Here is a 286008-nt window from a genome sequence, read left to right on the forward strand (position 1 = left end):
AGGATAAGAATCCTGTGCCTAGGGGGCTGGAGATATGGCTCAGCGGTTAAGAGCACTGATTGCTCTTCCAGAGGACCCGGGTTCAATTCCCAGCACCCACATGGCAGCTCACAACTGTCTGAAAATGCAGTTCCACAAGATCTGACACCTTCACACCATACACATAAAATAAAGTTAAATAAATCATTTAAAAATTAAAAAAAAAAAAACCACAAGAATCCTGCGCCTAGTGAGCAGCTGCGGGGACTGGGCACTCATCTTGGCTCTGCCACAGTGAACTGAGTCATAGATTTGGTGCTCTGGACAGGACCCTTGCCCTCTCTGACTTGCAGCTTTCTCCCCTTGTAGATGGGATGATTGAGCTCTCTTGTTATGTGGACCTGATGTATTTTGGGGACTGTGTGGGGCAGTGTCAGCCGACCTTGGTGAAAGTCTCACAGATAACTGAGGTTGTCACATCCCCATGGAACTCAACAATGGAAAGGTAGCCCATCTTCCTACCATTCTGTACCTACATCAAAGCACCCAACTGGGAGATTTTTTTCTCTGAGTTTCCTGGTGAGATAGGAACTCATTTCTCCCAAATTCAGGTTTGGACCCCATTAGGAACTTTGTTTGCCAGCATGGCCCAGTCACTGTGTGGCTTACTCCTCAGAGAAGATAAAACATATATCTTAGGGTGTCTATTGCTTTGACAAAACACCATGACCAAAGCAACTTGGGGAGGAGAGGATTTATTTGGCTTACAATTTATCATCAAAGGAATAGGAACACACGCAGGGAAGGAACGTGGAGGCAGGAGCTGATGCAGAGGCCATGGAGAGGGGCTGCTTCCTGGATTGCTCCCCATGGCTTGCTCAGACTGCTTTCTTATAGAACCCAGAAAGACCAGCGCAGGGATGGCACCACCCACAGAGGGCTGGCCATTCCCCAGTCAATCACTAATCAAGAAAATGCCCTACAGCTGGATCTTACAGAGATATTCTCATGAGGTCCCTCCTCTCAGATAACGCTAGCTTGTGTCAAGTTGACATAAAACTGTCCAGCACATGTCTGTGTCATGAGCCACAAACCCAAGCTTCCCATGGCTCTTGACAAGAACATTCCAGGACCTTGGAATATACACTTAAGTTGGCTTCTCAGGGGCCAGCTTCCAGACTGTCAGAAGAGAAGCTCATGTGTGCTTGGGGAAAAGCGAGGTATTCCCCAAGGTAGAACTGGGAAGGCCACATTGCTGGGAACCATGTTGCTGACCTGTGGCAGCACTACCTGTCCACAGGGAGAGGCTGATCTTCTTGTAGGTAGGGGCAGGGCCACTCCAGATCAAAGGGGTGTGGCGGGGCCTTATGGAGTGCCAGAGAGAAAGTTTCATTCAGTGAGGTGCATGGGAAGGAGAGGTCAGAGGTCTCAGATTCATCAACACACTTGCATGCATATAGTACATGTAACACACACACGAACACATGCACTTAACTCATACACATCTTACACAATGCACATATACTTTACATCTGTGCACAATACCTTCTACATGTACACATGCATGCACACATCCCACACGACATGCACACACAGGCACACAGTATACACAACATACACATATGTACATGCCCCACATGTATACATATACACACATGTATACATCTCACTGCCATTCATACAACTCACACATGTACACACGGATTCCCTAACCATTCATCTGAACTATACGAGGTGACGTTTAACATTTACTGCACCTTGCCTGGGTTTGTATCTGCATCTTGCTTGTGCTCTCGTGCTTGCTTTTCCCTCTCCTCTCTGTGTGCTGCCTTCTTACACAGCCTCTGAGCTGCACCCCAACCCTCCTCCTCTCTTCTATGCACTGTGCGATGACCACTGTAGGGTATGTCCCACACTTAAGCAAAGTGTGGCTGAAGTTAGTACTGGTCACCGATGTTCAGATTCAAGAACCAGAGCATGGCCATCCTAGCTATTCCTTTCGGTGACTGTACCCTCTGACTGCCTCTGCCCTCTGACTGCTTCTACCCTCTGACTGCCCGTACCCCCAACTGCCTCTGCCCCCTGCCTGCCTGTACCCTCTGACTGCTTCTGCCCCCTGGCTGCCTCTACCCCCTGACTGCCTGTACCCTCCTGGTTGGAAGAATGATGAGAAGTAAGGGCATTTAGGGAATCTCACAGCGGTCTGAAGATGTAAGAGAAGAAAGGAGTCCCAGTCAGGTCCCCATTACTCCAAAATCCTCCCTGACTGCAATGTGTTCAAAAGCAGCAATGACTTTGAGTCTGAAAGCCTTCTTAATTCACTCTGATTCTTTCTAAACAAACCCTGAAGCTCTTGGAGAAGGGCAGGGCCGTGAGTCAGACCTCCTGGGCCTGGAGAAATCTGGGAGAAACTCCTGTCTCTCTTCTCTCTGAATGGGGAGCTGTCAGCTCTGGAGGGGGACTTCTCCCTTGGCCTCCTTTTCCTTACAAGTGGCTGGGCCGCCAGGGACAGTAGGCAGAGGGTGGAGTGGGATTTGAGGCTAACTTCATCTACTAATGTGGTTCCCCTATGTCCACTTGAGGCCCCTCTGGGCATCCTTGACAATCTAGTTGGGGGAAAGGTGGAAGGCGGGTCCCTAACGCTAGGTTGATCTGTCAGTCACAATCTAGGGAGCCCCTTCTGGATGAGTTGCTAGTTGAGTCTCCGCCCAGAAGAGGAGCTCTCGGAACTCCTCCTTAAAGAGAAAGTTCGCCCTGGTAGGGCAATCTCTCTCTTTTGAACTCAAGCGAACAAACTTTGGCCAGGGAGTGGGGCGGGGGGCTCAACTCTGGTTCTTGGAGTCTGTCCACGTCGGGGCACCTGGGGCGGGAAGAATAGAGAACCAGGGTGGGCCATCGGGCTCCGGAGGCCGCCGCCCATTGCGGGGAGAAAGAACGGGGGGCGCCGCCCCCGTCCCACGTCCGCTCCCGCCCCGGGCCAGCCCCTTCCTCGCCGCGACTCGCCCGCTGTCCCCACCCCCTCGCCCGCGGCGCCCAGTGGGAGGCGGGGGCCGGCTTTACAGAGCGGGGCGCCGGGCTCTGATTTGCTGCGGGCGTTGGGGATCGACAGCCTCCGCCGTGTCTGCCAGCAGTGAGGGAGGGAGGGAAAGGGGAAAAAGTGCTGGGCGCCGAAGGCGAGGTCCGCACTCCTCGTCCCCGCGGCTGGCGCAGGACCTCACTCCAGCTGAGCGCCCACGGGGATTGGGTCGCGGGGTGGCAGCGGCGAGGAGGCCAAGGGACTAGGAGGAGGACAGGGCGCGCGCGAGCAGCCAGCGAGGGGGTCCCGGCCGTCCCGGGCCAAAGTCGATCCCCTCGCCGTGGGCGAGCGCGCCCGCCGCCCCTTCCAGGACAGACACCGCCGCGGGGGAGATAAGGGGGGCGCCGAGCTTCCTATGACTCCCTGAAGTTGTCGCGCTTCTCTCTGTGTCCGCCACCCGGGCCGTGTCCCAGGTCCCGTGCATCGTGTGCGCCTCCCCGCTCCCCGGCCCGCTCACCCCGCTGGTATGGACGTACACACCCGCTGGAAAGCTGCGCGCCCGGGCGCCCCGCTCCTGTCCTCGCCGCTGCTCCTGCTCCTGCTGCTGCTGTGGGCGCCGCCTCCGAGCCGCGCAGGTAAGGGCGCTCAGGACTCGGGGGGACCGGGCCTCTGGGACTGTAGAACGCGCCGCTGTCATCCTAGGCGCTTTCGCCTCCGGCCTCCTCTGAGCCTGCAGAACTTTCCCCCTTGGCCTGTGGAATGCACCGGGCAAGACAACGAATACCATTCGTTGGGGGCCCGGGAGAGGGAACCCGGCCAACTCCATCCCCGCGGGCGTACCGCCCCCTCCTCAAACGGGCCAGTTGGGTGGGGCTGTCGCGCGAGCCAAGGAAGAGTTCGCCTCGTGTTAGATCCGAGCAGAGGTGGTCACACTTTTGTCCCCAAACCTCACATTCCCTGTCCCACATCACAGGCGACCCGCTGCATCCATCCCACGCAGCCCTTCAGTAGAAACTTCCCCTTTGAAAGCTGGGAAGGGCCGCCCCCTAGAGTCAAAGCCATTCAATTCCTTGGGGACTCCTGGGGGTGAAAGGGATCCCAGAAGTTTGAATCCCCAGCTTTGGATTTCCCTCGGCACACACCCTCCCGCTGTCTGGGCTGACTCTCTACTTTCCCAGGGGACGGGGTTCCCTGTAGTCCCCGCCAAGCGTTCAGGAGGCACTGTGGAGCCCTGTTAGGTAGTAGGCCAACTCTGGTCCTAATCAGACCGCAAACCTCCTAACCCCTTTAGAGGTAGTTTTCTTGGGCTCTCTGCCCAAAGATGGATTGAACGGAGAGCCGGGCCAGGAGAGGGCCTTGGAGTCTGGACTGGGAACTGCTCAGATGATCTGCAGATGTGAGACTCCTCCTGCCAGGATGGGCCCTTCAAAGGAGCCCTGATCCCTTGGAAAGAATCAGGGAGGCACTTACTGTCCCTGTCTAGGTTCCAACACTTCCAAGCACACGTCTGGGCAGCGATGCTGTTCTCAGCATCACTTTTGTTAGTTAGTTGTGAGATAAATCTTCCCAGATCCCTAACCACCATGGCCTAGGGCAGGAAGGCATCCAGGCATGCGCTGATAGGGAAGGAGAAGGTGGTTAGGAGTTCAGGCTGCAGAACAGCGGGTGGCTGCAGTGGACTGGCCAGCTTGTGTCCAGGACAAGTCTCTTCTTAGCTGGCACTTCCAGGACTAGTGGGGGAATCATTTTCCATGCTCCATGGCCAATTATAATATTCTTCTCCTGCTTCCTGGCATCATTAGTGCCCAGTGGGTATGTGATATAAACAAAAGTGGCCTGGAAGGGGATCCAGGGCCTTGGGGGATGGAGGGAGAGCTTGGCTAATGCCCACTTTACTGTGACTTAGACCAACTGACCTGGATTTTTGCAGGGTTCAGTTATAAGTAGGGGATGATGGAGTCCTTCAGAAAAGTGAAGGAGAGACAGGATGGGGTCAGTCTCCCACCTCCCCCCACTCCCACAATGCTCCCCTGGCACTCACCCCTGACTGGCTCCTCTTTTGGGGTTTTCCTAGAACCTCAGGAGGGAATACTTCAGTGAAATCCTCACCCCAGAAGCTGAGGTTACTGTGGGCATAGGTAGGGCATTCCTGGCATCACCCAGCCCTGCTCTGCCCTGTGGCCACCCACTTCTCTGCTTCTCTCCATCCTTGTGCTAGGTCACCCCCACCCCTCCTTCCCTTTGCTGTTGAGGGAGGGTATGGCCACTCAGAAGGGGCTGCCTGGGTCCTAGCTGTGGTGTTAGACTTTTTGCTTTGAACAACAACAACAAAAAAGGCTTATTGAAGTATGCAAAGAAACTGGTTTCTGGGTGGGCTCTAGGAGGCTTTCTCCTGCTCCTGTGGTGGGACCCACTTTGAAGTCATTCTCAGTGCTTGGCTGGAGGGACAGCGGTCCACTTTCGAGGCAGGCGAGTCAGGAGAAAGTCCAGGCAGACCCTGCTCTGCTCTTCTCTCCCTCTCGGGATCTGCCAGATGTTTTCTGAGTTTTCTGTGAGCACAGTTCTTGAGCCTCCTTCTTGGCCAAGTGTGTGAAGGAGTGGGAAATCAGATTGCAGTGGGAGCTGCTAAAAGTCTTAGCTGGGGGGGGGGTAATGGGAAATGAAACGTGACCCCAATATTTGGAAATTGAGGTCATCTCCTCCATGTGCTATTGGTGAGCTCAAGTCACATGACTTCTTTTTGCAATAATTTGCAGGGCAAGGCAGCCAAGTTTTGTGAGACTTGACAGATCCTGAATGGTTAAATTTCCTGTGACTCAATGAGTTGGCTACAGGGACATCCTTGGGTCCTCCCTCCCTCCTCTGTCCTCCTTCCAGCCCTCCTTCACTTTCCCTGCTACTTCCAGTTGGTGGAGGAACTCAGCTCCCTGTAGAAGCCCTCTGTGTCTGTCAGACTGTATTACTCTGGCTGCAGGGTTGAAGCTATGGGGCCCCCTCCAGCTGTTCTTGCCCAGCTGTGGGGCTAGCTCACAGCCTTTTCCCTGATGATGTTGTCCTGGAGGCTGGCCCTGCAGCGCTGGCCAGAGACTGCCTCTCCACCCCACCCTGTAGATATTTCTGGATGCTCCTCATAGCCACACCCTTAGCGGAGGCCAGCTGATGCCCGATGCCTGCCCCTGCCTCTGGCTGGAGGTCTCTTTCTCCATTCTGTATCGCCTTGCTTCATCAGCCTGTTCTGTCCCGCAGGGGAATGTTGAGCAGATTGTAAGGCTCTAACCTGGTCCCCTCACGGCACATCAGGGATGGCAAGCGGTGCCTAGTGTGCCAAGCGTTTTCTCCCCAACCCCAGGACACTGCTGTAATGTGGGCTTGTCCAACCTGCCCATTGATGACTCTGGGCACAGTTAATGCTGGTGGCTAGTTCATTGGTAGCTGTCTGGACAGAAGCTCAACAGTGAATGAGCAGAGCCTCTGACTACCTGGTCAGAGTCCTGAGTGAAGGGCTACCCTCCTTCCTGACATTCTGGTCTTTGATTTCACACCCATTTCTTAGCTTTCCCCTGGGAGAGCCAGTACTCTAGACTATAGTCCCAGCCTGGGGGCGCAGTCCAGGTAGGACCCAAGGGGACAGATGGGGTCTTCTGTTTGGCCAGTGCAAAGTTTATGCTCTTTCCTTCTGCTTCTTTTACCTGCATTCTCCTTCTTTCCTCCCCTATACTCTTCCCTTCCTCCTCCTTCCCCTGCCCCTCCCTTTCCACTTCCCTTTGGAGGTCTGTGGCCTTCCAAAGGAACCCAGTGGGTGTCGGTCTCCACATCTCGGACCACCCAGCTACTTCACTGTCAGCAGAACCTTCAAGTACCACAGGCTTTTCGCTTGCATTGGCCTGGAGGTGCTGGGGGCGGTGGTGAAGGGGTTTCTGAGTCCCTCCTGGCACCAGACATCTTTCTTCTTGTTCTTATACCTCCTTGGACATGCTGGATCCTGTGGAACCAACTTGAAGGATGTCTCCGTGGTGGCCTGACCCTGACCCCCTTTGCTTTTTATTACCCTTCCCCACTGGGTCTTCTCCCTCTGGCTTTAATCTTCCTCTTGTTCCTCCTTCCTAGCTGAATATTCCAAACTTATCCTAGGACCTTCACTCTGGGCCATCTGCCGTGGCTGGAAAGCCCCTCATTAGTGGGTTGGCAGGCCCCCAGTTCCTGCCTGCCTCGGTGACCCTACACCAGAAGAACAGAAATGCCACTGAAAGAGAAGTAGGGGTCTCCAGAACTTCGCTAGCTGTCTCTGGTATCCCCATCCTGCTCAAGATGGGAGGCAGGACCTGGCACTGTGCTAGCAGGATATGATACAGACCAGATAGGCTTTTGACTTGGCCTGTGGGAACTCTGGCGATGATTTGTGGGGGACATTCCTTGGTGGTGAGGTTGCTGTGGCTCCGGGGGCTGTGCACAGCTGAGGAGCTGACACGTACTGTCTCTGCCTCTGAGGTGGAGGGGTTAGCTAGGCCAGGATGAGTTGCTGTGCTTCAGTTTTCATTCCTGGAAATTGGAACGACGAGCATGTGTCACTTTGAGAGGGCCCGAGACTGACTGGGTGGCTCCGCAAATGCCTCTTAGGCAGTGACTTAGGCTGGGGATGCAGGACTGTCTCGCAATCTCTGCTCTCTAATAACTTGCAAAAGGGAAGGGTTCCCTAAATCCTCTTGGGACATCAAGAAACTTGGGGAGGGGTACATATATGAAAGGAGGTGCCATGCAGCTCCTGTCTTCTGGCCTGGCTCTCATCTGCATATGGCCCACTGCCCAGACCCCTCATGGTGGTATCGTAGTCACCTGAGGAGTGTGGTGTGAAGGCACCGGACAGGTCAGTTCCAGGGTTGTTTTCATGGATGCTATGTGTACATCAAGACTGTGTGTGTGTAATGCGCTTGCCCAATGTGGTGCCCATGTCCCTGTATGTGCTTTATGCCTGCATGTATGAATAACTGTATGTGTAACTGCACATATGTGTGTGAGTATGAAAGCACACTTATGTGCATATGTGTTTCCACAGCTGTCCTGAGACGTTTCTGTGCTCTGTGCACAATGGGAGGTGAAGAGATGCTCATAGCCCTGGAGCCCTAGAGCGCCTGATGACCACAGGCCCTGGGTCCTGCCACAGGGTGGACTAGTCCACATAGCCCCCCCAGTTTGATGAAGAGAGCAGTGTTGTGTGACACCTGGGCTTCCCACCTAGTTGTATTCTCCCACGTAATCAGCTCATCTGCTGTCAGCACTTTGCCAGATGCTTGTAGCAATTCGGGCCCAGCTTGGATGTGCTGGGATTCAATGGGTGGAGCCTGCCTGGGCCCTAACCAGGCCATTTTGCAGTCACTGTGGGACGTGGCCTGCCTGCAGACCAGGTGGTAGGTGGAAGAACAAGCGACATGGGTGAGGCAGTCTGCACACCCTTCCCGACTCCGATTCTTCTCAGCTGGCCTGGGCCTCAGTTTCCCCACTTGTGAGCGGATGAATGGTTGTAACAACAGCAGATTCTTGTGAGAGCAATAAGAGCCTGGTGAAGCACAGACAAGCTACATCATTTCTATTGTGATCTTTGGGGTTCTTGATGAGGCTAGAAGCTGTTGGAGCTAGCTGCCCCTAGTCTCCCTAGAATGCCACACTGGATCTTCAGGATGGGGAAAGCATGGGAAACCGTGCTCATTTGTGACTGTCACCTCTCCCGAGGCCCCAGGCTCAGCCATTGGAGGTCTGTTTGTGTGCAATGTGGACCAGGTACCTCCATGCCCCTCCCACTGTGGCTACTTCTCTATGAGGAGGATCTGGGGGTCAGGGGGTGGGAATGGACCCGCCCATTCGTGGCTCCTGGCCACCTCTTCCGGCTCTGGGAGGAAGGGATGAAACCGAAGGACAGGAGATGAGAAACAGACTTGGGTGCAAACTGCAGGCCCCAGGGTCTCTTTCTGTCCCCCATGTCACGTAGTCTCAGCCGTCAACCCCTCAGTTCCTTATGAACACAGTCATTTTTTTTTCTGGAATATTCCCAGCTTCAGTAATGACCCCACATCAGTGGTAAATGTTACTATTATTTGGTGACTCAGACCTAAGACACGAACCACAGACTGACCCACTTTCCTCAAAGTGTAATAACTTGGAGATCCAGGGGCAGATTCTGGGATGCTTCTGGTCATGACATGGGCATACCTTTGCTTCCTAATTATAGAGTTCTTTCTTAACATTTTTTTTTTGGTATTTCATTTATGTGTGTGTGTGTGTGTGTGTGTGTGTGTGTGTGTGTGTGTTCAGAGGAGAGCTTCCATCATCAGGGTTCCAGGAATTGAGTTTAGGCTGCTAGGCTTGGCAGCAAGTATCCATAATCTGTAGAGCAATCTCTGGGGCTCTAATGCTGGGTTCTTATGGGCAAATTCAGTTTTCCATCCTTTTCTTTCTTACCAATGTCTCGACAATGGGGAGTTTCATATCATCCTTTAAAAAGGAGAAATAAATGGCACAAAAAGATATTGATATGTATGTGTGGCTGGGGACAGCTTGGAAAAACTGACTTCCCATTGAGACTAATGAGCATCTTAGCCTGAGTGTGATGTGGTGAGAGGACCGGTGGGCCACCCTGCTGCAATGTGCAGAGGGGAAGCCTAGGGCTATGGTGAGGAAATTGGCTTCGGCGGCATTTAGATCTCACAGCCTTTGTAGGTGCCAGGGCATTAGTGAGCAACTGGTAAGCCATCTCTGGCTGACAGGAACTTCTCGAGTGGGATGCACCGAGGGGACAGACACCCGCTTAGGTGACTTTGTCAAGTGAAGCGCAGTTAACGCGGGAAGCAGAAAAAATACTCAACGGTCATTGGAAACCGCACCAGTTATTGGAGGTGCCTGTCCAGATGAGCTAGTTCCTGCCAAGCCCATAGAGGCTTTGGAGAACCAAAAGAAGGCGCTTGTCAGTCCGCATGGAGCACTGGCCAATCAGAGACCAACTTGTGTTTCCAGGCCTGCCTTAGAAGCACTGTGCGAAGCCCCCTGGGGTCCACCCCTTGTGCAGTTGAAGGTAGGTGTCCCTTGATGGATGCAGAGGGCACATTCCCCTGCTGCTCTTTTTCCTGTTCATCTTCACGTTTAATCCTGCTCTCCAGCATGACCCACACAGTGCTTGTGATCCTCAGACATCTTTGGGTGGGACTGAGCCTTCCATTGTGTACAAGGAGGCTCTGCCAGGCCAGGTCCCAAGAAGCCATGACAGTTGCTCTTTGTAGTTCTCACCATGGTCATTTATAGTGATGCATGGCCTTCAGCCCACTCAAAGCCAGCCAGGTGGACTTGGCCTGGCTTCCCTGTTTCCTTCAGCCAGAGGTGGGTAACTCAGGAAGACAGATGTGTCCCTACCCAGGTACTCAGTGACAATTCTCCTCCCTTTAAGATACAGGATTGGGTACCGCTGAGGCTTTCTCCTTTGGGAGGACAGTGGTTCAGGAATATGCCCAGCTGACATGCTGAGCCCAGCCAATGATCCTCCATTGTCAGAGCTCACAGAGGGCAGTGGCAGACGATGTGGGAATGCCGGTCTCTGCCCCAGTATGGGACAGCCTGCAATTGCCATGGTGGGCACAGGAGAACCCCTTGGATTTAGTCAGGCTCTGGGATGCTGAGAACATGGGGAGGACCTTTGGGGGAGGTGCTGTCTCTTGACAGGGCTTGAGTTTCAGCAGGGAAGGCCCGGCTGGGGCAACCGTGTGAGGGGAAACGGTGTGGAAGTGGGGGAGAAGCGGTGTGAAAGTGGGGGAGAAGCGGTGTGAAGGTGGGAATGCCCTGCGAGCCCCTTCTTTATATAGCCTCCCCTACTGAAAGATCAGGACACTGCCTCCTTCCTGTCCGTGGGGTACAGCCAGTCCTCCCCAGAGGTTCCACAAACTCCCGTCTACTTCCCAGCAGATCTTAGGGATCAGGGCTGGACTGGAGTGTATGGGGTGTGAGGTTCTGAAACATGTCATGACTGAGAAGAGTCTGTTAGCTCTGAGGGTAATGGGGGTAACTTTAGACTTAGTGCAACAAGGCCCCATATTCTACAACACCTTCAGGTCTGCCCACGGCTTTTCTACCCACACCCCAGAATTCTTAAGCAGATTGCTGACACCACCTGTTTTCCTTTGTAAGTCTTTGGGTACACGTCCCTAAAAGCCAGCTTCCTAGGTAGAACTCTTCCTCTCCAGGCTCTGCCTGTAGTAGCCAGGGGTTCTCTCCCTCTAGGTGGGTCTGCTCTGGCGAAGCTACACTCTAGTGGCCTTGAGGCTGCACTTTCTTCTTGGTGACACATCTGTGTGGGAAGGATGAGGAGAGTCACCAAGATGGAGCTTAGAGAGGGTCAATGCCCTGGAGGCTCCAGGCCAAAGGGGCAGAGGACAGCTGTTTCCCACGCCCTTGGACATCCAGCTCACAATCGGGGGTTGAGAAGGAAGGTCCCTGCATCTTGCCTTTCCCTGTGTACTGGGACTTAGCACAACAGGAGCATCTAGCATGCCTTGGTTTCCCATCTGCAGAGCGGACATAAAATGCCGCCTCATCTCTGAGGCAAACTGAATGGGGATCGCAGTGTCTGCTGTAGCTGACCTCATTGTATGACCCGTATGATGTTAGTATGTTCCTGTTTGGGGGCACACATGGAACCTGCAGTCTCACACATGGAGCTGTGCTGCTTGGAGCTTCTTAAGGAGCTGCAGGGAAGCCTGGGACCGCCCTGTTTCCAGCCACCCATGGCTAGGCCGATGGTGCAGGCTCCAGTCCCTTCTACCAGCTCAGCCACCCCTTTTGTAGATGATTCTGAAGCAGGAGGGCTTGAGACGCCTTCACAGACTATGTCCTGGTTGTGTGGCTCTGAGGTCTCAGGCTGATGCTGGCTGGAGAGCCTGGGGCTAAGGACCTGCCGTGACTGTCTGCTATATGATGCAAGATGGGAACTCTGTGTATGGTGCCCGTATCAAGAAAACTGCACCCCAGATATTTTTGTACTGCCACTCCGGCTGCAGCAGGGGCTTTCCCGCCCTCTAGCAATGCCCTGGAACAGAGGGCTGGTCCCCAGAAAGCTGCATGCTAGCCTTTTGCAGAGGGCCTGTGACCCTGCCCAGCATGCCCTTGTTCTCTGGGCTTGAGGAAAGTAAGATAGGACGGTGGGCAGATCCAGTTCCTTCAGAAAAGACCTTGAGGGGCTCAGCAGGGGGCCCAGAATGAAACCAGCAGGTGGAACACATAACCCAGGCACACACATAACTCTCAGCCTTAGTGGCCCCAAGACCCTGCCTCGTGCACGTGGGTCCACAGGGCCAGTTCTAAGAAGCTCTCTGGAACTCCCTCCCCAAATTCTGGTGTTAGTCACTAGTCGAGGGCAGTTTGGGACAACTCTGGACACAGTAGGCAGTCCCTGGGAGGGCCTTCCCCTGCTGCCAGCTCGGTTGGATGCCAGACACTGGAAGAGAAAGTTCTGCAGATCCTTAGGGAACAGGACAGTGAAGGGCCCTGTGTATCAGGAGAGCATGTGTGTGCGCCTGGCTGCGGGCTCTTGTGCCTGCTGCTTCATCTCTCTGATCTCAGTGGCTTGGGAGCAGAGCTGGCTGCAGGAGGTACTGGGATTTCTGCGGGCATCAAGGCTATGACAGTGAGTTGCCTTCAGTCCATGTGGGTAGCAGATGGCCTGTCGCATAACTGTTATGTAGCTTGTCTTTATTACTGATTGGGATCCAGGAGCACCCTTTCATTTTTGTGAAGTGTGGAGCTGTTGTGTGTGGGTACAGTACCACACCATCTCAGCTCCTCCTTAGAAACAGGGATCCCACTGGTCACCCTTTGGGGATGTCCCACCTTCCCCTTCATCAAACACCTGGGAGTTAGTTCAGAAGGCTTTTTTCGCCCAGGAGCGGGAGGGCCGGCTGGCCACTTTGGAAGGAACGAATAGATGCCATGCAGAAGGGCTTGCATAATGTAGGGGCTGGCCTCCAGCTTCAAACCACTTGCAGATAATTAGACTCAGATTAGTTGGGCATTTCTGAAGTCACAGGTGGTGAAGAGAGGGGCACCTGGCTGAGTCCTTCTGCCATAATCCTGGTGCTGAGAAAAGGAACCTGGCTGTCCAGAATCCAGCCAGCTGGGGGTGCTGTGCAGCCTCTGAAGGCTGGGAGGTCATCGCCGGCTGTCTCATCCTTGCTGTCTAAGCAGGCAATGAATATCAGTGCTCCCAAACATCTCTGCTTGGGATGGTGTGCAGGCAGGAGAGCCCACCCTACCCCTGGCAGACAGGTGCTGTAAACTACCGCCAAGCCACGGTGTTAATATAATCAAACTCGGGCTTGAGGCTGGCTGGCTGGTCCCTGTTCTTCAGCGGTGACTGAAAATGGGCCTCTAGTCTTTTCTGCCTTTTTAGGCCCGCCCCATTTCTTCACTGTTGCTGGCTCAGTGTGTGGGGAGGGGCAGCCCCGGGTCTCCTAGCCTTGGAGCCGCCTGTCCTCAGATGCCCTGTGACTCCCCGGGTCCAGCCTGTGGACATGCTCCTCCTCTGCTTGGGGCCAGGGCTGGGCCCATTGCAAACAGCTGCTTGGCCCTTGAGGAGGCTCCCGGAGGGACTGCTGTACAAGGGCCTGGAGAGTGTGGCAGGAGGACCACGTGGGATGCCTTAGGGGAAAGCCAAGGCCCTTCTCCCTACTTGCCTTTGTACCCTAGACAGGCTGGAGAACAGGGAGCAGACGGCTGATCTGCCCATTGTGGTCCTTCAGGTACCATGCCATCAGGTCAGGACAACTGAGGAGGGTCAGAGGGTGAGGGGCACGGGGTTCCAAGCAGGCTCTGGTGTCTTGTTCCCCCCAAAACTTCCCCTGGGTCTGGTAACTTGCATGTGGGTTAAGGTGGAAGGAATGTCCCACATGTGAAGAGGCGCGTTTGTCCATGGTCACTGAGGGTGAAGGGTAAGACTCATGGTTGCTGCCTCCTCCTCTTCCCCTTCTTACACTCTCCTCCTTTTTCTTCTTTTCCTCCTCTTCCCATCCTACTTCTCCTCCTCTGCTTTACCCCCTCCCCTCCCTTTTTCATTGTCCCCCACTTCTCCCCCCACTTTTCTCCTTACCCCTGCTTAGTCTATCCAATGGCGCCTTCTAAACCAGGCTTCTTATGTGTTCTACTTGAGACCTTCTCTTCTATTCATGTGACCCTGAATATATAGATATCTAAAATAGGCACCTAAATCAAATGTTTACTGGTAAGTGTGAGGAAGGTTATTTTAAAAACAACTCTCTGCTATAGACATATTTTACTGTCTATTAAAGATGGAAGCAAGTTTGCTAATGAGATGGACATGCTTATTCATCTTTATATGAAGATTAAATCTGGGCTGAATATTGTCATCACCAGATGTATAGTGCATTCGGTGCTTTTCAGAGCTGCTCGATATCCGGATGTTATGATTGTCAATGCTGAGAACACTAGTTCGTACAAATGCACAGTACAAATTGGCAGAGGTGTGTTTGGGGCCATTTGAGACATTGTTGGAAATTTTGCCCTCATCCCAAGCCAGAATTCACTTAAGGATTTTTGTTTTCATAAACAAAAAATGATTTTGTTCTCACGCTCAAATGGCAGCTTCTGAAAAGTCAAATGTCGTAGCATACAATCCAAAGATATGCTAATTTGATACTTGCACCTGAGGGATGATGGTAGGGGAATCTGAAAAGACCCAGGCCCACAGAAGCCCTGCCACTGGTGAGGGACAGTTTGACCCCTTAGGACGACATCTGTGCTCTGGGAATAACTCTGCCCAGCCTGAGGGGCGGCACTCAGGCTCAGTGTCAGGACCTGTAGAGAAGGCTATGGCAGGTGACATTTCAGTCTCTCTACCTAAGTCACTTTCCTCCCTTTCTTTGGAGTCTCCATCACTGTAGTAGGGACTGAGAGGCGAGGGTGTGGGATGGTAGCAGGACGAGGGAGAAGTCCTGTGTCCTCTATGCCCCCCCCCCCATGTCTCTGTGTGTGCTGTCAGAGCTGGGGCTCAGGTCCCTGTCCCTGGGCACTGCTTCCTAAAGCCTCAGCCCTGGGTTCCCGGCTGACTCGGTCTGGTCTGCCTTTGGAGAGTCTGCGGATTTGTCTCAGCAGCATCCAGCTGTGAGCAGCCTGTGTGTTTAGGAGTCTGAGTCACGCTTTCCATTTTAGTGGAAGCAGGTCTGATAGTGGGGGGGGGGGGATTATGGCCAGGTAGGGGCTGTCTGTTCTATCTCAGCTGACAGCTGGTGAGAGGGCTGTAGGGGATGCCAAATGCCGAGGGCGAGGGTGGGTGGGGTTGCTGGATGGGAGCTGAGTCAACCATCAGTCAGACGGGCCAAGAGTTAAGCTGGTACGGCTTAGCCGTAGCTCGATGGGGCCAGAGAAGTCAAGCAGGGTGTGACCCACATCTTTAAATCATGAACTTTTCAGAAAAGAAAATCAAAAACTCAGAAAGCAATGTGACCTGGCTGTCTTGGTGTGTGTATGCCCCGTGGGGCTCTGATCCTACAATTGGTGCTTGCTGCCTAGGCCACCCACGTGGCCCCCTGGTGTGACCTGGACACTACAAGAGGAAGTGAGGGAATTCCACCTTACACTTGTGATCTTAGCCATTTTGAGCTTCAGGTCACCCAGTGGACCAGAATTTCCAACAGACAGAGCAAAACATGGCTCTGGCTCTGTGGAGTGGCCCCCGAGGCTTGGAATTCAGATCTCTGGCTCGAGGTGGTGGGGAGAAAGAAAGGCATCACCTAGAGGCCAAGCGTGGCATTGCACCTCAGCGCTTTAAAATTGGGTGTGGTTTGGGTAGCAGCCAGTGTGACTTCAGTCAGGCATGATATGTCTGTGCTTCAGTGCCTTCACGTGCGGAGTGGAGTGGATGGTGTCTATGTCCATCACAGGCTTGTGGGACCTCAGGAGGCAGAGTTGAGGCCATACAGAACCAGACAGGTCTGGAGTTTGCTGGATCTTACAGCGGACCAGCATAGGCCGTGCCCAGTGGATCCTTTCTGGGCTGAGCTGATAGTAACTTGCAAACTCCAGAATATTTGCTGGATAAGAGTGTAGCCATGTTGGAGTAGCGCTTGGCTCACGCTACTCAGGTCATTCTAGGGCAGGAACAAGAGTCCTGGGAAGGTGGTCCGAGCACTGTAGTGTTGGGCTTCTAGGATGAATGCCCTGATATCTGCAGGGAGAGAATGCCCAGTGCTTGCCCAGGGACACCTAGGGACTGTGGGTTGGCCAAGGAACCTGCTCATCAGTATGTGGCGGGTCAGAATATTTGGCTTGAGATCCTACTGCACTGTCCCCTTGCACCCACAGGTCTAGATCCAGGGTTCCAGGATACTTAAACCAACCTGGATCTTTCGCTGATGCCCAGAAAAATAGCAGACTTGTGCCTAAGCATGGTACTGGGCATCTAGGTTTTGCACAGTCGGGTTGATGCTCCCAGTGAGTCTTAAAGCTAAGCGTATCTCGTCTCCTCATGGGGGTGAGGTACTTTTTACCTTTTCTTATAACCTCAGATCAGCCTCAAACTCACTAAGTAGCCAAAGTGACCTTGAACTTCTGACCTCCCTACTTCCATGTCCTGAGTGTTGTGATTATGGCCGTATGCTGCCACATTCAGTTTTTTTTACAGTGCTGGGGATCGAACTCAGGGCTTTGTGCCTTTTAGGCACACATTCCACCAGCTGAGCCGCATTCCCAGCTCTCGGCTTAAGTTCTGCTTACCCTTTACCCTGCTCAGCAGCCCCAGGTGGTAGCTACCCCACCCCTGCAAGGACTTTTCAGATGGCAAGACCCACAAGGAGCCAGCCTGAGGTGGGGTTGGCACCCGTCTGGGACCTATGCCCTTCTCCGCAGCTCTCTCCTGGTCAGTGCTCATTCCCCTAGCTGCCGCTTTCAGCCCCAGCTCATCTATTCCAGGATCCACCATCACACCCCATAAAAACTCCCAGCCTTGATTTGCAATGACTTAAATACTGCCTGCTTCTACCCACTTTCCCCAGCTACTTCTTTATGTCTGAGCCCCACCCTTGAGGAACTCCTGTCATCTAGGGCTTTGCGGGTGGGAAGTGAGACTGTAAAGAACTCCTCACTCTGGACGCGGGCATGCTCCCAGCCTGCCTCCCTCCCTGCGCTCAGACTAAGCCCAGCAGAAGACACCAGGCCCTTGCCATGCTCTCTCTCCCTCAGTGCTCATGCCTGGCCCATATCTTGGCCAACAGATAAATTCCTCGGCAGAGAGGCAGTCTGATCTCTTTCCAGTCACTTATAAAACTGTTTCCTGGTCTGGTTTCTCTAGCGATGTTGCAGCCAGGGCAGAGCCACATCCACCCAGCCCTGGCATTCCACTGCTCCTTCCATGCATCCCCACCCCTAGGCTGTGCCAGACTGAGTGACCGGTGTGAAGCTCTCATGACTTGCCGGTTTCTTGCCTTCCAGCTACCACCTTCCTTCCTGTTTTGACATCCCTACCAGCCCAGGGAACTCCATCTGTAGGTGACAGAGAAGCTGGCTTCTGTTTTTCTTTTCACTTATCCTGACTCTTAGCTGGACACGTGGAGTTCTCTGCCCAGTGACTCTCGAATTTGAACCTCACTGGTGGGGCCCTTCCTTAATGTACCCCAGGGGGTCACGGGTGGGCTCCTTCTACATCTCTAAGGAATCCTCACCTGTGGGGCCCCTCCTACATCCCTGGGGGGCAGGTCGCAGGTGGGCATGGAGGCCGATGCCAGAGTAGCTCATCTGGCGGGGATTCTTGCTGGGACTCTCACTCCCATCTCCATAGCTCTGTGACTTTACCTCGCTTCTGATCTCATTCCTAGCCTGTTCTCACAACTCTTCAAGGGATGGGTTCTCATAGCTGCCTGCTTGGGTGGAAACCGGCCAATGAGCTCCGAAACTGTTATTAATTGTGTCTCTGTTGGGCCACAAATACAAGCTAGAATCTGTACTGTGGCACTCGAGTCCAGAGCTGTTAGCCATAGAAGAACCACGTCTGCCTCTTTCCTGGGGCTACTTACTGTACACCTACCTTGCCTGCTCTGCTGAACCTGGAAATTCAACTCATCAACGCCTCTGTGGGTACCACCAATGTCCAAGGCACTGTATGGGACTTTGCCAAGGAGTGGTTAAGGAACCTTGTTCCTGAAGTGTAACACAGTGAGCTCCACACGGCTGTAATTGGCACAGAGCTGGCACAGCCCCAAGGAGAAGAGTGACATCCTGGCTGGGCCATGGGGTCTTTGAAAGCTGGGCTACATCCTGGAGCGGGTGTGCCCGCTCTGTGGCTTTACTCAGTATGAGGCTTGCACTACCTCCACCCCCTAGTTCTCATGCCAGGCCAGGGGGAAGAACAGACCCCACTTGGGTCAGGTTCCCAGGGGTCATAGGTCAGTTTGGCTAGGACAGCACCAGCAGTCAGGGTTTAGCTGGCTCTGCACCGCACTGAAGGTCCCTCCCTCTGCATTTCCCTTCTCGGCCTTTAACCTGTTGTGGCTAAGATGAATCTTGCAGTTATCTCAGAAAACAGGAGAAGGACTAAGATGTGGCTGGGAATGACTGTAATCCTCCAACCACAGCTCATGAGTGCAGAGGATAAAGAGAGGAGGGGGCATTTGTCTCAGTGGCTACCTGGGCCCTGGACCAGATCCTGAAGCCACTCTGCCAAGGACTCTGTGCCCCTTGGCTACCCCTCCTGAAGGTGAGAACCTTAAGGCCCCACGGCAGCTGTAAGTTTCGCGCCACCATCCTGACCTCTGTGAAGGCCTGCTTTGTCACAGCATCTCCGCTAGTGATGGACGTTTGGTGGTCCCTACGCCTCTTATTCCAAGTCACCTATTACAGAGAAGCATGCCGCAAGGGTGGGGTGACGAGGAAGCTTTGGCCTCCCTAGGCTGCATTTTGGGAGGAGAACCTGCTGGAGGGAGGACTGGTGAGCAGCGGACCTCTGTTCCATGCGAGTCAACCAGCTGCGGGTGGGAGATGTGTGACCCTTGTCCTTAGAAGCCAGGACACTGACAGGAATTTAGGGCCTAATAAAGTCTGCAATTTCACATGGACTTTGGAAGAAAGGATTAATCACGGAACTGGGCTGGGATAATGAAGAAGCCATCTGGGGCAAAGATGCTGCTGTCTGCTGTCCTTTTGTGCTAGATTCGTTCCAGATGGATCAAAGATGTGAGCTTTAAAAATGAAACCGCAGAACTGCTAGAAGAAAGCATGGGAGTTAGGTGTTTACGATTACGACGCAGTGGGGGCGGGGTGGGAAGATGACATTGTTAGCATGGCATAAACCTCAGAAACTGTAAAAGAGAATAATTTGAGTTTTTCTGTCTGGCTGGAGGGTAAAAGCAACCACCAACCCCAAGAAAAGAATGTGAAGCCATATGGCAGGAAAGGGGTCAGGATGGTATAATATGCAAAGAGTTCCCACAAATTAATGAAAAAAGGTCAAAGGTATGACTAGTTCTCAGGAAGTAAAATATTTGTAACTTTTAAAAAATACTTATTTATTTTTATATTCATTGGTATTTTGCCTATGTAAGGGTGTCGGGTCCCCTGGAACTGGAGTTACAAAGAGTTGTAAGCAGTCATGTGGGTTCTGGGAATTGAACCTGGGTCCTCTGGAAGAGTAGTGGGTGTTCTTAACCACTGAGCCATCTCTCCAGTCCCCATTTGGAACTTTTATACATGTGAAAATTGTGTAACATCAACAAGGACAGCATGAAGGTGAAGCCTCAGGGCCACAGATACACTATGGACATTCAGCTGGGGAAGTAAACCCCTTCTGCAGGCAGCCGGCGGTAGCTGTTGAGATCTTAAAATGCATGTGCCTAGCACATGCCCCTTGCGTGTGTTGTATTTACCTCTCATGTGTGCAAGGCATTGCTGGGAAGAGCAGAGGCTCAAAACACCTGCAGGTTCACCAAGAGGAGTCATTTGTCCAGAAAGACTCTCCTTAAGTAGCCCAGGCTGGCCTGCGTCTGGGTGCCGGGATCGCAAGCATGCACCACCATGCCTGGCCGCAGGGGAAGCATTTGAATACATTATGGTGCATCCACAGGACAGGACACAGTGCAGAAAGGAATAAAGTTTACTTTCTTGTTATGGCTTCAGACTCACAGAGCGGTGCCAGTCTTCGAGAAACTTGAGGGGAAGCCTAGCAAAGAAGAGGGCTCCTCCCAGCGTGAACCCTTCCCTCCCAGAGGGAAAACACCCAGCTCCATGCTTACATGTGTGTCAATCAAGGGAAAGGATGCTCAAATATCTGGATTCAGGTTTTCTCCTAGAACAGATAGCCGCTCCCCAGACCACACTTCTTACCTGCTTCTTTTGAGAGATGAACGCAGGGTCCCAAAGGTGTGCTGCTGGGAAGCAGGCAGATATATCCGGCTATAGAAAACAGAGACCGTGAGGTGTGAACCAGCTGCTCTGGGCTGCATGCCTTTCCCACTGTCAGGTGGCTGCCTTTGGGCTGACGTAGCAGTGAAAGCTATGGGTGGCCTTAAACGTACCTAAAGCAGGGAATGGGGAGATGGCTCAGTGGTTAAGAGCCTATACTGTTCTTGCAGAGGATCTGAGTTTGTTTCCCAGTGCCAACTTTAGCAGCCTCACACCACATATAACTCCAGTTCCAGGAGCATCCAGTGGCACCCACTCTGGACTCCATGGGCACCTGCTCACATGCCCATGCAATGCACATAATGAAAAGGAATTTTTAAAAGTTCATGAAGCTGCTGAGTGGTGGCACATACCTTTAATCCCAGCACTCGGGAGGCAGAGGCAGGCGGATCTCTTTGAGTTCAAGGCCAGCCTGGTCTACAGAGTGAGTTCCCGGACAATCAGAGTTACACAGAGAAACTCTGTTTTGAAAAACAAAAACAAAACAAACAAACCAAAAAGTTCATGAAGCAAACCCAGGATAAGTCTTGAAGCGGGTTGTCAATCGTGCATTTTCCTTTACCCGATGTCATGGAAGTGAAACTGGCAGCTAAACTGCCATGGCCTGGGGCGGGAGTCTCCATCTACTCATTTTCCAGGAGGAGACACTGAGTTTGCCACACTCTTCCTTTGGAGTCACTTGGAAAATTGGGGTGTCTGGCCTCAGTGCAGGCCCCCTGATCTGTTCTGCGCAGACATGGGAGCCTCTTTCCTGCACAGTGCATTTTGCCTCCTGATAAATCTATTCAGGAATAAAAAGAGTTCTTCCCTACGTCTTTCAGAACTCACTGTAAGTCGGCCACCTCACCTCATCCATGGGCTGCACATTCCAAGACCCCAGGGGATGCTTGAAAGAAAAACCGTAGAGTGGTCTGGGTGTGCTGCGTTTGTTCCTGTGTGTGCATACCTGTGGCAAGCGAGCCTTTCATTCACATGCTGGGCACCGTTCCAGGCTAGCAACTAAGACAGCAGAGTTGTAACAGTATGCTTTACTAAAAGTTTCTTACAATGTCTGGGTTATTTTTTTCTGCACCTTCCTGTGTCATATTCAGGGACTGAGACTTGAAGCCGAGCAAAGTGCTGCTCTCGAGTTGGATCTGGGCTGCTTCCAGCTTTGGGCTGCTGTTGAAATAAAGCTTGGATGAACATCTTCCCAGAAGATCCTCTCTGCCTCTCCGGTTGTTTCCTTAGGGTGAATTCTGAGACACTGACTCACATGCCAGGCATAGGACTAGGAGAGCCCTGTAGTCGCTGAATTCCATTCCTACCGCAGTTCCCAGTTACCAGCCAGCTGCCACATCCTGGGTCGCGTGCTTCTCAGGTGTCAAGCCCGAGCAGACCTCACCTGGTAGAATGAGGAGGCGGCTCAATCTACCTCGAAGAAGGGAGTCCCTGTTTGCAGTTTTGGAGAGGCAGCAGGGGACTTTTGCTTAAAGTTTGGGACCCTTTCTTGTGCTTGTGACACATGTTGGGTCCCTTAGGCCTTTAGGTGAATGTGTTTCCGAGTTTGGAGAATGCGGGAAGTGCTTCTAAGTCACAGGGTCAACACAAGTAGATGAACTTTTAGGAATAAGAACAACATACATGCCAGGCATGGTGGCACACACCTTTAATCCCAGTGCTTGGGAGGCAGAGGCAGGTGGATTTCTGTGAGTTCGAGGCCAGCCTGGTCTACAGAGCTAGTAATAGGAAACCAAACCAAACAAAACAAAAAACAACAGAAAACAGCACAATGCGCTCTATGCTTCATAGATCTCCTCCCATTGGTCAGAAATCATGAACCTTCTAGAACCCAGTAGATACTATTCTTCCCTTCCCTTTTGGGCCATCTGTCCTTGCCAAGTCCTAGCTGGGGCCCACTGAGCAAGCATGCCTCACTCTAGACCTGTTAGTGTCTTCTCTCTGCCAGGTGTTCCACTGGTTGACTGCGTGGGACGCACATCACAATTTGAAGCATCTGTCAGGTAGTGGAATGGGCCGGGTGCTGCTGAGCAGGCTGGGAGAAGGACCAGCCTGAGCTGGAGAAAGATGGGCGTCACGAGTGGCCCCTCCACAGCCTGTCCTTAGGAAGGCATTGTCCAGAATGCTAATGATTTCTGTGCAGCCCCATGCACTATCCTCATTCATACCCAGGAGGGCCAGCAGCAGCTCCTGATCCTGCAGAGTACCACGGAGAGGCCCTTCCTAGCTACTCCCGGGAAGACCTTGAGAGTCATGTCATTTACTCCTGAGAGGGGACAGCGCTCAGCTGTGGCATGCGCTTAGTGGAGGAAGGAATCTGAGCCCCGCTCCTCAGCCTTGGGAGTCATTTCCCTCCTTCACAGAACTGTTCCTGAGCTTTGGGAATGGAAAAAAATGCTCCCTGGTCCAAGGGTGTGGTGTGAGATGTTTGTCCAAGGGTCACAGTGACCAAAGCATGGTTTTGCATCATGCAGTCAAATTAGATCATTTTGGAGCCACACAGATAATCAAACGAAGGGACGGAAAGACTTGTCAGAAAGGTCTCCTCTACTCACTGTTATCAACAGCAAGCGAATAGCTGGCCACGACCTGTATGCAGAACCAGCAAAATGTCTGATGACAGGGTACAGTCGAGGATCAAACAGCAGCCCTACTCAGACCTGGAAAATTGCGTGATGACGTTGTGCTCAGGGTGTAGGGCTGTTGGCGGCTGGCATCTGTAACCTGAAATGTCCCCCATTAATTTCCTCCCCCGTGTTGCTGTCTTTGCAGTATATACTAGGTGTTAAACCCTCTTCAGGGGCCAATTTCCTTCTTTTTCTAAAGCTGTCTCTTCTAACAAGAATTGAAAGGCAGTGCCAGCCTGCCCGTGCTGGGAGGAGCTAGTGGCCAACAGACACATTTGCCTTTGTACGTATTTCAACCAGAAAGGGCAAGGGTGAGGCGGACCCGAGGCTTGCCAAGGGGCCCTGCGTGGACTCATGATGTGGGCCAGCCTCCTTCAGATGTCACTCAGCTGTGAAGTGCACACAGTCCCAAGAATTGAAAACACGATTTTGTCTTAGAAAGGCCAGTTGAAGATTGCCCGATATCATGACTAAGACCTTGGGCATAGGGGAGAGCACACAGTGGTGTGTGGGGTCACTTTGGAAAGGGGTGTGTGTGTGTGTGTGTCTGTCTGTCTGTCTGTCCGTACATACACATGCAGGTTCCGATGTGTGGTGACCCTTTGTTTGTGATGCAATGCCTGCCCCAGTCCAGAGGGAAGCACCTGCACTGGAGGCGTTGAGTTCCTGCTAGCAGACTGACCCCACCCCCAGGGTAAAGAATCCCTGTCCATGCCAGTTATACCACTTTTAATGAACACAAAGGGGCCTTCATTTAGTTTGAATGCATTTAGCCACCAGCGACATTGAACCGTAGTTGGTTGTTTGTGTACCTTCCTTCTTAATTGCAAAATGTTTCCTGGGGCTTTCTGTCACAAATATACCTTCTTGTTTTTCATTAGCTCCTGTAATGTTTATCTTTGCTGCCTGACGGCCACTAGAAACCCCACGTTCTGAGACGACCCTTATTCTGCTTGAGGATCTGCTTCTGGGGTGGGGCATGCCAGGATGGCTTGCTCCTTCTCTATGACTCAGGGTCAGTGTATGATGGCACAGGGCTCAGTTTCCAAGCTGGCTTCTGAGAGTGTGCAGTGAGGCCTGGGTGGTGGTCAGGAGCCTGGGGGACTCCTCACCTGGGACCTTCTTTCCAGAATACCCTAGGTTTCTGTAGCCTGACGTCTGTGCCGCAGGAGTTGAAGAGGTAGGTAGGTCCCATGGCTTTTACAGCCAAGGCTGCAGAGTTAGCAGTGTGTCTCCCTGGTCACATGCATTTCTCACCTTCCATAGAGCCCTCATCCATTAGAGAGAGCACCACATAGACTCTTGAATTAAAGAGCTGTGGCTGATTTTAAATGCTCACACTTACATCTTTTTAAGCTATTTTTTTTTTTTAAAAAGCGAGTTGTGAAAGTTTTATATCGATGCACACAGCTCCTCAGAAGTAGATGCTGGTGAGTGGCAAGCACACATTCTCCTTCACCCACCTGTCCAGTCTTGGATATATGCCAGGGCCGTCGACTCCTGAGCCATTTGTTCTTGATCCTGTAGGTGTGGGGTGGGTGTTTAGAACCCATCAACTTCTGCTACTTAGTCTAGCACAGGGCACTGTATGCTATCGGTGTCTCTGAACACAGTTGTGTCCACTTAGCAGTGGGTCCTGGCCACCTTCTCATGTCAGGCTGTAGAGGTTGACCCCTGCCACCCTCTTTTTGCAGTGAGCTAGACAGGGACAGCTTTTGGGATCCAACCAGTCTCCCCATGATGGGCATCGGCCTTGCTTTTGTCTCACAAGCAGTCATGCACACTGTGGTCAAAGCTTTCTTTCTTTCTTTTTTTTTTTTTTTTTTTTTTTTGGTTTTTCGAGACAGGGTTTCTCTATAGCTTTGGTGCTGTCCCGGAACTAGCTCTTGTAGACCAGGCTGGCCTCGAACTCCCAGAGATCCACCGGCCTCTGCCTCCCGAGTGCTGGGATTAAAGGCGTGCGCCACCATCGCCCAGCTCCAAAGCTTTCTTTCAATCTACCCAAAAGGGGAGATACCAGGCTAGTGTGGCCTGGTATCAGCATCCTCACGGAGCTACTGCAGGGCACCCTTCCCCATCAAGGCTTCTTCCACTAGTGGTTATCGTTAGCCCCCAGGACACAAACCTTTTATTTGTTGGCTGGTTCATTTGTTCATTGTTTAGTTGGTTCATTGGCTAGTTGGTTTGTTTGTTCGTTGATTGAGAGCTTGATTCGTTTGTTCATTGATTAGCTGGTTGGAGAATTTATTCAACAGTTAGTTGGTGTGTTTGTTTGTTCATTGGTTGGTTAATTTTATTCTTTTATTTGTTAGTTGATTAATTTGCTCATTGGTTAGTTGGTTGTTGGGTTCGTGTTTTTCACTGGTTAGTTGGTAAGTGGCTCATCTATTCTTTGGTTAGTTGGTGTGTAGATTGGTTCTTTGGTATTTAGTGCATGGCTCATTTGTTTATTGGTTAATTGGTAGATGGGTCATTCATTCATTGGTTAGTTGGTAGGTGGATAGTTTGGTCATTGGTTATTTGGTGGGTGGCTTATTTATTGGTTAGTTAGTGGGTGGCTCATTGACCTACTAGTTAGTTAGTGTATGGCTCATTTGTTCATTGGCTAGTTGGTGGGTGATTTATTGTTAAGTTTCTTGTTTCATAGAGCATATCAGCACCAAGAAAGTTGTCTTTCATTGCCCGTGAGTCTTGAAAACTCTACCAGAACATCCAAGAAGACTTTGTGTCTCTGGTGGTGACAGGCCATCCATCTGGAAAAGCTTGGAACAGGGCAGCTTTGGCCTTGCCCGACTCTGGAATGAATCAGGAGGCATGATCCTTCAGTGTGCTATGACATGCAGGTGCTCAGGGGACATTCCTGAGGAAAGGCAGCTCAGAGCAGCCTAGCAGGTCTCAGTGACTTTATGATCAGTGGGACCCCCAGAGGTCTGACATGCAACTGGCATGGTTATGTAATCACCTCTTATCACCTTAACCCAGCTTCCTGGGCATCTAGATGCTGTGCCTGGACCAGCCTACCCCCTGAGTCCTCCCAGGAGTTGGTGGGACCCTATGAGCCACACACACACAAGCACAACCAAATCCATGGGGCTGAAACTGTCTGCCGGCATCATCCCCCACTTCTTTCAGAACAGTGAGAGAAAACTACCTTTGAGGAAACAAACAAAACCACCTGGTTCCTTTCCTCAGCTCACAGGTCAGTTTCTACAGTAGTAGATTCTGCTGGCAGTGCCATTCTCAAGGAGCCTGGCATTTAGCCTGTCCCTCTGTGACACACCTTGTTTGGCAGTTGGCTGTAGACACAATGTTCTCGACACATGTTCCATTCTGTTGGCGCTTTTAATTTTTTGAGAAAGAACAGGGTGAGAGAAACATATCCATTCATAACCACAGATAAAAAGCAACGATGATCACCCAGAACTAGAAACAAGATGCTGAGCAGATTTGGGAGAAATTATACCATCCCACTCTTCAGGGTACCTCATCTCTTGGCTGGTGACATTTCCTCCCAGTCCCTGATGGAATGGAACACAGCTCCCAGTCACTAGGACAGGCCCCATGCAGGACTTCTCTGTTGCTGTCTGGTCTGAGGTGCTTCTGTGCCTGACACAATACTCATGTGGTCTCAGAGTCTGCGTGGTAGCATCTGCTAATTCCCATATGGTACTGCACCTTCCTCTCTATCCTCCAAGGCTTGGTTCAGGTCTCTTGCATATGTTGTATTTCCCCCATCCCCCTTGCCCTCCACAGAGTCCTTACTGTTGGCTTGGCTCTTTTTTGAGTGAGAGTATGTGTGTATTACATGTGATCTTTTTATCTGGGGATATCACACAGTACTGTAGGCGACTGTATTAGGGAAAATTACAGGTGTTATATGTCTGAGCCTTTCTGAAAGTGTCTTGGCCAGTGTCTGGCTTCCATGTACAAAGTTATGCAAAGGTGCCAGGTGTCTAGACTTCAGGCAAGCCTTCAAGAGAAGTGAGAGACGGGCAGTCACAGACTAAGGAGAAGCTCTGGGCCACTGGCACCCTCCATAATAGTTTGTTCCAAGCAAAGGGGCAGGCTCCTCCCTTTTTCTTATCCAGATTTTCCATAAAACTGCCTAGCTGGGAACAGTGGTCTGTAGCTTCCTGGAATTATTGGCTTTCTAGCTAGGAAGGAAGAAGTGCTTTTGAGTTGGAAGAGAAAAATCCAAGTGGTCAGAGATGCTTGCCCTGCCCAGTCATGGAGTCAGGCATGGCACTGAACAGCTTATTGCTGGGGACAGAAGCTGGGCAATGATGGCTTATGTGGTCCATCTTGAGCTACTTCACTTTCTGGGGAGGTAACTTAATTTTAGTCTTTCCATCCACAGTATATCCTTTTGTATCTATTCTTTCTTCTGATGCCATTATCCATTGTTAAGCAGATGCTGCTTGTTTGTTTTCTTTTTCTTTCTTTTTTTTTTTTTTTTGGTTTTTCGAGACAGGGTTTCTCTGTGGTTTTGGAGCCTGTCCTGGAACTAGCTCTTGTAGACCAGGCTGGTCTCAAACTCACAGAGATCCACCTGCCTCTGCCTCCTGAGTGTTGGGATTAAAGGCATGCGCCACCACCGCCCGGCTGCTTGTTTGTTTTCAGTTGCCCAGATTCAAATAACCACTCAGAAACTTTATTATTTGCAGTACTGTTTGGCCAATAACTTATGTGTATTGCTAGCTAGCTCTTATATTTTGGGCTAACCTATTTCTATCAGTCTATGTATCGCCATGTGGCTATGGCTTACCGGGTAAAGTTCCATCCTGTATCTGTCTCCGGTGAGATTACATGGCTTCTTCCTCACTGACTCTGCCTTCTTTCTCCCAGCATTCAGTTTAGTTTTCCCCACCTAGTTCTATTCTGCCCTATCACAGGCTAAATCAGCTCTTTATTCATTATCCAATAAAAGCAACACATATACAGAAGGACTTCCCACACCATGTTTTGTCTATCCATTCATCTATCCATCCATCCAACCAGCCATCATTTGTCCATCTATTTAACCATCATCAATCCATCATCCATCTATCCATCCATATACATATTTAGCAATCCAGTCCTCATTCACCCATCAAACCATTCATCCTTTATTAAATCATCCATTGATTTACCAATCCATTTATTTTTTCCATTCATCCAACATCAATTTATCTAATCAGTCTTCACCCTCCATCTATACATCCACCCACCTATTCCTCCATCCATTCATTGAACCATCTGTCCACCCATCCATCATCCTTCATCCATCCATCCAAAAATTCACCCTTCTTCCATTCATTTGTTCATCCAATTATACATCCAGCCATTCATCCACTGCTTATCCATCCAACTACCTATCATCTAAACATTCATCCTTATATTTAATCTATCTATATCCTCATTCATCAATCCATCCATCCATCCATCCCCCATCCCCCACCCTCACTTTTGAGACAGGGTCTCTCTACATAGGCCTGACTGTCTTGGAACTCACTCTGTAGACCAGGCTGACCTCAGACTCATAGAGATCTGCCTGCCTCTGCCTCCCAAGTGCAGGAACTAAAGACGTGAGTCATCACACTGGCTTATCTATCCGTCCTTTCTTCATCTCCTCATCTACTCACACACTCGTTCTTCAACCACCCTTTCTTTTTTCTCTCCCCACTAGTCATTTGTCACTCTGTATTTGTTCTTCTGTCCTATGGGTTGATGGAACTTGTGGATTTTGTAAACAAATGATCTTTCTTTCCAGGCTGATTTCCTACTGACCAGGATCAGTGTTTTGATGCTGTGGAACATAAGATAAAGGTGATGTTTCTGCTCACAGCATGCTCTCCCTAGATCCTGAAATCATCTATAGAATAGCTTTACCCATCCCCCCGGAGGGACCTCAGCCTGTCCTTGGCCCTGTGCAGCACTCTCCTGCATGACCTGTGAGGAGCAGGGATGCAACAATACTTCTGCTCTGGAAGCATCCTACTGTCTTCCTGTCCCATGACTTAGAGGAAGGAATGAAGACTTTAGATCCCGCTATGTCTTGAAAAGCAACAGCAGAGGCTTGGAACTCTGCACCTCCCAGTCAAAGCCCCTCACTGTCACAGTCTTCAGAACCTGCCCTTCAAGAATAAATGAGGAACCTGACCAAAAGATCGGGGAAGATGCCTAGGGTCTGACCAAACTTCAACCAACTACATATTGGTACCCACGCTTACAGCCTGAGTGGGTGTAACCCTTGCCTTGGGGGATCTCTGTTGGACCTAGTGCAGCTGTGTGCCCCCCTGAAGGTACTTTGGCCTGTACCTGCTCCCTTCTGCTGTTCATAGAATGTTTACATGCTAGCTTCGGTTACTTCCCAACAGGGGCTCTCCCTTGCCGTCAGTGACAGAGACCCCATTTCCTGCTATGGTGCAGATTTCTGGTCTGCCCACCACACAGCCCATGTGGGTCCATAGGGCTCATCCTTTCAAAGTTCAGGGCAGCAAAATGAACGTGGCAATTGCTGGGAAGGAAGGAAATGATGGGCACCCCAGGGGAAGGAGCAGAACCGTACGTAGTAAAACAGCATACAGCACACACACACACACACACACACACCCCTCCGCGCATGCTCTTTTGAGGCAGAGTCCTGCTGTCTAAAGAACCTGATTTGGCTTTCACAGAAAGGATCAGGGGTGTGGATACTGGGTGGGTGGCCTGTGGATCTGTGTAGAGGGAAACACCGGGTTCTGCTCTCTAGAGACAGAGCTGACTTCCAGTTACCATGCCACGAAGCGACCCCTCTGCCTTTGATTGCTCGAGATATCCTTCAGGTCTTCAGTTCTAATCCATCCTCATGTCTCACCCTCAACCCAGCACCGTGACATCTTGTCTGCTGGAAGTGCCTTCCTTTTTGTTCCTCCCCTGGATTCCTTGTCTTGTCGCTGGGAATGCCACCTGTACCTTATACCCTCCTTGTCTCCTGCCCTATGGGGCTAGTAGGAGTGCCCAGTAAGTGAGGCCCTGGTAGAAAGCGCTGGGTGAGGCAGAAAAAGCGTGGGCAGGCTCCTCCCAGGCTGCTGCTTTAGGTCTATAACTGCACATGACGATCCAAGTCCCACAGCTGGGGGCATGGCCTCAGGCCCTTGTTGAGGGGACACGGCAGATTCCCAGGAGTCTGGCCCTAGCCCCACACTGCTGAGTCTGCTATGCCTTGGTGACTGTCACAAGTGACCAAATGGTCTTGTGGCCATCTGGGGCTAAATGGGGAAGGTGGCCATGCTGTGCACTGCACAAACTAAGGCATGCTTCATGCTTTGAATGGGCCATGAGGCGGGGGTGAAGGGGAAGAAGTGTCTGGGGATCCCTACAAGGCTGTGGCTATGATGTGGAGATAGGCCAGCCAGCTCAGGGCTCCTGGGTATGCAGTAGGGTGAGGAAGGTGCTGTGTGACAGGCCGAGTTCCCCTTGCCTGGAGGAAACAGAAGCTCTAAGTTACTGAAGAGTTTGCAGGTAAAGGGACCCATGTCTATGGTAGCAGTGTGCCTAGCAAAAGGTCTGAGATCAGGGCACCAACAGCCAGAGGCCTGGGGATAGCAGGAGAGGGAAGAAGGCCTGGCTAGCTCGAACTGGCCAACACTGTCTGCCCGCAGCCCTGGCTACACCCTCTGTTGTCCCTGGCTTTAGTCACCGGAGAAGAATTTTACCAGGGCCTCCAAGACACCCCGTTTGTTTGTTTTCCGACCTCCTGGTTGACCTCAGATGAGGCCACTATCCTCAGGGAGAATTAGTGGGAGGGACCTGGGCAGACCCTCCGGTTGGTCTGCCATTCCTTCTGGCTTGGCTTTACTGAAACAGGCTCTTTGCCCTAGGAGGCCACTGGGAAGAGGCAGGGAAGAGAGTGGGAGGGTTGGCCGCCCCAGCCTGTGAAGGCTGCTGTCCTGTGCATTCGGTAGCTGAGTGGGCGGGGCACCAGCATGCTGTGTAGCAGCATTGCTATGTTGGCTGCACCTCTTTGAACTTCATTTGATTTTTCAGGACAGAGGCTGTTAGTCTACCTATGCCTTGTTGCTCATAGTCCCCCCACCCTGCTCCCGCCTCCTACTCTTTTGTCTATGAACTTAAAGAACTGAACCTGGGTAGTTCACAGGAAGGTGCGCACATTTTTCTCTTGAAGATACTGATGTTGACTTTGGAGCTTGCAGCACAGAACACCTCATTGTTCCTCTGTTCTGTCCCCTACGTCTGTCTTTCTGTCCTCAGCCCTGTCTTTCTCAGCCTCTGAATGCCTCTGAGTCTCTGTATAGCCCTCATTTTCTTTCGTTTTGTCAGCCAGCAAAAGGTGGTCATGGTGGCTCACAATTTCTCCCAGGAGGTGTGAAGTGAGGGAGCCTTGGTGTCTGAGGCAGTCTGTGAATCATGAGGCTGTAACATGAGGGCCTGTTTGCTGGGGTTTCTGTCCTGCCCAGTTCCCACAGCTCGTAAGCTCCAAAGAAATCACACAGAAGTTTATATTAATGATAAACTGATTGGCCCATTAGCTCAGGCTACTTATTAATTCTTATAACTTTATTAGCCCATTATTCTTATCTATTTTAGCCACATGGCTTGGTACCTTTTTCAGTGGGTAGGTCACAACTTGTTTCTTCGGTGTCTGGACAGGAATGTGGAGGAATGGGCTTCCTCCTTCCCAGAATTCTCCTGTTCTCATTGATCCACTTCTACTTTCTGTCTGGTTGTCCTGCCTATACTTCCTGCCTGGCTACTGGCAAATCAGCCTTTATTTATAGCATAATTGACAGAATACAGAGTTGTCCCACACCCCTTGGGAGAGGCCTGTTTGACCATGAGGTGATAATAAGTCGGCCATACCTCAGGTTCAGATAGGTTGCAATACCCCCTTGCCTTTGCTGAGATCCCAGTCACCAATGAGCCGGGGCTGCATTGGGCATTTGGGGCCAGTGACCTCCCTGTGAAAACACAGAGGGCACACGAATCTATGTGGAACTCCTGGTAGAGGGAGCCATGCCAGGTCCATGTCAGGAGGGGACAGGTAGCTGGGCTGGAGGCCTCCTTGTAGGGACATAGCCTTAAAAATTTACAGGTTATTAAGGGTGTGTGCGCTGAGTTGGAGCAAAGGCCAGCATCAGCCAAGTCTGCTGGGTCAGCAGTGTAGCTTCTCAGATCCTCTGATTGCTTCCCCTCTGCAGTTCCCCTCATAGCGCGTCTTCTCAGCTCACAGCTGCTCCGAGCGGAGCCTGGTGAGAGAGGGAACATGGCAGCCAAGGTGAAGCGAATTTTAGGAGAGCTGAACTTACTCTCTCGGGCCTGCCGTGTGTGAGCCAGGGGATCACTTAGTCATTCAACAGACACATCTAAGTGTTGGTTGTGCTCTGCCCCCGCCCACCACAGGACAGAAGCCCTCTGCTCTTCTCATTTCTTTTGATGCCCCCCTCAACTGGGTGGGGCGCAAGATGAACCCTGCAAGCTGTTTCATGTAGCCCTCCTCTTGGGACCCCATTGCTCTGCGGTGTTGCCTGTGAATCTCTGTCGTCCCCAAGCCTCCTGCTGAGCTGGACAGCCGAGGTGCTGAGGTCAGGGCTTGGCCAAGGTCCCCTCTGAGTGTTTCTACTCCCTCGGGTGGGGAGGACTGTGGTGGCCAAAAGCGCGAAGGCTGGGATTTTAGATTCTATTCTGAGGGCACATCATGAGTGGCTCCAGATGGTGACCCAGCCCTCACTGGTCTTCCCGAGAGCAGGCAGCTTTTGCAGTGTTGGCACTGTGGCCTGGGATGTGTTCCTTTGCCAAGGGCTCCAGTCCAAGGTCTAGGCTGCTGAACATGGGACTGGTCCTTCTGTAGAGCAGGCCTGTGTCCTCACAGATGTCACCCTTTCTGTTTCTGAGCATGAGCTATACCAGCTATGACCAGACACTAGTTTCTGTTCTTCCTAAAAACAGACGCCTCTCGCCATCTGCTCTTGAATCCTGGAAGCTCCTGGTGTTGGGCTGTGGATTGCTGCTCCATGGCCTTGTCATGAGCTGTCTACCTCATTTGGTCCTTCTGAGTGGCGCATAGGCAGAGTCTTGGGCCACATCTTCATATGTCAGTGGCTCAGTTTTAGTTGTCTGTCTCTGGGCGACAGGTCAAGAGAGCCCATGTGCCATGGCCGTTCCAATGATGCTTCCGTGTCCAATAGCTGTGAAGTGAGTGGATAGGAGGCATCAGGGTGACATGACCTCAGTCACTCTCAGCTCTGGAGGAGCGAGAGCAGCCAAGGGCTTAGAGGTGGTGAAAGAAATGTCTCTTGGGGAAGGGGAAGGCTACTCTGTGGTTAGAAGTGACGGTGTCACTGGGGTGTGAAACGTGAATAATTAGCCATCTGTAATATCTGTCTTTGACATCTGCCTCCTGGTTGCCCCATTCTTCTACTCACTTGCTCAGTGAGTGATTGATTAATCCTTCCTTCCATCCACCTACGCACCCACTACCACACTTATCTTTTTGTCCACTATTCACCCACCTGCCATTAATATCCATCCATCCATCCATCTATCCATCCATCCACCCACTCACCCATCCATCTATCCATTTATCTGTTCATCAATCGACCTACACATCTATCCTCTAAAAACTAATACACTTGATGCTAACATCCATCCCTCCCTCCATCCAACCAACCATCTGTCCATCTGTCTAGTTTTCATCATCCATACATTCTTCTATAATGTCTATCAATCTACCTACCTACCCCACTTACCATCCATATTTACCCATCACCCATCCATTGTCTGTTCATTCATTCATATCCATCTATCTATCATCCATCCACCCACCCACCATCCACCATCATCATCCATCAGTCCATTGTTCTGTTCATTCACCTAACCCTTGAGGAATGCTGCCATCCAAGTATGACATGGTTATTGCGTTCTTGAAATCAGAACAGCAGGTATAATTATCCTCACGAGATCAAGTCTACTAACATCTTTTCTAGAGAGGAAAGAGGGCTCACAAGGTGTTCTAGATGTTCACAAATGGCTCACGTGGCTGTACAGGAGGCAATGTACAAGGCCTTGCTTCTCCGTGAGGATGCAAGCGATTCATTACTTCTGCATGGGGCATGTCTCTTTCTTGTCAGCATAACCACCTCTAACTTGTCAGTGCTCTTGTAAGACCTAAGTTAAACTCTTTGGTTTGCCAAGCTAGACTTGGGTGGAAGCCTTTCTTTGGTTTGTCATTGTTGCTTTATCTAGGGCAAAATGATGTTTGTCCATATCTTCCCCACAAAACTTAACCTACCAGACATCCACCCACCCATTCACCTATCCATCCCTCTATCCATCTATGCATCCATGAATCCATCCTTCCTTCCATCTATCCTCGCATCCACCCACTCATCCCTCCTTCCTTCCATCCATCCACCCACCCACCTATTTACCCACCCATCCATTTCTCTCTCCATCTGTCCACTAACCCATTCATTCACAAAGTCTTCTACCCTAAAACCAGTCAGTCATCTTCTCATCCATCCATCCATCCATCCATCCATCCATCCATCCATCCATCCATCCATCTTTTGGTCTATCCTGGACCCTTTATTTGAGCCTCTTGGTGTTGTAATATGAGCGGCAGGGCTGCGTCCCCGGCACCCGGCCGCCCGCATGGCTAGCTTATGCCCCGAAATAATTACACGGAAACTGTATTCTTTTAATCACTGCCTGGCCCATTAGTTCCAGCCTCTTATTGGCTAGCTCTTACATATTGATCTAACCCATTTCTAATATTCTGTGTAGCACAACGAGTTGGCTTACCAGGGAAGATCTTAACCTGCGTCTGTCTGGAGTGGGAGAATCATGGCGACTCCTGACTCGGCTTCTTTCTCCCAGCATTCTGTTCTGTCTACTCCGCCTACCTAATTTTCTGTCCTATTAAAGGGGCCAAAGCAGTTTCTTTATTACTTAACCAATGAAACAACAGAAAGATGACCCACCTCCATCATTTCCCCTTTTTCTGTTTAAACAAAAAATGGCTTTCACTTTAACATAGTAAGATTACATATAACAAAATGGTTATCAAGCAAGAATTACAGTTACAATATTTATATCTATTTTATCTCTTATCATAACTAAGGAAAACTATAACTATCTATCCATTCTTCAACTCCATCAAAGACTCCAGAAGGATATAATATTACCTAAGTAAACAAGAAGTAAGATACTTCAAACTCTAGAAATGACAGAGACATCTTGCTGCCTGGACAGTCACCCAAAGTTCCTCTGTACCGTTGGGGCATCCATCTTCAGCCTACAGGCCCATAGTATCCAGCAGACATTTTTATCAAGCAGGAAATTCCAAAGACAGTTCAGTCACTTTTTGCTGTGTCCTGCAGAATGTCTCGCAGACTCTTTCATGAATCAGGAACCCCGAAAAACCATCTCACCTTTAGGCAAGTTCAGCAGTCCTCTTTCTGTGGGTTCTCTGTGTCCAGTTTATGCAACAGTCCAGGCATGAGCAGTTTCATGCCCAAATGGCTATCAAACTCCATAAGGAGCCTCTTCGATGCCCATCTTCCTCTTGAAGTAGATTGGTGCTGTCAGGAGCAGACGTGTCTCATTGTCATGAAAAGCCCTAAGTTATTAAAATATTTTAAATGCCATATTCTGTTGTCTTTGAAAGATATGAAGAATGTCTATCCAACTGAAAAATATATATATATATCCAGAAAATCTAACTAACATGACTACAAGCTTGACTATTATTCATGATTATCCATCAACAACCTATATTTCCTAATTATACATTACATTTTAAAAATGAACTACACAATCACAATACCTTAATCAAGATCAGAAATACATATACATATAACAAAATTGACCTTAAAATCCATACCAATGCAAATTATTCATACCTATATCATATCCCCCTTTAAATGTAAAAGAATATTCATAAACAATATTTGGGAACATGGGCGCAGTTTTTTTTTCTCCAAACTGCTTCCTGCTGAATGGGGGCGCTGTTATTCAGATCTTTCATGGTGTAACCTGTGTGTCAGGGTCATCTCAGTCGGCAGTTGAATGAAGTAATTTTCTGAAGGTGTTCACAGCAACCTTTCAGGAGGGCGTGGTCTATCATACCACATTGGGATAGATGCAATCCACAGACTCTCATCCTCTGTGAAAACAAAAGAAGACCCTCTCCAAAGCATCATATCCTTAGACCCATATTCTGAAATCATAATACCCTTATATCCATTCTGGTTTAGCTTGGCAGCCCATATAATGAAATGTCTCTCTGCACTTAGCTCCTTTACAGTCAAAAATTTTAAAGAAAACACAATAATACAAAGAATCCAGACTCTCTGTGAATTTTCCATTTCTATGTAGCTTATTTTTCTTTATTTCTTTTAATCTACAACTATCTGTACTCTGTCTCTTTAAGGACTTTATCCCCTTTTTTTAAGGGCATTAACTTTATTTTTTCTCTCTATTTTTTTTTCTCTCAAGCCTACGTACACTCATCCAACACTGTGATTCATTTATAGATCTTCTATGTCTGAAATCTGTTCTATTGTGAATCTGTAATTTTTTTTACTATCCAGGAGCATTTTTTAAAATGTTAAGCACTTCTTAAAAACCTAAGTTGCACCATTTAGAGGTATTATGGTACTGCCTGTGTCCTGCCCAGTCTAAACCTTAACTGCGCTGTTATTATGGTAATTATGGTAGTTCCTGCCTGAGACCAGCACAGTTTAGCATGGCGGAGCTGAGCCCTCCTGCCTCAGAGCCATTTGGTGCCCCTGAGCCACACACAGTTCCAGGCACACAGCAGTCCACATTGCCATCAAGCAAGCCATAGCACTTTACTCCAAAAGATCCATTCAAAGACTCTGTCTCCTGCAGGAGCCAGACAGAGATCGCAATGGCAGCACAGCCCAGAAAGCCGGTATTTTAAAACAGCCAGTTTTTTCCTGCTGCTGAGTCAGGACAATTTCTTTGCGGCACGCAACCCAAAACAGCAAAAAGCTGTCTTAAATTCTCTCTCTGTCCTTTTTAAGCCCTCTCAGCTTTTACATGGTGTTCATTACCACGCTGGGTGCCACTCTGTAGTAATATGGACGGCAGGGCTGCGTCCCCGGCACCCGGCCGCCCGCATGGCTAGCTTATGCCCCGAAATAATTACACGGAAACTGTATTCTTTTAATCACTGCCTGGCCCATTAGTTCCAGCCTCTTATTGGCTAGCTCTTACATATTGATCTAACCCATTTCTAATATTCTGTGTAGCACAACGAGTTGGCTTACCAGGGAAGATCTTAACCTGCGTCTGTCTGGAGTGGGAGAATCATGGCGACTCCTGACTCGGCTTCTTTCTCCCAGCATTCTGTTCTGTCTACTCCGCCTACCTAATTTTCTGTCCTATTAAAGGGGCCAAAGCAGTTTCTTTATTACTTAACCAATGAAACAACAGAAAGATGACCCACCTCCATCATCTTGGTGGTATAGCTCCCTTTGTGAGTTGAGCTCAGCTTCATGCTTCCAACTGCTTCCTTAGTTACCCCTCTTTTATCGTAGGACTAAGCTCACCTGCATCCACTTTCCTTTAGAGATACCACACCTGGTTCCATCAGCATTAAAATGGCATGGGGATGCTGGAGTGTTAGCAGCAAGTGTCTGGACTGACCATGAATACACGAGGGATGGGGCAACATCTGCTCCTTTCTGTGTCTAAAAGTGACGGCAGGGCTCCTGTGTCCTAGGGGCCGGGTCCCTGTGTGCTGTGGTGCAGACTGAGGCCAGTGGCCTGGTACTGCTTTTGCCCCTCACGTATGTTCCTCAAAGGCAAGCAAGGCATGTGCATAGCCGAGTAGCAGGCTGTCTGGAGAGCAGATCCTGCTGGAGTCAGAAGTCTGAGGTAACAGTCTAGGACATGCTGTCACAATGAGGCTGTCACTCACATGGAAGGACCCCTGCTGCAGGGTTTCAGTGCTCTGCCCACCTCACGGACATTGAGGGGCAAGTCGGGGAGGCTACTACAACTGACGTTCCACTTTAGGATAATCTTTGATTGGTAGGTTCTGGCTTGCTGTAATAATTCTTACTGCAAAGGCATTTGGGAAATGTAGTTTTAGTCTCCCAGGCTGTGGAGCAGGACTCCCAGGGAGTATTGGGTCTAGCTGAAGAGAACAGTTTTCTCTCTGGAGTCTGATCTGATCATAGGTGGAATAGCCTTGAAAGGGCAATGGAGTTCTTGCATGCAAAGCATTTGAAGGTGGTGTCGTTTGCAGAGGGTAGTGGGTCTCAGGGTTCTCCAGGCTCACTCAAGTGACTCGTACTTAGAAGCACAGGTTCCTTGTTGGGAGCAAAGGCCACAGATCTAATGCCATGTGTGTCTTCCCCGAGTTTTGGGACTCAGATGAGTCCTGAAGACCCCAAGAATACCATTTTCCTCCTGGGGGACCCTGTATTTGAACTATGGAGTTCTGGGAACTGTTCTTGGCAGGTTCCAGATGACTTCTGTGACTTCTTTAACTGGCCTCAGTTGACATGATCCTCCTGTGGGGAAGGAGGGACCCTGTGTTCTTAGCACATTCACCTGTCCCAAGCCCCCACCGCTTCAGGGTGGAGGTGCTCCACCTGGGCATGGCACTGGCTTGAAGGACAGAGAGCTTCCGATGTTGAGGGGAAAGTTTTCCAGAAGCCTGTGTGCTGGACACTACTCCGGTGTTCCCCACACCTTGTTTAAGACTAAATATATCCTGCTGTCTGGCGCAGAAAGGCCCTGGCCAGCAGGAAGGGTGGCACTGGGCCTAGGACAGGTCTGATGGCCTTTTAAACTTGTTGCAATACAGATCTGCAAACATTCCCAGGCCAACTTCTGGGAAACCGCTCTCTGCTTTGACAATGGGAAAAGTAGGCTCCAGTCTGGTCTGGGAAGGGCATCATAGTATGGAGACTGTGATGTAGGTCCAGGAAACCCTGCTGGGATCCTCATCTCTCCCCTCGGCCACTGCCAGCCTTGGAGCTGAGTTTCCGAGATGACCCAAGGCTCGGCGCTGGGTCATTCTGGCCAGGTGTGCCAGCAGTTGGCACAGCTGTCTTCCCACGGCTGTGTCCAGGCCTGGGACTGTGCCACACACCCTCGCCAGCATGCTCAGCATTGCCTTTGATGTTCACCGGACAAACCGAATCCAGTGAGGGCTTTGTCACCACATAGAGTACCTGGGGGCGGGGTGCCACAGATACACAAGTGATTGACACCTTATGTGTGCCTGGCACTGGGTAGTGGCTAAGAGCTGCCTAGGATTCTGAGATGGGGAGGCTATCTCGGATCCATAGTGGACTGGCTGTCCACACTGTGCCCTTCATAGTGATTTCCTGTAGAGGTGGGGAACCCTTCTCTGGAGTAAGTGTTGAAGGATGCCAAAATGTTGGCTGCAGACCTGGCCCCTTAGGCTTCCTTGGAGTGCAAGGTTAACTTGTCGGTCTCTAGACTTGGTGGCTTCTGCTGGAGATTGATCAGAAGCCTGCATGATCATCTTTGGTTATTCCCTGTTTAAAGACAGTTTGACCGTCCTCCTGGGACGTCCCATGGTAATACTTGCTTAGGGAGAAAGGTGGGAAGTTAGTGAATCAACTTAGTCACAGTTTAAGCCAATTTCAGCTCTTGCAGCCTTCAGGTATGGGCTCTGAGTTCTAGCTAGGTGTGTGGTGTTCTTAGACAGATGGGCTCACACAGAATGAACACATGGGCATGTATAGATGCCCTTCAGGCATAGCTAGATCCAGGTACCCACTTAGCATGGCAGGAGTCTGTCTCTGCATACACTGTATTCCCTGAAGATAGTTGCCCTCTCTGTGTCTGCAGCCCACATACAGTCAAATAGCGGAATCCTTTTCCCAGAGAAAAACCACAGGATGGAGCAGCGCTGGTCCAGCCTGGTCATGTGACAGGAGGTTTCACACCCGTGTGGTGCCACCGCTTTGGACTTTGTTCTCCGCTGGATAGCCAAGAGCTTCCTATTTGTTGTAACTCAGACTGAGCATAGATAAACAGGAAACCAAGTAGTCCGGGGCAGGCATGCGTAGCCTCAAAGGCCTCTTGATGTGAGGAAAGGTGGCTCTGACAGAGGGGCGTGGTTTGTGTTTGGGGATGTCCCAGCTTCATTTCTGTCACTGAAACAAAATAACCTGACAAGAAGAGGCTCAGGGGAGGAAGGAATTTCTTTCCGTTTAGAATTCCAGGTTACAGTCCATCATTGTGAGGAGGTCAAGGCGGGGTCTTCAACCGTTGCTCAGCATCTCACCCACAGTGAAGAGCAGAGAGGAAGGGACGCCCCAGCTCACCTGCGTGTTTATATTCCGCTTGATTTCTTCACTCTTACACTTCAGGACCCCATGCCACAGTGGGCTGGGTCTTCCAACATCAGTTAATTTAAATTAATCCCCCATAGTGATGCCCACAGGCCAACCCAATATAAACAGTTCCTCGACGAAACACTCTTACAAGGTCAAGCTGACGGTTAAAGCCAATCAGGGGTGACTGTTGAGATCTCGAGGAGGCACCTGTATTTCAGAGGTCAGAGGGTCAAGTCTGCCTTTTTCTGAGTGGCTCGCAAAGGATGGAGAGTCAGATGCTTTCCTAAAGGGGTCTGAGGTCCCCGCAAGCATTCTCCTGTCCTGGGTATTCAGGCTGAGGTCTTTTGAAGGCAGGTAGAATTTGGGTATTTTCTGTAAACCGTTGTCAGGACACGGAGGACAAAATGACACCAGTGGCAGTGGAGAGACAAGTGGAGCTCGTGTGATTCAGGCCAGTTGAGGGTTCGGAGTAAGAAGTCCCTGCAGGTTGTAAAGCAAGAAAGGTCCGGGCTGTCTGGGTGTGTAGGCAGTGCCTGGTGGCTGAATTGCAGAAGTACACAGCTGGTTTGTAGGAATGACCCTGGCATTTGATTGCAGGAACGGAGATAAGCCCATTTCTAAGAAGTGTCCCTCTTGGTCCCGAGCAGGCTGCTAACCTCTCCTGGGTACCAGATTTTGTTGGGGGGGAGGGGAGGGGAGAGGTCTGGCTTCAGTTGTCTAAGACCGTCTTTCTCTTCCGGGGGTGCCCCTCGGTCGTGTCCACCCGGGGCTGACACAGTGTCTCTGTCTTTGCAGCTCAGCCAACAGATCTTCTGGAGATGCTAGATTTTCACAATTTGCCCTCAGGGGTAACGAAAACCACAGGTTTCTGTGCCACTCGTCGATCTTCCAAAGGGCCAGATGTCGCCTACCGAGTCTCTAAAGATGCCCAACTCAGCATGCCCACCAAGCAGCTATACCCTGGTAAGCAGCACCCCATTCCTCTTCAGGGTGGTGGAGGGAATGCCGGGGACTCCAGGGGGCAACGAGGAAGCAGGAGTGAGCGGTTGCAGCAGAACCCCGGGTGTGCTTCCTGGGAGTCCTCCTCATTATAGTGAAACCTACCACCCACCCACCCCTCGTGTGTGTGCAAGCCTAGCCTTTGCCTTGAGGGCTCCAAGCAGGCGTGTTTCCACCAACGATGGACCACAAAGACAAAGGGCAGAAAGGAAATGGATGCCCCTCCAGGGGTGAGGCCAAGAGAGATCTCAGGTCATGGGAAAGGAAGTACTTGCAGTGGGGAACACAAGCCTAATTGGGGCCAGTGACATAAAGATACCCAAACCCAACATCCTGGCTGGCAGCTAGCGTGAGAGATTCTTAATGAGAATCTGCTGCCAGGTGCCAGACCTCTGGTTTTAATTATGCATCCGTAGGGAGCCACTTTGTCTGGAGGTATGCATCCAGATTATCCACCCTCTTGGGTAGTTAGCTCCTATCCTCCACACCCACTGGCATTGATTAAATGCTCTGGGATTATTCTGTGATGGGCAGGTGATAGACTCCTCTTTCCCTGCCTCAGGAGGGCCTGCTGGCTCAACCTGAGGAGCCCCAACTCTGCTGACCCAAGTAAAAGGTGAGCCAGGTAAAAGACACTCCCCTTCTGCCATTAGAAGTCTATGCTCAATCTTTTGGTGGTCTGGACATGATCCCCCAACACTGGACCAGAATCGGGCAGTTTTCACAAGCTGTGCTGTCCTGGTGAACCTCATGTGTCCATTGTATCCCTGAAGGATGCTCTTGCTGGCTGTGTTGTCACTGCCTCTGGCCTTCTATTGTCTGGGTTTGTCCCAAACCTCCCAGGATCTCTCTGATATCATTGTGATTTTTAAAAGTTTGTATCTGCGGGAGAAGCTGGGTGCTTTGACCAGAGGTGTCATTTTGGATGGATGGGTGTCATACACCAGGCACATCCCTTGCAACACCAGGGGAAGCAGCCTGGCGTCTCCAAGGAGCATGACTTTGGTGCAAAACCAACCTGGGTCGCAGATGCCCAGGTTAGAGAATGCATACGTTATCTATGAGCATAGATGTCCCACATGACCTTAGCTGCAGGGATACTGTGCCTTCTTTTTAAAGAGAGCATATATTTTGGGGGAAGTTAACCTTGAGAACCCCCAGTCTCATCTTTTTTCCAGAGAGTTGTACTTTTTCTGCCTTGGGGCCCAAGAGTTAGAATTCCTGAGTTGGAGACATGGAAGGGCTGGAAGGGGCTGGCCGAGGACAGCAGGGCATGCTGCTGCTGTGGACATGATTAATGTGATTGTCCCCAGTCCAGGGACCTTTAGACAGCCTGCAGATAACAATTTCTCTCACCACTGTCGCCCAAGGCAAGAGCGCTAGCAAAACAGGCCGCTACAATTCCTGTCTGTCATTTTCTCCCCCGGGTCAGTTTACGGTAGAACTCTTGAGGGATGAGGTCACTGAGCCCAGGAAATTGAGTGGATTCTTCATCTAGATGATAGGGGATATTTTTGTGATTGTTGATTAGTTTGTTTTTGCTCTTTTGTTTTTGAGACAGAATCTCATGTAGGCTCAGGCTGGCCTTGAATTTGTCAAGCAGCTAAGGAGACCTTGAACTCCCAATCTTCCTGTCTTCACCTCTCAAGTGCCGGGATTACAGGCACGTGGCACTGTGCCTGGCATCAGCCTGTCCTGAGCGCTTTTCCTCTTGCCTTAGACTCCCCAGTGTGGGGATCACAGACCTTTACCACCGGACCCCTTGGGATCTATTTGCTTATTCATTTATTGGCAGGATGCCAGGTATTCTAGGCTTGTCTCAAATTTTGCTTTACAGCCAAGGTTGACCTTGAACTTATGATCCTCTTGCGTCTACCTTTCTAACCCCAAGATTTCAGGCACGCATCAGTATGAGGTTTATGTGATGCTGGTGATCGAGCCCAGGATTCCACGTGAGCTAGGAAGCCACTTTGTCATCTGAGTCCCAGCCCCAGCCCCCTGGGAAGTTTTTGTTTTTCTTTTCTCCTGTCCTCAAATTAGTAACTTGAGTAGATACTCAGGGTTGCTGTGATTAGGGTGTGGGGTGGACTGGCCATGCAGTGAGTGTCGGTGGCTTCAGAGTGCCTGTAGAGGGATTTCTGTGGCGTCATCTCCTGAGGTCAGTCTGGGAAAGCTGTTCAGCGGACAGCATTGTATACCATCTGATGTATGAGAGTGCATGCCTCAAAGCTGGTAGTTAATCCCAGAAACTCCTGGGAGGTACTGCAGGCTTTCTGATTGGCAAGTGCTCGGGAAACAGGTCAGACCTAGTGGGATGGCTTCCATAGGATTCCTGTGGTCACACGCCAGTCCTTGCCGCAGCCTAGGTAAGAACGAGAATGGCTGGCTGTGTGCTGCTCTGTGCCTCCTTCTGGAGCACAGGGGCAGCTTGGTTGCACCAGGGTGGGGAGTCTGGCTGTCACAGGAGCTACACTAGGGGGCCTAAGGGCTCCAGGCACCCGCAGCAAGGCTGGATTGAGCAGAGCATGAATCCACGTCTGTGATTGTCTTAGTGCCCTGTGAAGCCCATGGTTAGCCTGAACTCCACGATAGTCTTACGCTAGTGGCCTGATTGATTTCCCATTCATAGCCTGTGCAGTCTGGTTCTCTAGATGACTGGGCATGCTTGACCATGGAGTAGGGTCTAACCATTCGCTCCCATGGGACAAGTATTACATCAAAGAGAAACTAACAGGTCCTGCATGAAGGTGGCCATGGATCCTCTCTATATACAACCAAGCTTTATTGTCCCTGTGTCTACCCATCCAGCACCAGCTCCTTGTAATGTTCTCCTAAGTCACACTATGGAAGGTCCCCTGGTCTCACCTTGGGTGTAGAAGTACAGTTCCTACCATTCTTGTGCTGACTCTAGGCAGCAGAGATTAGCTTGGAGGCCTTCTCCTCATCACCCCTTGCTGGGGCTCTATTTTTTTTTTTTTTTTGGTTTTTTTCAAGACAGGGTTTCTCTGTCTTTGGAGCCTGTCCTGGAACTAGCACTGTGGACCAGGCTGGCCTTGAACTCACAGAGATCCGCCTGCCTCTGCCTCACGAGTACTGGGATTAAAGGCGTGCGCCACCACTGCCCGGCGCCAGGGTTCTATCTTTACTCCAGAATCCTAAGTCATCAGCAGGCTCCAGACTCTACAAGTAGCACCCGCTCAGCAGAGCAGCCTGCTGTCCTTATTGCTTCCGCCCACTGTCGCTGGTACAGGCCCTGGGTCTAGCCAGTCCTCTGTTGCCCACAGGATGAAGCACTTCTTAGAATACTGGCCCTGGACTGTGGTCATAGGTAGAGGGCAGGGTGCTGGCTGCCTGAGAGGCCCCGTGTTACTTAAGGACCTAGGACAGAGAGAGAATAGAGCACCAGGCCAGAGGTACTGAATTCTGTCAGTGAATGGAACTGTGTGCTCTCTGAGAGGCTGTGGCCAACCCACACATATAGCAGCATGTGGGATTCCCTGGGTGAGGGTGACTTCACCCCATTTCCTATACAGTAAGATGTGAGAGCTCTTAGTTCAGCAATGGCTTCCCCTTCCTCCCTCATACAGGATAACCTTTGCCTTATACCCCATCAATATGCGATGTTCCTTGGTTAAGGAATGGCCTGCCTCTTGTCCCCACATAGAGTGGCATATGGAATCCTCCAGTTTAGGGATATCATGTCCCTTGCACCCCTATTCAGTAGGATGTAGAGTCCCTTGTTGAAAGGAGCCCTATCTCTCACACACTCTGTACTGGGGGTGTGAGGGTCCCCTCAGGCAGATGGCCCACCTTTGACACCTACTTGGTGTTGGAGGCACTCCTCCCTCACTCCCGCTTACGTCCCAGGCATCTCATGGTGATAGGCCAGCTTCAGGTGCCTTGTCCTCACTTGGGGGCCTAGGGGCCAGACTGGGTGACCCCAGAATAACCCCATCCTGCATTAAGTGACAGATGACAGCGTTCTCCAGACCCATTATCTTGTCCAGAGTCATTGGACAGTTCCGCGGAAAGGTGGAGGGAAGCCAGTGAGAATCCCTCTGATCAGGGGTCACCGAAATGCCTCGCAGGCTCCCTGTCTGCCTAAAGTCCTCCACACCCTGCAGCGATGTCCTGCCCCTTATCTCTTTCATCACCCTACTCCAGGCCGATGCACATTGGCGGGTATCCCAAATAGGTCATGTATTGCTCTTGTCCCTTATGGAAATATTACTTCCTGGGAGTGAGAACCATGTTTGTTTCTTGATTTCTCCCTGGAGCCTGGCCCCTGTTAGGGGAGTTGCTATAACTATTGATTACCTCACCAAGGTAAGTGATCCATCAGCCTGCCGATAGCGGTTGACTTGGGCTGAGGCCCTTCTGGGGCAGCTGCACGTACTAGCCTCCCGCTGTATTCCTGACATGACAGGAGTCCAGGAATCTCTGGGTGTCAGTGGAAGGAGAGAGTGTGTACCATGTGGACAGCGGCTGGTCCTCCGCCCTGCTCACCTCTCAGTGGTGGCTTTTCTGAGCCAGATGAATTAGGAAGCACCAGACAGCAGGTGCACTGCTCCCAGACTGCCCGGAAGCTTGGAGTACGGCGTCAGCATCCGGCTCCTGTCACAGCTGAGAAGGGACCGTCTTAAAGTGACTATAAATCCATTGTTATTTTGCCAGGAGAGAGATTAATGTTCAACATAATTTATCTTTTTCAAGTTTTGTCTGAGCCGAGAAAATTTGTTACCATAGCAATTTTAAACATTGAGAAAGGGCATTTTAATGAGCTGAGAGAGACAGGTCGGCTGTCCTCAGCCGTAGATCACGACAGAGAAGGACTCTCTCATGCCCCACTCTTCTTATTCTTCCAGTCAGAACTGCAAGGGACAGAGTCAGGGTGGGGCACAGAGGCAGGATGATGACTGCACGGTCCAGCATGGATGCAGACATTGGCCTCCAGGCTGCTATAGGGACCACTCTGGTGCCCACTTCCTACAAGTGCCTGCCAGCAGCATGGCTAACTGCTCCTCAGCTGGAGGGCCTTCCACCGGGCATGCATCCCAGTCCTCGCTGTCCACCAGCACCGGCTAAGGCTGAGACCTCTGTCTTCCTTCACATCCCTGAATAGCGGAGATTTCAGTGTGATGCCCAGGGCAGCAAGGCAGTGCTGAGGGCTCACTTGTCGTGTTCTATGCAACTTCCTGGCTGGAAGTTGAAGCAAGGCTAAGCGGGAGTCTTTTTTCTTAAGTAGCCGCACAACCATCATTATCGGTTATCAGAGCAGCCTGACATTGCCATCCTGACCCCAGCAGAGCTGGTCATGCTGCTTAGCACACCAACGGGTCCCTGCACACCCAGCCTCTTTACAGAGGTACCTGACTTGGGCACTGGGTATGCCAGAGTTGCATGTTCTAAGTCAGAGTCTGAGGGCCCCTTAGTGAGAGACGTCGTGACCCCTGGGAGGGTTCTTCCACTGCCTCGATCCCTGTGTCTACATTGGAAGTGGGAAGGAACCGCAGTCAAGTGCCCCCAGTACTCCAGGTCCTAGGACGTCTTACTTTCCCCTTAGGATAGTACCTACAGCATGCAGTTCTGTCAGCAGAGGGCGCCCTTGGATAACTTTGCATGGGACCGGCACACCCTAACCTGGCTACAGCAGTGTCTAGTAGACTTCCGGGTCAAATAGTTGACCTTGTTCCAACTCTAAAGGAAGAGTGGGGATAGCCAGACACTCCTGTCCTATCCCAGCCCGTACCTCAGACTCCCAGTCCTTTACAGAGAGGATAGTGCACCTGTTTCCATCAATCTGTTCCTGTTGACTCCTTGCTGGGTGTTGCCCTCTGAAGGATCTATAAGGTACACTCTCCATGGGTCCGGGAAGGAAACATTGTTTCTGGATTACTTCCCTCCCATTGGTTATCTGTATTGCTCACACCCCATCAGCTCCAGGCTGTTGGTGGCACAACTTCTAACACAGGAGGATAGTTGATGCCTACATAAGGATCTATGGGGAGGTGGCAGCCAAGGTCTCACCTAGCTTCAGTCAAGGGTGGTATCAGGAGTGGATTCAGGTACCCGTAGGGCCAGCAGAGAGGCTTACTGTATTGAAGGGGGCAGGCCCTCCTGTTCAACATTAATAGATATTTGTTTTTCTTAAAAAATTAAATTTAGAGTATTTTAAAATTTATTTTTACCTTTTCTTTGATTTGCATGTTGACAAGGAAATCTCAGAAAGTGTGAGTCTAGAATTGCTCCAAGCCCATGGTCTCCCACCTTCTTCTCCTCCTCTCCTCAGATCCCCTGTGACTGACACTGAATGGAACACACTATGCCCAGGCTTCCATGCCGTGGGAGACACAAAGATGCTTCAGAAGCTTCCTCTGTCGAGGGCAGCTCTCAGTCCAGTGGGTCCTGAGTAAGATTCTTAACCAGATGTGTGGGGGTGTAGGATGGAGTCCAGAGAGTGAGCTGTGGGCTCCTCGCTGGAAGGGCCACTGGGGTTGGCTGGAGAAGCTTGCGTTTTTAAGTATGCCTTGAATTGGCAGCTTGACCCCCAGTGGTAGAGGAGGCCGTGGAAGCTTGACTTCAGGCAGGTGAGCTGCAGAGTGGTACCACACGCGGCTGGGTTTGCCGGCTCTCTAAGCTGGCCTATTTGCTGCTCGCCGTGGTTGGCCAGGGTTGAGGTTCTCCTGTTTCCTTCTCACCCTGTCCTCTGTTCCAGAGTCTGATTTTCCGGAGGACTTCTCCATCCTGACAACCGTGAAAGCCAAGAAAGGCAGCCAGGCCTTCCTGGTCTCTGTTTACAATGAGCAGGGCATCCAGCAGGTGGGGCTGGAGCTGGGCCGCTCTCCCGTCTTCCTCTATGAGGACCACACAGGGAAGCCCGGGCCTGAGGAGTATCCACTCTTCCCTGGCATCAACTTGTCAGATGGCAAGTAAGTATCCTGTCGAGGGAGGGAGTGGGAGCTGCTGGCTTGGCAGCATGGGGCAGCAGCTAGCCAGGTATGCCAATGATGCCCATTGGCAGGGTACCAGGAGAATGGACCCCTGGACCTGCAGTCCCAAGGCCTGGGTTTCCCAGGGCTCAGTTTCTTCTCTTTTTAAAACCCCAGGGGATCTTTGTTGTTCCCTAGCCCTGTTTTCCTGTAGAATGCACTGAGTGTGTCCTAGCCTGGCCCTACATCAAAAGGGACAGAGGAGATTATGTGGCCATGCCTGCCTGTTCCCAAAGGGACCTATCCTTTCTTGATCTGACACATTCTCTGTGTGAATGAAGGAGAACAAAGGCCTATCCCCAGTATTCTGCAGGGAACACGCTAGATGCTGGTGATCACCCAAATGACTCCTGAGTTTTCTGGCAAGATTCTGTGTCTACCTATTACCCCCCCCCACACACACACACAGTTGCCATGGGGGTCATACCCTGTATACAGACTGGAGCTCTCATGATAATGTTGCTATGACTGCAGCCCCCCCCCATGACTCCTTCCTATGGGTGCACCCAACCCTGAGCCCTCAAGCTCATACCTTCCATAGGCACCCCAGGAGCTCCCGGGGTTTGCATCTTAGGGATGAGAAGCCTGTTTCTGAGGGTCTGGGTGGACTAGAGAGAAGGTTTCTTGGATTTTACATCTGTCCCCAAGAAGTGCCTGCATTGCAGGTGCTCCTCCCTGAGTCTAGCCTGCTTCACTGGAAGTAACCAGGACCCATGTCAAGACTTCACAAAGCAGAACTTTTAGAAACCCAAAAGAACCTTCTCAGTCGCAGTCAAAGCTCGGGGAAGTTCCTAACAGAGACAACTGAGCTAGGACAAGGGCTCTCTGGTTTATAAGCACTAATTTCTTGTTGCCTACCGACACTCTATAGTCATGATGGGAAAAGAAGCCTGCTGTAGCCTTCAAGAAAAATAGTTCTGAAACCAATGGATGTGATCCCTTCTGGACTCTTAGAGAGTCTCTAAATAACAGTGAAATTCTCATGGGATACTGCCCAGACTTGTGTCCAGATTTGCCACTCAGAGGCTCTGCAGCGCATGGCCCTGGGTGCATTGGCAGGATACTGCCACAAGGCTACACCTTGGCCTTCTGCAGTATGTACCCCTTTCCCTTCTGTTCCTTTGCAGGTGGCACCGAATTGCTATCAGTGTCTACAGGAAAAATGTCACCTTGATCCTTGACTGTAAGAAGAAGATTGTGAAGTTCCTCAACCGCAGCGACCACCCCATAATAGACGTCAACGGCATCATCATGTTTGGCTCTCGGATTCTGGATGATGAAATATTCGAGGTAGGCATGAGATAGGCATTCCCCCATGCCACTTGGGACACTTGTGGGCAAGCCGTGGCCCCTCCTATGGGGATGCTGTGACTACCGTGGGAGACCCATCTCCTCGGTTAGGGACCAGTTTGACTCTATGGCTTCCCACAGAATGCTGTGGCCTGTGAGTGGAGAGGCCAGACTGGCTGCATGTGGGAATCATGCAGGGATGGTAATGACTGCCCTTTCCCAAGCAACCAGTCCTGGGTTGTCTCCTGGGTGCCAGGCTGGGGTAGACACAGGACACACAAGCCTGCTCTGACTGGCACTTTGTGATGGGCAAGGATCCTGCTGACAACTTTTGAGTGGACTTTCAGGGCAGAACTAAACCACATAATGGGACTGTCAGGAGGTGCAGCTGATTCAATGTGTGTGTGTGTGTGTGTGTGTGTGTGTGTGTGTGTGTGTGTGTGTATGCTAAGTCAGTGGTGTTCCAGCGTGGTCCAGAGTCTGCTTCCCTGGAAAACACCCAAGAGGCAGGAGGAGGAAGCCCAGTAGAGCAGGGCCTGGGGCCTGTGCTCCAGTCCGCAGAGTCCTCTGGATTCATGTCTAGCATGGGAGGATGTTGGGAATTGTTTTGCTTCAGGAAGAAGGTTGAGTCCCTGTGCAGGTGTCTGGTGGTCCCAGAGGGTGCTGGAAACCGGGTGAACTGAGACAGGACCTGGTGCCATCTCTGAAGTCTGTGTCCCACGTGTATCTGGAGGCAGAGCCCTTGGGCTAGGACGCTTGGTGTGGTTCCTCTTCTTTGACATATCTGGAGTTTGTGCAAAGTTTGGTGGTACAGGGCTCCCTGGCTGAAGAAGTTTGATAATCACCTGGAAAATGGTCTCTGAGGGTTATCTTGGCAGGACAGAATGGGGCAGTGCCCTCCTAGATTCCCAAATACCATGTGAATGTCATTACTCACTGAATTTGCCACTGTGTCTGGCTGAGGCGTGCCAATGGCCTCACAGCTGCATGAGTTCTAGAGCCATGTCCCCTCAGACGCTCAGGGCCCAGCAAGCTGGATGCAATGTCAACTTGACCCTAAGCGCTGTGCCTGTATGTAGCTTGTGGCCCGACGTAGAATTGCAATGTGACTGCCACATGGGTCTGTGAGAAAAATGGCTCATGGTGGAGTCGTGGTAAGGAGTGCCCGATGAGTGTGAGTTCCACTCACTGCGGAGGTTAGGCCGGAGTCTGCTAGGGTGAAGACGGGCAGCAGCGAAGAGTTAAGGAGATTCTAGAACAGCCAGCTGCCTGCTGGGGGAACAGGGTGGCCCTCCAGGAGAAGATGGGAGCAGGGCGTGGTTGTGTCTGTTACACTCAGCTGCCTTCTGATTTCTAGGATACTGTAGCCCGGGGCTTCTGCCAGGTGGGATGGGCACATGGGGTGTGCAGACAGTGCCAAGTCCTCTAAACCATGGATCTGCTCTCACTGCAGGCTTCTGACCAGACTTGCCCAGGAATCCGGGATGAACTGGAGGGTGGCTGAGTATCCTCAGCTAGACAGAGGTGGCTGCTGGCCTCTTCTGGGGAGCTGAGACTGACGGCTGGCCTAGGGGTCAAGCACTGATTTCATAGATGATCCCGTGGGAGGATCTGGGCAAAACCTGAGATTCTGGCAAATGCCAGGGCTACTCTGGAGAGTGTGAATAAGAGGGGCACCTGAGGAGCCGGAGAGAGAACTCTTAGCCAGTGGGGCCAGGGTGGCTCCTGCTGTCCAGTCTCTGGTGACCAAATTCTTGAAGGCAGGCATGTAAGGGCTTCCCAGGGCTGAGCAAAACATCAGGTCTGAGTCCTCTGTGCACTGGTGGAGTCAGACTGTGCCAAACACTCGCCATTCTGCAGGGTGTGCCAGCGTGCCTTTTATCATCAAGTTTCTGGAAAAAGTTTTACATCTTATAAAAAAAAGTGTGTGTACACATGTGTGTGTATGTGTGTGTGCGCACATGTGTGTGTGTCTGTGTGTGTGTCTCTGTGTGTATGTGACTTATGCATATACATGTGTTCATGTTCATGCGTGTGTGCATTTGCACATGCACATGTGTGTGCATGAAGGCCAACAGTCAATGTCAAATGTCTTTCTCTGACACTTTCCACCTTGGTTTTTGACACAAAGTCTCTCACTGAGCCTAGAGCTCACCGGGTTAGCAGGACTGTCTGGTCACGAAGCTCCGTGAGTTCTACAGCTTCTGCTTCCCCAGATCCACTGTGGCAGGCATGCACCACCAATGCTCAGTTCTGGGGCTTCACTCTCAGGTCCTCACGCTTGTGTGACGAGCATTTTATTGACTGAGCTATCTTTTAAGCCTTGCACCATCTTAAAAGGATCCCCAAACAAATCCTGTCATGGAGCAGCCAGTACTGTTCTCCAGAATGCGTGGGAAGGTGCCACCGAAGCTCAGGGAACTAGACCCAGCTCAGAGGTCTTGGCTGGGTTTTCGCCATACCTGAGGCTCAGTTTTCCCATCTGCAAAATGGGGACGATAATCATATGTTTGCGTGCATGTATATGAATGTGTGTGTGTGTGCCCCTGTGCGATGTGCAGGAATCAATCCACGAAATGTATACACACGCGTGGTCCACAGCAAGCACTCTGTCACGAAGACAGGTCCCAGTTTGCAAACCCATTTGGATACAGGCGGCAGAGTTCAGCTTTGCCTTTGTCTTTCTCTTGCCACTCACAGGGTGGGTGTCACCCTGCAACCGACGAATAGCAGGTTGTAATGCTCTCACTGCCCCGCATTTCTGGTGAGCTGTTTGCTCCTGCCGTGGAATTTGATTTGAAGGAGAGAGGCTGCCAGAAGCCAGGGATTTTTGTTGACCACAAGTTGTTAATGGTCTGAGGGCTGTGTTTTCCCAGCCCCAGGGTTTCCTGGCTGTTAGCTGTGCTCACGGCGGGAAATTGGACCTGTCTTCCTTAATGAAGACCAGCTAGGGCAGCAAGGCAGAGGGTGGCCAATGGGGACTTTTCCTCCTCTTTGCTTCTTACGGGTGTAATGACGGGGGTGGGGGCAGCCTCAGCTTCTCTGTGTCTCCTCGCAACTGAGACGGGATTTTTATCCCTTTTGAAATAGAAGTAATTTAACTCTTTGCTTTCTAGGTTTCAAATAATAGTGCTTGCTTTTTGCTCATTTTCACGGTCTGACTTCTCTAGAAGGTTCTTGTTGGAAATCTTCCACGGCCATTTCTTCCCACAAGATTCTTATGCGTGTTGAAGGCCAGTTTGTTCCATAGCCCTCTAGATTTGGGAGTGGGAGGGTGCTGGCGCTGAGGCCGAGGCCAGGCTGCTGCTGGCACAGGCTTGCAGGGCTCCCGCTCAGCACCTCTGCCAGGCGGATTTGCTGAACTCCACATGGCTTCCAGCGGGCCTCGGAAAAGCTGGGGTGATCATGGCCCCACAGAGATGTTTGCGCATCGTGAAGACACTCTGAAGGAGACGGTCATGGAGGAGACTCCCAGGGCCTAGGTAGAGGCTTCTGCGACAGTGTCTTCTTCAGCTCCCTGGCGTATACATGTTGAGCCCAGCTGTAGTGGCCTTGGTAGGCAGTCTCTGGCAGCTGCTGGCTCCCTTGGGCACAAGCCCTTTGCCTCACTAGTTGGATCTGAATCTTGGGGTTTCGCTGATGTTCGAGGGAGACTGTGATAAGCCACTCAGAGAGGAAGTGAAGGAATACAGAATGCAGATATCAGCTCTTCCTGGGTGGCCTTCAGGTGGTCTTCCTGGTTGAGGACTTGGAACTCAGCATTCACATCTGTAAAATGGTTGCAACCGGGCCACCAATTCTGCCATGCATTGAGGACTGTGTGAAGGGCCTGCTCAGGGACTTTGGGGAACCATGCTGAACTCGGGCCCTCTGGTTGTCAGAGCTGTGGCCCTCCTGGTCTGTTGACGGTGGCAGTAACTGCTTTCTCCATAAAGGCAAAGATAGAGGCTGTCCCACCTCTGGGTTTTTCAGAGTCATCTAGTGAGTAAGTGTTTTGACTTCCGCTCAGAGGTAAGGAGGGAACAGAGCCTCTTGGCCCATCCCCTTGCCCCTGTCTGAACGGAGAGACCACAGAGAATGAATAGACAGAACATGGTCGTAAGCCTGGTCCTAGTTATTGCTGTGGGGACACCGGGGCCCCAGCTTTGCCATGCTATCTCAGAAGCCCACTGTGAAACATGGGCTATGTTCTCGTCACCGGGCCTCACGCCGTCTGGGTCCTGGGGGATCACTAGGGTCTCACTGGTCTCCCTTGCTCACTCAGTCAACTCTAAGCCCATGCTGGTTTTTCCTGAGGGATATGCCGTTGAGTTTTGTCACTTTCCTGGCAATGCCCCTGAAATGCGAGATGCAGGAGGTGCTGGCCAGGTCAAGGCCCACGATTCTGAAAATATGTTTGTGTGTAGGGGTTGCCCCGACCTCCCCCATGAGGACGAACATTCTCTTCTCATCCAGGAGTAAGCTTTGAGGATTGGAAGCAGGGGTGCAGCTGTCAGGGAAGGTGTTATCTGCATGGTGGAATTGAGCTGCTCTTAGCCGAACCGTCTTTGTAGCCAGACTGTGAGCAGCAGCGAGGTGCTGGGAGCTGAGGGCTCTGTTCCCATCTGCGAGCTTGCGAAGCTGGCACCAAGAGTTGAGCAACTTTATCAAACGTCCTCCGCAACATGGCAGAAGGGGACTTCTGAAGCCAGGGAAGACTCTTCCCCAGCCGTGTAGCCTCGCTCTCGACCTCTGCCACCGGCTCCTGTGATCCTATGATAGCCAAAGTTACCAGAATCCCTGGTCCTGTCAGATCTGTGAAGCTCGGAACCTTCTAGAAAGAACCAGAACAAACGTCTTTCCAGGATGGAAGCTCATTGCATTGACTGTCTTGCATGACGGTTAATGACCTGCCCATCACTCTTGACTCCTCCTACTCCCATCATCCTGTTTCCCATTTCAACCTGGAACTTGGGGCGACTCTTGTTCTGCTGTCTGCCAGGTTTGGGCCTGACCAGTGTTCGTGAGGGAAGGGCAGAGATGGGTACCCTCTGCTGACTCTAGGGCCCTGAGGTGGAAAGGCCTCAAGTGTGCCTTGAAGGAGGGCCATGGAGGAGACTGAGGCTTCGGAATATGGGGAATGGCTGGCTGCAGACTCTGGGCCAGGAGCCAAATGCACTTTTAAGCTGTTGAATGTTTCAAGGGGCAACAAACCAAACAGACTGTAAACTCAGCTTTCACTGTGCACCCCAGTTGCTGGCGGTTACCCCCTCCCGACCACACCTCAGCGTTTGAAGAAGGCCAAGTGTTTACCTAATCCTGGCTTCCCTGTTTCCAGGAGCCCCGCTTTTCCACTGACGTGTTTTTTCCTGGAATCTGTCTGAGACAGGAACGGGCTGTGCTGAGGAGGCGCTTTCCTCGCCGGCCAGCCCACGGAGCTCTGGGGCCGGCCTTCTCAGACAAGAACGGTCTGAGAGTCATCCATCTTCTGTGTGAGTGGGGAGATGCTACCAGTGCGGCCCCAGATCAGGGCCCAGCTTCAGCTCCGAGTCTAAAGCCTCTCCCGCTTTTCCTCCTCCCACCATCCACCAAGGGCCTTCCCAGTGAACTTCAGTGGTCCCAGGCATTCAGCTCAGGCCTATTGCTGAGTGGGGTGCCAAACCAATGAACAAGGACTGGTGTCACTGGGGAATGGAGTGACATGAGAAATCATCACAGAGAGCTGGTCCCAGCCTGTGGGAGTCTGCCAGTGACGGCGGACAAGCTACAGAGGCCCAGAGAGCAGCTGCCCCTGTCCAGCTATCGACATTGTCATCTCTGTTGATTTGAATGGCACACACGTCTCAAAAGGCACCACAGTGAGGCACGAGGTGCTCTCCCCACTCTGAGCACAGCCAAGGAAGGCTGGTTCTGACTCTGGTTGCAGAGAACTGTGACATCCCTATCCAGAAGCCCCTCTGATACCATCTCTGTGCCCTAGGCTGCATCCATTATGATTTTCAGTCCAGATGGGACAGTCTGGGCCAGCTGTTCCTGTGATCTGGCTGGAGTCCCTGTTGCTACCCAGTGTAGTTGTGGCTGTGGCCATGCTGGCCATGCTGCGTGAGACTTCATGCTGACCGCACTGAGACCTACGTTCACATAGCCCTCTTGTGCTACTCTAGGCCCCCTGCACCCCGACCTATAGATGGGAATATGGAAGCTTCTAGAGCTAAATGGTAGGACCTGGGTTCAGTTACAAGAAAGGAAGCCTCAAACCCAGGCTCTCAGCTGTCCATCCCAGTCAGGTGTGCAGGTCACACTTCCTCCTAAGGCTTTCCCCAAACCCGGTGGTCTCACCTGAAGACCCTCAGCTGGACTCCATTCACATAAGGCCCGTTTTCAGTCAGGTCATACTCCGGAGTTGAAGGGTCAGAGCTACAACATAGCTTTGGGGCATCCATTTAGCTCATATCTCTAAAGCATCCTGGAAAAGGCCTCTGCTGGTCCACCAGAGCACGCACACCTCAGTACAAAGCACTGGGCACACCTGAGTGGCTTTCAGATCCACCGCTATCAGGTTTAGGAAGAGTTTGGTGTTGGGCTCAGGTGCTGGCACCAGCCAGTGCATGGCTGGCTGATGGCCACACAGTGTTAGTCATCGAGTAAATTGTTGACTGGCAAGCAACCAGATGGGAGGTCTCTGCTTCTGGAGACCCAGTAAGGCGCGGTACTGAGGCCCTGAGCAGCAGAGTAAGAGATTCAACCCATCATAGGACTTGCCTGACCCACGAAGGTGTCAGGTTTATTCCATGGAAACTGTGAGCAGCGGCCATCTCCCAGGAGACAGGGTCGACCTTATGTTGGAAGTCAGGCCTTGTCCAGTGACATCATGCTGGGCTGGCATGCAGCGGACATTCTGATCTTGTCCCCTGAGAGCATTGTGGCTAAGGAGATCTAGGAAGTTAAACCTCATTTCACCGAGGCACACAGTCACTGAGGGTGGGGACCAGGGCAGACAGGGACACGTGTAAGGGTAGCAGAGCCGCTGGAGGGGCACATGGCTGAGGAACTTGTGAGAGCCTAGAAACTTCTATCAGGTTCTGGCTATGACAAACAATGCTGCTATGAACATAGTTGAGCACATGTTCTTGTGGTATGATTGAGCAGCCTTTGGATATATACCCAAAAGTGGTATTGCTGTGTCTTGAGGAAAGTTGTTTCCTAATTTTCTGAGAAATCACCATACTGATATCCAGAAGGGTTGTACCAGCTTGCACTCCCACCAGCAATGCAGAAATGTTCCCTTTTCCCAACAACCTCTCGAGCATAAGTTGTCATCAGTGTTTTATACCTTGGCCATTCTTACAGGTGTAAGATGAAATCTCCCAGTTGTTTTGATTTGCATTTCTCTGATGACTAAGGATGTTGAACATTTCCTTTAGTGTCTTTCAGCTATTTTAGATTCCTCTGTTGAGAGTTCTCGGTTTAGGTCTGTACTCCATTTTTTAAATTGGATTATGTGTTCTTTTGGTGTCCAATTTCTTGAGTTCTTTGTATATTTTGGAGATCAGACCTCTGTCCAATGTGATGCTAGGGAAGATCTTTTCCCATTCTGTAGGCTGTCATTTTGTCTTGTTGACTGTTATCTTTTGCTTTACAGAAGCTTTTCAGTCTCAGGAGGTCCCATTTATTGTTTCTCTCAGTGTGTGTGCTACTGGGGTTATATTTAGGAAGTGGTTCCCTGTGCCAATGTGTTCAAGTGTACTTCCCACTTTCTCTTCTATGAGGTTCAGTGTGACAGCATTGTTTGTCACAGCCAGAACCTGGAAACAACCTAAATGCCCCTCAACCAAAGAATGGATAAGGAAATGTGGTACAACTACACAATGGAGTACTACACAGCAGAAAAAATAATGACATCTTGAAATTTGCATGTAAATGGATGGATCTAGAAAACATCATATTGAATGAGGTAACCTAGACCCAGAAAGACAAATATCTTATGTGTTCACTCATAAGTGGCTTTTATACATAAAGCAAAGAAAACTAGCCTACAATTCACAATCCCAGAGAACCTAGACAACAATGAGGACCCTAACAGAGACATACATACATTTATTCTGCATGGGAAGTAGAAAAAGGCAAGATCTCCTGAGTAAATTGGCAATATGGAGACCATGGGAGAGGGTTGAAGGGGAGGGGAGAGGTTGGGAGAGAAACAGAGAAAAATGTAGTGCTCAACAAAATCAATAAAACAAAAGGAGAAACTGCTATCAAGCTGTGGATGGTGAGAGTGGCTGAGCTCTGACTTGGGGGCTCCAGATGGGGCTTAGCCAAGTCCTGTCCTTCAGTTCCCATGGCGGACTGCATGGGTGTTGGGAGCTGGTGTCAGGAACACCGATGGACGACACCTTTGAAGCTCCTCAGTGCCAGAGTTTTTGGGCAACAGGAAGCCCACAAGCTATGCCAATTTGATTGGCTGTAATCCACCAAGTGTTCCTAATTGGGTTGATGGACACGTGGTAATCGCAAAGTTCTTTTATTCTACTCTTAATTGTGAATATTAACTCTTCTACATTTGTTCTGGTTAGGATGTTTGTTTTGTCAACTTGATGCAAGCCAGGGTCAGCTGGGAAGAGAGATCCTCAAATGAAAATAGGCTCTTCTATCGGATTAACCTGTGGGCAACCCTATGGGGCATTTTCTTGAATAATGATTGATGTGAAATGGCCCAGCCCATTGTGGGTGTTGTCCAATACAGGTGGCCCTGCACTGATTAAGAAAGCAGGCTGAGCAAGCCATGAGGAGCAAGCTGGTTAAGCAGTATTCCTCTGTGGGCTCTGCTTCAGTTCCTGCCTCTGGGTTCCTGCCTTGAGTTCCTAGCCTGACTTCCCTTGGGGATGGACTGTGATTGGGACATATAGGCCAAAAATAAAAAAATAAAAAAACAACAAAACAAACAAACAAACAAACAAACAAATCCTTTTCTCCCTAAATTGCTTTTGGTCAGAACGTTTTATCACAGCGATAGGAAGCAAACTAAGACAACATTGCCCCCTACACACACACACACACACACACTCTCTCTCTCTCCAGATGGTTAGGAGGCTGTCGGGTTCATGCGGGTATCCTATGGGTTTGGCCATACTCATAGTCCTGGCTCAAGTCAGTATGTAGCCTTCTTCACATAACCTCACCCACATCACCGGGTTCAACACCTCCCATGCTGATGGAGCAGGAGACCATGGCCAAACGCTGAGCTCCATTGTGCCTTCCTGGACCACTCAGGAAGAATCCACATGGCACAGTTGTGCAAACTGTCCCCAGGAAGCCTAAGGGCTGTTTTTCCTCCCTGGAGACTAATAGTTATGACACAGAGTTATTTACCCGTGTTCGTAGACTTCCTAGAGAGTGGGATACACTGAAAGCATGGGAGGAGGAGGAATCAAAGCCGTGTGCTCTCCTGCAGGCTTTTATGCTGAAGAGGCATTCGGATGATGGTGAGCCTTCACCAGGGGTTGACAACCATAGGGAATGGCTATGGTCATGACTGGAAGAGTAGTGGGGGTGTGACTGTGCTGGTGGTGATGGTAGTCTTAGTGGTGGTAGTGGTTATTGTGGTGATGATCTTGGTGATTATGGTAGTGGTGATGGTGATCTAGATGGTGGTAATGGTGGTGCTAGTAGTAATAATAGTGGTGATGATGTTGGCGGTAATAATAATGGTAGTGATGATGGTCATCTTGGTGATGATGGTCTTGGTGATGACAATGATGATAATGAAGGCGCTAGTGGTAATGGTGGTGGTGATGTTGAAGGTGTTGGTGGTAATGATGGTGATGGTATTGGTGGTGGTGATGGTGGTCTTGGTGATGGTAGTAATGGTGATGACAATTATGGTGAAGGTATTGGTGGTAATGGTAGTGGCAATGGTGAAGGTGTTGGTGGTACTGATAGTGGTGATTGTGATGCTAGTGGTGATGGTGGTCTTGGTGCTGTTAATGAAAGTGGTGGTGGTGGTGGTAATGGGTGGTGGTGATAATGGTGGCTTAGGTGGTGGTGGTAGTAGTGTTGGTGGTAGTAGTGGTGATGATGTTCTTGGTGGTGTTACCAATGGAGGTGGTGATAGTAATAGTGGTAATCATGGTCTTGGTGGTGGTTGTGGTGGTGGTGGTGAGGATGGTGATCATCCTTCTCTTTCTAAGATACTTCCTGCATGATTCCTTTATGCCCTATACCTTTCACATGGGTCTAGGAAAAGAAGCAAGAAGACATTTTTGGTTCTGTGAACACAGCTCAGTCCATCTCCACAGGCTACTGGAAACCACAGAGCAGTGTGTTCAAGTCCCCTTCCCTGACTTAGACATTTTTTGTTTCCACCCTGTGTAGCCAATAGGCAATAATACCAAAGAAAAAATTTTTAAATGTGACTTGTGTGGGCTCCAGAAGACCCAAACGGGTGATCTGTCAATAGGGAACCTCTGAGTACAAGATGGGGTGACAGAAAGGGCCCCTCAGCACTCGGCGCTCTGCTCCGGGCCTGTGAAAGAATCCCTGGATGGCTGACAGGGTGTGTCCCATACCTACGGGTACCTGGCATGCGCCCATGTGGCTGGCTCTGTGGTCCTTACTGCCGCTGGAAACATGGTTGTCCTCTGCTCCAGTTGTGGAAGTTGGGCTGAGGCCTCCCCTGGCCGCTGCCAAGGCCAGTCCTCTTTCCATCCTCACAGATGGGGAAGCGTGGCCCGATGTGGTTTGGGAAAGTGCCTAAGATCATTGAGCGTGACTCAGATGGGAAACCAGGGGAGCTTGGCAGTGTGGCCCTTCCACCTGTGACAACAAGCAAGGAGCTCCGGGAACTTGTCCAGGCCACAGGTACCTAGGTGTGTTTTGAATGGGTGACAGAGAGATCTACCCTCACCAGCTCTGGGGCATGGTTCTGGGAATGGTTCATGGCCAGGGAGTGTGGCAGTGGGGACTCAGGACTTGCTGCGAGTATACTTGTGTGCTGCCTTTCTTGCAGCCTGCAACAAGAAGGGCTTGTTTTCCCAACTTATTTGCACCTGTCTATTTGCGGGCTCGAGGTCGTCCGCATAAAATTTGGGATGTAATCTGTAAATTATCAGTGGTCTGTGGGGATCCCTTCAGAGCCCCCTTTGGATGGGGTGAGGGCCCGGTATGGCAGCCGTGGCGCGGGGGCTGCCTCAGGGAGAAGGAAGAATGAAAAGGGAGGGGGACAGAGAGAGGCCTCTGTTATGAGAGGGTAGATTGCAAAGCTCTCCACTGTATGTGAGTGCGCTCGCTGCATAGCCCCCAGGGTTGCAGACTCTTCCACAAAAGCTTTGCAATTTCCTTGGCCCAACGCAGCCTGGCTAAAATTTCATTATCGGCAGAAACACAACCGACTCGCTCAGCAAAATGCTTCAGGCTCCGTGAGCGCCAAGGACAGCGTGATCTCTACAGTGTCCAAATGCGGATGGGACTGCCCTCTGCAGAAAAATGGACTGTTCACTTGATGCTGCCAACATGGGGGCAGGGTCAGCACAGCACACTGGAACAGCATAATGACCGACAGGCACGGGGGTAGAAGCTTCTAGAGACTCCGTAGGGGCTCAGAAAGTAAGCCTGTGAACGGAAGGGGAAGGGACAGGCAAAGGTTGGTATATGAGGGTGAAGGTGGTATTCAAATACTGGCACCTTTTCTCCTCACGTGGTTTAGGGTCACCATAGGCAGGCCGTGTGGGACTGCTAGTTCTGGGTGTGGCATTTGAAATTAAGTAATGGTAGGGCTTGGCCTTTGGGGTTAGAAGGATGGGCTGGGCTGCTACCCACCATGTGTAAGCCTGCATGGGTGACTGAGCAGTTTAAGGATGTCCTATGTGTGATGTGCACAGCTTGACACAGGCCTTAGGCTCCAGGGAGCTGGGAGAGGTGTGGGCAGCCTCCTTGCTAGGTGGTCTGTGACAGTGGTCTCATCTCTCTGTGTTCACACATCTGTGTCATGGGAAGGGAAAGATGGAAGAAGTGTGGGAAGTGTGGGAATAGGGTAGGGTCAGGCCTGGGGAAGGATCACTTTTGCTGAGATACGGAAGGGGCCAGCGAGGGTTGGTGGACAACACTAGACCTTATCTGAGGCAGGCTCAGTCAAGATTCTGTGTTCTGGAGCAGCTCATGTCATCATGTGGGTGACAGGGGTAGGGGGAGGAAATGAGGAGTCTCAGTGCAGCTCTTGAGGACCCATAAGCTGCAGTTGAGGGAGGAAACAGTGTCCTGGGTACTCAGGTCCACACTCCCGTGCTCTTTGAGGGTCAGCCACTTAGCACATACTAGGACCCTCCCATGACATCGCATGTACATGCACACAGACAAAGCAGTGCCCACACGCGTATATACTACAGCTAACATACAGTCTCCACACCCACGAATGTGCACAAGATCTATGCTCGTATCTACAAACACACCAGACCACCTCAGCTCTTGCTATGAGGCCCGCAGGCCTGTAAGTGCAGGGGATGTGTGGCCTTGTGGTAGAGTTGGGAAAACAGACTCCAGAGAAAATCTCCAGAACGCAGAAAACAGCAGATAAACTCCTGTCCCTGAGACTCCCCTGTGGTGGGCAAGAGGGCCGGGCTAGAGTATTCCATGGCACCACCCCACTGGCGTGTGATCTCTCCCTCTCTGGGCAAAGTCATGCTCATGCAGAAAGGGGGCAGGGTATGTGGTTTGTATCAGGATGGAAGTAGGAGCAGATGCAAGCCTGAAGGAGCTGGGGGTTATGTCTGCCATCCTTGCTGTCTCTGGGCTGTGTGTATGGGGATGCTTAGCAATAAGACTTGGCATTAAGGGAGCCTCAGTGAGATCCTGGATAGCCAGTGTCCCCATGCCGGAGCAGAGAGCCTGGTGCCCAATCCCCAGATTCAGCTGGTTGTTTATGAGAACCTGCAGCCAAGGCCCACCTCTGGAAGGGCAGCTGGTCCTGACATCTTGCAGCACCCCAGGGCCCCCAGAGTGTTGTTTATGAGCAAATGCAATCTCCTGCCTTCACTGAGAAGCCAGGAGTGTCTTTCTGAACTTCAGATCTGAGACCTTTCTGTGTGGTGGCAAGCTATGGGTGAGTGAGGTTATGAGCCCAGTCTAGGTTCTGGCTTCCTGCCTTTACCCCTGCTGGCTACTGCTGGGCCCTGAAAAGGCCTTGGGGGCCCCCAGCCTGCATGTTTAAAGTCTGCATTTCTCCCATGTTTTAAAGAGGTCCTTGTGAGGTTTAGGGCTGTTGCATGGAGCCTGGGTCTCTCCCATGAATCATTGATAAAATGTTCTCAATATGAAACTCTGGCCATTGTTTTTTTTTAGATTTATTTATTTTATTTGATATGAGTGTTTTGCCTGCATGTACATTTGTGCCCATGGAGGCCAGAAGAAGGTGTTGGATACCCTGGAACTGGAGTTATGGTGGTTGCTGGGAAATGAACCCAGGTCCTCTGGGAAAGCAACGAGTTCTTTTAATGGCTGAGCTCTTTTTCCAGCCCCAGGCTTTAACAAATAGTTCAACCACCTGGGGCTTCCAGGCTTCTGCCTAGGCCACAGGCAATGACTTCCAGAAAGCTTGCTGAGGTTGCATCCAGTGTGACAGGGCAGTCGTGAGAGGCTGAGTCTCCCACAAGGCCCTCCGAGCTTCCTGCAGAGCTGGCTGGTCCACAGAGGAGTGAGGCCATTGGGGACATCCTAGAAGGTTTCAAAATGGGTTACCACAGCGCAGCTATACCTTGCTGGGGCTCCCTGCAGTGGGTTCCTGAGCCCAACCTTCTAAATATTCCACAGAGAAACCCAGAGAGACCAGATGTGTCAGGTCCACCCCAGAAGCATTCTTGAGCTTCCAGGAGGATGGAGGAGAGCGCTCTTGCCCTCTGGGATGCCTTCCAAGTTGCAGAGGCAGGACCTGTCCTCTTCTCCTCTACCTCCCGACTTCACCAACCTTAGCCTCTCTGGACCCACCACCATCAGAGACTTCTAGAGGACCTTGATTTCTTTTCAGAACACAGGGCATTCTTAGGTTCAAGACTGCTGTCTGCCTGCATCCATCGTGACTTATCTGTCTGTCTGTCTGTCTGTCTGTCTACTATCTATCTGAGACAGGTTCTCATTTATCCCAGGCTGGCCTGTGATCTGCTACATAGCCAAGGATACCCTTGAATTTCTAATCCTCTTGGTATCTGTTACTGCTCTAGTGCTGAGACGTAAACACAGTGCTACCGTGCCTCAGTTATGTAGTGCTGGGGATTGAACCCAGGGTTCTGTTTTTCAAGACAAGGTTTCTCTGTAGCTTAGGAAGCTGTCCTGGAACTAGCTATTGTAGACTAAGTTGACCTCGAACTCATAAAGATCTGCCTGCCTCTGCCTCCCGAGTGCTGGGATTAAAGGCTTGTGCCACCACCACTGCCTGGCAAACCCCTGGCTTTATCCATGCCAGACTAGTACTCTATGAACCAGTCATCATTGTATTTCCACCGGGCTGGCAATGGTTCTAGGGACTTGGGAGTGCCTTAGCCTAGTTCCTGAATTCCTCATGACACCATCACCCCCAGTGTCCTCTTAGATCTGATTGCCATCTGATCGCTACCCAAAGAAGTTGGCTGAGAGGTTGGACTCCAGGCACTAGCTCCAGTCTGAGGCCATGTGGTAGCTGCAAGTCGCAGGCAGCCCAGGATGGAGGTAGGGTCTTCTCAGAACCCGGGGTGGGTTTTCAGTTTTTGTCCTGATCCAGCTTCTCTTTCTCCTGGTTCTCACAAGGTCTAGGAGGGGCCTGTGATGCTCTCATCCTGTCCTCTCAGCCCCAACCTGTGCTGCACACAGCTGGGGGAGCAGAAACAGGTGCCAAGTGGAGCCCCTGTCCTACCAACTTATCCTCCTGCCCTGCAGAGAGCTTCTTGTCCCTTGGTAGTCTTGCTGGGCATTGGGCATTTGAGGCCCTTCTCCCTTCTCCTCACATGCAATGAGGAAAGGAAGATGGGCCAGAGGCACTCTGTACCAGTACCAGGTATGGAGTTAAACCAGCTCCCAGTAGGACTCGGAGACGGACACAGTTGGGAAGGTAGGCATTCCTCGCCCAGCCTGGGTCGATTGCATGTCCACATTGAGACTGAAAACCTGACTGGGCTGAAGCCAGCTTCGGATAGGCACACAGGGACATGGGACTTTGCATCAGTTCCTAGAGCCCTTTATCCAGCCTGGGAACCAGTTGTCATGTAGTGTGTAGGTGGTGGTGTACCCACATTCAGTGACAGTGAGCCACCTTACTCTGTCCTGCTCTCTTGACCACTAAGCGGATTGCAGAGATATGTTAGACGCATCCCTGCCCGAAGAGCGTGGTGCTCCTGGAAAGGCAGACAGAGCCTGTAAGAGACAGCAGTCTCATAGTGTGTTAGCTGCTAGGTCCCAAAGACTCTTAAGTGTTCACTTCCCCTCAAAGGCATCTCTTCCTCCCGCCAAGTGTGTTTGGAGATCATTTATTTACATGCCAAGCTCTCAAATGAAAGAAAATATTTTTATTTGAATTGGATGAAATTTGAGCTGGATAGAGGTCATGTTGCTAAATGAAAATGTCTGTTTTTCCCACACCGTCCTGCCATGAGGCTCTCATCTGTGGGCGTTGAAAACCCAGGCCTTCAACATCCTAGGAGAGACAAGTGGGGAGGGAGGGAGCCAGGGCTGTGGGCACCTCTGCTGGCCTCAGAGAAGGTGGGGAGGGGTGATGGGAATGAGAGGGAAGTAACTAGCCTGGGTGCCAGTAGGGGAAATACTGTGTAAAATACAGAGAGGGGATCATTGGGACCCTGCTGTGCACCCCCCCCCCATTTACTGCAGCAGAGGCTGCAGAGCATCAAGCAGTAGTAGTAATAGTAGTAGTAGCAGCAGCAGCAGCAGCAGCAGCAGCAGCAGCAGCAGCAGCAGCAGCAGCAGCAGCAGCAGCAGCAGCAGCAAGGAGTTTTGTGCATCTATTCTCTGACTCCCAAATCCCCTTATGGGCTAGAGCCCAGGGCTGGTCTAAAGGAGGAAGAAGTTCTTGTCCTTGCCTTTGCCCCTTCACCTCTAGGGGTCAAGGGTGAGGTTGGCCCTCTTACCCCCAGTTGCCTCTTGTACAGCTGTCCTGCCTCATCTTATGGAAGGAACCTGGGCTCCAGGGCGTAGCAGTACTGTGGAGTGGTGGGCACAGCTCTTTGCACGTCCGAAGAAGGCAGTAGCTGTCCGCTTGCTGCGGGGAAGAATGTTTTTCTGTCTACAGCCTGGATAGGAGTTTGCCTGCCGAGGTGGGGACAGGTGGGGCGGGTCAGCTGGTAGTCATGGGCTATAGCTCAATGCCTTAGTATGAATCGTCAACTTGACACAACCTGGGATCATCTGAGAAGGGAGTCTCAAGAGACTCAGATCAGACTGGCCTATGGGCACATGTGTGGTGCGTATTCTTGACTGTTAGTTGATATAATAGAGTCTGGCCTGGGTTGGATTGCACTATTCTATATGTATGTTGTCCTGGGCTGTATAAGAAAGCTAGCCAAGCCAGGTGGTAGTGGTGCATTCCTTTAATTCCAGCACTCAGGAGGCCGGGGTAGGCAGAGGCAGATCTCTGAGGTCAAGGCCAGCCTGGTCTACAGCACAAATTCCAGGACAGCTCAGGCTACATAGAGAAACTGTCAAAAAACAAAAACAAGCAAACAGCAGCAACATCACACCAGCAGGGCATGCGCCTGTCTGAGTGAGACAGTGAGCACCCTCCTCCTTGGTTTCTGCTGTACTCCTAGCTGTGGATGAGTTCTCTGTTTAGAGGCAATGCTTCATGGAATAGCAAATAGGTCTGGTTTTAGGTTTCTATCCTGAACTTAATCCTGGGCTGTGACCTGGAAGTGTAAGCCAAATAAATCTGTTCCTCTCTAATCTGCTTTTCTCAGAGTGCTTTATCAGAAATGGAAAGGAAGCCAGACTTCTGAGATCAGGGCCAGTGACCTCTCCTGAATACAACTCCTCACTTGTCCAGTGGGGAGTGACAGTCATGTGAGTGAATGGTCACTGTGCCCTAGGGCACTAGGCAGAACTTAGGAGGAAATATCTGCCCCTCCTTTTCCATAGAGATCAGGGTTTGGGCTCCATCTGTCTACTGTAATGGTACCCAGAGGAAAGGACCTTGTAGTTCGCCCTGGAGGCTACCCTACCCAGCCACCCAGACTCAAGCCTGTTTAAGGTACTAGGAATCCCTTGCTCATTACTTGGGGTTTTCAAACCCCAGTGGGACCAGGTATGTGGAACTCAGACTCCAGGGTTCAGAGAGGCTGGCCTTTGACGTATTCCGAGACTGGTGTTTGGTTCTGTCAGTGAGTACTCCCACTTCATCCCAGTTTGGTCGGCTTCCCCTCAGAACCTGGAGATGGTGACGGATCCTGTCCTAGATCAGAAGACACCCACACCCTCCTTCTCAGGAAGGAGGATCCTAGGAAGCCATCCATGGGCCTACACTCAGTGACTTCTGGTGACACACTCATGCAGTCCTGCATGGTCATGTAGATAGGAGTACCACATCTAGACCCGCCCCTGCAACCTCCAGGTTCAGCCTAGGGTCCAGTTCAGAGAAAGGTTTATACTTCACCTAATGAAAAGCAGGGATGCAGGGCCTCCTGGATTGGGCAAGAAGGCCACATTTTCCCAGGGCACAGCAGAGCTATGGGTGCAGGACCAGAGATAATCCCAAGATTCTGGCCAGAAATAGGACACCAATAGAAGCTCAATGACCACATGGTTTGGGAGGATGTGATATTATCAGAAAGCACAAGGCCAGTCAGTGATGATATAATGTGGGCACCACCGTGTGGCTGTTCTGTGTCACAAATGCATTTGCAGTGTGAGACATGGTGGCCAGAACTTAGGAGGTACTGGTGGCTGTTGAACGAGCAGGTTAATGGATGGACGCATGACTAGGTACGTGAGTGAATGAATAGGTAAACAGATGACATGGGTGGGTGGATAGACAGATGATATGCAAGAATGATAGATGGATCGATGGCATTAATAAATGGATGGGAGAAAGGATGGATGGCCATAGGAATGATGTGCATCAATGGATGGAGGGCCTTTATGGCTGCCTGGATGATTGGAGGGGCAGATGAATCGCATGCATGCATGGGTGGATGGGCAACATATATGGATGGATGGGTGAGTAAGGCGATCACTGAGAAAGAGCTGGCATGCCATCTTCTGTAATCACAGAAATGCGTCTGCTATTTCCTTCCCTTCTTGAGTGCTTGCTGGTTACTGTTGAGTCTCTCTGAGCCCCTCCTTCTGGGCCTGTGGCTTTGCTCCTGAATCCTGTGGTCTGATCCTGGCCCGTATGTCCAAAGTGTCTGATGGCTGTCTCTTCTCACTGCTACCTCATGTTTGTTTTTGAATTCCCTGTCCTGAGTCCTCTGCTGGCCCCCACCCCCTTGACATTCTCTATCTTGCTGTCCTTTTGGAGGACTCAGCACTGCAGGTCCGCTAGGGGTGCAGAGCCCAGCTGGAAAGGCAAAGATACCATTGAGAATGCACACCAGGCAGGTAGCATTTCTGCCTGGGCTGGAGAGAAAACCCAAAAGAAACCCAAGAGACTGTGCTGGTTTCCAGATTGCATCTAGGCCTTGTCTCTGCAGACCACTTCTGGAAAATTCCACAGAATATATTGCAGACTTTATTCCAGTATAGTGTAATGCATTCAGCTATAGTGACTGGTGATAGCATCGTGTGACAGGATGGGCTCCAGGCACAGAGAACTTGACCTGGCACAGCCCTAGGTCACCTCTGTTTATTATACCATCTCCAGTGTGGCCTTCAAAATGCTAGAATGCTCTGATACTGTCTCTCCAGCTCTGAGTCCAGTAGGAGGAAGTCACTGGAACCTTGTGAGCCACCTTCACAGGCCTCGCCTCACCTGCTATTGGACACTGAGCCTTACTTTCTTGGGCTACTGAATGGGGGCTGATAGACCGTGATGGCCACAATGGAAGGCTGTGAGCAGTTTCCTTACCTGTGCTCCCACATCTGGGGTTGTTGACAGTACTGCTCTGAGAGTATATGGATATGCGTTGGCCCAAGTGAGTCAGTCCCTCTTTATCTTTAGGGGTATACTGATTTGGGGAAATTTGTTCAAGTGTTTGTTCTAGGTTCCAGGGTTGGAACTGCTAGGTCGTATAGTAATTCTGTGTTTAACTCAATGAAAAAGCAAGCTTTACATTGTAAAGAGATACCCCTCAGTGCTGGAGACTGCTGGAGACAGGGATATGTCCTCCAGAATCTAGGGCAGATGCATTTATGCTTTGTAAGTACATTAACTGTGAGCACCAACTCGGCAAATGTGTAACGGGTATTTGGTAGATGGATGGATGGATGGATGATTTGTGGGATGGATGGATGGATGGACATTTGAGTGGAAGAATGGAAAAGTAGATGGGTGGGTGGATTAGTGGGTGGATGGATGAATGGATGGATGGATGGATGGATGGATGGATGGGTGGATGGACGGATAGATGGGTGGATGGATGGATGGATGGATGGATGGATGGATGGATAGATGGATAGATAGATGGATGGATGGATGGATAGATGGATGGATGGATGGATGGGTGGATGGGTGGATGGATGGATGGATGGATGGATGAATGGATAGATGGGTAGATGGATGGATGGATGAATGGATAGATGGGTGGATGGAAAGGTGGATAAATGGATGTGTGGATGGGTGAATGGGAGAATGGATGCGGATAGTTAGTGGAAGGGTAGATGAGTAGATAGGTTGGTGGATAAGTGGATGTATGATGAGTGGATGGGTAGGTAGATAGATGTATAGGTAGATAGATGGGTGAATAGGAGGTAAATGGATGGGTGAGCTGGATGGATGGATGAATGGATGGATAAAAGGGAAATGAATGGATGATTGGGTAGGTGAATAAATGGGTGTTTAGATAATGGATGGAAGGAAAGGTAGATAAGTGCATAGGTGCCCGGGTAAATAGAAGGTTGGGTTGGTGAACAGATGGATGGGGAGATGAATGGGTTAATCCTTAGGTCAGCCAACCTAGCTTAAGTAGCTCTGCAGAGCAGCATCTGCTGGGAGGAAGTGTGTCCCTGAGGGCATCTCCTCTCAAGGTCTTTCCAGGCTGGGTCCCCTGGGTCCTTCAGGTCCCTATGAGTACCTGTGATGCTGGCTCATGAGCTTTTGTCCTTTTGCAGGGTGACATCCAACAGCTGCTCTTTGTCTCTGACCACCGAGCTGCCTATGATTACTGTGAGCACTACAGCCCTGACTGTGACACCGCGGTCCCTGACACACCTCAGTCACAGGACCCTAACCCGGATGAATATGTGAGTCATCTCTGGCCGGATTCACGGTGGGTGGGAGCCCAGGCAGGCCAGGATGGTACAGAGTTGCAGGGTTACAAAGGACTGTGGAAGCTGCAGGACCATAGGGGAAGCAGTGTGTAATGTCTGATCCACTTTACCATAGAGTAGTTACACCGACCCCACCATGATGGAGTCTCTCAGGGGAGTGCCGTTAGTGGCTATGGCCTTTAATCTTCCACACACGCCCATGAATGGATGCAGATAGGTGGTGCCCTTTACCCTCAAGCTGTGGCCTCAGTTTTTCTTAGAGCGCAGCCCATTCCCTCATGGACACCTGAACCACGCTCAGCCCTGTGTATTGTGGTCAGTTCCCTGACTCCCAGAGTAGCTGCGACTTTGAAGGACAGCCATATGTGTCCCCTTTGTCCTTCTCCCCATTTTTCGCTCTAGTTGATGGGTCCCTTTGCTCACCCCCAGGCCCTGTGTTATTCATTTTACTTGGAGTTCTTTCTAGTCTTTCCCCTGCCTCTGGCCAGGCCTGTCTTCTGCTCCTCTGAGCTCTTTGCCTCTCCAGCTGTATTTCTCCCTGTATCTCTCCTCTTTCACTGCTGCTCAGATGAGGTGGGGGTGTTCACGGGGCAGTAGGGCTCCCTGGCCTAGAGCGCACCCCTACAGATCCTGGGTTGCTGGATGGATGTCCAAAGTCAGCCTCCACCAGGTCCCTGATTTGTATTTGAGGACAAAAATGCCTGCTTCTGACTATTAGTCCCATGAATTGGGGTTGAAGGTCATGTTTGGTGCCTAATGGCTGTGACTAATGGTACTCACACTTTGCCTGGCTCTGATTCCTATGGGTCAGATGTAACCACTTTGAGGGCTCTGCTTTTGCTGACCTCTCAGGAGCATGTGAGGTCATCCATCTCCATGTTGGGCTTCTGGGTTTTGTTCAGCTTCTCATGGAGTGACTGAGGGAAGAACCCTGTCTGGGGACCCTTGGTGCTGGGCAGTGCCTTTTGACATCTGATTCCCCATCTGAGCCGGGGCAAGGAGGTTGACAGGCTGCCCTGTAATATGTCCATTTCCTTTTTCCTATGGCCACCATTGACTTCAGTACCCAGAAGGAGATGGTGAGACCTATTACTATGAGTACCCGTATTATGAAGACCCTGAAGACCCGGGGAAGGAGCCTGCGCCTACGCAGAAGCCAGTGGAAGCCGCCAGAGAAACCACAGAGGTTCCTGAGGTCTGACCTGGACTGGGGCTGGGTCGGGGAGGTTCCTGGTCCCTCCAGGCCTGGGAACAGGGGAGGGTAGAGAGCCAGAAGCCACGAACATGGTGGCAAATACCCACAGTTCTAGCTCTTGGGAAGTTGAGGCAGGACAGTCATGAGTTCTAGGCCAACCTGGCTACAGAGGGAAACATCCCCCCTCCCCACATATGTGGAAGCTTCAGCTGTGGTTGGACCTTTCCTGGTGTGTTCCTGGGTGGTCCTCCATCTACTCATGCCACTCCTGGTAGCTGGTGTTCACGCAATGGCTGCCTCCCTCCTCATTGTCCCTGTCTTTCAGGGACTGAGGATCCTGAATCCAAGTCCATAGGCCTTGGCTGAGCTCTGCATCCACGCTCTGATATTCGCTGTCATACTAAAGGGTTGCTAGGAAGGGTGCTTAGAAAATCCTGGATCCAGGTCCCCTGACTGCCTCTCTCTATTCTCTGCCCCCAGGAACAGACCCAGCCCCCACCAGAAGCCCCCACAGTGCCTGAGACCAGCGACGTTGCCGGCAAGGAGGATGATCCAGGAATTGGGGACTATGATTACGTGCCCACTGACGACTATTACACTGTTTCCCCTTATGAAGACCTTGGCTATGGCGAGGGGGTAGAGAACCCTGACCAGCCCACCAACCCTGACTCAGGAGCCGAGATTCCCACCAGCACCACTGTTACCTCCAACACCTCCAATGTAATTGTCTTCCTTCCTTTATGTCTTGACCTCGGGGAGGGGTGGGGAAAGGGCCAAGGCTGTGGCTCTAGGACCCTGATGAGCACCTACTTCCTTGGGTGGCCTTCATTGCTCAACCCCCTCGACCCCATACTCTGGCTCCCGAGTCCTCTGTAGTGGGGTTGAGTGTGTTTGGAAGCCATTGGCTTTTCTGAGTTTATTTCCATTTTCCACTGCAAAATGGGTAGAATAGCTCTTGGGCTCTGAGTTCTTATTCTCAGGATGGTACAGATAATACTGTAGATTTTGGCTTCAGGAGTACCATCCGTGAGCATCAGAGTAACCCTCACAGGGCACTGTGTTCTTTGCTGTTAGAAAGACCCTCAGTTTCCAGGGTGCAAGCTTTAATCACCCATGGAGTGGATGGAGTACAGCCATAATCACCACCTGAGTGCAGACCTCCCCAGCATGGAGTGCACCTCTCAGAGACTGCCCTAACTTGTTATGGGGTCTTAGGCAGTTTGGGGAACCATCCCCATGGTGGCTGGGAAGTGTGCCGAAAGGCTGCGGGGAGCACAGGTCTTCTTTCATGGAATCCCCATGGGCTTCAGCTCTAGATGGTCTGTTGTGGGTCACTGGTTGCTATGTGCCCGGCAGAAATTGCCAGACTCAGCGCCTGCCAGGTGAAGTCTGCAGTCACTTGGTGGGCCTCCCTGAGTGACTCTGCCCCTTCTGCCCCTTCATCTACAGCCAGCTCCGCCTCCAGGGGAAGGGAAGGATGACCTGGGTGGTGAGTTCACCGAGGAAACTATCAAGAACATAGAGGACAACTACTATGACCCATACTTCGACCCTGACTCTGACTCCAACGTCTCGCCCTCAGAGATAGGGCCAGGCATGCCGGCTAACCAGGACACCATCTACGAGGGGGTAAGAGACCCAGGCTCCTCTCTGCTCGGGGGCATCTGGGTGGTGGGAAAGGGGAAGCCCTTCCAGAAGTCTGAGGGTGGCAAGAGTGACCTACGCTGCCATGCAGCTTCATTCTTCTCTTTTAATTAACTAACCAATTAACTAATTTGAGATAGGATCTCACTATGTAGACTCGACTGGCCTGAAATTCACTGTGTAGACCAGACTAATACTCACATAGATCCATCTGCCTTTCCCTCCCAAGTGCTGGGGTTAAAGGCATGTGCCACCATGCTTGGCTGAGCTTCTTTCATTAAAGTGGCCCCTCCGACTTCCATTATCTGTGCCTCATTGCCTGATTGCGTCGATATATGCGTGGCTAGGCATGAGGATGAGTAGCCCGCTTCGGCTTGTTAGCCTCCTCCTGGACACGAGGGGAGGCACCTGGCAGCAGGGAGCACTCTGCTTTTGCTCAACTTTTGTGTCATGTGAACTTTTTGTTCCCTTTCTCTCCCCTGTTCTTCCTCTCTGGAATCTCACATTCCACCCTGACCCCCACCTAGATTGGAGGACCTCGAGGTGAGAAAGGACAAAAGGGAGAGCCAGCCATTATTGAGCCGGTAAGGACACAGATGTGTGTGTGTATGTATGTCTGTATAGTGTGTCTCTTTGCTGCGGTGTCCTCTGATAAGCTCGTGGTGGTTTTGTAGAGTGTGACCAGACTGTGGGTCCCTTCTCTACCCACCAGGCTACTCGAGAAGCCACCCCCATGCAATCATCCTCTGTATCACAGATGCTTGGGAGAATCTGGGGTGGGGGAGTATTCCAGAGCTCGGTCAAGGTGCTGGGCAGCATGTAGATCACAAGTGTCTGTACTTGGAGAGAAGGCAGAGGGTCAGAGCACCTCTGCGGAGATTTCCTTAGAAGAAAGGACACAGACCTCAAGAGGGAGGCTGGACCAAGGCTGGGTGGGGAGCTCCTAGTGTAAGGAGCAGGCAGGGGGCGTAGTTAGTTAAGGACTTCACCTCTCTGTGTCCCTAATGCCCCCATTTGAGTCTCTTTACTGCAACCGTTGTGACAGGAAAGACTGACAAGGGAATATCAGAGGTTCTGAGGTAGGATTCACCTCCGAGTAAAGCCCCATGTAATTAGGCAGTGGGATCCTGGGTAAGTTAGCACAAGGACCTATAGAGAATGTGTGGACCCTGGGTAAGTTAGCACAAGGACCTATAGAGAATGTGTGGATCCTGGGTAAGTTAGCACAAGGACCTATAGAGAATGTGTGGTTGTGTACAGCCCATGTCCCCTCCTCGGTCAGAGAGTTTTGTGGGAGCCTGGCCTTGTCCTGCTGGGTGCTGTGGCCTGCTTGGGTTTCAGAGCTGCTGACATCAGAACTTTGACCTCGGAGAACAGAAAGCTGTGTGACTGAGTACCCTGGGCTTGGTAGCCATGGGACCTAAGCTCAGAATTGGCTTTGCCTAGAGGATCTGGCCACTGAGGTCATCTGTCCTAACATAGCCCGTGAGTACCCAAGGGAGGAAGCTCTTGTCGTACATCGCAGCCATTGCAAGGCTGGGAGTTGTTAGTTCCACTACCAGGACTTGACTCCCTGGATCTGAGTTCATAACATGACCTTGGGGCTCCTTCAGAGAGAGAACCAGCTTCATAGGGCCGCCACCTTCACACACGGGGAGAATCTTGCTTGGCAGTGCTTAGTAGGCCAGTGGACCAGGGTAAGCTCCCTGGCTTGGCCTCTTTCCTGGCCAAGGGAAGCCTCGGAAGAAAGGCTCTGCCTGCTACTCATGTCCCTGGTTCCCCCTGGCAGTGAGCCTGAGGACATATATCCTCGTTCTACCTCCCTTCCCTGACCTCCCTGTGGCTCTAAAGATGACAACCCTTATCTGAGGCTGTATGATCAGGGCACAGAGGGAAAGGGGGCAGAGCATGAGGGTAGCCCAACTCAGGGGTCCCTTGCTCAATCCCATGGGAAACTTTAACCCAAGTTCATGCTCACAGGAGGCTAGTCCTGAAGAGGAACATCTCAAGGGACCAGGGCAGACTTATCCCCAGACACATGTCTGAGGCTTGTTCTCCTCTGTGCCAGAGGGGGGTTGCTGCACAGCTGGCCTCTCTGCTGTGCTAGACCTCCATAGGGCACTGCCTCAATGGGGCTTGGCCTCAGGTGGATGTGGTCATCCATTGCAGCCCCTTGACAGGGTCCCTGATGCTTCACTAAAAGGAACGTCTTTCCTTTCACTGAGTAGGGCAGTGAGATCCCAGAGAAGGCAGGTATACAAGGCTCTGCAGGCCTCAAGGTTGGTTCCCAGCTTCAGAAACGGTTGAGTGGTACCTTAGAATAAGGCTTACTTAAGCTTATTGTATGTGGAGTTGGTACCCCAGTTTTGAGAGTAGGAGAGCCCCATTAGAGAGCTTCCCTGAAGGAGGCTGTGGGTGAGGACGGGCCTGAGATAGCACTGAGAAGGTAGAGGTGGTCCAATGGACACCCATCTCTAGACGATCCAGTTCCTCTTCTCTGGGAAGAGCCCAAGCCATCTGGAGGCAGTTACAGAAGCCTCCCCCACCCCCGCCTGTTGCTTGCTTCTTCCCAGCTTCCTCAGAGTGTCCACAGGGCCTTTGGCGAGTCCCCACGGAGAGATGGTGTAAACATTTGGAATTGTCAACCTGGAACGTCGCCAGATGTCCTCAGAGCCTTAGCTATACGTAAACAGATGGAAGCCTTGGGGACTGGCAGTGTATAGCCTGCCCCGTGTGGGGGCAGCTGCTGTTCCCTGTCCCCCACACCTGTCCCACAGCATGGGTTTATAACTACTGAGCACAGCGCCAGTCCGTCCCCTGCATCCAGGAGGGACATCGCTGGCCCTCCCTGCTCAGGTTTAGCTCCTCTCATTTATCAGCAAGACAAGGGGCTCCTTAGAAGGGCAGATCTGACTTGGCAGAGACGAGGCAGACCCAGTAGTAGTCTTGGCACCAGCTTACAACGGGCTCAGGGGCCAGAAGTGCCGAGGTGATGCCTCTCGCCTGGTGCCACCCACTCTACCTTCTTGGTTTATCATTGACTCTTTTTGGGCAGGGGAGACCATGTCTCAAGTAGCTCAGGCTGGCCTTGAACTTCCTAACCAGTTGAGGATAACCTCAAACTCCTGATTCTCCTTCCTCCCTCCTCTTAGTCCTGGGGTTAGGAGTTCAAACCCAGGGCTACAAAGTATGCTAGGCAATCACTTTACCAAAGGACCCCAGGCTCCGCCATTGCTTCTAGTTTGTTCTGCGTAGCAGGTGGATGGATCTCTATTAAGAATGGTTTGGGAGCGGAGAGTGACTGCATATGCCTATGATATCAGCGACAGGGAGGTTGAGGCAGGAGGATCTGAGCTCTGTCTTTACTCACTGAAAAGTAAACAGTTGTCTTCAGTTTGGCCAAGTCTAAGATTTTTTATTTCTGGTTTTTGTTTAACCACATGTATTTAAGGAAATAAAACAACATGACTTTTTATCATCATCATCATCATCACCACTGTTTTTATTAGTGTGGATGTAGGTACATTTTGGTACAGATATGTACAATGTATGCCTGTGGGTGTGTGTACATCCACGCAGAGACCAAAGGTAGATGCCAATTGTTTCCTTCAGTTGCACTGCACTTTATTTTTTTTTAAGTCTGCCATGTATGTGTAGGTGCCCTCAGCACCCTGAAGAGGGCTACCCTGGGGGTCAGAAGGTGGTGAGCTCAGCCATTGTCTAGGCTGCCGGGACAGTGGACTCCAGGGCTCTGCCTGTCTCCTGTTACAGGTGCAAGCCTAGCTTTTATGTGGATCCCGGGATCCAGACTCAGGTTCTCATGCTTGCACATTTTATTGATTCAGCCATCTCTCCAGCCCTCAGGACGGACGCTTTGACATACCCAGCGTGTGTATACACAGCGAGGGGCTCCGTCTGCCACCCTATGTCCCAGCCTTTCTCTGTGTGAGCGTGAGTCAGTGTGTGAGTGTGGCTTATTGGGGTTAGTGAGGGTAGCTGAGATTATTTCTGATAGGCCACCAGTGAATAAACCCTGTCAGTTACAGAGACCTTCTCCTGTCGTTCTGAGCCCCATGCGTTAGGAGATGGTGGGGTTGTGGGGTGCTGCTTAGGTTCAGCTTGCCTCGGAAGGCCATGGGACCAGGGCTGTTTCCCCTAGCCACATGCCTTCCTTTTTGTTCTGACCTGGGGTGATCTGGGACTGGCTTCCCGTGAGCTCCCACAGTGCTGCCCTTGCTCCTCAGAACAACAGTGTGTGTGTTTGCAAAGACAGCTGCTGTCTCCTGGGCCCTGCTTGGACCAGTGGTTCCCTTAATCCCTTCTCCACTTCTGAGTCCTCCCAGCTGCCTGTCAGGGGAAACGGGAAGTGGGAAGATGAGCCGCTTGGATGAGTTCTCTGTGTACATCACACGCACAAATATTTCTCCTAGTGCATCTGTGTAAACATGGAGTATAGCTTCCCAGAGACCAGGAACCTCATAGGCAGGGTGGCTGAGGCTTGTGTGTGTGCGTGTAGGGTACTTTGCTGCCCCTAGTCTGTTGGGCTTCACTCCCCACTCCCCCCTCCCCCCTTAGCCATGGTGACCAGCATTTCAGGCCTCACACCTCCACTTGAACAGGACTTTTTGCTTGTCAGGGCAAAGCACACATTTGACAAGAGAGTCATGTGTTTTCAAAGACATATTGGAGGCATGATGGTACCCATTATCTCAGCAGACTAGCCATTCTTATTTCCTTTGGCTGGGAGACTAGACAGGGACCTGGCTCAAGGCCAAGGCCTCAGCCACTCACTCCATTATTCCCGCAGTCTTGAGAACCAAGACGTACCTATGGATGTCTCTCACATGGCCAGTGTCATGACAGGGTCTTGCAACTACCCACCCAAAGCCTGTCCCAGACTCTGGGTACCAGCCTGCAGCCTCGTGTGCAGATCCCCACTCCCCCAGCACAGATTCTCCTGAAGCGTGCAAGGGACTCAGAACGTTCTGGGTGGGCAATGATTGGGAGACCAAGAGAAGTCTGGGTGGCGCTTTCTGAAGGGGGTGCCCAGAAATGCAGGTCTCAGAGCAGAAAAGCCCTACTTTTAAGAAGGGCCAATAGGTACCAGGATGCCTTATCCCCTTTGGGGGTTGGACACAGTGAGGGCTAGTGACAGGAAGGAAGATTGGAGAAAGACAGTTGTGGATCAGGTGACTTCAGCAGGGTGCTGGGACTTGGGAGGAGGGACTGGGTGTGTCCTGAGTACCATCAGCCCATATAGCTTTTCTTCAGCCTTTTTCAGTCCACCTAGGTGCCTGGTCTGGGGTCTGTTCCACCCCTTGGGTGGCTGGATTTCACGTAGATGACAGAGGACAGCAGTACTATTTGGGGCTGTTTCTCTCATTCTGGCAAATTGTGGCGCTTTTGTCCAAGTTGTGTTTGAGAGAATGCAAAGACGGTAAGAGTGTGTTCATCACCACAGGCTGCTGCCCGTGAGCCCTGTAGGGACTGACTGATCTCTCGGTTGACTGTTAGAAATCTAGACTGTTGTCCATCAGCTACGTTGGGCTGGACCAGTGATCTCAGATGTCCCTTCTCTTTCTCTCTGCAGGGCATGCTGATAGAGGGACCCCCAGGCCCTGAAGGCCCTGCTGTGAGTGTCTGCATTTATTACCCTCTGACCTGTGGGAGGTACTGTGGGGGAAACTCCTGGGTAGAAAGTTGGAAGCTCTCCACCTTTGTAGATACCTGGGTCTGCTTCCCTAACCCCATTCTGCTCTCTCTTAACCAGAAGGGAAGGCTTTGCCCTGCGGCCTTATCTGAAACCCTGTCTTGACTTTATTTTTAATTCCAGGGTCTTCCGGGACCACCAGGAACTACGGGTCCTACTGGCCAAGTGGGTGACCCTGGAGAAAGGGTAAGAGGCCGATTCAGTTCCAAGACCATGTGCTCAGTGGGCTTGTCTGTGCGTCCTTCCTCTTGCTCTGTCTGGTCTCTTCCTCCTTCCTTCCTGCTCTGCCTCCTGCACTGTTTTCTGATGTAGAAATGACACTAAGGATGTCTACTCCTTCCTCACATGACCCCTCTCCCCAGGGCCATGCATTGTCACCCCCTCAGGTCTCTATGGAGTTGACTCTCACCTGGCTCTGTGCCGGGGTGTAAGAACCAAGCTGGGCCCAGAGGCAGCCGGCATCAGCCTTGGCCAGCAGTCAGATGCCCTTGGCAGTGGCCCTACGTTAGCGAGACAGCTTGAAGGGCCCTGGTGGGACACAGGAGCAGCTACTGACCCGGAGCCTACATTAGTTCTCATGTTAGCCCCTCTTATTAGAAATCAAGTCACTGGCTGGGCAATTTGTTCTGGGTGGGATGTGAGCCCTGTCCTGGGTGGTGGACTCCTACCGACACTTGGTGGTGGGTTGGAGTACTGCAGCCTGTGGGTTTCTAAAGCCCTTCCTTCCTTCCTTCCTTCCTTCCTTCCTTCCTTCCTTCCTTCCTTCCTTCCTTCCTTCCTTCCTTCCTTCCTCCTCTCTCTCCCTCCCACCTCTCCCTCCCTCCTTTTCTTCCTTCCTCCCTCGCTCTTTCCCTTCCTCTCTTCCTTCTCTCTCTTTTCTGCCTGCTCATCTAATAAATGTCATCACTATAGTCAGACAGCCGAGTTACAGACGAGGATGTATGTGTGTTAAGGATAGGCATTTGTCCCTGGAGCTGATTCTTGACCCAGCACAGTAAGGTGTTTAAGCAGGAGGTAGAAAGGAAGATGATGGTTTGCTGTCGTGGAAGGGCGTCATAGCGTGTTCTGCTGGCTGTGGCCTCTTCAAGGCAGTGGTTGAGGATATCATGGTGGTTTAGGCAATTCTGCGTAAATAGTAAAGTTAGGTGCCTGTATATACAGGGAAGACTGGGGGTTGTAGGGGTGGGTGTCTCTGCAAGCTGGGTTCAATGTGGGCCTCTGAGTTCATTTTGTAAGACAGCCTGAACTCTGACTCTGTCACAGTCTCTGTCCCTGTAAGCCAGGGCCTGAAGAATGTTCCTGAACACATTAAAGTTGCTCGAGACGGCTTTGTGCTCCCGTGGGTGGTCCTTCCTTCTGTTCACACCGTACTCTGGGTCTGTCCAAACGAGCACGTGCTCGCTCTGTCCTGTCCTCTAGTCCCTGGTCACATGCAGAGCTGGGGACAGGAGCTAGGAGGGCTCCTCTTTCATAGCCAGGGGCGTTTGAGGCCGCAGTTCTCGGGCTCCAGTCTGTGTGGAGACAGTGGGGGCTCTCTGGAACGACAGGAGCTGGCCCCTGCCTTTCTCCAAGCCTGACACTCAGTCTTCAGCCTCCAGCCGGACTCAGTCACCCGCCTTTCCTCTCTGAATTCCTTATACCCAAGTCAGCTCCCTCACTCCCCATCCCCACAGCCCCCTATTGTGTTATTTCTTTCTCTGGGTTTCTAGAACGTTTCCCGTTATGGAGTCTTTGTCTTGCCTAGCCTGTTTTCTGAATTCTCATTCTCAGTGCTGCTGCTCAGGTCTGTCCTTCCGTCTCTCTGACCAGTTTTCTTTCCGCTCTGTCTGTAGGGTCCCCCTGGGCGCCCAGGTCTTCCTGGTGCTGATGGCTTGCCTGGTCCTCCAGGAACAATGCTTATGCTGCCGGTAAGTGTCTCTATTTGAGGAGTTTGCAGTGGGTAGGTCCTGGAAGGGATGTGTGTGCACAGGTATGTGGTAGCCCAGGAATGGGGTTTGTGGGGGTGGTTCATAGGAAGCTACTTATGTGACTTCTGTACCGTCTTCTGTAACTGTGGTGGTTTATTCTAGAACCTTCTAGGTGCCACTTTCCATTGGAGTTGCTATTTAATCCTAAGTAATAAGAAGAAATCCCAGGCTTATATTCTGTGTCTGTGATAAGTGGAGAATTGGTCCCTCAGGTCAGTCATTCATAGATGAAAGACTTGGAGCTCAGAGAGTAGCTGAAAGCCAACCTGGCCTCAGAGTCCAAACCAAGAAGTTTCCTAGATATCTGTGTCCTTGTAGCTAGCACCCAACCACTGATGCTGGCATTGGGGTCTCTGCAGTTATAGGAGACTATGAAGGAAGGGGTACATGCCCTGGACTCTTGTCTCTCCTCCAGAGAACAACTGGGGCTGTTGCAGAAGTTCCCTCAGGAGGGAGGGTTCTAGGTAGGTTAGACCTAACAAACCTGGGGAAGTGAGGAGTTAGAAGCAGGCATAGGCAGGGCTGGGCCAGCCCCTCAGCCACCTTGTTCTTGACTGTTTTCCTTAGCCCTCGTCTCTTTCACTGTGCCTGAGCCCTGTGTCCTCAGGGCTGGATTCAGCCCTGTGCCTTCATCACTGTGTTCCCAGGTCTGTGCCTTCAGCACTGTGTTCTCAGCTCTGCTCTTTAAGTACAGTGCTCCTAGGCCAGCTGGTGTGATGGAGGACGGAAAGTTGGCAGGTTCCCCTCTCAAGGGCAGATGATAAAGAAAGTGGTATTTGGTGCTCCTGGTATCTTTCTAATGTCTCAGGGCAAGAGCACCAGCTGCACTCTATGCCCCAAATGCATTTAACACTAAGGGAGACCCAGCCCACGATGTCCCTTGTAGGTCCTTTGGACCTAGCCCTATTTCTTTGACCCCTGGCTACGTTTTGCAGTGGTGAGGGTCTGTGGTTCCTCAGAGTGCAAATCAATGAAGGCCCAAAGTCCTTTGTGAGCATGGGCCGGGTTTCAGGTGTCCACGCAACAGGAAGAGCTGTGATAGCTGTGGAACATAGGTGCACGCAGGTTCTGGGATTGGAAGTTTTTGCTTACATAAGGACCATGAGACCCACCTCATGCTAGGGTCAGAGTGGGTGCCATGTTTCTTCCCTAGTGACCCTTCACCTTTCTCTTGCAGTTCCGGTTTGGAGGTGGTGGCGACGCTGGTTCTAAGGGCCCCATGGTCTCTGCCCAGGAGTCCCAGGCCCAGGCTATCCTCCAGCAAGCCAGGGTGAGTAGTGTGAATGCCTGGGGTTCTAAGTTAGAGCCTGGCCCCGGTGGCTGCAGAGATCAAATGATTGTCTCAGTTTGCCTGGTCAGGAGCATAGGGAAGGTTGGGTCCTCCACATACAGTTGGAGAATGTGGGGAGCTTAAGGAGAGTTTTCAGGGGTGCCCTGTCCACAATGAGGGGTGAGAGGCCTCTGGATCTCTGCAGCTTGTCTGACCCAGTGAATGCAAACACTCACCTCTGTTGCCAGGCCTTGCTCTTGGGGCTAGCCATGAGGAAAGGAGCTCTCAGGGCTCTGGGTGGGGATGCTGGATGGTTGACTCAGTTTCCCTGGGCTGGGGTTATTATTGAGTGCATGGACACACCCTAGGATAGGAGAGAGTTATAGATCCAAGGTCCCTCACTCTGGACCCAGAATCTTTCATGGACCCACAGGCTCTTGCACTGGGTCCAGGGTCTCTCACACTGAGTCATAGAACTGGGTCCAGGGTCCCCTCCTTCCTGAGTAAGCCCATCAGCAATGGCATCATTAGAGAATGTGGCTCCAGATTGCTGATGGCCAGTGACCAGCCTGATGCTGCCACTGGCCAGTGGGGTGGGCAGATGGGTGATCCTCTAGTGAAGTGTGGACGAGGCCAACATAGAACTCCGGAACTATTGACACTACTCTGAAGGGCAGAGCAGACGTTAATGGCAGAGTGCACTGGGGTAGCTGAAGGACAGTTTCAGCATTGTGTAGTTGCCATGGAATAGGCCAGCCAGTGATAAACCCAAATCGGATATGGCTCTTCTGGGATTAGGTTTGTTGACATGGGCCTGCCTGGCTGGCCTCTTTATCTGTGTGCATTTTATCAAAGTCAACTGAGAGAGACAGAGAGCTTGTAAGACTTTTTTTTGTTTGTTTGTTTTGTTTTGTTTTTCGAGACAAGATGTATTTACTTTTATTTTCTGTGAATATTTTGGCTGTATGTGTGTGCTTGGTGCCCACAGAGGCCAGAAGAGAGCATCAGATCCTCGAACTGGAGTTACAGATGGTTGTGAGCCACCGTGTAGGTGATGGAAATTGAACTTGAGTCCATTGGAAGAAGTGTTCTTAACCCTTGAGCCATCTCTCCAGCTCTGATACTTTTGGAATGTTTTTAATGCTGTATATTTTTATTTGTAAATTTGATATCATTTAATATTGCATTTTTTATTGTGTGTATATGGGTATATTTGTACCCGTGTGTTCATATGTGTGGGGGCCTGAGGTGAATGTCAGGTATTTTTCTCTATCTGTTTCTATTTTATTTTGAGATCAGGTCTCTCACTGAACCTGGAACTCATTGATTTGCTTAAGCTGGCTAGCCAGGAGCTCCAGGAATCCAGCTGTTTTTGCCTTCCAGCACTGGGGATAGAGACAGGTGCTGGAACATCTGGCCTTTTACATGTATGCTGGGAATCCTAACTCAGATTCTCATGTTTGCATGGCAAGCATTTTACCCTCTCCCTAACCCTCAGAGAGCTTTAAAATGCAAAATAACCTTCCAAACTTAAGATGGCACTGTGGTGGAGGTTGCAATCCTACAATGGAGGGGAAGACAAGTTGAGCCCGTGTGGCCACTGGCAGCAGCCACACCAAGTTGGGATTCAGTGTGTGAGAAAGAGCCCAGGGTCCCCAGGCTCTGCCATGCGCCACACACACCTCCGTCATTGCTGGAGAGTACCTAGTACCTCTCTCAGGAAACGAAGCAGTCCTGATCCACAGGGAAAATTCACACCTCAGCCCAGCCCAGGAAGGGAGACATTTCAGATTTGGTATGGGGGGAGGAGGTTCCACAAGCAGGGGGTCTCCAGCAGGGCTGGAAGAGAGAAAGACGTTGGGGACCCTGCCCACAGTAGGGCAATGGGTAGCACTGATTTCTCCCTCTGTGCCCTGCTTCCCTGTGGATGCTGAGGGCCCATAATTGAGTGGGTGAGACCTCTTGTGAATCTCCAGTCCTAGGCCCCTTTTCCTCCTGTCCAGAAAGCCAGGACAGGGCCACCCATAGCCTTTTCCTGATCTCCTCCCCTTTCCTTTTCAGTTGGCACTGAGGGGACCAGCTGGTCCAATGGGTCTCACCGGGAGACCCGGCCCCATGGTGAGTGATTGGCAGGTCTGGGATCAGTGGGGTGGGGAACACTGGGTGGCCCTCTGCCCAGGACCTTTGTGCCCAGTTGGGAGCCAGTTCAAACAGGTTCTTGGAACTGTTTCATCCCATTGTGGGAGCATGTGTCAGGGAGCATGGCTGTGTTTAAGGTCACTTGAAGTTTTGGGGGATTCCCGGGAAATGGTCTTCAGTGTAAGCATAATGGGAGAATGGGGGTGCTCTCTCCTCATCTCTGCATCTGAGCTCCAAGCTCTCTCTGTAAAGCACACACTCTAGGCTACTGTCATGGGGGTATACAGCAGGTGGGGGAGGGGGCTGCTATGCTAAAGGCCTGGAGATGTCCTCAGAGGCTGAGCCCATACAGCTATGCACCTTTGGTTCATGAGGAATCAGCTTTTCTGTCTTTCTGGGGTCTTCTTCCTTACAGTTCTGTTCCAGGGTCAAAGGTAACCCCAGTGCAAGGAAACCACGAGGTTTACAGTCTTCCCTTGCCTGGGGCCTCACAGTACAGCATGAATGTCATATATCCATGGACACTCAGCTGTCATTCAAGTGTCAAAGACAGACTCTGGCCAGCCTTGTGATGAGGGGCTCCTTGCCTGCTCCACACACAGTATCCATCCCATGCAGCCTTTCTCTGTCCTGTGTCACTTGTCTGAGTATACACTAATCCTATACTGTCTCTTTAGGGTCCTCCTGGGAGCGGAGGCTTGAAGGGTGAGCCAGGAGACATGGGACCTCAGGTATGTGTAAACCTACCTCTGTTTTGCTTTCAGGATGGTGGCTCTTGGTTTCTCATGGTGGCCCAGTTCTTCAACCAAATCAGGAAGAATTGTCCTTTGATGCCTTAGAACAGGCTCTCTGCGCCCCCACTTAATGTAGGATCTCTGTCTTGGGCCTGGGATGCCCACATGTGGGCAACTGCAACAGGAAGCCTTAGGCTAGGTTGACAGGCATGGGGATGAACTTCTCCTTCCTCAGAAGAGGGACATGCCCTGATGCTTTGTCCTCTGATTTCTGGCAGGGTCCGCGAGGTGTGCAAGGTCCACCTGGCCCAACGGGGAAGCCCGGAAGACGGGTAAGTGCTAGGTGCTACGAGCATGTGGTATGGCAGCGGCATCCGTGCCCAGACCTGAGGTAGATTGTCCCCGTCAGGGCCTCGTTGTCCCATGTCTACCTCCGAGGCCGTGTCTGAGCTTCTGCTTAGGAACAAATGCTGTCCTACCAGACAGGTCATAGCAGGTGGATCCTCATTATTGATGGTTGATAGTGGGCCTTGTCTTTGGGGCCACCTCGTGCTTCCTTTCTAGAAGTGACTGTTTCAGTTCCTGTCTTCCTTCAGTCCTCTAGCCTTTTGGGGTTTCCCGTTGAGAATGGTGCTCTCCTGGATGGATCCCGCTGGTTTCCTCAGGAATACAGCTGCTACAAGATGCCACACTATTAAAAAGTGATGACCCCACTCCAGGAAGACTAGAAAAGTCTGAATTAACCCATCCTGTTGCTACAAACAGACCTTATCATGTGTTGCATATGGAGACCAAAGCCACCTCTGTCCACACGGCCTCCATGCCTGACCATGCCTCCCCTAACCCATGACCAGTTAACTACAAGAGACAGGAAAGAAGAGGCTGGTGTGTCTCACAAGTGAGCAGGGGCTTGGCAGGGAATTCCTGTTCCCTTGTGCCTCTCCTGTGGTGACTATAGCTTATATAGCAGACACTGAAGGTCCCCACTTGGCCTTCAGTCCCATGGAAATCAACTGGGCATCCTGGGATTGCTCTCGAATATTTTCCATGACTAGGAAGAAGGTGTGAGAGTAGACAAGATGGGTGACCAGGGCAGACCCTGCCTCTAGGTCGCTGTGTTGTCTGAGTGGGACACACACCCTCTGAACCTCTCTTGTACTCAGAGGGACTGAGAGAGGCCTTTATTGTTACCATGAATATTTGGTCTTTAATTTTCTTCCCAGTGGTAGCAAAGAGATTGTTTCTGGAGCCACAAAATAGAGCTCTCTGTACTTGGTCTCCCAAATCCCATCATCCTTCTCAAGTCTAGAAGGACAGGTGGCACCAGGCTTCGGGGCAAGTCGTAGTGAGACAAACACTATATTCTTATTTGTTGGTCAGTGGTGTGGCATGGCCTAGGGCTGTTGGGTCTGGGTCCCCTGTCCAGTCTGATGACATTGGACAATCACCCTTGGCCAGAGATCTCGGCCCTCAGCTTGGCTTGCTGGGAAGCTGCTCCCAGAGGATGTGACAGGCTGCCTTTTCTTCCATATGGACTGTTTGTCTTCTCTGTTCCAGGGCCGTGCTGGGAGTGATGGAGCCAGAGGCATGCCTGGACAAACAGGCCCCAAGGTAGGCTGTCACCCATACCTCCTTATGTCAGGGGACCACATTCACCATCATCCATGATGTCATGTTGATGACATAACCATCATGTGTGACAAGTGTGACTATAGGGTGTGCTGACTCTCTTGGATGAGTCTCTTTGGTGTGTATTCTGAAGACAGATTGACAGTTGAATTGCATAGGTGAGCATCAATCTCTTTAAAGGGCAGATGCCCTCTTCTTATGGGCACTGAGTGAGGTGGGGTGACTTCAGTTGTGAGTTCTCAACCCTTGGTAGTGTGCAGGTAAGTAGGCCACATCCTTGGGGACATGAGTGGCCAGATGATCCCAAGTCTATGGGATGTGAATCTTCCTTTACTGCCCTAGGAAGTCAGGACCTGGACCTTGTGGGGTCCCTGTGGGAGAGCAGGGGCTCCTGTGCAAGCATAGGACTTGTCTAGATGCATGACAACTGTTTTTCCCCCTGATGCTGTGGATCCTGGGTTCATCCCTCTTCCCATGACCCTGTATGAATGCTCTCCTCCATATTTGGGTCACCAGGAACTGTGCTGGATTCCCTGGTTCCAAAGTCCTGAATGCTTCTTGTGAACCCTGAGTTAATGAACACTGAAGACCATGAATGACAGATGGAGGGGAATATTCCTGTTCGGTCAAGTAGTTTTTGATCTTTTACTACAAAGTCATGAAAAGCCTCAAATACTCCACTCTTGATTTCATCCTACCTGGCTTGTACACCCACAAGATGGGATGCTCATACTGGGTTCTATGAGACTGGGAGCCAGGAGCCAGGGTCTCTGCAGGTGACGATGCTGGGGCCTTCACCAGTGAGTGTGGGCTGCGGTGTGTGACAGCCCTCAGGACACAAGGCTGCAACCATCAGGACAGATGAGACCACCCCTGCAGGGGGAACTCAGAGCAAATGAGAGCATGCTGACTTTGCAGTGGCCACGGATAAAACTGCATGTCTGCATTCCCAAGGATGCCCTGGCTTTTGGCATGGGGACTGGCATGGGTGCAACAGTGCTCCTCCCTTCCCAGTCTCTGCCTTGCTGGGAGAGAGGAGGTGGCATATGCAGACTCTACAGTGGCCTGAGACAGGAGCACTGTGCAGGGGCCATGAGAGAACCCTGGGTCCAGGGCGCTGAGTTGAGGGTTTGTATAGGTGTTTGATGGAGTTTTCTTGTCCTTGCAGGGTGACCGTGGCTTTGATGGCTTGGCTGGATTGCCAGGAGAGAAAGGCCACAGGGTGAGTATTTGCTACGGGATTTGGGAAGGTCTCAGGTTCCTTAAATGGGGCCAGTTCCCCAATTTCACAGTGTCCCTGTGTAAAGCGCTGTAACTGTTCATAGAACTGACCCCCAAAATGAAGTCTCTTTGATGGATATCTAGGCCACAGAAGTTGGATTTCCTACTGCAGCTCATGAAACAAGCCCAGCAGGCATCTCATCCCCAGGGCATCACAGGGTACAGGGAAGTGAGGGAATATGCCAATTAGAACTAGCTTTAAAACCTCTAGAACCCACTTCCTACCTAAGGGAGGCTTCGCATACATGGGAAACTATATCACATGCAAGCTGCAGAGTCGGGATGTAAGGCGGTGGCTCTGGATGGTTTGGCTAAGGAGGCCTGGAATTGGCCACCTTGGTGACTGCCTGCCTTTCTCACCCCGCTGGAATGAATCCTCTCTGACCTGCTTTGCCTTGAAGTGGGTTTATCAGCCAATTTTAGCATTGTTTGGGACATCCAGGCACATGTATATGTATTACACACATGTACACAGATACCTTCATGAGCATATACAAAAGTACAGGTACACATATTCATCTACACACATATGCATAAACACACATTCTTAGCCACACACATGCATACATGTATACACATATTCACAGGCCCACACATGTGTACACACATACAAACATGGAGACATCTATGTAACTGTAATCACATAGGACCTAGATATATATGCACACATTCATAAGCACATATGCTATAGGTACAAACGGACACAGGCATATAGACATCCATGTACATATACATGTATATACACAGGAGCACACATGTATGTAAACAAGTACACATGGGTACAGACATTCATACTTACCCACACATACAGGCAGACATGGGTATACATACATAAACAATACATGCATGTGCATATACTATGTACACGGGGATGCAACAATACAATCATGCTTTATACACGGGCAAACTCACAGACACCAGTGGCAGTCTTTGGAGATAGGAGGTGTGTGTGCAATCCTTTTGACCTACTGATGAGAGCACACATTGAGCGCCTGCTACAGGCGAGGCTTGGAACTGCAGGTTTTCATGAGGTAAATTAGCCTGACCTTCAGGGATTCTTGGTCCAGGGTGGTACCTTTCTGCAGTATCTTCCCTCACCCCAAGTGCACCATGTGCCTGCATGTCTGTATCTCCTGCTAACCTGCTAGGTGTTCAGTCAGATGATTCTGCTGCCATTAAGCTGTCCAGATGGGACTTAGGTGCAAGGTTCTGTGACTAACCCCATAGACTGACCACTCAGCGTATATCCTCCTCCCAGGGCAACTAGCCTGCTCCCTGGGGTGTTCAGGGTTAGACTTAAGAGACAGAGAGAGGGGCTTGGGACAGTGTGTCGACATCCTTCTCTGCAGTGGTTAACATTGACCCTGGTTGACTTACTAGGGTGACCCTGGTCCTTCCGGCCCACCTGGACTTCCAGGAGAAGATGGAGAAAGGGTATGTATCTCAGCATCCTTTCCCCTCGAAAACTGTGAGTGTGGGCCCAACCGGGTCGGTGGTGGTGCTGGGGGAAGGAGGCATGCATGTTGGCCCAGGCAGGTGGCTGTGTGCTTCTGAGACCGAAGCAAGGCACGAGCATTCATTTTACCTCATCCTTCTTGCCCATGAGGGTCAAACTGTCATGGGTCTCAGAAGCGGAGCTTCTAACTATAGGAGGCAGGTGTCCCGGATCCTGTGGAGGGGAGATGCCAGGGGCTTAATGAGCTCGGCCTCTCTGCTGATCTCATCTAAATGAGGTGTCGGATGGAGAAGGAAAGGGCTAGAGGAGGAGAGCAGGGGGTGGAGGAATGAGGAAAGTCATTATCTCTGGCCCCAGAGGGAGAGAAGGGCGAAACAACCGAATATAGGAACAGAAGGAGGGAAGGGCTGGTGGCGGGCTTAGCCTGGGCTCTGTATCCAGAGGCCTCCTCAGGTCCGACCCGAGTATCCTCGAGGGGCTGAAGGTTAAGCTCATACTTGGGCCAGAGCACAGATGTGCATTACCAAGAACGCGTGATAGGATGTATGGGCTCCTCGCGCTATTGTTGGGAGGCTCAAGAAGCCAGGAAAGTGGGAGAGAAGCGCTAGCCCCTCCAGTTTCAGACTTTGCTAGGGAGTTTCCCCTTTCATGGATTTGGCCTAATCAGCTGTAAGGTGAGGAAGGAGAGGGGTGCTATCGGATGCCCCACCCCTTGGTTTAGAAAATGTGGGTGTGGGTTTATGTGCATGCATTTGTGTGCTTTTGTGCACATATGTGTACACACAGGGCGTGCATACATATACACTGCTGTGGGTGCAAAAGTCTTCTTCCAGATGCATGTTATGTTATGTGTGTGCCCGCACAGTTATGTGTCTGTGAGCAGATGTATTCAATGTAGACACACATTTGCATGTGTGCAGGCAGCCTATAGGTGAGCGTGTATGTCTCTGTGTGTGAGAAAGGGAGGAGAGATGAGTTGTGTGATAGGGGGATGTGTCCTGGCTAGCATCCCTGGGTGTGACCCGATGGAACCAGGACAACCATCCCATCTGGCGTCAGGAGGAAAAGGCTCTTCTGAGTTTGCTGCTTTGGACTCTGAGAGACCCCGAGCTCAGAGCAGTCTGTCCAGGGCTCCTCTGCCCCTCCTCTGATGTCCCTGTTTCTCAGTTTCTGTTACTCATGAGGGTGACTAAGGCCTTGAACTCTGTAAGTGCTCTGCCTAGCTGCTTTTGCCGCAGCTGTGAATGTAGCTGGCAAGCAGGGCCTGTGTCCAAGCCTCATGGTCTCCCTGCAGCAGCTGCTCCCTTGTAGCTCTAGAGTGAGGACAGGGGCCTCTCCTATGGGAACAGCACGAGCAAATTAGCATTTGTCCGAGCAGAGCGGACAGAATCCTGTTGTGCAGTGTTGGGAGGTGGCCTCTGGGTATCCAGACCTCAAAGTTTGTCCTTAAACATCCTCTTCTCTCTCCTCCATAGGGTGACGATGGAGAAGTTGGACCCAGGGGGCTGCCTGGGGAGCCTGTAAGTCACTGATGGGGGAGACTCTGGGCCTCAGTTACACAGTTGGGAATTGATGAGTGTGTATATTAGAGAGCTTGGTTGGAAGAAGGGGACAAGTGACATTTGCCCAGGATAGAAAAGAAGGGCACTAGGGCCTAGGTAACTCTGGGGAGTGTATATTGACACTTTCTCCAGGGGGAAGCTATAGAAAATGCCCAGGGAGCCGGGCGATGGTGGCGCACGCCTTTAATCCCAGCACTCGGGAGGCAGAGGCAGGCGGATCTCTGTGAGTTCGAGACCAACCTGGTCTACAGAGCTAGTTCCAGGACAGGCTCCAAAGCCACAGAGAAACTCTGTCTCGAAAAACCAAAAAAAAAAAAAAAAAAAATGCCCAGGGGCATCGTAGTTCCAGTGAAATTATGCTCCAAGTGCAACATGGAGGACATTCAGAGGGACAATGGTGGGCACCCAAGTGTGTCAGAGTGGACAGGAAGACACGGTATGGTGTGTGTTCCCCACGAATCATAGCAGGCACCTAAGTAACATGATGGGCCTCTAGGACATTGTGCTGGTGTCCAGGGTGCCATGGCAGGTGTCCAGTTAGTAGCCATAGTGGGTGCTGGGGCAGTCAAGGGGACTGAATAGGCCCAAGCTTGCTCCAGGTCTGGCAACTGCACCCTCCGGGGTGCTGCTCGGTCCACTGCAGGAAAAGCTGCCTTCGGCCAGCCAATTTGTATTTAGGCTTAAAGCAGATTTTCACAAGGGTAAAAGGACATTAATTATCTTTCATTTACTGACGCTCAGAAACCTACCTTCGTTATCCAAGTCAGGCGGCCGTTCGCATCTGGCAAAGCTAATTGGCGAGCTATGCCGCAAACACCGCACAGGGCAGAGCACGGGGTCAGCACGCTCAGGTTCATTTGGGATGAAATTATACCCTAGATGTCTGATTAGCCACTGAGGAGGCTCCATCAGCGCCGCTCTCCTTAACACACATCTAAGCGATGCCTTCTGGGTTATTAGTGTCTCAAAAATATTTATGACTAAGCATGAAAGTAATGAAGGAAGCTTTTAGGACGCAGAGAACATGAGGAAAAGGTGTTGTGGTTTTTTTTTTCCCATCTAAAAAGGTTCTGTCAAATCAGGGCACTTGAGATCTGAGGCTGTGGGGAAGCCTGTAATCCCTAAGGTGGGCGGTTCCCCTGCAGCCCTGTATCCACCCCAGACATCAGCATCCACGGCACCTCAGGCCCTTTGTGGAGGCCGGAGACATTGCGCACAACCTGTAACGTGAGGGCCGGCTTGTTGGGGTTTCTGTCCTGCCCAGTACCCCACAGCTGGCAATCCCCAAAGAAAATCACACAGAGAGTCTACATTAGGTTATAAACTGATTGGCCCATTAGCTCATGCTACTTATTAGCTCTTGTAGCTAATATTAATCCATTGTTCTTATCTATGTTAGCCCCTTTTTTTTAGCAGGGCAGATCACTTCCTGTGTCTTTGATGGTCTGGGCAGGAATGGGAGGAATGGGCTTCCTCCTTCCTAGCATTCTCCTGTTCTCATTGCCCCTCCTCTACTTCCTATCTGGTTGACCCACCTATACTTCCCGCCAGGCCAATCAGCATTTATTTAAAACATGATTGACAGAATACAGACAATTCTCCTGCACCAACAACCCTTCCATGTCCAGGGAAGGAGAGAACAGCTTGGGCTCTCCTAAGTAGCTGTCCCCAACAAGACCCTGAAGTTCCTTGCAGGACTTTTGTCTTCTGACCCTGTTCTCTGATCCCTTGAGCTCTGTCAGCCCTGAAATGACAGCATTGTGCGCCACAGGGAAGAGAGACCAAGGAAAGACTCAGCGATAAACACTGGATCCCGCGGAGCAATGCGATTTCATGAGTTTCTGTGGAGAGATTTTGTGCTCACTTTCCTGAGTGTCAGGGGCAGATGAGAAAGACCCCTTCCCTGAGGACATTCCTGATGTCGAGCTGAGCCCCCCTCTTTCAGGAACCCTCCACTTCTGACTCCCTTTCCAAGGAGAGAGGAGGATTGGATAAGTGGGGCATGACGGTGTCTCTCAGGCTTCTGGTTTTACCGACTAACCTCCAGTGGGAGTGCAGGGTGCTGGCCATGGGCTGTACAGGGCAAACAAGCAGGGCAGGCCTCCAGCTGGGTTTCATTTTTTTCCTTGTTCTTCCTTCTCGCAGGGACCACGTGGTCTGCTTGGGCCCAAAGGGCCTCCTGGTCCTCCTGGCCCTCCGGTAAGTTCTGTCACCTCTTGGCATATGTGCCCACATTGTGGCCCCAGAAACCCTCTGACCTAGCTAGTGGCACTGGGGACGTGAGGCCATACTGACTGTGGTGTGTGGCTGTAGGTATGAGCGGCTGTGGGTCACTCGTTCTCATACAGGAAGAACCAGAAAATGGGTAGGGTTGAGGTTGCTGGCCTCGCAGTTCTTCGATACTTTTCCACCTCCCTTTCAGACACACATCGCCTGCTGACTTTTTTTTTCTCTGTCATAAGCAATGCCTCAGGATGTCACACCATCTCTCTGCTTCAGAGGCCTTCCAGCATCTTTGTTGGGAGTTCTGGAAGGGGACAGAGGCTCATGGTTCTGACCGGGGCTCTGTTTTTGGTGGCTCAGACTGACCCTACAGTCTTCAGCTGAGATTTTCGTAGTGCTCAGGGTCTGCTCACGTGAGGGTGTGGGGTCCTGAAAGCTCAGCTAGCACTTGGTGAAGGGTCAGTAGCCCCAACTGCGAGGGGTGGAGAGTCAAGTCTGCCTTTTCCCCAGAGAATGTAGCACCTGTGTCCAAGCATGCGGGGTGGGTTGCTCATGCTACGCTGAAAGCATCTCGTTTCTTTATTGCTCTCCTGCAGGGTGTAACCGGTATGGATGGCCAGCCCGGCCCCAAAGGAAATGTGGTGAGTCCCGGGGCACATGACAGGCTTGTGGCGACGGTCTGTGGGCACAGTCCATGCCTGGCTGTGGAAGTCTGCATCAGCGGGGAACTGGGGTAGGAGAGTGGGCACCTTAGGCTCTGACCCATGGCCTGGTGCTGCCCTCTGGTGGCAGAAGCCTCTGGTGTCAGAATCCCAAGTTGGAATTTCTTACCAAGGTTGGCCCAAGTAAGAGTCAATGCCATCAGAAGTGAGTCTATTAGCTCTAGACCTATTTCAAGGGCACACTTTTCTACTAATAAACTATTTCCTGCTCGGTTCCTGTCACACTCTCTGCCAGTGCAAGGCCACATCCCCCTTTCAGAGTCAAGCCATTAATCCTGTGGGTCTAAGGATCTGCCTACTTTTCCTGGAAGCATTTCTCACACACTGATTCCAGTGGACTTCTGTTGGACAGTTAAGAACAGGAGAAAAATATGAGAAGTTTCTGAAAATGGGGTTCCCCCAAAGGGAGTATGGTTCCTAGACCCTCTTCTCAGGGCCTCTGCCTCTGTTTTTCCATAGGGTCCCCAGGGAGAGCCTGGGCCCCCCGGACAGCAGGGTAATCCCGGTGCTCAGGTAAGTATCCTGGGAAAGGTGACTTGGAACATCAGGGTGGGGCCCAGGTTCGGGTCAGGTGTCTGAGAAGTACAGACTTTAGCTTTGCTATCCACATGGTTGGTCTCTGGATGGCAGCGGGTGGGGGACAATCAGTGGGAGGATGGTAGAGGGATTCCCTGGTCAGTCTCCTCATTTCCCTGTTGCTTTCCCCTCAAGGGTCTCCCAGGCCCCCAGGGTGCTATCGGTCCTCCAGGAGAAAAGGTAGGTGGGCCAGCTGGGTGCATGCAGAGGGCGCATGGATCCTGGGCCCTGCAGGTCTGGGGATCTACTGGCTTTCACTAGCAGGCATGCACACCTTACTCTCCAGAAGGCCCTGAAGTTTAGCCCTCTGGGAACCAAGCATGCCAGCCTCAGGGAGGATCTTAAATCATTCTCATTAACTGATTCATGCATCCTTTCACGACTCCATCTATGTGGGGAGGTGCCGATTTTAGCAAACCAGCACACACTGTTGCATATGAACTATGAGCCATTTATCAGAAATTCAGATTGAATTGAGCATCTTATTTAGTTGAGCTTTAGTGAATTTGGCACATAGACTTCTAGCCCTTACCATGTCCTGAGATACTCCCAAAGGCATCATAGAACCCCATGCATAGGTTATTTCGGGAAATGCAGAATGTCTAGGTCTTGACTGGCAAGAAACACTTTAGAGTGGTTCTGAGAGTATTCAGATCCTGGGAATGCTTGTCATGCAGACAGCCAGGCTGTGCTGGACCCGGACCTTGCTAAGAATGTCAGAGGATGGTAGCCTGGTGGCCCTGTGGCTGCCCTGTCCTGCCCTGCTGTGGGAGGATTTTATAGGTGCCACCTGTGCCAGGAGCAGCTTCAGGAGGCTCCCAGGGCACCAGCATTTGCTCAGGAGATGTAAGGGAGAAGGAAGATGGGGTGGGGTACCCCCATAGCAGAACTGAAGGTTCTGGCAAAGAAGGCACTTCTTTGGGTGCAGGGAAAACTGGATGCTGAGAGCAAGGACCACAGCAGCTATTCTGAGGGACAATATCTGAATTATTTTGGGAGTCTATAGAGAAGGGCTGAGTATCCCAGGGACGGAGTAAACATCAAAGGTATTTCCTCACATACTGTCTGGTTTGTACTAGGGTCCTTTGGGGAAACCAGGTCTCCCAGGAATGCCCGGTGCTGATGGACCCCCGGTGAGTAGTGCCCCCTCCCCGTTCTGCCCACTCTCCTCCCCAAAAGGTTACTGGGGACATCGGTATCCCTGAGCCACTGTGAGTGAAACTCATGTGAACTGGTGCTCTGTGCTGAGTGACTACTAGATTCTGCTCAAGCTTTCATACCGTGTTCCTGTCACAGAGGGAATGTGGCTACGCGGTGGGAGCGCTACTTACTTGTTGGGGTGTGCAAATTAGTTCCCCCGAACTCAGCATCGTGTTTGAAACCGTGAGAGTACTGGGCTGGGCTCCAAGCCCTCACACATGTCACCGGTATGGGAAGTGAGGGGCAGGGTGTGCCGGAGGTATTTTTAGTGTTCACACTCTGAATTTAGGGGGAAGCTGCTGGGATGGGGGGGCATATGTCTGCAGTGAGCACAGCTGGGGAGCCAGATTAGACAGGGCCTGGAAATAGCAAGTGAGTGACAGGTCCAATCTGGGGGCAAGCTGTGCAGAAACGGGGGAGCTCGGAAGAGGAAGCAGTCAGGGGTGTGTGTGTGTGAGTGTGTGTGTGTGTGTGTGTGGCGCTAACCACAGCTGCCATTCTGCCTGGAGATGTTGCAGGTTTGAGGGTTTTTCAGTTTTCAATTTAATTTAAATATTTTTAAAAGTAAATTATCAAATCTTCCCTCCAGTTTCTCCCCTCCCCCCTCCCACTATCCTCTCCCGGCTTCTCGTGTTCTTTAGTGTTTAGTGAAACCGAAAGGATGTATCTTGGAAAGCAGGATGAGATACATTCATTATTTATGACAGTTTCGTTTATTGTTTTAATAACGCCATTAAAAACTCAATGCGGGGGGGTGGATGGGGGGTTGGTAAATGCCTCAGTGATGAAAGTGACTGCCACACAAACATGAGGACCAGGGTTCAGACCCTTAGAACCCATGCAAATGCTGGGTGGTCATAGTGTCCACAGCTGATTCCAGCTCTGGAAAGCAGAGACGGATTTACTGCAGCAAGCTGGCAGGCAAGCCTGGTTCTACCAGCATGCTCTGGTCTGAGAGGACTTTGCCTCGGTGACTGAGGTGGAACGGTGATCAGAGAGGACTCCTGACGCCAGCCTCAAGCCTCCCTGTGACCACACACATGCATGGGGTTACTTACATGTAAACAGACTTATAAACACACACGTGCACCATGTAGAAAATGGGAAAAAAATTGAATGGGAATGTTGAATGTGGTAATGGTAAGGGAAAGGTTCACTGTGAGTTGTTGGCTCCACTCCATACCAAGGGTCGCCTGGGCCCGTGCCTCTCAGACCCCAGCTTATCTTTGGTTGGTCTGAGAAAACACATGCGGTCACTGCCATCTCCATGTGGACATGGTGGGGAGTTTAAGAGCAAAGTGGCTGCATCTCGTCATGTGTCACGTCTGTCCTTTAACTGACATTTATTTTGTGTTGCAAAAAAAAATGATGCAAATGTCACATTTTCTAGTGGACAGTGAGGTGAGGGGGTGGCAGATGGATGGTTCCATCTGTCCCTGTTGGCCAGCACAGGTCACAGGACTGTGGTTCCCTAGTGTCAGTTTCCTGTGGTGGGTGATGCCCACAGAGGGAGGTCTAATGCAGGGTGTCATGCATCTCCTGCAGGGAGGAGATGGTCTTGGTGTGAGCGGCTGTATCCTTTCCACAGACAGATGCATCTCTGGCCTCGATAGGCCTGGCTGGTTCTGGCCTACCTAGTATTCCTCTCCCACACTGGAACTTCTTGAGAGCAGGCCCCTGAGCATGGTCTCCTTGTAGATTTTGTAGGTGGGGAACCAAGAACCCTTTGGCCTGTGAACTCTCTGTCTCTATTCGGGACTATACTAATTCCTTTTCTTGTTATTGTGACTAAATACTTGACAATAGCAACTTGAGGAAGGAGGGGCTCACAGTTTGAGGGAGGGACAGTCCATCATGGTGGGGAAGTCACAGCAGCGGAAGCTCAAAGCAGCTGGACATATTGTGTCCCTATTGAAGAAGCAGAGAGAGATGGACGCTTGCTTCTTTTTATTCCAGTCCAGAACCCCAGCCCATGGGATGGAGCGGCCATAGTTAGGGGGCGGAGTCTTTACCTCAGAAACTTTCTCACAGACATTCCCCAAGGCTTCTTCCTAGGGGTTCTACTTCCTGTCAATTCCAAGACGAAACTTTAAAATGTGCTGTGGAAGAGGCCTGCTTTCTCCCTGAGAAGGAACCAAAGATGGCAGATGGACCAGAAAAACATTGGGGACGCTAACCAGATCCAGCTGTCCATGTGTTTGGGAAGGAAGGAAGATGGAAAGCCGCTTGCTGCTGATAAACCTTGAAGAGGCCAGCTTGTGCTGAGGCCGTTTCCCTCTGCTCTTTGTTTAGTTTTGGTTGTGAAGAAAGAGTGATTGACAGGACAGGGAGATGGCCCAGTTAGTAAAGTGTTTATCCCAGCATGCATAGAGGCTGGGCATGGCAGTGTATGCCTGTAATTCCGGGGCTGGGGAAGAGAAGACAGGAAGGTCCCTGAGCCTTTGCAGCCAGTCAGTCTTGCAAGTCAGAGAGCTCTAGATCCAACGAGAGACCCCATTTTAATGGTTAGGGTGGAGAGCAATCGAGGAAAACACCTGATATGAGCCTTTGACCTCCACACACAATCACACACATGTATATACACTCACACAAACATGCACACACACATAGAGAGAGAGGTAGAGAAGCAGAGGGGGGAGAGGGAGAAAGGAGTTGGGGGGAGGTAGAGAGGCAGAGGGGGAGTGGGGGTCAGGGGGAGAGAAGTGGGGGAGAGTTTCAAGTCATACCCAGTACCCTGAAATATGATTAATTCTCCACTGCACACAACAAAATGATGGGTAAATGGAGCCAGTAAAAATAAAATGTGAATGAACAGTCAAGGTTTGGAGAAAGTGCTCATGATCCAGTATTAAATTCAGATCATATAATACCTGCCCGCTTTGCATGCACACACGCAGAGAAAATGGATTGGAAGCGTGTGCCCCCGACTAGCCTTGTGCCTCCGCACGGTGGGCTGTGGAGGAGTTTAATTTCCTTTTCCACTCTCCTAATTGTCTTCAATGAACATATATTACTTTTTTAATCAGAAAAATATCAAATACAAATAATTTAAGCTTTATTATTTTTCCATTATGGAAGTAACGTTCACTGTAAAATATTGGGGAAATGTGCACTGGCAGAGAGAGAACACAGCCTCGCCTTGCACGGCAGGAGGATTTGTCAGTGTTAGATTTTCTTCTATTCTCAGCCTCCTGGTTAAAAAAATGAGGCCTTTGCCTCCCTGCTGCAGCTGCTTCCTCCTAGAACACGGCTGAGACCCATCTTGTCAGCCATGGCAATGGTGTCCACCACACTCCCATTGCTGAGCACCTAGGGAATATCTCCTTCATGTCTCTGAGACCCTCCGTGGTGTGGGCACGTGCCATCTCTAACATGTCCCTAAAGGAGTTACACACAGAGAGGGCATCTGGCTTCCCTAGTGATGCTCGCTGCATGTGTCACAGAGATCCTGGCATGTGACCTCCTGTAGTGCCTGCCAATCCCTGTCTGTGGCTGGTGAGCACGGAGAGGAAGACCACAGTTACCTTTCTGGCTGCCCTGAGGTGGAACGCGCTCTCCTTGCTGTCTTAGATTCAGTCTTACAGCTAAGAGCCTCTGATCCCTTAAGCATGGTTGTCATTTCTGAAAGGCAGGTACAGTCCACCTGTGGGTGCCTCAGTTTTCCTCAAAAGTCATCCGGCTCCCATGTCGGAATTTTGTGTCCTAACTCACTTGCTGAGCTTTTTTGCAAAATCAGTTATCCAACTAAGAGGAGCAATGGAACACACATCCAGCTATTCCCCGGGAGATGAGCCTGTGTCTAGGGCTCCAGATCTTTAATCCACTCAAGCTATAACATGTATCTATCATTTCATTGTCCTCAAGAGGAAACATGTGCCTAGAGAGGGCAAGTCACTTGTCCAAGGATGCACAGTAGTTTGAATGTACCCAGAGGTAACAGCGAGCCCCTCCCCCACTGCCTGGTCTCTGTTTGCTGGAAAATGGTGGCAGTGGGACAACATGTCCATAAGATGAACACAGCCCTTTTGGGGTCCTCTCTACCTGCGGCTCGCTGCTTATGAACTTAGGGCTTTCACCCCAGGGTCAGCCTGGTGAGACAGAGCCTATGTTGCTTTCTGGAGGGTAGAATTAGCTCAGGTGTGGATTTGTGGAAGGTGACCAGAGGGCCCAGATGCCTCTACAGGGCCACTGGAATGTGACTGAGAAAAACTGGGGTGCTGATGCACTCAGTCAAGTGATAAGATGGCCCTCTTTCTACCCTACCTGTCCTCAGTTTCCCCAAATAGCCAGCTGCTGTCTTTGGCAAACACTGTGGCCCTTGTTGGTTCCTGGGGGCTCAGGAGTCTGATCCTGAAGGTTCATTTGGTTGGTGTGACCTTAAGTGATGGCACAGTCTTTTCTGTGGGCTGTGAAATCTGCCCTGGAGGGTAGGCTGGTCTCAGACTGGGTGGTCTGCTATACCCTCATCATCATGGTCCCTTCCATGAGCAACCAGCTGCAGGGCCACACTGCTTCTTCCCATTTTGCAGGTGAAGCAGCTGAGGTCCAGGGACTGGAAGTAGCTTGCCTGCCTGTCCAGCTCTCTTTGACTTTCGTTTTTTGTTTTTCCTGGAGAGGGCACAGCTGCAGAACTAACACAGATGTCGCAGAGGTAGGAGCCGCTTTCTAAGCAGGTAGCTAACTAATAAAGACTTCTCTCTTGTGACAGGGGCACCCTGGCAAAGAAGGTCCTCCAGGAGAGAAAGGAGGCCAGGTAGGTACCTGCTGCACCCGGCCCCAGCAGCCAGTCTCTCTATAGGTCTCCCAGGCAGGGTAGGGGCAGTACCTGGACTGTAAGCTCTGGTCAATCATTGAGAAAGCCTTTTAAAGGGTGTCATTTCCCTGAATACAATACCCCTGTTCCCCAGCTGAAAATTACTTCATCTCAAGGTGCCTAGGATGGGGACACATTTATTTGTCTTTTCTCGAGCAAGTGCTGTGTCTCTTTATGTTGCATGGCTACCTCTCTCCCATCCCCTACTGGCTTCCTGCAGCTGGACACAGCATCTGATTATCCTTAGACATTTTTGCTCTTTGAAAGGAACCATTCCGCATCCTCCATCATCAACATCAGTATCAGTGTGGACTGCAGGCAGGGCCTCCTGCATATCCCAAAAGCGGCTTTACGAGGTTCCACAGAGGTTGCCCGGTTACTCACACATGAAGGTAGCTAATGGTCTTTCCCTTTGGTTTTAGGGTCCTCCTGGTCCCCAGGGTCCCATTGGCTACCCGGGTCCACGAGGAGTCAAGGTAAGAGGAACTCTCTGGGTCTTCCCGGGCGTCAGGGTGGGATGGATGCTTCCTGGAAGTTCCTCTGTGGTTAAGCTCCACGCTGAACACTAGCATGGCCTGGCTCTCCAGTCCAGTATACAGATGCTGGGACCCAGGACAACAGGTTTGAGCAGGTGAGAATACTGTCTGACAGCAAGGTACAAACTGATGCAGAGCAAGGGACTACCTCCTAGGCAGCCTGTGAAGGAGTAGGTGGTACTGGCCGTCCCTCTGGTGCTTACCATTTCCGACCAGGCTGACCTCAGGAGCCTTTCACAGCAGGTAGGATCTCATGAAGCAGGGACCTGGCCAGCCCAGGGGAAACCCAGACACAGTCCTTCGAGCCACTGACATGTTGGAAAAGAGAAAAGACCAGTGTGTCCTCTCAGATCCCTGGGAGGCAGGGTTTATGGGAGATGTCCATTTGTTTACAATCATGTTTCTGCTGGTAGAAATTCCTGGAACCTTGTTAAGCAGGACACAGAATACCAGAGCAATATTGAGAGCAAGGTCCCCTTTGTCCCTTCAGCACTAACTGTGTTTGCTCTGAGCTGCGTGATTTAATCTTGAGTTCCGCGGTTCCCAGGGCGAAGGCACATTCCTGTGTAGAAGATGAGCGTGGACAAGGCCTTTTCTTTCTCCATAACAGGGGCTTAGCAGCATCTCAAAGCTCCAGGCTTCCCACTGTCAACAAAAGATAACAGTTCCTTCCTTCAAACCTGACAGGAAAGGAAACACGGTTGTGCCCCTGTGAGTGTGCTCATGTACACAAGCGGACACACAGAATAACTTCTTAGGTTTGAAGAATTTTTATCAGTATGACCAAGGCTGCTGCCCTCACCTGTCTACTTTGTGGCTCTTCCTCTCTGTCCAGCATTAATGCAGACCCAAAGTGCGCAGCTGCCCTAGGGCGAAGGCAGGGGTGGAGAACTCAGGACCTCAGTGTTCAGAGACCGTGCAGAATCTCAACTAGCATAGTACCTCAGGCTAGACTTGTGTCCCTCAAGAGCAGCCTGTCAAGGACGGCAGCCTTAGGTGGGTCAGGTTGCTCCTTAAGCACGCTCTCCCCAGCAGAATGCCTAGTGACTGCTCTAAGGATGATAACTGAGCAGCAATGCTGATTATGGGAGCTGCATGCGTGTTTATCTTACGAATTCCTGTCGCCTACCCCGAGCCTTTGGCAGCTCTTCTACATGGCTAATTACATAAGCTTTCCTCTGCAAGCCGAAAGGTGTTTACTTTAGCATGTTTATGGGGAATGCTCTTATCTATCTATCTGATTAAAATTCACTCATGACGTGAGCAATCCAGCTAGACGTGGGAGCAGAGGGAAAGCAAGCTCTAAGACAGTTTCACAAGAGGAATGGACGATCCCTCTCCTTGTTCTCTTGAGAACAGATGTGGTGCTGGCTACCGAATGAGTTCCAGGTCCAGACACAGCAGAGGTAGGGGTCCTGGCTGCCACCATTAGGATAGTTAGTTCTCGGCTAGGGAGAGCTGTTCATTTCCCACCTAAACTTTTCCATGAGAAAGGGTTCTGTCATGGCTTATCCGTCTGTGTAAGAGATATTCCATGATCAGGGATTTTGAAATAGAGCCTGGAGGACCAAGGTCAAGGAGCAAGTAGATTCATTATTTGCTAAGAGCCACTTTTCTGCTCCACTACCTGGGTCTTCTCACTGTGGCCTCTGAAGGCGGAAAGGGCTGAGGACGCCCCCTCTCACCCTCCTCCCCTTCTCACTAAGAGATGAACTCAGGGTGCACATATACGATGAGCACCCCACCTCTGAGCTAAACCCCCAGTTTGAGGCAGACCCTCACCAAGCTGCCTAGGTGGCTGGCCGTAAACTCAGGATCCTGCTTCAGCCTCAGGAAAAGTTTTGGATTGCAGGTCTGTGCCAGCAGGTCTGTACCTGAGAGTTCACCGCCCGGTTCTGGTGGTTCTGTTTCTCTCCTCCATGGACATGCCTGGAAGAGTGAGATGGTGGGGTAGGGCTTGAACAGCCACCTGGACGGCCCATCCACTGTCTTCTTCTTTGGGGACTTCTAAATACCCAGAAGGTATCTCAGGAAAAAAACAAGTGTTCACAGACCACTAGCTCCAAGGCAGCTCACCAGACAGGGCACATCGCACCTTCCTGAGTCCTTTGGACCACAGGTGTTGTTATATTCCTGTCGCTTGGGTGCTGTGTCAAACCTTGTACATAGAATCTGTGAGGTCATGTGTATGCTAGATGTCTCCATGTCTGCCCTAGGTCCCTCTCCATCCATCAGTTCTCCATCCACCGTTGATTCAGGTTTGAACAAGCACAGAGCAGGGTCCCTGGAGTTAGCACTGCACCTCCAGGACCTTCCATCTATAACTGCCACCAAGGGTCAGGGGCTGCTGTCCTAACAGACTGGGCACCTCCAGTGTCAACCCACACCCATTTACCCAGTGTCAAGATGACCCAGCTGCTACCCAGATTCCCTGCTCCATGGCTGTCCTCTTGCCCCTCCATTCTGCATCTCAAGCCATGCAGCATGGGATACAGACAGAGTAGGGATGCTGCCAGCAATGGCCCCCGATGCTCCAAGCCCTCTCTCCCTCCAGCGGTTACGATCTCATGGTACCTGTGTGCCTGGTTTGTAGCTCCTAGCTTCCTGTGTCAAGGCCCAGACCACAGTCTGAGCTCCTGGGTTTGTGTGTCTCCACCCTCCATCTGAAGCTCTTCTTAGGACCAACCAAAAGCTCAGAACTACAAGCCTGTGTGGAGCTCTGGCCAGCAGAGGGCAGCTGGTGGCTCCTGGGTCCAGAAAGTGGCTCAGGCCTAGGCTGCAGCCTCATCTAGCAGAACTGGTCATGTGGCTTCTCTGTTGTCCTAGGCAAGGGCAGCCTGGGGCAGCTCTGGAGTCTATAGTGAGTCTATGTAGGTAAATGTCTCTTCTCTCAGAGGCCTGAGGTCAAAGGTCATGAACCATGAGGATGTGGCTGCATCTGTCATTAGATTTCACGATTTCACTTCCATCAGCAGAGGTACTAGGCCTATCGAGAACAGGAGAAAAGGGGTCTGGTCTATGTCCTTAGAGCTGTGTCTAACAGGGAGGTGAGGTGGTCCCACCCTGGACTGAGGACAGCCACAGTCATTGCTGTAGCATTAGTGACGTAATACCATGTCACCTGCCAATGATCATGCAGAGGTTACACAAACAGACGGTGCCTGTCTGCTCTCTGCTGGATGCCTGGTCACTGTCCTGAGAGATTCCAGACCATTCTTCCCCAAGGCAGAAACAAGGCTAGGGTCCTCATCAGTCCACTACCAGATGAGAAAACTGAGGCACACAGATAACTGGGACATCATCAGAGGCCATAGAACAGGGTCAGGATCTTAACCTGCCTGCCGGCATTGAGTTCTTCCTAGCTGCAAGGGCTGAGGGACTACTTCTAGAGCAGGCAGGCCTGTTAGCATGGGAAAGTGTTGGCAGGGGTTTGGGTCCTCGGAGAGACAAAACCAGACCTTTGAGTAATTGGCCAGGAAGAGGTTTGGGTGTTTTGTAGAAGGAGGATTCAGAGGCCAGTGTAGGAATGAAGGACACTGGGGGGCCTCATGTGAGCCCCTGTCAATCAATGAGAGCACAGGAAACGCCTCTCTCTCCGGACATGGGGATATAGTGAATGAGCTTCTTCTGATACTGGAACTTACTGCTTGTGGGAGCTGTTCCCTTGATGCCCCCTGGGTCTTGTGTGTTTATGAGCATTCTCTTTTCTTGCCTGCATAGGGGGCAGATGGCATCCGAGGTCTGAAGGGCACCAAGGGCGAGAAGGTAAGGATCTATCTTTCCACTTGAGAGTGGGCTGGCCCAGTGTGGTACAGAACCTGGTGGGGTTGCCTCTGAGTATGGAGGGGAGTTGATGCTTACTTGTTTGTAAAAGTTGAAAGGAGCTGCCGAGAACCACGGTACTGCCAGCATCTTCTGGGCTGGCCCAGAGCATGCCCAGGGGCCCTAGGATGGCCACGTGGCTGTACTCACATACCCCCTCCCCCAAACCTCTCCCTGTGGGTCCTTTGCAGACAGCAGTCCTCATCATGGCCAGTTGTCAGCCTTCCTACACAGAGTCCATCCAGGCCAGGTTAAAGCCCGGACTCAGGGCTCAGCACTGGGACACGTGAAGGCCTGTCCAGCTCAGTGATGGCTAACACTCACATACAAGTCACATTTCGGAATGTGGTGCTGCCCACCGTGGTCAAGGCCGCATATCAGGCCTATATGGATCATCATCGGTTAATACGAAGCTAAATAATGCCCTAGCGTCAGAGTGCCCAGTAACCCTGGCGCATGAACCATTGTGGAACTGTGTAGCCAGCTATTTTTGTCCTTTCCGTTAAGTGGTAGGAGGCCTGGCACTTGGATGTGATCTGCCCATCTTGAGCTCCATCCTACTGGGCTTCCCTCCTACCATCCTGCCGTAGCTAGCGGTTGCGACGACCCTTTGTGGCAGGCTATGGTGCTCCCTGGGACACTGGGGTTTGAAGGCTGTGAGAGCAAGGCCTGCCAAGTCTGAGCTCAAGCACCTGCACTTGCATCTGCTCATGCTTGCAGATGTGCCCGCCCCTGCATCTCACTGGACACCCATGGACATTTTTGCCTCCTTTCCTAGTGATCTCCTAGCCTGAAATCTTTTCTCCAGCACCGTTTCAAGGGCTGGGGGGGGGGGGAACAGCACAGTAGCTGGGTGGTCCTACCTTGTGTCTGGGTGTTTACTAACTACCCTTTGGGATGAGCAGGCAAAGAGGCCTTTCATTCTCTACTCCTTCTAGAGCATCTCCGCAGGATAGAACCCTAGGCCGCCTCCTGCAGGGTCAGGGGAATGGGTGTGTCTTCTGAACCGTTCAGCCAAGAACACCGCTGTGCGGATCTCATAGGGGTTTAGGGGAAAGCAAGTCCTCTTAAAGTAGATTGAAAAGCCCTGTGTCCCAGAATTCCCACTCTGTTGGGGGGATCTATTACTGGAGGACTTCTGCCTTTTTGAAGAGGATTTCTAGAGTCCCAGCCTTACTGCTTTGTTTTGTCATGTCTTCACGAGGCAGGGCTGTATGGGAGGATGTGACTGGGTTCTGAGGGAATGCTGCCTTACCGGGGAAGTTCCTGGGCTGTCCCAAGGGGCCCAGGAAAGCAGATTGGCATGGTTCTAGGGAGAAGGAATGTCTGAGAACCTATGGTCCTGCTACATCATGCATACTGTGGCAGTGGCCTAGGGGCTGGGTGAGAGGCCAGGTGTCTGCATGCCTTCTTCTGGGCAGGCACCAAGTTTCTTCCATGTACAGCTCTCTTGCTTCTGCCCCGGGCTGGGGGTTCTGCACTGTGCAGGCCCATTGTGCAGTGGGAGAAAGTGTTGATGTGGAGCGGAGTTCTTCTCTGTAGACTGATGTGTTTTCTTGTCTATGCTCAGGGTGAAGACGGCTTCCCTGGATTCAAAGGCGACATGGGAATAAAAGGCGACCGGGTGAGTGTTGTGGGCCTTGGATTCAGATCAGGGACAAGCAGGGTGGGTCTAGAGAGCTACATGAAAGCTGGGGGTATCTGAGACCAAAGAGCAGCTTATCAGAAGGGAGGGAACACTTCTGCAAGGTCTTGGTGTGAGGACGGGATGCCTGGAGCCCAGGGGCCCTATGCAGTTCTCTCGACGCTGTTCCTCAGTTCCCACTCCAAAGCCAGAGCAGCGCCAAGGACAACTGTGGTCACTGGTCCTCTACTCTGGGTGCTGGGTAGGCAGCTTAGTAAGGATGGAGGGATCCCTGGATTACAGAGAAATTTGACCCCAGAGGATGATGAGCAACCCTGGGAAGAGGAAATGGGAGGGAGGATGGAAACCATCCAGACAGACCCATAAGCAAGCCACTGCCCAAGATGTAGCAGGTGGCCAACAGCTCCATATCCTATTGAGGATCTGCAGTCTCTGTCGAGCTACTGGACCATCCCGGTCCCCAGGATGCATCCAAGTCACTCTTAAGACCATGCAACCCCAGTGCTCTGCCATCTGGTGCTGGTGGTGGGTGATGCCCCAAAGCCTGGCTGCTTTCTGATGGGTTGCTCACCCCAGCTTCAGAGAGAGCTGTTGGTGCAGAAGAGGGCATGGCTTTCTCAGGTGGGGGGTGCATAGCACACCAGGCATAATGAGTCATGGTTTAACAGTGGCACTGAGGGCGGGTTGCTAGGTGGTGACCCATAGAGCCACCTGCTAGCTCCACAACTTCAGAATGAGTCAGGGCCTAACAGAAAGTGACGCACTGTGCTTCTGGTAGCCCAGCTGTTGCTCACACCTGAGTGTTGTCTATCGGTTAACTCGGGCCTGTTGTCCACTTCTGTAGTTATCCCTCAAAGCAGGCCCCAAAGGTACCTTTGCCAAACATTCCAGAACAAGAGGCCTATATACTTGACACTTTGACACAACCTGTCAGAGAATGACAGAAGCCGCCTGCATGTCCATCAGAGGAGGAAAATTAAAAAGGGACGTGGTGTTCCATCATGCTGCTACTGAAGGTGGCTGTCCCAGACCTCCTCCAAATGAAGGATCCTCATTGCCTTGGCTGAGGGGCTACCCTAGGTCAACAGCAGAGGTCCCTTTGACTCCTCCTCTCTGATGTCTTGGCACACACAATTAGAGTCCACTTGACTGAGCACAGATGTGATACCATGTGCCTGTAATCCCAAAGGACAGAGTCAGGAGGATGGGTTTGAGTTTTCAGCCAGTTTAGAGAGACTCTGGAGATGAGATGGAAGTAGGAGATAGAAGATAGATAGATAGATAGATAGATAGATAGATAGATAGATAGATAGATAGATAGAGAATTATACAAAAAGTACTTCCTGGGAGCACAGTTCAGTTTTTAATAGATGAAGGTGAGAGATGGGGAGCACGGTGTTACGGCTCTGCTCCTCTACAAATAGAGCCTTGTATTAGAGCTGGGTTTTCTCTAGGTGCTCAGATATGAATACCTAAAGGATTAGTAGGTTGAATGAGCACTCTGCAGTTGTTGGTCTCTGAGCAGTGCAATCTGTGTTTTGATGTGTGTGTGTGTGTGTGTGTTTGTGTGTGTGTGTAGCCCTACCCCAGAGTAGTGGGAGGGGTCAGTTGAGGGTGGAGACTGGGGAGGGTCTCCCTCACCTCCTCTTTTCTGATTGCAGGGAGAGATTGGCCCACCTGGTCCTCGAGGAGAAGATGGTCCTGAAGGCCCAAAGGGTCGTGGTGGTCCCAATGGTGATCCTGGTCCTCTGGGGCCCACTGGGGAGAAGGTTTGTGTTTACAATGCTTAGCTATGCGTAGAAGGCTCTGAGTGCCAGACGGCCCCTCCCATGCTTGGCAGGGGTAGTGGGACTTCTGAATAGCCCATAGCACTACCTCCAGCCTTTTGCCACTTCTCCCAGTATGTATGTGTGTGTGTGTGTGTGTGCGTGTGTCTGTTTGTTTGTGTGTCTGTGTATGGATCCATTGGTCCTTTTCCTGTTCCAAGTTCCCCTTCTGAACCCCACCACCATACCTTAGAGGAGTGTTTTCCTCCAGATATAAGCAAATATATCTTGGGGACCTTACCAGCCATACATCAGTTACCCATCCCTATCAAGTCCTGCCTCCAGTTTTGGGGTGACAGAATGTTCTCGCACACGGCATGTGCATGAGGTTCCAGTAGACGCCCGTCTCTAGCCTGCTGTGTACCAGCAGTACCCTCCTACACTTTGTCCCCAGTAACCTGGGGAGGAAGGGACACAAGGAGGACTTAAGTCCCCCACTCCATCCTGCCCTGGGCTAGAACTCTTACAGAGTGTTCAGAACCCCCACGGGTCAGAACATTCTTCCTGGCCATGCTAGTTATCTCTTTGCTTGGTGGTTGGTTTTCCCGGCATGCTGGTAGGATAGTCTTGCTTAGAGACCCACTCAGTTTCGGCGGAGCGGGGCCGGGGGGGGGGGCGCGGATCCAGTTGCCTCTGTACACTGACCCTACCCTTCCAACCTGCCCTAGCCCCTCTCAGAATACACCAGTGCTCTCTGCTCAGAGAACGAGGTGGAGACGTCATGTTTATGATTTATGAGTCTTTTTTTCTGCTCCTAGGGAAAGCTCGGAGTGCCAGGATTACCAGGGTACCCAGGAAGACAAGGACCAAAGGTAATTTAAGCCATGTTAAGATGTCCTGGCAGGCACTGTCTCATGCGACACCCTGCACACTCCCAATCCCCTCATCCGTTCTCCACCTCTACGTGACTTCTGTGTCACAGTAGAACAATATGTTCACTGTGATCTCATAGTCCCCAGGCAGCCTTTGGTGTTAATTTGATCAAGCTCAAAGAAAGCGCTTGGACAACGAGTTGAGCCTTTCAGAAAAGGGGGCAGAAACTATAACAGTCATAGGGCTGGCCAGCTTGGGGTCCCGGTGGCCTGCTGGGGTTGCATAGCCCCCTGGCTTATCCACACCAGCCTGCTCTTGGCCCCACTTTGCTTTGGAAGTTTGGAGACTGTTTATAACGGAGCAGGAGAGGGACAGCTATCATCTTATCTGCAGTCATGTTCAGGCTTAAGTGGAACAGGTCCTAAAGGCTTTGGAAATCAGTGTGAACATTATTCTCTTCTCGTCCCACATTTGATTATTCACGGTTCCTCCTTAAACAATAACCGCTGTGTGCGCTGGAGACCTGGTTAGTAGCACTCGGCCAGCCCGCCCCAGATTTGCATCCCTGCCCTTCTGCTGCCTGCTAGCTCCACTGGCTTTGACTCACAAGAGTTGGAGCCTGCCAACCAAAGGAGGGGAGCCTGTACGGGCAAGCGATGGCCTGTCCCCCTGTCCGCTCTGTGTGTCCCTTAGATGTGACCCCAATGTATCTGCCACTTGGAGTCGTCCACCCAAGTGTTGGGAAATGGGATCCTGGGTACATTTTCCTTCCTCTTTTTAGGTGCTTGTCTCAGGAGGAGAGAAAAGGAGAGGAGACATCTGAGAGAGGGGAGGGAGGGATACGACACAGTGCTGGCTGCTTTGGGGACACAAGAAAGCAGGATCTGAAACTCTGTCCTTGGGCTGTGACTAGATGCGGCAATGGACTGTATGGTGGCCGCCCCAGGTCCCCTTGTTTCAGTCTCCTGCCTGGTGGCCAGGTGGACACAGAGAAGAACTAGAGGGCATGGAATCAAAGACTTCCTGGAATAGGAATGTGCTCAGGGCAGGATGCTAAGCCACCCAGAGGGCAGAGACCCACAAAGGGCCATAGACAACATCGGCATTAGTGCGCAGTGGGCTGCCCTGGGTATGTCCTGGGGAGCCCCCGTGGCAACTTTTTGTACATTTAGGGACTTTGGAAAGTCTTGAGAACCATATTTGGCCCATGTGTACATCTTTAGAGTTGAATGTAGTTAAGTACTACAGTCCGTGCCTGGATTTGGGTCCATTTCTGACCTTGGAAACCATTGTGCTGTAGTTAAGGCTTTATGGGACAGGTCACAGACTATGACCGCAGGGCCAGTGAACAGAGCTGTGAGATGCAGCCCCTATTTCCATGGAACCTCAGCAGCTCATGTTCTCCCATCCCCCAGATACCAGCTGGCAATGCATAGCCTCTATGTGGGGACTGAGGGGAACGGGATGGAACATGTTAGGACTTAACTTTGGGTTTTGGATTTGGAATCTGCATGTTCAGGAAATACTGAGTGGTAGATGGGTGTGGAATGGGTGGCAGGCAGGTTTCTAGGCAAATGGATGATAGGAGGTTGGAATGATAGGTGAGTGGGTTTTCCATGGGCGGGTGAGTAGGATGGCTAGCTGGTGGGCGAGGGGTTGGTGGGTATTGCATGGGCGGTTGGGTACAAAGATCTGGTCAGTGGGTAGGGAAGGATGTTAACAGGACCAGGAACTCACCCCTAGTGGGCACGACAGCGTGGCCCTTGCTCCTGGCTTGGCAATCTTGTTTTATCTTTCCTTTACTGTCCTGCAGGGCTCTATCGGATTCCCTGGCTTCCCGGGTGCCAACGGAGAGAAGGGCGGCAGGGTAAGGACTGCGGTTGCTCGGCCGCCTTGGCGTGCAGGTGTTGGTTCCCCAGTCAATGCTCGGCTGATTTTTCTGCATGCGTTATCAAAACTACGTGTTCAGAAGTAGCGGATCTTGAGCTCTAAGCCTTTCATTAACTTTCGGTTATGGAGGCACTATGATAGGAAGGGGCAGTGGAAGGAAGGAAGCATGCTGGGAGAATGGAGCGTCCTGATGGACGGGAGCCAGGAAACTCTTAGGGCTCCTCCAGATGATCCTCTTCTGAGAGACTTCCCTGCATCCTAACTTTACAGGGAGGGGGAAAAGGTGGTATTTTGTTCTCGTTGGTGTGATCTACCACACGGAGTGCATATCAGCTTGGGGCTATGTGCAGTGACTCCCAGACCTACAGTCCCTATTGGAAGCTACCCTGGTTGTAAATACAGGGCAGGCATGACACCATTGGGTCCCCTCTGGTGTCATACTCACAGAGGCATCTTGAGGGCCAACCTGGAGGAACCGTATCACCCCCACTCTACCTTCTGTGATGTTCTCGTTGGCTCAGGCCTTCCTTGTAGAAGCCTCGCCCCCGACATCACTGGGTGGTGGCACAGAATCTGGGCACCTCCAGTTGGAAGATGAAGTGTGATGGTCATCTTGGGCTTTGATATGTAGAGAGACCTCTGGTGGTTGGGACACAGAACGGACTGCTCCTTGCTACCTGCCCTCCAGGCACACAGAGCTGAGGCTGAGGCTCTTCCTCTCAGGACATTGCTTCATCAGAATGTCATGTGTAAAACAGAGTTGATGTGCTCTCAAAAACCAGGAGAAATGACTTCAGGATATGAGACCATGTGAATAAGCCAGTGGTCTCCAGTCTCACAACTCAGAAAGCGGAAATGTCCTGGGAAGGAGTGCACAGGGTCGAGACTATCTACTGCCACCATCGCCTCTCATTCATGGGGTCCTTTTATCGTCTTTCTGTATCTCTACGTATCTTCTCTTTTCTCCATCCATTGGTCCATTGAACCATCGGTCCATTCATCCATTGTTCCATCCATCAGTCCATCCATCCATCGGTCCATCCATTCATCCAATCATCTATCTCTCTTCTCAGTCAAACTCTCTATCTAGAATCATCTGACTAGTGTTTTTGGGAAGGTTTGTCCCCTGGAATATTTGGACATACTCCCTGTGAGGTCCAGGGTCTCACAGGTGTGTAAGGTGCTTCTGGAATAGGATGGAAAGCTCATGGGTTGTTGCTTTGCCTACATGAGAGCTCAACCAAAAATTGGGGGTCCTTGGACCACTAGGAGTGGCTGGCTTTCCTAACGGTCCATGGAGATTGGAGGCTGGACTGGCCTTGCAAGCAGTCTCTGGTGCAAAATCATCTCCTGAATTAACACCAACCCCAAGGTTAAGGTTGTCTTATCCTGTTGCTCCACTGTGCTGTGGACCCCTTAGTCACGTGGGCTTCACAGAAGGCAGTTCATTCGCTTGCACTGCATGCTTCCTAAGTCCTTGCTAAGCTCAGAGCTTACCAGGCAGGGGATGCTCCGGTGACTGAGCAAGATAAGAAGCCGCCAGTAACCAGTGCTTGAGGGCTCAAGGGTAATGAGCATGCAAGGAAGGATAAACCGAACCCCTAGACCCAGGTACTACCAGGAGGCAAAGATGTTCCTGCTAAGACCAGAAAGAGCTGGGGGTGGGGGAAGGGGGACAGAACCACTTAGGGAAGCTGGTGTAGTTGAGCCCAGTGCAGAGGCCTGGGCTGGTGGAGGCTGTGCCTCAGAGTAGGTCTTTATCCCAAGGCAGCCAGAGTTTAATCATTGGGGTAACCTTGGAGAAAATTTTAAAGGTAGTCCTGGTCCCGTGTGACAGAGGATGGGAAGGCTGTGAAGGGGGCGGGTCTGTGCTGCATGCTGGAGACCTGCTCTGCTTGCAGATGAAGTGATCAGAAGCCTGCCTCTCTTGTGGATGCCATGTTGGGCTTATAGCACCTTGCATATTTACCGCTCACCCATATACCTCGGTCCTGGGTTACCAGAGACCTGGCTTCTGCAGGGCTGGTGGTCCGTGCTGTCTGACAGTGGGAGGTTAAATGGGAAGCCGTCAGAAGCAACACTGCCCAACCAGCCAGTTGCAGCCCAAGGCCGAGCCACGATGCAAGCAGAACAGTGTCTTAGGATGAGACTGTATCCAGCCCCTTGGAGGGGTCTCAGGAGAGGAAAGCCCCCCTGAGGTCTCCCAGTAAATTCAAGCTCTTCATACTTCAGCTTGATATCATATTCCAGAAGAGTTGTAGGCAAGACCCTTTCAGGGACACCCTATTTTTTCCTGGCAGGGTCTAGAGGCCAGGTGCACCTGAGGCTTAGATTTCCACATACCCTGCCGGGTACCATGCTACCCCAGGGCCCAGATGGAAGCTGGGCTGAGACCTGTTTGCCTCCTGCCAAGGCTAGTGTGCCTAGACACCCCAGGAACCATCAGGGCAGGCTGTATCCGGGAGCCAGTGATGCCGCAAGGTCAGATAGCATCGGCGTGTGATTCCAGGCAGTGCTAAAGGTAGGAGAGGGACAGCAGTGTTGGAAGCCCAGCCTGGATTGCATACCCAGATGAGTCAGGGCTAGTTACACTGTCAGTAAGGGCACACACATCAGAAGACAGCAGATGTCTTCCTTAATTTTCATATGCAAATATTTACCTGCAGCCAAAGGATGTTGTCACAGAGCTGAGGCATTATAACAGGAACGCATGTGCTGTTAAGTGGGAGAAAAAAACATAATTCATTTGCTGTGATTTGTTTCATTAAATGCCTTTCAAAATGGGAGACTGTTTTGCTTCTGCTAGCGAATAAGTGGGAAATGCTAAGGAGAGGCTCACTCTATGGCTTCCGCTTTTAGCTCTGACTCGGCTCTGTTGGTAGCGACCAGGATAAACCCAGGGTGAACCTGAGAGTGCTGGAGCCTCTGCGGGCAATCCATTACCTCTGTGCGCTGTGGGTAAACTGCACTTGCGGGCCATTATATCCTTGCTATGGCAGAAAACAGAAAACAAATGCCATGCGTTTGCTTTCCGGGGTCTGGAAAATGCAGATCAGCAGCAGCGAAAGGACTGAACTCTGAGAGAAGCCAGGGACTCTTGGATATATGATTTCTATGTTAAATTGCAGCTTCCCCTCATGCCTGCAGAGGCTGATGAAAATTTAATGCCTAATATTCTTAACAGTAGCGGAAGAAAATTATGTGTGATAGGAGTTGACTTTCTTCTCTCTTCGTGTAATGATTTCTGTGCCCACTAAGAGGAGAGGAGAGAAGAGGCGGGGGAGGGGGGAGGAAGGAGGGAGGGAGCCAGTGACCCAGCTAAGTAACAGACACAATCCATCAATGTTTCTGCCCTTATACTCTTCCCATTCGCCCCCAGATGGGACCTTCCTGACCTCATTCTGGATTCTTGAAGTCTCTTGTTAACTCAGGGAGGGCAGCCTGCAGGTCTGGGCCATCCGTGTTCAGTGTAACTGACATCCTATTCTCTGCTTCTAGGGGACACCTGGAAAGCCAGGACCACGGGGACAGCGAGGCCCAACGGTAACTAACTCTCCTTGTGGCCTAGAGCTTCTCTGTACAAACTGAGCATGTGCGGTGGGTGGGTGGGCTCTGTGAGTCTGGGGGCCTCTGAGCTAACTGACCTTTCTTCTCTCTGTCCGTCTGCTCAGGGTCCGAGGGGTGAAAGAGGCCCACGGGGCATCACAGGGAAGCCTGGCCCTAAGGTACGTTCATGGTATCTTCCCATTGTGGAGATCAGCCATGGGTGGTCTGTGATCTTTATGTGTAACAGTTTTCTTGACTATCATTAAAGGGATACCTCTGGCAGCCTTCAGCACACTTTGTGAATTGAACCACTTGACTCAGGGTAACCCCAGGGAGACCCCATGCAGACAGAGCTAGAGCAGCTCTCAGACACAGGAGCTTCAGACCCCAGGAAACCAGCCTTGCACAGCCCCACCCAGGTCTGGTGGGGAAGCCTTCTTTCTTTTCTAGTAAGGGTTGCTGAGAACTATAGGGCTTCACTAGAAGGTTCCTTCTGGTGCAGGCAGAAGCTGAGCCTACCACTGCCCGGACTCCTCTTGCTGAGAGTGGGGAAACCAGCTCCCTGTGCTGTAAACCTGGGGAAAGCCAAGTGTGGTGTGCTACTCAGTTCTAACCAGTAAAAATCAGGACTAGGGGACTGAAGAGATAGCATTCGAGAGCAGTTATTGCTCTTCCAGAGGACCAAGGTTTGGTTCCCAGCACCTGCATGGTGGCACAAAACTATCTGGAACTATGGTTCTGGGGCATCTGATGCCATCTTTGCAGGCACACAACTGATGCACAGACAGCATGCAGGCAAAATAGCATTGGTACACATAAAAATATTTAAAAAATAATCCCCAGGAGGATCTTGCTGAGAGGAGGTTCCAGTTAGCAGAGAGTCAGAACTGACCCATCCCTGACCCATCCCCTCTTTTGAGCTCTTCTTTACTAAGTTTTTGGGACATCACACACACACACATATAAACACACTGGACTCACCTGTTCCTAAGAAGTTCCTCCTCTTAGCTAGTACATGGCATAGTCAGAAGCTGAGCCTTGTGCTCTTTCTATTCAGTCATTTTGATGTGTTCTTGGCTGAGTACAGTGTGTGTCAGACTAGCCATGGGGGCCTGTTCTGGAAGTATCACCATCCTGCTCATTCTAGCTTCCTATTGGCTGTGCATGGAGGCAGGCTAGCATGGAACTGAGGCTCAATGCCACTACATACTGCTGTACACTGGACTTTAGAGGCAGTCATGGTGAGCTTTTCTCTCCTCTCTCAGGGCAACTCCGGAGGCGATGGCCCAGCTGGCCCTCCTGGTGAGCGGGTAAGAGTCGTTCAGGCCTGGGCTATGAGGGGATTTCCAGGGAGGAAGCTGGCCCCAAACACACTCCAGGCCCTTCACCTTGGGCGAGCCAGTACAGGAGGTTGACAGTGCCCTGCAGAGGAGCAAGGCTTGCTGAGGTCCAAGGATAGCTCATATCCAGAAGTTTGCGTTCCTCGGGTAGAGACCTCATCCCACCCTCTGGACCTGGCCTTGGGGTGCTGGAGATGATTAAGACCACAAAAATTCTGTCTTGGCCTCATACACAGAAAAGAGAACTGGCATTGCCATGTAACTTGTCCATTGGACATCTATCGATCTATTTATTATCTATCTATATATCTATTCATCTATCTATCTATCTATCTATCTATCATCCATCCACCTACCTACCTTACCTATCTATCTTCTATTACTCATATATCATCCATCTAGTATCTAGTATCTATCTAGTATCTATCTGTCTGTCTGTCTGTCTACCTATCTACCTATCTATCGTCTATCTTAGCAATCTACCATCTATTACCCATCTATCATCTATCTAGTATCTGTCTGTCTGTCATCTATCTTCCTACCTACCTACCTATCATCTATCTTAGCAATCTACTGTCTACTACCCATCTACTGTCTTCTATCTAAGTTCTCTCTCCCTCTTCTCTCTCTAGAGTCAAGTGGGGAAAATGAGGTCAGGTTAAATAGGGAGAAGGTTTTAGGGCACCCAGTGCCACAGTGAGAAAAGAGTGGGGTGCTAACAGGAAAAAATCTGTTCTCAAACTGGCCATTCTCTGTTCCCAGGGACCTAATGGACCCCAAGGACCCACAGGCTTCCCGGGACCCAAGGGTCCCCCGGTAAGTACTTCTTTCTCCCATGAAGGTGGCAGGTCAGGTTTCCCTGACACCGTTCTCCTCCTCTCCCTGGGATATGCAGGGAGGAGAAGGGTGCACTGGACCCTGCCAGGTGGGCAGTAGAGGCAACCTCCCAAGCCTGGCTGCTAAGGCGGCCTTTGGCCATGTCCCACCCATTCAGGCCTCCTGCTCTGGAAAGTGTTTAGTTCTCGACGGAATTTCCTTTCCATGAGCCTCGCCTGCTGAGGGCCTTCCCCTGTGTGCACCTCCCATGGCAGGTCCTGCTGTCATTGAGAGTATCATGACATTCTGACTGGGTTTGCATTGGTGTCTTGGGTGACCACACAAATGTAACAAACAATATTTCTTAAAACAACTGAAAGGTCTTTTGTCCATTCTGGATTTATGTCTGCAGCAAATCAGGTTTCTCCCCAGGATCCAGGCAGGGCTGACAGCAGAAATCCACAGCAAGGGAAGGCCCACTCAGGGCCCACCTCCTGCAAGGGAGGGCTCACAGAAGAAGAAAGTGCAGGGTAGGAGGCATCCCACAACAAATGAGAATTCACGCTAGAGGAGGCCTCAAGCCAGAGAAGGCCCAGGGAAGGTGACGGTCCGTACTGGGGGAAGTCTGTGCCGAGGGAGGTTTATGCCAGGAAAAGTCCATGCCAGGGAAATTCCACATCAGAGGAGGGATCATAGTCAGGGCCCACTGTGGGGGGAGGCCGGAAACATGGAAGGTCCATGGGAGGAAAGGGTCTGGAACTTAGGTCCACAGCAGGGGAAGGGCCTTGGCAGGGGATGTTCATGGCAGGGAAAGTCTGTCCAGACCTCTCTCTGGGTTCTGGAGTTACTGTTCCTCCTCAGTTGCTTGTCAAGCTCGATAGATGAGGATCTTAGTGTGACCAGGCCACCCACCTGCTCAAGCTTGGGAAGCTGACTGACCTCCCCTGTCTCTGTTGACCCCTTGGGACAGCTATAAGGATTGTGGGACAGGTTTCTCCATGGCATCTAGTTCCATGATTACTGTCCCTGTGGCAGCTGGGTCATTCCGTTTTTCAAGAGCCACTAAAATGACAGCAATTTTTGTCACCTGCTTCTCTGAGCTGCTGAATGAGCCTTCCCTGCTGTGATTCTTTCCACAGGGCCCACCAGGCAAGGACGGGCTCCCTGGACATCCTGGGCAGAGAGGCGAGACCGTGAGTATTACAGGTGCTCAGAACACAGCAATGCCTGGCCTTTCCAGCTGGGTCACTCACAACCCTACACATAGCACACTGCTGACTGCCTGGCATAGCCAGGGGGTCCTGCCCAGCTGGGAAAGACCAAAGGCCTTAGCAAGGCTTCCTGTGGGCCAGCCATCTGCTGTTGACTTGGGGTCAGGCTATGGGGTGGGCAGGAGCCCCAGGATGTCACAGTGGAAAACTGGGCTGTCATTCTTTGCTTGTTTTAGTAGCTTTGGTCAAAGGCCATGTTTAAAGCCATCGGGACACAGTACTGTGACATCTGAAGACCTGCATCTCCAACTTATAGGGAAGAGCACTTGGGGGCTTGGGGGGCTCTGTCCCTGTGAATAGCTGATCATTTAGGCTACAGAACTCCATGGCAAGGGCCGCATCACATGGATCCCAATATTGTCCATCTGGGAGATTCCAGCCTGGGGAGCTGGTGGAAGGGAGCAAAAAGTGACTTTCGCCTCCTCTGCCGTGATAAAGAATCGTTTGTGGATGGGAGATGGGATGGCTCAGTGCGTGAGGTGCCCCGTGGGACAAGCATGGGTCTGAGCTCCCATCCTCAGCACTGATGTGAAAACTCAGCATGGAGGTGCAAGTCTGTAGCTCTGAGGCAGAAGAAGGGGAGACAAGAAGGCCCCTAGCACTGGCTGGCCAGCTAGTCCAGCCAATGAGCGGACTCCAGGTTCAGTAACGGACCCCATCTCAGAAAGAGCACGAGCCTGCCTGTGACCTTGGTTGCACTTGTGACCCTGGGATTTCAGACTGGGAGCAACTGAGTCCTCCAAGTGCTGGTGACAACATCCTTGCTGCCACACTGAATTCTCTCTTTGTGTCCCCTGCCCTATCCACATTAAAGGGCAGTTTGTACAGGTATAAGCGTTTCTCACCCAGCAGAGTGGGGCCCATGGCGCCAACAGGCTTCTGTGTCATTATATCCAGTTCATTGTGCCTGAAGGTTTTTGGGGGGCTCTTATGGCTGAAACTGACTCTCCTGACGTGGACCTTTGACCACCTCAACATATAGAGTCCCGGCACCTGCCTTAAGATGTTGTCCCCTCTGTCTTTCAGTGCACAGGGGCGAGAAGCCTTTTAATTATGCCTTTGCCGGTGTTAGAGCAGCCCGTGCTGGCTGATAAATGAAGATTACCTTGCTCTTTTGTTTAGAGAGAAAAATTAAAGCATTTCTTCAGAGCTCTGCACATTTTCCTCTAATGCCTTTTCAAGGAGACAAGAGAAGAATTTTGCATACTGTGTGCTTTTCTCCCTCAGACTCATTCTGCAGATAATTAAACCTCCTGTCTTTGCTTGGGAAAGTGTAGTTTCCAGTATCTTCTATCATGCCGCGGCCACCTCTGTAGATATGGGGCCATTTCGGCAATGCTGCTGACCATCCGAGACTCGTCTGGAGACCTCTGGAGTTTAGTCTTTCTTCTTTTCCCTCTCCTCGTCACCTCCTCTTTTCCTTCCCTTTCCTCTGGCCAGACACAAGTGACCATTACTTCTTACTGGGAGCCCAAAGCCTGTTTCTCAGCAAGGAGCAGACTCCTCCTTGTTGGTCCTGCTTGGCCCTCGAGTGGCTGTGGACCTGGTGGGAGGTCTTTCTTGCCCTCCTCACGGACACTGCCATGAGCAGAGCTTTACTTTGACTCCTACATTCTGTCAGCTTTCCCCCCCTCTTGACCTGTCCATCACCCCCTTGTTTTTAGCTGTCAAATAGATGTGTCTCAGAAATGCCTGCTGTGTGAGCTGTGCTGGGCTGAGAGAGAAGAGCCCTCTGGGGGGATGACAGGGCAGAGTCTGATGTGGTTCATGTGGCCAGTGAATTGTGTGAGATATCAGACTGTCATCTGCTGGCCCTAAGCCACCTGCTCACCCTCCTGCCGTAGCAGTAACCTCTGCGCAGTTAGAGCGTCCTTCTCAGGCCTTGGGTAGATCCATCCTTGTACACCTGGCAGCTGCAGGTGTATCTCATTGTGCCAACTCTGCTCTGCCATCAGGCCTCAGATCAAGCTTAGCTTGCTGCAGCCTCCTGCTCAATAGGAGAGATCGGACAGCAGAGCCCAAGTGGGGGGCAAGCCTGGACCATTGTAGGCATGAGCATTTAGATCCTCAAGGAGACAACATCTATGAAGTGACTTTAAACTAACACATTTGAGCGGACAGCTTCAGAGAACAGCCAGGCCTGGCTCCCACCTGTCCTAAATATGAAGAGACGCAGGCAGGCGAGTCACCTGCTGTGCGTCAGAGGCGTCAGATAACAAAGGCTAAACCGTCCTACAAAGTTGCTAATGAGCACCAGCCCAGAGACGGCTCTCGTCTGTCCTCAGAAAATGAACACGCAGTGACAACGAGGGAGAATAACAGGCTTAAAATCTGTTTCTCGGCACAAAGACGCAGCGTGAAGCTCACCCACCTGACTTCAGTAGTCTCATGAGATTAGTATGGAAAGGGAGCGTAAGGCATGACTCTAAAGTGAGGGTTTGGAGCACAGCCACCGGGATAGGTGCGGGATGGGCCTCTGAGGAGACTACAGCAGTGTGGTGTGTACTGCCGCAGTGGCCCTCAGCTTGCTGACTCTCTCCACAGGGTTTCCAAGGCAAGACTGGCCCTCCAGGCCCCCCAGGAGTGGTTGGCCCTCAGGTGAGACCTTGCAGTATCCTGGGCCCGGGGGTCAGGGCTCTGGTCAGTTTTTCCCAGTTCTAGCGGGGTGGACCCGCTAGTGAAGAGGCTTAAATTCCATGGAAAGTTTGTGCTAACTGTAGGAGATGAACCCCTGGAGGGGCTGTGCTGAGAGAAAGCAGGCAGCAGAGCTCAGGTGACCCCAGGCTAGACAGGGCCAGGCTCTGGAGTCACAACTACCCCCATGGGCACAGGGACCAGTGGTGTCTTCTTGTCCTCTTGCAGACAGCAGAGGCCCCTGATTCCAACCAATACAGATCAATGAAGGGCACAGGTTCCAGCTAGGGCTGATGACTTTAGATCCAAGGACAGTATTGTACCTGCCACCTTGCCACTTAGAAAGTCACACCTGACATAACGAGAAGAGACTGACACCCGGTGTCACCCCAGAATTGGAGCCCATGAGGCCTTCTCCTCCCTGTGGCAAATATGGCAGCCCTTGGCATCTTTCTCATCACATCCCAGAAACAGCCTCTAGAGAGGCATGGGCACAGGGGGACACCAGCCATGGCTAACTCTCCACTGGCTTCATCTTTTCCTCCTAGTGTTTGGAGGGCAGGAAGAGCCTTGCGAGAGAATAGAGAAGAGTGGGAGGTCTGCTGTGGATGCTTTGGCACCATAGTTGGGCTGTTTCTAGGCTCAGGAAGAAGAGATTACCCCCTTATAGGTCACTTACTCAAAACCAACACGGTCTCTCCCTGTAGGGTCCCACAGGAGAAACGGGTCCGATGGGCGAGCGTGGCCACCCTGGCCCTCCAGGGCCCCCTGGTGAACAGGGCCTCCCAGGTGCTGCCGGAAAAGAGGGGACAAAGGTGAGTGTCTAGAAGCTTCCGTGTCGGAAGAATCTTTTTTTTCCCCCCCAGGGAAATCAGTTAAAACTTTGCTTTTTCTCTTGATCTTTCTGAACAAATGGGTAATTTATCAAACAAATGCTTCTCTGAAACCCACACATTCAGATCCATTTTGCGTGAACGGAGACAGGGCTGTGACCTGCTGCAGCTGGCGCCCAGAGGCAATGTGGGATCAAACCATCCCATACCCTGTGGAGCGTGCCTTCCCCTGCTGCCCATTCCTCCCAGAAACAGACTAAAGGCTCTGAGTCCTCAGCAGCCAATACAGATCTGGTAGAGCACAGCCCTTTGAAAACCCCTCGCTTAAACACACTGAAAATAGATTCTGAAAATGAAAAATAAACACATTTCTAACCTTGTACTCAGCGCCGACTTTCCCTTTTTTTGTAGTCTGTCCAGTAGGCTGGAGTGCCCCAAATTTGTGGTTGTAATATTTGTACGTTAGCATAAAATTCTTCAAATTTCTGTGTCAGTAACAAAAAATACGAGCTCACAGGCTATTTTTTGTTATTGTTGTTGTTTTGAGACAGGGCCTCGCTGTGTAGCCCTGACTAGTTTAACACTTACCTTGTAGACCAGGCTGTGCCTGAACTTGCAGAGATCCACCTTCCTCTGCCTCCTGAGTGCTGGGTTTAAAGGCATGTGTCACCGTGTCTGGCCCACACCATCTGTTGATGTGACCATATAAAAATAAATATAAGATTAGAGACATACAGTAAATAAATACTGAAGGAAATCACACATCCCTTAAGTGTGTGGATAAGTAAAGACATATATCTTCAGATCTGTGTGTATGTGAATACACATCTGTAACCCTAACACACACAGCTCTTGGACTATAAATCTATCTACTCTAGAAAAAGAGAGCTCGTTGAGTTCAGAAAGATCTGTGTGTTCCCCTGTGAAGGCCAGGGAAAATTCTGGAAGATATTCTATCTTTTACACTTTTGGGAAGGGCAAGCCCAATGGTGTCTATTTTTAGAAGTGGGTATCGGGCTGGCAGCCAAGTTCCCTGAGTGGTGTGTTTTTAACCACAAGCTACTAGTGTGCCCTCAGCTTGACACGGTCCCATTGCGGAACCCTTGTGGCTCTGCTGGACTTTGTAGGTCTGGGACCTGAATGAGCACAGGGAGAGGGAGTCACAGTTGGAGTCCCTTCCCCAGATGTGTGCAGGGGCTGAGCTCAAGTCCACAGAGGAACAGAGGAAACGTGCCAGGTCCGGGCTTCCATCGTCAGCCTCCAAATGGAAACAAAAGCAGAGCAATTCCTTAAAGCCAAGGGGCTAGAGGAAGCTCGGGTCAACCAGGATCCCAATGGATCTTGACAAATGCCACATCCTGCACCTTAGAAGGAGGTCAGTGAGAGATCAGCAGCCGGCACTTCCAGGTAGGGTTAACTCTGGCTCTCTTTCCAGGGGGACCCAGGCCCTGCCGGCCTCCCTGGGAAGGATGGCCCTCCAGGCTTACGTGGATTCCCTGGGGACCGAGGGCTCCCCGGTCCAGTGGTGAGTGATGGGCTAGGAGGGTATAGCAGTATGGTGCACAACCCTGGTGCATAGCCCTGGGGCTCCCTCTGTGGGTGTGGCGGTATGGTACAAAGCCCTGGTGCACAGCCCCTGGTGCACAGTCCTGGGGCTCCCTCTGTGGGTGTGGCGGTATGGTACACAGCCCTGGTGCACAGCCGTGGGGCTCCCTCTGTGGGTGTGGCAGTATGGTGCACAACCCTGGTGCACAGCCCTGGGGCTCCCTCTGTGGGTGTGGCGGTATGGTGCACAGCCCTGGTGCACAGCCCTGGGGCTCCCTCTCAGTGCCATCAACCCCTATTTCTACTATTTCACAGGGAGCACTTGGGCTAAAAGGCAGTGAAGGCCCCCCTGGCCCGCCAGGTCCTGCGGTAAGTCAAAGTCTTCTATCCCATCCTATCCTTCAGACATGTTGTTCCTCAGGCAAGGTAGGATGCCCTCAGAGCTGGGAGGACGTGCCTAGCTGCTAAGGTCCCCATCAAGTGTGTCAGGAGGACAGGGTAGAGAGTAGGGATAGTATCCCTGAGCCAGCGGCTGGGTTGATAGCATCATAGGAGCACCTTGTATGAGGAGCAGCAGGGGAGTGACAGCTTGGAGATCTACAAGTGACCTGTATGGAGGTGAGAAGGGGGACTCACACTTGGTGTGGACCTCTCTTGGGTCAGCACAGAGAGTAGGTGCTGTCCTTATGACCCTCAATGACGTGTCCTAGGGCGGAGCACCCGGAACAGGTAGGGAAGGGGTCTAACTCGAGCCTGCAGTTCAGGAACTAGCTAATCCCCCCTCCCAGTCCCAGTACCCCAACTGTGAGAGGCTTTAGGACCCTGCACTCCCAGGCCCTTAGCTGTGGCTCCGCGCCTGAGGCTGCTCCCCGCCCCCATACGGGTAAGGGCTGTCAGCTTTGCTTCCTCTGCCCTTCAAGCCAGCCTGATGGATGTGCTCAGGTATCAAGTCCAGATGAGTTTGGGAGTAACCTCCCTTAGCTGGGTTCCAGGCTGGGGATGTCAGATGGAACGAGAAACTAGTTTCCCCTTTCGATAGGGTATATGGAGGGCTTGCAGGCTGGGTTGAGCTTTCGATGTGACCTTAAGTTTAGCCTGGCTCCCTGTTATCATCAGTACCTGTCCCCTCCCAGATCAAGACCTCCTCTTCTAAGTCTGGGAGCACTTTGTGGGCAGGCAGACCCTACAGGGATGGGTAGGTGCCGGGTCTCCAAAAAAGACCACCAAAGACAGACAAAATAGCACTCGTTCCCAGACATGTAGGGGGGAGGGCATGTGTAAGAGGGAATTATGGGAGGAGAAGAGCTAAGAAGGGGCCTGATGACAGCCCTAAATACTAGACCGAACAGTCCATGCTTGCAGAAAGTCATCTAGGGGCCCCCATGGGCTCTCAAGTGAGCGGAAGCGTGGTGTGACCCATTGGTGCTTCAGTGAGTCTTACCATACAGCTCAGGAGCCTCTAAAGTGAGTCATTCTCTTACTGTGCTTTAGGGTTCTCCAGGAGAGAGAGGACCAGCTGGTGCTGCAGGGCCCATCGGAATTCCAGGGAGACCTGGGCCTCAGGGACCTCCAGGGCCAGCTGGAGAGAAAGGGGTTCCGGTAAGTACCACCTAAGATTTGGGTCCTCTCCCAGGTTTGGTCCTGTCCCTCCTACTGTGTTATCTCCATGGGCACTCTCCTGCCGTGGGAGGAAACAGATGCTATGGAGTCTGATTATCCTATAGAGATAGACCTCTGAGGAGTCCCAGCCAGCTCAACCTGGCCTACCCTGAATGCTGATACCACAGTGGCCTGTCCACTACAGACCTGTGTTCTGTAGCCACTGTGCCTCCTGGGTAGCTGGAATGTCTGCTGAGTAAATATCACCTCCCCAAAAACCTCATGACTGGGTCTTTTAGGAGAAAGACAAGTGTTTGGGAATGGGTGGCCCCTTTGTTGATGAGACCACAGGAGAGAGACACTGTCTGGCCAAGGTTGGCAGGTAGGTCCCCAGAAGTTGGAACAATTCCTCTGTGAGGCCTGAGTTCACTGGGCGCTGAAAGACCTCTAAAGCCAGGACACTGGGCAGGCCCGGGTTTCCACACGCCCTTCTCTGATCACCCAGCGTGGCTCCCTATCTGTAGTGGCGCCGAACTCCCACTTCGTGTCTACAGTTCATAAGCAGTTTCATGCCCTCCTATCACCCTGGATTTCCCACAACTGTGGGGGTAGACATGACAGATTTCAGCCCAGCTTCCATATCTCAGTTCTGGAAGGAGCATCAGTGTAGGGTAGGCACGGATCACCGAGCAGGACACACATGTCCCCTGACTGAAGCAGTGAAGCTGTGTTCCGTGTGTCCTGCTCTCCTGGGCTCACAAGGAGGAAGAACAGTCAGCTCGCATTGGAGCATCAGTACCACAGAGAATCCTTCAGCATTATTTCTGCCAGTTGATAACATTGCGCCATTTTTAGTCAGGTACCCAGGACACAGGTCCAGCTGGATTCTGAGTCCATCACAGAAGTCCTTGGAGGTTCAGGACATGTGGCACTTGCAGTCTCAACTGGAGGAAGCCCACTGGTTCCAGAAACTCAATATTTAAGCAGAAACCTCGCCAGAACTGCCCTAAGCAGGGAAAAGCTCACCCACTCCCAGAATAGCTCCAGCAAGAGGAAACTATGGAGAGAGGGTCGGTGGCTCTGCAGACTCCCAAGCTGACAGGGAAGGCAGGGAGAGATGCTGCCAAAACCCTGAACCTGCCAGAGCTCTTTCTAGCTTAGGGAGGACAGGCTGGCTTCAAAGGGTGGGGAGTGAGGTGTAGGAAGGACAGGATGGGCTAGCCAGCATCCATGTCCCTCTCCTGTTGCACACAATTTCTTTCTTTGTGTCACTGGAAGGAATAAACTCCTAGCTGAGGTGAGAAAATGCTTGTTGCTCTCCGGTGATGGGATTTTGTCAAAACTGAATGTAGCAAGTACTAGTGAGATCTCTGGAGATTATGAAGGGAAAAAAACAAGTCAGAGTTAGGAGGGCAGAAACGATGAGGATTTGTATGTGTATATGTCTGTGTGTGTGTGCGAGTGTGTGTACATGCATGGCATGCTGTGTGAATGCCATGCATGTGTATATGTGCGGATGCACGTCTGCATGCATTTGTGTATGTGAGGGAGGGAACACACATGTACAAGCTTGTGCATATCCTGTGTGTGAGCATGCCTGTGGACATATGTGTCTTATTGTTTGTGCTTTTGTATGTGTGTGCACACATGTCATGTGTCTGTGTGTATACATGTTTGTGTTTGTGTTATGTAGACACATGTGTTTGCATGTCTGTGTGCATACATGTCACGTGTATGTGTGTGTATATGCATGTCTGTGTGTGCATACATGTCATATGTATGTGTATATGCATGCCTATACAGGCAGGGTGTTCACAAAGCATTGAGAGAGTAACAGAGATTGCATAAGCTGCTGCTCAAGCCATCCCGTAGCACAGCATGGTCCCTGCTCACCAGCTCTGAGGAGCCCAAGCAGACTCAGGAACTGAGGCTCACAAGCTCTGCTAATAAGCTTCCTGTCACTTTGACAAATATGTGAGAGAAACCACTTAAATGAAAGGATTCGTTTGGGCTCGTGGTTCCAGAGGTTTTGGTTCATGCCTGGCTCCATTGCTGTGGGTCTGTAGTGGGACAGAACATATGGTGAAGGACATGCTGGATGCTGGATCAGAGCTGCTCACCTTATGGCAGCCAGGAAGGTAGTGGGGAAAGGGGAGGTAAATCTTTTTCTCTAGAACAGCTGCAGTGACCTACTTTTCTGAATGAGGTCCAGCCTTCTTGGATTTCCACAGCACCCCCAGATAGAAACAAACCCTCACTATTGCATGTTCAAACCACAGCACTAACTGTGCCTCAGTTTCCTCTTCTCTAAGGAGTCCTCTAAACAGCTCCCTGTTCCCCTTGGAACCACTCAGGCTGGACTCTGTGGGACTGGATTTAATGAGATTTTATTCTACGTGGTATTCTGAGCGTGGCTCTGGTGCAGCAATGAGCCAGCCATCCACAGTTCAGAACTGGGCAAAATCACCTCCATTCCCCTGGATGGCATGTTAGGACCATTCCCCGCACACCCCCAGCTTCCTGCCCCGGGGCCCTTCTCCAGGGTGAGGAGCGGTGCTGGCACGATGGTCCTAATATCAAGCTGTATTGAGTCTGGATTGCCTGTCTTCTCTAGGGCGAGAAAGGTCCGCAAGGCCCAGCTGGCCGTGATGGCCTCCAAGGTCCTGTGGGGCTCCCTGGTCCAGCTGGCCCCGTTGGTCCTCCTGGAGAAGATGGAGATAAGGTAGGAATGTATGTGGCCTGTCAGGCAACAAGTAGAAGGGCAGTGTTTTAAGTAGCATCATATATGATACAGAAGGCTCAGCCAGCAGAGCGGTGCTGTGCACCTTTGAACCTGGAGACAGCATCATATATGATACAGAGGGCTCAGCCGGCAGAGCGGTGCTGTGCACCTTCAGACCAGGCGCGAGGGGATGATTTTAAAGCAGCACACAAATAAATGGCAATAAATAAGACCTGTAGCATGTGTCGGAAGCCTGGAAAGCACATGGCTCCTTGGCAGCTTTTCTGTTGCCTGAGATGTGTGCAGGTCATCACCAGAGCTGAAGCCCGTTCAGACGGGGACTGTGTGGGGCTGGATTTAATGAGGTTTTACGCTGTGTTTATTTTTAAGTGTCTTCTCTTGAATGATGGACACTGTTTTTATTGCTCTTTCTGATGCCGTTATGGAGGAGCCCGGGTTTTATACTTCATTAAGGAAAGAGTCTGTTGCTGAGCTCTTCAGCCTCGCTCTCCATTCGTCAGAGCTCTCCGGTGATATTGCTGAATTTCTCACCTCTATGTGGAGGACATCTTAGTCTTATGTCTTCATGTGGGGGGCGGTCCAACGGAAGCACCAGAGAAAATCGTAGGCTACCACATCACCATGTGTACTAATACCTTTGCAATAATCTGAGGATCATAAAGGAAATCGAGGAGCCAGCGAGCTGGTTCATCAGTAAAGCGCTTGCCTTGTTAGCGTTAGAACTGAGTTTGACTCCCCAAACCCGTGTTTAGAAAACCCAGGTGTAGTAGTGTGTCTGTAATCTCAGAACCCGGGAGGTGAGACAGGAAGAACCCTGGGGTTCTCTGGCTGGCCATCCTAGCTGATGGAGGCAAGTTCAAGGACAGTGAGAAACCTGTCTCAAAAAGGAGCAGATCAGACATAGGGGATGGACAGCAGAGATAGCTCAGTGATTAGAGCATGACGGCTCTTATAGAGGACCGAGGTTCAGTTCCCAGCATCCACATAGCCGTTCACAACTGCCTGCAACTCCAGTTCAAAGGGATTCAACACCTTCTTCTGGCCTTCTCAGAGTGCCCACATCCAGTGCACAGACATACATTCAGGCTATGTGCACACACACACACACACACACACGCACGCACACGCATGCACGCACGAACACCTAGGTATATAAAGACATCAAAATCAGAAAGGAAAACAAATTCACATAAGGGGCTACTTTCTGTTGGAAAATCTCGGGACCATCTGGAGAGCAACTGTTGTTAGTCTCCAAGAAAGATTGCCCATGGGACCGAGAACGGCACGTCCAGCCACTGGACTAACAACATCCTTCCTGTCCATCCCCAGGGAGAGATCGGGGAGCCGGGGCAGAAAGGAAGCAAGGGGGACAAAGGCGAGCAGGTAAGAGTGTGAGCGTGCTGGGGTGGCTGCTGAAAGCAGAATGTCTCTGTGTTCATGCTCCGTGATCCCAACACTGCAAACTCCCAGGTCACACCAGTTGCGTTGTGTTCCTGAGACTATCCCGTGTGCATGTGTGTTCAGGTGTGTGAGAGACTCTCTTGGTGCAAAGCACGACCAGCCATGTGTCTGCCTGGGGGCTCATCTCTGAGGACCTCAGAGCTCTGCAGAGGCAAAGCATCCATTGTCCCTTGGTCTTTCATACATTCAGAGGTGCTTTGTTGTGGTGCTGTAGCCCCATCACGCACACCAACCCTCTCCAGCGCCATGAGCTCCTTCCAAACTGGAGACTCCCCTAAGCCTCAGACTAGTGCCAGTGCCATTACTCCTGAGGTGACGTCACCAGGCGTCAGTACTGGCATCTGGCTGTCTGTTCCAGCCGGCTTTTCTCTCTCTCCGTTCCTGAGCCCACGTTGATAGGTGCTTGAGGACAGCACTTAGGAGCTTTGAGACCTCTGATCCTTGTTATCCGAGGGAGTCTCTTCTGCCACAACTGGGCGTGAGGGGGAATTGCTGGGAGTACACGGAGTGACCTGCCCCACTTCTGTTACCCATAGCAACCTGATCATAGTTGAATTGTGAGCGTTGCCCACTTCTCAGAACCTACAACCTGGCTTGTGCCATAATGCTAATAGTTAGTGTCCCTCTGATGACTGGCACATTTGGGGACTAACTCCCATTCATAAGTCACATCCTGCACACCCAGCCACTTCTGGAGACAGAATGAACCTGCCACTGGACTCGTCTGCAATTGCAAAATAATTATGTCTCTGTTTGACCCCTACAGGGTCCTCCTGGACCTACGGGCCCTCAAGGCCCCATCGGGCAGCCAGGTCCCTCGGTGAGTATCTGTGTTGAATGACACAGCAAGGCCCGCCTCTCAAGCTGTTGTCCATCCTCACTCAAGCTCACTTCCTTCCTCCAGGGAGCAGACGGTGAGCCTGGCCCTCGTGGACAACAAGGCCTGTTTGGACAGAAAGGAGATGAAGGTTCAAGAGGTTTCCCAGGACCACCGGGGCCAGTGGGATTGCAGGTAACCATGGAGCTTCCCAGGACCCCATCCCACCCCGCCAAGCAGAGGTGTCAGTATCTTGCGGGGTCCACTCTTCCTGTCATTGTAAGAATGAGGAAACTGAGCCTCAGTAGTAGGGATTGGAAGTGCTGCCTGTTTCCCAGGAATGTGCACATGCACATGCATGCACACGTACACGCACTCACACATGTTCACATCTGAACAAACCATCTAGAAGTGACAGCCATCCCCCCAGCCCACCACATTCATTGCCCTCTAGGTTACCTGCTTCTACCCGGGTGACTCACTCTACTGGATGTCCATAAAACCCCAAACTCACTGCGCGCTGCAAAGCGTACACCAGCCTTTCATTTTATGTTATGGGCCACGTTGAAGGCCGTTAAATATTCTTTGAACACAAGACTTTATTTTGGAAAACACAAATTTTAGTTAGTGGTGGTACTTGGCATATGGTGGGGACTTGATTTATCCGGAAGCTTCCCTGCTGCCGGCTCATTAGGTTTATTGTTTTATGGGAAGCTGCCGTAAGTGCTGGTGCCCATAAATCCTCCCATTCTCCTCTGATTATATCCTCGGCTGTGTGAGCCCTGGAAGCAGAGGCAGACTCACGGAAGCACATTTCAGGGCCTTCAGGAAGCATCACGGGAGTGACAATCAGAGCAGTGCCCATCATGGCCGTTGGCACTCGTGAGAGCCATGAGTGTCTCTCACAGAGTAGCAACTCACCAGTTTCCTGTCCACAGGGTTTGCCAGGACCGCCAGGAGAGAAGGGTGAGACAGGAGACGTGGGCCAGATGGTAAGTGGCTGGGCCATTGAGGCCCAGTAGCGCTCCTTTGGTTTACATTTTGGGGAAGGGTATTTACATCTTGTCTTGCCCAATGGCCTTTCTTTCTCCCAGGGCCCTCCTGGTCCCCCGGGTCCCCGAGGACCCTCTGGAGCTCCAGGTGCTGATGGGCCACAAGGTCCTCCCGGAGGAATCGGCAACCCTGGTGCAGTGGGAGAAAAGGTGATGTCTGTCTGCTTATCACAGTGTCAGCCCCATAGCTCCCTGAGAAGTAGTGTGTTTGTGTTGTACACGCAGTCCCCTGTGCCTGTGTGGGGATGCACTCGTGTGCCTGTGTATGTGAGCACACATGCATGTACGCATGCACGTTCGCACAGAGACACTCCCTTCACACCCATCTTGAAACCTAAAAGTAGATGCATGACCTCAAGTCCAGAGCTCTGACAGTGGTCGTTTGTAACAGCCATTTGCAAAATCCAAAGCAGTAGCATGCTTGCTCCCCCACACCCCACCCGCTCCCTTCCCTCCTACTCAGATCTCCTTCCACACTGAGCTTGCTGTGACCGCCTCTTCCCAGTTCTGCTTTCTCACAGCCAGGGTTTTGTCATTCCTGGTAGTTAGGGCCTGACCCTTGAGGCTGACTGAGCACCATTAGCCCAAGTGTGTTGGCACGGATATGTGTGGATGTGGGCATGCATGCTTGTGAATACACATGTGTATGGGAACCGTGATGGTCTCAGTGTGAGACTGAGCTCCACAGGGTACTGGGAGGATGGCTTTAGGAGGCCATCTTGGGCCTTGAGAGGGCTAGAAGCCTACGGCCTGCCCTTTCTGGGGCTTGCTTCTGATGCAAGGCCTTATGCTTGGGACAGGCTGGTTTGTTCTTGTTCTTTATGATAAGAAAGAGAGAGATAAGTGGGTGTGGGTTAGAGGCACTGCTGTCTCCTCCCCACTGCCTCACCCCTGCATGGCCTTTGTTTGCCACCATCTCACAGGCCCTTCCTTCTTGTATCAGCACTGCAGGAGAATACACTGGGTCTCTCGCTTCTACCAGGCTTTCCTCCTTGTTAGCTTCTTTCCTCACCGCTGTGATAAAATCCCTGAGAAAATCACCTAAAGGCTGGTGGCCTGTCTGTCTCATCACAGTGGGGAAGGCACTGTGGCCTGTGTGCAAGGAGGCTGCTCACACACACGTGTCAGGACTCAGAGCACTTGCTTGGGACAGCCTTGAGTTGGTGTCCCTTGTGATCTGCACAGTGCTCCGACACCCCTGTCCACACACATCTCCCTCATGCCTCTCCCATTCCTTCTTCGGCATTGGCTTCCCACTGCACTCCTGTGAGCTATCTGGAGGCAATAACCCTGACCCCACAGAGTCCTGGACTCCGGTGCCCAAGGATAGGCAGGCAGAATGGGGCAGATGGGCAGGTGCTGCCAGATGGCCCGTCCCTTATCACCATCGGTGAGGGAACCTTCCAACACTGTCTTGTCTTCTCAGGGGGAGCCTGGTGAGGCTGGAGAGCCTGGTCTTCCAGGAGAAGGAGGTCCTTCGGTGAGTGTGGCCCTGGAGGAGCGGGGGATGTGCCTAGTGGGTACATTGACAAGGCATTGGACCAGAAGCTTCATTCTTGCCTCAGTTTCCCCTCCCATGAAATGGGAGTCATGGCCCTGCTTTGTCAAACAACAGAATTATGATGGGAAGGTGTAGCATCTTGTGGGGGTTGAGCTTGTGTACATGCATGTGTACAGATGCGGGGCTGAGCACACGTGTGTGCATGTGCAGACCGCAACAATGACCTCACAACCCACGGCATTCCTGAGACTATCAGTAACTGCCATCTGTGGTACATAGGCCCTTTCACAGACTGCTGTGGTATAAGCATAGCCACTCTGTTAACTCAGCTAGCCTGAGACTATCCAGGCCTCTGAGGGTTGGGTATGGTCACTGAGAAGACATCCCCAGAGTAGCTTTGGACCTAGGAAGCATCTTGGGGGACCCAGGTGTCTCAGTTTCCTGTGTCTGAACTATGGGACTCCCTCACTGCCTTTCATCAGATCAGGAATCAGCCCTTACCTAGAGCTGAGGTTTTAGAAGGCCAGGGCTCTTTGCCTGCCTGGCGGTACACATGGGGTTGCTATGGAGAATTAGAGGCAAGAACAGAACCATCCCTATCCTGGAGCACAGGGATGCTGGGAGGGTGCTGCTGGTGAGATGCAGCAATGAGACCATGGATGGCCTGTTCCAGGCCAATGCCTTTCAGGCTCTGAGAACTGAGCTGTCTTCCTCTCCAGGGACCTAAAGGAGAAAGAGGGGAGAAGGGAGAAGCTGGCCCCTCTGGTGCTGCTGGACCCCCTGGACCCAAAGGCCCTCCTGGAGATGATGGTCCCAAAGGCAGCCCTGTAAGTAATGCTAGATGCTGTGGTGTCTGGGCAGCATCTGTTCTCAGTCCCTGTAGTGCCTGCACTGGGTGCTCCCTGGCCTAGGAACAGCTGTGCGAATGCTGTGTGTCTGAAGGGTAATTCTGTCTACCCTAGAGGTTTCCACAGCAGCTACTGATGAAGCTGCAAGAGGGGGGCGGGGAGGCCTGGGACAGAAGCAACAGCCAGCAGGGCTCCTGATGGAAGGCCTTCCGGCTCAGGATGCTGCTTTTCCCTGATGGCCCCAATTTTGCATTAGAAGTTGAAGGGGCCACCAGAGTGGGTGTGTGGGTAGGGCACCTGCCCTCACTAGGCTCAAAAGAGCAGAAGGCTGCTGCTCCTGGGTGGGTTTGCACTTATTGAATTCTTCAGGATAGGGGCCTCGCAATCAAAAGTGCTGGAGGTGTCGGTACTGTCCCTTGTCCTGAGACCTGGGTGGCGGTGGGCCATGCAGGGTGTGTCAGGCTGCTGACAGTTTCACTCTCTTTCCTCAGGGCCCTGTGGGCTTTCCCGGAGACCCTGGTCCCCCTGGGGAGCCAGGCCCTGCTGTAAGTGTTCATCCCTTCTCTGCTACCTCTTGCCATCCCTAATTTGCTCGTTCTCTGTTTCTACCCTTCTACCGAGTTCTATAGGCCACAGCACCCCTCCGGGTTATCCCTGTTCCAATGCCCATCTTTTGGGCACAGTAGGTGCATTTGGGTTTGGGAAAGAATCTGAGGATACGCTAGGGCTGGAGGGTGAACTTGATCTATCCAGTGGAAGCAATGCTCTTGTTCTCACAGGGTCAAGATGGTCCACCTGGAGACAAAGGGGATGATGGTGAACCTGGACAGACGGTGAGTTGTGGTCCTGATGGCTTCCTGGTAGGAGCATCCCTGCATTCTTGGGTCTTTATGAGAAGCCCAAACTTTGGTCCCTCTTGACTGTGGCCAGAGCTTAGGAACCCCAAGGACCTAATGAAGGCTGAGACCCTGCTTTCAAAGGAAAGATGCATATGTAGTCCCATCAGGGGACCTGTCCAAAGTCTAAGGTCTCTTTGAAGTGTTTCCGTCTCACCCTGAATGTCAGTCAAAGCTTCCCAGCAGATGCACACCTCCTTTGGGGTCCAATGTCCCTGTGACTGAGGCCACTTGGTCTTGAGCAGCTGTTTTAATGCAAGGTGGTCTCTTTAAGGTGGGACCAGGTGACCCCTTCAGGTCCCTTGGGGGGACCGTGCCTTCCTCAGAGGTCTCTCCAGCCTACCCCCAAGGTGGGGCCAGCTCCTAGGAATGATTGACTATCTAGGTCTTTTTGCTGCTGGTGGGATAATTTTACAAGCTGGGTGAATTAAAGCAAGATAAATGTGTTTGGCTCAGAGTGCTAGAGGCTAGGAAGTCAAGATAGAGGGACCTGATCAGGTAGGGTGTTGTGCCGTGGCTTAGCAAGGTAAGAACAGATATGGTGGCTCATGCTCTGATTCCAGCACTCAGGAAACTGAAGCACGATGATTGCTACAGGTTTGAGGCTGTCTGGTCTGAATAATGAGTTCGATGTCAGCCTCAGTTTCAGAGTAAGATCCCGTCTCAAATAATAATATAGTGGATGCCATCCTGACGTGACGGGGAAGGAGAGGTGGGCTTAGTCACCCTTTTAGGATAAGCTCATTTCTGTGATTGTGGTGTAGACTATGGATACGCACATGACCTGAGCACCAGGCCCCTCCTCTCAACACCAGCACAAGGGCAATCTGATATGAGCCTGGGTTTCAGAGACCATTCAAACCGTTGTATCACTGACCCAAGGAAGGGCAAAGACTTGTATTGTTGATCTGAGACAGGCAGCAATGGAAGTGAAGGGCTGAGGGCATAGACTGTGAGCCAGACGTGTCGTGACATGCCCCTGTTCCCGTACCCCCTGCCTTGGGTTTCAGTCTGGTCCTTCTGCAAGTGAGACGTAGGTGATGAAATGGTAGAAACCAGATTTCCAGGGTGTTAGACTCAAGCACGCCCCAGGGGGTCTCTTTGTTCCAGATGCAACAGCCGTGGGCTAGGAGTTGGAGTCCTTGAGTGGTACTCATACCAGAGAGGGGCCATGCAGGACTAGCCACAGAAAGGACTGAATCGCCAAGTGTTTTCTCGGCTGTGGTACAGTTTGTCCTGACGTGACAAACTTCTGATGCTCTGTGTCCTTTCCCTCATCCAGGGATCCCCAGGTCCTACTGGTGAACCGGGTCCATCCGGACCTCCAGGAAAGAGGGTAAGTCCTTCTGCCCTCTGCTCCCCTCTCACTGGCTGCTTCCTGCACAAAGACCTCTACCCCTTTGTGGAGCCCCTGGTGCCCCGCATGGCCCGGAAGAGGGCACACGGATATCTGAAATGTGGGGCACACTCATCGGGTCACAGATGGGTGGGGTGACACAGCTGGGTGGAGCAACCTCAGAGGAAGCAAAGTCTGAACCAGGGGTGTTTAGGATGGCCGGTGACTGACGTGTCTGTTCTGCCATCATGAGAGAGAAAATTCTCAAGAACTGCACTCTCCTTGTCCATAGACCAATCTATCTGAACAAAGAAAAGTCAAGATAAGGAACAGATGTCTGGACTGTGTCACTGGATGCCTGGACTGTGGCGCTTGAGCCACAGAGTGTACAGGCAGGAGAGGTCTTTCTATACAAAAGGCATTTAGGGCTTCTGTAGATCCACCAGAAGCTTTGCAGGTTTCTGGAGTCATAGGATCACATATGGGAGCCTGAATCTTCACTGGAGAGTGGTCTAGGGCGGCCTCACACCCTGTTGCTCTCCCTGGAGTCTAGGCCTGGTCTTCAAACTCAGCGCTCAAATCTTAGTTGTTCTGTTGTTTTTCTAGGGTCCTCCAGGCCCTGCGGGCCCTGAAGGAAGACAAGGAGAGAAAGGAGCCAAGGTAAGTTACCCTGGTAGCTGTGAGCTCTGTGGGTCTGAAGGAGGTTGGGGCAATGGCAGGGTGCAGTCTAAGGACAGAGGAGCCATGGAGGCAGAGGGAGGATAAAGAAGCAGAGGCAGGAGGCAAAAGGAGCCAGGGTAAGGTCACACCTAGTCTTTGACCTGTGACAGAGCAGAAGACAGTGTATACAGGAAGTGGGGCCTTAGGGTACTAGGATGGTCATTGTTACCTGAGTGGTACATGTGGTGTTCAGGACTGGAATACCCAGCTACTCTTGAGTGGGGTGACCTGCAGGCCTAGATGGGAACATTTGTCATCTCTGAGACTTAGTGAGCTCCGCATATGGGTGTCATGTGGCTGTGATGGTTACCACAGTCAGCAGGAGTCAGGGAGCCGCTGGTAACAGGATGGAGTGTGGGTCAAGTCAGCTTCCACGTAGGACACATGGGGGCATCTCTGCAGCACCCTGGGGACCTCTGAATATCTGCATCTTCCTGCATCCTCTAAACAGGGAGAAGCCGGTTTAGAAGGCCCTCCTGGGAAGACTGGCCCTATTGGCCCCCAAGGGGCCCCTGGGAAGCCTGGCCCTGATGGTCTTCGAGGGATCCCTGGTCCTGTGGTAAGTGGCCTAGCAAGCATAGGATGAGAGACAGGTGATGATGGGGGCACCTAATCACAACAAGGGACTCTGTTTCAGGGTGAACAAGGCCTCCCAGGATCCCCAGGCCCTGATGGTCCCCCTGGCCCTTTGGTGAGTAGCATGAAATGCCAGTGCTTTCTGTATGGGCCGGGCACTGGAAACCCTTGGGACAAGGAGACTGACTCCTCTCCCTTCTCCTACAGGGCCCTCCAGGACTCCCTGGACTCAAAGGAGACTCTGGTCCCAAAGGCGAAAAGGTGAGCTAAGGCTTAGGGGACTCCAATATTGCCAAAGCAACACCATCAATTCATCCATAGGAGTTACCGACCTACCACCAAGTACCTGCTGTGACTGTCGCAGGACCTGGAGGTAGACTGACCGAGGAGAAGTACACCCAGGGCTTTGAGACTCGTGCCTTTAACAAGGTGTCCTAGAAACCCCAGAATTGACAAGAACCTTCTAGAAGCCCCGAGCGTCATTAACTGGTGGTGTCTTTTCTCCTCCTCACGTTGATTTATTTGTAAATAAATGGGCTCCTAAGACAAGCAGCTGTCCATAGAGAAGACAGCAAGGAACACCCTGTTCTACTTTGAGATCCTTCACCAACATAATGGAAGCTGGAAGTCCTGCCAGACCATTCTAGAAACTCGTGTGAAACCAAAAGATGTATAGGGCAGATATGGTGGATTTTTTTCTCTTGAAAGCTGTTTCAGTGACTATAATATCTTTAGCACTGGGCGATTTCCATTCAGGGTCAACCTCAGGCCTTGTAGGAAGAGGATACATGTTTAAAGTAAGCAAACTATCCCTCAGGGAAATCCAGTGGCCTCTGGGTCTGGGTACCCCTATATGCTTCCATTGGTCATTACTGGGGTCCAGTGCCCAGGATGGTGGTAGTCATCCTGGAGGGTTGAGCCCAGGGCCTCACACATGCTAGCCCAGGGCCTTACTGCTCAGCCACACCCTGCTTCTCCCTGTGTGTTTCTTCAGATGCGTTCCTTACCAGCAAGGGTCCATGAGGCCTCTCTTGTCGCCTGGCCTCTGCTTATTTTCAATCCTCAACATGTTGACTGTGATACATTTCCCTGTGTTCTGGCCGTGTGCCAGGTCACCTGGCCCTCTGTGCGGCGGACTCAGGGCACCGGTAGCGTGGATATCTGTCATACCTTTGTTTTCTCACAGGGCCATCCAGGTTTGATTGGACTCATCGGACCTCCGGGTGAGCAGGGTGAAAAGGGTGACCGAGGACTCCCCGGCCCCCAGGGCTCGTCTGGTCCTAAAGGAGAACAGGTACATAGAGTAACTCACATCTCCAGGGCAGTTTCTAGTTTCCCTCGGAGCCTGGCAGGATGCCCTCATTACCGTGGAATCTCAAATCTTGCTTTGCAGATGGGACCAGTGGGGACTTGGACTTAGCTAGGTCCCCAAGGCACAAGTTAGAACTTACCCCAAACCCAAGTCCTGGGCGGAGCAGAAGCTCATGGGCGTGATGACCCTCAGAAACAGAGGGCCTGAACAGTCAAATCCTTCCCCATCTTCACTAACTCACTGGGCAGAAGGTGATGGTGGACCGTCAGCCATGTTCACTTATGGAGAGAGGCAGAGCAATGTCCACTAACATCCCTGCCTCCCCCTTGTCACAGATGCCCACTTCTGACCCCAGACTTCCCCTGGATCCATCGTAGTGGGTTAGTTTGCAGTCTTGGTCAGCTAGGAGAAAACCCTGGCTGCATGTTGGTTTGTCTGTAGGAGGGAAAGTGGAGGAGACGCCCAAGCTGAAAATGGGTTAGTTTGTGTACAGCACAGAAGAAAAGACACACGTGTTCACATGGGGAACCCCTGTTCACTGTAGTGGGACTCCCCACATTGTACCCACTCACATCTGGGAATCTTTGCTTACCCATGCCTTGGCCTATCCCTGAAGACAGCAGAATGTGGGGGTGACAGGAGCCTCTGGAGGCTGAGCAAACGGTAGACATCCCTCTTTAGGTCATATTGGAAGTGAATGGCATCAGAGGAGACTCCGTGGAGCCCTGCCTCAGCCACTGTGGGCGGTTTTCTGACTGCCAAGTGTCGCCAGGCTTCCGTGGCACTCAGACTATGTGGCTCTGTACATGAAGGTTCATTCGCTTTTCCACACAGAGTATGGTCTTGGCCATGTTACAGGTAGAAGGTGTCTCCAGCGTGCAGGCTTGAGACACACTAGAGACTCAGAGGCCAGGCCCTGTGAGCTAACAGTGCAGGGAGACACTTTCTTCTCTGTGAGGCTGGGCTGTCAACTGTGGCTGGACAGGCTAGACACCTGGACACTTGCTGCTTTCCCCTGTCTCCTGTGGTGAGACCAGACACCATGAGCCGAGATATGTGGCCAAGCTGGGCAGGAGGCTGGGTCAGGTTTTTCTGAGTTCCAGTGGTCTATGATAGGGGTGGTGTCTTAATTTATAGTTCCTTCTGGCCTGGGGAGGAACTGGGCCTGGGGACCTCAGCCTACGGCTGGTGTTCTGGTGAATCAGTCTAATCCAGTGAGGAGACATGAAGGCCCTCACCGTGGAGTAAGTTCTAGAGTGGTTGATTACAGCCGCCTGCCAGGCTTCGCTGTCACCTTCCTCAATCCCACCCCATCTAAAAGCTGGTAACCTGCATTTTCTGTTCCCTTCCAGGGCATCTCTGGTCCCTCTGGTCCAATTGGGCCTCCTGGGCCCCCTGGCCTGCCGGTAGGTATCTAGGACAGGTGCAGGGGATGTAGGACCCAGTGGATACAAGGAGGGAAGCGAAATGGATGAGCCGGGCTAGAGAACCACAAGGAAGTCAGGCGAGATGGTTGAACCAGAATTTATTTGTATATAATGCAACACTGGGGTTCCAAGGCACAGGAGCAGGAGAGGGGTTGCTGGTCCCCTGGGTGCCGGTCCCCTGGGTGCCTTGCCAAAGGGGAAGGGAAGGGCAAACTTTAATGCCTGAACCCCATCTCAAAGAATGCAGAACCTTCTGCAAGCATCTGGGAAGAGGGAAGGCGATGTCTTGGCTCTCCTCTTCCTAATGTGCATGAGTCAGGCCATCTCAGTCCAGGCTTGAGAATAAGGGACCCGTCCTCTTTAACACCCTGGCCTAGGCCTCCCTTGTGCTTCCCACATGCCATTCCCACATCCCTGAGCTCTGCCCTCCCTGACCCGTTTGTGTTATCTGGACCTTGGGTTCACATGGCCATGGATGTCCAGCAGCTGACTCTTTCCAGGCCCCCCAAGAGCCCAGACACTCCCTGACTCTTGATGCCTAAATGTCATTCCCAAGCTGAGTATTGTGGGCAGGGTGGCCTCTCAGCAGACACCCTCTGCCTCTTGCGGGGTGAGTGGCAGCCACCACCAGCTCTCCTCCTGCCCACCAGCCAGGCAAGTGCAGGGTTAGGGACAGGCTGGGTGAGACTAGGACCTGTGAGCCCCTCTGTCTACTGACATTCTGACCTCTGCTCTCTGCAGGGCCCTCCAGGTCCCAAAGGTGCTAAAGGCTCTTCGGTAAGTGACTCTGCCTTGGTGGGGCCCATGATACCTGAGACTACCTTGGAGGTAGGAGAGGAGCCTTCTGGGAAGTGGGTCACCCCTCCTCTCTTCTTCATTATACTGTGTGTTGTTGGTATTCCTTGTTTTCTCTAGATTTCCCTTGGCGAAAAAAATATGATTCTATCGCTCTATTGCTGGCTGCTTTTAAGTATTATTTTAATTGTAGCTGTTTCTGGGGTGTTGTGGGAGAAAATCAAATGAGACGAGCTAGCTCTGCCAGATCCTGCAACCTCTTTTGCATTCTGGTTAACGTAACAAGCACGTGTATTTATCAGGCTCAGTGTGGCTTTCCACTGTGTGCATATGGCATGTCCTGACCGAACTGTAGTCGTTAGCGTTTCTGCGTCTTTATTGTTACTCTGTGTTTGGACCCCTCCTGCCTCTCTATATAGTCATGAAACCCAGCAGGCTAGGATGTGTGTCAGTCCCCCACCGTGTTATAGAACACCATGCTTTATTCCTTCCGTGCAACCATGTTTCATATCCATCATCCATCTTCCATCCTTCCAGTGTCCCGGTCCCCTCCCCTAACCTCAGCAATCACTATTCTGTCATCTACTTTCTATTAACTGTTAATGTTCTAATTATTCTACACTCTACTTCTGGTAATGCTGACTTCAGAGTGCCTCTAGTCGTCACCCCTCTCCCCCCATGTCCCCACGCACAAGACGCATAAAGGCCTTTATGACTGAGCAATACTCCTGTGTGTATACGATACATTCCTTTTTCACTGGCTGGAGCACCCAGGCTGATCCCACATCTTAGCTATTGTGTTCAGTGCGGCCACCACGGGGGTGTGAGAGTGTCACACAGATACAGTGACTTTGTGTCCTTGTTCTACTCAGAAGTGGGACAGAGAGACGGTGTAGCATGTCCACCTTGTTTTGTTTCCACCATGGCGGACTATTCTGAGTCCCCACCATCAGTGTCCCGTCCTCTCTAGCACTTCTTTTTATTTATTTATTTATTTATTTATTTATTTATTTATTTATTTATTAAAGATTTCTGCCTCCTCCCCGCCACTGCCTCCCGTTTCCCTTCCCCTCCCCCAATCAAGTCCCCCTTCCTCATCAGCCCGAAGAGCAGTCAGGGTTCCCTGCCCTTTGGGAAGTCCAAGGACCTCCCACCTCCAGGTCTAGTAAGGTGAGCATCCAAACTGCCTAGGCTCCCACAAAGCCAGTACGTGCAGTAGGATCAAAACCCATTGCCATTGTTCTTGAGTTCTCAGTAGTCCTCATTGTCCGCTATGTTCAGCGAGTCTGGTTTTATCTCATACTTTTTTAGACCCAGTCCAGCTGGCCTTGGTGAGTTCCCGAAAGATCATTTCCATTGTCTCAGTATGTAGGTGCACCCCTCGTGGTCCTGAGTTCCTTGCTCGCGTTCTCTCTCTTCTGCTCCTGATTTGGACCTTGGGATTTCAGTCCGGTGCTCGTATGTGGGTCTCTGTTTCTGTCTCCTTTCATCGCCTGATGAAGGTTAATATCCAGGAGGATGCCTATATGTTTTTCTTTGGGTTCACCTTCTTATTTAACTTCTCTAGGATCACAAATTATAGGTTCAATGTACTTTATTTATGGCTAGAAACCAATTATGAGTGAGTACATCCCATGTTCCTCTTTTTGGGTCTGGCTTACCTCACTCAGGATAGTGTTTTCTATTTCTGCCCATTTGCATGCAAAATTCAAGAAGTCATTGTTTTTTACTGCTGAGTAGTACTCTAATATGTATATATTCCATACTTTCTTCATCCATTCTTCCATTGAAGGGCATCTAGGTTGTTTCCAGGTTCTGGCTATTACAAACAATGCTTCTATGAACATAGTTGAGCATATACTTTTGTTGTATGATAGGGCATCTCTTGGGTATATTCCCAAGAGTGGTATTGCTGGGTCCAGGGGTAGGTTTATCCTGAATTTCCTGAGAAACCGCCACACTGCTTTCCAAAGTGGTTGCACAAGTTTGCATTCCCACCAGCAATGGTCTCTAGCACTTCTTTTAGTCTCTCTGATAAGGACCCTGCCGGCAGAGGTGGGATGGAGTCCTGCTGAGGGCTGGGCTTACATTTCCCACTATGGCCCATGCAGCTGGCATGCTTCCATAAACCCGTTTGTTGGCATTTTCTTTTCTTTTTTATACCTGTCTCCTGTCTTTCTGAATGAGCCCAACCCAGCTCAGGCCAACACATCTGGGCTCTTTGCTCCCTGCTGTGGAGGGTGCCAGCCTCAGGAAGAGAAGTCTTACCTGCCTTGTCACTTTGTCCTGCCCTTTCTGGAGCTGGTAGGTCTGTCAGATCACAGAAGGCCCCATGACCAAGTACTGGTTTGTCACTTTCTCCACAGGGTCCCACCGGCCCGAAGGGCGAGGCAGGCCACCCAGGACTCCCTGGCCCACCTGTGAGTAGTCTGTGAAGTGTGGAGGGAGACTAAGGGAGCGTCTGTTGTGGGGTTTGCTGTCTGAGATGCAGTGAAACTCAGATGGCATCCCCAGAGGTTGGTCCCTGGGGATGCAGAGGGGGCTGTCAGTGTCACAGGCCTGTCCATGGAGCTCATGGGCAGACTTGCCCTGGGTAGGATTATTGGCCAGAGAGAGAGGGAATGTTGCATGTATGTTTGTGACTATGTAAGTGTGTCATATGACTGTACATGCTTATGTGTACTTAGTTATGTATATATATTCATATTTATAAGTAATAACATGTCTGTATACATGTTTGTAAGTATGGGCTTGTGCATTTGTGTGTACCCTATACATATATGTGTAAATATGCATGTAAGTATAAGTGCATGCATGTTTCTCTATGCTATATGCATGTGTGTGAACATGTACGCATAATACGTTTAGGTGTGTAAATATGTATTTATGTATATATACTTCTCTTTGTATATGTGTACATGTGTTTGTATGTGTTATGGATGTTTATATGCATGTGCATACAGGAGCATGCATGTGCATGCAAGTGTGTGTATTTTTGTCTGTGTGTTATATATGTACATATATGTGTGTGAACATGAATTTGTAAATGTGAATGTGTGAGTCTATTTGTATATGTGTGAATATGTGTGTACATACACAAGGTGTTTGTGAACACAATATGTGTAGCTGTATATATGTATTTTGTGCATGTGTGTATGAACATGAAATGTGTATTGTATATTTCTACATATATATTATATATGTCCTTATATGTATGTGTGAGCATGCATGCATATGTGTATATGTATTTATGTATATTGTACATTTGTGTTCATCAGAGTTAGGGTTTCTATATGTAAGTGTGTGTGAATATGCATGCGTGTTTATGTATGTATCGTGTATGTATGTGTATATATATGAATATACATGTACGAACATGTATTTGTATAAGTGTTTATATTATGTATATATGTGAACGTGAATGTATGTGTTTCTAAATGCATGTTATGTATGTGTATATGTATGAACAAGAATGTATAAACATTCAGGCATGTTTCTATATGAGTATTATGCATGTGTGTTGTTGTATGACAGAACAACATGCAAAGCTAAGGCCTTGAGCCACTCAATTCTGGAGAAGAGCAGGGCCTTGGGCTCAGGGGAGAAAGGCACTTAGCCTGGGCAAGTGGATGGGCATGGAGTATTCAGGATACAGGAAGGAGTGAGCAAACAGTGTGACCTGGCACCCGTCCTTCCAACCCAGCACACAGAGCCCGAGGGACCCAGATTTCTGGTTCAGGATCATCTTAACTCTGCCCTTGGGACAGGGCCATCCTTGTCCACTCCCATCCATGACTGCTTTCTTCTGCACCCTAGGGCCCTCCAGGGGAGGTCATCCAGCCCCTGCCAATGCAGGCATCCCGGACTCGGCGGAACATCGATGCTAGCCAGCTCCTGGACGACGGGGCTGGGGAGAGCTATGTGGACTATGCAGATGGCATGGAGGAGATCTTCGGCTCCCTGAACTCCCTGAAGCAGGAGATTGAGCAGATGAAGCGGCCACTGGGCACACAGCAGAACCCCGCCCGTACCTGCAAGGACCTACAGCTCTGCCATCCTGATTTCCCAGACGGTGAGGGAGGGCCACAGTGGGAGTCTAGGCCAGTCAGAGCCGCTCCTCACTCACTCCCCGTCTGCGGGAGGAGGAATAGGTAGACCCTTTCTTAATCTGCGGAAACATCAGAGAGGAAGGTGACACAGTCAGGGGAGGCCAGACGGGCTGAGCACCAAGGCTTCAAGGCTGCTTTACTCTGAGCCTCATTGTTCCTGATCTGTAAAATGGGCACAGAATCATGCCTTGTGGTGGTAAATGGACAATGTATAAAATGCCTTTGGCCTGGCACTTAGCTGACCCTGAAGGCGACTTGATGTCAGGATGTGCGATGCTTGGGAAGGCGGGTTTTAAACACTGGCAGAACCATGGGGATTCATCCTCACCCTTTTCAAACCAAGGGCCTATTGAGCAGCAAACCAAATCCAGCTTGTCTTCCCCCAGTAAGTAGGGACATAGCTCCTGCAAGATGTGAGGGGTGTCTGATTCCAGTACATTCTGACTCCACACTTGTGAATTTCCAGGTTTGTTTCAGGACATTCTTTGCCTTTCTGTTGCCCACCCATCAAGGTCAGCAGGCACGTACACAGTGTGCCGCATGCCCCGGCTCTGTTCTTGTGAGCAGGGCTGTCTGTTACTCCTTATGCGCCCCACAGGAAAAGGGAAGCTCTGTGAGATGAGGAAGGAAGGCTGTATTGGTGACTTTATGGCCCTGGCTGGGCACTTAACAGCCAGACTGAAATGTTGCGGTGGCTTCTGCCGCTGTCTGGAGAGCCATTCTCATGAATCTGCCTCCCTGTCTCTGAAATCAGGTGAATACTGGGTCGATCCCAACCAGGGGTGCTCTAGGGACTCCTTCAAAGTCTACTGCAATTTCACAGCCGGAGGGTCCACGTGTGTCTTCCCTGACAAGAAGTCTGAGGGGGTGAGTACTCATGTCAACCGCTTGCTTCCAGTCCAGCCAGGGCTTCAGTATTTCCTGTGTGTATGCAGCTTTAGGGCTAAAAGTCAGACACCAATCAATTTTGGAACCAAGAGCATTCTTCTGGAAGTCACTCTGAAGGGGTCCTGAGATGAGATATTTCAGGTACGTGGTGGCAGGTGCAGCCTAGGTCTCAGCAGGTGGGAGAAAGGCTGCCCCTGAGTGTGCCCCTCCAGCCTCCCCGGGGCTCTCAGAAGCACCACAACCCAGACCAACCTAAAACTTTGGGGACAAGTGTGATGACGAGCCCAAGACATCTAGAGGATGCTGTGCCTAAACTGGGAGTGCCAGCTTATTTCTGTGGAATTTGCTCCCATCCTCTCAGGTGCCAGGCAGGGGTATGTGTGAAGAATCTGTGGGCAGACAGTGGGTTCTGACTCAGGAGATTTTGTGGGAGATCAGTTAGTCACCCCTGCGGTCTTTCAGGAGCTCAGTCCTGTAGGTAGGAATTTGTGTGCAAGTGATGGGTGTGTAAATTATGTGGTGGAAATCTGTGGCAAAGGCGACCCTGGCCTAGAACAGGCAGGAATAGGATGAGCCTTTTCCATATCTGAGGATGTGACCATGACCCCAACTTCAGGGTCCCTCCACCTGGCTTGGGATGGCTCATAGTTTTCCCATGCCATTTTTTTTGGTTGCCACTGCAGGTTTGCACTTATTCCACACCACAGCCTCCTATGACCCTGTCATCTGGGGAGTGAGTTCCTGCTGGAGGAAGCATAAGGGCTCCTTGGGGCTTCTATCCCCTCCCTAAATCACACCATAAAAGTGGCAAGCACCAGCATGCCCTTGGGTCACACTCAGCTAGTGGCAGCAGGAGCAGAGCAGGGGTGAGAGATTCATAGGCTTGACATCCATCCATCCCTCATGCATCCTGGATTCCTTGACTCCCAGAGACAAGCCAGGGCTTAGCAGAGGTCTGAGACCTGAGCACCTACTCTATGGGTCTTGGATTCCACCATCTTGCCAGAGCTGGGGATAAAATTAAACTAAGAGACCTTTCTCACCCACCTTGGCGCTCCACCCTCTCCAGTCAACCGCTAGTAGCCAAGCTGTGTCTGGGGCTGGGTCACATAGAGTCTTTACAGACCCTGCACTTTGGCTGCCCTGTCCAGGATAAAAAGACCCTCTCCTAGCAGCGCTGGGATATGGGGCTCCAGGGCCTGGATCAGCTTTGAGCAGAAGTCTGAGTGAAGCCTGTGCTCTCTGTCTCTAACTTAGGAGGAACTGCTCCCGTACAATTTAAGTGTGGCCTTGACTGATAGATCTGAAAACAACAGGGAAAAGTGGAGGATTCTGGGGGCTCTGGCAGACAGGACACCTCATTTTCCCAGCAGTCTGTTCTGTCCTAGCACCCACCCAGCTCAAGGGGGGCAGTCAATAGTGTCTCATATCTCTTCCTCTCCCCAATTAACATCTGTACCCGGGTCCCAAACATGGTCTCGAAAGGACCAGCTCAACCCAATCTGGGCCCAGGCTATCTGGAGGACTCTCTTTTCCCACTCCTACAGTGAGTCGGTCCAGAGACAACACTACCCACCCTCACCTACAGAGGCTCAGCCGCCCACTAGACCCGAAGTGAGATTCCCCTAGGGAGACCAGAAGTAAGCCCATAATGAAGGCTAGCCCTGAAAGTACAAGAGGCTTTGGGGCAGCCTTTGTTCCCTTGTCATGGCATATTACCTAACAGCTCCAATGACCCCAAAGACCACAAGCCCCCAGTGAAGACCTTCACACCACATACACACACATACCCCTCTTGTATGACTTTTTCTCGGGAGACAATGACGAACATCTTTTCACCTAAGATAGGGCACCAACAAAAGAACAAAAAATTATTTTATCCAGGTCTAGCTGAGCAAAGCTATGAGTTTCTTGGGGTCACTTCCAGGGGCTTGGGTGACTCAAAGGCAGAAAGACCTCTGCCCCAGGCCTACAGCTTACCGAAGCTGTATCATTGGAGTTCTGTGACTGGCAGGCAGTGTGGTTGGTCAGAGAACCTCTTCTTCCCATGGTTTTTATAGCCTTTGAAGGGGCCTTGTGTGTCTTGTAAGCCGGAGCAGGTTTCTGAGACTTGTGAGTTGTGTTTACTTTCTGAGCCTTAGTAAGCTTAGCTATAGGAAAAGGTGTTTCCATCTGGAGGATATAGCTACACAACCAAGGTTTCACCCCTTCTTCTGGCTTTAAGAGTGTTCCCGCACCTTCTTCTGTCATGTTTCCTGAGCCCTAGAGGGTGTGATAAATATGTGTGGTTATTTTCCTCCATCTGCGGCCACTGTGTCGTGACAGCAGCCCCATAGTCTCCGTGACTAGTTACGCACCTCTGCAAGTCACCTTCTGCTACAAAAGAATAAGCTTCCTCCCGTGACCAGCTGAGACAATCTGAAAGGGGCATCACAAACATTAACAAAGCAGTGCAGTGGCCTCCCCGCTAGAGCCTGTCATCTCCCCAGCCATGGGCTTTCCCCCTGCCTTCCAGTTCCGGATGGGAATTCCCTTCCGGGAAGTGAGCCTTAAGCCTATTGAAAATCAGCTGGTTACACCATAAAAGTTGTCTCACAATGGCAGCAATGTGTACATCTTATCTGGCTTGTTGGTAGAATAGCCTGTAGGACACATAACTAACCAGGACTGTTGGGGACAATTCTCTATCCCCCCAGCAGCCTACTTAGTACCTCCTAGCGCTAAGGAAGTCAACCAGAAGGGAGGGAGCTTCTGGCTCAGTCTCAGCCTGGTTTTCCCGTGGCCTGCAGCCAGCCATCATGGAGGGAGCTTTCCACGTGGCTACGTACTCAACTTACGCCACACTCATGTGCCTTTTGCACACACACACATATCATGCAAACACATATGCATATATACATATACTGTACACACATACATACACACACACCCCTCTGCAGCTCCCACACAGTGGGGCTGCCCATGTTGCTGCAGTAGCAGATGCAGCTAAAGAGCCCGATCCGCTGTGTCTCAAGATTGAGAGTGGGATGCAATGTCCACACGTTGCACGCTGGCTGCAACTTTCCCTGTCACCGACACGAGACTCCTGCATTTGCCGTCTGCTGCCCCATGGGTACCTTTCATGTCACTTGATGCCCTGGTGCACACTGGCTGCTAGGGTGTGGTCTGCAGCCCTGGCATGAATGTGTTGGCATGTACTCAGCCACTGTAGGGCTCCAGAGCTGTTGTCACCCCGTGCCACTGTGGTAGGGCCTCAGCTCTTAAGGGAAGCGTAGGCACCTTGGCGGGACACGGGCTGGGAAAGCTGGGAAGATCTGTCTGTGGAGGCAGAAGTAACGCTTTCATTTTCTGTTTCTCTCCCTCCCCATCATCTCTGCCTGATGTGTAGGCCAGAATCACTTCTTGGCCCAAAGAAAACCCAGGTTCCTGGTTCAGTGAATTCAAGCGTGGGAAACTGGTAAGGTGACCCCACGTCCTTTGCAGCTGTCACTTTAAACCCACCATCTCTATCTTGCAGAGTAAAATGGCCCGCTGGCCCAAAGAGCAGCCTTCCACCTGGTATAGTCAGTACAAACGGGGCTCCCTGGTAAGTGGCCGCCTCACGCTGCCTGCTTGCGGCTCGGCCTGGCTCTGGGTGCTGCCTGGGACTGATTGCAGCTGGGGCCACACCTGCTAATGCCCTAAAGGCCAACTTGCTCCACACGCCTGACAGCAAGGTCCGATGGGTGTGACGTTCCTTCCTCTTGCCTCCTCTTTCACCCAGAGTTCCTTCCCTCCTGGAAGTCGGCGGGTAGCTTCCCACTGAGATTCAGGGCACCCACAGCTGGAGGTGGGAACTCCAGTTACATGCCACTGACAGATGGCACAACCACAGCCGATGAGGTGGTTCACTGAGAGTCCGCCCAGGCTGCCACCATTCACACCCTCTTCCTGGGCTGTGCAGGGCCCATGGACTCTGGCTGTTGGCCTTGAAGTCTCCACTTGCCCCTCACATATTAGTCTGTGTTTAACTTATGGGAGGTGTACCTCAGAACCCCATCACCTTGGAGGTGAAAATATCTTAAAACATCAACCAGAAGGCTCCTGTGGCCAGCACAGAGGCCAGGAACTTGCTTCAATTCGTTCATTTCCACTTAAAATAGGACATCTTCCCCTTAGCTCTCTGAACCTTTCCTAAAGCCCCATCGAAGCTCTGTGACACCCTGCCGGACTCCAGGTTCCCGAGTAGAGCCCACACACCTTCTTTGAACTCTCCTCTTCCATCTAGTGGGCCTCACCCTATGGGTCCTTGCTCACACAAACCCCTTTTGGGCTTCCACTGCACCAGCCTCCGCCTTTAGCGAGCACAGAGCCATACATACCCGATCTTTCAGTGGCTTCCGGGACCATCCTCTCTGTCATCCCTTTGCCTGGAGGCATGTCTGGCTGGCTGTCGGGGTCCTGAGGAGCTCGGCCTGTGCACAGAAACTGCAGGCCTGTGTTCTTCTGGCTCCAGCCCCCACAGCCTTCTCTTCCCTTCTGGGAGCTGGACTTTCTCCTTGTTGTTTCTTCTCCTTTGCTTCTTCTGCTTCCTTCAGAGAGAACCACTGGTGCACAGAAGGACCTGTAGGGAGGGAGGCCTAGTGAGCAGTTGCAGGAGACTTGAGGCAAGAAGGGGGTGAGACTCCCCAGGTCGGAGATCCATTGGCTCCTGTCTGCCTGAGCTTGTTCTGGCTTCTCCTCTTCCAAGATGGCTTCCATCTGGTGTAGTCCAGGTCCCCCGAGGGCGCCCACCACGATCCTTGCAAATAGCCGTAGAATACCCATGTCTAGGCACCCCCGCTGACCTTTTCCTGAGTTGGCTTCCAGGAGCAGGGGTGCAGGGACCATCCACGGCAAACCAGCCTCCCTCCAGGCTCCACAGCCTCATTCCCAGCTCCCAGTAAGAACCACAGTAACTGAAGGGCAGGGAAGAAGCCAATCTCTTTCTGAGCTGCCAAAGATGGCTGCTCACACTGAGATGGCAGGAAATGCCACAGGGCAGAGCCACTTGAAGACTGGGATCCAACCAGGGATAGTACTGGAGCTTTGGGTCCTTCTGTGTCTGGTGCCAGCTCTGCTTCTGCTGTGGCATGTGTCTTTTCTCGAGTCAGTCACGTGACCTCCCAGGAACGCCAGATGCCCAGACCACTGGTTGGTATGCATTTTCCTCTGAGAGTCTGCCTCCAAGGGAATGCAGTTTGCCGGTAGTTTGGAAACCGCCACGGGGGGAAGGTCCTGGCCTGGCTTCTGCATACATGGGTTCTGAAGTTGTCACCGTTTCCTTGATCACCGCGCCGTGTACCAGACCCGACATTGCCTCGGCGGTCCTTTACTCCCACGTGTCCTTTTAAGTGGCCAACACAGAGCAGTGTTAGAGCAGCAGCTGACCGGAGATGGGATTACCAGAGTGAGACACGAACCTCTGCCAGCCTCCTTCCCTTAATGAAAAGTCCTTACAGGACCTGCCCAGCTGAGCCCTCTAGTCCTTGCCTGGAGAGAGGACTCCAGTCACACCCAGGCTGGGGGGGAGCCAGTGGTTTATCCCACAACTAAGAATTTTACAGCCCTGTTAATGCTCACACCTCAGAAAACTCCCTGTGAGAGAGATGTGGAAAACGAGACCCTCCTCTCGGGATGCCCGTGCCAGCCTGCACCTAGCAAAGCAGAGTGGCTTGAGATACTGCTGACACTGTGGAAGCCACTTACCAAGTGGCTTTCTCTTTACCTGATGTTCCTAGTTTTCTGTGGAGAGTAGAACTTTCTAGTGAGGGGTCCTGTCTCCAGGGACCCACGTTTCTTGCTTGCTATGGCCAGTGGTCAGCAGGATAGCTTGTTTGTTGCTCAGAACCCCTACAGAAGAGGACACCCTTGTACCTCCGGGGTACTTCTGGTCACTCAAATTCTCACACAGCTCAGGTCCTGCTCAGGCTGGTTCATCGTCCATCCAGGCTGCGCCATCCTCCAAGGTCTCTTGGCTGTTCTAGCTCTTGAATCTAGCAGATCTACAAGGTGCTTCCATGAACAGCCTGAACACTCAGCAGGTGGCCTTCCATTTTCCACAAGAGCCCAATGCCACCTTCCTTTGCTAAGCACAGTGACAGGGACAGCAGGCTGAGCTTCTGTGCTTGTGGCGTACGAGTTTCAAGGACGATGACACACAGGCCCGGAACACAGGATACACGTGAGCTGATGCACATAGCCTCAGGGCTGCGTTCAGGAAACAGGAGCAATGACAGAGCTGTGACCAGATGTGACAGTCGTAGCATCTCCTGCCCATGGCTGTGTGCCCAGGAGAGAGAAGAACTCCTGTCAAGGCTCAGGGTCAGATAGAACACTCAAGAACTACCAGGGCAGCAAAGGGTGTGGTCACCAGAACCCCAGGAGCTGTTTCTACTCCTAGGCCTTACTCCCATACATTTGATCCTAGGAAGTGAGACCTTGCCTCTTGCTCCCAGCCCCCTGACTCACTGATGGGAATGTGGAGCTGTCTGTGTCCCATAGACGAGAGAGCAGGTTTTAACGGAACATACGTTCATTCAGCGCAGTCAAGTCAGGCAGACCCAGCCAAGTAGGGAGGAAGTAGTTGGCTCCTCAGACGTGGCCTGAAAGCTAGAGACGGAAAAGAGGGTCAAGCGCAGGAAAACCTGACCCAGGCAGGCTTCTGGAGGAAGCAGTGTGGGCGCTGGACCTGGAGAGTGCTGGGTGAAGGGTAATAAGCAGACTGTCAGTCCCTGAAGGAAACAAGGTCTGTTTTCACTTGACTCCTGATCCCGGAGCTCCCAGGAGATTCCATGTGCTGGCCTTAGGGGCAAGGAGTCTGGAGGCTTCCAGGCAGTGGCCTCAGGGAGATGGGCTTGGGTGAAGCCTGTGGATGTGGGCAACTCTGTGGCCATAGCTCTATCTCCACCCTGCTGATTCCCTTGCTATACCCACCCCTTAGCTCTCCTACGTGGATGCTGAAGGCAACCCTGTGGGCGTGGTACAAATGACCTTCCTGCGGCTGCTGAGTGCCTCCGCCCACCAGAACATCACCTACAACTGCTACCAGTCAGTGGCCTGGCAGGATGCCGCCACAGGCAGCTATGACAAGGCTATCCGCTTCTTGGGCTCCAACGATGAGGAGATGTCTTACGATAACAACCCCTACATCCGCGCCCTGGTGGATGGCTGTGCTGTGAGTATCACATGTGCCTGTGATGTCACCTTGTATGCCCCCTTTGGGTGCGCAGCTGTATCTTCTGTGTATCATTCCCTGGGCTGTATACTGGGGATGTATCGGGGGCCAAATATGCCCCCAGCCTGCCCATATCAGGGTGTAGCTGACTTGGACAGGTCCGGCTTGGAGTTTAGAAACCACTTCTACTTAAGTAGCTCTTTTCTGGGCAGGGTGAGAACCCAGACTGGGCACCTTTGTGTGTATGGAAACATATGTCTGTTTTTGTGTGGGTGTGTGCACTTGTATGTGTTAGTATGTGGGGGTGCTTGTGGATGGCACAAGTGATTGTCACTCCTGTAAAATGACAAGGTTTCTCACTGGCTTCAGCTTACCAAGTAAGTTGAGCTGGCTGGCCAGTGAACTAAAGGAATCTGTAGCCTTCCCCTGCCACATACCCCCAACACCAAGATTGCTGGCATGTGCCACCATACCCAGCTTTTAGTTTAAGGATTTATTTAATTTTTATTTTATGTGTGTGAGTGTTTTGCTCACGTGTGTCTATGTACCACAAGAATGTCTGGTGTTTATGGAGGCCAGAAGAGAGCATTGTATCCCCTGGAACTGGAGCCATGGATGGTTGTGAGCCACCATATGGGGGCTTGGGATTGAACCTAGGTCCTTTGCAAGAGTAACAAATGTTCTCTACTACTGAGCCATCTCTCGAGCCCTCACACCCAACTTTTAAAATGTGGGTTTTAAGGGTCATATTCTGGTCTTCATGCTTACATGACAAGCACTTTGCTGATGGAAATGTCTCCCCAGTCCAGCACGGGATCTCTGAGTGGGGAGCCAACCCTGCCGAGGAGCTCTCTCTACACCTCCTATGGCAGGCTGACCCAGAGAGAGTGAGGAAGTGTGGAGCTAAACCACAAGCTCTCCTGACCATAGCCCATCCACACTGACTGTCTTCTCATGGGGTGGGCTATTCTATCCACAGCACCATGCATCATATGAGCTTTGGCATCCTCAGCATCCGCAGATGCCGAGGCAAGTGTAAGATGGAGAAATCCACTAGGCTAGAGAGGGAGAAGCAGCCCCCCTGCTGTTTTTACTCCTGAAAGAAAATCCTGCCTTGGAAAAGGTGGGGAAATAATGGCTCAGAACAGAATAACCCGCTGATAGAAAAACCTGGCTCTGTGTACTGGGAGGGACAGACCGGCAGGACAGCGGGGCTCAAGGCAGTCCAAAAGGAACAGCAAGCAAGACAGGCTGGGGTGGCTAACATGCTCTCCGCCCCCAAACCCCGGAGAAGCCTGGCCACGATTTAAAAGGTCACGATCCTCTCATTCAATTGCAGGGCTCCTTCAGGAGGTTTTTGTTCTCCACATGCAGGTCGGTGGTGCCAAGGCCTGCCCAGCCCTGGGAGGCCTACTTGATTCATTTTGTAATCACAGCCACTGAAATTGGAATTCCAGTGCTGGTACTGTGTGGCTGGGTAGCCTGATTGAGGGGGCTGCCAAGCGGCTGGCCCTGCGGAGGGGCCGGGAGTCACTCTGCATCAATCCCGTTGTTTGTGCAGCTTTGTGCGCCCCTGGGGGGCCGTTGCTAGCTGGCGATGGTTATTTATGTCTCTTCTTTAACTGCGTCCCTCTCTAAGCGCTCTGATAATTGGAGCAACGGGGCCCCACAAATCCACGTGAAATTGCCTGCCAGCTCCATACACGGTGGTCCCCGGAGTAGGGGAGAGAGACCCACTCCGTGCTAATGCCATAAAGGAAGGGAGTGGGGCCTGCTGTAAGCCTGTAGGTTCATGACTCACAGTGTACAAAAACGGAGACCCCGTCACTGACCTCACATGGCTTCCCAAGACTATACCACCTTCCAGGGTCCAGGAGAGGCCAGGCTGTTGACCTCGTGTAAGTCTGGATTGGGGAGCAGAGCCCAAGATAACAGGGCCTACATGAGGAGTTGCCAGTTCTGGCTCCCTAAACTGGCCAGAAGGGTGAGGGTCTCAGCTACCCCACAGTTAGCTTCATGGGTATGAAAGTCCAGCCTCTGAAGATACCCAGATTTTTCCCCCTTCCTTTTTTTTTTTTTATTGAGACAGAATTTATTTGTGTAGCCCTTGCCATCCTAGAACTCAGTATGTATGCTGGGCTGGCTCTGAACTCACAGAAATCCACCTGCCTCTGCCTCCTGGGGGTTGGGAGTAAAGGCACGGGCCACTGCTCCTGTCTTTTTTTTCTTTTATATTTTTTATGTGTGTGATGTATATATTTGTGTATATGCATGTTTTACATATATAAGCACATATATGAGTGTACATGCACTTGCGTATTTACATGCTCGCACGCAAGCTTGTTTGAGTGTATGTATGTGTGTGCGTGTATGTATGTACACATGTAGAGCCCTAACATTCGAGTCTGTTAGGAATCATCAATATTAATCACTGGGGCAGTGTCTCTCAATCAAATGTGGAGCTCACTGATACGGCTTGTCTTGCTAGCTCACTTGCTCTGGGATCCCATCTCTGTCTTCCAAAGCTGGAATTGCAGGTGGGATGCCACATTTTTATGTATTTGTGAGGAGTCAAACTTCTCTTCATATTTGCATAGTGAACATTTTAACTCCTGAGCATCTCTCTAGCCCCCAGATATATCACATGGTAAGTTTTAGGTGACCCTGGAAGTGCAAGGGTGTGACCACCCGTCCCTGACTGGAGCAGCCCTCAAGCTGGACCGTGTTCTAGTGCTGGATTTCTGGTGACAAGTACCTTCTGTGTTTCTCAAGGGACAGCCAGAAAACTATAGATGACAAAATCATGCAAGATTCCCATTGAAGAAAATTTTGCAGATTTTGAATCCACTCCAAGTCAATCTGGATGGGCAGAGCCTGCAGTGTTCAAATGCTCCCAAGCCTCGGTGTGTCCCTAGCTTGGCTTTGAGCACAAGACAGAGGGGTCTTATCAGGACAGCTGTGGGTGGGCGGGGCCTGGGGCGAGTGGACATTGAGAGCACTGGAGACCGGGACACTCGTGCCGGGTAGAGAAGGTGCTGCCCACTCCCACACTCACCCCTGCACTCTCAGCAAGCCCTCCACACTCCAGCTGGGGATGTCAAGGAGCCGTGCTGTTGTAACGACTTAACCTGCAGAGCTTAGCCGTTTTACACAAAGAAATTTACTAGTGTGCTCAGGTCTGATATCAGAAACCTAAGAGTGGCTTTCTCTGCAGCTGTGGCTCAGGGTGGCATGGGTTGGTTTGGCCATGACCACCAATGACCATCACCTAAGTGGCTTACAAACCATGGGAGCTGCCCACGGTTCCGCAAGCAGGAAGTCTGAGGTTGGGGTCATGACCCCTGGGTTGTGCACAGTCGACTTCTTGCAATGTTATCACATGGCAAAGACAGAGAAGGTCTTTATGAGGGAGCCAGTCTCACTCATGAGGGGTCCAGTGGTCCATCCTCGTGGTCCAATCATCTCTCCAAAGCCCAGCATCCCACAATCACCTTGAGCAAGTGGGCTCCTATTTGGATTTGGGGTACCCATGGAGAGGAAGGCCCTGCAGCTGGGCACCAAACATGAAAGATTCAGGACTAACCCAGGGTCAGTAGAGAACCCTCTGCCAGGCTGCATCCTGGCATGTTGTTCCCACAAAGGAGATGCTTGCTGCCCATCTGCTTTCTTCTCGTGATTTCTCCAGGGCTTGCACAGTGGAGCGAAAGCCTTCCCAGGCCAGACACAGTTGCATGTAAGCGCAGCCTACATCCATGGTAGTGGAAGCCCTGGCATAGGACAGGTGGCCAGTGGGTAGCCCAAGATTTGCCGTGCAAAGGCAGACATTGGGCACCATTGAAGGAAGCTGACAGAGTGGGTGAACCAGATTGTTCTTTGTGATAATGCTCTTGACACCCGAAGTTAAGTTAATCTTGCTTGGCGGTGGGGACAGAAATACTCATGTCCTCCCTATATTCTGGACTGAGAGGGTTGGCTCTGCTGGCAGCTCCCCCCACCTGCCTGAGGCTCAGCCTGCTTTTCCTAAGAGAGCGTTGTCCTGCTCCACTCAAAAGTGCTGATCTGATCACAGGAGGGCACAGACTGCTTGGGCCCTGCACCATTATGGCCCTTCTGTGCCTCAGTCTATCCAGTTCTCTCTGGAACAGGTAGTAAGGAAAGTTCCCTCGCCTGTCCAGGAGAGGCCTGGGATGGCAGCTCTTGTGTGAAGTCTTATAGGAAGTCCCATCACCTCTCTGCTTGGCCATGTTTCCTCCAACTTGCTGTTCTTGGTGGCTCAGGGAGTTGGTAGGGTCTTGGGGCAGAGGAGGACCTGGGTCAGGGGTGGTAGGTGACCTAAACACCTTAACCACTGCAAGAAGCCCCCGGCTTTAACTGCATCCACCTTTTTCCCCCTTCCTAGACCAAGAAAGGCTACCAGAAAACGGTGCTGGAGATCGACACGCCCAAAGTGGAGCAAGTCCCCATCGTGGACATCATGTTTAACGACTTTGGTGAAGCCTCACAGAAATTTGGATTTGAAGTGGGGCCAGCTTGCTTCCTGGGTTAGGAGCTGCTGAGCCCACCGGTCTTCAGAGCAACCTCGTGACCTCAGCACCCCAGCTGTGGGTGTCCTGTGCACGGCCCATCCCGGACAGTGAACGTTTCTCACCCCTGCCTGACTCATCTGTACCTCGGAGGGACCCTCCGTGGCCTTGGACCCCACATCCAGAGAGAACAAAGGGAAAGAGCCGTGTCCCCCACGGAGCCGAATCACATGACCTAGCCACACCACAGCCTCTTGCCACGCTGCAGGCCCTGGTCCCTAGCTCTCCTGATAGGTTCATCAAAGGCATTCATGGACTGTTGGCAGGGAGTTAGGGTGGGGCAGTATTTGGAAATCACTTAAAAAGATGCAACTTGAAGATATGTATCCCCCTTGACCTTCAAAAGATGCTCTGAGGTGTTCCTATAAAGGTCGCCAAAGCCTTTTTTTTTTTTAAAAAAAAAAAAAACCCTCAACACATCCACTCAGAGGCCAAATGTCATTCCACACGTGCCTTTCCGATGGATTAAAGGTGCTTATGTTTTTGTGAGAGTTTTAAGTAAATATTTGTATTGTATTGTTATAAATGTTAAGTGTGCCTGGCTTTCAATCTTGCATGGAAACCCAGCCTCAGGCCCATGGGGAGTGTGGGCTGCTGGGACGGGGCACCAGCTCGGGTTTGCAATCCGGCTCTCTGTAGAGGGCATCTCCTTATTCCTCCCTCCCCAACCCAGCAAGAAAGTGCAATAAGTTGGAAATTTGCTCAGTCAGCAAGAAGCTGCATCACCACTGCAGGTGCCTGGGCCCTTTCCAGACTTTTAATTATTTTTTTTTTCTTTTTGATTAGCTCTGGATAATTTTTTATGGGGAGGGAAAAATAGGCATTTGAGATCCTGCCTTTCCTACATGCACTCAGATTAAAACACAGGCTTAAATTAATCCTGATTGCTTCCTTTTTCCGTGTTTCTTCCTGCAGAGGCTGATGGGACAGTGTCCAGGGCTTGCGAACCACGTGTTCTATAGATGATAAGTAACTATGAACATTGGTGCTGATTTTTTTACACTTGTCTCTTGTGGTGCTATGTGTCCTAGAGGCTGCATTAGGGTGCCCGCCACGCCTCCTTCTCCCACCTGCCTTTATCCTGGCCATTTTTCTACATTCTGAGATTTTGCCAAGGACCTAATGATCAGATTGGTGCCAGAGACCTTTCTTCCTTGAAGGCACCCCATGCTCATGATGGTGGGGGAGTCCTTCCTGAAGCCTGAATCCCCTCCGGGCTCCGCTTATTTCATTTGAAAACACACGTGCAAAACAAAGACTTCCTGCATGGTACATTGCGTACCCATGATTGTGTTCAGTTGCTGAATGTTTGTGGTGCTAATTTCTGTGTGCGTGCCAAGGATGGGGTGGAAGCCACTGGGTGCCCATGCTGATAGCCAGACTGCCCTGTGAGCAGCAGGTGGACTAAGAGATGTACGACGGACTCCGTGGCTCCAGGGCTGCTGTTTGGGTTTCCACCAGAGGGGTGTTCTGGGCGCAGGTGTCAGTTCTGGGGTCGGGATGGATCCCTCTGCATGCTGTCGTCTTCCTGCTCCTCCAAGGAGTGTGTGATGGAGAGGCTGCCTTCTGGGTGCAGAGGTCTCCAGAACCAGCGAGAGAAAAGAATGGCTCACTGTGAGTCACACGCCTGTCATTCCCCTCCTTCCACTGTAAGGAGGCTATGGTGCCCAGGGAGTCAGCCATCACGCTCTGGTGCTCCTGTCCCCACCCCACCCCAAAGTGAAGGAAACCACAAGGAAGCGCCCGGGAGTGACCAGGATTGATGAATGCCACCAACAGGCATCCCCGGGTTTCCTCAACAACAAGTTTTACTCTTGCCAAAGAAAAGCCTGGCCTGGAGGTTGCTTCTGAAAGCCAGGATACCATCGTGAGCCAGGGGCCGCTTGCTGTGCATGCCTCTGCGTGAGAAAAGCCATATTGGAAGACGGCCATGTGATGCCCTGTGGATTCTGTGGAGGTCATGTGATTCGGTGTCTGCCTCTCTCCCCATCTGGTTTACCCTTTCACCCTTGTCCCATCCTTCTGTCATTTCCCCTCCAAGTTGCAATTTGTATTGAAGTCCAAAACGTGTCCTGTTCTCCTCAATCCACTTCACCTTCAATATTTTACAATAAAATACTTCTTATATTTGCAGAAACGCTCCTGGCATCATTTTTATGTCTCCGTTTTCTCTGGTGTGTGCTCTCTCTCCCTCTTTCTCCATATATATATAATTGGGCAAATGGTGGCGAAAACACACACAAAAACATAAAGAGAACACTGTGATAAAAACTATAGGACCTTGGGTCCTTTAAAATTTCAGGCCAAAGGGTACGTTGTATATTTCCCAGAGGTCCAACTGGAAGCCTCAAAATTTCACTTCTCCACAGGAAGAGTGTTCAAAAATATTTTAAAACCGTGTACTAAAGGAATCCTTGTAACAGTGTCTCAATAAAGGAGTTTACTGTTTACACCTGAGACTTGACCGGCTGTTTCCTTTGCATGGCCAGGACCTCTGCTACCTGATGCTTCTGTTGGCTTACAGTCCCAGACATTAAGAACTATGACCGGGGCGGGGGGGGGAGTGTCTAGGAGGGGTGGAGAATGGCTACCAGCTGTGACCTCATGTTGCTGTAGGCCCAGCTGTGGGCTGCTTTGTATCTATGAATGGGTATTAGGATGTAACTGGTGCTGACTTCAGAGGCCTTACTTTTCACCCTGGGCTTTTGACACCCTGAGGAGACGTGTCACAAAATCCATCAGGTGACACCTGATAACTAGATAATCAGGTCACACTCCTTTGCTGTTTGTGGCTGGAGGAGGCACAGGTGTTTCACCTCAGCCAATGACCTTGATTCAGCAAATGGGATGTGTACCTCTTGCTTCTGAAGGAGCAGCTTTTGTATATCAGCAGTTATGGCAACATCCCCGCAGGTTCTGCTGTCACAATTACCGGACTCTCAGAAACGTGTGCCATCACTCCTGGAAGCACGTTTTGCTACTTTGAGCCACCTCAAGGGAATCCTGTTACCACCGAGCCCCAGACCAGAGGATCTCAGTGTGGTTCGCAGCCCCACCGCGGTAGGCGGCATACCACTCTGCTCTACAGGCGTTCTGCTAGGAAGCCTGGGCATCTGTTTCTGCCAAGGTGATTCACAGACTGGGTCCTTTGAGAGTACTGTCATGATCACCCCTGAACTGTGAAGGACTTGGTCTTGGAGGGGAGGCCTCCCTTCTTTCCCAGCATAAAGCTGCTGACAGTCACATAGGAGGCCATTGAGTCTCACAGATAACTAGATAGCTCCAAGGCTTTGAAGTGAATGATGAGGTAATATCCCAAGGAAAACAGCCCTGAACTGTGGAAAGCAAAGCCTCCAAGGCCTCCAGAGTTGAGGATTCGCAGGGCTGGACGAAACAGCCAACTGAGAAAAGCTCTGGGAGACACACCCATCAGAACTTGGCCACTGTGGCTGAGCAGCTGGAATTCAGGCTTGGAGTGGGAGCAGATGACACCAATACATCCTGTGGGTTGCAGTGACTCGGGAAAGGGACACCAATGACTTGACACTGTCAAAGGCTGGTAGATGTAAGAGCCCCACAGAATAGGAGGTCCACAGAGCCATGGTGGGAGGTGCCACTGGTGGGACCTCAGGAATGCACAGGTGGAAAGCTGCCTCTAAGAGATGGGATTCACAGAAATGGCCTCCAGCAGGGTCGGTAGGAGCTGAAGATGAAGCCTTGCAGTGTCCCGTATGAAGCAGCGCACAGCGAGAAAACGGCCTGGCTCACCTCCCTGGGAACTGCACCTGCAGGTTAGACACTTTGAAGGCCATACTTCCTAGCCTCCTCCAGACCAGAGTGGACCGGCTTTCTGGCTGAGAAAGAGAAGGCCAGGCACTGACTGGGCTGCTCCAGACCTATTCTAGGGTGCCCATAAACCTGTGCTCAGTCCCAGACCTCGAGAGACAGAGTGGCTTCTAACAGTTGATTTAGCATTATGGTCCCACCACCTAGGTTAGGGGTCCCCAGCCTGAGGGCTCTCTCCTTCTGGGTTAAATTCTAGAACCATCTAAGGAACTTAGGTGCAGGTTGGGAAACCATAGGAACAGTGACACTCCTGGCTTCTCCAAGTGACCCTTGGCTGTGGTGCACACAGGCATGGTCCATGAACTCATTTCTAAGCCAATTCCACTAAGACTTGGGAAAAGCATAGGATCCCACTGAGGCCACAATTGCCTCTACTCCTGACTCCTGTAAGGACAGGGACTCTATCCTAATGTGGGCCAAGTTTCAAAGGATGCCCTGATAGGTTGTTGTACCCACACGATAGGTTTCTTTGCGGATGCAGTAAACCAAATCAAGACAAATTAAAAAGTAAAGAACCGGGTTTATCTGGGCAAAGCACTCCTGGGTGACTCTTCAGCCCCCACCCAGAGATGAGGTGGGGGAAGGGAACAGGAGAGAAATCACATGACCGATATGAAGGAGGGGTCTTAAATACCCTGCAGGCACGGGATGATGATGCATCCTTCACAAGCTGTTGGTGCCCAAAATGACAGTCAGTGGGGTCTTGAGCAGCTAGCTGCTCTTGTGGGGAGTGTTGGGGAGTGCCTCTGCAGTCAGGAGTGCAGAACTGGACTTTTGGCAGCTTTTCTGAGAGGGTGGGTTTGGGGCTAGAGAATTGGTGTTGAGCTGGAAACTCCAGTAGAATGCCCCTTCCATCTCTTCCTCCTCACCTTGCTCAAAGAAACAGCTAGAGGTTAGAGCCCTGCCTAGGTAGGCCCTCTGTGGTCCTCCCTGCCTTTGCTGCCTGAACAAAGCTTCTCTGTGAGACTCTTGGACTGGAATGACCAGCTGACTCTCTCTGAATGATTGAACAGCTGGACACTGTGTCGGGTGTTGGAACTTCCCTGCCCTGCCTCAGTGTGGTAGGTGAGGATACCCCCACCCCCATCAGGAACCCAGGCTAGATCCCCAGCTTGGCTGCAGTGAATCTTGATCTTGGAAAGCGCCAGCTCAGCTCTTTGCCCCGTCCCTCCCTCAACCTGTGGAAATCAGCATGTTGGGATGCAAGGCCCAGGCTTCCATCTGCTCCCTGTCTTCCTAAACGTGAGCCATGAGCATCTGCTACTGCCTGCACCGCACTCACGGGACTCCTGTCAGGCACTGGGTGTGTTCTAGGCCCCAGGCAGGAAGACATCCCTCCCCAGCCGCATCCCAGGAGTAAACCCTTCACAGGAGCCACACTTGTGTCCTCCCACAGGCATGCCACATCCCTTCTTTCCATATTGACGGGTGGAAATCACGTCGATTTGGGAGACATTTAGTCTCCAGGCATATGTTGTGAGCCAACATGTTCAGCTGTGCAAGAATCCATTGCCCTCTGGGACGTCCTCAAATTTGTTTCAAACGAGAAGCCTCTGCCCAGAGAGCCTTTTCAGGGTCGAAGTCATTAAGAAGACTCTTCCCCAATGAGGGAGCCCACCCCCACTGTGTCCGTGGGATTTACTGTGGGGGTAACCCAGGACATGAAGACATAGAGGTTTCAGACAGCTCATAGCTTCACCCCCCAGCTTCTGGAAAGAACTTCAACAGGCCTTGAGGTGCAGGCTTTTGCCTGGCCTTGCAATCAGGTGCCCGTGAGGACCCAGGTCTTTCTTATAGGGTTGACCAGATGACCACAGAAGGCCCTACTTCCTAGCACCCTTGGCGGTGGCAGGATTCAAGTCCTTGGTTGCTGTTGATTGGCAGCCATTGCTGACCTTTCTCATGGGCAGTCTCTCCGGTGTGGCAACCTACTTCATTACACTGGTGAGAGTAAAGTAGTGTGTTCTGGATCTTAAACAGCCTGCACAGGCCGTGTATTAAGGCCTGGACACCAGCCTGTGGCGTTACTGGGAGGTGGTGGAATCCCGGGAAGTGGAACATATTGGGAAGAAGTTAAGTTATTGGAGAAGTACCCCTGAAAGGGGCATTGGGATCCTAGCCTCTCCCTGCCTCTGCTTTTCTGTTGCCATGGTAATAGGCTTCCCTCCCTCACGTTTCCACCTCTGAGACACATAATGACCTCATAGGCTCCACATTACCCAGCGAAGTGACCGTGAAGCCCTGGAAGCTGAAGATTGATCTTCTCGGGCATTCTGTCACAGCAACAAAGCTGACGAACACAGCCACCTTCATCCAGGATGGAACTTGAGTGCGGAACAATGCCCGAGAAGGAAACGGCAGAGCGGAAGCCTTCTTACTGCCATAGGCCCGTTTGCTGGGGTTTCTTCTTTCTCCCTTGCCAGGAGGGCCTTACATCCCTCCTTGCCTGAGACTCTAGCGGATGCTGCCCTGGCTGAAGAAGACCAGAGCTAGATGGTGGCTTTTTCCACTCTGATTGACACCACAGGGTCTTCTGGTACCCAGGAAAAAGAATGATTTGAGGGAACGAGTTTACAGATTAATGAAGGAGTATACGCCCAGCTGGGAAAGGCGATGGACCTGGGACTTAGGGGCAGAAAGGCGCTGCAGTTCGATGGCAGCAGCTCTCACCCAGAGGTAGTGTTGGTGAGGGCCGGGAGGCCACACAGGACTCTGAGCACAGGTAAAACGTGTCAGTGGCTTGGACCACTTCTGTACATTTAGTTTATCCATCAGCTTTCTGTGGTTCTGACAAACACCTGAGAATATCAGCGCATGAAGAGGAATGGTTCATTTGGCTCCCAAGTTGGGAGGTTCCATTTCACAGCAAAAGGGACATGAGGGAAGGGTTTTGAGGACAAAGGGATCTTTTGGTAGGGAGCATGGCTATGAGGGTGGGTTTGGTGTAGGGGATAAGCCTGGGGTGGGGCACAGAGGCCATTTGGAAGATAATTGGAAAGGACAGTGAAATATAGAGCTTCTCAATAGAGAAATGGACATCACATGCCTTTATATCAATATCTGGATGGGCCAAGGGTGGATGTCACTCACCTACCTGTGCTGTCTTTGTGGTCCAAGATCAGCTGTCACACACTCATGCAGTCAAACTCCCCTAGACCTAATCTTTCCATGGTCTCCATCCACTGTCCTCTGGTGCCCTGGTCTTTTTACTGTGTCTGGAATCCTCCAAGGTTTTTGCCTCTTTCTGTAGACTTCACCTCTAATATTGCAGATCTGAGTCCCACCTCTCACCTATCACTTTGCAGAGCCAGGGGTGTGAACACCCACTTGGAAGGCTGCTTGTGTCTGTCTTTGCAATGTGATGAACAGCGATTTTGCTTCATAGGAGAGTGTACTGAGGACTCAGAGAGGCAAATGCAAAGAAGGTTACTGTCCTGCTTTGTGACGTCAGTTGTCAGAAAAAAAGCAAAATGAACAACACACCAATTTAGTACTGATCATGAGAAATTCCTGCCTGTTTTTCCCGTAGGTTGATACTCCACCCCTACCTCCCCATCCTCCTGGGGCTCCGGGTTGACCCTACCCCTCCATTTCCTGGTACATGGGTTCTGAGAGTCTAGTCACAGAGCAGACACTGTACCTTTTCAACCCTGAGATAAACTAAAATGCATCGAGGCAGGCGGGAGCCAGCTCCCAGCTAGGGGAAGATGGGGAATCTGTGCCTCCTGCTTATCTGTGATTCCTTAATGAATTCCACCTCACACTGAAAATGGATCATAAAGATTTCTCTCTAACATCATCAACACAAATATTTCATGGCATGGCTTCTTAAGCTTTTTGTGGTTTTGACCCTTTCTTTCCCAAGAAGTTTTATATAACTCCAAGCATATAAACACATAAAACAGATATACATACTAAGCATTTATAGATAGTAATTTGTAAAAGAAATTAGATTAACTATATTAAAGAAGCTATTTTAAAAATAGTCCTTTGGTAAACATATTAATTTTATCATTCATTAAAGACAAAAACAAAATTTTCCTGTCAATGCGTGGACGTGCTGTGTGGTTGTGTTGCATGGCTGTGCTGTGTGGTCAGACTGCATGGCTGTGCTGTGTGGCCATGCTGCATGGATGTGCTGTGTGCTTGTGCTGCATGGCTGTGCTGTGTGGTTGTGCTGCATGGCCGTGCTGTGTGGCCATGCTGCATGACTGTGCTGTGTGGTTGTGCTGCGTTGCTGTGCTATGTGGTTGTGCTGCATAGCCGTGCTGTGTGACCATGCTGTGTAGCTGTGCTGCATGGTTGTGCTGTGTGATTGTGTTACATGGCTGTGCTGTGTGGCTGTACTGCATGGCTGTGCTGTGTGATTGTGCTGCGTGGCTGTGCTGTGTCGCCATGCTGCGTGGCTGTGCTGTGTCGCCATGCTGCGTGGCTGTGCTGTGTCGCCATGCTGCATGGCTGTGCTGTGTGGTTGTGCTGTGTGGCTGTGCTGCATGGCTGTGCTGTGTGGTCGGGCTGCATGGCTGTGCTGTGTCGCCATGCTGCATGGCTGTGCTGTGTCGCCATGCTGCATGGCTGTGCTGTGTGACTGTGTTGCATGGCTGTGTTTATTTTTACATAAAGATCTAATCTCGCCTGAATATTTGATACCATGAGACCTAGAAACTCTTCAATCTTTTTCAGAGTCGATTGATATTTTGATCTTACAACCATCAATGCCACTTTGCATGTAAACATAGTACAAGATGGTAGGGAAATATTTAAAACACTTTCAGAACTGTTGGAATTTCTGTCCTAATCCCAACCCAAAATTCACTGAGCATTTTTAAAAATAAATCTCACATCAGAAATTCAAACAATTTTTTAAAAATCAAAACTTCTCTTACATTTTGGGTTGTGAGCTTAGCATTTAACAGCTGAGCCATCTCTCCTGCCCCAAATCCGATAGTCTCAATCCAAAGACATACTGACATGATATTTACATGCTGAAGAATGATGGGAGGGAATTATTTGACTTTCTTTTCCCTGTAGTTAAGTCTCTGTGTTTCTCTAAAAGTCGGAAACTCTGTAGGCACAGTGTAGACCCTGCAGTTCACAGCAGGTGAAAGCCTCACATCTGAGCAACGTAGCTCAGGCGGCTCAATGACACATGATCCAATGACGTGCTCAGTGCCATTCCATGGTTCAGCACAAGCCAGCGCTGCCAGAAACACATAGACTCTGGATGAGATCTTGAATTCATTGAGTATGCAGAAATCTTCCACTATTGACCAAGTTGTCACCACCCACACTCAGTTCTAAGACCCTTATGGCTCACAGTATAGTTCAGGAAACTGGGCTGTAAAGCCACTATGGCCACACCCTTTAAAGGCACAGCAGAAATGCAACTGGGAGCTGATGTGGATGTGGTCGTGTAAACGAGAATGGTCCTATAGGCTCATAGTTTTGAATGCTTGGTCCGCATTTGGTGGAACTGCTTGGGAAGGATTAGGAGGCAGCCTTGTTGGAGGAGGTGTGTCCTTGGGGGTGGGGGTGGGAGCCTCAAAAGGCCTGTGCCATTTCCAATGTCTCTCTCTGCCTCCTGCTTACAGTTTGAGATGTGAGCTCCCAGCTACCCCTGCTGCCATGCCTTTGCTTCACCATCACTGATTCCTAACCCCCTGGAACCATAATCTCAATTAAACATGTTCTCTTTTTTTGCTTATAAGCTGCCTTGATCATGGCGTGCTATCATAGAAATAGAAAAGAAACTCTTATGGAGGTGAGCTGTAGACGGGGAAGCTGGAGAAGGGCTCTATGGAGAAGACCTGCAGGCGCCTGGCTCTCTCTTGCTGGCTTTCCTCTACTATGAACTATGAGAATAAAGGAATAAAGTAGACTCGGAGAATCAAAAGTGAAGCAGTCTATTCTATAGCCTTGCCCAGAGCGGCATGAGTCTAGAGAAAACATTGATGTGTTGATTTGGCACGTGGCAGGGGTGTTTTGTTTTATTTGTTATATATGTGTATATATATACATATATGTGTGTATATATATATATTCCTAATGGTGTTTCTCTGTCCCCTGAGTTCTTCATTGGGTGGGTTTTCCATGGAAGAAATACCACCTTTGTCACTTGTCTAGCATAGCCCCTACCCCATCCCCCATCCCCCATCCTCCCATGGCTCATGGTCTCCCTGCTCTTTCTTGACTGTATGTGACCATTCAACCTTGAGATAAATGCGAGGGCACCCAGTTGAGTAGGCACCAGCAGTTAGCTAGGGATGCAGGGGCCTAGAGCCTCCTGCTAATCTGTGATTCATTACTATAATGTACTATAATGTACATTGACCTACACATTGCTATAATGTACTTCTTCTAAAAGATGGACCATAATGACTTCTTTCCAACAAGGTGACAACTGTCTTGTCAGACAGAGGACTCGGTCCCAGGGATCCAGGTTAGCATCATGGCTGGGCATATGTTGTGGATATTTCTGTTGTGATATTATTGTCTCATGTGTGTTATTATTTCTGTTGCTGTGATAAAAGACCTTGACTGAAAGAAATTTAAAGGAGACTTTAGTTCACATGTCCAGGTTACAGTCCATCACAGTAGAAAAGTGAAGGCAGGAATTTGAAGCAGCCAGTCACATCACAGCCATAGTCAAGAGCAGGGCAGTAAATGCTTACTTGGTGCTTAGCTTCCACCCTGGCTCACCACTGGACTCCCCTGAGGCCTCATGCCCAACTAAAGGGACCAGACAGAGGCACCCTATGAAAGCCTGGAAGCCAGCCCTGCAGGACTGCAGTCCCTCAGGACCGAGTAGTTAAATAGTGCTGGGCCTGTCTAAAGCACCCTGCCAGGCCTCTTCTAAGGAAGAGCGGCTCATACTAACACAGAGTATGTGCCATTTTCAGACTCTACAGTAGAGTGCCCACGATAGCTGGCATAGAATCAGGATCTACTAGATATGTCCTAGAAGGAATGTGGAGCCTGTTGCCAAGAAGAAATAGAAACAGCAGGGCAGTGGGGCACACGCCTATAATCCCAGAATTTGGGACACAGAATTAGGCGGATCTCAGTGAGTTCGAGGCCAGCCTGGTCTACAAAACGAGTTCCAGGACAGCTGGGACTGTTACACATAGAAACCCTGCCATGGGGGTTGGGGGGGGGGCGAGGAAAACAGAAGGAGAAGAAACACATGAATGCCTCAGATGTCAGAATTCTCAGTCAGTACTTTAACCATATATATGCCAGAAAAAAAGACCACAGGTGAGGATGTGGGGGGTTCAGAAGAGGTGGAAAAAAGCAAGCATGAACTAAGTGTAAATGCTGAAGATAGAAATTCAGAGAACCCATGGATACAGAGAGCGTTGGTGGCATTTCTCCAATGGGGGCTTAGAAGTCAGGTTTTTGGAGATTTATTTTATTTTTAATTATGGGGTGGAGTGGTGTGTGTGTGAGTGTGTGTGTGTGTGTGTGTGTGTGTGCATATGTACCCTTGGAGGCCAGAAGAGGAAGTCAGAGTTCTCAGAGCTTGTGTTACTCATGGTTATGAGCCACTGGCATGGGTCCTGGGAACCCAACCTGGTTCCTCTGGAAGAGCAGCCAGCATTCTCAACCACCCCAAAGAGATATGTTTTATAAAATAAGAGCAATCAGCCCCCACTCCTAGGAGGTAAAGAGCAAGCAGACAGAGTGGGACTCAGGCCAAGCGGGGGGGGGGGGCAGAGTCAGAGGAACACGGGCTGAAGATGTCCAACTATGATGGGCTGCAGCTGACACTACTGATCTGAGGACTCAGGGAGATGGACGTACAGCGTGGACACGGGAGATCAGGAGAAGCCTCTTCCGGGAGGGAGCAGAGGGTGAAGGAAGCATTCCTGGAGACGGCAGAGGAGTGCGACAGGAGGAGTGACCAGAAAGATGAGGACGAGAGATACAATGAGCAGAAGTGGCAGCCTTGAACTCACATCGAGTGGAACACGGGAAGAGGGCAGGCCCACGCCCCAGCTATGCTGCAGTGTTCTCCAGCTGAGGCAGCACAGGAAAGCACAGAAAAGAGACAATGCGTAGTGGCGAGAGAAGTCACCGTGGTAAGCTGGTCTCCAGAATGCATTTCTCCCCGTTAAAATGGTGCGAATCCAGGCCCAGCAGCCCCCACCTGTTATCCTAGCACTACAGAGACGGGGCAGCTTAGGCTACATGCAGGACATTTCCTCAGGTAAGCAGAGAGAAGGATGGGCAGAGAGAAAGCCCCTTAGATATAAACATTGACTTACTAAGATAAAAATGAGAATGTAGTCAGGGCTCATAATCTGTGTAAAAATGAAATCCAAGGCCACAAGTCTATATATTATGCTTCTCGTTGCTACGGCAAATTTCCTGTCAAAGGCAGATTAAGCTAGGGAGGGTTTCTTTCAGGTCATAGTTTGAGGATGTATTCAGTTCATCACGGCAGGGAAGTCATGGCTGCAGGAGCTGGAGGCCGCTGTTCACGTGGCATTCACAGTGAAGACGCAGAGAGACAAATGCTGACGCTCAGATCACTCTCCCCTTTATTATTTATTTATTTATAACTCTGGGACTTCAGGTCAACAGGTGTCACCCATATTCAGGGTGGGCCTTCCCATCTCAGTTAAACCATTCTGGTGATATCCTCACAGATGCACCAGTGATGTGTTTCCATGGTGATTCCAAATCTGATGAAGTTGATTGACAATGAAGAGGAATTATTTTGTGAGCTTGGGCAGGAGCCCTCAGGAGGATGCGGATGGGCTCCCAGGGTAGATGTGGATGAGGGTGCCGGGAGGCTGCTCTGGTCAGAAGCACTCTGGGACCCTTAGAGAGCCAAATAGCCTCAAGGTAGTCTCTCTCTTTCCTGAGCCTCAGTTTCCCCATCATAGAGAGGGAACTGCCCTGGGCCTGGTCTAAGTGGCAAGGCTTCTCTTCTGCTGTTTTATCACCTGGTAGATCTTATTTCTTATGCAAAGGTGACTCTGAATCTTACCTTCAGCTTTTAAAAAAGTTCCATTCAAGTGTTGTTTGTTTGGTTTCTTAAAGTGACATCCCCAAACCCAGTGCTTTCCTAAGCTTTGAATTTGGCTCATAATCCTGACTTCCCATACGACATACAACTTTAATAACTTCCTTTACAGAACCCATAAATGACTCTCAGCCTCTTCACTGGCTTATCTGATTTAACAGACTTAAACATTTTAATTGCATTCTACAAAATTAATTTATTCAAATTTATGTCTTTGAGGCCTGCTCCAACCAAGTCTGTGGGTATGAGCTCATTGTTAGAAATCCGGCCATTTAAACATGAGTTTGATGAACTTGGGGGTGGCTTAGCTGTTCTCCTGTGACACATGAACACGTTGAAATCACCGGCTCATTTCTTCGCTTGGTGTCACCTTTCCAGATGGACTGCCACGTCATCACCTAAAGGCAAAAATCCCCTCAGACGTTGCCAGTGCTCATGATGCTGATGGCAAATGTCCCAGGTGCTAAGAGCTGCCGCAGAATCAGGATGCCGTTTTGTCCAGATTCAGGGAGAAACACACCAGCATGGGTCTGTTCCTGGTCTGGAGGCCAAATGAGCGGGATCAGGCCACTGTGAGCCTCTGGTCAACATCTCCAAGGAAGGATGCTGTGCAGAGAACAGGTGCCTGGTTCTGGCTTCTCTGTTCTAATTTCATCTAAGGAATCTTGCCCCTACCTGGGTGAACCCACAGAATGCAGCACCTCCTCAGTCCTGGAGAGGTCTGTCTGGGAGTTTAGAGAAAGGTCACCATGCCAGGGAGATGGCTCAGTGGGTACAGTGCCTGCCGTGTGAGCATGAGAACCTGAGCTCAGATCCCCAGTCCTGGCTTTGGGTGTGGTACCCAGTGTGGCAGTATGTGTCTGTAACCCACATGGAGACAGGAAGGTCTTGGGAGCTCACTGGGCAATCTAACCAAAACCAACAAGACACAGACTCTGTGAGAGACCCTGTGTTAGAAAATAGGGCGGTGAGCAATAGAGGAAGGCACCCAGTGTCAACCTCTGGCCTTCGCACCCTCCTACACAAGCAAGCGTACTCAGATATACACACACACCACAGAAACACACCCTCCCCCACAGTAACACCCATCCACCACAGAAACACACACACACCACAGGAATACACACACGCCCCACAGGAAGACACACACACACACAAAAAAAAAACACCCCACAGAAATACACACACACCCCACAGAAATACACACACACCCCACAGAAATACTCACACACCCCACAGAAATACACACACACCCCACAGAAATACTCACACACACCCCACAGGAGCACACACCACACAAAAACACCCCACAAAAACACACACACACACCCCACAGGAACACACACACACACGAGGAGGGGGGTCATTATGATGTCTAGTGAAAGTGAATGGTTTTATCATTTGTGAGAGCTATCTGGGGAAATCAGTATGGAGGGGCCTCCAAGAACTAAGAAACACTCTCCTCTAGGACCCAGCTACGCCATTTCTGGGATTCTACACGAAGGACTCCGAGCCAACACACCACAGAGATACCAGCACACCTGTGCTACTGCAGCTCACAATGCCCAAGTGATGGGCCAGGTCAGGCGTCTGCAGCAGAGGGTCGGAGGAAGAAAACGTGGTACACACACAGTGGAATATTTTCGGCTGTAAAGAAGGCGGAAGTTGTCTCATTTGCAGGAAAATGGATGATGAATTAAATCCTTCTCAAAAAGACAAACAGGTTTTCTCTCATTTGAGGTTCCTGGATTTCACACAGCCACATGAAATCATATATGTACATATAAATAGGAACAAAATGATAGAGAGGGACAAAGAAGAGATAACAGGGTGGAGGAGGGAGAGACGCTCAACACAACGTTCATGAATTGAAAAAGGAGAAAGGAAAGTTCACTATCATAGAAGAAACTGACAGACTCCATGCTCTCAACCCGTGATGGCTTTCCCTGATACGGGGTCTTGGAGCCAATCTTTCCAATGCCCAGAGCTACTCTGGATGTCCCTGTCTCCAGGCCCTTGCAGTTGTCCCTGATCCAGCCTGCCAGGGGCACTAGGGACATGTGGGGGGGTGGGGCACAAAGCACCATCCAGCTTCTTAACTGTTAAATCACCCCTCTCTGTTGTAACACCTCATACCTTTAACCCCAGCGTTTAGGAGGCTGAGGCAATTAACCCCAGTGCTTAGGAGGCTGAGACAGGAGGTTTGCCAGAATTTGGGGATCATTCTGGTTTACATAGTAAGTGTGGGGCCAACCTGGGCTAACAGAGTTAGCTTGTGTCTCAAGACAAAAACAAAACAAATACCAGTCAGTCAGGGAAGCCTCTTCCTTACTCTGCCCTCCAACACTTACCCCTTATGCCGCAGCGAATTCCTATGAAGTCTCTTTCAGACCGCATTGCTTTTGTGATTTTGATCTTGACTAGAGTGAGCTGAGTAAGTCGCACTGAAGGCTGGTGGGAGAGCTGCGAGGGTTGCCAGGAGCTGCTGGCTCTGGCTGCCAGGATAGCTTGGGGAGCCACGACATAAGCACTCTGGCTGTAAAGAGCTGCCTGGAGACCAGTTAACAGCATCTGCAAGAACTGCCGAGCCACAGCGCAGGGCAGGAGCTCATCCTTCTCCTGTGTGGAAATTGGAGCCGAAAGAAGGCACCTCTTCCTGTTGACAACAGTGAGGACCCCTGGAAGCCTGCACTCTGGGCCATGTATAGTTTATGTCTGTCAGGGATCGGCAAGATGGACTTGACTTATGATAAACAGCATGTAAATTAAGTGTACCGATGAGTAATCTTGACATTCAATCAGCTTATGAAATCATCACCCTGGTCAGGATGATGAATGCACCTGTCTGTCACCTCCCCAAGTTTCCCTCGGGGAAGCTTGACATCCAGCATCTCAGTGCCTTGCTCTCTAGGTGACATCTGTTCTGCCACTGTAAATGAGCCTGCGCTCTCTCTCTTCCCTCCCCCGTGTATGTGTGTGTGTGGTGTTTGCATGCCCACATGCCCACACAACACTCACGTATGGGTATATACATGCACCTATGTAAGGGCATGCATGTAGAATCCAGAGGACATCTTCAAGGGTCTTCAAGAACTATCTACCTTAGTTTTTCAAGACAGGGTCTCTCACTGACCTCTCCCTGACCTAGAACTCACCACCTGAGTTCCGGGGATCCAGCTGTGTCTGTCTCCCCAGTATTAGGATTACAAGTGGGTCCCATCACGTCCAGCTTCTTTATATAGACCCGGGGACGGGTAAGCGCAGAGCCTCCTGCTCGGACACCACTTGATGGACTGTACTGTCCCTCCAGCCCTCCCTAATGGTTTCCTGCCAGTGAACAAGCTGTCAGTGTACTTGAGAGTCATGGTAGGCTAGAGGACCTACAGTTCATTTCTCTTTGTGCCCAGTGGCACCAGGGGCATTCTGTCTGTTTTCTATGCCCACATATTCCACCAGGCACAGGTTGAAACTCTTTGGAGGGAGATTTGGATATTATGGAACATCTGTATACTTTTGTGTTTTTGTTTCCAAATTATTCCCTGAACTATACGATACAACAACTGTTTACATAGCAATTACACTGTGCTGGGTGTTGTAGGTCACCCAGAGATGGTTTAAAGCACCCAGAAGGATGTGCACACTTTCTGTGCAAACGTCATACTACGTTAAATAAGGTACTTGGACACCAAGAGATTTTGGTAGCTGCATTTTGTCATATGTGGTTCATTGGTTCTAGGGCTGTTATTCAGGCTACTACATAAGATTCAGAAATGTTTTCTCTGAGTCTTTTTTTAAATTCCTGTTTCAGTGTGGAAATGTCAACAGGGCGTGGTTGTGTATGCCTTTAATACCAGCTGAGGCAGGAGAATCTGTGAGTTGCAGGCCAAACTGATCGAAATAGCAAGTTCAAGGCAACCAAGGATACATAGTGAGATCCTGTCTCAAATATATATATATATATATATATATATATATATATATACACACATTTGTGTGTGTGTGTGTGTGTGTATACATCAGTGTGACATGTCCTTCATAGACTTGCATTTCAACACAGTCTCCAGCTTTGGTACACTTAGGTAGGTTGAAGAGCCTTTGGACATTGTGACCTAGCAAGCAGAAGTCAGGGACTTGAAGATGATGTCCTTTTTTGCTGACAGACCATGCTTCCGGAGTCATGACTGGCCAGGAGGTGAAGTGTCTCCGCCATGCCCTCCCCACACTCTCAGGTCCTCTCCCCGCTATGATCTGACACTGAAATTCAAAATAAGTCCTTCCTCCTTTGGGCTGCTTCTGGCATTTAATCCCAGCAATGAAAAAATTAACCAATACAATGCTTCCAAAGGAGCCTTTTACTGGGCGGAAGGGCGGGACTTTGGTGGTGTCTGCCTGTAGGTATTTTCTTATTGAAGACAGTACTTCAGGAAACTGGCTCAGGACCTTTGTTTTTCCATTCTAGATGCTTCCCATTTTTCGTTTATCATTTAGGTCTATGGTCCATTTCAGGTTGATTTTTGCATACGGTGTGAGGTAGGGTTGATGTCTCTTGTTACAAGCTGGTTTCCCCAGCATCTACATGCACATACAACTCTACCCAGTTTTTTAAGGGGGTGCTGGGAATCAACATCATCTGTTACAAGCTAGTTTTCCCAGAATCCCCTCCTGAACAGCTTATTCTCTACACTTCCTCCATGCCTTGGCCCAGCATCCATCACTTTATCTGAGTATATATTATTGCATCTCCATTCTGTTTCATTGTTCCATTGTCTCCCTTTAAATGAATACCCCATTGCTGAGTTAATAATCTTGAGATAATACCATAATTGTATTGATAATTCTTATACCAGTAATTCAGAGCCCATCAAGTTATGTAGCAATATTAACATAATAACAAATGAAATCATGCCACATCTGTCAAATTTATTCTTTCTTTCTCCTCAGAGATTTTTGGGCAGTCCTACATTTTGTGTCTTTCTAGGCTCAATTCCAATGGCTCTGAAGATAAAGGCTGCTGTGATTCTGATTAGAACCAAGTTGCATCATTAGATCCATTGCAGACACAATCAGTCTTAACCTCCTGCCTTAACCTTGGACCTTTTGCCCTGTGAGCCAGCTTTCATCCTACCAGATGCCTTTCATCTTACCAGAAAGCATTCATGTGTGTGCACGCATGTGCTTGTGTGCATGTGTGTTTGCATCAGGATGGTGTGTACACGTGCACATGAGGTCATGGGTTAACTTCAAGTATCAGTGTCATTTGCCAGTCCCTTGCCACCTTATCTATTTTATTTTCTCATTGGCCTAAAGCTCATCTCTCCACTTCAGCTAGACTAGCTGGCAGGAAGCTCCAGGGATCCACCTGCCTCTGCCTCCCCAGCACTGGGGCTACACGCATGTACCACTACATCCATTTTGTTAAGTGGGTGCTGGGGATCGAACTCTGGGCCTCATTCTTTCAAGGCAAACAGTTTACCAAGTGAGCCGTCTCCCCAGCCCCTGCTTTTGATCCTTCTTTGTGCCTTCACTTTTGTATCACTAATGTCATGTGAGCTGGGGACACTTTTTCATAGTTTGTTTAGCAAGTTTCTCTTTGTGGTGACAGACCCATAAGGGTCCCCAGGCTCCTTGTGCCTTGCTAGCCTACCTTGCCAGGTTCCTTCTCCCTGACTGTAGACAGAACCTGTGGCTTGCTTCTGTCTGGTGTAGTGCAATGGAGGTGACCAGGTGTGTGTGTGTGTGTGTTCTCACAGTTCCTGCCAGGCAAGTCTTGCTGCTCTCATTTCCTGCCCACTCTGAGATAGGAAGTCGCCCATGTTAGTGAAGCCATGGGCAGGCAGCCTTTAGTTACAATGGCGTCTTCCAGGCAACACCCTTAGGAGCTGTTCCCGCCTCTTCTACAGCCACAGCGGCTGGACTCTGAGAAGCAACTGAGGCAGATTAGACACAGCTTTTCCCCAGCGGATCTCAGGGACAGTAGAACTTTGGTTGTCACCTTTGACCCTCAGTAGCGGACTCAGTGAAGCTGTGTGTAGGCTTCAGGCTCACAGGTAAACCTCAGGAGAACGAGACTGTGTTCTTTCATGCTATAACTTGCTATCACTTTCTACTCATTGTTTCCTAAGAGTCTTTGAGATAGGGGATGGATCACGAGTCAGATGTATTTCCGTTCTCTTGAGATGACCATGTGGTTTTTCCATTTCAGCCCAGTAAGATGAAGAACGGCATTGATTTCCAACAGGTAAACACACCTCCCACCCCCGGGCTAACCCTCAGCAGCTCCTGATGTATTTTAGACATTGTATAGTTGTACTCCATTAGCTGAAGTCTTGCTTAGAATTTTTGCATCCATGCTCACAAAGGTTATTGATCTATCATCATTCTTTTCTTGTGATAATTTTTGTCTGGCATTAGTATTGAGGAAGGCTGGTCTTAAAGAATGAGTTAGGAAATAGATGTAACTTTTTGATTTTCGGAAAATAGTGGGGGTAGAATTGCCATTATTATGTCTGGATGACTTCATCCTTAAAGTCACCTGGGTCTGGGTTTCCTCTGTGGACTCTGTTCTGTTCATTGATCAAGAAATTACCTTTGAGCAATGCCACATTACAGGATAAAGTGTGTGTGTGTGTGTGTGTGTGTGTGTGTGTGTGCTGTCATTTCAATTCCTTTTATCCATATGGGGGTTTTTCAGGCTCTGTATTTATTTAAAAACTTTTTTCTTAACATTTCACTTATTTTAGTGTGTGTATGATGGAATGGGTGGGGCTGTGTGTGTGTGTTCATTCACATGTATGTAATGCTGTGCACATGGAGGTCAGAGGTCAATTTTGGACACCAATTCTTTCCTTCCACTGTGGGGGTTCCAGGAATTAAACGCAGGTGTCAGGCATGGTAGTAATGGCTTTAATCTACCCAGACAGCTCATGGACTTTAGGCTGTGTATTTCTTGAGTGACTTCGGTGCTCAAGAATTGCTGAATTCATTGGCACAGGTTTTGAAAAATAATATCTTCATATAATGTTTGCAGAGTATATATTAATGATATGGATCTAAGAGTGACTAATGTTTTGTGTGCTCTCTCTCTCCTTGCGCTCTCTCTCTCTCTCTCTCTCTCTCTCTCTCTCTCTCTCTCTCTCTCTCTCTTAAAAAGCCTAGCTACAGATTTATACATTTTATTGACTTCTTCAAAGACCCAGCAACTTTGGTTCTATTGTTTTTCTCTACCACTCCTGACTCTTTCTCATCACTGTTCATTGTCTCCTGTTTGGATTTAATTTGCTCTTTGTTCCAGGGCTGAGGTAGAAAGGGCCACCCCAGCGCTCCCCCCACCCCCGCCTCAAGGACCTTTCCTGCTTTGACCTCCCAGTGCACCAGCTCTGAGAGCTTGTGTTTTCTTATTTTCCTTGGGTTTAAAATCAGCTGACATTTTTCCTTTTGATGTCTTCTGTTGTCTACAGTTTTTGTTTTGTTTTTTGAGGCAGAGATTCTCTGTATAGCTTTGGAGCCTGTCCTGGAGCTCACTCTGTAGACCAGGCTGGCCTCAAACTCACAGAGATCCATCTGCCTCTGCCTCCCGAGTGCTAGGATTAAAGGTGTGAGCCACTACCACCTGGCTATCTATGGTGTTTAGAAGAAAACTAAAGTTATTAAGTAGCCAAATATTCGAGGAACTTTTATAGGTTTTCTAGAGCCCTTTATTTCCTTGGTTTCTATAGAGGTTCAGAGCTTTCTCTGTATAGCTTGAATCTGTCCCTTTAGTGGTTAGAATGCTGTGGGCATCTTCGCTGTGTCACAAACATTGGCTGCAGACCCCTCTACCTCTAATCTTGTCTCTTCCATCTCCCTCCTCCCAGCGTGACCATGCTCAGGGCATGCCAGAACCATGCTGGGCAGCTGGGCAGAGCTGTGGAGGGCCACTTCTGAAAGAGGAAGTGAAGGCGTGCAGCTGGGCAGCATAGGGCTGGCGGTGAACCTTGTGTGACCATGGCTTCCTCAGACGCAAGAATGTGAAGGAATGACCCCAAGCTCTCATGATGGGGACTCAGGGACTTTTTGTTTCCATCTGGCTCATGTGTTATTATGTGGGCAGTTTTATACCTGTCAAAGTTGTCACATCTTTGTTGTTTAAAATGAATTCAATTTCTTTAGTTCTACTATGGTACTTTCAGGGACGGGAGTCTACCTTCATTTTTTAAAAAACGGTTTCTTTAGGGGCTGGAAAGATGCCTCTGGGGTTAAGAACACTGACTGCTCTTCCAAAGGACCCAGTTCAATTTCCAGCACCCACGTGGCACCTCACAGCTGTCTCTAACTCCAGTTCTAGGGGACTCGACACCTTCACACACCCATACATGCAGGCAAAACACTAATGTTCATAAAATAAAAATAAACAAAAGTTTAAAAGAAGGTTTCTTTATTTTTATAGTATAGTATTTATGTTGTATGCTTGTGTGAGTTTCTGTGCATGGTAGTGCCACTGAGGCCAGAGGACACACTGCAGGTGGTTGTGAGCTTCCGGATGTGACTCCTGGGAACTGAACCCAGGCTCTCTGGGAGAATGGTAAGCGTCTGAAGCCTTAGCCGGCTCTTGAGCTGTTTTTCTCTGGAAAGGTTCACGTAGCAAGAATCTCTTAGGTTCGTCCAGTCTCCACTAAGTTTGGGATTTTAGTGGAAGCCCTTTGTTGAAGGTGTATAGGAAGGAGAGACAGCGTGGGAGGCTGGAAATGCACCCCCTCTTCTCCATCTCAGGGGTCTTTGCAGATGGGGCTATGGAACATAGGCTTCTGTTTCCTCCTGGCTCAGAAGTGGGAATAAGCCCCTAAGTGGTGGTATCCCAGGCACTCTAGGCTGTCAGTATGAATTAAGTCTCCCCACAGGCTAAGGCCTTATACTTGCCTCTTTGCTTTGCTGGGGCAATGGGTACTGGTCACCAGGGCTAGAGATCAGCTGTGACTAAGAAGAGGTCAGCATTATTGAGGTGAAGTCTTCTGGGAAACGCTCTCTCAGGGTCAGCATGCAGCCCTGTTCCTGAGGCAGTCAAGACTGTACCTTGTGCTGGCAGTAAGGTAAGGTGTACTCGGTACTCGGTGAGGTGTACCTGGTTTTGAAGACATGAAGGGGTCACGGAGAGCAGCTGAGGCTTGGCACTGTGTGGCAGGGCAGGAGTCCCTGACGGGAGAGCCCAAGAGAGGCCATTGGTCAAAGTGCAGCCCAGTTGCAGCAGAAGACCCAGCAGTTTGCAGATGCCAGCACCGTGGGATGGCCACCATGAGCAGCAGCAACAGTGGCGTGGAGCCTGCTGGAGCCGACAAGACAAGCTGGGCGTGCTGCAGAGGGCAGAGGCGGAGAAGCGACCCTTTGGAGGTGCCCAGACCTGGTGAGTGGATCCCAGACACTGGATGCTAAATTACTTACATTGTGGGAGTTTGGTTTGGTTTGGTTCAGATTGGGACTGTACCTGTGTCTTCCTTCTTGAAGAAAACAAGTATTTAAATATATATATATATATATATATATATATATATATATATGCGCCTACAGTTGTGTACTTTGGATTTTAAAAAAGAGACTTTGAATTTTTTAAAAAAGAGACTAAATTTAAGGTATTTGAATTTATAAGACTGTAGAACTTTTTAAGTTTGTAAAATGTTTTATATATATTGTGAAATCAAAATTAAAGTGCCCCTCCACCCTGCAATAGCACACAGGTCATGTGTCCTGGACAGCTACCCAGCTCCTTCCCCTCACACTCTGAACTGCTATTCTCTGTCTAGCTACTGACCCAGGAAGCAGTCCAACCACAGACCAGTTTCTTTCTCCTGGTGGAGACTTCTGGATCCCCAGTGTAGCCCTGGACCTCCGAAAGCACCCCAGATCTGCACAGTTTGGGATGCTGCCCTTCCTTTTGCACTCACAGTATCCAGTAGGGCCCAGGGCCAATGTAATTGCAGTCATGGGAGGCAGGGAGGCAGGGAGGGAGGGAGGCAGGGAGGCAGGCAGGGAGGCAGGGAGGCAGGGAGGGAGGGAGGCAGGGAGGCAGGGAGGCAGGGAGGGAGGGAGGCAGGGAGGGAGGGAGAGAAGGAGGGAGGCAGAGAGGGAGGGAGGCAGGGAGGGAAGGAGGCAGGGAGGGAGGGAGGCAGGGAGGGAGGCAGGGAGGCAGGGAGAGAAGGAGGGAAGCAGGGAGGGAGGGAGGCAGAGAGGGAGGGAGGCAGGGAGGGAGGCAGGGAGGGAGGGAGGGGCAGGGAGGGAGGGAGGGAGTTTGTTTATAGGATCTTGTGTAGGTTAGGCTGGCCAGGGATGATCTTAAGTCTCCATCTTCCTGTTTCCACCCTTGGAGTGTTGAGTGTAGTCCCAGCTTGGATAATGTGGAGCCACAATCAAAGGCAGTGCGTCCTGTACACTAAGCAATCGCTCAGTCTTCTGAGCCCCAGCTCCAATTTCTGGCCCAGGGCTTGGTCTCTGAATCTACACAGGTTCTCCCGGGATGCTGGTTCCTCCAGGAAGTGAGAGAGCTTTGAAGCTGTGATTAATTGAGGTTAAACCTTGAGAGATGCTTGTTCAAAAAACATTTACCTTCCCGAGTATGTGTCATTATTGCAGGAGACAAAAATAAACGATTAAAGACAGAAACATTTTTTTAATCTGTCAAGCTCGAAGGTTTTTTTCCCCTAAAGTGTTGTTTTTAAATTTTGCTTAACTGAGTGATGAGCTAAAAATAATTTTTATAAATAAATTTCGAAAATTTAAGCCCTGATGTAATTTGCTTATGAGCATCTTTGCTTTATCTTAATAAGATTTTAAAAATATTTATGAAAAGGCCAATATATTTGGGAGAGAGAGATGTCTTCTGAAATCACCCCAATAAGGTGCACATAGGAGCAAGTGTTTGTGGGTTCCTGGAAGGTACAGGCCCAGGGCATCGGAAGGCCTTTCTGCTTGGTTGGTGAGGGCTTCAAGTCTTTCTAGAAGCCAAGTTGATGCTGTTTTCCTACCCATTCTGTCTCTGGTCCCATGTGCCACTTCTTCTGTGGGTTCCCCGGCTGGTTTGTAGGAACTGGTTTTCCATTTCTATAACAGAAGACTAGAGACCATTAACTTCCGTGAGAAGAAAGGTTGCTTCTCCAGGTTCCGCCTCTGCAGGAGAGGCTTGTGTGGGCTAATGGGTTTAACAACTCCAATCCATGGTCAGTTGGGCACCAGGAGGCCCTATTAGCCTTGTGCAGTAGAACAAGCCACTTACATCATAATCGGGGTACAAAGAGGAGCAAGGAAGGGGAGTCCCATAGACTACTTGAAGGGCACACGCCCGATGTTTAAAAACCTCCAGGTAGACCCCACCCCTTAAAGGAGTCACACTGCGCACGGCTCCTTTAACACATGGGCCTGTGGGAGACGGTCAGCATCCAAAGCACAGCACCTGTCCATGGACTCCAGGCTTGGATGGTTAACAGGAAGAAGTGTTGGAAGAGACTGTCATGTCAGCAAATGCTGCACTGGGTTTGGGAAGTATGTGACTGCGCCTCTCAAATGGGGTCCTAGCCACTATGGTTTAGATAGAAAACACCTCCCATGGGCTTGTGCGTTTAAATATTCTGTTCCCAGTTCCCAGTACAATTTTAAAACGTTCAGATTTCTACAAGTTGTGGAACTTAAGAAGGTGAAGCCTATATGGAGTAAGTGAATTGCTGGAGGCAGGCATTGAGTTTTGCTTTGCTTGCTTGTTTGTTTTTGTCTTTTTAGGTTTATTTTATTTATGTGCGTGAGTGTTTTGCCTGTATGGATATGTGCACCATGTGCTTGCAATACCCATGGGGACCAGAAGAGGGCATCATATCCCCTGGAACTGGTGTTATGGATGGTGAGGAACCACCATGTGGGTGCTGGGACTTGAACCTGGGTCCTCTGGAAGAGCAGTAAGTGCTCTTCACTGCTGAACCATTACCCAACACCAAGGGCCTTGAGGCTTCATAACTTTGCCTGCTTCCTGTCTTATTTTCTTGGCCTCCAGGTCCACCCTGATGTCAATATGCAGTCTTACATTCCTGCTGCCACAGCCTTCAGCTTCTCTTGCAGCTCAGACTTTCCACCATCTTGGACTGTATCTTCATATTACGAATCATAATAAACCCTTCCTCAAGTTGCCTCTTGTCAGGTCACAGTGAGGGAGAAAAGTAATAGACTGATCCAGGCTTTGTTAACAAGACCCAGGAGAGAGGCATGGCTGTGTGCTGTGGAGCCCTGCAGAGTCCACCATGGTGGAGCTAACTCACTAGAGGGCATCTTCCCCTCCCTCTGCTGCCTTCCCTCCCCATCATTTCTGCCGTGGCAATGCGCTGATTGTGTACTATTCGCCCAGCCCTCGGCTTCTCCTTCCAGTAATCCAATTGCATCTGAAACTGACCACCGCCAGGTTATCTCAGGAAGGGTCGCAGTAGCCCAGGTGTTAGCAACAGAAAGGAAAACCCCAAGCTGAGCTCCTACCCCCATCCTCCAGGCCAGCACAGGCATCTGCTTCAAGTCCCTGCCTTCTCTTTTCTTCCCCGCAAGTGGCACTGATCACTTGGTTGAGAGACTGAAACTGGTGCACACACCGCAAGTCCCAGGAGCATCCACAGATGCCACGCTCTCCTGAAATTACGGGGGAAGTGTCCTGACTCTTGGGTCTTCTGCACATGCTCTCCCTGAGACAAGGGGGGCATTTCATAGCTGCACCCCATAAACAGGAAACTGAGCGGGGCAGAAGCATGACCTGCATTTTTTTTTTTAACCAGGTTGGCTTAAGTTTCCCTTTAATCCTCTAGAGTCACCATGTCTCCCCACCTATCAGACCTGCGTTCATTGTGCACACACACACACACACACACGTTAGTGCATTTGCTGATGTGTGTGCAAGAGGAGACCAGACGTCAGTGTTGATGCCTTCCTTCATTGCTCTCCACCTTACTTTCTGAGACAGGGTCTCTCACCGGGCCTGGCACTTGCCGCTTGCAGTTTCTGCTGGATTGGCTGGCCAGAGCCTCAGGAGAGCCTCCTTTTCTTTGCCTCCTCAGCACTGAGATTACAGGCATGCACCACCATGCCTGCGTTTTACATGGGTGTTGGGGACTGAACTCAGGTCCTTGTGTTTACATAACCAGCACATTGTTCATGGAGACATCTCTCCAACCCTGCACTTCAAAGTGTGAGCGCAAACGCATACAGCTCATGTTCCAGTCCATCACTGGAGCACACGTCTGTGAAGAAGAGGCTGCGTCTTTATGAAATTCCCCTTTCCATGTGGTCAACAATGTTTGTAGATGTCTTTGTACGGAATAATGTGATGTGCTCACATTGGTCTTTTGTCCTCTTCCTGTGGGAAGGACACATTTCTAAAGCCACCAGGCAGTAGATGGGACCACACTATAAATGCTCAGTTCTCAGGTGGTCACAGAGGTTCTACAGACTCTTGCCGCTCCTGGGTCTTTTGTGCCATGTAGAAACCCCCAAGGCACTCTGTCAGGCTATACAGCAGAACCAGGGACAACGTGATAGTGACCCCGGGGTTTCTATCACAATACCCATATGCTATCTTGCTAACTCATAAAGAAAACTGTAGTATGTCTATTTTTGATTTAAATCTAAAGCCCAGGCCTCAGTGCTGGTAGGGGCTGCAGGGCAAAAGACAGAGTCTGATCAATGCCTTACCGACAACAACTTTAAGGGTGGATGCACAACATCCTTTACGGCCCTCGGGGGAGAGCAGGGGGGGGGGGGAAACAAGATTCTAACGGTGTCTGTTTATTTTTCTTGGCGGCCTGGCTAGGTGTTACAAGGAAAAGCAAAGCTTAGCAGTTGGCAGACAGGAACAAAGCAGGCTGAGGCTCCAGGAGGCCTAGGGCTGGCAGCAGTGGAAAATGCTGGCACACTTCCAGATTCCTAAGCAATAAGAGAGGTTTTAAGCTCCTGTTGGCAACCAAGACCAGCAGATACTTTTTATACAGTGTCTTGGCCTTGTGTTAAAGGTCTCTCCTGACTGGGAGACAGCCTAGGAGCTAAAGTGATGCCACGCAAGCCTAAGGGACTTGATTCCCAGAAACACGTGAAGAGTCAGGCATGGTGGCGCACACGTGTGCTTCCAGAGCTGGGGAAATACGTTCATAGGTCAGGCCAGTCAGCCAAGCCTACTTGGCAAGGAGAGGTCCTGTCTCAAAAAATAAAATAAAATAATAAAATAAAATAAATTGAAAAAGCGGGTAACTCCAGAGAAACAGCATCTGAGTTTGTTTTTTGTCCTACTCATGTGAACAATAACTTACACACACACCATGCATGCATGCATGCACACACACATACATGCTCTCTCTCTCTCTCTCTCTCTCTCTCTCTCTCTCTCTCTCACACACACACACACACACACACGGGGGGGGGGAGGGAAGGAGGGAGAGAGAGAGGAGGGGGAGAGAAGGAGGGAGGGAGGGATAGAGAGAGGAAGGGAGAAAGAGAGGGAGGGAGGGAGAGAGAGAGAGAGAGAGAGAGAGAGAGAGAGAGAGAGAGAGAGAGAGAGAGAGAGAGAGAGAGATTCCTCCTGCCTGAGCCTGGACCACCTCAGGGAGATGGCCTCATGATATACAGGGAGGCAGGGAACACTTGAGGACTGTCTCAGCGGGAGCCCCAGTAGGGCTGAACGGGGAGAGTCTATATGTCCAAAGGGATCCTGTTCTTAGCTCCCAAGACCCTGCTCTGCTTGCCATGCCCTGCTCCGACCACAACCTGGGTAACAGTAAGAGTGAATCTGTGTCCATCCCCAAGAGGCAGGTGCTTTGTCCAGATGCACTGCAGGGAGAGATGGTGGACGGAGAACTACGAGGAGGACCAAGGAGTGGCGGAAGCCCTCTCAGCAGCCCCCGGACCCCCTGGCTGTTACAAGTGCTGCAGCCTACTATGTTCTTCAGCTGTCTTCAGTGGTTCTGAACTACTTATCCTGTTGTCATCGTCATAGTGACTAGCCAGCCTGGAACATATGGGTGGGGGCGGCCAGTGATGTGATTCCTGGAGCTGTGCAGCGATTCTGTCCCGCCCACCCACCACCCACCACACCATGTGTCATGAGTTCCAGCCAGTAAAGCAGCTAGTGGCCATCTGAAAACCCATCTGTCCCAAGATGGCAACTAGGACTCTCGGAGCTTTGTCCTGCTGTGGTAAGAGGAGTTCTAACCCTGAGGGGGGTGGAGGGAGAGTCACATTTCACAGCTGACTAGTTCCCCTGTCCACCCAGACCACGGGCCTCTTGTCTACCCATGATCCATGGCCACTAAATCTGTGGAGCCTGAAGGCACAGGCTGCTCAAAAGTGTCCTGAAAAGGGCAGGACAGTCCCTCTGGGCACGTAGGTCTTCCCACCGAAGGAGATCATACATTTTAAGAGAAGCTGTCTGGGCTTCGGCACCTGCACAGCAGAACATCCACGGTCACACACTGGGCTACAGAAAGGGGCTTGCTCAGGCTGGTGGCCAAAACAAGGGACTTGAAACATAGCCTAACCAAGTCTGACCCAAGCTTCTTTCACAGGACAGGCTTGGCTGTGGTACAGGCGTGGCCACCCACATTGCACCACAGAGTGGCAGAGGGCAAAAGTTCAGGGTCATGTGAACAGGGCTGCCCCGAGCTTTCAGTTGTCCTTAATCCAGGTCCTGTAAACTGGGTCCCAGTGACTCCCATTGGGAAGATTGCTCCACACAGTTTTCTTCTGAATCATATCCCTCTAAAGCAGGGGTTCTCAACCTGTGGGTAACGCCCCTTTGGGGGTCAAACGACCATTTCACAGGGGTCACCTAAGACATTGGAAAACAGATTTATATTACAATCATAATAGTAGCAAAATTACAGTTATGAAGTAGCCACGACAATAATCTTATGGTTGGGGAGTCACGACCACACGAGGACCTGTACTAGGAAGGTTGAGGACGACTGCTCTTAAATGAGCTTTTCTCTGACAGCCTGGGGGTGTGCTCTCCTTTGCTGTGTAGTCATCTGCGGATCCTGCAGGTCCCCAATCTTGACTTCCCATCACAACCATCCAGGAAGATTCTCAAAAAAGAGAGTCATGGCCTTTCTCAGGCCTAGGATCCCAGAATCCCAGTGGACAACACACGGCCCCTGGGAAGACAGCTCAACTAGTAAAACACTCTAAACCATGAAGACTGAGTTCAGACCCCTAGCACCTATGAGCGAAGCCAGGTGTGGTAATATTTATCCGTTACCTCAGTGCTGAGGGGAAAAGGAGGAGAAGGAGGCTCCTTGGAGGCTGGCTGGCCAGCAGGTCTAGCCAATCAGTAAGCGCCAGTTTCAGTGAGAGACCCCATCTCAAAAAATAGAGTGGGGAGCAATAAAAGACACCCAATGTTTGCCCCTGGCCTCTGTGTGCTTGAGTGAACACACATATATACTACACACACAAACCATATTCAGGACATCAAACAGACCTGTTAACCACAGGTTACCCTACAGGCCACATGTCCTTAGGACCTCCAGCCAAGCCTGGAGTGCAGGCATGAAAGAGCTGGATCAGAAAGAAATGGGAAGGAACCCTGGGTGTGGCTAAGACTGATGATGGAGAATATCTGCCTGCCTTACCTCGGGGGCCTGGTGGTGGCTGAATCTTGCTGACCTCACATCAGTGACAGAGAATGTTCTCTGAATCCACAGGCTCACCGGGGACCTGACTCCTGGGAGAAAAGCCAACACTGGAGAGAAGGCTGCATCTGTACACACGTGGAATGCTATGGGGGGGGGGGGCCCAAGTCTACAGTAAAAGCATGACCATTTCCTCACGTGAGTGAGTGGCTGTTTAAAAAGCTAAATGGGCAAACACGTGTAACATGGAAAATAACTGCAAAGTTGAGACACAAACTATTTTACATAAAAATTCACAATTATGTATATGTAAAATAAAATTTTGTATAATTTTGCATGCATAAGATAAAATAAAATCTTACATAAAATAAAACATGAAAAATTTAAACTACACTTCAAATTAAAACATATAAAATGTAGCTATCCATATCCTTTAATGAATTAGAAGGGTTGGCGATGGGGTCAGATTCCTTCCAAAAGCAAATAAACAAAGCCCAGAGGGGCACAGAACCAGGAACAGGGACCCAGGGGGAAAAGGGACCCAAAGGGAGACTAGTCCTAAGGAGCAGCAACCCAAGGGATCAGGAACCCAGAAGGTCAAGGCCCAGGGGAACATGAACCCAGGGTAGCATATTCCCAGGGAAGCAGGGACCCAGTGGGAGCAGGAACCCAGAGCGGCAGGAATCTAGGGGTAACAGGGACCCAGGGGAAACAGGAACCCCAAGGGGCAGGTACCTAGTGAGCAGGGATCCATAGGGGCAGGGACCCAAGGGAGCAAGGGCCCAGATGGGCCGGAACCCAGGGGAGCAGGAACCCAGGGGAGCAGGGACCCAGGGGAGCAGGGACCCAGTGGGAGCAGGAACCCAAAGGGGGCAGGTACCTAGGCGGAACAGGGACCCACAGGGGCAGGGACCTAGGGTAGCTGGGACCCTTTGCAGGATACTTACAGTCAGTAAGCTGGGGTCATCACCAGTAAAAGAGCTTGAACTCTTAGGGAGTTCTAGGAGGTTCAAAGGTCAGTTTGAGGACCAGAAAATGAAGTCGTGGCCTGTGCAGCATACACTTGGGGCACATTTTCAGACATGGGCATCGTAGAGATGAAGGAAAGTACCTGATGACCCGGAGGAAGAGGAAAAAAGGCTATTGGAGAGATGATCAAAACTGGGGCTATTAACATTGCTAAGAAAAAGGTTTCTCTGCTCAAACAATAACAAATCTATTTTGTCCCAGAAGGGTTTTAAAGGGACCAGGGTGCCAAAAAAAACAACAAGATTTGAAAAGTCCAGCCTACAGTCCCAAATTATATGGGAATACAAAGTATCAAGAAAACACATAACCATGCAGCAGAAAGACACCCAACCCTGCATTGCTGATCCAGCTGAGCTAGGAGCACCAAAAACTCAAGACAGACCCCAGAACCATGCTTCGAGAGGTAAGGACAAATCATCTTGAAATGAACGGCTTTGTCCCCATCATAGACCTAGATGCCGTAAGGCAGAGTCAAAGGGAAGTTTTAAGACTGAAAAACACCAGAACTCCTACAGCTGATAAACACCTTTAGTAATGTGGCAAGATACAAGATCAACTCCAAAAAATCAGTCGCCTTCCTATACACTAAGGATAAGGAAGCAGAGAGGGAAATCAGAGAAGCATCACCTTTCACGATAGCCACAAACAGCATAAAGTATCTTGGGGTAACTCTGACCAAGGAAGTGAAAGATCTATTTGACAAGAATTTTAAGTCTTTGAAGAAAGAAATTGAAGAGGACACCAGAAAATAGAAGGATCTCCCTTGCTCTTGGATTGGGAGGATCAACATAGTAAAAATGGCAATTCTACCAAAAGCAATCTATAGATTCAATGCAATCCCCATCAAAATTCTTCACAGATCTGGAGAAGACAATAATCAACTTTATATGGAAAAACAAAAAGCCAGGAGAGGGGGCAAGAAGGAGGAGAGGGTCAACATGGGGTTTGTTTTGTTTGTTGGCTTGCTTGTTTTTAATTGGTATAGATATTATTTGTATTTTTAAATTTTTCAAATTTTTCTTTTGTCCTTTTTTTAATCTTTATTTTTATTATTTCTTTTTTAGTTTTCCTTTGGGGGGTGACACTAAGAGGAAGATATGGAGGAACTGGGAGATGAGTGGGATTGGGGTGCATGATGTGAAATTCTCAAAGAATCAATAAAAATATGGTCTTTTAAAAAACACAAAGATTGAGTTTGGCATTCGGAACTCACATAAAAAGTCAGTACTTGGGCTGGAGAGATGGCTCAGCAATTAAGAGCTCTTGATGCTCTTGCGGAGGACCCAAGTTCAATTCCCAGCACCTACATGGTGGCTCACAACCATCTGTAACTCCAGTCCCAGGGGAACCAATGCCCCTTTTTCCAGACACGCACATGGTACACAGACATACATAAAGACAAAACATTCATACACATAAAATAGTAAGATAAATAAATCTGAAAATAATTTCTAAGTGAGCGTACTAGTGTATAGCTGTAATCAAGTGCTGGGGAAACAGGGACAGAATTCCTGGAGTTCACTGGACAGCCAGCTTGACTAACCAGCAAGCCCTGGGTCATAACAACTGATCTTGTCTCAAATAAACAGAAGATAGATAGATAGATAGATAGATAGATAGATAGATAGATAGATAGATGATAGACAAATGATAGATACATAGATAGATAGATAGATAGATAGATAGATAGATAGATAGATAGATGATAGACAGATGATAGATAGATAGATAGATAGATAGATAGATAGATAGATAGATAGATGTTAGATAGATGATAGATACATAGATGACAGATAGATAGATAGATAGATAGATAGATAGATAGATAGATAGATAGATAGATACGTACGTACGTACATAGCATGATGACTAAGGACTATCACTCTGGATTGACCTCTGAATTGCCATGCATGTTACAGCTCCCACACACATACACACACTAAATAAATATAAATGAAAATGGGGCAAATTAAACACACTTATGGATAACAAATGTGGGATTTATCGCTGCATTTTGACAAACAGCTATATGCGGGGCTGGAGAGGTAGCTTCAAGATTGGGAACTTGGACTGGGCAATGATGAGGACGAACGCAGGGTTTGGGTTCTAGCTCCCGTGTAACAAGCTGTATAAATCATGAATGGGTGTAACTCCAGCTCCCAGGGATCCAATGCCATCTTCTGTCCTCAGTAAGCACCTGCATACACAGGTGCATACACTTATGCATGCACACGCATATACATGCATACATACACATGCATGCATACATTAATAATCAACTAAAGTGTGTTTTTATGGTAAAGGTGACTCCCACCCCTGCCGTGCAGACAGCTGCTGAGGAGAACTCTGTGGGGCTGCTGTCTTTGTGATTTTCTAGGCACATTCTCCTTGTGGTGAGCATTGGGATTCACTCTGGCCTGAGAGTCTTTAGTTCCTGGCCATGCCTCCTGCAGCCATACTGGTGCCTCCATCCATGAAGGGCACCCGGTAGGTATGAGGCATGTGGTATGATCATGACTGAGGCCCTTCCACGGCATCAATGAATGCTCATTGTTTTCATATTGGCCATAGCCTTTGGGCTGCCGCTACTGGTGAGTAGACCCTTTGTCCCCTAAACTTGGTCTTGCTCATTTAGAGATGTAGCCTGTATTAGCACTTCATTTTGTTATGATTTGCATCTCTCTGATAGATACAATTTTTATAAGTAAATTGAACCTTTTCTTTCTTTCTTTCTACAAATATGAGGGTGTTTTTAGAAGTCTAAATTATTTGGAGCCTTTCACCAAATGCATCGGAATCAATTTCATGAGACGGTTGCTCAAATCTCATGCCTTCTTTGTTTTGTTCAATGCTGCCTTGTGAACTCAGTGCCTGTGCATACTGGTCAAGGGCTCTATCACCAAGCTCCATCTCCAGCCCAAATACTAGTTTTCACTGACCTGCTGCGGGTATTTTTACTCTTATTATTAGATTATGCTGTTTGGTTTCTGTTGCTGTTATTGGGTTATTTTCTTGAGATAGGGGCTTATGTATCGAAGACGGGCTTCAAACCTGAGATGGCCTTGAACTTCTGATCTTTCTGCCTCCATCCCCTGAATGCTAGGATTAGAGGTGTGCACCACTGATGGAGGAAGGTCATTGGTTAAAAAATAAAGAAACTGCTTGGCCCTCATAGGTTAGAACATAGGTGGGTAGAGTAAACAGAACAGAATGCTGGGAGGAAGAGGAAGTGAGCTCAGATGCCATTTCCTCTCCTCTCCAGGGCAGATGCAATGAAGCAAGCCGCCAGGTCAGACATGTTGAATCTTTCCCGGTAAGACTGATGCTACACAGATTATTAGAGATGGGTTGATCGGGATATGAGAATTAGCCAGTAAGGGCTAGAGCTAATGGGCCAAGCAGTGTTTAAAAGAATACAATTTGTGTGTCGTTATTTTGGGGCATAGGCTAGCCAGGCAACCAGGAGCTGGGGCGGCAGGAACACAGCCCGCAGCTCCCACTACACACCACCACATCCGGGTTGTACAATTCTGGGAATCAAACCCAGCACTTGCATGTTAGGCAAGTACTCAACAAACTGAGGTGTGTCCCTAGCCCTGCTTTGTTTTGTTTTGTTATGTTTCTAATAGGATGTTGTGGGCAGGGTACTACATCTTCTGTTGAAGATTTTTTTGCCTGAGGCCCAGAACCTGTAAACAGTTTCCAGGGAGCAACTTGGCTATGTGACTTCCCGAGACCTGTGGGGCATGTCTAAGCTGACCATATCTAACTCCAGTTAGAAATGGAGACCCATTCCAGGTGATGAACAGCAGTAGGTCAGATTGAAACACTGCCGCTGGCTTGGAAGCTGGGCAAAGGAACCATAGCCAAGGAGGTTAGGGTACCCAGGAAGCTGGAGGGGGTGGGAGCCAGGCTCCATGCCAGGCATCAGGAGGAAAGCGCACCAGTGTCTTGACTTTGGCCCGCTGGACCTCTACGAGTCTTATTATTTTGGGAACTGCGGGTAACAGATTCTGTTCTTTTAAGCCACTAAATGTGTGGGTGACATGTGAAGCAGAGGTGTGGCACTAAACATGAGTGTGTAGAGAAATTCTATCCTCCTGGTCCTTATTTCCTTCCTTCATGTCTGATAAGCAGATGGGCTAGTTTAAATGGGACATACCCACCGAGATCGTCCTCCTGTTCAGACTCCCTGAGTCCTAGGGAGACACTAGCCCTGGTGTGTAAGGAGTACCTCTCCTCGACCCCAGAAACCCCCTCAATTAGAATTGAGGTTCTGGAGATGAGACGTGCCCTGGGTGATCAGGCCACTCTTCATCTTCCCCGGTGCTGCTGGTCCTGTGGTCAGTGCTCCCCATATCTGCAATTCATGCAAAGCTAGCTACTGTCTCAGAGAAACATTTGCATAGAAGGGGTTCTGCATGTTCCCAACCTTTTATGAATGTTTCCTAGCTCTACGTGACTCTTTAATTGTCATGTTAACTGCTGTCAGTGAGCTATAAGGGGACACGGGGCTGGGATGGGAACAGGTTACTTATGATAGTAGCAAAGCTGGGGGGTCAGAGGAAGATGACCCTAGGGAAGCAGACATTGGTTGTTTCCTCCACATTTATAAATGCACTTTTTAACTCTTCCTGACTGTCAAGGTCATAGACAGCTGTGCTGGATGATACAGATGCGAAGAAATACTCAAAGGTAACACAGAAAGCTCACAGGCACAAATCTGTTGGAGAACAAGCAGTTTTTGGAAAGGCAATTTTTCCTTTGGGATGAAAATGCAGGTGTGTGAGGAAGGCTGTCCTGGAGGTCACGGGCTGTATGGGCTGTGGGTAAAGGGAAGAGCTGGACAGGGTGGGCACACTCCTTCCTTAGCTGGCGATGATGACAGAAGGACATCCCTGTGTGGGCAGCTAGGTGAGGCGTATCTTCATCTCAGAAACCTTGTAGCTATAGTTGTACCCTCTCCATGACTTCCAATTGACACCATCTGCGTAGCTCTTATGGGGACCCCCGAGGTAGAGGCCATTGAGGTTGGAAGCGTGACAATCCGAGTACCACCAGGCTCCGTGGTATTGCTGCGCACAATTGGAAGAATCCTGGTCATTGTCTTGGTCTTTGGTAGAGAAGAATTGGTTGTTTTGGATAGTCAGAGAGTCACCTGTTCAGAAAGAACATGCATCATGTAGATAGATGCTAGACATCCACTAGACGGCCCTGCCTGTGACTTGCCTATCCTCAGCTGGAGAATTCATCAGCTCAGGTCCAGGTGAGGGAGCCATCTGTGCAAGCCTTGGGAAAGAGTATAACACCAGATATGACCCCTCCTCCTGGTCCATCAAGGCCCTGTGATCACTGTCGTCGCTCTCCCACAACACTCTCTGTTCCCTCAGGGATCCTTTGAATTGCACCACCCGTACCAGCTCTCTCCCCACTGCAGGCTGCAGCTCTCTCTAGGACTTCTCTTAACTCCCCTCTTGCCCTGGCTGTCTCTCAGAAGACACCTAATGGCCCCGTGTCTCCAGGGTTCACCCTGTTCTGCCTCCATGCTGGGCCTGCAGCTTGCACGGGCCCTCTGTTGCGTCCCTCTGATGCGTCCCCACCTGCAGAATAGGACCAGTGCTCCCTGCTTGTTTTCTTTCCTAAAAGTCCCAGGTGAGATGGGGCAAAGTGGGTGCATAAATTTCAGACCTGTCACCTTCGAAGTTCCTCAGAGAGTGGCCTGCCCCTCTTAGCTGTGGGTTTCGCAGTTAAATAGGTCTGGTCACGCCCCACAGCTCCCTGAGACACATTGGGAATCTCGCCACTCCCTTGTACCCAGCCAGGCACTTACTTTGTGGGATTCACTTCCCAAACCACAGGGCCAGAGTCCTTTGGGAAAAGCTGCTGTGGTTCAGATGAACTGTCCTCCCACAAACTGTGTGTGTTGAAGGTTTAATTGGGGCAAGCAGTGCTTGGACTTCTGGTGATTGGATTAAGAGAGCTGAGACATCATCAGTGAGTTAGTCACTGACAAATACCTAGTAGCCCTTAGGGAGATGGTGACTCTGGGAAATCAGGGTCACTAGAGACATGCCTTTGAGGGGTGTTCCCTTTCAGTCTATCTCTTTGCTTCCCATTGACCCTAAAATGAGAGGCTTTGTTCTATCACAGACTTCCACCATGATGTTCCTCCTCACCTTTGGTCCACAGTAAAGGGTCTAACTCAGTGTCCCAAACAAAGGTGCTCTTTCTATGGGGAAATGGGGCTTTAGCACCTGGGGAGAGACGACCATCTCCTGACTCTATCAGGTATGGTAGTTAGTGGTCCCCACTCACTATGCAGTGGAGCAGGGTGGAGCCCTTAGTCTGGGCTACTGGGCAGTCTTGGGAGTGCTAACAGACTGCATCCATGGTCCTCACCTGGCATAAAGATGCAGATATTAGTGTTTTTCAGATGGCAACCTTAGCCTCAGAACCATAGACTCAGCTCAAGGCTACCAAAGGGAGACAAAATGCAGGCCCCTTTACTCCCAGACTGGTTCAGAAGCCCCCATCTCAAGCCTCTTCCCAAACTGCTCACCAGCACCACCTCCAACAAAGTTTCCCAGGATAAGCTTGTATTTCTCGGCCTCTCCCTGGATCTGGAAGGAGCTATACTTGGCAAACTCGTGCTTGCCCTCAAAGTCTGTAAGGTCGACTCGCAGCTCACTGGTTCCTGCAGGAAGTGGAGGAGGGAGTGTGAAGAGTCAGCCTTTGAACTTGAACACTAGGCAGGCCTGGGGAATTCACCTGGGTAGGTACCAACATCTTTTGGCCTGGGTGGGGGCACCATTTCTAGGCACCCTCCCATCTGTTCTCCAGGCAGTACCTGAAAATCCACTGGCAGTGTTCCCTTGCCATGACCTGGCATGCTTCAGTCTGTGAATTCTCCCAGAGGGCTCTGCCCTCAAATGCAGTAGCCTGAACCTACTTTTCTTTCTTTCTATTTTTTCCCTTCAAAAGTTGGATGCACAGGAGCAGACACAATAAGGTGTCCTGGCAGCGAGTAGGAGACAAAGGTGACGTGGTTTTCATTGGATCACAGGACAAACCATGGGCTGGTGTGATGTACCACAGTGGGGCCAGAAGGCCTTTGGGGATCCTACTCTCTGTGGCAAGGGGGACTTCGATAGGACCCAGAGGCAGGTGGATGAATTAACAGCTAGATTTGCGAAGGGATGTCCCCAAGACTACCTGCACACCTCTTCCGTTTGTTTTCTGAGATGTTAGTAGCCCACAGCTAGAGGGAGTCCTATCCCCTGACCCTCACCCTCTGGAAGGTCACAGCAGCGATTTCATGCCCTGGGGTGCTATTAATGTGCACTCTAACGACCTGGGGCTCTTCTGCCCCCCTGGTCCAGCACTCAGGGTTCCAAGGTTACCCAACCTGACTGGCACTGCCTACCCTGCGTGGTCAGGGCGTGGATGTTGTCATTCCCCAGCCAGAACTCCCCCAGCTGACTGCCGAAGCCCTGCTTGTAAGAGGCCCAGTCCCGAAAGAAGTCCACAGAGCCATCGAGCCTCCTCTGGAAGACCTGGGACAGATACACAGAAGTCAAGGAGGCAGGCAAACTTCTCACAGCATGGCGGACCAAGTCTCAGAACAGAGCAGGAACCCATGATCCCCAGAACACTGGGGACCTAGTGCCGTATGCATGCCATTGCAGACCCCACACAATGAAGTACATGGCGGCTAAGAGAGTAGGCAACGTGCCCCAAGCCACAGAACAGGAAATGGAGTGTGCTGGCTCCATCTGGTCCTCCCCTTCAACATGGGCTCCCCTACACAGGTCACCAGCCAGCATTCCCGATTCTCTGTCGTCAGAGAAGAAAGGGCTCCCTCTGAGGCACAATGGGACAGAGAAGCCCACAGATCTCATTTCCTGTTGGCCATGGAACTTGGGTTCTGACAGTTCTGTGCCTGCGGGCTAGCCCAATACTCACAGTCCAGCCTCCACCGTCAGTGTCCATGTCACACAGCACAGTCAGGGGCCTGCAATCTGACAGGTAGATGTTATACCAGCCAGTAAGAAAGTGGCCCCGGGTGAGCAATTCCTTGCAGGTCCGAGGTCCTGTGGAGGGAAGCAGGGAATGAAGGTGGGACTGGAACCCAGGTATGCTCAGAGAAGGTAGGCAACAAGCCCAACATCATACAGCAGAGACCCAGAAGGGGAGGCAGGGACAGAGAATATCTCCACGGGGACAGGGTAGATGATGTGATCACCTGTAGCACATGACTGAGATAGCCCGTTGTCTCCTGTGTGGTGAGAAAAGAGACCCGGTCATAAGTATGTGGTCATCAGCTTCATCTCCATTGACCCCTAAGGCCCCACAAATGCATGAGCTGGATAATACCAGGACTCGCCTAGGTCCTCCTCTTGAGGTACATGCTCCAGCTGCCTGGATTTTCCTCTGCAGCTGTGGTAAGTACTGTCCTTGACAACACCCTTGTTGAGGCCTTGGGTACCAATGGGAGTAGATAACCCCCTCCTCATTCCCAGCATGCTTAGACTATGCTCTGCCAGAGTGTCTAACCAGGAGGCCTTGTGGGTGAGGGATGTCCATGGCATTCAGAACTAAGGCAGCTCCCTCTCAATCGTAAAGAAAACATGAGGTTCTGTCTTAGAGTTTAATATTTTTTTTTTTAAAAAAAAAAAAACCAAGTAGGCATCAGTTAGAAAGAATTGAACTCAATTTTGCTAATCACCCAGCTAGACCTCTGGTAGGTGCTAGGATGTGAGCTCTCAGGGTTTGAATGTCCTAGTACCTGCCTGCCACCTACTCTACCCACTGAGCCCCTCTCCCTAGGTATGGCTGGGCATGGCAGACGCAGAGCACACTCTACACCCCCAAGATATAACACATGGACTCACCTTTCTCTCCACGTGCTCCCTTTTCTCCTCGGTCTCCTGGGGAAGCAGAAAACAAGATGCTGGTGCCCAGAGCATCTGATCATTCAGGAGACTCACCAAAGGGGGCTAGTTACCTAAGGCAGGACCGCTTAGGGGCAGCTGGGGAGCTGGAGTCAGAAAGAGCGGGGGCAGGCAACCCCTGTTTATGACAGGGAAGGGACATTGAGGCTTAGGGTAGGGCAGGCTCCCTTCCCATCTCTTTCTCCAACCCCCGTGTCTTTGTGGACAGACTGAGGTGACTATTTAACACCCCTCGACTGTCTGCCAGGCTGTCTGTTACCTTTAGGCCCCATCAGTCCTGCCTTCCCAGGGTGTCCAGGGAGGCCGTTGTCTCCTGAAAAGTCAAATGTACTTTCTGAGCAAAGCATCCACCATTGTCCCTGTGGACAGTCTTTGCCTAGGTGGCAAAATCCTGACCCTGTCATGCTGACCTTAGTGACCTTCAGGACTATAGCCAGGCTTGCTGTGGAGGGTGCAGAGTGTGGTATAATCTAACACATGGCTGGGGAGGGTGCATTGGTGGTCTGGGCACTGGGGCCTCGGGTAGACTCCCTTCCCATCTCTTTCTCCAACCCCCATGTCTTTGTGACAGATTGAGGTACCTGTTTAGTGCCCCTTGGCTGTTTGCCAGGCTGTTACCTTTGGGCCCCAGCGGTCCTGCCTTCCCAGGATGTCCAGGGAGACCGTTCTCTCCTGCAAATCCAAATATACTTTCTGAACAAAGTATCCACCAGTGTTCCTGTGGATAGTCTTTGCCCAGATGGCAAACTCCTGACCCTGTCATGATGGCCTTAGTGACCTTTGGGACTGTAGCCAGACTCACAGTAGAGGGTGCAGAAGGTGGTATAGCTTAACTCATGGCTCGGGAAGGAGCAGAGGTAGGCTGGGTACTGGGGCCTCGGGCAGGCTCACAGTAAGCTCTCAATTATTCTTTTGTCCAACCTGAGTGACCCAGGCCTGGGCCACAGTGACCTCACAGGCGGAGACAGGGAACGTGTCTTCAGAGATGCTGTCCTGCTAGGTCTCCACAAGGAGAGGGCAGATCTTCCTCACAGAGTGTCCATGTAGAAAGCCGTGGCTGTGTCGTGCCCAACGATCCTGTGCTGTCTACTTTTTATGTTGGTTTGACACAAACTAGAGTCATTTGGAAAGAGAATAGCAACTGAGAAAATGTCCCTACCAGATGGGCCTGCAGGCAAGCCTATGGGGGCATTTTCTTGATCAGCGATTGATGTGGTAGGCCCCAGGTCACTGTGATGGTGTTACTCCTGGGCTGGTGGTGCTGGAGCCAAGAAGACAGGCTGAGAAAGTTTTGAGGAATGAGCCAGTAAGCAGCATTTCTTCATGGCCTCTGCATCACCTGCTGCCTCCAGGTTCCTGTCTTAAATTCCTGCCCTGACTTCCCTGGATAACAGACTGAAGGCTGTGAGATGAAATAAACCCTTTCCTCCCGGAACTGCTTTTAGTCGTGGTGTTCTATGACATCTAGAAACCCAGCTAAGATGCTCCCTGGCTCAATGGAAGCTGTGAGACGGTCACAAGGTCCTCCTTGCGTGTTCTGATAGCGAGACTCACACTAGCCCCCAGCACAGCCCTGATGGTGTCTGCAGCAGCTTGAGGATGCCAGGCTCCCATTGTCACCTGATGAACAGAGTGGACTTGTTCGTCCTCTACAGATGGACGTGAGCATCAGGAGAAGCAACTTCACTGCGGGGACACTGCAGCAGGCCCACTAACCCTACAGAGCACCCAGGAACACTAGTTCCCGCTTGACTCCAATCAGCAATGCACGTTGGTAGCATCTTAGTTATAAGAAAGTGGGGCCCAAAGTAAGAGATCAACACCCTTCCCTCATTGCTGACTGTCCCATTCTGGTCATGGGATAATCTCTTCCCCAATGTCCCTCAGCAAGGTTCTGGGGACAGAAATCCCTTCCCCTAGCGGGAGCACAGAGGTGAACAAGCAAGTGGGACTTGACTTGGGGGCACCCACATCAGCTTTAAGCCTGGCATCTTCTAGAGGTATCAGAGGTGTCTGTGTTTGTCCTGTCCCCAGCAGATCCTCAGCAGGCTCCACCTGGGGAACCTTCAGACATGGGGCTCACCCAGGCAGCTCTGCTGCTGAACCCTAGTGTATGTACATCAGAGTCTGACTTAGGAAACATGGGTACCACCACTGTCTTCCACTGGGGAGAACAAGTGTGCTCAAGGTCCCCACAGGCACTAAGGTTTTGGTTCAGGCCTCTAGGGACTGTATTCTGAAGCAGACCCCAGATGGAGGCTGCCCCACTCTCTCAGGTCAACTCAGGGAGAAGCTGATCCCTTTGAGCCTTTGTTCTGTCGCTTGGGGCAGGTGGAGAAGAAAGTAATAGCCCAACTTGCAGACGAGGATACCAAAGTGTCTATTACCTAGATGTCTTCTAGTGATCAAGTAAATGAAACATAGGTAGGAGACCAGGAGGCACCTAAGATGGTCCAGAGACGCCCTTCTGGATCTTCCCAGACTGGATGGACCTAGTTTCTGTCATTTACTATTGTGCCAAAGGTACCCAGTGCCCAGTGCAAGACCCAGAGTCAGAGAGGACCTGAGGTGCTCATCCAAGTTCAGAAGACCAGACTCAGGGCCCCTCCCTCATTTCTGTACTTCCCATGTAACCCCCTTCCCCAGAACACACCTCTGTCTCCTTTGGCACCAGCTTCTCCCTTGGGTCCCAGGGCTCCCGGCAGCCCAGGGCAGCCTCGAAGGATGGTGAGCTTGTTGGAGCCCTCCAGATCCAGGACTTTCACTTCTGCAGAACAGCACAAGCATCAATTAGTCTACCTTGGGCTACCTGCCCTGAGGGCAACTGCCTGCTCAGCCACATCAGATGTGGGTAGATGGCTACAGCCAGAATCCCCAGCCTCCTCTGCAGAGATGGGGCAGAAGTCAGATTCCTTTGATGGTGACTAGATCCGTCCTTGTCCCGGGAAGCTGGGCAGGTGAGAGAGGAATTCAGGATACAGCTCTATTGCATGGGTAGAGAAAGTCTGCTCAAGAATGAGTCCTCCAGTTACCAGTGCTGTGGTCCTTTGACAGATCACCTAAGACCCCTGAGACTCTGTCCCCTCAGCCCCAAGTGGTTGTAGGAAATGGAGAGATGGCTCAGCTGTTAAGAGCATTGTTCTTAGCCAGGTGGTGGTGGCAGCACACGCCTTTAATTCCAGAACTTGGGAGGGAGAGGCAGGTGGACCTCTGTGAATTCAAGGCCAGCCAGGTTTACAAGAGCTAGTTCCAGGACAGGCTCCAAAGCTACAGAGAAATCCCGTCTTAAAACGAACAAACAAATAAACAAAAAAAAAGCACCATTTTTTGCAGGGGACCCAGGTTGCCTATAACTCCAGTTCCTGAGGATCTTCTGGTATCTGTAGACACCAGACCTGCAAGTGGTACACAGATGAGCTTACAGGCAAAACACCCATACACATTTAAATATATGTTTTTCCTAAAGAATAGGGGTGTGGCAGGGACTCACTACAAGAATGACTTTGGAAAACTAAGTCTTGCCGTCATTCTGGCATCTAGAGACAACTTCGTGAATGGTTACTGTTTCTGAAAAATAAAAATCTATCTTGCTAAGAAATTCAGTCAACATAAGATTATCTCTCTGTCTTGAGGATTAACCATGGAATGACTGGGCTAGAAGAGATCTTCTGGGGAGGGGGCATGCATGCCTCAAGGCACAGCGGGGACCCAACAGAAGTTGCTATGTTTTTTGAAAATATTGTTAAATTGTGGAATGGCAGAGTACACACCCTTGTAGAACTCTTGAGTTATCAGAAAAGGGCGGGTCTTTGGTGTGTTTCTCGCCAAAATTTTTTTCTTTTCTTGAGGTTATAATTACATGTTTCCCTTCCCTTTCCTCACTCCAAAACCCTCCCACATACCTCTCCCCTCCCTGCTCTCTTTCAAATTCATGGTCTCTTCCTTTCCACTAATTGTTATTGTATGCATATATGTGTATTTGTATGCATACGTATTCCTGACTATAACTGAGTCCATATGATGTTATTTGTGTGTATGTTTGCAGGAATGACTGTTCAGCACTGGACAGTCAATTAGTGTGTTCCTCAGTGGGGAAGACCATCTCTCCTGCTCCCATCTTCCCTCAGTTGCCTGTGGTTCTCTGTGTAGGGTTGAACCCTTGTAGGCTTTTCCCGTCTGGTTTCCCTGTTGGCTCTTTTCCCTGGACTGGGTTGTGCCTTGCTGTTCGAGTTCCTTCTCTAATTATGTCATCACAAAGCTGTCCTGTGCCTAGGAATAATGTCCCCAGGGTGGACAGAGCCAATCAGGGATCTTCCTGACCCCAAGTCCTTGCCTATATGTACCATATGGGACTATGGGGTACATTTTTACCAATTATCAAGAGGGTGTGTCAGCCACCAGATTAGAGGCTCCTAGCATTTCTCTCTAAACTCCCTAAGAAGGTAGAAAACGTCGGTGTCATCTTCTCCTGTGAAGCTCCTGAGGTTGGACTGCAGGCCTCGGGGTCAGCAGTCTCAGGCTATAAAATCTCCACCTGACCTGGTGCTGGTCACTTCCAGTCGGTCTTCAGAGGGTGACACTGAGCTGGCAGGAGCTTCTCAGAAGAGGCGTGCACCGGGACACTAAGTAGTTACCTGCATTCAGGGGCTTAGAGTCCATCTTACCTGGGCAGGTGTCAGCAGCATGAGTGAGCAGGCCTTTGATGGACAGGGTCATGATGAAAAGGGCAGCAGTGTCCAGGGCCATGGTAACTTCTCAGCTCCCAGTCTTCTCTATAGCTTTGCAGAGGCACCCCGCTCTTATAAAGCAGGAGCCCCAGCTCCCCACCTTGGGCTCCAAATGTCCCAATCCCCAGCAGACAATCACTTCCTGGAGGCCTGTAGTTGCACAAGAGGCCTGAAATTGTCCCAAGGGTATGTCTGTTCTTCCAGTGAGGCCTCCCGAGGCTCACTTCCCCTGCAGAAGCATCTGAGCCCAGCCCAGGGTCACTTCTATTTGCAAAGGACCTGCCTTGCTGGCTTAAGTCAAGTATAACCCCATATACTTTTCTTGTTTCCCATAAGGCTCTAAATCGTCTGTGGTTAGATAGGATTCTGGAGCCAGTCCCCAGGACAGTCAGGAGTGAGCTGGTCACTGGGGATTTGATGTGGAAAGGAAAAGAAGTTCCAAGCACCTGTGACACCCTGAGTACACTTGTACCGCTGCCTTGTTACCAGCTACCAAGGTAAAAGAACTTGCGTAGCATTTACAGGTAGATCCCACAGCCTGCAAGGATCAGACACTGGACTCTATTCTGCCAGAGATCCAGTGGGCCAGGGGCTGCTCATCACACCCACAGGTGAAGACACCTCTTGTTCCTCCACTCTGGTCTCCCTGCCTTCAGTCTAAATACTGTGTTTTGTGGTCTGTACCCCAGGCTCAGTCTAAGCTGACAGTGTCTCTTCAGCTGAATGATACAGATGTCTGATGATGTCAGAGGCTAGCAGGACAGGGTTTCAAGGGACAGCTCTTTCCCTGGGCCACTGTGCAAAGGAGATCCCAGCCGTACTGCTTGTGCCAAGGGGGACAGACGCAGGTACAGACAGTTAAGAAGCCTCAGAAAATATAGGGAGCACCATTGCTTAGTGTGGTGCACAGTTCTAGACAGCACCATTGTACAAGCATAAGCAGGCGTCTTTCTGAGTCTCCCAGCACCCCTGAGCCAGAGAACACAGGGCTGAGGCCCAGCAGGCAAGCTTCATTGTGCCAACTAGTTGGTTCAGGATGGATGTTCACCTGAGGTTTGGTCAAGTCAGAGAGAGGGAGTAAGTCTTTGGACCCCCATATGCCAGCTGCCTCTGCTGGCACAACTCCTTCCACACAGTCGCCAGGGGAGTTGTCACCAGTACAGTCCTGTAGTGGGAAAAGCTGCTGAGATATGGCTTGTGAAGACTGTAGATGTCGTGGTTTGAAGATGGTAGGCATTTGATTCCACTGTAGTGTTGGGAGGTGGGGTCTCTGGGGCAGCTAGACTAGGGCAGTGTGTTGGTTACTTTGCTATTGCTGTGATACAACACCACAGCCAAGACAATGAAGAGAAGAAAGCTTTTATTTGGGGCTTATGGTTCCAGAGGTTTGGAGCCCATAATGGAAGATTAGAGGTAGCAGGTGGCAGGCAGCAGGGGCAGCAGTCAAGACTCACATCTCAAAGGGCAAATGGGAAAGCAGAGAGAGGGCACTGGAGATGGCAGGAGGTTTAGCCTCAAAGTCCTCTCCCAGTGACATACTTCCTCCAGCAAGGCCATACCTCCTAATCCACCCAAGCAATTCCACCAACTGAGGACCAAATATTCAAATGCCCGAGACTCTGGGGGGACATCTCACTTAAACCACACAGTAAAGTTGTCAGAGAGTAAGTTCTACAGTCAGTCCTGATGGTTCTATAGGAAGAGGGAGGACGAGGACACTTATGTGTGCATATCCATACACCCACGTGTTTGCACCCATGTGTGTATGTGTATACCTTCATGCAAGTGCATACACAAGTGTGAGCACATGTATGTGTGCAATATGTACATGTAATACACATATGTATATTCACCGGTGCATGTTTATAAATAGTAATGCATGCACACATGCACACGCATGTACATAGTAATGCATACATGTGTATTCATTGGTACATGTATATATTCATGCATGCACACATGTATACATATACATATGCATAAACACTCACAACCATTCCTGCCTTTCACCAGGGACCTGTGTCACCATTGCCAGCAAGAGAGTCATTACCAGATGCAGACCTGGAATTTGCATGCCCAGAGCCACGAGCATAAACGAAACTCACTTATTTATGAATCATCTGTTCTCTGCTCTGTCAGTAATGTAAAAGAGACAAATATATCCAGGTTCTGCTACAGTCAAATACTTTGCATTTGGCTGTGTGGGAACCACTGACCTCTGGCAATGGCAATCGGATATTCAGGACTGCCGATCCTACTGGGGGCAAACAGCAAAAGGTCACAGACTTGCAACCACAACCGCTAAGTTCTGGGAACATAAATCTTGAAGAAAGAAAATAAGGCTTCCAGCTTCTTTTTTGCCATGAGAATTTACCAAACTCAAAAGCTAACTGGACAGCTGTGCAGTGCTAAAGGTCAAAGGTCAGTGCCAAGGATTAGGAAGAGTTTGTGTTTGGGATCCAGAAAGGCTCCACCCTAGAAGCAGGGTGAGCTACCTCAGCACTGCTGCAAACTGCCTTTGAGGAGGTGTGTGCCGGGGAGAAAGCTAAGATTGAGAAACATCTCAGGGTCTTCCCAGGTTGTTCATGCCTGCATCATGGGCTTTACAAGATTTCTATAATGAGCGTGTGTGTGTGTGTGTGTGTGTGTGTGTGTATTGGAGTGACAACTTACGGGAGTTGGCTCCCTTTTCCTACCTTATTTCTGAGGCAGGCCCTTTCCTGATATTTGTGCATGGTGTACTTAAGGTGAGCTGGCCCAAGCTTCTGGCCAGTTCTCCCGTCTCCACCTCCAGGCTCTCCAAAGAAGAGCTGAGGTCTCATGTGCGGCCACTCACTGCTCCCAGTGGGTAATGAAGGGCAAATTCAAGTGGTGAGGCTTGTGCAGTAAGTATTTTTGCCTGTGTAGTCACCTGCCTGACCCTCTACAAAGTGTGTGTGTATGTGTACGTAAATGTTAGAAAAGGATGGGAGACAACCATGCTCAAAGGGAGGAAAAGCAACAAGTCCAAGAACCAGTAATGAGAACCCAGGACATGGAGCACAGAGGTCACAGGTGCCAAAGCTACACCCTCATAGCAAATGCCTGAGAGCATCCTCTGAAATAGGAATCCAGAGTCCGCACTAAGACCAAGATCTTGGAGGTCTGTGTTCATGAAGTCTATTCTGCATTGATGGATCAGGGTGCCCATGCCACGTGTCCCCTGAGTGAGCTACGTGTCCACTGCATATATCATCAGTTAACTCTCCCAGCACAGCACTGGACAAGATGAACTTAAAATGTTCAGAAAAGCCATGATACTCTTAAGCAAGACCAAGAGACACTGGTCTGCTCTGCCAGGCACCAAAGCATCCCTAAAACTAGCAGTAACTCAGACAGGATGCTGCTGACTTAGGGTTCTGCAGTCAGGCAGTAGGGCCAGCAATGGGCCCAGCAACAAAGCAGGGTGTGTCCCACCCTTTGATCTGTGCCAGTGGAGGCTCTATAGAGAAACAGGGAGTGAAAACTTTGAATAAATGCTCCAAACAGCTGACTGTGTGTATAGGAAAACAAGAAGGGAGAGTTGAATCCAGTCGTACAAAATGAAATCAATGTTGGGAAAATCGTAAACCCTAACATGAAGAGTAAAACCTAGTGGTGTTAGATCATGTTATACGTTATCAAACAGCCTCACTGATGTCTTATATGGGATAGAAAACTGTCAGGCACAAAGGGAAAGTTTAGAAACTGGGGTGAACCATGGAGAACAGCATTTGTTTTTCAAAATACACCAAGGTGTGGCGGAAGACAAACTTGAAACACGTCAATGCACACATGGTAGAGGGCTCACTTTGCTGTAAGAGGGCTTCCTGGGAGCCACCCTCCTCTGGAAAGTGGACCAGTAACCCCAAGTGATGCTTATAAGCATGGATGCTTCATTCCAGTAGAAACAACAAAGCACACACAGCTCAGGTGACCGGAGCAGTACCCTTAACATCACTAGACACCAACCATCCATTCGATATAGCACAAATTTTTTTTTTTTTTTCGAGACAGGGTTTCTCTGTGGTTTTGGAGCCTGTCCTGTAACTAGCTCTTGTAGACCAGGCTGGTCTCGAACTCACAGAGATACGCCTACCTCTGCCTCCCAAGTGCTGGGATTAAAGGCATAGCACAAATTTTTTCGAAGAAGCAAACTACATAGGGTTTTGGTGAGAATGAATGAGAACTGGGGACCCTCATTCACTATCACAGAGGGTGCACATGGTATAAACACATTTGAAATCCTCTTGGCATCATGTCTACAATTCTGTCACCAGTGAACTCAGCATCCAGCCACGGGTAGCCCAGTAGGGAGATGCTGGGACCCACAGGAAGACAAAAGATCCACCTGTTGCAGAATGGTCACTACCCTGTAGGGGTCTCATACTGGAGAATTTTGTACAGCAATGGCATAAAGCCATTACAGCTTCTGCAGAAGCTTGCTGGAATTCACAAACAACCAAGAACTAAATGGAAGAAACAAGGATTAAAAGAATGCTGGGTATAGGCTAAGGGTTTGCTGTGCAAGTGTGAGGACCCGAGTTCAGATCCCCAGCATCTGCATAAAAGTCAGGTATGGAGGGTGCATCTGTAACCCTCTCTCAAAAAGTGAGGTAGAGAGCCATTAGGAGGACCTCTAGCCTCTACACACATGCGCGCACACACAAGCACATGTAAACATGTACATACACCGCATGCATTCAGGCACATGCATACACTCTACACCACACAATACACACACGCACACATACACAAAAAGAACATTTATAGTTAAATTGTGTTTGTGCAGAGTTTATGAGTAGGGAGGGACCTGAGCAGTGGGACTAAAGAGTGTGGTTAATGGTGAAGTAGAGAGAAACAAGACTCCAGCCTCCCAGAGGAACCTGGTGCGAGGAACTCATGGAACTTGACCTGGGAGGACCCTGCGAAGCTGGGTAGGGCTGTGTTAAAGTTTCTTGGGCTTTGGTGAATGGATGTTTTGGTTCACTAAAGGAAGGTCAGAGCAAGAAGAGCCAGCACAGGTATCAAGGTCAGCCTTACTGCCTCCTGCTGAAGCTCCAGGCCAACCACTCACAGGAAGCTTGGGGTATGGAGGGCCCAGAGACCCTTTCTGTACCCTCACTTCTAGGATATCAACCAAGCACTACCACCCTCTCTGGCTCCCAGTGCTAGTGCTGAAGCCAGAAGAGAGGGAAATGAACAGAGAGAGTGTGCCTTCTGCACGGACCATGCCCACACAGCCTGACCGCTGACCGCCTTGCTGATGGAACAAAAAAAAACCTTGAAAGATGTAATGAATGGTTCCTTATTTGCTGGGCTGTGGCATAAGTGGACAGGGGGGAAGGGCACGTCCAGCTAGGACACAGGGCTGGGGCTGCTCTGCAGGTTCTAGGAGAGATGGCTTCCTCAGCCTCCCTTCCCAGGATCACAACTGAGGCAGCCAGCTAGCCACTACACCAAGAATGGCCCTCTTCTCCAGGGTACCTGGATTTCCCCCTATCCCTCTCCTAGGGATACACACCCCCATGAAGCCCGGAAGGTGGTGGGAGGGACCTTTGCATTGCTCCATCTCTGAGCTGCCAGGATAGCAATGTCCTCTGTGAGGACATCTGCCTTCCACCCTTCTGGGATACAGAGGAAATCTGCCAAATTCAGAGCTCAAGAAAGGGACTGAAGATCCTCTCACCATCCAGTGTGAAACAATTCCTGATTGGGAGGAAAAGATTCCTTGAACCATTTCAGAGGAATCTATGCCGGTGGGGTGCTTCTCCCTACCCTTAGGTCACTCACCCCGCCCTTCCTGCCAGTGGATTTAATTGGCCCTCCCCACCTCTGGGTTCTGGAGTTGCCAACTTCCCCATTCTCCCTTCCTCCACAGTCTCCTCTCTCCTAGGGCCTGGCTCTGGGGACACACCATTAAACATCATGAAATCTTTTCATTCCATTGTCTCTGGCTGAGGACCATTCATCTCAGAGGTCCTCAAGCTTGTCTGTCCCCACCCCACTGAGATTCTTCCTGGTGGAGCCCTAGGGAGAGCCCCTAGTACTCCACACCCCACGCTCTTCCCCTTGGCCCCCCCAGACAAGCTCAAAGGTCGGAAGTTCAGGAAGTGGGCACACGGCAATCAGCTGTTGTGAAACACACTCAGAGTTGTCACATGACCCAGACCTTGGCTCCCAGGTGAAGACCTGAAAGTAGTGGGGCTGTGTTTGTCTACAGATTCGTCCCTTCGCACCTGTAAGATCATGAGGGCCCAAAGGCGGAAGCAGATGCATGTCCCTCAGCTGGTGAATGAACAAACAGAACACAAGCCATCCATCAGCATGCTCTCCGCTATCCAGAGGACTGAAGTTCTGACTTGTATCACACTGTGGATGAGCTTCCAGAACAGGTGGGCCAGACCATACTGTCTAAGCCCCTTCATGTGCCCCCAGAACAGGCAGGTTCACAGAGAAGATTCATAGTAGTTGTCAGAGCCTGGGGCAGAAGAGAGGGCATTGGGACAATGGGTCTGGGGTTGTCTTTTAGGTGATGAGAATTTTCTAAGTTATTATAGAATTGTAGAAAATGTTGATGACACACGACTCTTAAAAAATACAAAACCCCGCTGAATTGAACACTTCAAATGGGCAAATTCCGTGGTGTGTAGAGTCTATTAATAAAGCTGTCAAAAGATAAAGGGATTGGGGAGACGTGGATAAAAAGGCCTCCTCCAGATCCAGGGATACAAGTCAGAGGTCCTTAAGCAGTGCGTGTATGTGTTCTTGTATGTGTGGGTATGTGTGCACAAGTATTCACCAACATGTATAAGCCGGAGGTCTGGTCCAGCTCTCGTTTCACACTCTCTGTTTACCTTGTTTTTCGTTTCTTTTTTGTTTACTTAGTTTGGGTTTTGTTTCTTTGTTTTGAGAAAGGGTCTGACTCACTATGTACTCTGGGCTGCATGGAGCTTGATTTGTAGAATAGAGAACCATCTGTCTTCTGCCTCCCGGTTGCTGAGATTAAAGACGTGTACACAATGCCCAGTCTCTGGTTATTTTATGTTTTTAATTGTGTGTGTGTGCGCGCATATGTACCTGTCTGCACTCACATGTCATTCCTGTGGAGGTCAGAAGACAATTAGTGGACATTGGCTGGTTCTCTCCTTCTACCGCGTAGGTCCAGGATTGAAGTCAGGTTGTCCTACTTGGTCGCGAGTACCTTTACCTGCCAAGCATCCGTGTGGGCCACCACCTTGGATTTTACCTGAAGCTTTCCAGTTAGGCTGGGCTGACTAGCTAGTGAGCCCCAGGAAGCTGCTGGTCTTCATATCGATTATGCTGGGATTATAAACATGTGGCACATCACCCAGCGCGTTCTCTCTCTCTCTCTCTCTCTCTCTCTCTCTCTCTCTCTCTCTCTCTCTCTCCCTCCCTTGGGTTCTGGGGATTGAACTCAGGTCCTCATGCTTGCAAGCAAGTCCTCTACTGACAAAGACATCTTTCCAGTTCCTATAATGAAGAATTGAAGGGAGTGTTATCTTTTGCCCAGGGTTACAGGGTGGGAGGAGTCCTTGCCTTCTGTCTCCTTTCTCTTCTCCTCCCTCTCTCCCTTCTTTCTCCCTTCTCGAGAGATTCCTCCTTCCCCTTCTCTTTTCCTCTTTTCAGTTCTCTTTCACTTTCCTTTGTCAGGAGCCCAGGCTGCTGTGACCCTGTCTTGGAAAAGCCATTTTCTAGCTATGTGATATTAGGAAGTGTTCGGCAGCCCTGGGGTGGGGGACAGAGCGGGTGAGGGTGGGTATCAGGCAGTGCCAGCCTCTGAGAAGCAACACTGCAGTGGTGGTAGCTGAGGTCAGCCCGGGCCATGAGACAGAGCTACCTGGGGCTCCACAGGAAGCATTCCTCACCCATGGACTGTTTTAATTTCCCAGAGATAATAATGGGGCACAAAGCACCTGCCAGGCCCTCAAAGACAGATGACCAGCGCTTGCGGCATAATAGTCTGTGTCACAGAAAATTGGAATTTATATCTCCCGAGGCAGGGCATCTCTTCGCACCATTCCTGCATCCCTGGGACATGCGAGTCTGCCCTGGGCTGCTTGCTGGAAGACACAAACCAAGACAGAGCACTGTGGAGGAACTCTGCTCCCCGAGTCCTGTAATATCTTAATTGAGTCTACAAGCCCTAGGGCAGTATGGCGCAAACAGATCCAGGAGAATCTCTTCCAGCTCCTCCTGGGATGAAGGTCACATTCACCTTCTGAAACCCAGGCGCGACAAATCAGACAGGCAAAGCTGACACTTTTCCTGAGGTTTTGTTCCGTCTTTGTGATTGTTCTTGCTTATTTCGCCGTGTTTTTAAAGCTTGTGAACAAACCAGATCCAAGAGTCTGTCCCCACCTGAGTTAACCTAGTTGTTGTTAAAAACCCAAATCCATCTACGGCCTTTTGTTCCTGGAGCCCAGAACACAATCTGCCTTGCTCTTGATTTAAGCATGCTGACAGGTCCCTGCCCGCATGCCTGCACTGTGGCAGGAGTGGAATGGGGCTTTCATATATAATGCATGAGCCAAGCACAGTGGAGGCAGGGACGGAGAGCGTGGAGCTGTGTGGAGCTGTGTGGACCCTGTGTGCCATCTGCCCTGGAGCTCGGTTTTCAGAGTCACAGTCCAAGCATATTCACTCTGGGTAAGAGATCAGGATGAGGCTGCGCAGGGCATTTGTTCACCGAAGTGGATTTAATTTTTTTAAACTCGCATTAGGACAGGATTAACCTTGCTGAAGGATACTGAGACATGGGCAGAATGTATAAGACTCATCCCAGTATGCACGGTATGGGAGAAACACAGGTGAGATTAAACATTTATGGTATGGAAATGCCCTTTCCTCGGCCTTCTTCCTCCCTATAGTTATCTCTGAGGTGCTGGCTCCCTGCCCTGTGGAGTGGGCACAGGCTACGACAAAGGCCTAGCCACATGGTGTTCTGTCCATCCTTCTGGCCCCCTGACCCTGTCATTCTGGGGACAGGTAGGCGGGCTTACAGGCTTATGAATGCATGATTGCACACACACACACACACACACAAAGAGAGAGACAGAGAGAGAGAGAGAGAGAGAGAGAGAGAGAGAGAGAGAGAGAGAGAGAGAGAGAAACACAGTCCCTGCCAGGCTCTTTAGAGACCTGATCTTTGCAAGCCAGAGAGTACCTGGTGTGGTCTCCATCCTGTCCTGTGAACTGGAGGCACTGCATGTTTAAAAACAAACAAACAAAAACAGGCTCTGATTGGCTGGTCAGCACATCTGTTGAGCTTTGTGGGAAGGCAATGCTTACACTAGAAAAGACTGTCCCACTTGTTGAGGGCTCCTTAATCTAGGAAATCCTCCAGTCCCACACAAACCATGATTGATCTATACTCGAGAGGCCATCTAGGAATTTCCACACTTGATTAGTGAGTTGAACAAGCAAGTTCTTGCTTCTTTCTCAAGCACTTTAATTTTGCAATTTCTCCACAAACTCTTTCAATAAAAAAACATTTCAAAAGGGCCAACAAAGGAGAACTGAAAGCAAGCCATGGTCTGCCCTGTGGTTTCCTCAGCAGAGCCCAGATCTCTGCTCCAACTGGTGGCTTGGCGAAATGTTCTTGGGAAATTGCCAGTGTATGCCAGAATCGTGCAAACCAGTGGCAGGTTCCTCTTTCCAAGCACTGGACTGCGGGCATGCCTTGTGACAAGTGGGGAGCTCCGCACTGTGATATCACTGCAACCAGCTCTCTACACGAGAAAAGCTGGGGAGGCTGTGAACCCACAGTCACTATCTGGAGACCCCTGCAACCCTTGGAAGCATGGTAGAGAGCCTGGGCCTGAATCTCTCTGCTTGTACTGGCTAGTTTTACATCATCTTGACACAAGCTAACATCATCTGAGAGGAGGGAATGTCAAGTAAGAAAATGCCTCCATAAGATCAGGTTGTAGGCAGGCCTATAAAGCTTTTTTTTTAATTAGTGATTGATGGGTGAGGGCCAGCCCATTGTGGGTGGTGTTACCTTGGCCAAGTAATCCTGAGTCCTATAAGTAAGCAGGCTGAGCAAGCCATGGGGAGCAAGCCAGTAAGCAGCACCCCTCCGTTACCTCTGCATCAACTCCTACCTCCGGGTTCCTGCCCCCACTACTTTTGAGGATGGAAGCGTGAGTGAAACAAACATCTTTCCTCCCCAAGTTGTTTTGGCCATCACACAAGTTGTGTGTTTCGTCACAAAAATAGTAACCTAACGAAGACACTGCTCCTGAACCTGTGTGGGGACAGGGACACCTCCACATGGCAAGTTGCTGAAGAGCAGTGACCCCCCCCCCAGCGGGGGACATCTGTATACACTTTTCAACCATCTTTGATGTAAAGAATATCCTTAGTGACCTAAGAGTGAGTTGTGTTCAGTGAGGGATCAGGGTGGTACCCACACCAAATTGCCTTCTTTAATCCGCAGGAAGGGGTGTCCATCACGCTTATGTTTCGAGGACGTAGAGACTACCCAGAGAGGTCGCACAGACTAGTCCAACCCTCTCTCCCTGGATAAGACTCTGTGTGAGGCTCACCTCTCAAATTAGCTTCTGTCACAGCTCTCATGAGGACTGGTACCCTCGGCCTGTACAAAAGAGGCTGCTTGTACTTCCTTCCCGTTTGAACGCGAGTCCAAATGAACAATCTAAGAAAGGAAATGACCTCTTAAACTGAGACATGACGCTGTTCCTGACTGTCTATCCAGTACCTCTCCCCACTTTTCCTCCTGCCAAACACCAAAAGGTGGAGGAGAGCCTTCTTTTGGGTACTCTGGAGATTCTGGAAGACCCCCATGCCCGTCTTCCAATGTGGACTGACTTGTATCTAAAATAAGGGTCAGGTCCAGCTCCAGAAATAAGGAGTGTCCCAAGACTTGGACCAGTGATTGAAATCACCCATCCTCCCTCTAAGATTCCCTTCCTGACTTTCTTGAGGCCAGATTGCTGTCCTGGTAGCAACAGTAACACTGAGTTACTGACCTGGACGTAACAGCAGTGGATATGGACCAGAGGAGGAGCTGAGCAAGGGCAGTTCAGTGTGCTCCTGCCCAGCTCTTGTTGGCAGATGCTAGGCATGACCAGGAAAGGATTCTCTTCTCACCACACCACATGCTCCCTGGGGTCAGAGGTCAACTGTCCTCCCTTGAGGCTAGCCTTGTGGGTACTGGCCTAGAGGTGCCATTGTTCACCCAGCCTTCTACCTAGGCATCACAACTCTTCTACCTGGGTGTCAAAGCAAAGGCTGTCACCACCAGAAATGATGCAAGGGTACCAGCTCACTCCTCTAGGCCTCCAACTCCCAGTCTTAGTTGTGCGATGCCACTGGATCTAAGGGCATCATGTGGTATAGGCCTGGAAAGCTGGTGTTCCCAGCTATTAGAAGTTTCCAAAACCTACAATACCTAGGAGCTGGTGCTGGACGGGCAGCGAAGCCTCCCCTTCCTGTCCTGAGCTTCAGCTGCCTCAACCACAAGGGAAAGAGAGACTCCACACAGCCCCTCCCTTCAGCCCACATCCAGTCTGAGTCCACTCACTCGGCTGCAGATAGTCACTTTTCCTGCTCCATCTTCAGGGTCCCAACCCCAACCCTCCCCTCGCGTGCTACCTCCAAGTTAGAGCTCCACCACACCATGGAGCTGCAGCCCCGATGGTCCCTGTCTTTCCCCCAGCCCCATCACAGAACCAGGTCCAGAGAGAAAATTGCCCCGTTGCGCCTCTGTTCAGACCCGGTCCACACTCTCTTGTTATGGCTGTTCAAGAGACTCAGACCTTCCTCACTGGCCCAGTCTCCTAGCTGTGTCTCCTGTCTCTCCAGCCCTGCCCTATCCCAATGCCTCACCTCACTCCCCCATCACAAGCATCAGCCGAAGCCTCCTGCAAACTCAGCTGCCTCCTGCAGACTCCATGGACTTTCTCGCATGCTTCTGTCATTGCCTGTTAACTGGGACATGCCCTTCTGTCTTGCCTGCCCATGGAGTCACTCCTCTCTTGCCATTGTTCCTGAGGGAGGGCATGCTGGACCTTGCCCTCTGAATCCCACATGTGTCTCTGAGATGATTTTCATCAGTCTCCTGCTTGCCAGCATCTGGGATCCCATGGACCTAATCTACTCCTGAGCAGCTTGAAAACACAGGGCTGTGGGCTGTGACCACCAGAGAGTAAGTGGATGATTGGGTTGGGTAGATTGGTAAGTGGGTAGAAATGTGGGCAGATGGATGGCTGAATAGGTGGTTTTGGATTGGTGGATGGGTTGTGAGCAGATAGACAGGGAAGTGGAAGTGTGGGTGACTGCATTGGTAGGTGGGTGGATAGACAGATGGACAGGTGAGTCTGGGGATAGATGGGTAGGCAGGAGGATGAATAGTGTGACAGCTAGTTTTAATGCCAACTTGACACAGGTTAGAATCATCTGGGGAAAGGGAACCTCAATTGAGAAAATACCTCTACTGGATTGGCCTTTAGGCAAGGCTATGGTACTTTTCTTGATTGATGATTGATGCGAGAAGGCCCAGCTCACTGCAGGTAGTGTCACCTCTGGGCTGGTGATCCTGAGTGGTATAAGAAAGTAGGTTGAGCAAACCCTGAGGAGCAAGTCAGTAAGTAGCATCCCTGGCCTCTGCATCCATTCCTGTTCCAGGCTCCTGCCCTGACTTCCCTCACTGGATGAGTGTGACCTGGGAGTTTTAAGCTGAAGTAAACTCTTTCTTCCCCACATTCCTTTTGGTAGTGTCTGTCACAGGCACAGAAACCCTTACTAGGACAGATAGGTAGGTGAGCGAGAGGCAGATAAATGGGTAGTGAGTGGGTAGGTAAACGGATGGACAGATGGATGTATGGACAGACACATTGGTAGGTAGGTGAATGCATCAATGAATAAGTGGATAAGTGTGTGGATAGTCGAGTGGATAGATAGGTAGGTGGAGAGATGGTTAAGTGGGTGGATAGGTGGAAGGACGGACTGATGAGCGATGGACAGATGGACAGGTAGACAAGTAGACTCAGTGGATGGATGGGCGGATGAAGATTGGTCTGAAGAGTTCCTTTCAGCCCTGAAAATGACTCAGGGAACTAAAGTATGGATAGTTTTGTTTTGGTGGTGACTAACCCTGCACCCAGTCACCTGGTTCCAGATGAGGACAGTGGCTCTGTCTAGACCACTGCCTTCACAACATCTTCCCCTACCTCTGGTTCATTGGGGATAAGCACAAATAGCAGTCAGAACCACTGCAATGGATTCTAGAGGAGCCCCATGACACTGAGGATGAAAGGCAAGGTTGGTGGGATGCGACCTGTCTAGGAGATGAGGCTGTGACATGTGGATGTGGCTGAGTCTTATAGCCAGACCAGTCATAGACTCTGGAAGCATCATCAGAACTAAGGACTTCTCATTGCTATACTAAGAAGGCCCAGGTCCTGAGTAGAGGCAACCTAGGTTTCCTCCTGCTTGGCTGAGTGGCTGCAGCTGGGTGCAGAATGCTGGCAGGACCACTCTTACTACACATAACACTGAACACACCACGGTTAGCTGTGAGAGCTTTCAAATGGTTCAGAAGATGCTAAGAGTAATTCCACCCTCCAATGGCCCCTCGGTTCCAGATGGGGAGTGGGGAGTGGGGTGAGATATGATTCTCCAGTCACAGCTGGGCTCCAAACAGCTGCAACCCCTTCGCCTCAGACTGGTGGCTTCTCTCCAACAGTGTTTGCTGCTGCGTCCATCCACAGACCCAAACAGAGTTGTCTAGGCAGAGAGACTCTACACCTAATGACCTTGGTCTTTCTGTGGCAGAGAAAGGACTCCCTCCTGCCTCCATTCAAGCACCTATGGGCATCTAAGCGGCACCAGAGCAAGCAGCCTCCAGCAGCCAGACCACCAGCACCCTCTGCCATGTCCTGTGCATGAGCTTCTCCGCCATGACCCAGCTACCCCTCCCAAGATGCCTTCCCATGCTCCTGTCCTCTTGGCTGGGCTGCTCTGCACATAAACTGAGCACCAAGCCCGGGCCTGGGTTCAGAGACAGAGCTTAGAGCACAGTTAGCGGGTCCACTTCGGAGACTTCCTGAGCTCCGCCTGGGCTGAGGGTGTCAGCCATGGCAAACACGCAATGTTGGGTGGAGATCAATGCTTGCCGAAAGACAAAATGGGGTGAGAAGACAGAAGGGGGCAGAAAGCTCCAAGGCAAGCACTGAGAAGGTGACAGCTGAGCCATGCACTGGCGTACGTTCTTCTCTCAGGAGCATATCTGTCCTTGCAGCAGCCTCAGCCTGTTCTGCAGATGGAGAAACAAAGCTCAGAGAGGGTGTGTAGATGATCGGAAGGCCCACAGCACATGCGCAGGCCCTGAGCCCATTTCTCCTCCCTCTGAAGTTTTCTGCTTCCATGCTAAGAGAAGGTCCAGCCAGGTGGAGTAAAGAAATGTCTTACAGGAAAAAAGAGATAAGAAAGAAATGCTGCCACGTGTCCACAAGCCAGGGTCACCCTCCCTCTTGTCTGTGTTACTTTTTCCACTTTTCAAACTCTCTGCAGTGGGGTCTATTCTTTCAAAGCTCAAATATAATAAATAAAAAATACTTCATCTAGTTTTTGAAAGGCATCCAAATGCCCCTAATCTAGTGGCCAGGACACTGTGTCAGGAACCTCCAAGTGCAGATTTGAATTAAAGCGCGATGCCATGAATTGAATGTAAAATGTCCCCATACATAGGCTCGTGGTTTGAACTCCTAGTACCCAGTTGGTGGCCCTGTTTCCTGGAGGTGATGAGAGCTTTAGGAGGTGAGGGTCACCAGATACGGGTTCTTGGGTGTGTGTTGTTCTTGATTCCAGACTGGTTATCTGTTGACTGTGATGTGAACAGTTCCACCGCCACAAATTGAATTGCTGCTGCCACGATGGATGGAAACCCACGGAAACATTGAGTCAAAATCAATCCATCATCCTTCAAGCTGTTCCCGTCAGGAATCGGAGTCACAGTGAAGTCAAAGGAACCAATACAGAGGGCCACAAAGTGAAGTCCCGGCCTATCTAGGCCTACGTTCCCGGGATGAGACGGGGACCATTTCACAGGTGGTAAGGGCTTTGTTGTACTTCTGTTGCTGTTGCTGTGACAAACACCGTCACCAGAAGCAATATAGGAAGGAAAGGCTTGATTTCAGCTTTACAAGCCTTAGCCCATCCTTGAGGATGTCATGACAGGAACTCAAGGCAGGGGCTCGAAGTGGAGACCACGGAGCGATGCTGCTTCCTTCCGGGATTGTTCGCTCCAGCTCATAATCAGCCGGCTTTCTTACACACAGTGGTCTGGGCCCTCCTCCACCAATCAGCAATCAAAACCGGTCTCGCTGATTGTACACAGGCCAGTCTGTTAGAGGCAATTCCTTACTTGCGGTTCCCTCTTCCTGGGTGACTACTTGTATAGGCTTTGACCCATACATATCAATGACAAGAATAGAAGTGGTCACCACCTCAGGAAGAGTCAATGGGGGCAGCCCCCTGTCCTCCTTGCCAGGGCTGAGGACAGAGGATGGTAATAGGCCTTGAACCTGGACCAATCAGCTGAGGGGGCGGGGCTTAACCCTGTGACTTGCCCTGAATCCTGTGTCTTCCCCGCACCACCATTCCCCCACCTCTGCACCATGCACAGGTGTGAGGGTTTAAGGACACCTTCAGTGACTTGAAGGAAACCGGCAAGTTCTTGAAGTGATAAAGGAAGAGCCACTTCCGTGCCCATCCCCTCACCCCGCACCCCCACCCCCGCCTTCTGAGACTGAGGCTCCTCTACTTGAGCTCTTTTGTTTCTCGCTCCCCCAAAACCTTCAGCTTTTCTGCGGCTGCAGGAAGCGTTGATTCGTTGCCGAGAATCTGGGTTGCAATTTGGGGGCTCAAAAAAAAGGGGGGGGAGGAACCATTTCTTGTGGGAGGCACGGGAGGAAAATCATTTCTGTGACTGTAGGTAATTAAGTCGCCACAGCGCTATGGAACATGCATTATATTATACGATGATTAATCCCTGGGACAGCCGGGAGATTTTTCATCTTCAAAGCGCTCCTCGGCTGCTCATTAATCATCTCAGCCCCAAGGAAAGAGAGGCTGATTCTGTTCCTGGGAGTGGGGAAACTGAGTCAGCTGAACGTCTCTGACCCCACCCCCAGATCTCAGGGTGGAAGCAATGCAGGTCAGGGCCACCAAGGGCTTGTGCCCCAGGTGTCTCGTCCTGGTGGCGTCAGCCTACTTCCCAGCCTCGTGGGGACCTGCACGCGAATCAATAGAAATGTTATTTTAAATGAGAAGAAAGCTGCCGAGCTCTACTGGCGGGGGCTGCCAAGGCCCGCCCGGCTTTCATCTGCTTTTGTTCTCTCTGCCTGGGTACCTGCGAATTTGCAGTGCGCAGCCTCCCTGGGAAAGCGAGGCATCTTCCAGTTCTCTCAGTGAACAGTTTAAAGGAAAGTGCTGTTTTTCTCACAGACGCCTTTCTTTGCAATTGGGACATCGTGCTATAAATACAGCCCATCCTGCTTTGCATTCAAATTGTTGTGAAAGTTTGGGGCTGTAAATAATATGCTCTAGGTGCTCGAGACAGATTTTTTATTATTATTTTTTTTCCTCCCAGTTCCTGGAGCCAGTGATAAATTAAACATTTCTTTTACACTCCCACCCTGAAATACGAAATACAGGGCTGATTGCTTCACACCTGACATCAAGTGTAAAGGTGACCTGTGGGTGAGCGGAGGGCGGGGAGTTACTCTGAGTGGGAGAGGTTGAGGAGCAGGGAGGGAAGATGCTTTTCCGAGCTTGACCTTCCCCGTGATGATGTTTACATCTGAATGACCTTCTGATAGCAAGAAGGGATCACCCCCCAAAGATCTCTTTCATGCAGGGGAAACAGAGGCTGAGAGTTCTCTGCTGCAAACATATACACCATGACAACAGGGTGTGCCCTGGCCGGCTTTTCCTTGGGTGTGCTGGATGGTGGAGAGGGGAACAGCTGGTCTTTGAGCCCAGCTGAAGAAACAGGCTGCCAGGCACTGTGGACAGGTAGAGCCCACTGGCAGCATCAGATGGGCCCTTACAGACAGCATAATCCATATCCAATCTCCATTCTCACTTCCCTTGCCCTGAAGTGAAGTTTAAAACAAAAATAGAATTCCTTAGGCCCTGGGGAGGAGTGAGAAAGGTCTCTGATGTGCTTAAGAGGGAGCAACTGTGACCCAAGACCCCATGCCCAGGAATGATGTCACTCCTTAAGTCATTGGAGACACATGCAGGCTGCTAGGAACTCCAGTCGACACCAAGCCTGCAGGTGTCTTTTCTTACTCTGTAAGCCCCTTGACTGGGTCTACCAGGAAGCTGTGTCCATCAGACAGGTTTAGATAGGACCCATGTTTTGTAGATACAAAAGGGTTTATCCTGGACATGGCTGGGCTGCATTCGGACCCCAGGCTAGAGGAGAAGGGATAGGCAGAGTCAAACCTCTACTGTCTTCTGATGGAGACCACTGGCACTTTCACAAAAGACACATATCTGGACCTACAAGACTCATGGCACACACATCCACAGGCTCATGTGCACACAAGCTCACTGGCCCGCAGCACACACACTCACAGGCTCGCATGCATACACACTCACACTTATATGCACAGATGTTCACGGGCTCACGTACATACGTGCTCACAGACTCACGTGCTCATGGGTTCATAGTGTTCACTCTCATAAGCTCACAAGCATGCACACCAACAGGCTCACATGAAAACCCACTCTTTAGCACACTTCCTCATCCATTTCCCCTACCTGGTCCCAGAAGAAGCTTCCTCTTGGGCCAGTGCACACTGTGTGTGCTCCCTGAAGCAATGCCACATGTGCCTAGCAGCAGCAGGCACAGAAGGCGGTCAGAGCTCAGGGATCTTGCTCTGCCCCAGCTCACCTCCAGATCAGGACATATGGGTCCCTCCCCAGCTCTGGGGACATTCTTGCCATCTGTCTTAGAGGACTCTGAGACAGATAGGGATGAGCTAAGCTTCTCCAGTACAGACCTCAGTGGCAGCCTTCTGTGGCTCAGGACCCTTTGTAATGCCAGTCAGCCTGGGGGCCAAAGGCTAAAGCCCCCATGTTCAGATGAGGAGGAAGGGAGCTAGGGCTCCAAGCACAGCCCTGGCTGCTGCCTCAGACATGGCAGGGTTCTTATATTCAAATGACACACCCAGCCCAAACTCACTTCAGGCAGTACCACCAGGGTGGAGGCTCCCTTGGAAAACTCTAGAAAGTTCTTAGTATCATGAAGAGCCCCTCCAGCTATTCCAAACTGGCCTGCCAGGGCTGCTACACCATCGTCTGCAGAGACCTCTGTTCTTTAAGTGGCACTGTGCCCTGGATCCTGTGTCCTGATGCTGGACACTAGCATCAGGATCCAAGTGTCTGTTGGCCTTGGAGACTCAGTACAGAGCTGTTTGACCATCCTACCCTGACCCTCCCAACATCAGCCCACTGAAGCCCTGCTTATCCAGCTCCATCCCTCTGGTTTTGTTTGCCTTCCCTGAAGCAAAACCTTTCTTTTATGAGGCTGGCTGCTAGGATTACCCAGCTAGCTTCGCTTCCACCAGAGGCTTTGTCCAGCGTGTCAGCTCGTTGACTGCCCACACATGTATTCCCCTGCATGTCAGCATCAGGCAGTTCACCTCACCCTGTGGTGCTCAGAGTGATCCCCATCCCCACCACCGGCTCCCAGTGTCCCCAAACCTGACCTTGGCAGGCAATGCTATTGGACAGTGTGTTCCTAGACAGCTCAACCCCTGGAGTTCAGAGGGGCCCATTGCAGTCCACAGGCAGGTTTCTTGGAGTCTCTCTCGGGCACAGCACCCATCAGGATGCCCTTCTCCCTCAGAGAACGCTTGACCTTGCGGCATACACATTGTGTGGTCTCAACCCTTTGTCAGAACTACTGGATGCTGTTAGCCACCCTCACACCGAGGCAATGTGCACCCAAGAAATGTATTTTTAGTTATGAGACATCTGATCTGAAGCTACTTTCTTGCCCTGTATCTCATCTCTCACCTGTAAGTGGGGGTGATGAGCTAAATCTCAGAACATGTCCGAAGAGCCAGAGACAGGAACTTCAGGGAGAGTGAGTTTTGATGAGCTGAGTGGCTCTGAGCTCCAAGATGAGCTCAGCCTTCCTGATTACAAATACCATGTAGCTTGTCATGGTAAGGCTGGAGTAACACAACACAGAGAAAAAGGAAACCAAGAGCTACCGAGATGAACAACCATAGACATTACAGAGGCTCTCTCCATCTCTCTGTGAACATCTGAAAGTCACCGAGTCAGCCTCTGGCTGGGACCTCACATGGAGGGGAGGTGTTTCCCTGTGACTCTTCTTTCATGGATGCTTGGCAGATCACACCCACCTTCCTGGCCACTGCTAGCAGCCTTTGCCTAAACTGCTGTGTAGCTCTACTTTCTCACAGGTTCTCCTCATCTAGGACCAGTCAACCTGCCAGTCACACTGGGGAGAAACTTCCATGGAAAACTTCATTGAGTCATGTCCTATCTCAAGGACTGGGGCCAACCCCACCCACATCTGAAGGCTGAACTCCAGCCCCAGGCTTCCCTCCATCGGGATCCGAGGGACAGACAATGTACGTAGATGTTTGAGTAACACAAGGAAGTCCTAGATAAGCCCAAACCACTGCTCAGAGATGGAAGGGGCATCCCAGATCTAGTGAGGATTCTTGGTGCCCTGTGGCTCTCCAGAAGCATCCGGTCCAGTTCTGAGTCACCCAGAGCTATTGTGAGTCTCGCTTCTGGTTGAGAACAAAGTATCTGGAGCATCCTCCACCGTGTGCCACAGGAGTAAATGGCAGGGTCCATGCCTGCCTGTCCTATCACTGCTAGGACAATGGTTGCAATGAAGTCCTCCCTGGAAACTTGTCTGTTCATAGTGCTGGGGCTGGCCTTTTCCCCAGATGACTTCAGCCTAGGATGCCTGGAATGCCTGGGGTGCTCCATGCCAGGATCATCTACTCACTAGGGGGTCCCACCTATGGAGAGGCAGAGGCTAGCCCACTATCTGATTATCTATTTATCTATTTATCTATTTATCTATTTATCTATCTATCTATCTATCTATCTATCTATCTATTTTTCTATCTATTTATCTATCTATCTATCTATCATCTATCTATCATCTATCTATCTCTATATCTACATATCTATATACGTATATCTATATATGAATTTGTTAGAATGCCTTACAGTCTGGATTGTTATCTAGCTAGTTCAACAATGGCTTTCTACCCACAGAAGGTGATGTAGGTGGGTCTTCTATCTATCTGTTTCTTTCATTGGTTAATTAATAAAGAAAATTGCTTGGCCTGATAGGGCAGAATTTAGATAGGCGGAGTAGACCTAACAGAATGCTGGGAAGAAGGGAAGTGAGCATACGCTATAGCTCTCCTCTCCAAGATGGATGCAGGTTAAGATCCTTCCCAGTAAGCTACCACCTTGTGGTGCTACACAGATTATTAGAAATGGGTTGGTCAAGATGTGAGAATTAGCCAGTAAGAGGCTAGAGCTAATGGGCCAAGCAGTGCTTAAAAGAATACAGTTTTCGTATAATTATTTCGGATAAAGCTAGCCAGGTGGCAGGAAGCAGCCCGCCGCTCCTAACACTACAAGAAGGACCAAGAATCCATTAGTTTTTCAGTCCATGAGACTGGATGTCTCAGCTGGTCACCAGTATATGCTGAAATCCCAAAGGAGTAGGCTCTAATGCCAGTAAAGGTATGGACTTGTCAGGGAGAGCAAGCAGGCAAGGAGAGCAAGCTTCCTCCTCCCGTGCCCTTTATAGAAGCTGCCAACAGAAGGTGTGACCCAGATTAAAGGTGTATCTTCCCATCTCTAAAGATCTGGATTAAAAGAGGGTCTTTCCACTTCAAATGATTCAATTAAGAAAAAAATAATCCCTCACAGATGTGCCCAGCCATGTGGGGTTTAGTTAATCCCAGTTTCAGTAAAGTTGACAGCTAAGAATAGCCATCACACCCATGAGTCTGGATGGTCCATCTCTAGTCCCTGGTCACAGATGACATGCCTAGCTAGCTACCCAGGCCAATACACACCTTTATGTCCCCTAAAAGATCCAGGTGCCCTCCTCTCTGCCTTCTTGCAGATATCAGGGTGAAAGAGTGGTTGACACATTCCAGGAGTGAGAACAAGGAGGTGGGAACACTCCTGAGTCAGTCTTGTCCTGGGCTCAATCAGTCTCTGTTCTGTCTGCTCCCTTCTGCTGGGGGTGGACTTTGCAGGAATTACCTGAAGGGGGCGCTACTGTGACTCATTGTCTCCGGCCTCTGCCCTCAGCTGTCTGGGAAGGAAACAGATTCTGATAAATCCATGTCCCCCTTGTGGAACCATGCTACGGACTGCGAGAGGAGGTGGCCTTCCTTCCTCTCATATCCCTCAACATCTCCTGGGGGCACAGGTTGTACAAACCATCCCTAAAAGTGCTTCTTTAGGTCTGAGCTGGCTGAAGGAGATCTCCAAGACAGTGATGGAATTCTGCAGATCCCAGCGTCCTAGGCCAGGACTCAGAAAGAGACTACAAAGTCTCAGAGGGAGTAATGTAGTCCAGCCTTTGACACCTCTACAATCTCGGTCTAACCACGGCCTGTGTGCCTTGGGTTGATTGTATACGGACTGCACACCCATCTGTTCCCATTCTCTTCCCAGGAGAGCATCGGGCACACAGTCAGCACTGTCTTCTCCATCATCTCTCGCTGCTCTTGGACACTGAGAAACCCATGTAGTGATTGAATGAAGAAGGTGGACCCTTCTGTGCTGGCTGTGGAAGGGAGCACTGGAAATGCAGGGGTGGTAAGAGAGGGTCCCCGGCCATAGCCATTCATGACTGGGGAGGTACGCTGAACACCTAGTCACTTTCTGCCTATGTCTCTACCCCAGACCAATGCCAAACTGTGTCCACCCGTGAAACTATATAGCACTATGTTTTTGTCTGTTATCACCAAATCCACATGCCCATCCACAGAAAAGCAGGTCAATAAACAAATAATGATATGCTCACACCATGCATTCAGTCACAATAATGGACATTAGGGTATGAACGTACTGGTTGGGCAGGGGCACTTGGAAAGGATTTCAGGGATCTTCCCAGAGGGACAGAGATTCTCTATAATCAGTGGATCGTGGGAGTGCCTCCAATGGCTGTGTTCACACAGATCTGACATTATAGTAAGACAAAAAGAGGAAGGGACAGCATAAGCCTTGCCACAGGCCTGCTCCACACCTGGGCTACTGTGTGACTTTACTTGCACCCAGGGTCCTGAAGCTGGAGCAGCTTCACCCAGCACAGCCAGGCTCACACACCCACTCCTGAGCCTTTGGGATGTGGGCCATGGGTGGGAGTAGAGTCTTTCTTGTCTTTGATATTGTTTTGATAGCTTTATTGAGCCAAAATTCACATCTCATAAATTTTGCTAATTTAAAATATGCAATTCAGTGCATTTTAGTATATTCTGGATCTGGGCAGCCATCAGCACAGTCTAATTTGAGCGCATCTTCATCCTCCTCCAACTGAGAACCTGCACTCTCAGTACTACCCCACCCCAGAGTCCTGACTGCCTTTTCATCTTCATAGATTGGAGACTCCACTTAGCAAAACTCTTCAAGACTTAAGGCTGTTGTAACATTCGCCAGTCTTCCTTCCTTCCTTCCTTCCTTCCTTCCTTCCTTCCTTCCTTCCTTCCTTCCTTCCTTCCTTCCTTCCTTTCTTTTTTCTTTTTGGTGATCAGTGATGTTCCTCTTGTTCCTCGGTCTGCATAGACAGCTCTGCTGATAACTCCGTTGATGGATGGGGGCAGCGGGTACTTTTCTAGCTACAATGAGTAACACAGCTATGGACACTCAGGCTGGGTTGTGATCAAGTCTCTTGGACTTGCCTTCTAGGTTGAATGGCAATTCTGTCTCCACTCCTGTCAGCAGCCACCCATCTCCCACTCTGTCCCATTTCATATTGTCACTGCGCATCTTCAGAGGTCCCACCCTCCCTGTCCCCTCTCCAACATCTCTTCTTGGTTGTCTTTGTGCTTATAGCCACCCTGATGGATAAGAAGAGGCTTCTTGCAATCATTCAGAACTACATCTGATGGCTAATGCAGTCATACACCTTTTCATGTGCTTGTTGGCCATTTGCAGGTCTTCTTGGGAGAAACGTCTGTTCAGTTTTCTTTCCTTTAGAACATTGGTTTATCTGTCTGTTGATTATTGAGTAGAAGATTATTGATATCTTCTGGGTTCACATGCCTTGTCAGCTCATGGGTTTGCAGATGTTCTCTTCATTCTGTCCACTGTCTTCTGGCTTTCTTATTGCTTGAAACACAAAAGATTTTAATTTTACGAAATCTAGTTTACCTTGCGGTTTTATTTTGTTTTGTTTCCTGCTCTTTTGATGCCACATCAGAGAATCTGTTGCCTGACCCGAGACCCTGGAAACATATGCCTACATTTTCCCCCAGACTTTTGTAGTTTTAGCCCTTACACGCCCCGCTCCTGTAGGTGCATGCAGCTGTGCATACAGAGACCAGACACTGGATGGCCTGCTCTACCACTTTCCACCTTATGCTTTGAGTCGGGGTCGTTCATTAAGCCCGGAGCTTGATGTTTTCAGGGTGTCTCTCCCCCACCCTGATGCCCAGCCCTGGAGCTGCAGACACATGTGACCAAGCCTGTATAATCCTTCCTTCCTTCCTTCCTTCCTTCCTTCCTTCCTTCCTTCCTTCCTTCCTTCCGTCTTTGTGTCTTTCTGTGTTTCACATCATGCCTACTGATCCCACCCATCTCCCACCCCACCCCAAAATAAAACAAAATAAAATTTAAGAAAAAAGGGGGGGAATAAAAAAAAAGGAAGAAGGGGAAAATCTCATCACGGAAGCCACAATGTGACACAGTGAGTCACGCAGCGAACCCCTTTATTCATATAAATTTACATACAGGCATTTATCAAAAAGAATCATTGGTCTGGTTTGAGGCCCCTGGTCTCTGCTACACCATCCACACTGGGACTCTCCCTGGACTTCCTGTTGCTGCCCTACGTTATAGAGATCCTGCAGTCCTGGCTCCACAGGGCTAATCCCACAACTTGCTCCAGCAGATCACAGATTGGATGGATGTTGGGGTGGGCCAGCACATTATCCTGGTTCTGGGACTGGATAGTTGCAGGGTTGGTCAGCCTGCCAGCTCTCCCCTGTCTCCGCCACCAGGGTGAGCTCTCCTGCATTGCCCTGACTAGTTCACCCCTTGCAGGGATGAGCAAGGAGCGGGGCCAGTTCTCTGGCTTTCACATCCTCAGGGTCGGTCCTCCCACAGCTACATCTCCAGAGCCAGCTCTACTGTGTTGCCCGGACAAGGGGTAGGGGCCACTCTTCTGAGTGCTGCAGCTGATGGGAGGCAGGGACAGCTCTCCCACCTGCCTCAGGCATTGATGGTGGGGGAAGGAGGGCATCTCTCCTCTGTCCATGCTGCCACCATACAGATGAGAAGTGGGGATAGCTTTCCCATGCTCACAACTTTGGTTGTTTTTCCTTGGTTTCCTAGGGTATCATTCACTGATTTACTCAATTCTTCAAACTTTCTGTTATACTTCTCATCCATTTCTATAAGGGCATTTTTTACATGTTGTTTAAGGGCGTCAATCACTTTCATAAAGTCAATTTTATCTACTTCTTCATGATTAAGGTGTTCATGTCCACCTGTTGGGAGGTCGCTGGGTTCTGGTGGTTTCATATAGTTTTTCAGATTGTTAGGTGAATTCTTGCATTGGCGCCTGCCCATCTCTTTCTCCGAATGCTCCCCTCTGGATCTTCTTTTACCGGATCAGGTCTCCTTGCCTACTGATGTACCTTCCCAGTGATGGCTCTCTGCAGTGCTAGTCTCCTGGTGTTATAGTGATGTCTCTCCTTGCTTGTTGCAGGCAGGCCAGTGAGACAAAGGAGGTCTCGCCTGCCTACTTGCCCTGAGGATTTGCCCCCAGCGCCAGACAGACTGAGCTGGATGGTGTTATGTGCCCAAAGAGGAAAGGGGACAGAAGGAAGAAGGGTTCTGGATGCAAGCTGGGTGGGACAAGAGGAGAGAGGCAGTATGGGGGGGTAGAGCCCCTGCAGGGAGCCCGGGGAGTATAGGGAGGGGGATGAGGGACTTCAGAGTTCCCTGTCCAGGGCTGCTTCCGCCGCCACTGGTCACAAACTCACCGCCCTGCTGTCTCTCCTGGTGCCGAGATCAGATCTCCGTGCAGGTTGGGTAGTTCTTAAACAAAGCGCCTACCTTGGTTGGTGCAGGCGGGCCAGTGAGACAAAGGAGGTCTCGCCTGCCTACTTGCCCTGAGGGTTTGCCCCCAGCGCCAGACAGACTGAGCTGGATGGTGTTATGTGCCCAAAGAGGAAAGGGGACAGAAGGAAGAAGGGTTCTGGATGCAAGCTGGGTGGGACAAGAAGAGAGAGGCAGTATGGGGGGGTAGAGCCCCTGCAGGGAGCCCGGGGAGTATAGGGAGGGGATGAGGAACTTCAGAGTTCCCTGTCCAGGGCTGCTTCCGCCGCCACTGGTCACAAACTCACCGCCCTGCTGTCTCTCCTGGTGCCGAGATCAGATCTCCGTGCAGGTTGGGTAGTTCGTAAACAAAGCGCCTACCTTGGTTGGTGCAGGCGGGCCAGTGAGACAAAGGAGGTCTCGCCTGCCTACTTGCCCTGAGGGTTTGCCCCCAGCGCCAGACAGACTGAGCTGGATGGTGTTATGTGCCCAAAGAGGAAAGGGGACAGAAGGAAGAAGGGTTCTGGATGCAAGCTGGGTGGGACAAGAAGAGAGAGGCAGTATGGGGGGGGTAGAGCCCCTGCAGGGAGCCCGGGGAGTATAGGGAGGGGATGAGGAACTTCAGAGTTCCCTGTCCAGGGCTGCTTCCGCCGCCCCCATGCTCACAACTTTGGGACTGGCTCGCCCGCACCTCAGTCAACAGGGTTGGTTCTATGCCTGGATTTTGATGTGAATATAGAGGTTCTAACTTCAAATCCTCCTGCTTACATAGCAAGCACTACTGGCATCTCACCCCAGGCCCACACTCAGGGGTTTGATTCATTTTGAGTTTTTAAAAGTTTTATTACATTTATTTATTGATTTGTGTGTGTGAGTGTATGTGTGCTTGTGCCGTGACTTGCACGTGGAGGTCAGAAGAGAACGTTCAGGAGTCACTTCTCCTTCCACTGCATGTGTCCTGGGGATTGAACTCGGGTTGTCAGGGTTGGCAGCAAACACCTTTATGTAATTGGTTTTTTCTTTACTCTTTACTCTTTGGGGGCCACTGCCCCGCTCCCTAACAACACATGGAAACTTATTTTTTTTCTTAAGAATGCCTAGCCTTTGTTTGGCTTGTTTCTAGCTAGCTTTTCTTAAATTAAACTATCTCGTCTACCTTTGCCTCTGCGCTTTTTACCTTTCTCTATTTCTGTATATTTTTTCCTCCTTCTTACTCCATGCCTGGCTGTGTGACTGGTCCCTGGCATCCTCCTCCTCCTTTTCTTGCTCTTCTCCTCCTCTTCTTCTCTTTACGCTCTCTGCCTGGCAGCCCCGCCTATCCCTCTCCTGCCTTGCTATTGGCCATTCAGCTCTTGATTAGACCAATCAGGTGTTTTAGACAGGCAAAGTAACACAGTATCAGAGTTAAACAAATGCAACATAAAAGAATGCAACACATCTTTGCATCATTAAACAAATGTTCCACAACATAACAAATGTAACACACCTTAAATTAATATTTCACAACACCTTTTGCCCACTGAACCATCTCACTGACCTTATTTTAATTTTTACCTATGAATACTTTTTTAAATATTCAGTTGTCCCAGCAATATTTTCCCTCTGATGTTGTCATCCTAACTGAAGACCTTTGATCATAAAGGTGGGTGTCTGCGTGTGTGGAACTGCTGTGCTCCAGTACCCACAGGAACAACGGAAATGGGGAAGGTTGATTTGGGCTAGGTGTCGCAGAGTTTAGTGCATCATAGCGGAGAGAACATGGAGGAGCAGAAGAGCTCACCTCACAGTGGCCAGAAAGCGGAAGAGCAAGAAGGGGCAGAGACAGTGACCTGCTTCCTCTAGCTGGACCCCAACTTCTAAAGTGTCCAGAACCTTCCAAAATAGCATTATCAGGCAGGGATGGAACGTTCAGCATTCTGAGGAGGAAATTTATATCCAACCATAGCATCTGCGCACTCTCCGTCTCGGTTCTGCTGACCCATGTGTTGCCCAGATGACCATTCACACTGGCTTTGTAGTAGCCTGACCACTGGCTTTGAAATCAAAGGAGCGAGCATCCAATTTTGCTCCTGTTCTTCAGATCCATAAGAGCTTGAGAATAAAAAAAATCATTACATTTTATTTAGTGTGTGTTATGCACATGCACACGCATACACACGTGCACATGCAGGCCAGGACTTGCATGTGGCGGAGGTCAGAGGATGCCTTTCAGGAGTTGGTTCTCTGCTCGCATCATGTGGTTTCCCAGATCAAGTCAAACCCTGAGGCTTGACAGCAAGTGCCTTTACCTGCTGCACCATCTCACCAGCCACGGTTTATTTATTTCACCCAGAAATAAAAAGGCACTCCATCTAGGGCTCTGAGAGGTATTGCACTGACTTTGTGGAGACACTGAGAGTACGCTGTCGTTTTAAAAGCCCTAAGTTATCCTGCTGGCGGTGCGGAAGCGTCTTTCTGTGACCAGGGCGTAGTCTCTGTGAAAAGTATTTCAGAATTTATAAGTCTGGCACCATAATTATCTTGTTCTTTGTGCTGTTAACATAATGGAATTATTTTTTTCTTTTCAATTTTGTTTTTGGAGTGTTACAAGTGCATAGAGAGAAAACAATTGATCTAAGATGTTTTTTCTTTTTGTTGTTGTTGTTGTTTGGTTTTTGGTTTTGGTCGTTTTGAGATAGGGTCTCATTGCATAGACCTGGCTGGCCTGAAACTCACTGTGTAGACTGGATTCTGAACTGGCCTTGAGCTCACAGAGCTCCTCTTGCCTCTGTTTCCCTTGGGCTGGGATCAAAGGTGAGTGCCACCATGCCAGTTTAGTGAAACACGAAGGATGCCTATATACTGACCTTGTCCGGGCTGTACCGATGAATCTCCTGTTTGTTCTAAGGGTTATTAATAAATATTTTAGGGAGACTATGTCATCTGTAACCTGTAATGCTTTTGTTTTTTACTATCTGGATCCCTAGTTTTTTCTTATGTCTGTTTACTCTGTCTGGGCTCAGAGGGAAACAGACAAGCTTCCTTGTGTGGCTCCTGCTCTCCCCTGGAAAGTGGCCTATCTTCCTGCAGCAGGCGAGGATGCTGCAGGTACTGGGAAATGTGTCCGTTTTCACACGATTCCAGAGGTTCCCTCTGTTCTCTGCAAACCCCAGAATCGCCCAAGAAAGAGCCCCAGGACCCTTTACTCACCTCTGCCCCCTTCAGGCATATTCATTATTTTTATGTTAATATTAACTATTTTTCTTGATACTCTCCTAAAACACCCTGACAAAAGCCATTTAAGAGAGAAAGGGCTTGTTCCAGCTCCCAGTTCCAGGTGACAGTCTTCCTTGGTGGGGAACGTCACAGCATCCAGAGTCTGAGGCAACTAACTGGTCACGGTATTCTCAGTCAGAAAGCAGGCAGACAGATTCCTGTCCAGGACCCAAGCCCAGGGAATAATGTCACCCACTTTTAGGGTCTTCCCACCTCAACGAACCTATCTGGATCACTCCTCACATCCTATCTAGTTGATAATTGAGACTAATGGTCAGGAGAGATGGCCTTGTCCTCTGCCTCTTCTGATCCTTCCAGGACATCAAACAAAGCCAACCAGCTTCCTCCCACCTGACTGTGAGTCCATCAGCAGAAGGACCAAGTCCAGGTCTCCTGTGTTCCAGTCTCTCTGGCAAACTAATCCCCCAGTCAGAAGTGGGTGAGACCAGAGACTGCAGGGTTGCAGCATGCACAAGCCAGGAAGGACTTGTAGCTGTCAGGACCCTTAGGAGCATGCTGTCAGACAGGTGACGGAGGGATAACGATGCTATGCTTCCTGGTTTAACAACCATCAGGAATCAGGGAAGAAATGAAGTCAGGGGCCAGCACAGACTTGAGCCGTGTTTCTCTTCCATGTCTTGCAAATTTCGTTTCTTCGATGAATATTTATTGAGCTCCTGTTATGTGCCTGGGACTAGGAGGCGAGGAGGGAATGAGGACGCAGACAGAAGCCTTATCCTATTCCCTTGGAGCACTGAGCTGTGTCTGGTTGCTCCATTGGGGAAGCAGCTTTCTGAACTGGTTGTTGGGGCCAAGATTGTCCCTGGCTGAGAGGGTGGGCAGAGAACTTCCTTTGAGAGAACACCTACTATGGCTTGGGGGTCCTGGAGTCCAGGCCCAGGAGTCTTGTTTAGAGAAGAGAGAAAGCAGCTGGCAGGGCAGAAGAAAGGGGAATCCATGTTCCCACTCCATTCTCAGTGCAACGCCAGTCTGGGGCTGGCGCAAGATCTTTATTATGCCAAACCTGGCAGGTGCCAGAGCCATGAGGACCATGGTGTCAGTCACCTGAGGAGGGGGCTGTGTGGAAGAAGAAATGACTATACACTTACCTTCTCTGTCAGCTTGGTCTTCAAACAGACCCCTAGATTCACAACAGTGGAGACACACTCACTGGTAAATTATGAATGAATCTGATGCTGAGTTGTAATGAGCAAGGCCCACCTGGGGCTCCAGGGGCCGACTGGTGGATCCTAAAGGGCCGTCTTCCTCTGCTCACTCAGGGCCTCCAGAAGCCCCAGCTGTGAGCTCTCCACACAGTGGAGTGAGGAGGGGGCTTCAGCTCTGCTGCCCAGGGTCCAGTCCATAGGTGGCCAGCCCTGTGGGTCTGTGCTTTCAGGGTACTGCTGCTGCTCTGCGATGCTGCCGCTGTTGTCTGGGCAGGAAAAGGGGAGGCTTTGAAGGTGGCTCAGATTGGCACCTACCCCTCTGCAGCTGTGAAGAAAGGCCTGCATCTAAGAGAGATGCAAGCTCTGGACCTCAGGGTACAGCAACCCTAGGTTTCTCCAGTGCCATGGGGAAGGAAGAATAATATTTTCTGGAATATTCTTCTCTCCTTACAGTTTCAAAGAACCAGAAAAAAATTAATAGTCTTGTCTTAGCCAGAATTACTATTGCTCTGGTAAAACACCGCAACCAAAAGCAAGTTGGGGAGCAAAGGGTTTATTTGGTTTACGTTCCCACATCTTAGTCCACCATTGAAGGAAGCCAGGGCAGGAGCTCAAACAGGGTGAGAACCTGGAGGCAGAGCTGATGCAAAGGCCATGGAGGGATGCTACTTACTGGCCTTCTCCTCATGGCTTGCTCAGCCAGCTTTCTTAGAGAATCCAGGGCCACCAACCCAGGCATGGTACCACCCTCAATGAGCTGGACCCTCCCCCATCAATCACTAGTTAAGAAAATGCCCTACAGGCTTGCCTACAGTCTAATCATATGGAAGCATTTTCTAAATTGAAGCTGCCTCTCAGATGACTTTAGTGTGTGTCAAGTTGACTTAAAACTGGCCAGCACAGGTCTGTAGGGTCTTTTATAGATGCTTCTGATCTCTACACAGATTATAAATTTATACCAAGTGTGTAGTTACTTTTTCCATTATTGAGTGCCGTGTGTGTGTGTGTGTGTGTGTGTGTGTGTGTGTGTCTTGGCTGACACATTCACTCTCAGATCTGAGCAAGGGGTAAAGCCCACACCTATCTCCTCCACTAGTCTCGGACTGTGGCTGGTGTTCTGTCTCCTGTCCTCCATGAAGTTGGCAAGTTCAGAAGCTGACCATGTGTGTTCAGCTCCATCTCCTGTGCATGGCGTGATGACTGTCATCTTGAAATCAGAGTGGCTGTGAGGACCCACATGAGATCCTACAACAGGAGGTGTGTCATTAGATCCTCACCAGACATTTTGGCCATTCATCCATTCTCCTGCTGGTTTTAATCCTGTCCAGCTGCCTATGTTTTAGCAGGTGCTAGCGTGGATAGGAAGTGGAAGGTTGACCGGGGTGGGACTCCAGGGATGTGGGTTTCGTAAATCATCACTCATACTGGGGGTGGGACTTTGGTGCTATGCCTGCTCATGTCCTCCATGATCCTCTGAGAAACCCCTCACTCATGTTCATGTAAGTTATCCCAATAAAGTGATCGGATCACCACTCAAGATTTGGGTAGAGTCTTTACTCCGTGCCCAAAGTGAATAGAAGCAGATTCTAGGAAGGCACACAATGCTGTTGGCTCCTCCATGGTGACCTAGTTCCTTGCCCATGAAGCACTTGAGCTGTTGAGCATTGCGAATCAGGAAATAGAGTTTTCCACCTCGGCGAGTGTCTGGAGTAGAAGGCAGGTGCCCTGGGGCCCAGTTGATGGATGATGGAGCACAGCCACAGCCATGGGCCGCCCCAGATGTCTGAGCCGCGGCCACCTCCTTCCCTGCCTGATTGCAGCTGGAGGGCTCTACCTCTCCCCGAGCCCCAGCACATTAATTCTCTCTCTGACTTCTACAACAGCAGCATCAATTCATCACCTTGTCCATTCATCCTTCCACTGGGCAAATGCAGATCCACTGCTGACTGCAAGTGTGCTTGGCCCAGAAGCAGCAAGGAGGCCCTGCTGTGGGACGCAACACTCCACGGGGACAAGGATGGCTGATCACAAATGCAGAAGCCGATTCCATGTCAGCTGGTGGCACAGGTTCTAGATGAAGCCATGGTGAGGTTCCAGAGAGTGGAGTCCCAGGAGGGTCTGCTGGGTGCTGCAGGGGGGCCAGGAAGGGCTCCTGGTGTATGAGTGCGAGCCCAACAGAGCAAACACTGGGGCAGGTAGGAGAGAATGCACTGGGGCCAGCCGTGGAGGCATCTGCTCCAGGTGGGTGTGGGGCTGGACAGAGCAATCAGGTGAGAAAGGGCTGGCTGGACCCAGGGCTGGCTGGACCCAGGGCTGGCTGGACCCAGGGCTGGCTGGACCCAGGGCTGGCTGGACCCAGGGCTGGCTGGCAGGCTGACTTTCCTCTCAGACAGCCAAACCCTGAGTGAGGCTCTCAGCCTTCACCATTCACGCCACCCCCACTTGTTATGTGAACACTCATTTTCTAGACTCCTAGAGATTCTCAGCCCCTACTTCCAGGAAAGATGGAGTCTAGGCATCAGCTGGGCATCCATAGAGACACAAACCCGAGGCAGCCTGAACTGTAATCACTGGGAAGAACAGCTGGGAAGAGGCTTCAGGACCTGCCAGAGCCAGCTCGAGGCCCAAGCAGCTTCTTTAGGCAACAACTGAAAACAAATTGAAAGGAAGAGGCCCTGACCTCCTGGGAGCTCCATTTCTGCATGTGTTCTAGCGAAGAACAGGAGCGAGAGACAAGAGCAGCTCTGCCTTCAAGAGTCTGGGACAGGAGGGAAGTTGGCACCCAGGCTGGGGCCACAGCCTGGGAAAGCTGGCATATCCCTCCTGGTCCCAGTCCTGCTCCTTGGGATGTCAGAAGGGAAGTGTAATTAAGGCCGCACAGCTGAGAAGGATTAGTATTCCAACCTGAAGGCCCCGGCTTTAATTAGTAATTAGCCCCTTTCTGCAGAGCCGGCAAACAAGCAGAGGTTTGGTGACCTTTCTCCTGACGGCACTGTGACAACCTGGCTGGCTGGCTGATACTCGCAGGGCTCCTTCCAGAGAGGTTTGAAGGAGAGGCATAGTGAGGACTGGAGGTAGCCCTGCTCTTCCTGGTGGGACCACTGGTAAGGGGGGTGCTTCTGCAGATTCCTGCTTCCCACCTGGCTTCGCAGAGCTCACAGCTAGCATCCCTAATCCATTGGGGTCCTTGGAATGACAGGTCTGGTGACTTGTCCAGCATGAGCCCAAGGTCACCGCATTTCCATCAGGAATGGCCCTGAGCTCCCGCAGATGGGAACCAGGATGGAACTGTGTCTGGCAGAGAGGTGAGCAGGTCCTAGGGGATCATTGAGCCCTAGCTTGGCACCTAGCATCCATCACGTGGCCCTTCTGCACTTTCTCTGTCCCCATGCACTACACAACCATCAGGTTTTCCAGCAGGCCTGCCTCCTCACCTGTTCCCAAGAGGGTAGGAGAGCCCATCAGTGATATGGGGTCTGACGGCCAAGCTGTGACCAGGACCCAGGGCTACAGTCCCCAACTTCTCTGCTCTAAGACAGGTCTCTGAACCCTCCTAGACCTACCTAGGCACCTGTTAGTTCACATTCCCCACCCGGCATCATGAGGGTCACACTTTCACCTGGGGTGTATTGGCACACATGGGCACCAACCCTCTTAAACCATCCTGGGAAGGCACATGCCCCAGGACACCACCTGGGTCTGACCTCTGCTTCTTTGGGGACTCAGCACCGAGGACTTCATTAGCTCTCATTCACCCCATGATGTCCTATAGTTGTGGTCAGCACCTCACAGGACTTGAACATCTATGATGCTTCCATGTGTTTGCACACAGCTCTCAGAGAGGGTCAGGCCTATTTGAATTCAACATCACAGTCACACTCTGGGGACCCCTGTGTATGAAACGTGTCCCACTCACGAAGCCAGCAGGACAGGCGACTCTGAAGTTCTGTCCCTTGTAGGTAACTGGTCAATACCACCTTGGGCAGTTTACATAGCTGACTGGATGCAGGCTACCATACCACAGACAACACAGAGGGTGACCCAAGCCAACCCCTGTCTCTCTTCCTTTCGTTCATCCCCAGCAAAGCTCCCATCCCTGAGTTCCTGAAACCTGTCAGGCTAGCCCCTGAGGAGAAGGTGGGAGGGAGGCACCCCCTTCGCCACAATAATGTAGCCTGCAGAGTTCATAGTAACTGGGAACTGAACTCTTCCTTCCAGCACCCTATAAACTTTAATTGGGCTTTTTAAAGGTCACAAAAAGCAAACGCTTTCTCGTAAAGAAACCATTCCGGCATTCAAAACACTCGGGTGACTGACTGTTAGCATAAGCTGATGGCACACGCCAGGAAACAGGCATCTCCTGCACACGTGCATACCCATGCCTGGCGTGCCCCACGTCTGGGAAGCTGTCACAGTCCCCTGCATCTAGGCTGTGGGGTTACTGTTACCAGCCATGAGACTGAGGACTCTCACTAGCAAAGCATGAGGCTGGAAGCTGCCCTGGGGCTGGAGCTCGGCTCAGCACTTCTCGTGCCCCGCCCTCACCTTCCTCTGTGTCATGGGATCACTCAGAGGAGCTACCATAACCACATGACAAGGTCAGTCAGCTAGCACCCTGCTAGCCTTTCAGCATCTGAGGTGCATATAGTCTCAGATGGGGAAACTGAGGCCCAGAGGGGTTCAGCCACTTCCCTTGATAGTTCAGAAAGTGGCTGTTACCAGATTCAGCCCGGTCTCTGAAACTTCCAAGGGTGGTGACACTGTTGTGCCCAACAATAAGGCCCCAGAGCCAGATGGCACTGAAATCGTTCATGCCCCACTCACACATGCAGACACCCGCTGCCTTGCTGGCGCCTTGTTTTCCTATGGTTTCCAGTGGGGGCATGATTCCCCCCACCCCATTGCCTGGGATTAAAATGAGTTCGTTTCTGCTGTTCTTCCCACTGGGGCTACATTCCCAACGGGGAATGGTGGGTTTCCAGGGCTTGACTCATACAATGAGGTGAGGCAAGCTACCCTGTCAGCAAGTGCTAATGAAACGCCTAAAAATGGGACCCAGAGCAGCTAATGAGGGCAGCACAGTGGGAATTCAGAAAGGACAGAGGAATCTCTGGAGGATGCTGGAGAGGCAGCAAAATACACAGTCTGGGGTCAACTGGGGAAGGCAGCTGCAGCCAGGGGATACTGGACTTAGCAGGGCCCTCTTGGGACCCTCAGAGATTTCTAGCTCCACAGGGATCTAACCGTACGTCCAACAACCCACTGAACTCTGCTGGATGCCCAGTCACCACAGTAAAGCAATCAGACTGACTGGTGCCCCGAATCATCAGTTTTTATTGCCTCAGTTTCTTTCCTAGGTGTACAGATTCTGTCTCTTCTCTGTGTCCTTACAGAGCCTTCCTACATCTGCCTGCTCTAACTGTCCCCTTTCTGTAAGGATACTGGAATGTCATGCTGGTTGCCACCTCACCCTGTCTCTAAAAGTCACCTTCTAAGGTACTGGGGCACAGTCTCCAGTATATGAATTCAGAGAATCCAGTTCTACTCAGGGCTTTGTTCCCTGGGTCCGGCTCGTATGCCACCCTGAACCTGCTGGATCTGAACTGATCAGATGAAGTATGAAGGCCGCCCTCAGGAGCCAATGAACAAAGGAAAGGTCTGAGGGCAGATTAAGTGTGGCTGTGATACCATAGCATCGGCAGTATTCAGCAACATAAACCAGAGCATTCACAATTACAGGGAAGAGTTGGCAGAGAGTGTAGAGTTTATGGCTATTCTGTTTTAAATTACTTTTTATGTTTGGGGGGGGGGGAAGAAAGGGAGGAAGAGAGAAAGTGTGTGTGTGTGTGTGTGTGTGTGTGTTGGGGTGGCACTTGTGCCACAACACAAGTGTGGAGTTCACAGTACAACTCCGTCTGTGTGGATCACAGGTATCCAACTCACGTGGTCAGATTAGTTGGCATCAAGTGAGTGACTTCATAGTCACCCCCTGAGCTATCTCGCTGGCTCCAGTGAATCCTATGTTAGACCAGAAAGTCCTCAGAAGCAGGAGTGGCTGCTCTTCCAAAGGTCCTGAGTTCAGTTCTCAGCAACCACATGGTGGCTCACAACCATCTGTAATGGGGTCTAGTGCCCTCTTCTGGCCTGCAGGCATACACACAGACAAAATATTGTATATATAATAAATAAATATTAAAAAAAGAAGTAAGCCTGTGGAAGGAACCTAAGGGTTTATGTTATGTTTATATGTTTAGCTCCTGTCAGAAGTAGGAGAGAACCCAGCAGTATTGAGGCTGTGGTGGTTTGAAAGAAAACGGCCCCCAAAGGAAGTGGCACTATTAGGAGGTGTGACTTTACTGGAGTAGGTATTGTTGCAAGATATTTGATGGTTCTCTGAAACACCAAACAAACACTGTAAATAAAGTCAACCTTGGATCAGAGGGTGGAGCCAGCAACTAGTTGACAAGAAACAGCCATAGAGAGTAGGAGGACCCAGTAAAACTGATAAAGAGAGACAGGAAGGAGTAGGGAGGGACTTAGAGACTTGTGGTCTTTTCAATTTGGGACTATGTAAAGAGGCACTTTCTCTTGCTGGATCTCCAGCTGAAGAGGACGGTCAACTGGCTGTTTCTCAACCTCTCTGATCTAGGAGGTTTCCACCCCATCATCTGACTCCTGAGTCTTTATTGGTAAAACAGAACAACTCAGTTAGACAAAAACATTTGGCAGTCACAAATGCAGCCAAGCCAGTGCCTGCAGGACAGAAATCTCACCAGGCTGTGGTCTAGGTGGCATAGTGCTGACCAAGGGCCACAGGGTGCAGACAGAGTTAAAATAGTAGATTCAGGCGTGGCCACTAAGAAGGCAGAAAAACTACAAGGTGTGGCCTTGTTGGAGGAAGTGTGTCACTGCGGAGGCTGGCTTGGAGGTCTCATATATGTTCAAGCCATGTCCAGTGTTTCAGACCACTTCCTGTTGCCTACATAGCAACATGTAAAACTCTCAGCTCCTCTCCAGCTTCATATCTGCCCACATGTCACCATGTCCCGCCATGACGATAATGGATTGAACCTCTGAACTATAAGCTTTCCCAAATAAACGTTTTCCCTTCTAAATGTTGCTGTGATTGTGGTGTCTCTTCACAGCAAGATTAACCCTAACTAAAGCAGAGGCCATCAAGGCTCACCCAGCATTTACCAGCTGCAGTCATAAGTCGGATGGTGGCTGGACAGAGCTATATGTTCATTTATACCAGAAATCCGAGCTAGTCCCTCCCCATGGTCCCAGGCCCTCCTTTCATATATATCAGAATCTTTTTCTTCCCTGTTTGGAGAGCCTAGGAATGACTTCCATGAGTCCTACAAGTCCTGGATGAATGTGTCCATGGACGGACTTCATAAGGGTCTATAAATGTATTCTTTAAAGGGTCTACATGGTTCCCAGCCAGACCCTGCTCAAGTGTGTGAGCCCAGGTTGAGAACAGCCACCAGGAGATTGCAATCACAAAGACCCAGTGGCCCAGCCTTCTGGAGCCCCAGACACTGATGCTCAGGGTTCCAGAGGCAGCATGCCAGCCTCGGGGGTACCCAAGGGTACAGGGAGGTGAAGCTAACAGCAGAATGCCAGCAGGAGCCCTGGGGTGGGTGGGCGAGGCCCTCTCTCCACAGAACACAGCTTCAATTCTATGTTACACCCACATACCTAATCAATGTCTGAAATAAATTAAAATGCTACTCAGCAGAGCCCACTTGACAGCTTGACCTTGAAGGAGCGGTCTTGACCTGTGTGTGGATCCTGCCTGGAGAAAACACAGCTGGCTTTCCAGGGCGGTGAAAGCCCTCTGTGCTGTCGCATGGCCACCTCCCCTGCAATTTCCTCTGAGGGCTCCCTAGGCTGAGGAAAAGAATGAGGGAAAGTGGTGGCAGCCAGGAGTTGTCCCACCAGCTCAAAAGTGGGGGGTGCAGCTGACAGCCCCAGCCCCTGCAGCTCAGAAGTGGGGGATGCAGCCAACAGCCCCAGCCCCACCAGCTCAGAAGTGGAGGTGCAGCTGACAGCCCCAGCCCCTGCAGCCCAGCTACGCTTCACGCTTCACGTCTGCTCTCTCTCTCTCAGTGAAGCCCCAAACTGCAGCTTCAGCAAAACCTGCCGCTTGGATTAGCCCATCATCTGATTAATCATGGGAGGAAGGGCTGCTGAGGAGGCGAACTCGTCTTCTCCATAGCTGCTTTCTTGATATTTTAATTTTCCAAAGTGCTAAATTCTGGCCCTCCGTCCCCCCCACCCACCGAAAACCAGGCGTAATTGGGACAATTCTCTATTACATGTGCAGCCCCTTAGTCAACCTTAAGGTCTGCTTCCAAAAGACAATTGTTGGCTATTTAACGGTCCATGTTGCCATGATTAAAAGGCGAAATGATGAAGCTTGAATTTCAATCATCCTGCCTCTTCCCATGTCCAATGTCTAGGGAACCAGCCTCATCCTAAACCCAGGAGCAGAGCCCCTGGGCCCCACTGTCACCACCTCCTTGGCCCTGAGCCCCTGGCATCCACCACTATGTTTGCAAGTGTGACGTCAAGCCCAACAGAAGCCCACACAGGGTCCAAAATGGGGACCAGCCCACCCGCTAACCATCTCCCATGCCTTGATCATAATGAGCAGGCAGGGTTTTCCACAAGGGACGAGCACAAAGGTCACTCCCAGAGCCACACAAGCCATGCTGTCCTGAGCCTCTGTGAGGATAGAGAAGGATGGCCATGCATCACCTCCTTGGTGACATCAATGCTGCGGACAGGTCAAGGTTCATCGGGGTAGGAGAGACTGCCGGTATTAGGGCTCACCTGGGCTTCTCAACTGGAAAGCCAAGTGGGCCTGTGAAGAAGTGTAAATGGGGGCTGGAGAGGTGGCTCAGAGGTTAAGAGCACTGACTGCTCTTCCAGAGGTCCTGAGTTCAATTCCCAGCAACCACATGGTGGCTCACAACCATCTGTAATGAGATCTGGTGCCCTCACTGGTCTATAGGATATATGTAGGCAGAATACTATATACATAATAAATAAATCTTAAAAAAAAAGAAGTGTAAATGGGAGGAAAACCTGGCACAAGATGGGTAGGGTGAGGGACTATAACCTGGCACAGGATGGGCAGGGTGAGGGATGATAACCTGGCCTGAGACCCAACTTCAGCAGATATTCCCACCAGAACACACCATCAGTGTGAGGAGGGGGAGGGGAGCCTCAGAAATGCTTCTGTTCATGGAACAGGCCCACTGAGTAGCCCACAGGAAGGCCACCTCCTTCAAGAAACCTGCACAGAAGTGAGCACAACAGGAATGCCAGTGAGGGCTGACTTCCTTCAAATGGCCCAGGTGGCCCAGGCCCACAGCTATGGCTTCACCAGAACCCATAATGGTCAGCATTTGAGCCCTGGATTCTGCAGGCTGCCTTCCTAATCCAGCTCTTTGTCATCCAGCTGAAGCCTTGCCTGGACACAAACTACACCTGAGGCTTGTCATCACTGGAACTCTAGCGTGCTTTGCTTGGGCCGCTCCACCCTCCAGCTCTTGCCCTCAGAGGGAGCAAGAAGAAAGGCTGGCTGCCAAGGTGGGCTCCGTGCACCTGGAGCTGAATACTCTCCTTACAGAAATGCTGACCCTGCGCTGTTCAGCTGGGGCTTTCCTCTCCCAGGACTCACACACAGGCACCTGCTGTGTCCCCTCAGCAGCCCAGGTCTCCTTGCTCAGTTGTCTAATTGCCCTCTGTTCCCTCTTAGCCAACAGTTTTGGAAGAGAAGGCCTGTGTCACACTTACTCATTCACAACGTGAAACCTAGGATAGGGTGATGTGGGATTCCCCTCTGTGTGCTTTGAATAACTGCCATTGGTTAATAAAAGAAGCTGCTTCGGCCTACCGCAGGGCAGAATATAGTCAGGCTGGAAGTGATATATAGAGAGAGTAGGCGGAGTCAAGGAGATGCCATGTAGCCGCCAGAGGAGAAAGCCACCCATACACCAGTACCGGTAAAATATAAAATAATAGAAATGGTTTAATTTAAGATATACGAGCTAGCTAGCAATACACCTAAGTGATTGGCCAAGCAGCGTTTTAATTAATACAGTTTCTGTGTGATTATTTCGGGTCTGCGCGATCAGGAAATGAAGGAGCAGCCTCCGCCAACGATAGGCACTCTAATTGTGTGAATGAATCAATGAATGGGTTAATGGCTGAACAAATGGGGAAATGAGCAATGACTGAGGGAATAAATGACTGCACAGACGAGCGAGTGAATGAATAAATTAAGAACGACAGAATGGAACGAGTAAATGAGTGAGCTGGGTGATTTTAAGTCGACTTGAGCAAGCTAGAGTCATTTGGAACAAAGGGACCTCAACTAAGAAACGCCCCCAGAGCAAGCCTGCAGTTCGCTTTCTTTATGAATGATTGATACGAGAGGGCCCAGCTCACAGTGGGCAATGTCAGCCTTGGACTCGTGATGCTGGGTGCTGCACAGCAGGCTGAGCAAGCCACGAGGAGAAAACCAGTAAACAGCACGGCCCATGGCCTTTGTGTGAGCCCCTGCCTCCAGGGTCCTGTCCTGTTTGAGATCTTGCCCTGACTTCCTTCATGACGAACTGTGCTGTGGAACGGCCAGCTGAAATTAAACCCTTTCCTCTCCGAGTTGCCTTTGGTCGTGGTGTTTTGTCACAGCAATAGAAACCCTAAGACAATGAATGAACAAGTACATCGATGAATGAGTTAATGAATGCAGAATGAAAGAATGATCAGATGAGAATGAATGAGTAATTGAAGAGTGAATGAATGGATGAATCAGTGAATGGGATGGGTAAATGAATGAATGACTGGTGAATGCGTCAATGAATTAATGAATGAATGATACACGATCATGTTCCCTGATGCCTCCCTCTGTCTTAGCAGCTTGTGGTGGCCATCCACTCCAGAAGGACCACACTGGTCCATGATGCCCAGTGTGCTAACACCCTAAGCCTCCATCGGTTTGCTTCTGTAATGAATTGGCATTAAACCACACACAGTATCTGTCTTATTAAATTAAATCAAGTTCCTAGTGGAGAAGTTTTACATCGGCTGAGCTCTTGGCAGCTGTGCATGGGTTCTTGAACACTTGGGCAGTCTGAAATGCCCCAGCTTGGCCTCTGTGACCCCCCAGACCCACCTTGTGCAAAACCAGAGTGACCTGCCCCACCCTCAGCTTCTCCCTAGCCCCCCCGCTGGAGAACAGGCTGTGCTCTTCTGGAGTGGTGCTGGTATTGACTTAGAGGGGCAAGGGTGGAATCGTTTATCATTCAATTAACGGTGTCAGTAGAGCCATTATTTAAATGACCAGCTGCATGTGTGATCAATCTTTAATGAAACAATAATGTGCTTCCCAGTCAGTGTGCGCCAGCTGCCCTGAAACCCTCCTCGGTATGAATAATAAATGCAGTGGGCTCTGCTGGTGGGTGTCGGTGGGACAATCCTGGCAAGACAGTTCAGAAGACATCAATGGTGCTGGAGAGGAGGGGCTGCTGATATACACAGCACTGAGTCTGCTCCGGCCCCACCCACTGCAGCAGCAGCAGACAGGGGGTGGGGGGATGGGGGGAGGAAGCCGCTGGGCTTTCAGGTAGGCATTGTGGCTCAACAGGCAGGGAGTCTGATTCCAGCCTCATCTCCCTAGGGGATCTTGATTGATACTCTCCCCCATCACTGACCCCTAATTTCTCCACCTGGGCCCCCTGGGGGGCTGTTTTACATTTGTATTATCAGCATGTGGGTTATTAGAAAAGGAAAATGGGCAGGCGAATGGCCAGCTGCTGGTAGATGCACAGAGGCCACTGCCCCAGGCGTCCTTGCTCCACCTGCGAGCACACATGTGCTGGATGGACCCCGGGCAGGCTGCCAGGCAGAGCTAGCTACCTGTTGATAGGACAGCACCCCTTTGGGGATATTCTCTCTGCTCTCTTCAGCCAGGGCCCCTCTCACCTCTCCTGGGGATTCCAGGAGAATCTCTCTGCTTCATCCTGCAAATGAACTCATTACAGCCTATTTTCCAAAACAAACCTTTCATAAATAATCAGGTCAACTTTGCCACATTTGCTCGGAGGCTGTCAGCTTTTATAACCCTTCCTTATTGCCATGGCAATTAAATGGCTAATTGGGAGGCTCACTAACTGTCTGGCTCACCTCAGAGGGCTGGGGGCCTGCCTGTCTTCACAGTCCCACCTCCCTACGCCCAAGCCAGTCCCAGGCATGTTGATATTGTGAAAATAAGTATTTGTTGAATAAACATTTCTGGAAAAACCTTTATTGGTTGAAGAGAAAAATTAAAGCAGCGTTCAGTCAAGATAGAGCTGTTTGAGAGAGAGTCTATCCCTCCTGAGACAAGTTTAAAGAACACGGAAAATAAGAGGTTGAAAAACTGGACAAGACAGACATAGCAATGGCCTGGACATCAGGTGAAAAGCAATCCACACAGAAGAACAGATGTAACCAAAGGTCTACTTTCTGCACGGAGAACATCTTCAAGTTGCATTGAAGTGAGGGAGTCCTGCACCTCCCCTACAAAGTGCAGGAACCAGCTGAGGGTCCAGGGAGGACTATGCCGCTGGAGTCCCTGAGACAGATCACCAAGGAAGTGGCGGGGGGCTGGCAAGGTGACTCAGAGAGTAAACACTCAGTGCACAAGGGTGAGGACCTGAGTTCAGGCCCTCGGCATCCAGGCGAGATGTCAAGAATGGCCATGCGTGTTTGTAAGCTCAGGACTGATGGGAGGGAAACAAAGATGGAAGGATCGCTGGAGCTTGTTGGCCTCCAGTTTGACCAAAAATGTCTGAGCTCTAGGTTGAGTGAGAGACCCTGTCTCAAAGGCAGCAGCAGAAGACACCGTGAGTACTGCCCTGGCCTTTCCATGGGCACCATGAGATCAGCAGAGAATCAGCAGAGTTGTGTGCTCTGGCTACTGAGGACAGGAAGAAGTTAAACAATGGGAGCTCAGGCAAAATGAGGACCTGTGGCCAATCTCCTCAGCCAGACAATGTATGAGTCTCTAAGCTGCAGGGCACCAGCTGCAAACACAGAAGGAGGTCACTGGATCAGGAAAGTCACCCCTAGACTAAATATTGTCCTGGGTTCATCTGAAAGATGAGGAAAGCATGCACAGTGGGAACCCAGCTCGTGAAGTTTTGGAGGGGAACAAGAGCTATCAGGAATGGGGGCTTGGGCCATGTGTGTGAAATTCTGACTTCATTCTTCTTGTGCCTTATGAACCTGAGTGAAGCTGAATTGAGAGATACTAGGTCACTCCATTTAGTAGAAGACATTTCAAGACATGAGAGGGTCCAGGCTGGTGTTTGAAAGCAGCTGTGATTGTCAAAGGGCTCAGCGTCATTGAAGAGTACCTCACACACAGCCCTGGGACAGTGCAGAAGGCAGAAGGCTCCATCTGTGAGGAATCATGAGAAAGCCTAACCTGGGGGTTTCTCTGCCCCTTCCCCAGCTGTTTCCTGGGGTCATTTTGCAGAAGGTGATCCAGTTGTGGTATCTTGAGCTAGCAGCAGAACTTGGTGATGTCATCCAGGTGGAACTGGTTTCAAAGACATGGAGGATGTGAGTGAGATTGAGGGGGGTGTGGAGAGCAACTGAGGATGTGTGTGAAGCTGTGAGGGTGAAGGCTGAATGGTAATGGGGATGGCAAGATACTGGAGATGCCAGGACCATAGAGGGAATACTAGGGAGAGAGGGTTGCGCTTGGAGGTGGCCCAGGAGAGAGTCTGTGTATGCTCAGGGGGATATGGTGCCCTCTTCTGGTCTCCACAGGTTCTTACACACTCACACACACACACGTACACGCACACAAGTGAGAGGAGAGAGAGAGAGAGAGAGAGAGAGAGAGAGAGAGAGAGAATATGACTATCAACAAATTCTGGCAGACAACACTTTAAAATCATGTGTCTAATAAGAACTCCCACTGGATATAGAAATCACAGAGACCCATTGCAAGCCCGCCAACAGCGTATGTAGTGAATGGGCAAAAGATTTGAACACACGGCTTCCCAAGCAAGTTATCCGCATGAAAATGTGCAAGTAGAAGCTGGAGCTCTTATCAGCCTGAGCATGGCAAACGTGGCTCAGGCAGGCCTCGCCCTTCTCCTCCATTCCCTCTGCCTTGCTGAAAACCTTTACATTAAATTCTTAAGTCTAGTCCCCAAGGTCTATTTCCTGATTTGGTCAACTACCAAAGTACTGAAGTTCAGCAATCAAAGGCCTGATGTGGGAGTGTCATATCAATCTGTTGCTTTCATTGGTTAATTAATAAAGAAACTGCTTGGCCTGATAGGTTAGAACATAGGGGGGTGGAGTAAACAGAACAGAATGCTGGGAGGAAGAGGAAGTGAGCTCAGACGCCATAACTCTCCTCTCTGAGGCAGATGCAATGAAGCTCCGACCCAAGATGGACGTAGGCTAGGATCTCCCTGGTAAGTCACCACCTCGTGGTGCTACACACATTAATAGAAATGGACCAAGCAGTGTTTATATGAATACAGTTTGTGTGTTGTTATTTTGTGGCATAAGCTAGCCAGGCAGCTGGAAGCTGGGTGGCAGGAACGCAGCCCTCAGCTCCTCTCTACAAAGGCCCCCTTTGCCTCACCTAATTGATAAGCCCAATTCAAATTAAATACCTCATCCTAGCATGGGTTTTCCCCTTTACTTTTATAAACTGCCATTTTCCTATGGGTGATGTCTGTCTATCCAGAGGCAGCCATTTGCCTCAACCTTGAGGATGGAGACAGAGGACCATCGATGGGGTGTCTTGAGCAGCCTCTGGTCTAACATAAGACACTTGAACAAAACCACTGGGATTAAATGTTGTCTTTGGTGGTGACATCAACGACACTGATACTCTCTTTCACCAGCTCTGCAGCAGTGGGGAGACTGAGGTCTTGCAAGCATGGAACCTGGTAGAGCACATTGTAGCTTCCAAGGTCTACATAATTGGGACACATCTGCCACATGTAACTAGAGAGACAACCATATCTGTGACGTCCCTGTGCACAAAGTCATGGGTTCAGGGTCATCGATTCCTATAGAAGATTATGACCATAAACAGATTAAAACAAAGGTCCCGGCATTCCCATCTAAACACACAGCTTCCAGGCAAAGGCCCACCAGGCTCCCAACTCCTGGCAGCTTCATCCTGGCCTTATCTGCCTGGAGAAGTGGGGCAGCCTCTGAGGATGACCTCAGATCTGAGGAGTGACATCTGCCCAGCGTGTGTCCTTGCACCTGAGGCAGGAACAAAACAAAAACCTCTCTTAGTTCGAAAGTAAAAATAGCAGACCACAGCAATCCAGGCCATGGTGGAGGCTATAATTAAAGGAGTGGAGGTGGTTCCTTCTGAAGCCTGCTGGAGGGCCAGAGGGAGCAGGCTGGTGTGTGGGGGTGATGCTGCAGAGAAGGGGAAGACTGGCCTCAGGATCTCAGAACCGCAGAGTGCCTAGGAGCCAGGCTAGAAGGCCACAGGAAGAACGGACGATAAGAGCAAAGGCTAGAGCAATTATGCAAAGTGCTTAAAAAAACGCTCATCTTCCGGCCTGCAAGTCACCGTCCAAGATATATAACCTCAGCTGTGCAAGGGGAAAGAGTTGCATTGGAGTTGGAGTTTTGGTAAAAATAGTAAGTGTTATTTTGCTCAAGCTCCCACAGCAGAAAGGGGAGTGTGGGGTAGGACAGAGCTCCATTCCAACATAAGAAAGTGATAGATGCTTGGAGGGAGAGAGCAGAGTGGGGGAGGGGAAGCTCCTGATGGATTAGACACTGAAGGCAAATTCTCACTACCTGTCTTAGAAGGAGTCTTGCTAAAGGTGGGCCACACTTTGAGATGTCAAGGATGAGGAATGAGGCTGGGACCAGAAGCCGGAAGTGAGGGAGTCACAGAGGGACATGACCATGGATGACCAAGGTCAGGTTCCAGCTGAGAAGGAGGCTCAAAGGAGCCTGGCTCAATTAAGCCTTACCAGGGTCACCGCCACCATGGCCTGGCCCTGAAGAAGGTGCTGATAGAAGAGGGTCTGGATACAGAAAAGGGAAAGAGTGAGCAGCCTGTGCCAGGATCCTGTCCCTGTGCGGTGCTGAGCCCTGGCCTTGCACCTGAATTCTGTCTGAGCTCGGACACGTTCCTTACTGTCTCCATTACTTCTCCCACAGTTTTGACAAGACTCCTGGCAAACGCAGCATCAGACAGGAAGGGTTCATTTTGGCTCATGGTTTGAGGCACCATGATGGCGGAAGAGTGGCTGTTGGGGCATGAGGCAGCAAGGAGCCAGAGGACGGATGACAGCGCTTGGTTCATCGTCTCTTTATTCAGAGACTCCAGCCCGAGGGATGGTACCACCCACACTAAGGGTCATTGTTATCCGCTCAGCTAAACCTTTCTGGAAATACCTTCTTTTAATGACATCAACTCCAAATTTTCTGCCGATTTTAATTTTTGGAGGGGTTTTGCCTACGTGTATGTATATGTACCATATGTGTGCCTGGTGCCCAAAAACGTCAGAAAAAGGGGTTGGATCTCCTGGAACTAGAGTTGCAGGTGTCTGTGAGTCACCATGTAGATACTGGGACTCCAACCTGAGTTTTCCAGTATTCTGAATCACTGGTCCATCTCTCCAGCCCCAGTTTCTTCCATATATATTGGGTTTTTGAGACAGGGTTTCTCTGTGTAGGACTAGCTGTCCTGGAACTCATTCTGTAGAACAGGCTAGCCTTGAACTTCCTTTGCAGACCAGGCTGGTCTCGAACTCACAGAGATCCATCTGCCTCTGCCTCCTGAGTGCTGGAGTTAAAAGCGTGCACCAGCACTGCCTGACTTTTAAAAGCAATTTAATAAAATATTTTAAGTAAAAGAAGTAGCGTCAAGACACCCTGGAGATTCAAATTTGAAGGCTAAGGTTGGAGGCCCAGGACTGGAGAAACTGGGGACAAGAGGTTAAAGGTTAGAGGTTAAGGGTTCCAGGAAGTTGATAGTTGATGGAGGTTACAAGACAGTTGATGGTGTTGGGAATAGAAGATTGGAAGTCAAGGACTGGATACTTGAGGTTGGAGACTGGGGAGATTGGAGAGCGAGGATTAGATGTTGGAGGCTGAAGGTTGTTGTTCTTTTGAAGACTGAGGGAATGAAAGTGCCAGTGAGGAGGCCAGGCTGCTGGGCTAGCACCGGTCAGGATAGCCATCTGCTTCCCCAGACACTTTTCACTTACTGGGACAGCCATAGACGTAACTAAAACTGGGGGGTGGAGTTCAACATAGCAGACATTTCATGTCATGGTGTGGGTAGCCAGAAACCCAAAGTCAGAGTGGCTCTGGGGTCGCCAGGCCTGACCGAGTGCTTTGCACTGCTCTCCACGCTCGCTGGCCTTTGGTCCAGCTGCACCCCTAGTCTCCACCCCATCTCACCTGGCTGTCCTCCTTCATAGTATGCCCCTGCACCCCCGGATCGCTCTCCTTATAGGCCCTTAGCACAACCCTCTTCCCGCAGGTTAGGAGTTCACGTATATGCTGCAGATCAAAGTCAACTCTCCCACAAGCTCACATATGTGACTGTCTTTCCGTCCCTGCAACCACGGTGGTCAGGGCACCCACTGCCTGTTCCTGTATGAGGACTCATGGCCAACCTCTGGGCAACCATCCACAGGCAAGGGGCTGGGATCTAGATGACATCCAAGACAAAAACTCGTGGATTTTCCATTCTAAGAGCCCAGTGCTGGCTCAGAGGCCCGAATGGATGATCTTCTAAGCCCTGAGGATGGGCCCAGCAGACGTCTATTGTCCCTCGTCCCTGTCGCCAGTACTGTTGGCTAACACTGGAAATAATGAGTGCCCTGGTAAGTTGGAAACAGCCCTCAAGGAGTCCTTGTCCCAGTCCCTGTGATCTGAGTTCAGCTCACATGTCAAAAGGACTCTGCAAGTCGTTAAGATATGGCCTCCAGAAAGGACGGAGGCCTTCTTGAGTATTCCATTCTTTTGTCAGATTTCAGGCAATATAATGAAATTCTGGAGGCAATAAGCTTTGGAGATGGAGAAAAAGTTTATTTAGCCCACAGTTTTGTGCATGATTGAAGAGGGTCATCTTGGGGGGTACAGAAGACAATGGGCAGCATTGTGTCCGAGCAAAATGCTGACCATCGGAGCAGAGATGTGGGTATTACCCCACAGTCTCCATGGGGGCTGTACTCCAATGCCCTAAGGACCTCCTGTAGAGCTCCACCTGCCAGACGTTCCACTGCCAATATTACAGTCCTGGCTACCAGGGGCTTTAGGCCCCTGCTGGCACTTAAAGCCAAGAAGAAATGTCTTTGATTCCTACAGTGACCAAGCAAGACCCTTTACAGCAGGTGAGTCCGGCTCTGCCCCACTGCAGCCATCCTAGCAATTGGAATTCTGAACAGCCTAGAAGTCCTGAGTCTTGTGGATGCCGCAGTGGTGGAAGGATGGGCAGCGTCTCGTGGAACTTCATGAGTGAACACCCTTCCTGACATCCAATGTTGGTTTCTTTGCCGGACATAAAAATTCTCTACAAGGGCTTCCTGAGTCTATTTAACTAAGCATTAAGTCTTAAAATTAATTTGCCATGAAAGCTGCAAATCCCCTTTGTACAAAGTTAAAGGCAATAGCTGGGTTACTTGGACAGTGAGAGGCATACCGCTCATGTCCTCCCTGCAGCTTCAAGTGCTAGAGTGGCGGAGTCCCATGTTCAGTCAGAAAAGCCCTCCCCAGGACAGAGTTCCCAAAGTCTGCTCTGCAGAGGAGCAGAGGGAAGCCTCAGGATTAGCTAGTGGGCCCAGTAGAGGACCAAGATCCTCCATCTAAGGGGGTGGGTGGTGATGGTGAAGAGCTGGGACGGGTCTCATTGAAGGGGGCTTCCTGCTCCGAACATGGTGGGCTACACTGAGTGTCCTAAAGAGATTTCTACCAGAGTGTTGCAGGCTCCTCTCCACATCTGCAGGACCAGACACGACCTGTGGCCGCCAATGTTTCAGAGCTCTCACTATGTGCCAAACAAGACTGTGATTGAATCCAAGACTCGTGGGAACCCCTAAGCAGACACAAAGGATGCTCGCGTTCAGCATGGAGGAACTCAGTCATGGAGGTCAGTCACCAGCCTGAAGTCTTAGCATCAGCACCGAGGACAGGACCCTCACTCCCTGGACCCCAGGGCCACTGGAGGCTTGGCTGCAAAACCCAGACCTCCAGATTCCAAGGCACAACTTTGGTTTCCTTCAATTACCTCATACATAAATCCTCACCAACCTAATACCAATACCACACACCTGATACAATCTTCCCAGCAGTGGGCCCTGTGGCTGAACACTCAGGGAATACCAATTCATTTCTTTCCATAGTAAAGGGAGAGTTTTCTCTACAGTTTTATATTTAATCCTTAAAACATTTTTCAGCTTTTAAAAATTATTTCTTGGAGATTATAATTACACCATCTCCCCTTTCTCTTTCCTTCCTCCAAAATCTCATTTTCCTTACTTGTTGTTATGTGTGTGTGTGTGTGTGTGTGTGTGTGTTCCTAAGCACATATGTGCAATCTTCTCAGTCTGTATAATATTACTTAGCTGTTTGTTTTCTGGGATGGCTGTTTGGTGTTGAATAAACAATTGGTGTGCTCTTCACAGGGAGCACTCCTTAGCAGCCTGTAGTTCTTTGTGCACTGTTGAGGCCTTGTGGGCTTCCCTCATCTACTTTGGCGTGACTACTGCCATTGTCTTCTTCAGCTCCTGCTTAGGTGGCCATGTTGGTGAGACTTTGTAGGTATAGCTTCTGACGTTACTAGGAGACACAACCTCATAGCTGATTCCCTGATGCTCTAGCTCTTAATCTTTTCACCTCCCCTTCTGCGATGTTCCCTGAGCCTTGGCTGTAGGAATTGGGCTGTAGATGGAGCTGTTGGGACCAGGCTCCATCGGTGAGCTGTGGTTTTCTAATGGTCTCTGTTGCAAAGAGAAGCTTCCTCAGTGAGGGGTGAGGACAACACCTATCCGTGTGTATAAAGATAAGTATTTAGAGCGCAGTTAAGGGCTAAGCTGGTTTAAAGTGCTGCAGATTAAAGCTCTAGGTTCTCTCCAAGATCCATGGCCTCACTAACCGTGGGTACTTGGCTAGGTTTCCAGTCCCAGGCATAATTTTCCTCTTGTTAATCATGTTTTAGGAGAGCTGTTGGTTACTGCCAAGGTGTGTGTGCCACTAATGCTGGTCATCGTGGTTCATAAGCTTCAAAGGTGGGCAGGGCTGTTAGTTGTTTCCTTCCTTTGGAAGCTTCTGGCACCATTAAAGTTAGTCCTCAGGGTGGAGGCATTCAGGTCAGTTCCAGATCAGGGGCCTCTGGGCATTATGTTTGAAGTGCATCATGTCCTCAGCAATAGGAACCTACCTTCTACCTCTGGCAGGCAACCAAGGGCAAGAGCAATAGGCTGGATGTCTGGGGAGTCTCTTGGACAACCCTGACCACCAAGTCAGAAGAGGGCTTCTCATACCTGTGGTTTAGGTTAGATGATCTTTGTCCCTCGGAGAGAACTTTGTTAATGCATACATTTAGTTATATATCAAAAGAAAGAATGGGACGGAGGCCTGGATACTGCACTTCTCCACCGAGGACCCTACCTGACCACTGCTCCAAAAGTTCCTGTTACTCAGGTCTACCTATATATGTCAAAGCTGGCCCCAAGACCTCTCATTGTTTAGCTGTAGAAGAGGCCTTCCATGTCAGCCCCAACATGGGACAACATTATTCCCCACCTTGAGTTAAGCTCTCATCTCTAATAATGTCCTCCTCGTCTGGCCTGGGGAAAGTCTTTTAAGTATATTCACCAGTATAATCTTCCTATACCTCATCTCTCCCTTCCCAAAGGTAGGTTGGCATTTTCTTGGCTCACACCTACCCCAGTGAGACTTTCTAATTTCTTGGATTCATGTTCCCAGAACACCCCAAGTTGAGGCAGCACGGCAAAAGCTGGAGGTCTTACGGTAGTGATCTAGGAATGGAAGGAGGCCTCACGGAACCATTTTGGTATTTGGGTCCCTGGCGGGGAAGTCTGTACTCTGCTTGTATCCCCTGTGGAAGCAGGACATGACTTGCCCTTTGCTCTGACAGGAGCTGACAGCAGGTAAGGAAAACTGAGAGAGTGGAGGAGGAGGAGGCCCCGTCTCCATCACCATGGTGCTTCCCGGATGTCCTGGACAAAATCCCAAAGGTGTGGCTGACTTCTATCCCCATTGAAAACATCCTTTGAGGTACACCCTCTTTTGACACTCAGGAAAAGTGGTCCCAAAAGACATGCCAGCTTTGCCAAGGCCACTGGTTTATTGGACAGCAGGGACACCAGTGGAGGCTTGACTAGTCAGTAGGGAATTGTCACGAGGCTAGGAATATGATTTGGGGACAAAGGTGTTTCCAGGGTCTTAGTAGGCCCTTGGTACCAAAGGAGGCACAGAGAGGCACAGAGAGGAAGTTGCCATCTGCTTCTGTGAGTGCCATGGAATCTGCAAGAAGTGCCCATGCTCTTTTCATCTCTCCTTCCCTCTTCCCTTCTCTTTATTTACAAATGCTCACTGACCTCAAGAGAATGCTGTGCTTCCTTGTCAAAACATGGGCTCAACCCTCCAGAGTCTCTGTGGACTAACCTGTTTGTTGATGTTTCCCAAGCCCCATGAGGACAGAGTCCTAAGAAAGAGGCTGACGGTAAGAATAAATATAAACAAACCCCAAGACTACAAGTGCAAAGCAGGATTGGATGTCTGAGCCAGCACTAGACAGAGCAGAATGTGAGTGTTGAGCAAAATAAGAGGCTTGGGTTAGTTCAGATTTGTGCCATGGCTAACCAGCCCACAGTTGGATATAAGGCTTTGGTTGAAGACAGAGCTGGTTCTCAGGGACAGGCCAACTGTGTCTCGGTTCTGACTGCAGCAGTAGAGAGGTGGCTCATCTTCTTCTGCATTCTGGATTTCTGAAGGGCCCCAGACATCCAGCAACAAGAGAAATAGAGCCTGTTTCAGGCTAAGCACAGCCAAGTCCCACACCAAGGTCTAGGTCACAGTGTCCCCAGCTGGGAGGTCACCACAGGCAGTCTTGGCTTCAGAGCCTGGGAGACAGGGTGGACCTGCCCAAATTCACAGGTGTGATGACCAGATGTTCTGGACTGTGGCTGTTGGGAGCAACCTCTCCACAGACCCTGGGCATAGGTCTGCGTTGGCAAAGCTGGGTGTCCTGGGCTGTTCTCAATATGGCGATTGTCTCAAAGCCTAAGGAAAATGTGGTCCTGAGTTGAGGACCAGATTTTGCCAGAGCAAGGTCCACTCAGTCCTCAGCGTGGCACCCCTTCCTCAAGCCTTCCTGATCCCCACACTCACTTGGCATGGTGTAGGCACATTGCTATGGACACCCTCCTTCCCTCGCCCCAGGAGTTCCCTTGGGGCTTTGCAGTGTAACCTCATTGCAGTAAATTTGGGGACGGAGTAATTGGAGCTGCTAACATTTGCAGAATCCACTTGAACCTCCTCACAGTGCTAATTAAGATGATTCACCGCCAGCTCAGCTCGAAAGGTTCATTCTGGCCATTCCTCACTCTGGAGCAATAAACTGCCCAGGGCCTTTTCCTACCAGGCTCCTAGACTCAGGGGACTCGTTCACCTTCACAGGAAGCTTTGGTTCCGAGGGTCCCATCTCCCAGTAGCTTTGTCCGAGACAGCGCCATCTCTTAGGAATCAGCATCCAAGATTTCATATTCTTGAATCTCTGTTCTTCTTGACCCCAAAGAGCTGTGGCGGTCCTGTGTTAAGATTGCTGAGTCCCTGTGAGGAGCCAGGCCCTGCGAATGGCACACTTGGGGATGGAGGGAGTTTGTAGGAGTGAGGTTTTCAGAACAGTGACGGTAGGTGATTGAAGAACTGAGTCCCAAGGCAGTGGAAGAGTCACGGTGGAGTGAAATAGCCAGAGGGGTTGAAGAAGAGCTGCAGTGGGGAGCTTCACACATCTCGGAAGGAAGTGAGGACTAGGCCAGCAAGCCCTTCCGGGACATTTTAAGAAGACAGCCATCAGAGGGCAGCTGGCAGCCGGTGCGAGCGTGAGTGGGCTGCGTGAGGACATCTCCCTCCTGGGTGCAGCTGCAGCCATTGGGAGACACTGGGGATAAAACCTGCTTCAAAATGCCTCAACTGCCCACACAGGGGACTGGGTTGGTGTGATCTCACTGGGTGTGGACACCAAATGCAGTTCTGTACCTGCTGCACGGGACCAGGAGGCAGGAGAATGAGGAGGGGGGTGATTGGCCAACAGGAGATGAACTGGGCACTGGGAGTGGATCAAGAGAGATCCAGGGGTAGGGAGCTTGTGGTCCTCTAGGTCAGGAAGGGTGAGGGTAGCTAAGGCTGGGGAACCTCACAGGTGAAGAAGGCTGAGAAGCAGGGCTGTGACACCTCAGCTTGAGAGGAAGAGATCTGGGAGGGACCCCTGGACCAGATGACCAAGGACCTTGGATGTCTGGCTGAGGAGCTCTAAATCCTAAACAGAATGCACAAAACCCACATATTTTACTTTGCAGCATAAGCTTTATGATATATAAAATACCATGAATTCATTATGGGGAAAACTGGAAGGAAAAACACCGTGTTGGACTGACTTAAAAATGGCCACTCCCCTATGACCTGTGGATCCCAATCCTGTGGCTACCCTTTAAAGGAAAGGGACATTACAGATGTATAATTGAAGATCCAGGGCTGGCAGATTTGCCTCTATTTCTCAGTGTAACCACAGGGGTCTTTATATGAGGGAGGCAGAGGTCGGAGCTGATGGGCGATTCACTGATGACCTGGCCACCAAGACGGGATGGTGAGCTTTGAAGATGGAGGAAGAAGCAGAAGCATCTGGAAGCCAAGGCAGGGACAGGAGCAGAGTCTCCCTGGAGCATCCTGCAGAAAGCAGTCCAGTGACTACTGGTTTTAGACCAACAATGCTGATGACGCAAAGTGAATGCATTTATGGCATTTGAAATTACGGCATTTGTGGTGACATGGTACAACAGGTAACAGGAGCACCCTTTCCCCAAACCCTGCCTTGGTCCGCACAGACTTCTCTTACAAGGGCTTAAGATAGGAAATGTTCCTAAGCTCACTAAGCCTTTGCAAAGACTATTTCTCCCGTGCTATTAGCAAATCGTTTGTAATGACTTCTCATTACAGGAAAATTGTTTTATTTTGTTTTGAGACAGTCTCACGCAGCCCCGGCTGGTTGAGAATGACCTTAAACTTCGTGTCTTCCTGCTTCTACCTCCCAAACACTAAGATTGCAGGTGCACATTGCCACACCTGGTTTATTCCGTGCTAGGAATAGAATCCAGGCCTTTGCACATGCCAGGAAAGCATCCTACCAACTGACTCACATTCCTTGCCCCACGATCAGATTTAAAAGCAGAGGATGGCATAACTGGAGCCAGGTTTTAGGAAGAAAATGATTCGTGCTGAGCCCAAGCCCAAAAGCCTGAACAGTTCTTAGTAGAAAGAGTTAGGGACCAGGCTGGAGTGGTGGAATCACTGGGATATGAAATAAATATGAATGGCCTATTTCTAATACCAGAGATGCCTTGGACAGACTCAGATTTATCAGATCACAAATTAACAGGAGGCACTGCACCCCCATCCTCCGTACAAAGGATGTCTAGGTGCTTTGTGTTCATCTGAGTTCATGTATCAGGGAGAAAAGGTAACATCAAGCCCCAGGAGGATGGGGAATTTGGGGTAATGTCATAGCTAGGGTTTTATCACTGTGAAGAGACACCATGACCATAGCAACTTTTATAAAGGGAGACATTTAATTGGGGACTGGCTTACAGCTCAGAGGTTTAGTCCATCATCATCTTGACAGGAAGTGTGGCAGCACACAGGCAGACATGGTGCTGGAGAAGCAGCTGAGAGTTCTACATCCGGATAACAGGCAGCAGGAAGAGAGAGCAGCACTGGGCCTGGCTTGAGCTTCTGCATACTCAAAGCATACCCACAGTGATGCACTTCCTCCATCAAGGCCACACCTCCCAATAGTGCCACTCCCTATGAGCCTTTTGTGGCTATTTTCATTCAAACTACCATATCCCACTCTCTGGCACCCATGGGTGTGTAGCGATATCATAATGCAAACAGCCTTCAGTTCAACATCTAAAATCCCCATAGTCTATCAGGCACAACCCTGTTTGAAAGTCCAAAGTTAGGGGCTAGAGAGATGGCTCAGTGGATAAGAACACTGGCTGCTCTTCCAGAGAACCTGGGTTTAATTCCCAGCACCCACATGACTGCTCATAATTGCCTATAACTCCAGTTTCAGGGGATCCAACACCTTTACACAGACATACATGCAGGAAAAACACAAAATGTACATGAAATAAAAATAAATTAGTTCTTTTAAAAAGATTTTTTTTTGAAGTTCAAAGTCTCGTCTGAGACTCATAGCAATCTCTTAACTGTAATCCTCTATAAAATCAAAACCAAAAGTCAGATCACATATTTCCAACGTATCATGCCACAGGATATACCTTACCATTCCAAGTGGGAGTAAAGTGAGCATAGTGAAGAAATGCTGGACGAAAACAAGACCGAAAACCAGTTGGGCAAATTCCAAACTCTGCATCTCTGTGGCTGATGTCAAATTGTCAAAAAACCTTCAGATCTCCAACTCTTTTCAGCTTTGTTGGCTGCAATACACTTCTTTCTCTTGGGCTGGTTCCACTCTCTTTTATCAGCCCTCCTTAGCAGGTATCCTACGACTCTGGCATCTCTAACATCTTGGAGTCTCTAAGGCAATCCATGCTTCCCCTCCATGCAGGGACACCCTGACGTATGCCTAGTCTTAATGGCTTTCCTTTCTTGCATAGGAAGATTTCATAACCCCGTTCATCCATTCTTGACTCTAAAGCCAGAACCACATGGCCAAAGCTGCCAAATTCTATATTTTCCTGAGGCTGGAACACGGCTTCTTCATTCAGATACATTTTCACCAACTTTCTGCTTTTGATGGTTTCCTTCACTGTCTAAGTCTGGCTGTTCTTGACCTCAGCGGTAGATTCATAGATCGTGTTGGTGTCAAACTCAGAGATCCACCTGCATCTGCCCCCAAAGTGCTGGAATTAAAGGTGTGAACCACCATGGCCAGCTTAAACTTTTCTTTAATTCTTTTTCACAAATTGGAAGCTTAGCTGGATGGGGTCTTATTCTTAGGTCATCACTCCCTTTATTCCAATTAACATCAGGTTTTTCCTTGATCTGTTTACACTTCCTGGTGTGCCTTTTTGCCACAAACTGTACATTTTGTATTTTTCCTTGATTAATTTGCTTATTTTTTATTACAGATCTATGTAAGACTGGCAACTAATATTCACATGACACAATCAATACTAAGCTATTTGAAATCTCCTTTGCCGATGTTATTAATTCATTTTTTTTTTTGGACAAGGACAGAAAGCAACCACATTATTCTCTGAAATATCTCAAGAACAGTCTCTAGTCCACATACTAAAATTCCTCTCCTCTGAAATCCTTGAGCCAGGCCCCCACACCCACAGTTCACCTTCAGTACCACTGTCTTCTATGCTCCTGCTCGTATGGCCCATTAAGCTTGTTTAAAGCATTCTAAGCTCTTCTAATCACAAGTCCCCAAAACATGAACAAATCTATCATAGCAATACCCCATTCCCTGGTACCAACTTCTGTCTTAGTTAGTAGGGTTTTATTCCTGTGAAGAGGCCTAGTTTGGGCTTCTGAAACCCCAACACCCACCCCAGGGACATACGTCCTCCAATAAGGGCATATTTCCAATAGTGACACTCTCTGTGAGCCTATGGGGGACATTTTCATTCAAACCACCCCAGGTAAGGACTATATCAGACAGTCTGTAAGACTATATTCCAGCCTAGGAAAATTATAGTCCAACAAGCACGTGTTAGGTATAGAGATAATTGATTTGCGTTTCAGTTGGTGTGTCAAACATTTTGCCTTTTGTTTGGGCTGACACCAGTTCTGAAGAGAGAGCCTAGATTTCTCATAAATCTCTTGAATTTATTACTGTCTGTGGGGTGCTTTGTTTTACCTAACTGGTCAGAATTGAAGTGCACAATACCAATGTTGGACCTGTCTGTCTTCTATGCCTTCAAGGATGAAACTAAGTCTTCCTGGTTTGGGCTCTTCTCAGAGTGGAGGGTATCCCCTGTTCTCCCTTCCTGTGTTTGGTCACCTTCATGGGTGTGGGTAGAGCGTCTAACATTAACATATAGGAAGGAAAGGTACAGTGTCCCTCACAGGGCATGGTGGACCTTTCCTGAAGATAGACACACCCAAGAGAGGGAGGGAGAACAGAGCATAGCCTTAGAGACCATCAACAGCAGACTGTTCCACACTCTTGGGGATGATTCCTTTGAGGATGTTTGGTCACCAGTGGCCAAAGTGAAGGGAACAGCAAGGAGCTATGTGCTGAACACAGACAGGCAGTGTTAGATCTTCCCAGAACCCAAGGAGGATGGCCACCAGAGCCTGAAGAGATTTCATCAGGAAAGAAGTATAAGGAGATGGGGAGGGCTGTCAATGGAAAAACTGGGGGTTGGGAGCTGGCAGTACCCCTTGCATCAGATGGGTATTCAGTGCAGAATGGGGTTCTGTGCCATGTGTCCCTTGAAACTCTTGAGTATGGCCTTATCTGGGGAAACAAGGTCTTTATGGTTAAAAGTTTCAAGATGAGGTCAAATGGCTTACCTAAATCCAACAGCAAGTGTCCTGATAGGGGAACCACAAGTGAGAGACATGGATAGGAAGAAATGATTAGATTGGCCTGAAACAACAAGTTCAGGAGTGTTTGGTGTCCCGAGCACTGCAGAGACAGAAGGGGCCTGCCTTCCGTTGGGGCTTCTTGAGGGAGCCAGCCCCGTTGCACCTCCATTCAGACTTCTGGCCTGGAGGGTGGTGGCATTCTACTCTGATTTTCCTCCCAGAGAAACAACCCATTCTTTCAGGTCTCCACCATGCCCTCCAACCCTTGACTTGGCCCCTCTGTCACACGGCTCTGGGCACCAACTTGTGGGAACTGTGGGTAGGACTGGGATGCACCATTGCAAAGGAGAAGGTCCCACATACTAGGAATACACAGCTGGGCCACCAGAGTCAAAGGTCCTGTGGGTCTGAGAATTGGTCCTTTGCCCTTTGCTCAGGATTAAGACGGAATGTAGACAGGAGACCCTGGGTTGATCCATGATTGGTACCTAGCATCTGCCATCATCATGTCAAACCAAAGAAGTTAATTTTCCATGGGAAGAGTCCTAACCAGCAGCGTGGCAAACAATTTGCTACCTAGAAACTCCAAGAAGATGTATTTGATGGAATGACCACCGACTCCAGCTCTCAAATCCACACATTTGTAGAATATGTCTGAGGCTTCCCAATATGAAGAAATGAAGCTCATGGCTCACCTCAGGTGCCACCTCCATGCCCACATATCCAATTAGCCACACTTCCCTACCAAGTCTCAATGTGAGGTGCGAGACAGACCTGCGATTAAATTTTCATGGAGCATCCGACTGTAAATGATTTTTCTATTTACTTATGTAACTCCTACATAAAATATGATGATATTTAATCAAATATGGACCAACTGCAAATTATACTAGATAAACAGAGTGAAAAAATTCAATATGCTATTGACTGTACATAGACATGTGTATATATATTATTGATATATATATTTAAGAGTAGTAATCTATTCACATTGTTAACATTTTATGGAATAGTTACATATTTTAAAAACACTGGCTTGTGGCTTAGTGAAATTTCAGTGTTGTACTCTTGTTAAAATCAGGAGTGTGTTGGAACACATAGTTTTTAAAATTGTGTTCCAACTGACTTCAGTGTCTCTAAGTTCCTAAAAGCCTCCCAGAACCTCTCAGATGGCTGCATTTATTTTAATCAGTAACCTTGAAGTCTCCAACCTGAGTGCTCTCAGCAGAAAGAGACATCCCCAAGCCTAGCGTGGGGCAACATCTAGAAATTTTTAATAATCGCAGCTTCTGCTGGTATCTGCTAGGCAGAAGCCAGATGTACACTAAACAGAGAATCACCAATCCCCAAAACTGAGGCGGGGGAGCCTGGTCCTGATTCAGTGCCTGGTGCAAACGCAGCCTTGATATGCATGGAGGACGGAACTTGATGTCAAAGCAGGATTTTTCACTTTTCATGCATCTGTGTCTCCCACTGATGGGACATTTTTCCATCTTCCCTTTCACCTTAGTACTTCTCTGTCTTTAATACACAGCCTTGGTGTGCTGAATTGCTTTATGTCAACTTGACACAAGCTAAAACATGTGAGAGAAAGTAATTTTAATTAAGAAAATGCCTCCATAAGATTGGTCTATACACAGCCTGTAGGGCATGTTCTTAATTATTGATTGATGAAGGTTGGCCAGCACATTATGGGTGATGATACCATACCTAGGATGGTGGTCCTGTATTCTATAAGAAAGCAGGCTGAGCAAGCCATGGAGAGCAAGTCAGTAAGCAACATCCCTCCATGGCTTCTGCATCAGCTACTGTCTCCAGGTTCCTGCCCTGTTTGAGTTCCTGTCCTGACTTCCTCCAATGATGAATAGTGATGTGGAAGTGTAAGCCAAAATAAACCCTTTCCTCCACAACTTGTTATTTGGTCGTGGCGTTTTTATCACAGTAATAGAAAAACCCTAAGACACTTGGTATTATTTTCAGGAATGGCCCTACTCTACTTGCTTGAACCTTCTGGACATGGCTGCATACTCACTGAGGTTATTGTACTTGCTCAGGATATTTGCTGGTTGGGCTACTCTTGGGATGGATTCTGCTGCCCCAAAGGCTTCCTAAACCACCACCAAGCTTGTTTATTCCTGTCTTGTTACAGATTATGCAAGGCCCAGAACCTCCATGGTTGTGGGTAGATGTTTGCTCTCTGGCTGACTGCATGGTTAGATACATGAGAGAAGGGATGCTTTTGACTGTAGGTGGATGGTTGGTTGGGTAGATGATTAAGCATATGGCAAGCAGATAGGTAGATGGCTAGATGGATGAGTGGGTGGGTGAGTGGGTGGGTGGATAGATGAGCGGGAAGATGGATGGGTAGGAGCGGATATGTTGGTGGATGGATAGATGAATAGGGTAATGGATACATGAATAGATTGGTAAGTAGATGGATGAGTGGGTGGGTGGTGGATGGTTGGATAGATGGATAAATGGCTGGTTGAATGGATGTATGGAAGGGTAGGCAGATAGATGAGTGAGGAGATGTGGGTGGATAGATGAATGGATGGGATTATGCATAGATGAATGAGTAGATGCATGAGTGGGTGGGTGGATGGTTGGATGGATGGATAGATAGATGATAGATAGATAGATAGATAGATAGATAGATAGATAGATAGATAGACAAGTAGATGGGAAGAGGAATAGATGGATGAGTGGGTGGGTGGATGGTTGGCTGGATGTATGGATAGAAGGATGTATAAGTAGTGAATGCCTCTATGGATAGACAAATGGATGGATAAATGGATGGGAAGGTAGAAAGATGGGTGGGAAAATATATGCCAGTATGGATGCTTGGGTGTGTGGATAGATGGGTGGGCAGATATATGTATGTATGTATGGATGGATGGATGAATGGATGGATGGGTAGATAGGTGATTAGATGAATGAGTGGGTGGATGGATAGTTGGATGGATGGATGGTTGGCTGATTGGATGTATGAATACATGAATGTGTGTGTGGTGGATGCTTGTTTTCATGGACAGATGGATGGATGAATGGGTGGGTAGGTAGAATGTGTGTTAGTATGGATGGATGGGTGGGCAGATGGATGGATTAATGGGAGGGAGAGTGGAAGGGCAGATGGGTAGGTGGATGGATGATTGGATAAAAGGTTGAACAGATGAATGATGGATGGATGTGGGATGCCTGAGAAAAGTGGTATCAAGTAAAATCCAGCATTCTTAGTTTTAGCTCAAAGAATGTTACATTTTAGCACAGATGTGTATTAAATAATGTATAAGATGTGTTCATGATAAACATTATTTGTTGTTTATCTTAAATTCAGATTTAATTGGTTTTCCTGCAATTTTGCTTGTTGAGTCTGGGAAACACCCCCCCACACACACACACACACACACCCTGAACTTCAGAAGGAAGAGGGGAAAGCCTCGTCTGTCTCCACAGACACGATGGGGAGTCTGAGGCAGTCTGAAGACCATGCAGAAAGGCTTTAACTCACTGGCCTGTGTTGCCTCTGGGTCTTGAAAACTAATAGGATGGCCTAGATACCAGAGCGCAGGGCAAGCATTTGCAGGACCCTGGGGGTCACCACCTAACCTGCCCTAGTTCAAGGCCTCTTTCCTTGTCTTAGTAGGTCCCACAAACCCTTAGAAACTCCCAGGCCTCCATCTGTAGAAGGAAGACCTTTGTCAAAGGCTTCTGATGACAATTCCGGGTGACAGTTCTGGCTCTGCTCTTAAAGGGCCAAGAAACCAACTACAAAGCCTAGCACTCATGGTCCATGCGAATGTCCAGGAATCTACTGGTGTTTGTGGACTTTGCCTACTCTGGAAACCACCTGTCAAAGCTTCGATAAATCACTGGCCCCACCATTGTATGGAAGGCAGTCCGCTTACAGCAGACTGCAAATGGTGGGGGGTGGGAAGGAAGGGAGACTGCTCAGGAATAGTCATGGTTTGAGGGTCCTTCAAAAATCCCCTGCAAGAACAAAGGCAAGAACCAGCCCCAGCCACCACTTTCCCAGCTGGCCACACCAGCCAAAACTAGTGCTGAAGAACAGATGGTGCTCACAGCCCCTGGACATACAAGCCTCTTGCCTGACGACATTTGGTGAATGTCGCTGGGTGTTCTGTGCCAGCTAGGTTAAGAATATTTGCTTCAAGCAAAAGGGTCAGAGACACAACCGATCCCACCACTAGTAGTCTCCCAAACCATCAAGCTAACAGCATAACATATGGGCAGCCATAACGAATCCACATATGTAACGTCATGCAGACCCATGTAGGTCCCATGCTTGCTGCTTCAGTCTCTGTGAGGCCCCCCTGAGCCCTGCCTAGCTGATTTGGTGGGCCATTTAAAAAAGAAAAAAAGAATACTTGCTCTGCTCTGGACCCTGGGAGAATTCAGGAAATTCACACAGTTCAACTCTAGGGAGTCAGGGGTCTTCCTGAACAGAGGCATCTTAATGCATCCTGAAAATAGAGGAATCAGGAGCACAGTGCACAGAACAGCCAGTGGGTGCTAGACCAGGAAGAGGCCCTGGTATGGCTTGAGGGGTGGGAGTGGAGGGGACACACCACTTTTGCCCTGTCAGGCAGGGTGCACAGGAGCTACTACATCATCGTGCGATCAGGTCCTGGCACAGACCTCCAGGGACTCACTCATAAACAGGGAACCTTGCCCTTGTCCCACCTATCTTAAGATCACCTGGGGAGCTAGAGAAAACCCAGCTCTGGCCACCCTTTGAGCTGGGGGGTGTTCCAGGCTTGGGTCACAGAGCTTATCCCATGGATTCCACAAGGAAGCCTGGCTATGGACCTCAGAAACCCAGGAGGCCTTGACCTGGGGCCAGACCCTCATGCGGCACTCTGCCCAACCCTTGTGTCCTGAACGAAACACAGAAGGCACATGCTCACCTTCCTTCCCAGGAAAGACCTCACCTCCCCTTGGTGGTGAATTGCGCAAGCCAGGAGCAGGGGTGACCCTCATTTCAAGCAGGAAGGGTTCGGGTCCCCGCCCCGCTGGCTGCCAGTGTTGTCTGCTCAGCTGTCACTAGCACTTCAGCTGAAGGCAGCTGTCGCTCGCAGCAAGTGTCCAGCTCCTACTCTCTGTGCCGTTTCTGGGACTTAATGGTCTTTCTCTGCTAAGCTGAGGAAATGGGAAGTGAACTTGACATTGGAGATCAGCTTGCCCCAATAAAGTAAATCAGACCTGGAACCTCGCCAAGGCCTCAGTTCTGCAGGTGCAAACCCACCTCACTTCCCATCACCCACAGTTGAGGTAGGGCCCGAAACTAGAAAACCTTTCCAAAAATAGACTCAGTAACAGATGCCATGGGCAATTATTAGTTTTCTTTGGGATGCTAAAATTTCCTTCTCACGCAGATATTTTTTGCTTTGCTGAAAATATCCTCCATCAAACACAAAGACTCCTGGTGTTTGAATAGAGACAGTCCAGCAGGGGTGGCTGGCCACACCCAGATGGTGTAGATGACAAGGGCTGGCAGGTATTTGGGGGTGAGTGGAGGGGTAGATTATGCTGGAGGCTAAAGCCACAAGATGCACAACCCAGGAGCAGGCACACCCTGGCCTCTCTTCCGCAGCCCAAAGGTGAACAAGACAAAGGCAAAGGGTGGCAGAGGGAACAGCTGTCAAAAGGGGAAAAGAAAAGATGTGAATTGCATTTGACAAAGAGCTGGGAAGTGCTCAGCGAGCCTGGGGCTCAGGGGGGCTCTCTGTTTGCAGGTTAGGCATTGGCTCCATCCTCCCCAAAGGGCGCTGAAGTCCTAACCTCCAGCACCTGTGAGGGCGACCTTCTTTAGAAATGAGGTCTTTACTGGTGTCAACAGATAGGGTGGGGTTTTGCTACAGCTTGGTGGCCCCCAGCCCAGGTGGCTGCTGTGCCGATGGGAAGGGAAGGTGTGAAAACAGGGGAAAGGTGATCGTGGGGCAGTGGAGGCAGAGATTGGAATAATGTCCCTACATAGCCAGCAGCAGCCACCAGAGTGGGGTGCAGCTTGGGGCACAGCTGAGGGATCCATGCCTGATAACATTGCATGACAGACCCCTGCCTCCAGAATTGGGGAGACATGGTTCTGCTGTGAGGGCTGCCCGGAGTGGGGAACTTTGTAGGTCAACCCCAGGCAGATACAGTGAATCTCTTCCTTAGAGGACAGTTCCCAGTCACTAACCAATCTCTTGGAAGTGAGTAATTGTGTTGCCCTCAGTGTTTTCTGTGTTTTGGTTTTTAATTTGTGTGTCTGATGTGTGTTCTGTGATGTATGTACTTGTTAAGGTGGGTGTAGCTCAAACAGCGGCAGGGGCATACGATGACAGCTCTTGACTTCTCCAAGACTGTCTTAGAGCTACACGTAACAGACGAAACCCTGGACCAGAGCCTGGAAGGGCAGACCCAGGAAGTCTCCACAGTTGGCAGGCAGGAATGAACAGCACAGAAATATCCCCTCAAATGCCCACCTGGGCCTGACCAGAGTTCACAGCTGAGCAGCAGTGGCCTCAGAAGCCCCTCCTACCTGGCCAAAGACCTACAACAAAGGCAGCCCAGCCTTCCCAGGGCCAACTCCCAGAGAAGTCATACTCAGCTGGCTCCTTCCCAGGCCCCGCCCAAGCCTATGACCGTGGCAGGTAAGGAAGTGGATTTAGGAGATTTGGTGGTGGTGAAGTTTGTGTCTGGGGGCCGGCTGGACTGAGGTTCAAGTCTTCCCACTGTTGCTTCTAATTGTGACAGTGAGAAAGAAATCAGCCCTTATTCCTCAGCTGAGGTGGGGTGAGAGACAGGTGTCTGCACCTGTCCCTTCTGGTCATTATTTGATATGCATTAAATATTTGCCTAGTGTGGCTCCTGAAACATCTCGGATTTTCTGTGAGGCTCCTGGAAGATCTCCCATTTGGGGCGGGTCCAGGAGCCAAGGCTGAAGCTCCTCTTCAGGGCTAAGTCAGCCAAGGCCCAGGAGGAGCACAAAGTGACCACGTCTGGCTGGAGTTTGTCTGTATAATCCAAACTGATGCCTAGAGTTAGGGCCTCAGGATGACTGCCAAGGAGTCTAGGTTCTTCGCAGAGGCAAATAGAGGCTAGAACACGGGGGGGGGGGGGGGGCAACGAACATACATACGGAGGAGAAGTGAGGACCGGAGTTTATTGCTGCAGAAACTGAAGAGCAGAAAGCACCCTGTTGGGGAAGACGCATTTCCAGGGCTGGTAGACAGCATGGGGTCTCTGGGCTGCTTCTCTATTGGGTCCCTGGGCCCTCTCCTAGTCCTCCCCCATTATCTCCTCTCCTTGGCTGGGAAAGATAACAAGGCAGTAAGAAGACACCCCCCACTATGAGGTGAAGTGTTACCTCATTTTACAATCTAACTGCTCTGTGGGAATGTTACCTATATCCCTCTAACTTCTTCCCTGACTGACTACTCCCTGTTAACTATGCCCAGAACATCAGGATTTCATGATGCTGGCCCAGTGGCCCCATTACCACCCTAATGATAACCCTCAGCTGACAGAGCTGTTCTCCTGAGGAGCTTAATGTCTTAGCCTTTCTGAGACCTTCTCCAAAGCAGAAAAGGCCAGCTAGAGTTGCCTCCACTCCCTGGGGTTCCTGGGGGGTGACTCCATCCATAAACAAGCTCGGAGAGCTGAGTTGGGACCCCAGCACCTACAAAAGCTGGGTGCATCAGTGTGCACCTAAACGTAATTCCAGGACTGCTTCTTTGGTCCCTGGGGCTTTGGCCAGGCTGCCTAACTCAATCTGAGCTCCAGGTTCAGTGAGAGACCCTGTCTCCAAAAATTAATAAATGAGTAAATATTCAAAATTAAAATAAGGTGAAGTGGAATAAGGCACCTGGCATTGGTGCTCTGGCCTCCACAGACGCATGTGCATGTGGTATGTGCATACTTACCACACATACACACACACACGTGTGCATGCCTACACGCTTGTGCAGACACGTGCAAGAAAGCTATGTGGGGGAGTCATCAAGAATGCCATGAATAATCCTGCCCTTCATTCCCTTCACAAAACCTGTCTGCCCCAGACTGGACCTGGGAGGGGCAGTCACTCATATCTCAGGTTCCTCTGGCTTTGCTGATTGGACCAGGGCTGGCATCTGCCCCCAGTGGAAGAGCTAAGACGCTGTGCCCTGTACTCTTAGACTTAAGGATGATGAGTGTGACCTGGAAGGAGCTTTATAATGAGTCCCTGGAGGGCACACTGGACAGCTGCACAAGGAGCATGCTCAGTCAGGATGGGAGCAAGAACTCCAGTAGGTTATAACAATGGGCACTCAGGCTGGGCCCCTAACCCCTATAAGAGCAGAGTCCCAGCCAGTACCCATTTTGTGGGTGACTCAGAAACCCCCTAGTCACAAGGAGCTTCACTTTCAGTGTTCATGGAGCGAGAAGGACAGCAACCCCTGTCTCCTGTCCCTGCTGAAGATACACCAAGGCTAGGAACAACCACTGGGGCAGCAGAGAGCCCACACTTGGCACAAACAGAACATGAACTGACAGCCCCAGGCTGAGGGGACTTGATGCCCATGCAGTCAGACGAACAAATGGCCACAGAGCATGAAAAACCTTTGACAGTAGCCATGAGTCCCAGTGGCATAGCTGGTGCCCAGGGCTTTGGGAGCAGATGAGCCGCTCACCTCTCTAGCTTGCCCGTTGCCTCCTCTATCCGGGGAGGGTAAGGGAAATTGGTTTCCTCTAGCCTCTCCCACCCAAGGGAGTGTGTGAACTTGCAGAAATGTGTTTCAACGCACTTGTAACTTCAGCTAACCTGAGGGGTAGTTTGAGAACCTGCTAGCTCTCTCTCTCCCTGATTGCCCAGCGGCTAACAGATGTCACCAAGGTGGGGCTGTCACCTGGAACACGACTACTTTCCACTATCTCCACACCATGACAAGTCCAAGTATTGTTCCACCAGTGTCCAGTGTCCACGCAGGTCTCATCCAAGGCACCATCATTCTGTCTCCTTGGGCTCCTAGAGACAGCCATGAGTTCTTGAACACTGCTTGGCCTTTCTCTCCTGCCATGTGCACAGCCGAGGGGGATGGGTAGCAGGCCTAGGCATCAGTCCCTTGGCCCTTCTTCCATAGGGCCTCAGCCTGAGCCCCTCCCCACCGCCTGGCTCTGCCCTGGGGACCTATGGCTGAGGTGAGGGCAGGATACAGAAAGGGCAGGGAAGAAATGTATCCCCCTGGAGCAGGGGCCAATATCACGGCCATGGCCGCTTCTCGCAAAGACTCATTTCTCAGCCTTGCCATTCTTCACTTTCAAGGGGCCTCTGACTCAAAACGAGGAATTGATTTAGTGCCAGCGATGGGGACCATCTTGACTGTGGCTGGCTTTGACTTTAATTAAAAGTGACACCGAAGGACGCGTGGTGACTGAATTATGGGGAAGGGCTCTTTCCTATTGCCTTAATTAAAAAAGGACAGGCCGAACAGCTGCTGCCATTATTTAGATGTCCCCACCTTCAGGGTCCCCACCCTAGGTCCCAGGCTTGATGTTGAGGTGCAGGGCCTCCCATCTTATTTCTCCTCCAGGTTCAACACTGAGCCATTGCCAGCTACAGGGTACTCAGCTCCACCCGCCATTCCCTCCTTCCAGTCTCTCCTTATCTTCTTCCGTGTTCAGGTGAGTTCTAGAACCTTCTTCCTTCTGGTAAAGAATGGTTCAGTCTCAAATGAAAGCCTCACCTCCACTCTCAGGCTTAGCTCAGCTGGAGGCTGAACTGTTCAGACAGACAGACAGACAGACAGCAAAACATCACATCGGGTGCTCAAAACATCCTGCAAAAACAAACGGCGGAAATCCCACTAAGGCAGTCAGCTGGCGTTCCCGACAGAGGGCCCAGGGCAAAGCCGAGCGTCCCTTCAGGTGAAGCTTCCTACATGAAAGAATAATGACAGGAGAGACGTGATCTTAACGAATCTGGCAGAGTCTGGGGAAGTTGAGGCATCAGTAGGAATCTCGGGTTTACCTTTCTCTCCATGGCTGAGCTCCCATGACCAAACTTTGCAGCTTCACCCCCCCACCGGAGGCACTTTCATATCGTATGGCAGACAGCAGTGGCCTCTATTGGAAACGGGCCGTTTTCTAGCTGTTCTCAATAACACAGGGTCTTTGCCCTTGGGCTGCTGTGTTGCTTGCTCCTCTGCCACAGAGATGAAGAGGACGGCCCCACGTCTCGAGCCAGCGTCTCAGTGAACTCAAGTAGCGTGTGACGCTTTGCCAGCATAATGTATATCACACCAGCTTGCCAGCCTTGTGTGTGAAGCCCTAGGGACATTCTGAGTGCCACTTCCTCTCCCACCTGTGGGTGTGATAAGGGCCATGGTGACTGCACAGATGGCGAGGGGCTGGTGTGCTGGAAGCCAAGGGAACTGATGCCACTCTGTGCCTGCTTCTCCGCAGGATTTATTCCAGTCCTGAGGGAACCCAGCCTGCGCAAACCTCAACGCAGGCGGGGCCTAAGGCTACCAACCCCCACACAGGACACCAATTAAACTCAAACCTTAGCAGCTCCATTCCTTGTACTTGACACAAGAGAAGCAAAACCACAAGTCCACGTAGAAACCCCTGCGTGTATGTGCACAGCAACAGGGCTCCTATGAGCCAGAGGGAGAAAGCCCTAGAGTCCCATTGCAAGTGACCCTGCTGAAGCATCAAACTAGATTGTGTGTGAGGTGGGGCTGAATGGGTGCCAGTGTGGGTGTGGGCAAAGAACAGGAGATTGCCTAAGGCACCACTTCTCAGGTGCCTCTCTTGTTTGTTTGAGAAAGTGTCCTGGAACATCTCCAAATAGACAAGGCTGGCTAGCCAATGGTCATCTGCCTCTCAAGTTACTATCATCCAATCATATTTAGGCATGTGCTACTACACCTGGCTTTTTACGTGTATTCTGGGGATCAGACTCAGATCCTCAAGCTTGCAAGGCAAGGGCTTCACTGACTGAGACTTCTCTCTAGCCCAGCAAGCAGACTTTGCTGAAACTGTTGTGGACAGGAGGCTTGAATACAGAACTGACTTTGGCCAGAATGTAACAGAGATAGCTGGGGTTTTACAACTGAGCAGTGAAGGGCTTAGAGGTGAGGGATTGCAAAGAATATGGTTAGATGCCAGGACTGGGGGGCTCCTGCCAAGGACTGGCTGGACCTACAGATCACCAAGGTAGGGGGCTGAGAGAGTGATGGCTTCTTCATGAATTAGGTTAGTAGGGATTTCCTCCTTGGCAGTACAGGGACAGAGAAACCAGGCCAGGTCAGGGCATATTGGAGAAGGGTGCTCAGAGAAACCAGGATAGAGTCTGACGTTCTCGAGTCCAACATGGTGATGTACACTTGTATCCCAGCACTTAACAGTCTGAGACAGGAGGACCGCGAGGTCCCCAAAGATGAGCTTTGGGGAACCAGTCAAAATATAAACAAATAAACAAAGGGAGGGACTGGGTGCAAGTTCAGTTGGTAAAAGTGCTTGCTGTACAAACAAGAGTGTCCTAGTTGAGTCTCTGGGACCTCTGTGAAAGGCAGAGCTTGGTGGCAAGCACTTGTCACTCAGCACTGGAGAGACAGCACAGGCGGTGCTGTGGGACAATGGTCTTTTACCCTGTAAAGATTCATCACTTGTATTGGTTAATTAAAATGCTGGTTGGCCAATAGCCAAGCAGGAAATATAGGCAGGATGGCCAGAACAGGAGAACAGGAGAATTCTGGGAAGAGAAAAGGCTCAATCTGCAGTCATCTCCCAGATGCAGAAGAAACAAGATGAGAACGCCTCACTGATAAAGGTACCAAGCCACGTGGCTAACACAGACAAAAATTATGGGTTAATGTAAGTTGTAAGAGTTAGTTAATAAGAAGCCTGAGCTAATAGGCCAACCAGTTTATAATTAATGTAGGCCTCTGTGTGTTTCTTTGGGACTGAATGGCTGCGGGACTGGATGGGACAGAAAGCTCTGTCAATAAGGTGGATCTTTGGGACTTGCTGGCTAGTCAGCCTAGCGATCTCCAGGTTCAGTGAGAGACTCTCTCTAAGGAGGTGGTGGCCTTTGTGAGGATCACACCTGTAGCTGTCCTCTGGCCTACACACACACACACACACACACGCACACACACTCACACAAACAATTGCCCTCATGGATAGATAACTAGACAAGCATGCAGTAGACAAGGTTAAAACATTATTCTGTTCTGTCAGGAAAGTGCTGACGTATGCCACAGCAGACACAGAGGTCATGCGTTGTGATTCCATCCCTGCTGAGTGTCTGCAATGCGGAGGTCTACAGAGACCCTGGGCCCGCAGAGGCGGGGTGCAGTAGTAATGGGGACGAATTGCCTGTGAGGTGATGAAGATGTTCTAAGATTGCCCACAGTGACAGCAGCACTTATCCATTAATGAACTGAAAGCTGGTGAAGTGTGTACTTTAATGGGCAATCAAATGACATGTAAGTATATCTTGATAAATCTGCCTTTTTAGGCAGGCGGAGGGGATAACCAGCCACACAACAGGTCCACCCATGTGTGAACACACACATAGATGAGGCTCAGATCGTCAGCACCTCAAGGCAAAAAGTGGCACTTCAGATGAGCGTGTGTGTGTGTGTGCGTGCGCATGTATGTGTGTGTGTTTATCATGGCGTGTACCCATATGTTTGTTTATGTGTGCAGAGTTCAGAGAGTCAGGTGTCCTGCTCCACCTCTCCCCATCTTATCCTCGCAACTCAGTGTCTTTCACAGGTCTTGGGGACCCCCAGGTTTTGACTAGACTGGTTGACCTGCAAGTCCCAGTAACAACCTCTTCCCATCCCTGTTCCAGTTCTGGGGTTACAATTGCTCACAACCACACCCAGTTTTTTACATGGGTTCTAGGGATTCGAATGTAGGTCCTCATGCTTGTGCAGCAAATGTTTACCCACTGAGCCACCTCCCCAACCCTCAGGAAGTCTTCAAGAGAAGCCCATTCTCTAGAGTGCCAAGGATAGGCTTTAGTGTTGCTGAGGGATGTTCTTCCCACTCCCCCAGCACCAGAAGCTGGCACCTCTTCTTCTCACTTGGTGGGCCAGTGGCAACAACATGGCAGCCAGAAGACAGAAGAGCATGGTGCACATGAAATCACACAGCAAGTAGTGGCCACCTTCCACATGTGTCGTTCTGCCTTAGTGAATGATAGGTGCCATGCCCTACTGAAATTTGATCTTACCCTGTGGAGCAGTGCATACAGTGGGGCTCAGAGAAGTTGCAAACCTCACCCATGTCTGCATCTCCACAGGAGAGGCTCACTATCAAACCAGGCCCTCTAGCTGGAGTCTTTCAGGCTATTAAGAGAAGGGGCTCACACTAATGTGGTCTATAGCTCAGGTCTGGGTGGAGGTCGCAGTGAAGGTATGATGGCCCACCTCTGCTCAGTTCAGCTCTTATGTATGCCACACCTCATAGCGGTGGAACCTGAGGATGGGACATTGTTTTTTTTTTTGTTGTTTTTTATTTTTTCCTGGAAGAACTTAAGGAACAAAAGGAGCTAAGATACCAGGTTGGCCTGTGGGTCCCCAAGAGGGGTGCACCTGCCACCACCAGCACTAGACTCTGTCCTCACCTCGTCTTCCCAGTCATTGTACTGCTATGGAATCTAGAGATGGCAGAGCTCCTATTCCAGATGTTCCAGATGACTCAGGAACCCAGGACTCAGGCAAAGGTGGACTCAGACAGGACACTGGGAAGTGATGCCGCCTGCAGGAGCTGGGCGAGCCTCCTCTGTCTAGGGTCTAGAGGACACGGGCGCAGGAGATTCACAGCTCCCACAGCTACAATGTCTTTATCGACTAAGGGCGTTTGAGGATTTTAGGGAGCGCTACACGACCTCCAGGGAGGGAAGGGAAGATGAAAACGAGCTTCTAAAAAGCACCTGAGGGATTGGGACGATAGCTCAGTAGGGAAAAACACTTGCCGTCGAGTCTGATGACTTGCCCAGAGTTCCGTCTCTGGGAGAAACGTGGTTGAGAGAACTGAGTCCCGCTCTCATGTTTATCTGCTCTCCAAGTTTAGGAGGGAAACGAACTATCCAAAGAGATGTGTGCACTCAACGCAGTCTCAGGGCCCCTGGCGTGGGGGTCAAGCTGCTCTGTGTGTGTCAATGTCAGTGGGGACAGAAGCTAGAGACACGGCACAAAGCAGCCCAGGGAGTTCTCCGAGCCCTCTACTCAGATAAACCAGGGTTGTTAGCTGCTCTTGAGAAAGGAATTCCAGGGTAAGTCAATATGAAGCCGCACTGAAGCTTCCGAGGATATGATTGCATACAGATTCAAGCATAGGGGTTAACAGAAAGAGAGGCGCTTGGGCGAGGGATGCTATACACATAAGTGTGGGCGTGGCCTACTTGAGAGAATCATCAAGCTGAAGTGGCTTAGCCAGGAGCCATAGGTATGATTTTGTGACTTCTGGATCCTTTGTTCAAAGGGTTGCTAAGATACTGTCTTTTTTGCTCTGTTTTGGTAAATGAGACGGGAAGATTGCTCCTCTAGTACCTTGGCTAGGATTCCAATCTGATAAGGTACAACCGCAGGCACAGGGCTGCACAGGGGGGTAGGATGTGTCTCCTACTGTGAACGGAGTTCCTGCTCTTGCTCATAAAATGACCAACAGTTCAGATTTACATCCGGGAAAGGAGTGAGGCCACCCTGGATGGCTGTGTGCACTGGGACTTAAGCTTGTCCCTACTCTCTTTCTAAAAAGAGTTCTGTTTTCACAGGCAAGGTCACAGCAAAGGTCAGCTTGAGCTGGGAGTCTTGATGCCCTGCTGGCAAGAATTCAGCCAGACTTCCTTCCCTGCTCGAGAACCACCTTCATTTTCTCCATCTTCCTAAACAAGTCTGTGGGGGAGGAGCTGGAAATGACATTTTAATGTGACCTCTTCCTGAGCTGTGCTCTCCAGCCAATGGCTGGGGGTTACTCACAGCCTCTGGGTGGTGTGACCCCATCATCCCCAGCCTGTCAAAAGTCCATTAGTGTTCCTCTGTCCTCCACACATAGCCCAGGGAGGTGATGTGGTCAGGTAGCCTGCCTACTCGGGAGTAAGCTGCCTGGAGAGCAAAAAGCATGGACCTCTGTGGCAATGTCCTGGCACAAGTGCATGGTGCCTGGTTGAGAAGACACCATAGCGGAAGGGGAGTTTGGGAAGATGGGGGAGGGGCAAGGGAGGCTGCCACCTTCAGTCTAGGATGATGGCTCCACTAGCCACTGCCCTTGTCTCTGATCCACCAAGGGTGTTGGAGAGATGGCCTCAAGAGTGCTGCTGTCCAGGTCTTGAGCCCCGTCCCCACTGGGAGAGGGAGTGAAAGGAAGATAGGCTAAAATGCTGGCCCTGTTAACCAGAGAGCTAGTGCCACGCCCTCTACAGGTGGTTGGGGGTACTGCATGCCTGGCCTCTCTGCTATGAGAGCTGCTAACAGAGTGTAGCATAGGATGAGGGAAGCAGTACCCAAGGACGAAAGCAGCCTGCCAGACAGCTTCCTGGGTACTGGCAGAGAGTGCCATCGGCGGGTTAGAAAACACATCTTCCTTTCCCTCAGTTTTGGCCACCCACATGTCAGTATCCTCATCCATCAAGGGGACAACAGCTACAGCCACCCCTTTGTGAAAAACTAATAAGATAACAGATGCACGCAGGCCTGGAAAACTCCCACCCATGGGAGGTGTTATTAAATCCATTTATTACCTGGATGGCCCTTCCCGCCAATCCATTTCAAATCAATTAAATAGAAAAACGGCTGCAGAGGGATTGTACACTTGGCACCTGTGATATCACCCTACTGGGTCTTCCCAGGTCTGCTGTGGTCACTATAGCTGCCCCTCAGACCGTGGTCAAGAGAGTGATGACGTTAGAGACATGGAGGAAGCCACATACAAAGAAAGGGTCTCAACAAATGTGAGCGCCACAAGTTTATGGACTTGACCCTGGATCACCTGGCAGGGCCAATGTCATCGCAAGACCTATAAAAGGCAGGCTGAGAAAGGTGTGGCCCAGTGAGAAGAGGGGAGTCACGTGACAATCAGCACCTATGACCAGAGGGGCACAGCCACACCGTGAAGCATGGGAGGCCCCGGAACTGAGAGAAGATAGGAGACCCCCATTGCTCTGGGAAGAATGCAGATCCGCCCATCTTCCTCCAGCCCTCAGTGCTGTCCCAAAAGACACCTGTGCTATGTGAAGTTCCAATCTGTACAGTTTGGTTAACAGCCTCATGGTAAACCTAAGAGGATGGGGAACTGAGTAGCAAATTCGGCAGGGACCCAGTGGTCCCTTGTGCAATCTGCTTGGTTCATTAAGATTCAGGCTCCTGTGAGTTCTGCCCCTCTCCCACGCAGGATCCACCTCTTCCTTGGAAACCTCAGTTAAGCCTGCCTTCTGATGATGTCTGGTACATAAGATGTGGTCACTGGTACTAAGTCAGGAGGCTAAGTCTGGAAGCAAACCTAAAACAGCCTGGTATCAGTGAGTGTGAGGGCGCTGGCCCTGACTGGCTCTGGCCGGGCCCATGCAGAGTGCCCCCACCCCTCGCTCTGTGTCTGAATGTCCTGTTTTCCAACAGTCCGTGGGCCTGGTGACGTCAGTAAAGACCAAGGATCAGAGGGAATGCGTGGGTTCCTGGTGGACCACAGAGGCTGGGCTGGTGTCTGTCCATCTGTCCTTGCCTGGGCTCACCTTTTTACCATGGGTTCCATTGATGTTCCCCACATCCCTTGGACTGAGCAGATCATCAACTGCCTGTGAACACAGGTGGAGGGACAGGCAGAGCCAGGCCCGTGCCTTTCGGGATGGGAGCTGTGAGTGATGCAACACTCACAAGTCACAGGTTCTCCGCCCTTGGATTCTTGAAGCAGGGGTGATGTTTATTAATAGTTACTGCGGGATGGGGGAGTTTCTTATGACTCCAGGTGTCTTCCTGAGGCCTCCACTGCCTGCTTCTCACATGACTCTTCTCTCATTGTGTAACTGAGCAACTACTACATACCAGGCAGTGTGCTTGGACTGTAGGCACAGCCAGGATAACAGAACCATAGCTTCCTGTTGTTTGCCTAAGATCCTGAATGAATGAACCCTAGCTCAGAATTCACACTGTTTTTCCAGCCCTGCAGATCCTTCTAACCTTGGTTCAAACCACCATCAGTCACAGGGACAAGACAGTCAGACTTTCAAACTGGCTTGGGTTGAAGCGCTGATGTGCAGTTCTGGGTTTGGCCTTGGAAGGGCACCGGATTCTGTCTAATTCACATCCCCTGCTAAGCTGGGTCTGTGCGGGGAACGGTGACTTACAGCTGCCTTCTGGGCCAGAACTTGCCGAAAGCCTCTTTGCAGTCAGCTCTGCACGTTCATCTCTTAAGCCCTGAATTCTGGAAGCAGAAGGAGATAGAGGGACTCAGAAGACGCCTTCTGTAGGTCCGACCTTGTCCCAGTTCACTCGCTCACAATGATATCCCAATACCTTGGGCGGTAAGCTTCTTTTCTCCTCAGATTTCAAAGCCTTTTCTCGCTGAAATATAGAGATTTTCTTGGCGGGCTGGACTCTCGCAGCTAGCCATCCGTCATCTCAGTGCACTCAGAATAACAATAATTATAGCAACGACAACATTAGTTCGCTTTGGTGTGGCGCTTTATGACTTATAGCAACCCTCCTTGCATCTTGCATATCATTTCGTCCCAGACAGGCAGCATTTGAGCTCACAGAGCAAGGAAGAAATGTGAAAACTCAGATTCAGAGAAGCTGTGACCCCGTGGGTGCACACGGAGGCCAGAGGACAGCCTCTGCAATGTCCTTCCTGGGACACTGTCCACCTTGTCTTTTTGAGACAGGGTCTCTCATTGTCATGGACTCACCAATTAAAGTAATCAGGCTATAGTTCCAGGCATTCTCCTGTCTCTGCCTTCCCAGTCCTGGGATTACAAGGGAGAATCCCTCCCCATCTCTTTTTTATGGTTTCTTGGAATTAAACTGAGGTCTTTGAGCTCACAAGGCAGTACTTTACCACCGAAGTCAGCTAACCCTGTCCCCAACCCTAGTCTTTGGGCCATCCAGATCACATCTAATCAGGAATGCAGATCCAATTTCTGCCATTCATAGGACCCACATCCAGCCTCTTCTGGCCTCCCTGGTTCTCTTCTCCTCCCCTGCCTGGGTCTCCTCCTCCTCCTCCTCCTCCTCCTCCTCCTCCTCCTCCTCCTCCCCCCCCCTCCTATGAACTGCAAGCAGACTCCAGAGTGTTGCAGGCAGAGGGTGCAGGTCACAGAATGAGGTGAGAGCATTGGCCATAGTGATCCCAAACCTGGAAACCCCACTTCTGTTGGGATGGCCTCCTGGTCAGGGCTAAAAGTGACCCAGAAAACAGCATCTGTGATGTCAGAATCAAACAACTGCCTTAAGCCATGGGTGCTGATCCCTCAGTTTGTGGAACCTCCAGTCCCACGGGGAAGAGGCCACTGAGCCACTGCAGGCAGAGACCCAGAGGCAGCACAGAAAGGCACGTGGCTACATGCCCAGGCTGTGCCCCTGCCTCTTTTCCCCTGGTCAGCTGACTGATGCAATCAGGGCAGGTCAGCTCAGTTCACCTCCATCTGAATCTGCTGCAAAGTGGGGTTCAGAAGGTTAAGGAACCCACATTCAGTTCCTGGGAGGATCAAAGGAGATAGGCATGTTGTCCCAGCAGGATGCCTGGCCAGCACAGTGTGCAACTCCTATGCCTGGCAGATAGATGCATGGGTCGTTCTGGTGAGATCACTGCTCCTCTCTCTCTCCCTCTGTGTGTGTGTGTGGGGGGGTGTTGATGGGGGTGTGCCCTGCTTTATTACTCTCTGCCCTATGCTCATGAGTTAGTGTCTCACTGAGCCTGGAGCAAGGCTGGCAGCAAAGCCCAGTGCCCCACCTGCTCCTGTCCCCCACAGCCCTGGTCACAGGCATGCACAAGCACTCTGGGGTGTTTGACACGGGCGCTGGGGGTCCAAACTCAGGTCCTCATGCTTGAGCCAGTAATGCTCTTAGCCACTGAGCCCCCTCCTCAGTCCTTCTTAGTTTGTTATGTCCTGTCTGTCTTCTAACTTTTCCACTGTGGTTATATATTACCTCCCTAATCAGGTGAGCTGTATTTAGACATGCCTGATCATCCTCAGAGAACCTGAACTTGCGCTGTCCTACCTGGGACCTGTGGGGTGGCCTCTTCAGCCCACAGAACCCAGTCATCTCCCTCTCTCCCACTACCCCTGACTCCCCAGTCCGTCTGCCAGTCATGGCCTGAGGCTCACTACCATGTTTCAGAAGGAGGGGTCCACTTGGGGCTCTCCCAGCTAGTTCCATCCACTCACCATACCCCTCACTTAAGAGTGGACAGTGTGGATGGAAGTTTCTGTTCAGCCCCAAAGAAACACACAGAGGCTTATATTAATTATAAACTGTTGGGCCTATTAGCTTAGGCTCGTTATTAACCAGCTGCTACAACTTAAATTAACCCATAATTCTTATTTGTGTTTAGCCACGTGGCTTGGTAATTTTTCTCAGTGCAGAATTTTCATCTTGCTTCCTCTGCATCTGGGTGGAGACTGCAGACTGAGCCTTTCCTCTTCCCTAGTCTGTTTGCTCCACCTATACTTCCTGCCTGGCTACTGGCCAATCAGCATCTTATTAAAGCCAATACTCCAGTGACAACTCTTTACAGGCTACAAGGGCGTTATCCCACAGCAGGGCAGGCCAGGGAACACCTTCTTGAAATGCAAATACATGCTTCATGGCAAACTATGGACGCTGCAGGCCAGCCTCACTTCCCAGTCAATAGCTTTGCCTTTTAATTTAAATAATGATAAGGAACATGCTTCCCCAGAATTCCTGATAACTTGAGGCCCCTGGACTATCTCTTGCTCATTTGCTTGGTACCAGTGTAGAACCCAAGATGTGGTCCCCTTCTTGGGTAACACACCCAGGGAGAGAGTCCCATAAAGCCCAGGAAAGCTTCATGGTGGTAGAGAGAGCATGTTGGCACCTGTAGCTTTCCTTCAAATGACTGTTGCTGGACCACCCAGAAGGGAAACAGATTGAAGCTGCTTGCACTGGCCAACTTCATTGGTCAATCAACAGCAGGGATGACAAGACATCTGGGCATGCCTTGGAGGTGTTCCAGGGATGAAGCATCAACCTGTGGCTCAGTGACTGAAAAAAGCAAGTCACCCTCCAGCAGGGCTAAGTCTCTTCTGACCCACCAAGGCCTAGGGAGAGCAGGTCTCTCCTGAGCCAGCGCCATCTTTGGCTTCCAACCGCCTGCAGCCCTGCATTACAGGTCAGAGCCTGTGTCACTCACTCCCGTCTGCAGGCTGCACCTGTAAATGGGGTGGCACTGGCTCTCCAGCTTCCTAACAGCATTTCTGTGCAGTGGGTGTCAAATGGTGATGCCAACATCAAAAACGCAGTCATTGTCCTTACCCAGAATCCTCACTCAGCCGTGCACTGTGCTGGGAAGTTGGAGATGCTTCCTTCAAGATTATGGGGCCGATGGCAAGCTGTACTCACTGCCAACATCCCCACCTGTCACCAGATATGGAAAAGACAGAGTCAGAATTCAAAGTGTGGCCACCACGAATGTGTGTGGTTTCTGCATTATCAGCAAAGTAGAACATTGTAAGTTGAACCACTGTAATTGGAGAGCTTCTGTATACACTGCACATTTGTACACACACACACACACACACACCCTACTGTCTCTGTTTTCCTGGGAGCATAAAGCATAAAAGGAGGGAGCTAGATTTTCCTGCACCCCCAATTGCAGGTACCCCATGGGTTTCATATGGGTTCTCTGAGCTTGGAACCTGTGCACAACCACAGAGTTAAAGCAAGTCTTAGAGACAGGAGTGTGTGCAGGCAACACCTTAACACAGACCCAGAGGCCACATGAGGAAGTGTCCCTGGACGTTTGTAGACACGGGTTAGTGTTCACGTACCTCCTCAGTGTGGACAAGAGGCTGAGAAGCAGCCATAGCTGCAAGCTACAAATGTACCTGGGGCTGGATCTTGGAGTTTAACAACATAAAGCCATGAAATGCTCCAAAGCCAAACCAAACAAAACAAAACCTCTCAGGGCTAGAGGCAGACTGCAGGGCTCAGTGCTAGCTGAAGGCGCTTGCTAAGGCCAGAGCAGGAATGCTTTAAGCAAACCAGCGATGGAGATGTGCAATAAACAGCTTGCCGGTACACCGCTGCAGGTTGGCAGCTGGGTTTGTAAGTGACTGACAGGAGAGCCTGCCCATCCTCCAGGGGCCTCTTGCTATGTTGAACAGGAATCAGCAAACCCTTCTGCAGAGAACAGAGGTTCCAGGGTCACTGGGCCTATGCTGGTAGGGCGTGATGAAAACCAGATGCCCTTCCCTACCAGCCTAGGGAAGCCCTGTGCCAGGCTTGGCCTCGTGGATAGTGCCTAACCTGACCCACCCACTGTTCACACTGTTCCACCTCAACCCTCCTACCCAGAAGCCTGTGAGCCCACAATACCGAGTGTGGCATAAGTCATGATATGGACAAGGTAGGTAAGAGCAACACATGTCACTAGCTGGAATGGCATCCAAGCATCAGGAAGGATGGGCCACTTGAGAACTAAGTGACTAACACATCAACATCTCTACTTGGCAACCACAAGCAGGAATGTTCTTTTCCACACGGTTTTGGAGAACAATGCAAGGTGTTTTTCCTATAGCTGGCGACACAGGGACCTAGTTCTCCCCACACCTGCTGGTCTGTACAACCTCCTTTCTCATGTCAACACTCCCAAGTTGGCATTTTGTTGGGGATCATCCTCATTTACACGGAGAGGACAGGGGTCTAGAGGCAGATATCTCAATATCATCCAACTGGACTCTCATGGTTCTGTACCTTGTAGCTACTCCATGAGTACCTGGGCTCACCCACACTCACAGGCACCTCAAAGAGTCCTCTCCTTGTTCTCTTCTGGAAACAGACAGTCAGGATCCCAAACACTACCTCTTCCCAGACCGCTTCCCCTTAGGATTCTGTGTAAGGAATTTTTAACATACATTTCCCAGCCTAGTGTCCAAATGCACAGTCTTATAGTGCAAAGTGCATTCGCAGCTTCTCAGTTTCCTAAAACTCTTCCCCCATGAAACACTGATCCCCCCCCCCCCGAGCCCCTGACACCCAGCATTCTACTCCCTATCTCTACATCTGGTGCCTCCTGTAAGTGTAGCTACATAAGGCCCATGTATTACGGGAGCTGTGACGGCTATTTCATTTGTATAATGTCTGCCAGTTTCACCCAGGATCCAGCCTGTATCAAAATGTCCTTCCCTCTTACGGCTGAGAAATGTCCCACCATGTATAAGACTGCATTTTATCGTTCCCATCACAGGACGACCGACCTAAGTGTTGTTTCCATGGTTTAGCTATTATGAATAACGCTGTGGCCGCGGGCGTGCAAATCTCTTTGCGGCCTCACTTTCAATGCTTTCAGGCACGTGCCCAAACAAGCAACTGCCAGATCATAGCTCCACTCGCTATTCACATTCTGAGGCCCGTCCATGCTGCCTCCTGCGGTGGCTGTGCCATTTTCCATCCCACCAGCTATGCGCGGGACGCCAGCTTCCTGCCTCCGTCCCCACGCAGCATTTGCTTTCTGCTTTTGATTGGTAATAGCGAGACTAGGGCCTATGCCAGTGCTCCGCACAGTATCTCTTGGTGACTTTTCTTCCTAAAATAAGAAAATAATAACTTCTCATTTTGCAACTGGTCCCATGCAAGGTTGAAGGGGTGGGTGGGTGTCACATAGCTAGTGGATGTCTGGTGTGTCCCAGGACAGTTCTCTTAAGCTCACCAAGATTCAGCCTTTGGCCAAAAGGGACATTTTATGTCTCAGTCATGTCTTATCAGATAAATGTATCTGGGAATGAATGAATTAACGAGTAAATACTGTGTGTGCAGGGTTGTCTAACGGTGATCTTGGAATATTCTAGCAGACTGAAGGGATGGGATAGCCAGTGGCTGGGATCTGGGAGTACATTTCCTGGGAACAGAGCCCTGGCAAAAGGTGCAGAGGGAGCAGAGGCTCCATCTGGCAGGCAAGGCTAGCACGTTCCACTCTGATCCAGAGCAATCAAGCAAGGTTGTAACAGGAATGCTGAAGCCAGAGGCCAGGGGCAGAGGCAGGGGGGACCTCACTGTTCCCCAGTGGCCTGGCTGACTTCTCAGCACAAAGGACAAAGAAAAGACTGACAGGGAGGCATGGGGAGGGCAGCTCTGGCTGATCATGCATCAGCCCATCTTGATTTGCATGTGCCTTCCCTGGCTTGCATTAACCAGCCACACAGCCTGCCTAGAATTAATCAGCATTGCCCTCCCATTGGGCTCTGCTAAGACAAGTTTATTTCCAAGGCCTGAGGCAGGTGGAAGGTGGGCTGCTTGCTGTCTCTTCCTAGAGTAGGTTCCACCCAACGCTATATACACACCTATTTCCATCCCCCATGGGGTGTGTGTGTGTGTGTGTGTGTGTATGTGTGCGTGTGTGTGTGAACTTCCGGAAAGCACAGTGCTCAGCCTGCACACACTCTGCATGAGTTTCTGAGGAAGGGGTTCCAGGGAACCTCCTCTGTCCTCATTGTGTCTATCCCACGTTACCACAGAGCTTGTCCAACTGACCTCCTCAGGAAAGGATGACCCAAGAAGAACCAGAAGAGTCCAGAGCTTATTATCAGCATGGAGACAAATGCTGCACTGTCAGCTCCATCCATAGGCAAAGACTACAGGGGGGGAAGAAGGGAAGAGCATTCTGTATCCTTTCCTCCAGATGTGCACAGTCATGTGCTCAAGTAAGCACAGGCGTACACACAGTGATGAAAACAGATATACATCTGCTCTTGCATATATGCAAGCTTGCACACCCATGCACAAGGATGCAGCCATTTGCACACACACACACAGAAGTGCAGTATAAGCATGTGCTCACATACATGTGTATATGTGTACACACAGTATTCCTGAATTCCCTGCTTCTTTCCTATGGACCATATGCACAGTCTTCCTTCATGATCTGGCTATCATACTCTTTTCCCAAGCAAGCCAGTTGGTCACCGGCAGCCCTGACTATTGGCTACAACCTCACACTACACTCTACATCATGTCTTTGCCACTCTCTATCATGCCATGGCTCCTAACGTGAGCTCTGGGACTAAGCAGGACTGAGCTCCCTGCCAGAGATGATCTCTGGGTTTTAGGTGGAACCAGATGCTGAATCACAAACTCTAGATGTCAGTGGAGAAAGAGCTGGTGACTTCAGAGCAGGGCCAGTCCTTGGGATGATAATATTCTCACCTAAAAGCTCACCATAGGCCATTAGCACAAGCCCTGTAGATTCTACCCTGCCCTGCCCTATTTCGTGCAGATGGCACCTGCTGGTGGTCAGCCAGCCCAGGAGGAAACCTGAGATGAGGGTGGGAAGAAGAGCTGCGTGTGTGCCTATGCACATAGAACTTACATGTGTGACTGATTCTTAATGGGTCTGTCCCGTGTTGCCAGCCTTAACCCAGTACAGTCATCAGGGCCTCCCAGCTACCATCCTTGAGCTGATAAGAAAGCGAAGGTCATGGAGGTCAGCCATTGGGATCTGGGCTTAAGCCTCTTGGGCTAATGATGCCGGTGACAAGGAGGTTCCTTTAAGTGGTGTTGGCGTGGGATGGGCCACCATCTCCAGAAAGGGCCAGTTCCCAGAGAGTAAGAGCAATGTGGGTCACCCATAGATGGAGAAGACCAGGACAGTACTTTGCAGAAGGCACAACAGTGATCAACTGATCCATCCTTTTGTCCAAGGTCAATATTCACTCACCTCTAAACTCAGTGAGAAAAGCCTTCAATGTCAGGTTTCCTTTTTTTTGTTTTTGTTTTTGTTTTTTTGTTTTTCAAGACAGGGTTTCACTGTGTAACAGCCCTAACTGTCCTGGCACTAGCTCTTGTAGACCAGGCTGGTCTTGAACTCACAGAGATCCACCTGCCTCTGCCTCCCAAGTGCTGGGATTAAAGGCGCGCACCACCACTGCCCGGCCAATGTGAGGTTTCTAAACACACAATAGGACACAGGTTTGATGAGGCCACCCTGCGCCTGGGTTCCAGAGGATGCCATTGTCCACCCTCAGCCATTGGGCATGGCTTACAACTTCCTGCCTCTCCACACACAGGATCTCAGGAGAACAAACCCACCGTCTGCAGAGAAGTGTTGCTGCGTGTTTCTGTGGCAAGGCTTAGAAGCCATTGCATCAACAGAATAGACATCACTCTCCTGATGTCATCAATGGGGTGTGTCCTCTGTGTTTATGGGTATCTCTACAGATGGGATGTATGTGTATTTGAATTGAGAGGCGGGTTTTGAGGGGTCCTGTCAATGTGTAGTGGTATGGATTAACAGTGGCATTCGTTCCCCGCGCCACCCCACCCGCACCCCATCTTGCACGTTGGAGCTCTGCCCACAGTGATCGGTGGAGGAGTCATTGGGAAAAGCCTAGAAAAGGCCTCTTCCTGCTAAATCTACTCACACTCTGACACTGGCTACAGTGGCCCTGTGCAGCTAGCTGGGTCAACCCGACTCAAGGCCGGTTTCCTTCCTGGCTGTTTCATGATGGATCAGAACCATGTAGAATAATCCACAGTACAGAGCTGGCAGACAGCATTTGTATTATAGTATAACATGTCTGTTCCCTGCAGTTCCTATAGCATCCATAGATCCACAGCTTGGAGATGAATGAGCATGTTTTTAACAAGAGTTCTGCATGCACCAAGCAGACATTTCCTGCCGCCACATCACTGTGTCTGTCAGTCTGAATGGGCTTGAGGTGACGTCATGCTGATTGGTTCATTACAAACTCTGTTCCCTTCCTCCTGATGGGTGGCCAACCATGGGAAGCTTGATTTGCTTGAGCAGAGTGCTGGGGCCTCCCTCCTCCCAGGCACTCCTCAGCTAATGGATCCAAGAAAGCATCTTCTCATAGTAGTACAGTCTCCAGGGAAGACAACACAATGCTTGCTTCCTCCTTTGTCCTCACCCATTTCTGGAATGATGTTTGGACGCCCCCACACCTGACCCAGTAACAGACATGGCTTTCTTCAGTTGACTATGCACTCATGTGTTTGGGGACATTGTGCAGACTCAACTGTAATTGAGTTGTGTAATTGTTACACCCACAGCATCTCTTTGTTTACTATCAGGAGCACCTTTAAGCTACAGGCTTTTCTAAACTGTTTCATTTAAAAAATAATTTTGAGCCAGCCACACGGACCAGTGGATAAAGACGCCTTCTACCAAGCTTGACAACATGAGTTAATCTCCAGAACCCAGATAGTGAAGGAGGCAACTGAATCCGACAATTGCTTTCTGACCTCCATACGTGCACTGTGGCATGGGTGCACACACACACACACACACACACAAATAAATAAATAAATAAATAAATAAATAAATAAATAAATAAATGGAAAATTTTAAATCCTCACTATTCCTGTAATGTTTAGCTTTCAGTTTATCAAAAGCCAATCTTGTCGGGCCTCTTGGGTCCCTATTTCCCTTATTCCCCTCCATTTACCCACCTTCCCTTAACAGTCTGGATACCATCCCCAAAATGTTCCTGCCACTTGATCCTTTCTCATTTGACCTTTGAGGGGGATACTGTCTTTACCACATTTCTGAGGGCAGACCCTGGGGGCAGCTAGCCCTGCACCAGAAGCAGCTCATGTGATATAGGACCACAGGAGGAGCAGAAAGGAGCGAGACAGGACTCTCATCATGTTGTACCTAAGTCCCAAAACCCCCAAGAAGACCACCACGGAGCCACACTTCCAAATGCAAAAGCAAGGTTTTGTTTATTAAGTACAGGCTAGCACGGGTCCCCTGCCTCACAGTCTGACACAGCAGATGGAGGGAGAAGGACCCCGTCTACTATTGTAAGGGGTTTATAAAGACAAAAACCACAAAGCAGTCACAAGATTACAGCCTCAAAATATAAAATTACTTATCCTATATTATAATTGGCTAAAGGTTAGGTAAAGCTTAGCTGTTATTCTCTGATAGGTTGTCATTGCCTGGGGGAGGGGTTGTTCACCCGTAGCAACTGTCCCCTGGTCACGTTCTTGGGACATCTGCTGACCGTTTGCTAACTAACCACAGGGGCTGCTTGGAAACTTAACTGGTTGGTCCCTTGTTACCCAGCCGATAGGGGAAGTTAGGTCTCAGCATCTTGTCGGCAGATTTGTGTAGCTTTCTTCCATTAGCTAACACGAGGGGGCTAGAGACCCCCGGCTTTCCTTCTCGCTGGGAAAGGATGACTGTGGCCACCCACAGAATCACTTCGCTTTTTCCTGTTGGCTTTCCATTGAAAACATGGTAGGGAGTGCACCCGGCACTCAGAAATTCCAGGATTTCTGCAGGGCACTTTCTTGGGATCCACACCCATCCCACCTTTTTTCCACGTTTTACCTGGCCCCTGTTTAATGTGGGACACAGGGCAAGAAGGACTCGGAGTCTTAGATTTCTTTCAAAGAGGAAAAGCCAGCCACATCCGTAATCCCACGTGATAGACACTTGGGTGGTAGAGGCAGGAGGGTCACAGGTTCAAAACCAGACTGCCTCAGAAAACTTGGCAC

General features: G+C 50.4%; 2 protein-coding genes across 5 annotated transcripts; one reads left to right on the top strand and one right to left on the bottom strand.

The window, feature by feature from the left end:
* Positions 1-3142: 3142 nt before the first annotated feature.
* On the top strand, positions 3143-158888 carry Col5a1 (collagen type V alpha 1 chain). 3 transcript variants are annotated; one of them, XM_057755689.1, is made up of 66 exons: positions 3143-3630; positions 41184-41351; positions 48103-48316; positions 49504-49666; positions 69875-70006; positions 71097-71228; positions 71709-71948; positions 72678-72857; positions 73400-73456; positions 78463-78504; positions 78706-78768; positions 80415-80489; positions 81727-81819; positions 83881-83937; positions 84636-84689; positions 84971-85024; positions 86250-86303; positions 87490-87543; positions 88983-89036; positions 90534-90578; positions 92766-92819; positions 93440-93484; positions 94025-94078; positions 94277-94321; positions 95221-95274; positions 100050-100094; positions 100577-100630; positions 104411-104455; positions 106083-106136; positions 107819-107926; positions 108742-108795; positions 110610-110663; positions 114185-114229; positions 114358-114411; positions 115498-115542; positions 116335-116388; positions 117528-117581; positions 120204-120257; positions 121001-121108; positions 122562-122651; positions 122987-123040; positions 124163-124270; positions 126885-126992; positions 128343-128396; positions 129241-129294; positions 129379-129486; positions 130230-130283; positions 130386-130493; positions 131770-131823; positions 132564-132671; positions 133184-133237; positions 133472-133525; positions 134871-134924; positions 135531-135584; positions 136096-136203; positions 136282-136335; positions 136428-136481; positions 137407-137514; positions 138885-138938; positions 139701-139736; positions 142121-142174; positions 143571-143826; positions 144618-144730; positions 148140-148208; positions 151713-151946; positions 156346-158888. In XM_057755689.1, exons 1-66 carry the CDS (start codon positions 3522-3524, stop codon positions 156490-156492), a joined length of 5523 nt encoding a protein of 1840 aa, XP_057611672.1. In that variant the 5' UTR covers positions 3143-3521; the 3' UTR covers positions 156493-158888. The 3 variants fall into 3 exon arrangements, with proteins under 3 accessions (XP_057611672.1, XP_057611673.1, XP_057611674.1); XM_057755690.1 differs by lacking the exon at positions 148140-148208 and adding an exon at positions 148269-148337; XM_057755691.1 differs by lacking the exon at positions 3143-3630 and adding an exon at positions 13728-13782.
* A 32790-nt stretch (positions 158889-191678) lies between these two features.
* On the bottom strand, positions 191679-200753 carry LOC130864731 (ficolin-2). Of its 2 annotated transcripts, none has more exons than XM_057755474.1 (10): positions 200658-200753; positions 198647-198760; positions 196612-196665; positions 196253-196306; positions 195934-195969; positions 195285-195317; positions 195005-195132; positions 194466-194595; positions 193602-193736; positions 191679-192200 (listed from the first exon to the last, which is right to left on the bottom strand). In XM_057755474.1, the coding sequence occupies exons 1-10, from the start codon at positions 200737-200739 to the stop codon at positions 191953-191955; spliced, it is 1014 nt and encodes a 337-aa protein (XP_057611457.1). In that variant the 5' UTR covers positions 200740-200753; the 3' UTR covers positions 191679-191952. The 2 variants fall into 2 exon arrangements, with proteins under 2 accessions (XP_057611457.1, XP_057611456.1); XM_057755473.1 differs by having other exon boundaries at positions 194448-194595.
* Between the last annotated feature and the right edge of the window lie 85255 nt (positions 200754-286008).

Source organism: Chionomys nivalis, chromosome 22 (assembly GCF_950005125.1).
Source record: "Chionomys nivalis chromosome 22, mChiNiv1.1, whole genome shotgun sequence".
NCBI lineage: Eukaryota > Metazoa > Chordata > Mammalia > Rodentia > Cricetidae > Chionomys > Chionomys nivalis.

Coding starts and splice junctions, on each gene's coding strand:
- Col5a1 (XM_057755689.1), top strand. CDS start 3,522: ATGGACGTACACACCCGCTGGAAAGCTGCGCGCCCGGGCGCCCCGCTC. Junction 85,025..86,249: donor CGGGGAAGCCCGGAAGACGG/GTAAGTGCTAGG, acceptor TCTCTGTTCCAG/GGCCGTGCTGGGAGTGATGG. Junction 90,579..92,765: donor GGGGGCTGCCTGGGGAGCCT/GTAAGTCACTGA, acceptor TCCTTCTCGCAG/GGACCACGTGGTCTGCTTGG.
- LOC130864731 (XM_057755473.1), bottom strand. CDS start 200,739: ATGGCCCTGGACACTGCTGCCCTTTTCATCATGACCCTGTCCATCAAA. Junction 193,737..194,447: donor GGGTAGGCAGTGCCAGTCAG/GTTGGGTAACCT, acceptor CACTTCCTGCAG/GAACCAGTGAGCTGCGAGTC. Junction 192,201..193,601: donor CTTTGTTGGAGGTGGTGCTG/GTGAGCAGTTTG, acceptor CTTTCTGAACAG/GTGACTCTCTGACTATCCAA.